We start from the raw sequence: 288,358 nt of genomic DNA on the forward strand, positions 1-288,358 counted from the left end.
GGCATGGATATACACTCACTCCATGCAGGCCCTGTGCAGACTCAGAGGCTGACAGTTTCTACCTCTCTGATTTCCAGGGTGTTGCCCTTTAACACCTGGATAGAAAATTGGGTGGAGTGCACACACTATGATTCACCCCAGAACAGACACTCCCTAGGGATAATAAATACCATGTCTTAGACAAGTTTCCATTATTAACCTGCTGTGGCCACAATCCCTGCAAAGCGCAAAGATATTTTACATGTCTCATTGCCCTCCCTTCCCTACCCTTCAGCACCACAGATGGTTGTCTGAACCTGCACAGCAAACTGTCTGGCCTGGCCTCTTAGAGACAATATAGGCTGTTGATTTGCTATCCTGATTGAACATGAAAGCAACGTGGAAAGTAAACTTTTTCCACACACCTAACTTAAAGATAAAATGTGGATGGTCTTATATGAGGTGAACACTTTTCTCTTCAAACTCTATCTCCCTCCAGGTGATTCTCATAAGACACAAGCCTGGAAATTGAGAACTAACTGAAAACCTAGTACTTAATTTTAGGAAACTATCCACAAAGGTGAAGTTCCAAGTGATATCATGTTAGCTTCAAGTACTACCCATAGATACAAAAATATCTGAACAGACTCAATTAACTCTCCATGCTTTTATTTTTTAATTAGTTTGAATTAATTCATATGTGGGCTGTGTTTCTGTGTGTGTGTGTGTGTGTGTGTTTGTGTGTGTGTGTGTGTAGGCATGCCATGTGTGTGTGAAGGTCAGAGCACAGCCTTGGGGTGTCTGTGTTATTCCTCTACCTTTACTTGAGACAGTACATTGATGTTGAGAGAAGGGCCATTCTAGTTCCCCAAGGAGCTTCAGATTTGCCTGGTTCTGCCTCCTATTACCATAGTTGTATTGGGATAACACATGCATGTGCCATTTTGAATCCAGCTTTATGTAGGCATATATTGGGGGAGGATCGAACTTGCATTGGCAGGCTTTGAAAGCAAGCACATTCAACCTCTGAGCCGTCTCCCTAGTTCATTAAATTATTTTAGGTTAGCATACAAAGCAATAGGGTATATTATGACATTTTTATACATATATACCAATATACTTTATTCTTTTTGTAATTTTTTGTTTGTTTATTTTTATTTATTTATTTGAGAGCAACAGACAGAGAGAGAAAGAGGCAGACAGAGAGAGAGAGAGAGAGAGAGAGAGAATGGGTGCTCCAGGGCCTCCTGCCACTGCAAAAGAACTCCAGACATGTGCGCCCCCTTGTGCATCTGGCTAACGTGGGTCCTGGAGAATCGAGCCTCGAACCGGTGTCCTCAGGCTTCATAGGCAAGCACTTTACCGCTAAGCCATCTCTCCAGCCCTAAAATACTTTATTCTTATTCTCTATGCTTACTACTTGACTGTTCTGTCTTGTTCCCTTTGCCCTGCTGGTCTCTTTTATGCTCCACTGAGTTCCTCCTTCTGTCTCATGTCACATGTATTTCATTCCCTGTGGTTTTGCCCTCTCCCTGTTTTAACATCCTTTCCTCCCTTCTCATGTTAACCTTTCTAGTTGTGTGAGTGCAAACTTTAAATCTTGATTGCACATATGAGAGAAAAATTAAAGTACTTATCTTTCTGAGCCTTTTTTGTCTAGTCTTTTTCTTTTTTAATTAATGTTATAATAATAGCCACCATACTCCTCACCCATTACTCTTTTCCCCCTTCTCCTATCCCTTGTCTACTGTTTCCCTTCTTTTTTGTTTTTTTACAAGTCTTTCTTGTATTTTGATGTCGTTATTTTCTCTCTGCTATTATGCACTCATGTGTAGGCAGCATCAGCCAATGTGAGGTCATGAATGGTATAAGCACTTTGTGTCTGGAAGACAGTATTACAAAGCACTCTTCCCCTCCTTTTGGCACTTGCATTCTGTCCTTCACTTCTTCTGCAATGGTCCCTGAGCCTTGGAGGGTGTGGTAGAGATGTGTCATACGGTCACTTCTCAGCACTTTTCTGAATTTTGATTCATCTTAGTGGTTGCCACTATCTGAAAAGTGAAGCTTCTATAACCAAAAGCGAATGCAGCATCAATATATGGGCATATACAAAAGTATTTAGAGGGCACTTTGGTGGCATTATATATCCATTTATTCAGACAATAGTAATTTGGCTGATCCATGAACATAAGAAATCTTTCCATATTCAGCTTTCTCTTAAGTATTTAAAAAAATATTTTAAAGATCTTTAACTTCTTAGATTTATTTCTTAGTTTTTTTCTTGAAACTATATTTCGATAGGATTTTTTTTTTTTCCTGAGTCGTTTTGTGGCAAGTTCATTATTGGTATATAGAAAGGCTACTCACATTTTGTATGTTGATTTTGTAACTTGATACGTTGATGAAAGTTGACAACAGATCTAAGATGTTGTGGTGGGTCTAGTACGTCTTTTTAGCATAAGCTCTATATGCAATTAGGCAGACTTTAATGTCTGTCCTATTCTTGTCACTCTTAATTTTTCACTTGTCTTGTTCCTTTAGATAAAACTTAAGCATTATGATGAGAATGAACAGAGAGTGGAGACATCCATTTCTGATTCCTGAGTTTAGAAGAAATACTTCCATTTTCTCCTTGTCCATTTAGGATGTTAGTGACATATTTCTTGCATAGTATTACTGTGATATATTTCTTATAGTCTTTATTTTGCAGTGCTTTTATAATAAAGGAATAATGATGTTTTTCAAGTCCTTTTCTTCATGAATCATATGATTTCTATTGTTAGTAAGCCTGTTTATGTGTTATATTATATTTATTGATTCATATATTTGAACCAACCTTATGTTACCAACTTGGCAATGATGTGTTTTTGGTTTTTGTTGTTTTTTTTTTTATTATTTTGAAAGAACCTCGTGCAAAGTTGGAGAGATGGCTCAGCAGTTGAAGTTGCTTGTTTGAAAAGCATGAAGGCCTGGGTTTGATTCCCCAGTGACCACATAAAGCTGGATACACAGGATGACGCATGTCTCAGGCATTTGTTTGCAATGACAAGAGATCTTGACATACCTATAATGTCTCTTTCCTTCTCACTCACTCTTTCTCTCAAATAAATAAATATTAAGAAAAGTATCTCATGTAGCCTGACCTACTGGGAAATCAAACTCAGGGCTTCATGTATTCTTGCAAATCACTTTATATCCATTGAGCTACATCTTTAGCCCTGGTCATGGCATTTTAAAGATATTGTTGAGTTTAATTTGTGGGCATTTGTGTTTGTAAGACATTAGTCTATAGGGTGTGAATTACTTTTCTTGGTATTGTGGCAATGTATCTGACAAAGGCAGTTTAAGGAAGGAAGAATTATTTTGGCTTTTAGTTTGAGGATTCAATCCATCATGGTATGAAGAAATGCTGACAAGTGTAAGGTGCAACTGTTCACATTTTGTCTGTAATTAGGACATAGAGAGATGAACACTAAAACTCTCAGCTTGATTTATCCTGGTCACTTAGGCCAAGACACCACTCAATGGAATGGTACCTTCCATATTTAATGTGGGTGTTTCCACATCAGTTAACCCAATCTATAAACTCCCTCAGAGGGCTGGCCAGACGTTTCACTCCTGGTTATTGTAGATGCACTCAAATTGATAACATTAATCATCACAAGTCTACTTCTTGACAATTTGACACTCATATTTTTTAAACCTATGATCTTATGCTCCCTGGCCTTAAAAGTTCATGGCTATTTCTTGATACATAACACATTCAGTCTAACACCAAAATCCTGAGCACTATACCAATTCTGTGTAAGAGTTTAAGTTTTGGGCCCCTTCTGAGGCTTAAATAATCCATTCCCTGTGACTCCTTATAATACCACAAAAGTTCTATATTTCTAAAAATACAATGGCTCAGAGTAAACATCTAGATTCTAAAAAGAAGGAATGTTAGCATTGCCAAGAGAGATTGGGACAAAGTAAGACCAAAGCTTACCATGGGAAACACCAAGTGTTTTAGCTCCGTATTGGAGGAACTGGGTCTTGTGATAGAATTATCTGAGCTCCAAAATTGCAGCCTTCTAGTTCTACTACCTGTAACATACATAGCTTCTCCCTTGGACCAGCTCCACTCCATGAAATAGCTCTGCTCAGAAGATGTCTCCTGGTCCCTGATGCTCAACCTCCTGGAGTTTCCACTGCAACTTGGGCTTCAACTTTACTGCTTCACATAGTGGCCTCTCAGGGTATCCCTGAATATAATTTAGTCCTGTCACACATTCTCTGACCTCAATGGCCTAGAACAGCCTTGACTCAATTCCTGTAATATCATGCTGGTAATATCATCACTACTCTGTGAAGGATGCTTGTGGTCATTGGAAACAGATATCCCTCATGTGCTTGGTCCCTAGTTTATGGCAATTTGGTAGGTGGGACCTCATTAGAGGAAGAGTGTTTGTAATAGGCTCTGGAGTGTTACAGCCAGCTCCCTTTTGCCAGAGCTCAACTCATTCTCTTGCTTTCCACCTGCTGTTGTCAGAAATGATATCCAGCCTCTGTTCTGTCATCTATCCCCTGCCATCATGAACTTCCCCTCAAGACTACCAGCCTAAGTAAATCCTCTCTGATTGGTTGTTTCACTCCAGCACCATGAAAGTAACTACCACAGTGCTGCTAAGCTCTGCTGCCAGCTGGAGATACAGCCTGACCCCCTTGGACCATAGTTGCCTTGACCTTTGGGTGCCTTACACCCTGAATCCTGGGAAAATACTTCTCTAAGAAGTTGTATCTGGGAAAGAAATCTTCATTGGCATTCTCAACATAGCTGTTCTTATTTCAAATCAATTTGGATTTTCACAAGAAGGAGCCTTTGATTGTTGGGGGTCTTGTCCTAAAGACACCTTTCCTACGACTTAGGGTAGAACAGATGTTGTTTCTCTTTAAATATGCTAATCTATTTAAACAATTAACAGCAGCTTTCTTGGCACTTCCCTTGTCTGCAACTTTAATCTCCCTCTTTTCTGCACCAATTAGCACACTTTCTATATCCATCTATGCTCCTTGTTGCTCTCTTTCACTGTGGATCTGGATAAAGGCAATGAACAGTAACCATGACATAGCCTGGATGCTTTCCTGTCTTGGCATATTGCCACCAAAAAAAAAAAAAAAAATGCATCATTACTTTTGAATTCAGCCTTAGTCAAATGTCAGGACATGCAGAACATGGCCACATTCTTTAGTGGAATATAACCTGAATCTGCTCAAGTACAGTTCCTGATAGAGTCCTTGCTAACTACTAAAATTTCATGAGCCATTTCTTTACTGTCTTACCTCTTTTGACCAATGTTACTTTGAGCTCTCTTTTATTAGATGTTAGAATAAATATACCAGTTTATTTTCTGGCTTCCATTTGCTTTATAGCTTGACTTCCATTCTTTGACTTTCAGGCTACAGGTGTTTGCAACTATGGTGTTATCACAGTGAGCTTCGAGTTGTTGGGATGAACCTCCAGACTAGACACAGTTTTGGGAGGAAGGGAATTTAGTTGAAGCTTACAGATCCAGGGGGAGTTCCAATATGGTGGAAGAAGCTGGTCTCATTTCACAGGTCCATTCAGTGAGAACTAGCACCATGAACAGCATAAGCAAGCACACTCCAGGAACCCCAGGCAGAGCTGCCAAGAGCCAGCCCCAGCTGGAGTAAAGTCCTTGAAGGAAATGTGGAGTCCCTTGGGGAAGAATGAGAGATACCAGGTTGCTATTTCAGGTGATTCAGGTGTCTCTGACATCCTCAATGCCTTGCATTTTATTTATACCACTACAGAACAAAAGTAGGTTATTTTCCAGGAAATATGAAAAACTTAGTTCTCAGAAAAGAAAAATCAGCAAAGTTCTAGATAGACTATTTCATACCAAAGGCAATTCTTCTAACTTTTGTATACATATCTTGTAGCCAAGCTTAACAAAGTACTTATTAACCTATTTTATTAAAGAATTCTCTTGTTCTCTGGATAACAAATACCAAGCAAGGTATAATTGAGAGAGTCTTTCCAGGAAGGGCAATGGACTATAATGTACCCATTTTCCATTCTTGCTCACTACATGACCTAAGTTTTCACCATAAATTCCTGTAAAGGGTAGAGGTGGGTCAGTAGGGTCAGGAAACCTAAATGCATTTGCCTTAGTTCCTCAAGGTGGACTTCACAGTTTCTGGTGTTGTAACTGGAGTGTAAAGTAATTCTTTTTTCTGTAACTTTACAAAGAACTCCTTATTAATCATATTCTTATATTTATCTAGGAAGCATAAGTCTGTACAAGTGGTTTTAGTTTTATTTTCTTTCAGCCCTCTTATTTCTCTACAGCAGGGAACAGTTTGAGTTTTCTTTTCTTGAAAACCTAAAAAAGACAGGGGTGCTATTGTTAATAAGAAAACCAAACACAGGGAACTGAATTGTTTCAGCTCCATCATGAAGTTCCAGCCATGCGGAAACCTCCTCCTAGCCAGGACCATGTCAAACATCAGACCCGTCGCTACACCTTAGGGTTGGACTCTGGGATCTACCCACAGTGATACCAAGTCACAGGCTTGAATAATATTCTTAATTCTATTGGGAGAGATCAATTCAAACTACGATAGATATGTTTTTTTTTTTTTTTTTGGAAATACATAGTTGGATCTTGTACTTTTTTATTAGATCCATTCAGCCAGTGTGCATCTTTTAAATGGTGATCTGAGGCCATTTATATTTATCATAATTATTGAAGTGATTTATTAATTTCTATGGCTTGGTTGTTTTGCTGCTTAATTGGCTCAGTGTTGTTATGTTCTTGCTCTATTGGTATTAAGGATTTGCTCGTACACTGTGTTAGAAACACTATTCCTCTCACAAAATTTATATTTTCTATGTTGTGAATAAAGCATCCTTTCTCTCTTCTAAATGGGCATTATCCCTAATTTAAGTGGTTTCTGTAGTGTTGTCCTAGTTGTCATGAACTGTCTTAGTTTGTCCATCTCTCAAAATGCCCTTATTTCTCCATTAAGTTTTAAGGTAGATTTGCTGTAATTAGCAATTGTGTTTGGCATATCTTAATTTAATGGCTTGAAACATATCATTTTAGACTTCCAGGGACCCAGAGTCACTGATAAGAGATCTGTGGTTATTCTCATATGTTTGGCTTGATAGGTGAGTTTTTTGTCCCTTAAAGCTTTTATTATTGTTTCTTAGTAGTTTTGACCTCATAATATATTGTAGAAAGGGTTATATCTGCTCATAGATAATTAGAGTTTAAATGTCTCTTGTATTTAGATATACATTTTTCTCTAACATTTGTAAAGTATCTCCTATGTTTATTGAAAAGAGTGTCCATGTTTTCAGATTTTATTTTAGTTCCATCATGTGGATTCTTAGATTTGTCTCTGAACATATACAGAGTTCTTGCAGGCTTCAGTCACACTTGTTTGTTTTTTTGTTTTTTTGCATTCGATGAGATTTTTATTTCAATTATCTATAAAATAATATTACAACATTTTATAAAAATATTAAGTTTTAGGCTACCATTATTCATTTAAAAAAGTGTTTGTGCTGAAGGCTGCTTTTGCCAACATTCTTTTTGGTATGGGAAAGCTCCGCAGTAAAACAATAAAGATGGAGGCTGCTGGGGGAAAAAAAAAAAAAAAACCTCACATGTACAAAAACTGTTTCTTTTCTTGGCAATTAAAAATATGTAACAATTTAAATTGAGTACACATCAAGTTAGTGTTTTATGCTTACTTTACAATGGTTAAAAGGAACTGATCCATTTCATCAAAACCTAATGAATACCATTAACTTTTCCTGGCTTTTCTGATCACAATTAGTACATAAACATAACTTTGTTACCATTTAAAAAATACTTAGAAAAACAATACAATATAGTTCACATTAAGCCCTTTAAAAAACTCCTATCACAGATTGTAGACATTAGGACAAATAATGACGTCACTCATCTTAGGAAGCCCCTTTTGGTAGAGGATTCAGTACTAAACACGTTATGTAAAAAGAAGAAACAAGTATAATCTTTAGTACCAGCACTTTTGCCAACTTGCATGAAGTTCATGTGTCACACTTTAAAAAAGGTTTAAATTTGAACATATATACCATGGCACAGCTATTTTAAATTTAAGGATTAAAGTGATGGTAGTTAAAAATCATATGTTGAGAACACAGGAACTTTAGACAATGCTGTCAAGTGTGGCTATAAACACAGCATTTAAACATCAATACTAGACTTCATTTTGTACTTTGCTAAAATCTTAAAACACTAATGGTGCTATTCAAATTCATTTCAGAATGTTAGTCTGAAAAAAACAGTTACTTTTGTATGCTTTACTTGTGAATTTTAAATTGACCAATACTTCCCCCTTCTAATTTAGTTTTTCAGAGTATGGTTACCTCCTCAAGTTAACTCCATTACAAAAAGAAAAAAATGACAAACCATTAAGATAGAAGGGAAGACTCAAACAGGGTTTTGAAAAGTGGAGTTCTAAGAAGGTTCTGTATAAAAGCTGGGTCAACTGGAATTAGTGTAAAGACTTCTCTTCACTATTTTGAGGATTCATGTAGTGTGTATGTTAACAAAAATTAGTGTGACAGTCATACCTGATAGCTCTTAAAGTATAAGCAAACTGTCATGTGAGGAGCTTTGAGTGCCAGCAAGGCCATGCTGCCAGTCCATATCACACCAAACATTATATTCCATCCCTCTGCCTATAAAACTTTCACATTTTCTTTTCTCACAGTTCTTTTAAATACATTTTCCTTTCTCCTACTCTACATTCAAAATACAAGCAAAAGTACATTCAAGTCCCTGCTGTACTGACACTTTCTATGTGTGGCACCCAATACCAGAAGAACCTATTAATATGTTTCAATGCATTAATATTAATACTAATATGTTTCAATGCATTATTGTCTTGACCTTGTTCTCCCTCCTGCATATATTGTGTTTATTTTTACCTGTTGATGATGCTTTTACTGTGTGTGTGTGTGTGTGTGTGTGTGTGTGTGTGTGTGTGTGTGTGTCTGTATGTGTGTGTTTAAATTAAGTTACTTGACTCATTTCCAGCATTTAAAAAATATGCTTTATTTATTTGAGAAAGAAAGAGAAAGAATGGCACTCCAGGGCCTCCAGCCACTGCAAATAGACTCCAGGTGCATATGCCACATTGTGATCTAACTTCCTTGGGTACTAGGGAAACAAACCTAGGTCCTTTCGCTTTGTAGGCAAGCATCTTAATCTCTAAGCCAGCCCTCAAGCATTTTTAAAATAATTTATTTTTATTTGTTTACTTGAAAGAGGGAGAGAAAAAGAGAGAAAGAGAAAGAGAGAAGGAGAGAGAACATGCCAGGATCTCTATCCACTAGAAACAAACTCCAGATGCATGTGCCACTTTGTGTATTTGACATTACGTGGGTCCTGGGGAAACAAACCTGGGTCATTTGGCTTTGGAGGCAAGTGCCTTAACTATTTAGTCATCTCTCCAGGCCAGTTTTCAGCATTTTTTTAAGCTTCATTTTCAGAATTTTAGTTTCCTTGCTAATTTTTGCCTATGTTTTAATTTTTTTCTCTATATTGTTAATCTTTTAATTTACACTGACAACTCTGTTATGTAAATACAATTTTATTTTCTTACTTTAAATACTCTATGTGGTGGTATTTTTTAAATAAGATCTTAGAATATTATTCTAACATTTCAACAATCTAATCATCTTTGGTTTCTGGATGAGGAGTTGTGAGCTTGTAAAGATTTGTTTTCTTATAGCTTTTGTTTCTTTGTTGTAGTTTTTGCATGTACTGGAATGCATCTATCCTATAGTTTTTAAATTTTTTTTTTTACCATTCTTTTCTCTTTGAGTGTTTTATTACATTTCCTAAGGAGTTTATATGCCTGGTTAACCCTTAGGGGAAGGTGCTTCTTTTGCTACTGGGTGTTTGATTCCCACCTGAATCACAGCTTTTTCCCATCCCCCAAGAATGCTTGCATCCTTTGGAAGGATGTGCCAGGTTCAATACACTTCTTATGTTCACATGTTGTGGCTTGCCTTGACATACAGGGAATGGTGTCCTCTGAATATACTTCAAGGAAGTTACTCTGGGGTGTTCACTGGGAATCTCAACTTCAGAGTCCTGTGTCATACTTCTCTCAGTCTCCACAGCCTGTGACGTAGCTAACATCTCTCTAGCCATGCTATATTCAGCTCCTAGTCCCATCACTCTGTAGCCTTCTCAGTACTTTTCATATGCTCCTGTACTTGAGTGCACAGAGCACCTCTCTGGTGATTTCCCATGTCTTCTTATTCTTTCTTAGGGAAAAAAAAAAAAGTCACTATAGTTGGATCATCAAGATATTCTTGCCGGACGTGGTGGTGCACGCCTTTAATTCCAGCACTTGGGAAACAGAGGTAGGAAGATCGCCGAGAGCTTGAGGCCACCCTGAGACTACATAGGTAATTCCAGATCAGCCTGGACCAGAGAGAGACCCTACCTTGAAAAAACAAAAAAAAGACATTCTTTATTCTTTAAGACTCTTAACCCGCCCCCACTTCATTGTGTCTAACAACCCTAAACTATTAAATTGCAACCTTGCTCTAGCATTGAAAAACTCACCTTAAAATACTCACATCCTCTGTTGCAGTCCAGTTCTCATTGCTGTTAGAAATCACCCAACCAAGAGCAGCTTCTGGGAAAAAGAGATTTATTTTGGCTTACAGGCTCGAGGGGAAGCTCCACAATGGCAAGGGAAAATGATGGCATGAGCAGAGGGTGGACATCACCCCCTGGCCAACATAAGGTGGACCACAGCAACAGGAGGGTGTGCCAAACACTGGCATGGGGAAACTGGCTATAAAGACCATAGGCCCGCCCCCAACAATACACTCCCTCCAGGAGGCATTAATTCCCAAATATCCATCAGCTGGGAACCTAGCATTCAGAACACCTAAGTTTATGGGGGACACCTGACTCAAACCACCACATTCCGCCCCTGGTCCCCATAAATTGATATCCATACATGTAAAATACAATGCATTCAGTGTGACTTTAAAAGTCCCCATAGTTTTTATCAATCCCAATGATGTTCATACATTCCCATAGTCCAAGATCTTTCAACTGAGCCATAACACCAAAAAATAACCTCAAAAAACCCATAATGGCACAGAACAAATATTCACACTGCAATAGATGGCATTGGGCATAGCAAAGAAACATTCAACCAATACAAGATTTAAAACAACTAGGGCAAACATCAAACTCTGTAGCTTCAAGTCCAGCAACTCTAGCCAGTGACAAATCTTCAAGTCTGATAATTCTAACCAGCAACAAGTCTCTGGCATTTCAATTCCGCCCCTCCAGCTAGGCTACTCACAGTCCTGGAAAACTTCATCGGGGCCGACAGCTCCTTGGCAGCCATCTCATGGTCCCGGCATCTCCACTGGGTCTCCACTGCAAGCCACGGTTCATCTTCATGGCCCCATGGGGTCTCTATGCAGGCAACCAGCAAACCCGCTTCACACTGCCCATGGCCATTTCCAAAACACAAGACCGTGTTGCAAACTCAGTGACCCTCTTTCCAGCATTTATTATACTCCACGATAGCAGGTAGGTGCCAATATGTTAATCCAAGGGGGAATAAAGCAGACTTTGAAGAACAGTACTCCTTGAGCACTCAGGCCCCTTCAAAAGAGTCGACATTCTTCTTGTTGCCCCCGCGCAGGTCAGCTAGCTCAGTCTCAAAGGTTATAATCTCTCAGTTGCAGCTGAATGGGCAGCAGTTCACCCAATGATTTTTCTTTCTGTGCCATATCCCTCTGCACACACCAGTTCATTTCTATGCAAAGCAACCCTGCACAACTTCTCAGGACACGGGCATAAGAGCAAGCTTCTCACACAGACTGCTAGCCCAGTCCAAGCACAGCTCTTTCTCACCCTCATAAGCCAAACCTCACAGTCCATAGTTCTTACTGCATTCAGGTCTTAGAGCTCAGACCAGAATAGTCCATTAAGCTGTACTTACAGCACTGCAAGCCATCTCTTAGGCCAAGGTTTCAACTCCTTCCACTTTCCTCTTGAAAATCAGCTACAAAAGGCTGAAGCCACATAGTCAGGTGTCTAGCAGCAATCCCACTCCTCAGTACCACTTTACTGTTGCAGTCCGGTTCGCATTGCTGTTAGAAATCACCCAACCAAGAGCAGCTTCTGGGAAAAAAAGATTTATTTTGGCTTACAGGCTCGAGGGGAAGCTCCACGATGGCAAGGGAAAATGATGGCATGAGCAGAGGGTGGACATCACCCCCTGGCCAACATAAGGTGGACCACAGCAACAGGAGGGTGTGCCAAACACTGGCATGGGGAAACTGGCTGTAAAGACCATAAGCCTGCCCCCAACAATACACTCCCTCCAGGAGGCATTAATTCCCAAATATCCATCAGCTGGGAACCTAGCATTCAGAACATCTAAGTTTATGGGGCACACCTGTCTCAAACCACCACATCCTCCAATCATTTTTCCCTTTTAAGATACTATAGTGACTATCAAAATACTGGCTTCTTTCTTCATTGCAACAAACAATAAATTCTACTGTACTTCATCACAAGTTTATTTTGGTAGCCTATAGGTTACCTTTGATGGTATTTTCAAGGAGTTGGCAATGATAGAGCCATTAATCTGTGTCAGTTTGATCTTAACTCTTATATCTCTTAGATAAGATATCTTAGAGTCCCAGAAAATGTTGCCAGCTAAAGGTAGGTGCCAGATGATAGGAATCATGATATATAGCCAGAGGTATTGATCACACTGGCTTTGTGCAAGGTAAACATGCAGAAGAAGCTGGATAAAAAAGACACAATGAAGTTACAATTGGCAGGGGGGAGCAATAAGGAAAATGGAGTGCCACCCAAGGATCAAACTCCTCTTTACCCAACCCCACAGGTTTCTTCTCTGTGTGGGTTACTCTCTTGGCAATCTGAGTACCTGAAGTGTCAGGCCACAACAGGGAAATTTTCCTCATATTTAAATTTGTATGTCGTTACTTTTTTTTTTTTTTTAATCTGGAAATCCTACTTCCTAAACTATTGGTATATTAAGAAGGGAATAAATTATTCTTGCTTCCCTCTAGAGGGCAAAGAAAACTGTTTCAAAGTGTCTGACCTCCAAGTACTCAGTAAAGTTATAAAGTGTCTTTTACTTTGCTAAGGCATGGAAATAATATGAGTGACTCGTTAAAGTTTTTCTGATTAATCAATAAGCTTGCAAGGAACAGAAAACAGAATGTGAAGTTTGGGAGAAGGCCTTAAGAAGGTAGGTGCTGAAGACAGAAAGGGTTAGTTAGAGTGACTCCAAGCCCATTACTTAAAGTTGTGCGCTGATAGTCTAGGGCTCCTAAACCAGCAGGATCAGAGGACCTGAAGAAGGAACATTCAAGTACCCAGAGGTCTGTGCCACAGATCTCAGCATCTTGTCCAGCTGCTGTTTGTTTAGGAAAAGCTGCATTTGTTTAACAATGCCATCTTATCCATACATCCAAATCAAACATCCAAAGTAAATGTAATGTCCCTGTCCCCCAAGCTTTCATGCACTGAAGTAAGTGTGCCTTTACTAGGTGAGTCAAGGACTGAGCCCCTCTGAGTTAGTCTGACCTACATTAGTAAACTTCAGTTTGAAAAGTGGTCAAGTTCCTTTTCCCCATGAAGATAATTATCTACTCTTCCCTTTATCCGAACTGGTTTATTTTTCCTGCAAACAAAACACATTATAAGAATAATATATTTTTTGAGACAAACCCAACAGACTGGCCTTTTTTTTCTCTTAATGTGAGAGAGAAAGAGAGAGAGTATTGGCATGCCAGGGCCTTCAGCCACTATAATCAAACTCCAGATGTGTGTGCCCCCTTGTGTGCGTGTGCAACCTTGCATCACTGTGTGTCTGGCTTATGTGGGACCTGGAGAGTAGAACATGAGTTATTAGGCTTAGCATGCAAGCACCTTAACCACTAAGCCATGTTTCCAGATCCTGAATAATAATATTTTATAAGTGGCATATATAAGTATTTATGAACTATGCTGACTTTTAACTCTGAAAAGTTAATGGAACCATTTCTATCTTATCAATAAATAAATGGACATCTTTTTTTATAATTTAGATCAAGTGTGAGTAATTTATCCAAATCCAGACAGGGTAGTGAAGACAACATGAGCCTAACCACCCAGGTCTTCAGTGCATGTAATGTCATCCAAATTTCCTCCAGGGCAGCTTCTCAGTGCAGGACTGACACAATGAAGTAAATGCTACACACGAAAACACATTTAAAGTTACTTCCACAGTGGTATTTAAGGAGAGAAGTCCATGAAGAATTATGAGGGCTAAAGAAATTTTATTTTTCATGGATCAAAAAAGTTACAAATTCATCAGATCTTATGGAACTAAATAAATGAAACTTGTTGGCATAAAAAGGACAAACAACCAAAAACAAACCTTCACTATTATTTCCTCTTAATGAATACTAATGTTTTCTGGCGGCTAACTCCTACAGCTGGAAACTAGGCTTGAAAAACAACTAAATTATTGTTAACAATTTTCTTCTTGTTTGTGTGTTATTCAGTCCCAATCAATGCTTTATTATTTTCAAAGACAGTTCTAAACTGAAAGTTCTTCATGAATCAAAAGAAAATAATAATATAATTTTATGTTTGATTCTATACTTACTGGGAACTATAATTAGAGATTACTGTTCTCTCAATGTAAACACTAAACAGTTAATTACTGAGGTAATTTGATCAATTACAGGTTACATTTTCTCTCTTTGAAGTCAAGAGAACCATAAATAGCAAGAATCAGCCAACAGCAATAGGGAGCCATTGTCTACAAATCTCCATGCTCTTTCTTCAGTAAATGACCCACTGAAATTCTTAAAAACATATTCCTTTTCTTTCTGAATGTAGTATTGTATCATTAAATTAGCAAATACTATGCTTTTCTAGTCTGTTTTTGTTACAAATTCTCATGGCTTTAATAAAAAAAAATGGCATACATATTTTTTGTGCTATTAGAGAGCTTTCTGTGACTTATTTGTTTTGCAGGTTTTTATTCACTCATTAACCTACTCCAGCCAAGCTTACCATCAAGAAACACTCTAAGAAAACTGATGCATGGGTTCTGTAGGCCCTCACCACTCTCTCCATCCTATCCATTTGCTTATCTTTCAAAGTGCTTGGAAATCAAAAATAAATGCATTAAAGTATCTGCTTTGAATGACTTAAGAGGAAGAAAAACATAAATACATACTTTTGGAAATATGATACATTAATTTGAAAATAAAAGACACAGAACTCATTTAAGTTTCTTTGGAAGAATTGGAGAAAGAGTGCTTACTAATACTAAGGATTAATGAAGAAAACTCAATTAAAGAAATGTCACTTGTGTTGTGTTGGGGGCAACATACTAACACTGAATATTGAGTTATTGCAGTAAGCCAAACCTGTCCTTAGTTTCACATAGTATTAAGTTACTTAATAGAATACACTGTTATTGCATTATCTTACTTAATCTTCACTTTTGTTGTTGTTGGTTGGTCGTTTTTGAGGCAAGGTCTTACTCCAGCCCAGGCTGACCTGGAATTCACTATGTAGTCACAGGGTGGCCTCGAACTTGCAGTGATCCTCCTATCTCTGCCTCCCAGTGCTAGGACTTTGTTGTTTTTAATATAAATTTTATTTTATTTTTATTTGAGAGAGAGAATAGGCAGGCTAGTGCCTCCAGCCCCTGCAAAAGAATTGCAGATAAATGTGCTACCTTGTGCATCTGGCTTATGTGGGTCCTGGGGAATCAAACCTGGGTCCTTCGGTTTTGTAGGCAAGCGCCTTAACCGCTAAGCCATGCCTTGCACCTGTAATCCTTCCTTTTAACTCAAGAAAATTTAAAAGTGTTTAAGTAATCTGCCTTGTGTCACTTGGTAGGTAGCACAGGAAGTTAGAATGGAATTTTCATTTCTTCATTTTTGACTGAGGTACCATTAAGATAATCACCAATTATCAAAGCATTTTCCACCATGGAGTATCTTTAAGCTTTTTATATATTTTATTTAATTGAGAGAGGGAAAGAGGGAGAGAGATAGAGAGGGAGAGAGAGAGAGTGAGAGAGAGGGAGAGAGAAAGAGAGGAGAGAATGGGCATGCCAGGGCTTCCAGCCACTGCAAATGAACTCCAAGTGCATGTGCCACCTTGTACATCTAACTTAGTGTGTCCTGGGGGATCAAACCAAGATCCTTTGGATTTTTTGCAGTCAAGCGCCTTAACCGCTAATCCATCTCTTCAGCCCCTACCATGTAGTTTTGTATGTACTGGTACTTAATCTGTGAGATAGGATTTATGAGATTTGCAAAGAAATTTCTTTATAAACAGATATTGTTGTTTTAAGGTCTAGTCCACCTATTGATAGAAGACTGTTAATTTCTTATCTTAAATAAAGGGCTAAGAATTTCAAGGAAATAATTGAGAGAGTTATGATATGGTTCTCCAGTAATTGAGGCAGATGAAGTCCTGTGTGAGTCCAACTTCCGGGACAGCTTCATTAAGCTACAAACTGAAAAGTGGGAGCAGTAAGAGCAGGCTTGGCTTTAGTGATGGGACCAGGAAAGGGTTTTTCTATCAGAATCCATCCTTTCACACCAAGGTTAGGATGCTGATACTTTGCAAGGACAGCTAGAGGTCATATGAGAGAAAACCCACCAAAAGTGTGTTTGGGCCTGTGCAATAGGGCTGATGGGAAGCTCACGAATCCTTGGTAAAGGGTGTGGAGCCAAGACAGAAAGGTGCCAGGGAAGGAATGAGAAACAGCAGCCTGTGATAAAGATTACTGAAGAGAAGCCCAGCAAAGAGCCTCCACAGAAGTCTGTCATCTGCCAGCCACACACTAGTATCAGCTGTATTCACCCGAAAGGTCTGAAGTGCCGAAGCCACCCACCAGGCAACAAGTGTCCTTCTTCTCTCTTTCTTTTGTTACCTGCCCAGAGTTTTACAAGAACAAAATCTGCATACAGGCAAGAGGCTGCAAAGAAAGCAAAGGAAGGACTTTCTTTTTGCAGCTTCCCCTCTGTTACAGAAGAGTGCCAGCATGATGTGGACACGCACTTGACCAGTGATCAATCACATGAAGGTTTTGGCTAGTGTCTTAATAAGACATTACAGCTTTCCAATTCAAGTTATGTTCACACATTAATTCAACAGAGATTATAACCTAAAAAGTGAAGCCATGGGACTTGTGAGGGAATCATTATGAACCAGGGAAAAGTTAATGAGAGATGCACATATGGTAATATTGCATCTATGTGTTTAGCTTAACTTGCAAGTTATACTAACAAATTCTTGGTGTCCTTCAAAATTGGACAGACGTTCAGACACTCTACAGTTTCCAGATAACCAGTGATAAATTTCCAAACTTCTCTAAAGCTGGCTTGAATGCTTAAAATACTTTAGCACAGGAAGACTGAAATGGGATTAGAACAATTGCACCTAAAACTGTGGTCATAAATACTGGTTATTTACTTAACATTTCTGTTAGGTCAGGACAAAATGGAGTTACAGCAGGAGGGAGACAGAGGAGTCATCCACAATCCTCAAGAAATTGTCCAGCCATGATCCCTCCCCTGCATAACAAGGCTCCAGGCCTAGATTTACTGCCCCCTTATCTCTCACTGGGTCACTTCTGGTCTCACCCTATGGCTAATGCAAAGAACAGAGAATTACTGCCCCAACAAAGAAATTCCTTCCCTTCCTCACCTTCCCCCAACTGAAGAGCCTGTAAAACCCACTATCTGTAACCCCAAGCTGACTGCTCTGCTTTTGAGAGTCAGTCGTGGCAGCTCCTGTTTCCCCCAATCCCAAATAAAAATTCCATCTTTGCCTTAGAGTCGTCTCCATGGTCCGTGGTCATTCCTGAACCTTATATGTATATCGATAAGGTATAATACAAGTCCCTTCCTTATATAGTTTTCTAAAGAACAAAAGAATATACAATTTGGTAGTTTAGTACAATGGAGTGAAACACACATATGCATTCAATATTCAAAAAAATATTAATAAAACAGAATTTAGAATGCTACCCCTAATGCAACACAAGATCATATTATATATGGGATATATTTTTATTTACATTTGTGTGTGTGTGTGTGTGTGTGTGTGTGTGTGTTGTCTATGCATAAAAGACATTTGTGTAAATGTGGCTGAAGAAATAGTCAAAAGAACATTTTCAGATAAATTTCATTCTTTCTTTTAAAATGTGAAAACCTATTAATAATGAGTTCTGAGAACTAAGAAATCTTTCGCCCTGAGTGTTATATTTGCATTTTTAATTTTTATTTTTATAAAACAGTGACACACATGAAAGAAGAAGGTACAGCAGAGGAATCTGAAAAGCCACATGAACATAAATGAATATCCACACACTATATAATTTGTCTTGATTGTCACCTTGATTAGATGGAGTAACATCATTATCATAACATTATCACAGCACATCTCTGGGTGTGTCTGTTGGCATTTCTAGACTAAACTACATCATGATTACTTTTAACTTATCAATAGTGTCATTGAAATTTTGAATAGATTATTGGGAATTGTAACTGTGGAAAATGTGACATGATCAGAAGAAATGGGTCACTGGAGACATGTTTCAAGGGTATATCTTGCCCTGACCCCTACATGTCATGAATTTCTGTTTCTTGGTAACATGAAGGAAGCATCCTCAACCACATTCTGCCGCGGTAATGTCATTCAGCCTCACCTCAGACCTAAAATGATGGGAGCAGGAGACCATGGACTACATGGAGAGGGGGATATAAGGATAAAAGCCAGATGCACAAAGTGGGCCATGTATCTGGAGTTCATTTACCTTGCCAGCTGGTGCTAGTGAACCAATCTCATCCTCTCCCATATTCTTTCTCTCTCTCCCCTTGCAAATAAATAAATAAAGTTAAAAATAGTAAACTATAAAAGTTATTTAAAATGTAATCTGTAATTTTTTAATACATTAAAAATACAATTATTTATGTCTCTCATCTAGTATAAAGGACAATGAGCAAATAATTTTTGTGCATTTTTATATACTTGAATCAGTTTTCTTAGTCTGTCTCTAAAACTATCTTACTTAGTTTGCTTTCTTAAAATGAATTATATGTTATAATTTTTACTTTCAACTTTATAAGAAACTTTACTTTCTGCTTTTCCATGTTTGGTACTGTGGATTGAATTCAGTGTTTTGAGACCTAAGCATATTATATACTTTACCACTGAGAAACATTATTAAAGAATAACTTATTTTCCAAAGGCTTATCATTTTAAGCACATGATTGAATGTCTTTAAATACATTTACCAGAGTTATGCAATGACCCCGAAGGTTATTTTTAACTTTCATAAATAATTCTAGCAACATTCTTCTATGTTTCTTTTTTATGATAAATTGGAAATTACTGACTTTAGTTCACTACTCTCTGGAAAGTATAGTACTTTAAAGTAAGAAACCCAGTAAATTGAAGCTCAAGTACCTGGTAACCCCATGGCAGATTTGACCAGATAAGGCAGTCTCAGTTTTAAGTTTCTTTAACAAATAAAAGTATATACACAACTATCTATTTTCATAAATACTCTTTTTGTTTTGTTTATATTTCATTTGACCAATATCTTATGACTATTTGGGTGTGTAGTTTGTGTTGTGTGTATGTGTACATATGTGTGCAGCTTTGCACATCCTTTACACACAACAGAGACCAGAGGAAGACATCAGGTATCTTCCTCTAGAGCTTTTCTTCCTGTTTTCTTTGACAGTCTCTGAATATAGAGCTCATTGTTGGTTGGTTAGAATGGCTGACCAGTGAGCCTCAGTTATTCTTTCTGCAACCCCCTGAGCTCTGGAGATATAGTCGAGTGTGGGTGTTTGTGTGTGTGTGTGTGTGTGTGTGTGTGTTTGTCCACATCTATCTTTTTACATGCATTCTGGAGATCAAACTCAGGTCCTTATACTTTCACAGCAAGTGTTTTTATCTACTGAGCCATCTTCCTAGCCCTACACAACTATTTATTTTAATACAATGCTTTTCAAATAAGCTTTTTCTTTGATTTCAGTCCAGTATACTATATATATTTGTATATTTGCTTTTATTTTTAGAGTAGTAGTAAACTTACAACAAAATTAAAAGGAAATTGGTACCTATTCCACTGTTTCCCTAGCCTCAGCCCATCAATACAGTGGAATATTTGTGATAATGGAAGAAGACATGCTGATACTTGATTACTACCAACTACTACACACTTAACCTAATCATTTACTCTTGGCATTAGTGGATTCTGACAAATGTCTAAAGACATCTACCAATGTACAATTATAATACCACAAAGTATATTGGTTAGCTAAAATTGTTTTGTGCCCTGCTCCTTCTATTCATCTCTCCCTCCCCAGAAACCTTAGGTAACAGCAGGCCTTTACTGTCTACATAGTATGGACTTTGTGGGATTTGAGATAAATAAATACCCAGGTCATGACCTGCTTCATTATGAGGAAAACATGAGATGGTTTAATCTATATTCAGAGGAAGAGGAATGAAATGGGTCTATTAATACATATATCATCTGGTTACATTGTTCTATTTTTAAAATGTCATATGACTTGCCTTCTTAAAAGGAAAGTCACTGAAACAAGAACTAAGTAAATAGAAAGTTTATCTCTGTCATTTAATGTCCTTATCAAAAAGCCTGAGTCAATAATAGCATTATCTTCTAAGGGAACAGTCATAAGCTTTGCCATTTAAAATAAGGCAGTGAATGTAAGACAAGATAAAGTCCTCTTTTCATCTGCTTTTGTCCATTGTCCTGGTAAAGTACAAAAACAGAAGTGACAGACATGTGCTCAGCACTGAAATATCTTTGCCACACCTTCCAAGGATCACGCCCATTGCAGAAGAGTGGGAGAAAGAATGTAAGGGCCAAAGGAAGGGTAGGACTCCTTACAACGTGCTCCTCCAGACACAAAATGGCCTGGATATCCATGACCTCACATTGCCTGACACTACCTACTCAAGACCATCATAATAGGAGGAAAAGATCATGACATCAAACTAAAAGAGAGTCTGAGAAGGGGAGGGGTATGATGGAGAGTGGAGTTTCAAAGGGGAAAGTGGGGGGAGGGAAGGGATTACCATGGGATATTGTTTACAATCATGGAAGTTGATAATAAAATAGATTCCGAGCGAATTTAACATTTTGTGTGATGGAATCTGAAGTCTGGTACTCTTTCGTATGTATAGTATAAAAGTTAATATATCTTGTTTTCTGGTAGATAGAGCAGGAATGAAATGCTGGAATACAGACCTTAAAGGAGGACTCTTTCCTAGATCCCAAAGTTAATGTTGGTTTCATTAAGTTTCTTTCTTAAAGTACAACACCCTCTAGATTGCAGAGAATATCTACAGAAAGTTAAGAACACTACCTTAGTACACTCATTTTCCTCCTAGATAACACTTTATATGGTTTGAATTATTCTTTGGGATGATGGAAAAGATGGAGACTCAAAAGAACATTTGAATCTGCTCTCCTTGAAACATAACCCAGATCCTTCACCGAGGAGATGGCTACCAGGGCCTACCAGATGGGAGGCAACAGCTGTTTCAGTCTTGCTTTACTTGTGAGTGAAAGCTTTGAGGATGATCAAGTGCTGCAGAAACTAAAGTGATGTTACTATGTAATAAATGATGATTCAGGGATGAAAAGGACAGTTTGTGACTCTAGAAGACCAGCTTTGGCTATGCTTTAATAGTATGATTCTGTATATTTTTGACTGCACTTGAATTCAGGAAATATCTAAGTGCTTTCTCAATTAAATTCTAGAAAGTAAGTTAAGAAAGATCCATTTTGGATATAAATTCAACTTTGATTATAAAATAATATGTCAAATTCTCCACAGGTTCTTCATAAAATGTTTATGTGAGCTATAGAATCTGCATATAGTATCCCAAGATACCTGCTGGGAAGGGAAAAAGCTACAATGTCTCCCATCTTCATTTTAAACTGTTCTACTACTGTAAGAAAAAAAAAAAAATAGGAGGACTTCTCCATAACATAGGAGTGGGGAAAGGGTACCTGAACAAAACTCCAGTAGCTCAGGAACTTAAACAATCACTAAACAGATGAAATTTCATGAAGTATAAGTAGAGCTAATAGATTGCCCACAGAATGGGAGAAAATTTTTGCCAGCTATATGATTGACAGAGGCCTAATTTCTAGCATCTAAATAGAACTGAACAACTTAGATAATAAAAAAAAAAAAAATCAAAGAACCCACTCACAAAATGGAACAGAGAACTGAATAGGGAGTTCTCAGAGGAGAAATACAAACCGCAAACACACACTAGAAAATGTTCGACATCACCAAACGTCAGAGAAATGCAAATTAAAACAACTATGAGATTCCACCTTACCCCAGTAAGGATAGAAAACATTACAAAATCAAATGAAAACAAATATTGGTGAGAATATGGAGAAATAGGAACGCTTACTCACTGTAGTTGGGAATGTAAGCTGGTACAACCACTATAGAAAGCAATATGGAGACTCCTCAAAAGGTTGAATATAGAGTTACCAACAGTCCCAGTTATACCTTACTTGGCATTTATCCTAAAAGCTCATGCCTCATTCAAGAGATATTTGTTCAACCACATTTATAGCTTCTCAATTCATAATAGCTAAGTACTATAATCAACCCAGCTACCCATCATTGGATGAATGGATAACAAAGATATGATATATCTACATGATGGAATTCTACTCAAGAGTAAGAAAAAAATCACACAATGCAATTTATAGAAAAATAATCAAACTTGGGACAGATCATAATCAGCAAACTCATACAATCACAGAAAGAAAATCATTGCATGGTCTCACTCATTTTCAGTTCCTTATCTGGATCAGCTTGATTTATGGACATACCTAATAGGCATCTTGAGGCTTAATAAAAATAGGGAGGGTAGTGCTTGAGGGTGGGAAAGAATGGGGGGGGGACATAAAACTGAAACGAAATGGAACTGGTACCATAGAATCTTATATCTTGGAAGATAGACTAAAAAGTTGAACCCTCAACAGGACCTTTAGAGGGAGCACCTGAATTGAAGGGTCCTGGAAAGGGTGAGATGAAGCCTAATCTTGTATCTCTCCTGTTTCTTTTTTCTTTTATTCTATTTTTTCTATTTTCTCTCTCTCTCTCTTTTTTTTTCTTTCTTTTTCCAGAGCTATGGCCTGGAATTCACACTACCAGGATGCCGTTAACATTCACATCCAGCTGTTGATCAGAGACCTACAAGGTTTTTCAAAACAAGACAGACTTCTTTCAGAGCACTTGATTGCCCACCAGAGGTTAATGGTAAGATCCTACTGCTGAAGATACCATATGTTATCAGTATGGAACATGGAGAGACTTGGCTGGAATCTGGAAGAGAGCAAGTCCCCAGACAATTAGCCCATCTAGTGCTAGAAGGTGCTACATGAGCTACTGGAGGACAGTGGCCAACATCCGCCTGAGCAACACAAAGTCTAAGCTAATCACAAGCAAACAACCTGATATGATGCTCACAAAAGTGCAATAGTGGCACACAGCCATGGTGGGTAACCAATTGCTCTTGGATTGGCTAACAGATCTGCTTAGTGGAAAGTTACCCATATCTGGAACTGGGAAACAAGTCTGAATCATATCCAGAGAGTGATTTTGCTTTCCAATCTTGTACTCCTGCTAACCTTGGGCCATGAGAGGGTCTACACCCATTAAATTCTCTCTAAACTCATAATGGTTATCCCATTTGACTTGTGCTGACTACACTCCCTCTTGGAAAATCTGTTTCTCTTTTTAAGATGGAAGCAGAACCTGAGGAGAGCACAGATCCACTGCACTTCACCACAGCCCCAGCTGAAACCACAGAAGAACTGAGGAAATAAACATGATTTGAACCTGATATCAGCACAGGAATCAAGGAAATAGACACTAAGGACACTCAACACCTATATACCAGAGATCCAGTGGATCCCAAGAGTCCATCACTGAAGTAGACTCAAAACGAACCCAACATGACTCATTGAATTTTGCAGAAGAGGATGCAGAAATATTGTTAGAGCCATAAGTTGGGACATATGCACAAAATCATTGCCTCTTCCCCATAACTGATGGCTGCCCCCACAATGCATGACCCACAATCCACATCAGAATGATCTGCATGCCCAATGATGGTCCCTTTGGAAAAGGGGCAGGGATTAAAGAAAGGATGGTGCCAACATATGCTGTGAACATACTAAGTATGTCCATAACAAATAAAAATAAAATATAAAAATGGACTAATAAATACCTTTTTTTCATATATTCAAGGTCTAGCTGTCTCTTAGATGCAGAATGTCAAGTTACTGACCTGTTGTTACCTGCTGAGTATATTAAGACTGAAATTGACCAAAGAAAAACTGATACTTTATAAATACAATTAGCATCATTGAAAGTAACAGGAAGGAGCCATGTAAAAATGTTTTTCATCTCCCCCCACTCTGTATGTATGTGTGTGTGTGTGTGTGTGTGTGTGTGTGTGTGTGTGTGTATACACACACACAGACTATCTAAACTACAAGACATGGTGGCAGATCTAATACAGCCCAACAAAGAGAAAGAAAAACTAACAGGAGGACATGAACAGGAGTTTCAAGACATTTAGCACACTGTGAAGAGCTCAAACATAAGAATTCAGGGTATAGTACAAGGAGAAGTATTTCACACCAAAGGCATAGTATGTGTTTTCAACAAAATCATATGATAAAATTTCCCCCAAATAGGGAAAGAGATGTCAATAAAGGTACAGGAAGCCTTTAGAACACCTAGCAGATAAAACCAGGAAAGAACCCCGGTTAGCCATATTACTATTAAACTACAAAACACACAGGACATACTTTTATAACATATACTCAATTAACTGTCAAAATTTGAAAGAGATGGATGATTTCCTTAATTTTATATGACCTGTAAAATTAAATCAAGATGTAACATTTAAATACACCTATAACAAGTTCAGAGAAACAAGCAGTTAAAAAAAAATAATCTCCCAACTAAAAAAAGTCCAGGCCCAGATGGATTCACTGATGAATTTTACCAGAACCTCATGGAAGAACTAATGCCAATGCTTCTCAAATTATTCCATAATATACAAAAGGAAGAAATACTACCAAACTCCTTCTATGAAGCCAGCATCACCTCAATACCAAAACCAGACAAAGACAACCCCCCAAAAGAAAATTACAGCCCAATTTCCCTCATGAATATACATGCAAAAATTATCAACAAACTATTGGAAAACACAATACAACACTATATCAGAACTATTATTCACTCTAACAGAGTTAGCTTTATCCCAGAGATGCAGGGATGTTTCAACATACTCAAATCGATAAATATAATGCACTATGTAAATAGAATGAAGGACAGAAATCACATGATCATCTTAATAGAGGTACAAAAGGTATTTGGCTAAACCTAACATCCCTTCATGGTAAAAGACATAAAGAGGGGCCCGAGAGAGGGTGGAATGAAGCATAGCCTTAAAAAATTTCGGCTCTGACCTGTAACTTGCAGTACTAACTATCACTGCTACCCACATTGAGCTGTTGATCAGAGAGACCTATGAGGCCCCCAAAACAAGACAGGCTTTTGTCAAATTACTTGATTACCCTCCTGAGGTAAAACATGTGATGCTATGACAGAAGGCACCATATGCTGTTGACACAGAACAGAGACCTTTCTGGAATCTGGAAGAGAGCGAGTCCCCAAACAGCCTGTCTAGTGCTGGAAAGCCTACATGAGCTGCTGTGGGAAAGTAGCCAACAATGGTGTGAGCAAGCAGGGGTCTAAGCTGCTCAGAAACAACAGCCTGACAAGAAGTACACCCCAGGGCAATGGTGGCACACAGCCTTGGTGGGTAACCAATGGCTTTCTCATTGGCTAAGAGATCCACTCATTGGAAAGGAACCCATATCTGGAACTGGAAGCCAGTCTGAATCCTACAGATTCTGCCAAGCTGTTCATTAATGAGATGCTGAGATTTTACAGACCCCTGATGGAAAAGGACTATGTACTTCATGGGACTTAGAGGAGACTCTGGCTGGTTGAGATGGCCCACCAAAATATACTTAGAACTAAAGAATAGAACAGAGAAGGAAGCTTTCTAGCCCAGGACAAGACTGATCTGTAGCCTATGCAGAGAACCACAGCTATAAAGCCAGATGGGGTTAGAAACTAGTATACATTATACCACAGATCTTATCATTCATGATGTAGACCTGGTTAAAAAAGTAAACAAACAAAAAAAACATGAAAAAGGTAGGCAAAGCAGTCTAGAGTAATGAGCTACTGTCAGAGGTCAAGACATATGAGTAGCTAAGGCTTCATTGCCTTTGTACTTGGCTCCATTTAATTCTCTGTGATCCCACCATAAAACAAATTGAGAACCTTTCAGAGTAGACAAGCAAAATAGAACACAACTTCCTGCTATCAAGTAGAATTCCTGACTATAGACACTAAGTGGAAGCCAAGGCTATCCTTCGTAAAGTAGGTTCTGGGGTCAGACTAAAGCTAGAACATCGTAACTTCCTTGTTTTTATTCTCCCTTTCTTCATTTGTAAAGTTTGTATGAAATATATTTCTTATTTTCCCCCATGCCCCAATCCCCCAAATCACATAAAATTACAAAGTATTTCCAGTTTGAAATCTTCAGTTATTATTTGTTGAATTCAAGAAAGGATGAACATTTAATGCCACGAGGGAATTTAATGTAAATTAACCACCAGCCAAGTAACATGCTTGTATTTATTCTGGTGGTTTCTATGTTTCGATTTCCATCTAGACCGCAAAACATGCAGAAAATGCAATGGTCTGTTTTTCAAGAAATGGGTTCAAGATATAATTCTCTGAAGTGGGCTTTTCTATCCTTTCCCCATGGAGTTGAAGCTAGAGAAAGGAACACCCCAAAACTCTGCTTTAGACAGACCCAGTGTAAAGTATCATCTGGAAGCATTGCCAGAGAAGGTAAGCCAGTTCAGGGGGAAGGTTTTGACAACTGGCCAGAGCAGGATGGCCACGCTTACAGTACAGAAGCAGCTAATGGGATGAGATGCAGACAGCCAATGGCAGTCAGTATTAAAGTGGGGTTAGGGGGTAAAGGGGCCCTAGCAGAGGGATGAAGCTCACCTACAGGGAGTCTATTATTAAGAACGAGGTCCTGGTTCAGGGTAAGTGGTGTGACCTCATTTCATAGGAGATTAACAATTATTTTATTTATATTGGCAAAGAGTCCTTGTTTTCTCTAAGCATCTTTAAATGCATCCAGGTTAGCCTGGGAGTATGCAGATAAGGTTGATTCACTGCAGATTAAAATATATGCTCTTTGAACCTGCATTTTTTTCTCAATCAGGGTAATAATTGGATATCTCATCCATTTCTGATCTTTTCAAATGATTCAAAATTAAAGTGGAGAAGAAGTAATTAATTACCTTTATAGCATCTGCAAACAAGTAACTACAAGATCCAGTCCCAAAACAAGATTCAAAGATAGAACAGAGAACAGGTAGGGCAGCGGGGCCTATGTTTTGATGAGACAAAACTTCTAACAACTGAGTGACAACGACCAGACTGAGTCCCTACAGCCTGCAGCAGAGATGAACCTAAAATACTGTGGCCACGACCATTGTGAGCATTGCTGAGACAAAAAAGGAAAGGAGGTCTCTGAGACATTCAGGGTCAAAGTTTATCTCATGATGATCACTGCTTTCATGTACAATATTCTTTTCTCCAAGAATATCTTTCTGCCTTTCTGCCTGTCTGCCTATCTATCATCTATCTATCTATCTAGCATCTACTTATTTGTGTGGTTTAGAAGTTTAGATCACAGTTATATTGAAGGAGAAACAGGAGTAAGGTATCTTTTTAAAAAAAAATAATATATATATATATATATATATATGTTATTTATTTATTTGAGAGTGAGAAAGGGTGTAGAGAGAGAAAGAGAGACAGAAAGAGTGAAAGAATAGGTGCACCAGGGTCTCCGGCCACTGCAAACAAGCTCCAGATACGTGTGCCCCTTTGTGCATCTGGCTTACGTGGATCTTGGAGAACTGAACTGGGATCCTTTGGCTTTGCAGGCAAACGCCTTAACCGCTACGCCACCTCTGCAGCCCTATGGGTAACTTTGTTTTAAAAGCCGCTAGTAAGGTACAGAAGCCCAAAGAGAGAACAAGGTGATGCCATTCTGTCCACGTTAGCAAAAGTGGAAATCATGTCTAATCCTGTCCTCTACAAAAATGGCTGCCAGCAACACTCCCCAGCAGGAACTTCCTGTTTCTTCCTCAGCTAAGCTTCTCTGCAGCAGGCCCCTGGGGTCCGTGAACCAATGAGATCTTTGCCCCTGGTCAGTCCCCTGAGCCCACAAGCCAATTGCCTGGGTTACCCACAGAGCACAGCTCACTCTTCCCTGAGATCTTGCCTGACTGAATACATACCTTTCTCAGCCGTGCTAGGAAGGCCAGAGTACTTATCTGGGCCTGGGTATTTTTCTGTATCCCTTCCATCTGGCTTATGCTTTGGGATAATTTCTTACTTTGATTACATGTGTAATTTTTCTTTGACCTCTGAGTCCTTTACTATTTCTTAGTATGCTCTGGTCTTTAATTTAAAGGAGAAAAGGGTAATTCTGGTCCATCTTCCCTCTTCCACCAGGACAACCTGATTGGCCTGTGTTTCTTTCATCTAAATACTGAGTAAGGGTCTCTCCTTCCTTGCTCAGCCTGCTAGGGGAGGGCTCCCATTGTCTGTCTAGATATCTTATGTTAGTTCCACACATATATTCTGTTTCATGTATCTCTTTCATTTTGTTACGAGATTACTCTCAACTCTGGGCCTACTGCATGTGTAATTCCTGAAAACTCCGAGTCTGCCACATGTGTAATAACTGTACTCACTTTCTTGACTACTCTTTTTCACCAGTTCTGAATTTCCCAGTCTCTGCTTTGGTGCTTACCCTGTTATCCTTCCTTGAGTCCATCAACCACTTTGTCTCTTAACGTTCTCTTAGGTGAATGGACAGGGATGATGATTTTTTGTGTTTTCTCCTGTGCGAATTGTGTTCCCTGTAAATCTTTTGGTCTGAGCTTGTAGGTCCTGTCTTCCGCATAAGCGAGTAACTGCTTTAGCCTTTTCTAAATAATAGTTTCCCCTAAATAAACCTCACAATACATAATTTCTCCCTAAATATACTCAGTACTTCATAATTTGTCCTTCTTGACTATGTTTTTTTGTTGTTGTTGTTTTATCAATTCTTCATTAAAATAAGACAAGAAAACAAAAATTGGGGATCACAAGTCTGGGAGAGCCCTCCACACCTCAAAATACGGCGTGAATATTAAGCCTCTGTTTAATGACACAGCTGTTCACATGTACGTGCTCGTAACACACATACTTTGCTCATAGTTATTTTGTGAAACAGTTTTTGCAATCTGTGATTCTAATGATGATACACTTACAACAGTGATCAAAGAAAAATGTGGTCTCTACAAGTTAAATCAAAGGAACTTTTAGACAATAGTTACGAGAAAGCAGTGCAATATAATTGGGAAAGCACTAAGTAGGCTTCAGTCTTGGTCTTGTTACTGGAAATGGTGACCTTAGGCAAGTCATTTCTCTTTTATAGCCTGTTTTATTTCTATTACAGCTACAGTAGTATAATTTTATTCAAAGGGACTCTTGAAAATTAAGTAAATTAATAATTTTATTTTATTTATTTATTTATTTATTTATTTATTTTGTTTTTTCAAGGTAGGGTCTCACTCTAGCCCAGGCTGACCTGGAATTCACTATGGAGTCTCAGGATGGCCTCAAACTCACGGCAATCCTCCTACCTCTGCCTCCCAAGTGCTGGGATTAAAGGCATGCGCCACCACGCCCGGCTGTAAATTAATAATTTTTAAATGGCATAGTATCCATACTAGATTTCAATATGAAGTGTGTTTTTGGCTTAAATTGCTTTAGGAATATTTGGTATTTATTTTTCTACCTTTTTTCTGCTTAACATCATGTGAGCCTCTCAAGGAATGAAGTCTGAGTGTGGCTATCACATGGTTGAGGGCAGAGTGTGTGCTTTGCTTCATTTGGAATTTTCAAATTCTGTCAAGAATTAAGGTAAGCACATGGATGGAGCTACTAAGGAAACTGGAAAGGAACAGAATGTTCTGGAATGTGGCAGCCCCTGTTTGATTTGAAATGTAAGTTAAATATTAATTTTTCTAAAAATAAAAAAAGAAAACTCTTCTTCTAGGGAAGCCTTTTTCTCTCAGTCTCTTAGGTTGACAGAGTGTTGGTGGCTTGCCTTTCACACTAACTTATTTGGATGAAAAGAAAATCTTCAGATGATCCTATTTGTGCAAGAAAATAAAAAAGCTTCAAAACAACTCCCTTGTCGCCAGCGTCAACAGCAGCTGAACACGGGCTGGGTTGTTGCACAGTGAGAATTATTCCTTTCATTTCAAAGGAATCAAAGATGTCTGGGGCAAGCAAAAGCCTTGGTTACACATCAAAATAAACGCGTATCAAATTTGCTTATGGAAGGTGTTAATTAAATCTACTGCCTAAGTCTGAGTGCTCTTTTGATACTTATATTAGGGCTCCATAAGAAAAAGCTCTCAAAACCTAAGCTGATTTGGAGCAACTAAAAGGCATTTGAAAACAATCTCTTTTCTCAATTCCTTTCTTCTGATAGCTCCCTGAACAGTTGTGTGTAGCACTGTTGTCTTGTAAACAGCAGCCAAAATCAAATTCAAGCTTCTGTCAAGATTCATTCCAAATAGAATAAAAAGGAAATGATTTTTCAATTTTTCTGATGAATTCTTTTGTGATTTGACCATTCTTTGAATTTGTAAGGAAAGGGGCCTAAAACTGCAATTTCAGGTTCACAGATATTACCTATCTCAGCAGAAATGTCGGCATCTTATTTTTCAAGTAACTCCTCTCAAATCACAGATTCTTTCTTTCTTACTTTCATGCATTTATTTTTCTGTCTTTGCAAAAAGAAAGAATTCACACCCAGAACTCTGTGACACTCAGCACATGTTTTATATTTCACAGTGTGAAATCAATTGACCTCCTCCTGCCTCTTCCAGTGCTGTGACCTGTGGTTTTAAGCCTCCTCATTTGTATAATAATGTGAGACTTTGACAAGGCCTGCAGTGCCAAATTATGTACTGTCTCATGTTCCACTTGACAATGTTGACCTTCTAAAACTTAATTATTTTGTTGACAATCTCATCTATGCATATAGTAATATATTTTCACCATATTCATCCCTCATGGCCTTCTTGTATGGCTCCTCCATGGAACCCTTTCCTCTTCGCAGCTTGTCCTTCTCCCTTTTTGTGATCTACTGAGTTAAACTAGGATTGTTTGCATTAGGATTGACAGGGGTTGGGGGCTATACTGTACTATGGCATGAGCAACTTTTCAGTGTCTAGCTCAGGAAATAAAATGTCTCCCCCTCCTACTGCAACCATTAGCTGCCAACAGCACTTCGCAGAGGGGTAGGCCTCATAAGTACCCCCCGACCACCACTTATCCACAATGAAATATTGACAAGCCCAATCTGGTGCAGGTCTTCTGCAGATAACCAGAGCGGCTGTGACTTCATGAGTGCCACATGTCATGCCTGGGAGACAGCATTCTATAACATTCTTCCCTATCCTCTGACTTACATTGTTCCTCTCACCCTGTCTGTAACATTCCCTGAGCCTTGGAGGGGCTGATATAGAAGCTCCACTTAGTCCTGAGCACTCACCAATTACTTATTCTCTGCAGTTTGACTACTTACTAGTCTGTAGTAACCACTAACCGCTCCTCAAAGGAGCGTCTCTGACCAAATTTAAGAGCAACGCTAATTGATGGGTGTAGACAAAATATTTAGAATATAGTTTAATGGACACAGGTCCATTAAAGAGAAACAAAAGTGGTAAGTTCTTCATTAATGCCTTTGATCTTTCTAGTCATGGGGTTTTGACCAAGTTTCCTGGTATCTGGCATGAATTCCCTCCTGTGGAATTAGTTTCAAATCCAGTCAGAAAGTGGTTGGTTAGTCCCATAACTGTCATGCCACTATTATACCAGTGGGCCCGTTTAGTCTGGCAGGTGTGTGAAGTAGCACACATGAGTATTACGTTGACCTTTCTCCCCCCACAGCATAGATACCCCCTTCCAGCACCCTGGAAGCCAGTCATCAGGGAGGACGCTCTAGGTCAGGTCCAGCTTGATTTCTGAGTGTTCTGCATCCACACTGTTGCAACCACATCTTCAGCACTACAGCCTTACCAGTGAGCTCTGATGGCCAACCAAAAGGAGTGACAATATACTGTGTTGTTTTGGATGCCTCAGAGGCCTCCATGACCAACCACCAGCAATGCAGGAGTTTGCTCTCTTCTTTGATTTCTGTCTGCTTGCTTATAACCGTGCTTTTCAGATCCTTATCTGGGATTTTGCCTACTCCAGTTTCATTGGAAGCTATTACTTATTTACTTAGCATTGTTCATAGAAGTGATGCTGCCTTTGCTTTTCATGTTTATTATATTATTGCATTATTATTTACATATATGGGTGTATTTCAATGCTTGCATTTTTTTAATTAGTTGTATTCTTGGGTCCATTGTTCAGGAATTATGTTCTTTGTCTAGGAGGTCAAGGTACCTAATTTAGCCCCTATACCACTACCAGAGTAGAATATTGAGTACAGGAGCAACAACCCCAGCTGCACAATAAGCCCACTATGCAAATAGGTCTAGAACTCATGTCTAATTCAGTCTTATCCAAGATGGCTGAAGGCAACAACCCATTTTTATTTTATTTTTTTCACCACTTTGTGTGGGCCCTCTTAGTCAATGTTCCTCCCCAGGCCCACCAGCCACTAAGATCCCTATTGTCCAATTAGTAACAGTGATTGATTCCTCTGAAGTCAATACTGTTATAAAATAAATTAAAAAGGATTAAAAAATTTAAAAAGTAGGGCTGGAGAGATGGCTTAGCGGTTAAGCGCTTGCCTGTGAAGCCTAAGGACCCCGGTTCAAGGCTCGGTTCCCCAGGTCCCACGTTAGCCAGATGCACAAGGGGGCGCACGCGTCTGGAGTTCGTTTGCAGAGGCTGGAAGCCCTGGCGCTCCCATTCTCTCTCTCCCCCTCTATCTGTCCTTCTCTCTGTGTCTGTCTCTCTCAAATAAATAAAAAATTAAAAATTAAAAAAAAATTAAAAAGTAGTATATTAGGGTTTTATTCACTAAGATTAGAAGAGGGAGGAAAGTAGGGTTTGTTTTAGTTACTTTACTCATTACTGTGACCAGATGTTTTACAGGAAGCTGCTTAAGGAAAGATGTGTTTATTTCACCTTACATTCCTGGGGAGTTGAGCCCTGTCTTTAGAAAGACATGGAAACAGGAGCAGGAAGCTGGCTGGTCACATGGTATCAGTAGTCCAGAATCGACAGGGGGAAACGAAACAAGAGCTAATTCTATAAAACCTCAAGGCCCACCCCAATGACCATTTCCTTGAGCAAGGCTCCACCTCCAAGTAAATACAAAACTTTCTCAAACAGTACTATCACCTGGCAACTAAGTGTTCAAGTACATAAGCTAAGGGTATCTCTCCATCTCTCCAGCTCTATTGTGTATAATATTAACACTTTCTTTCTCTGAGTTTCATTGGTGAGGTTTCTATTCCACCATCTTACCCAGCAGTGTTCCTGTTGAGTTTTGGGATTGTGAACTACTTCTGAGAGGAAGCTTGTTCTGTACATTTTGCAACATCTTTTGCTTCTACCTGCTAGATAACAATGGTGTGACTTCTCTCCCCACAGCCACTTGACAATTGGGAATGTCTCTAGATAATTGTGTCTGGGTGGACAGAGTCATCCCAGTTGAGAGCTGCTCCTCTATACTTACTAAAGCAGTGGCTCTCAAGCTTTGCTGGGCATCAGAATTTCCTAGAACTGAGAAAGAACATAAAGGCCTTACTTGATTTTACTTTGAAATGCTAAGGCCTTCATGGTTTTTGCTTTTATTTTTTTAAATTATTTATTTATTTATTTGAGAGTGACAGACAGAGAGAGAAAGACAGAGGGAGAGAGAGAGAATTGGTGCACCAGGGCTTCCAGCCTCTGCAAACGAACTCCAGACGCATGTGCCCCCTTGTGCATCTGGCTAACGTGGGACCTGGGGAACCGAGCCTTGAACCGGGGTCCTTAGGCTTCACAGGGAAGCGCTTAACTGCTAAGCCATCTCTCCAGCCCGGTTTTTTTTCTTTTAATTAGGTATTAGATGATACCGTAAAGTTTGAGAATAAGGAATTTGATAATGAATATGGTCCCTGCACCAAGAGCCTCAGCACCATCAGAACTTGGGAGAAATGCAAATTTGGAGATTCTACCACACAGTGGTGAATTAGACACTCTGATATGGGGCCCAGTTACTTGTCTGAAATAGCCCAGCTAAAGACCGGTATACTCTTGGCCTATTCAGCAAGGGTTTCAGGAGGGCAAAATATCCTTGGAGGACTGTGTCTTTCAACACAGAAGTAACTATTGGGCACAGCATAACAGGGAATGATTGCACTGTGTCTCATCACATAAGACCATAAACTTTCTGATCTGATGTAGCCTAAAAAGGCAAAGCATATCAACTTTGTAGGGAAACATGGACTAGCAAAGCAGCACAAAACTGTACCTACTTCAGAATCTCAGACTCACATATGCCCGTAGCACCTACAACCCAACTTACAGACTTACTCTTTTGCATGAGGCAGTTAGTTTTCCTTAGACTTTAGTTCTCAATTTGACTTCACATTAGTCACCTGGAATTGACTAAGATTCACCAATTAAATGAGAATATCTGTCTGAGCAGGAAACAGAGAGTAATGTTTATGCTCTTTGGGTCATTTTCATGTTCAGATAAATATGAGATGTTAGTTAAATGTTTTCTTTAGAGTTCTTTAGAGCTAAGGTGCCACGGAAAGAAAGAAGATATTGTGGATGGAGAAGTCTTGAAAAGACGTGGTCAATTGAGAACTAGCAGGATGTTAATGCAGCTGCTAGGCTTTCCTAGTTTTGTCCTGTGAGAAGCTGTCACTGCAGCTTCTATCAAATGTTGAAGGTAACATAATGATATGCCATATCATTGCGTCAGAGTCCTGCGTTATCATGCTCCTCTCCTCTACCACAGTGTTAAGTAACCCAGGCATCAATAACTTGGCTTAACCTTATCTCCTCTTTCCCTTACCTACTTTGATGGGAGACGTTTGTAGATACGAATGAAGTGACACACGTTAAATGATATAGACAGATCTCTGAAGGTACAGGTGAAATATAGAAAAAGATCCTGGCACTTGGTTAGGCAGTCTCATAGTAGTACTTCCTCTCTAAGGTGCTTCAAAACCCTCTGAAAATGGATGGATAACACTTGTCTTCTCAAACATCTTCAACTTTGGAACTGAAGCTTCATAACTCTCCTTGGTTGAAGGTCTCTCTCTGGCTTTCTCATTCCTCTCTGTGTGGATGTGAGAGTCGGTGCAGATGACCCAAGTGCTAATCCTGAAACAATGAAGGTGCAAGGTATTTGGTGTATGTTTGGCTCCACATTGGACAACTTATTAGTGAGGTTTGATGGAAAAAGCAGGAACATGAATCAATTTCTCTTGGACTGGTATGATCAGGGCTGTTTGATGCCAAAATGCTGAAACCCAACCAAAGGAATGAATAGAACGAAGGTGACACCCTGGCAACCTCCTCAGCATAGTGGCAACCCCACAAAAAAGCCCTCTTTAGGAAATTCCAATGAATTAGATAATACGTGTAGCTCTTTCTTAATGTCCTTCCTTACATTCCCTTTCCAGTGGCCAAGAGCCTGGTGAGATTCCCACAGGCAATAGGAAACAAATGGCCCACGCCCCGCCTGTGCAGTGGGCGTAGGCTGGGACCTGAGAGGCTTGAGGCTTGCGCAGCACGTCCTTCCACGCATATGGATCCAAGGGACAGGAAAGAGAACCCCTTGACTAAGAAGGTGTTTATGGCGAAGGAGAAGCAGAGAACAGGATAGCCTTCGGCTAGCTCCTCGGAGTCTGGCAGCAGCTGTTGTCGTCTTTCCCACTTCTGGATTGATGTTCGTGGCTTACGTCCTGGGTCGTAGGATTTATTAAACTGCTTCTTTGTTCGACTCTTAGGATGGGGATTTATGTCTGAATATCACTTGACATGTTGGGCATCTGGCTTTAAGATAAGGAAACTTAGGCTTAGTTGCACAAGGTCATGCATCTGGAAACCTGCCAGAGAGGGAACGTTGTAAACACAGCTCTATCTTCCTGCAATGGCTAGCACAGGAAAGGCGGGTTATTTACTGCTCTTTCCATGGCCCCAGTCCTCTCCGTGGATGCACCGGACAATCTCTCTCTCTTTCTCTCTGTCACACACACACACACAGGTTTGCGAAGCCGAGAGAGAGGGGGGGAGGGAGAGAGAGGGAGATCTCCTCATGGGAAGAGCAGGAAACTTCCATTCCAAAAGGCGCCTTGAAAGTTGGGAGAAATGTCTTGAGTCTATTTCAAAAGACTTCCACAGCCCACAGGCCCTCTCTCCATGGCAGTGCCCCCAGGGTCTGAGGTGGACCTTCATGTTTGACCCCAAGCCGCGAGTCCCTGCAGATGGCAGAAAACGACGAGGAGCCCACCCTCCCTGCGCTGCACTTTGCTCGGGTCTAGAAACGGAAGCACGAACATCCCCTTTGGGCCACTGTGACGGGACCCTCCCCATTGCTCCCACGCGTGAAGCCTGTGGGCCGGGCATGGCCTCGAGGGGCGCTCGCTGTGGGGCTGGCCCTTGAGCCCCAGGCTGGGAGCGCGGCGGGTCCGGGGAGGCCGGGGCAGCAGGAGGAGCGTGTGAGCTGGAGGCGTCCCTTTAAGAGCGGCCGCCGGGGCGCAGCCTCCGCCTCCCGGTCCGCTGCAGCGCTGCGCGCCGGCGGTCACCTGGGGCTGCGGCGGAACGCGCCTGGTCGCCGCGCCGGCCCTCCGGGGCGGGAGAGGGCACGGTGCGCTAGGGGCCGCGTGGGCGCGAGTGTGTGTGTGTGTGTGTGCGCGCGCGTGGAGCGTGGCCATCCCGCGGCGGAGGATGCTGCAGCGCGTGTGGACGTCGCTGCCCCGGCTGCTGCAGCTGCTGCTGTGGCTGCCGCTGCTCCCGCCGCCGCTGAGGGGCGACCCCGAGGACCACGGGCCTCTGCAACCCTACGACCTGCTCTACGCCAGCGGCGTGGACGCCTATTACGGCGGCGACTTCGAGCGAGCCGCGCGTGACCTGGAAGCGGCGCTGCGCAGCCACCGGCGCCTGCGGGAGGTCCTGGCGCGCTGCTCCCGCCACTGCGCCGCGCGCCGCCCGCTCGCGCCCCCGTCCGGCGGCGGCGGGGACCGCGCGGGGCCCGGGGCCGAGCTGCCCGCCTTCCGTGCGCTGCTGGAGCGCGCGCGATGCCTGCGCAGCTGCCAAGGGCAGCGCCTCGGCGGACCCGCGTCCCGGCACCGCGTCAGCGAAGACGTGCGCAGCGACTTCCAGCGCAGAGTGCCCTACAACTACCTGCAGAGGGCCTACATCAAGGTACCCGCTCCTCTTCCCCCCACCCCCACGGAGGGGGCCCTCCAGGATCACTGGATCCCTTCGTAGGAGTTCCGTCGTCACCTGGCCTTGCTCTTCAGATGGCTCTGTGAAAGTGGGCAGCAAGTGGCCCAACTTTGTAATCAGCACTGGACTGAACGTGAATCACTCAGTCTCCCTCCTTCCGTCCCCATCTTTCTTCCTCCTCATGTCTGTCCCTCCCTTCTCATCTTCCTCCCTCCCTCCCTTCCCTGCCTACCCCCATCTTCCTTCCCTGCCCCCCATCTTCCTCCCCATCTCCCTTCCTCTCTCCCTCCCTCCTTCCCCATTTCTCTTCCTCTCTCCCTCCCTCCCTTCCTTCCTCTTTCCCTCCCATCACTCTGTGTGTTCCAAAGTGGACTATACTGATAAGGTGTTGAAAGTGCTCACTTAGCCTTGTTCACAGACCTTTGGGATAAAGTGTACAAGTTCGGAGGGACTACGTACAACTCATTCACATCCCCCACCCCCGGCCCCTCTTGGACTTTATTCTGCACCTTTTCTCTTGCTCCTGATAGAAATTATCCTCAACATAAAAATACCGTAGTCCCAAGCAAATGTATTTCTTTTCACCTGCGAATGAGTAAAGATTAACGGTTACACAGAAGGGATGGCATATGGAAGGATTGATTGTGTGAGGCAACAACAGCACTTAAAAGATGCTTAAGGGTTGAGTTTGCTTTTGGTACCCGGCTCCCACTTCCTAGATCTTGCCATGGGCCTGGACTGCATGGCATGGGATGATCAGTGTGCTCTTTTTTCTGGTTTTATTAGTCTATACTTACCTTCTCTGAAGTCAGGATCAGGAAATGGACAATGCAAATTAGCCTATTTCTCACACCCATTATCTAACTGGATACTTGAGCACAAAAAAATAGCCCCAGCTTTTCATTCATCCATGGTATTCTGAATACACTTTCTTCCCACCCTCTAGCTTTCTAAGTCAGTGTATCAAGATCTTTCCCATAGCTGTTTGAGAAGTGGCAGTTATGGGGGTTGGTTGGTAGTGATGGAGGATGGAAAGGGCTGCATTTCTAAGGAGACGAAAACACACACCCACACTGTGTTTGGGCACGCCAATGCCTTCAGCGGTTCATTGTACCACTTCTCTGTCATCACAGGTGATAAATTTCTCAAGTTTACAATGGTCAGGAAAGCTCATGAAGTCACAGCTGAGAATAAGCATTAACTCAAGTGTGTTGTGCTAAAGTTCTGGAATTAACTAGAAATGAAGAGACAAACAGAATCTTCTCCAGGGTTTGTCTTCTGCTCACTTGTACTCTCTGATGGTTTTGTAAAGGCGTACGTTAGTGTTCATTTTGTCGAAGGGCATAGCATAGTTGTTTGTTGGTCTTCCAGAAATCAGTCAGTTCGTGCCAGAGAGGAGACCCTGACGAGCTGACAAGCTAAGGTGTCCTAAGCTAGTTCCTAAAGAAGAACATTAGTGGCTTTGTAACAGAGTCCCCGTAAGATGGTCCTTCTAGGAGGCTTTGACGTGAGGGGAAATGTGGCCTTCTTATTGGTGGTTCTTAGATACTCCTTTTTTTCCGGAAACACAGAGATAAGGGGGCCATAGTCATGTTGAATCATATGAAAATAACCACATTAATAACATGCAGATTGTCAGTATATGGGCTACTGTGGTTCTGTAGTTAGGGTTGCTTCACTGTTAATGTTAACATGTGTCACTCCTTCCCTTAGTTCTGTCCTCTGTTTGGAAGTGAAAACCATGAAAGCAGAGGTTCAGTATACCTCAAGTTTGTCCAGAGAATTTGGTTATTAGAGCAAATACCACCCGGACTCTCCTGTAGGTGAGTTCTTGAGCAGCGGTGACAAACCAGCGAGGTCTGAGAAAGTCTTTCAGGAACATCTGGCTTTGTGCTCATGATTCTTTTCAACCAGCACTGTTTCTGAGAGTGGAACCAGCCTTTTACCCTGCTCTCCCTCCATTTCCCCAGGCAACAGTCCTTGGATCCAGGTGATTGGCAGTCTTTGAAGAAGGAAATATTTCCACCTCTTTACAAATTTGCTTTCAATGGCTGGAATTTGTTAACAACTTGTTTGTTTAACCTGTTTTGAAGTGTGTTAACATCTAAAAGATGTATCATGGTTCTTTTCTCCCCTGTATCTCATGACAGCTCTATAGATGTATTTGTTTAGCTTCCTAGGTACTTTACTCATAAACACAGACACACACACACAAGTGTGCATGTGTATGCCATCTTTTGAGACTAAATCAAAACTCTCAAATGATGAAATAACATCTTCAGGCTATGTGACAGCTTTGAATTCTGGGTTCAGGATGCAAAAGTTCTTTCTTGTGTCTGGCTGTGGTCTTGGTGCCTCAAACCATGGATGTTCAGATTTCTCAGAGGAAAAACTTACTATAATTTTTAGTTGGGAGCTTTACAGCCTGCATAACTCTGACCAGTGGTAGCCTCTCCCACAGTGGGCTGCTTATGGAAACCAATCCTTTATGCTCATATGTTAGACAAAAAGAAGAAATGAGAATTGTAAATGCTGAGACCCTTCCAATTAAACTTCTCATTTGATAGAGGGAGAGATGGATGTCCACAAAGGGAAAGAGACTTGGCTCAGTGTCATGGTTTGAGGCTGGCCAGCATGATTTCTGATTCCATCCCTGTATTGTGCCACAGCCCCATGGATAGCCTCAGGTTCCATAGAACACGGCATTTCCTGTGCTCATTCTTATGCCAGATTTGGACAGCTCCAGAAATGAATAGGCCCTTGTTCTGTGGGTTTGCCTCTTCTTATGCCTCCTCTGCAGAATCTTCCTGAAAGCTTGGCATGTTGGGAATTTGTCTGAACAATTCCACCTGGTTCCTAGGCCCTTTTTTCCCCCTTCTTTCTTTTTTATTTTCTTTTGCAAAAGTGGGGTAAGACTTCTAATTTTTATTTTACTTAATCACCATAGAGTGTAAGATATAAATCATTAATTATAGCCTAAACCCTATGGTGCAGCTTTTGGCATAACTTTCTTTGCTGAGAAAGCATAGTGGTATCCCCTTGATACTATATAAAGTCCAGATACTTCAACCCAGTATCCATTGCCTCCCTGTCTCTGTCTCGCCATATATGACACTTTGCCTGTCATGGTCTTGTCTATTTTTCTTTGGGAAGCTTGTGAGCTCTGGAATAGGAGAGAATCACAAATTCAAATCTATGAGTAGATTGCATTAGCTTTCTGAACTCTTCCCTTTTTTCCATCTGCAAAATGCTGAAACACCAGGACTACTTGCTTAGTTTAGGGTTAGTTTAAGAATTGATTCATATAAAGTGCCTGGAACAGGACTTGATTGTCAACAAACACTATAGATGCATTAAGTTTATTACAGGTCATAATTGTAAGTGCTTTCTCCTCATATATATGTTCAAGTCCTAACTATCCTGCTATACCTGTCTTTACACACATATACCAGTTTCTGTGAAGCTGGCTTTATAAACCTTCCCTGACTCACAGGAGCTTATCATGATTTTCTTTTTTAAAAGAAATATGGAATTTCCATGTCATCCTTACACAGGGTCCATGCTTATCTTTTCTGTTATTGTTCCAATTTTAGTATATGTGCTGCCGAAACAAGCGCTCTCTTCCTTTTTTGAATGTCCACAGTAGGGTTTGTTTGTTTTCAATCCACATTTTTTTTTTCATCGTAGCTTTATTTTATAGAACATGGAGAAACATGCAACATTTATGGTCACTTTTTTGAGCTCCCTAAATGCAAGAACTGTTTCAATTATTTTTGCATCTTCTAAAGTAGGGAGTTTCAGAGATAATGATTACTACATGGATCAGTTTTCTAACCTCTCAGGCATTAAAATGTGAGCTGGACATTTAAGGTCAAGAGTTGAGTCACCAACAACTGTATTTCCTCTAAATATCGTGAACAGGATAGGATGGTCAGAGTAGGTGCTTGATATATGTTTGTCGAATAACAATTAACTTACTTCTGTGTATAGGAAGTAATATTTAGACAGGTGTCTCTCTGATAGCAGGTATAGTCACCTCAGTAGCTATCTATTTTGTTTCCCCGATGTTCAGATTGGTAAAAAGTGACAGAAGGACTGACTCACAAAAATCTGGCTGATTTTCTACTTGGAAGTTCTGGCTAATGTTGACCCTGCTGTCACACCCCCTTTCCCTGTAGCCTTTTTTATCCTTTTGCTATAATTTGTCTTTCGTATTTATTACCTAAAACTGTACTTCAGAAAGCCCTTGACACATTGTACCTGAGTTGTGAACCTTTTTGGAATTTAAACAAAGGTAAGAGAGGTATTTTCTTTTCTGTGTCCTGAATTGTCATGGTTTGACCATATCTGTTTTCTCTCACTGCTGCTAGCCATGGAAAAGAAATAACAACAAGCTAGTGTTGTTTATTGTTTTTACTTAAAACGAGCTTGCTCTGGCATATTTTGTTCTTGAATTGGTGCTTTGTGCCATTTGACCTTTGGTTTTCTTCCCAGGATGGGGGAAGTGCAATTTACTCAGGCAATTCTGTGTACTCATAGAGTCATTTTCCATAAATCCTTTTATCTTGGTCATGATCTATTTGTGTGTGTGTGTGTGTGTGTGTTTAAAGGGAAAAAAACCCACATACGCTCATGTCATTTCTTCACTCAGGTTCTATTTTATAGCTGGTTTCCTATGAATGCCTCCAAGGAGAAAGTGAAATCCAGACCATTGCATGGTAGATAGTGCTGGCTCAGAGTAAAACCTTGTTCTGAATAATTCCTCATTGCAGTCTCTTTTTACCTATTTATACGCCATGTACATTTTATTCCAGAGTTGTTTCAACTACAAAGGTGGTTTTGTCTTCTTTAAATAGTTGTTCTGAGATAATAGTTATTTCCTCAAATGTCATTCTGTTGTCATTGAGCCTTTTTTTTTTAATTTTTGTGCTTGAATCATCAAAATGCGCTGTTCACCCTTGGTCAGACCTATTCCTGAAGAAGGAAACCTGTGAGATTCACTGTGTTGCTGGCTAGGTCCCTGTGCTGAAGTCACAGTTCCACCCAGCAGGGCTGGTCCATTATAACCACTAAGTGCCAAGGCCAGCAGCTTCAAATCAATTTAATCTAAGCACCTGCTTACAGGCCTTTCTCTCCTCTCAGCTTGGAGCACCAAAGATTTATTTACAGGCTTTAATAAAGGAAAGCAATAAACTTCCTGCCCCTCTCTCTTTAGCTTTCTCTCTGTGTCTCTCATAGCCTGTCTCCAAGAATCAAATAGATTCTGTCAGTAATATTATTTGCTCACTGATAAACTACAGTGGCTTACTTGATTGAATTCTTTTGGGTCTAAATGTCAGCTTGCTTTATGAATATGATTTGATAAATTCTGAAAGGTGGACTTGTTTATTAAAATGACAACTCATGGGATTTGATATTACAGTAGTTCTGTAATTCTAAGGACTTATTACACTATGAACTTCATAGACTCATAGGTCCAAGGGTTAGGAGAGGCTTCAAGAAAAAATATAATTGCTTTAAGGTAGTGAAGTAGCAGTGTAAAAGAGGGATAGTGATTTTATTCAAGAAGTTATATCTAGCAAGAGTAAGGATGATAATTACTGGCACTACAAAATGCTTTGCCTTGAAGGATTCTGTCAATTAACAGCTGATGACATTGGCCTCAGATTGATAAGTCAAGGAGAGCCAGCAATTGTAGCTGGACCCAGAATGTAGGCATCTTCCCCATTCGTCCTGTGTTCTTCCCAGACTCTATGTAAAGGCTCTCTGTAGCCTGAGGGACTACCTGGTGACTCAGCAGTGCCAGGAGACCTATATTGACCCCATTGCCTTCAGAAGCAGAGCAGACACAAGGCCCATCCTCTGGAACTGGTCTCTCCACCTTGCATTTTCATTCACATGACACATCATAGGTCATTCAGCCAAGAGTCATAGTTGTCTGGTGGAAAATTTTGCATTTCTCATTAGGAACTATAATCCCTCTTGTCTTTTTTCCATTCTATTTGCTTCTGTCATTTTTTAAATGTCTTTTAATTTATCCCTCCCTTCCTGCTGTTTGACTTCCTAGCTATGTAATTTCTACCAGACCTGATCATCACTTGCCAAACGGTCCAGACACAACTTTAAAGGAAGATTCAGAGTCAGCCTCACATGTGGTTTGCTAAGTGTGTGTGACTCTGTTCAGTACTGGAGAAACTGGCAGTCTGTTGTTAGACGAGACTGATTTTACTTGACCACACTGTGGTCTGCTTTATTATGCTGTGCAGATTTCTATATTTAGCTCCTGACTTTTCCTCAACCCCACCCCTACATTGTACTATTGGTAAAAGTACCTCTGAAAAGGAGAGGGTGATTGTTTAGGGAGATGAAAAGAAACTAGTAGTATAAACAAGGATGAGTGTCTGGTTCAAATAAAATGAAAGACACAGAGCATTTTATTTTACATGATAAATTCTTGTAAGTATCTTCTTCCTTGAAAGTTTTATTTATTTATTTTTTAGGTAGGCTATCACTCTAGCCCAGGCTGACCTGGAGCTCACTCTGTAGTTCCAGGCTGGCCTCAAACTCACAGTGATACTTCTACCTCTGTCTCTTGAGTGCTGGGATTAAAGGTGTGTGCCACCATGCCCTGGCTTAAAAAATATATATATATATTTTTGCATCCGACAGAAGGAGGCAGATGTTGAAAGTGAGTATGGGTGTACCAGGGGCTCTTGCCACTGAAAACAGACTCCAGTTGCATGTGCCACTTTGTGCATCTGGCTTTATGGGGTACTGTGGAATCAAACCCATGCTGTTTGACTTTGCAATCAAATGCCTTTGACCACTGAGCAATCTCTCCAGCCTGACATTCTTCTTTAGTTCCCATTGCCTCATCTGTGCTATTTGTTCTCATGGACTGGGGGAGATAGGTTCCTGACCCCAGCAACTCCCCCTGCCTCATTGGTGGAAGATTACTGTTCCAACTATCCATTTTATACATGGGAATAAAAGTATAAAAGAGAATTGAGTTTCTGTGACTGAATGTAATTAAATACCAAACCTAGGAGTAGAGCGGAACAACCTAGAACCTCCCACTTCTGTGACAATGCCATGACTACAGCGTGTATGGCCCACGGTCAGAGAGAGCCCTAATCTCCACATCCAGCATACAATTTTAAATGACACATGCTTATAAGATCCAGAGAGGAAAGTACTCACCATGATAGAAATCAGAGGATTATTGTCTATTGCCCCACCTAGTCATTTTGACAAGCTTCTCTCTCTGTCCCCCTCTTCCTCCCCCTCTCTCTTTCCCTCTCTCTCTCTCTCTCTCAATCTCTCTCTCTCTCTCTCTGTGTGTGTGTGTGTGTGTGTCTTCTGTGATTTGAAGCTGCTGGGGGAGCTAAGTTGTTTAGATTCCTTCAGTCCTGAGACTAAGGCTGTCAAGAACATTTCATGTGTCAGATAGTCAAGTTAAATACCGGAGGTGTTTTTAAAAGTTCTGCATCTCCATGAAAGTTCACAAGAAAGAACAAGTCACATCCAAGTGGTCATCAGGAAAGACTAAAAATACGTTTTGTGAAGGAGCTATGTTCGAATGAGCCTATTCCAGAGATGCCAGTGCTGTTCTCCAGACAGGCATTTTGGACATAGAGATGAGAGCTGTGGCAGCGTCCCTCTATCTACTGAGATGGAGTCCTCTGGATGAATAGAAGGGAGTTCTCCCTCTTCTTCATCTCCTTTTCCTGTAATAGGACTCTGCCACATTCATGGGATATTAGGGTTCTCACTATTCATTTTATAAAAGGAAAATAAATCTTCAAAAAGATTTGAGCTGCACAAGTTTGTTTAGAAAATTAATGGGGGGGGCAGGATTAGAACTCAGCCTCACTCAGTGACTCCTCCTTTATGACCTTGCCAGTCCTACCATTGCAAGTTCCACACTGAATGTGAAGACTCTGTAGCATCAAAATGAAACAGTAGCATTACATTTATTATTTGCTAAATTAAAGAGACTAAAAAGAAAAGGCAGGCTGGAAAGATGGCTTAGTGGTATAGGAACTTGCTTAAAAATCCAAAGGACCCAGGTCCCATTCCTCAGGACCCACACATGCCAGATGCATAAGGTGGCACATGCATGTGGAGTTCATTTGCAGTGACTCAATGCCCTGACATGCCCATTCTCTCTCTTCCTCCTTTTCTCTCTCTTTCTCTCAAATAAATAAACAAAAGTAAGATGGGCTTGGTGACTCATGCCTTTAATCCCAGCACTCAGGAGGCTGAAGTAGGAGGATTGCCATGAGTTCAAGGCCACCCAGAGAATACAGAGTAAATTTCAGGTCAGCCTGGACTACAGTGAAACCCTACCTCAGAGAACTAAAATAAATAAATAAATAAGCAAGCAAACCAAAGTAAAAAATAAAAATAAAAAGGAAAGGTGCAATGCCATTACACAGTGGCCTGTGTCACTTGTACTCCTATTCTGCTTACTTCTGGGAACAGAGTGACACTGCACAGTGGAGCTATGCTATTCCGTAGTAAGCCTGATAAAATTGAATGAGGTAAAAAAATATTCTCTGGAAGATAAAAGAGGGAATAGAGCCAGATAGCAAGATCCAAGATGTCAGAATTTCCAGAAGCTCAGGGCTATCGTAACGATCCTTCTGGAATTCATTATTTGACAATAATAGATTCTGTCTTTTGTGAAAGTGCCAGCACACTGCTGGAGGCTGCAGTGTCGTTGCATAAGATACAGACTGGGGCTGGAGCGTAGCAGAAGACGCAACGAAGGAAGTGAATACAAAACAAAGAAATTGCTAACAAATCCTGAAGCACAGGAAAGTTAATAGAGACATTTTTTATTATTCTTACTTGACTGCTAAATATTTGGCTTAACCCTGCCAGAGTAAGTAGTCTTGCCTGGTGAAATCAACACACAATTAGGGATCCAGGCATAGATAGTTACTTGAATGCCGGATTTGACTGTTTATAAAAATGACTTCAACTTGTACGATCAAAAGGTTAATCCAGCAGACCATACAAATTACTTCCCCAATGAAGCAATATCTGTTTCTTGATAATTTTAAGACAATCTGGGATTACTTTGGCTTTTACTTCATGGCATTTGCAAATGTCTCAGAGACAAAGACTTTCATGGATTCTATAGGATTATAAAGGGCTTAATTAAAGAGTGGAATGTATAGGCATTCTGGTCGGGCACAAAAGTCAGTGTCTTTCAACCTTAGCTTATTAATATTTTGGGATGAATAATTCTTTTTTGACAGGCTTTCTTTTGTATTTTAGGATGGTTAATAACATCTCTGGCCTTTAGCTACTAGATGTCAGTAGCCATGTACACCACCCTCCTTCCAAACAGTAAAACAAAACAAAACGAAAGTTCCGTTACCTGCAAAGTGTTCCTTGGAGGTAAAATACCTTGACTGACAACCATTGATACAAACATAGAACCATATATATGAGGACTGTCTTATCAAGTACAGTAAATGCACCTGAGAATATACACCATGCTACTGATGAATCGTATTTGTGGGGAAAAAAAAATTAAAAAAAGCTGGCTGCATCTTAGTGTCCTGGGAGGAAATGCATTGCAAGTAGAACTTCCCATCTTAAGTGCAAAGTATGGGGCTTGTCTCTCATAGTCCTGCCTAAATTTAACCTTTAGGAAAGCCCAGAACATTGGCTTTTTGCTGTTTGTTGTCCCAAAATGACCCAACATGTTGTCTTAGTATTGCAGATTAACACCTCATACTTGTGAACTCTAAACTCCAAAATTGACATATTTCTCCTTCACTTTGGAAATCACCTAAACACAGTCATGTAAAAATATTCCTCTGTAGCTCTTGAATTTCTTGGGCTTAGCTTGATGTCATATACTGTTTTATGAAGTAGCTTGATAGATGGCTCCCCACCTCCCAAATAATGCCAACCTGTACGAGCCAAGAAATGGGAAAATTAAGAGTCCAGAATGGTGAAAGTGAGAGTGGTGTGGGGAGAGAGAATATACTGAAAATAAAAATGATATAAAAGAAAGCAGGAGGAAGTGAATTGAGAATCCACTTGAAATCCACAGGGGGTCTCAAGCATGAAAGAAGGCTGCTGAGGGCTGTGTTTGGGAGTAGCATACTGATATCCAAACCTCCAGACCTCAGAGCAGACACTGGCCATTCTGCAGCCCTGTATCTTCATGTTCAAGAGAGGCACTTCTGCCCTGGCGACACTCCGGACAGCAGAGTCAGAACAGAGAAGAAGGACCCTCATGAGGGAGATTTCAATGCATAGCCCTGGGGAGTTATCAAATAGTGTAATTTCCCTCCAAACAACAAAACAAACAAAAACTCAAGGAAGAGCATGCCCACCCAGTGAGTCATTCACTTCTTCAATATACACTACTTTCCCAAACTTCAATGAAAGCCTTTGTTGACCATTTCGATGTTATCTTCTCTGTAGGCCCTGATGATCTAAAGAATGAGATACTTTCCCTGCCCTCAAGTGGGTTGCAGCACATTAAGGGACAAAAGGTACATTACAGCTGTGGCATGGGTCTCTTAGAGAGGCCAGCTTCTCCTGGATGGTTACGCAGGGGTTGTTCAGGAATGGCTCATAGCAAATCTCTGCTGTTAGAGATGGGAAAGACTAACTTGAAAATATGCCGTACTTAACATACATAATGGCCTTAGTGGGAATTTTAACATTTTTTTTTAATTAAAAATTTTTATTAACATTTTCCATGATTATGAAAAAATATCCCATGGTAATTCCCTCCCTCCCCACCCCCACACTTTCCCCTTTGAAATTCCATTCTCCATCATATTACCTCCCCATTACAATCATTGTACTTACATATATACAATATCAACCTATTAAGTAGCCTCCTCCCTTCCTTTCTCTTCCCTTTATGTCTCCTTTTTAACTTACTGGCCTCTGCTACCAAGTATTTTCCTTCTCAGGCAGAAGCCCAATCATCTGTAGCTAGGATCCACATATGAGAGAGAACATGTGGCGCTTGGCTTTCTGGGCCTGGGTAACCTCACTTAGTATAATCCTTTCCAGATCCATCCATTTTTCTGCAAATTTCATAACTCCATTGTATAAATGTGCCACATCTTCATTATCCACTCATCAGTTGAGGGACATCTAGGCTGGTTCCATTTCCCAGCTATTATAAATTGAGCAACAATAAACATGGTAGAGCACGTACTTCTAAGGACATGAGATGAGTCCTTTGGATATATGCCTAGGAGTGCTATCGCTGGGTCATATGGTAGATCAATCTTTAGCTGTTTTAGGAACCTCCACACTGTTTTCCACAATGGCTGGACCAGATTGCATTCCCACCAGCAGTGTAGAAGGGTTCCTCTTTTTCCACATCCCTGCCAACATTTATGATCAGTTGTTTTCATGATGGTGGCCAATCTGACAGGAGTGAGATGGAATCTCAATGTAGTTTTAATCTGCATTTTCCTGATGACTAGTGACGTAGAACATTTTTTTAGATGCTTATATGCCATTTGTATTTCTTCCTTTGAGAATGCTTTATTTAGCTCCATAGCCCATTTTTTGATTGGCTTGTTTGATTCCTTATTATTTAACTTTTTTAGTTCTTTTTATATCCTAGATATTAATCCTCTATCAGATATATAGCTGGCGAAGATTTTTTCCCATTCTGTAGGTTGCCTCTTTGCTTTTTTCACTGTGTCCTTTGCAGTGCAAAATCTTTGTAATTTCATGAGGTTCCAGTGATTATTTTAGATATTCGAGGTTTTTTGTGATTCCCAATGAATTTTTGGACTGTTTTTTTCTATTTCCATGAATAATGCCTTTGGAATTTTGATAGGGATTACATTGAATGTGTAGATTGCTTTTGGTAAGATTGCCATTTCATATTGATTCTTCCAATCCAGGAAGAAGGGATGTTTCTCCACTTTCTAGTTTCTTCTGCAATTTCTCGCATGAGTGTTTTAAAGTTCTCATTGTAGAGATTCTTTACTTCCTTGGTTAGGTTTATTCCAAGGTACTTTATTTTATTTATTTATTTTTTTTGATGCAATTGTGAATGGGAGTGATTCTCTGATTTCATTCTCTGTGTGTTTGTTGTTAGCATATATGAAGGCTACTGATTTCTGTGTATTTATTTTGTATCCTGCTGCATTGTTGTAGGTTTTGATCAGCTCTAACAGTTTGCTAGTAGAGTATTTAGGGTCCTTTATATATAGAATCATAACATTTGCAAATAATGATAACTTGATCTCTTCCTTTCTAATTTGTATCCCTTTTATGTGTGTCTCTTGCCTTATTGCTATGGCTAAGACTTCCAAAACTATATTAAATAGAAGTGGGGACAGTGGACACCCTTGTCTTGTTCCTGATTTTAGTGGAAAAGCTTCCAGTTTTTCCCCATTTAGTAATATGTTGGCTGTAGGCTTGTCATAAATAGCTTTTATTATATTGAGATACGTCCCTTCTATTCCCAGTCTCTGTAGGACTTTTATCATGAAGGGATGTTGGATTTTGTCAAATGCTTTCTCTGCATCTAATGAGATGATCATGTGATTTTTGTCCTTCAACCCATTTATACAATGTATTACATTTATAGATTTGTGTATATTGAACCATCCCTGTATCGCTGGTATAAAGCCTACTTGGTCAGGGTGAATGATCTTTTTGATATACTCTTGTATTCTGTTTGCCAGTATTTTGTTGAGAATTTTTGCATCTATGTTCATAAGGGAGATTGGTCTGTAATTTTCTTTTTTTGTTCTATCTTTGCCTGGTTTTGGTATCAGTGTGATGCTGGCCTCATCGAAGGAGTTTGGTAGAATTCCTTCTTTTTCTATTTCCTGGAAAAGCTTAAGAAGCAATGGTGTTAGCTCTTCCTTAAAGGTCTGCTAAAATTCAGCAGTGAATCCATCTGGGCCTGGGCTTTTTTTAGTTGGGAGATTATTGATAATTGTTCAGATCTCCATGTTTGTTATAGGTCTATTTAAGTGATTAATCTCATTTTGATTTAATTTAGGTAGGTCATATAAATCAAGGAAATCATCCATTTCTTTCAGATTTTCATACTTTGTGGAGTATATGCTTTTATAGTATGTCCCTATGATTTTTTGAATTTCTCTGGAATCTGTTGTGATGTTACCTTGTTCATCTCTGATTTTATTAATTTGTGTCTCTTCTCTCTTTCTTTTGGTCAGATTTGCTAAGGGTTTATCAATCTTGTTTATCCTTTCAAAGAACCAACTCTTTGTTTCATTAATTCTTTGGATTGTTTTTTTTTCTTTGTTTGTTTCTATTTCATTAATTTCTGCCCTAATCTTTATTATTTCTTCCCGCCTATTGATATTTGGTTTGCTTTGTTCTTCTTTTCCAAGGCTTTAAGGTGAAGCATTAGGTTGTTTACTTGAGACCTTTATAATTTCTTAATATAGGCACTTAAGGCTATAAATTTACCTCTTAGAACTACCTTAATTGTGTCCCAGAGATTTTGATATGTTGTGTTCTCATTATCATTTGACTCTATAAATTTTTTGATTTCCTTCTTGATTTCTTAATTGACCCATTCATCGTTTAGTAGTGTATTGTTTAGTTTCCATGATTTTGTGTATGCTCTATAGCCTTTCTTGCTACTGGTTTGTAGTTTAATTCCATTGTGGTCAGATAGAATGCAAGGAATTATTTCAATTTTCCTGAATTTGTTAAGATTTGCTTTGTGTCCTAATATGATCTATTTTAAAGAATGTTCCATGTGCTGCTGAAAAGAATGTATATTCTCTAGCCTTTGGATGAAATGTCCTGTATATATGTGGTAGGTCCATTCCTTCTATGACCCCATTTAGTCCAGATGCCTCTCTGTTCATTTTTTCCCAGGATGACCTGTCAATTGATGAGAGTGGGGTGTTAAAGTCACCCACCACCACTGTGTTTGGTGTTATCTGTGACCTTAGTTCTAATAGTGTTTGTTTGATGAATTTTGGAGCCCCCATGTTAGGTGCATATATGTTTAGGATTGTAATGTCCTCCTGTTGGAGTGTGCTCTTAATCAATATAAAGTGACCTTCCTTATCTTTCTTGACTAACATTGGACTAAAGTCTACCTTGTCAGATATTAGGATAGCAACCCCTGCTTATTTCCTAGGCCCATTTGCTTGAAACACCATCTTCCATCCTTTCACCCTAAGATAATGTCTGTCCTTTGTAGAAAGGTGAGTTTCTTGGAAGCAACAAATTGTAGGATCCTGCTTTTTAACCCAGTCTGCAAACCTATACTTTTCGTTGGGGCATTGAGGCCATTGATATTAAGAGATGTTATTGAACGGTGTGTATTTATGTTTGCCTTTTTTTTTTTTTTTGTGGTTCCAGTTCTACCTGTGCTCTCTTGTGTTAACTAGTATTTGAGTATTGCTTGTTTTTTCTAGGTTCCTTTTCTTCAGCATGGAGGATTCTATCAAGTACTTTCTGTAGAGCTGATTTTGTCTTCAAATACTCCTTTAACCTGCTTTTGTCATGGAATGTCCTTATTTCTCAGTCTATTTGAATGGATAGCTTTGCAGGATAAAGTAACCTTGGTTGACAGTTGTTATCTTTCAGAACTTGGCATATATCACACCAAGCCCTTCCTGCTTTAAAGTTTGTGTTGAATAATCTGCTGTAATCCTGATGGGCTTGCTTTTGTAGATAACTTGATTTTTCTCTTTCACTGCTTTCAATATTTTTTCTTTGTTGTGTGTGTTTGGAAGTTTGATTATAATATGGCAAGGAGAGGTTCTTTCCAGGTTTTATTTGGCTGGGGTTCTAAAGGCTTCTTGTATCTGCTTTGGCACCTCTTTCCCAATTTGGGGGAAATTTTCTTCTATGATTTTGTTGAAGACGCCTACTATGCCTTTGGAGTGGAATTCTTCTCCTTCTACTATGCCCTGAATTCTTATATTTCTCTCCATTATAGGTAGCATTATACTATGTGTTGGCCTGCAGTCTCATTGAAGATGGAGTTCTTCCACAGTTTCATTCATTCCTAATTTTCACTCATTATCACTTACTTTCTCTTGCTGAGACAAAATACCTGTCAAAACTCAGCTTCAGGGAGGCGGTGTTTACTCTAGTTTGGTGGAACAGCTCCGGGTTACATTCCATCATTGCGGGGAAGGCAGAGCAGAAGGATGTGTGCTGTGCAGCTCTCTCTCTCCTTTTTATACAGCCAAGACCCCAGCCCTTGGGATGGTGCTGCCCACAGTTAAGGTGTGTCTTCCCACCTCAAATCATTTAATCTCTAGATCTCTTACACTCATGTCCAGAGGCTGATCTAGTGATGATAATCCCTCACAGGTGATTCTACGTCTAAGTTGTCAATCAGTACAAACCATCACACAGATATAACACATGTTAATGTTGAGATACTGTTTATAAACCTAAAGGCATTCATATTTACTGCAGCTATTTTTGCTAAAAAGTGTTTTCCAACCAATTATATAAAACTTTAAAATTTTTTCTATCTCTTTTAAAATTTTTTTCCTCAATTTTTATTAACATTTTCCATGATTATAAAAAATATCCCATGGTAATACCCTCCCTCCCCCCACTTTACCCTTTGAAATTCCAATCTCTATCATATCCCTTCCACATCTCAATCAGTCTCTCTTTTATTTTGATGTCATGACCTTTCTCTCCTCTTATGATGGTCTTGTGTAGGTATTGTCAGGCACTGTGAGGTCATGGATATGGAGGTCATTTTATGACTGGAGGGAGCACATTGTAAGGAGTCCTACCCTTCCTTTGGCTCTTACATTCTTTCTGCTACCTTTTTTGCATTAGACCCTGAGCCTTGGAAGGTATGATCAAGATGTTACTCAGTACTCCAGTCACTTCTTTCCAGCACTATGATACCTTCTGAGTCATCCCAAGGTCACTGACAAACATATTTATTTATGAGATAGAGGGAGAGAGAATGTGTGCTCCAGGGCTTTAGCCACTGCAAATGAACTCTAAGTGCATGTACTACCTTGTGTATCTGTGCATCTGTTTTTTAAGTGGGCACTAGGGAATTGAACTGGAGTCCTTATGCTTTGCAAACAAACAAGTTAATGGCTGAGCCATCTCCCCAGCCTTAATTTTTTAAAATTTATTTTCAAGGAGAGAGAGAGAGAGAGAGAGAGAGAGAGAGAAGAAGCAAACACCATAGCCTCCTGCTACTGCAAGTAAACTCCAAATGCATGTTCTACTTTGTGTATTTGGCTTCATGTGGGTACTGGATAATAGCACCAAGGCTGTCAGTCTTTGTAAGCAAGTACCTTTAACTGTTGAGCCATCTCCCCAACCCCTAATTATATAAATTTTAGGTCAAATATTTGTCACTTTGTGTCAGTTCTTAGGCTTCAGTGAATCACTAAGTTGTTTGTTTTTTGTAAAATTAAGTGATAGAAAAATATAAAAATGCAGGCTGGAGTAATGGCTTAGCAGTTAAGCTGTTTGCCTGCAAAGCCTAAGAACCCAGGTTCAATTCCCCAGGACCCGCATTAGCCAGATGCACAAGGGCATGCATGCATCTGGAGTTCATTTGCAGTGGCTGAAGGCCCTGGTGTACCCATTCTCTCTCTCTCTGTATCTCTCTCCCTGTATTTCTCTGTCAAATAAATAAGTAAAAATTAAATATTTTAAAAAAGAAAAAAATTAAAATGCTACTAAATTTATATGTTTAATGTAGGCAAGTATCATTTCATACATATATGGACTTTATGAGATTAAGTGCATCTTTTTGTTCAATTTTTTGAGGTGTAGGGTCTTGGTAGAGCCCAGGCTGAACTGAAATTCACTATGTAGTCTCAGGCTGCCCTCAAATTCACAGCAATTCTCCTACCTCTGCCTCCTGACTGCTGGGATTAATGACATGCACCACCATGCCTGGCAGAGAGACAGAGAGAATGGGCACTTCTAGGTGCTGTAAATAAACTCTAGATGCATGTACAACTTTGTGCAGCTGGCTTTACGTGGATACTGGGAAATTGAACTAGTGCTGTTAGGCTTTGAAGATAAGTGCCTTAACCACTGAGCAATATCTCCAGCCCATTAAATGCATCTTAATAAGTAGTTGGTAGCTATCAAGGGACTCTCAGTAACATCCATTGAAAAAGGTGTGTGAACTTAATGTAATAGTTATTAAGAATATAATAATAAAAGCATACATTTAAAAATGTGTGAAATACACCTGAAAGAAATCCCTTTTACATCTGAAATTGTTGGTAGTCTATGCAATAAGCTATACACAATTGATAAATTTTGAGAACCACTAATTCAGAGAAATAATGAAACAATAGTATTTTATTACTTTGATAAAGTTAAATGAGTCCTCTTTACTTTTGTTTCTTTATCTGAGAATGAGGGTGAGTTTATAGTAGTATTGTAAAGATTCCATTCTAGAATGCAAAGCATTTATTTAGAAGAACATTGGTTTGGGGGTGAGTGCTTACCAAATAGTTATTGTGATATTATCATTATTATTTCTTGTATAGTCTATTTACTATCTGTTCTGTCTTGTATTGAGAAAGAAGTGGGACAACTCTTAATTCCTAAACTCACCTATAATTTTTAATTTTGTAGTATTACCATGAGATACAACAACTTAGGTCCTGAACAACAGCCTCGGAGCTGTTGTTTAGGACCTAAGTTGATTATAAAACAATGAAAGCGATTCCATGGATCTTTGCAAAATACATTAATGTTTTTATAACTAATTTTCCATTTATGTAAGATGTGGATAATTAATATCATATTCACAGCAACAAGGATTGTAGAAAATACATTTTGCATGAGCAGTATTCTTATGAATTTCATGTAAAAGTAAGGTTATATGTTATTCCTATGAGATTTTATATTATTTACAGAGTTGTTTCACATTTTAAAATTAATTTTGATGAATTAATAAAGTATTTCTTTTTCACCATATGAAATTGCTTAGTTCTACTTTACCAATGAGAATACACATGCTGGCGCTAAAGCTTAGTACAGCCTCAAGTGTTTTTTATTTTATGTTTTCAAAAACTTTCTACTTTACATAACTCAGATATGGGTAATGTAGATGTAAAAGAACATACATAATTTCTGTGCTTGGAATGCTTGTAGCCTCTGACCTCCTTTAATGTAGTCCAGACCCATGAATGCCTTTATCCCTGGGGGTTGGGTTGTGAAACTGGTGCTGAACACAGCACATGGAGCAGCAGCTGGGTTAGTAGGCCTGTGGTTAGACTCTTTGCAGCTTCTTGGTTTGAATTCTTATGATGGGATCAACTCCCCAGGATTATCCAGCAGTTTGTGGAAAATCAAACAGGCAGAATTAGATGTTGAAAGAAGATTTTCTAGAGATGTTGTGTGAGGAAGAATGAAGGGGCATGAGGGCCTACAATGGAACCCCGAATCGTAGTTCTGAGTAAGTCTTACTTACCACTATTAGGATATGGGTCTTGTTCCTTTCAAATTGTAGTAGCTGTGATTATAGCTGTGTGTGAAAATTTGTGTATATGTGTGTTTATGAATAGCTCAATTTTCTGTGTGCATGAGTCAGTCTCTCACTGACTTCTTTAGTGAACTGTGCATTGGAAGCCAGCACAATAATTTCTGAACCTCACGTGTATGGAAAAGGTGGATGAACTCAGCTATTCCTTTCTAAATAGGGCAGTGCTTCAGGGAGAGCCTGTAAATGAATTCTATGACCCATCAGTGGTAAAAATTAGAATAGGTATTAAGATAATCACCGTGCACATTTGTATATTGCTTTAAAATGTGTGCCAACATTCGCAGACATCTTCAGTTCCTCATGAGAAATTGCTCAGCCAGCTGAGGTCCAATGAGCTATCCAGTTAGGCGCCAAGAGTGTCATACTGAGTGACTCGAAAGAGGACTGGAGATTCAAATCCAGTGTCTGTGCCAACATGTCACCATTGCCATATGTTCATATCTGAAGTACTTTGCAGCTACGGAACCAAATAAATTTCCATTTCAAGGCCTTCCTGGTATCACTTCTGCTGTGCATGTCTTTTCTCATATGTGGTATTTCTGAGCTAAAGAGAATGTAACTCTAGTTGCAAGATGCCACATATTGTATGATTGCATGTTTGAAACATCCACAAGTGACAGTATAGAAAGGCAAAGTGTCAAAATATTTTTTTCTGATTTTTGAGTAGTGTAGACAGTTGGAAAATGATTTCTAGGAGTCAGAAGGCTTCCTTGGGGAGATGAAAGTATTATAAAATTAGATTGCAATGACAGGTTTTTTAAATCTCTGCATAAGCTAAATATACAAAATTGTATAATAGAAATCAGAAATTTTAGTACATGAACAAAATCTTAGTGAACTTACTTTCTGAGAAAGGTAGTGAACAAAGAATGATTATAATTAATTTGTTCTAATATTTGGTAATTGGAGAACCTTTAGCCTTTTGAGGTATCTAAACTCAGTGTTCTGTGCAGTCATAGGAGAACCTGGTTATGTGAATCATGTTTATAGCCAGAACCTAGCACCCAGGCATAACTAAATGTGGAATCACTGAAAAGCTTTTTTCATCTGCAGTGGAGAACATTGGAATCCAGACAATATTCCTGTCTGTCACACTCTGCAGAAATAGTAATTCTATGGACTTAGGTCCATTTGTATATATCTTTCTGTTTGTGTTTGTGTCTTGTTAGTAAACATTCTTTTATAATCTTTTCAAATACTAGTATGCAGGGCTAGATTTCAGTATCATCTGGTAAAGTACTGTGGGAGTTCCAGAATCTGAAATAAGACATTGAAAGCCAAGGTTGATGATGACAAGTGACTTTTCTGTTGTTGCCTTTCATGTGACACTAACCTTTCCCCTGAGAAGTAATGAGTCAGAACTATAGCATGCTTGGGGTTTATAGCCATGGCTTGCTTGGTATTGACTTTGCTGTCTCATATGGTTATTCAACATGGAATTCAAGAGAAATCTGAATTCAGATCTTCGCTCTTAAATTTTGGATGGGGTTCATTATTCTGTTGTACTTTGAATTATAAAGAAAATATCAAACATTTTGAAACTCTTAAGAAGCTGTATATATATATATATATATATATACATATATATATATATATATATATATATCGCTTAACATTTTGAGGGCTTACTCTTTGTCATTTTTACACAGAAACATTGGCTTTAGATACAGTTAACTTCTTTTTATAGCTATATAATTCTGGGAACAATAATTAACATTATTTTACAGTGTTATCATCTATAAAGTTATCAGAATAAGCCATATAAGAAGCCATGGTTTCTCTGTGTTGAAGATGCAGTTTCTATGAGCGTTCATAGCATGGGCTGAGCTGATGCATATAAAGTGCTTATGATTGGCCAGTCATGAGCAGGAAGCATGTGACTTCTGATAAAACTAAGGAAATACTAAGAAAATATTTGGGAAATACTGATTTTTTAAAAATTGTATTTGTGATATTGATTATATTTGGCATAGCTATAGAATTTCCTTGATCAGTAGGGATATGTGGATAATCCTCCCAATCATAGTCTTTCTAGCCTGATGAATTTATAACCATCATTTTCATGTTTGGCTCTCCTGATTTTCTTCTGGGGAATGAAACTGTGACATAACTTAATTCCTTTTGCAGCATTGTTGGGAGGATGTTTCATTATTTGTTAAATTCTTGGCAAGCTACAAAGTATTATATGCATGCATCCTCATGTTATCCTGGATTCATCAATTCTGGCTTGGATTTGAGAAAAATGTCAGAGATATCAAGTACCTTCTGTCACTGGTGTATTATACTCAGGCACAACTAAACTGTCGCATCAGAATGTGATCTTGAGTCAGCCTTTCTAAGGTCAACATTGTCCCAATGCTTATGGAACTGTCCCTGAATGTTGTTTAACTTGGTTGCTAAATGTAGCTCACTGTTAAACAAGTTAGGACAAATTTTTCTACAATAGTTGATGTTGCTGCAAGTAGCCAAAGTCATAGAATTGCAGGACATCAGATATACAAGAAAAATGGAGAAATTATTTCCTAATGTAACGCCTTCAGCAAAAATCCCAAGGCGTTGGCTGGAGAGATGGTCCAGCAGTTAAGGATCTTGCCTGCAAAGCCTAATAACCCAGGCTCAGTCACCCAGCACCCACATAGAAGCCAGGTGCACAATGTGGTGCATAAATCTGGAGTTTGTTTGCAATGGCTAAAGGCCCTGGTGTGCCCATTCTTTCTCTCTCTTTCTCTTAATCAGTCTTCTTTCTCTGCTTGCAAATAAATAAAAATAATCACAGGGCTAGTTACAGTGCTGAAAAAAATACTGACAGGAACTGGCTTGGGATTTCCTGTTTTTAATTCAAAGTGGGTGGACACGGATGTGAGGATATGGTTCAGGGCTTTGTCCTCCTGGGTACAAGGAGCATCCATATTGGACTACTGCACAGCAGTGTGTCAACATGGCCAGCTGCATAGATCCATTCAATAAAAAAGCTACTTTTCTAGAGTGGTTCTTCCTCATTTTAGCTATAACGTATGTTAAACTGTGGGCTATTGCTCAATATTAATGTGTGAAATCATTACTTTATTAGATGTTACTTTCTGTTACACAACACCAGCTTTCTTCTGTGAAGAGGTGACTATGCTGTTTATCATGACAATGGGAAATTAGATGACTTCCCTGGGAACTTTCACTGAATAACATAAACTTGTAACATTGACCTATCTATTTTGGGGAAACTTGTATTAAGATGAATATGGCAAGTTTTGAAAAAAAAATTGGAAAATGAACCATATATTTTTTACATTGCTTCCAGGATATTTACTGCTAATTCTTGTAATATTGACCCCCCCCCCCCGAATAAAAAGTAAGTAAATTCAGATCACTCAAAATTGTCCTCTAAAGGATCACAATTTAATTCCTATATCCCTTGTATAATTCTCACTAGCACACCTTTTCTCATGACCTCAGGTCCTAATTTGTGTTTCATTGCTGTCCTTACATTTTATCCACTTCAAAACAACCTCTGTACATTCCACAACTCTGCAGACATCTTTTCATTAGTTTCCCATGGATTTTTCTCATGTTTCTTTGGCTGATTTTGTCCTTACCAGCACTGCCCATCACAGAACGACTCTTAATGCCCTTCTCCACTATCTTTACTTTTCAGTCCAGAATAACCACGTGACTAGTGATGTTGTAGAGGCATGTGGCCAGTTGCAGTGCCATGAAGTCTGTAACTCTTTTCCATCACTTTATGTCTTGTCAGGCTTTATGGCTTTCAAACCCCATTCACTGAACATTGCAGACAAATGACACACAGCAATGCCTCTGCCATGTATTACATACCATCACTGTGTAATCACAGCTCTGGGCTAAGAACTGTTCAGCAATTCTCTGCTGAAGTTGCAAGAGTATTTTTTTCTCAGAGTTGATGTTCAGGTTCACTTTTAGGTCTTGAACCTATAAGTGGTCCCTGCATGACTTATCTTTGGCAAATTAAGATAAACCATTTAATAAGGGGTAGAATATAGGCCATAGAATGGTGTGTTGGGGAAGGAAAAGAGATGGCACCTGGGACACGAAGCAGGTCATATGAATGGTTTTTTTTTTTTTTTTTTTTTTTTTTTTTTTTTTTGCATAGGAAGGTGAAGGCAAGGGTAACAGTGTGGGGTCAGGGTTGGCTCAGATCCATAACCTGGGTCATCAATGTGTTATGAGTCCAGGAGCAGGAAGAAGAAATGTAGGAGAGGACCCAGACTAGGGAGAAGGAATGCGGTTTTTGCTTGTGGCTTCTGCTCACTCTGTCCTCTATAAAAGTCTAATTATTTGTGCTTAATTGTCTTACATAAAACAGAAGACATTATTGCTTGAAATGAGTGAGCTTTCAGAATAACAGGGCACATACCAGAATGACTAAAATGAGTTTGGGTCCTGGCTTTCAGTGGAAAACAAAAACAAACAATCCTCTTAATATGTCTAGTTTGAACTCACTAATATTAGACAACTCAAATGTGTTCTGCCTTTTGGAAAATGTCACAAGATCTTTCCCTTCTTAATTTTAAAAATACCCATCTAAGTGAGATACAGCTCTTTCTGGTAATATTTCTAGTGTTTGTGTCTTGCCCTGGGTACCAGCTATTTTATAAGTGACTATCCTGTGGTAGACTTTTCCAGTCAGAGACTGACAGATGGTGATTATAGGGCACTGGGCTAGTTTTAGTGTCAGTTGTTGTACTGAGTGTGTGTAATTGTTGTATATTACTTCAGCCGAAACATTTCCTCTTTGATGGACATAATTTGGCTGAGACTTCCTAGAGGACATTTGAAGGCTCAAACATGACCCCATATCTAAGTGGCACATTAGTTGAACTTGGGAACTAGATCATTCCTGTTCTAACACATCAGGCTGTGCTTGCTCTGTTCTTCCTATACAGGCTTGTCTTGATCAGTCTTACATTGAGGAGGGTGCAATCAATTTTTTTTACTTCTCAGCTTCTGTAAATCTAGCCTTAATCATGTCACAATGTTGTCAAAACTTTAAAAAAATCTTGAGTTCCAAACATGTCTTTTATAATGTACGCATGATTTGAAACTTCACCTGGTAGCATTCTTTCCAAATTAATCTGTTATAGCCTTCTATATAGAGATAGGTAACTATGTATATGTATGTATATGTATATATGTATATATATATATACACACACATACACACACACATACCTTTTCCTAATCTTACCTTTTTGAAATGACTCTTCTTAGACTGAAAAAGAGACAGGGACACCCTATTATGTTAGTTGCATAACAATAAGTGTGAGATAAACTTGAAGTTGAGAGTATGTGTTCATTAAAATAAGTTACTATTTACAACATGCATGCCCACTGTGTTTCCACATGACAGATGAGTCTTTTATCACTTCCCCCATTATTCTAATTGACGTCAGATAAAGTGACATTCAATAGGTTTGAACATAATGTAGCACCTTGACAAACATAATATGCTGGTGATCTTTTCAAATCAGAAATAATTTCAAATTTCTACAGGTGGTGCAGCACTTGCTTAGCATGTACAATGTCCTGGGCTTAATCATTATCAAAGCCAACATACAGTTACAATTTGGGGATGATTTCCATTGTGTTTTATTCAGGCTTGATAGTTGTCTTAGTTCATAAATAAAGCTAGGTTCAGCATTTAAATAAACATAAACATCATTCATTAAAGCAGGACAGACCCCTGTCAGAGTAGTATAGAAAGACCACAGGGTTGCCTTGCTCATCTTTGGGGAGGACACAGTAAGTTTATGTGTAAGCATTACATATAGTACATGAGAGGAACTATGATAGCACTGGCTGGGATGTGAGCAACTCTGATAGACCCAAGGAAAACTTGTCTTAGAAGTAGATATCAAAGTGATGTGTGAGAGGTTCCAGACCCAAGGAACAGGGTGGTGTCCTCCAAGAAAGAGGAGCCATATGTTTGAAGACTTAAAGCTATCAGTGCTCAATGAAGAATCCCAAACTAGGTGGACAACTCATTCTCCAAGGTAAGAACTGATGAAGGCTAAAATATGTTTGGTATAATCTGCAAAATGTAAATCTACAAAATATATATTTATTTGTCTTTCTTATTATGATTTGTAGTGAGTAAATTTTGTCTTCAGTGTTTTGTTCAACTTATTTATATGCTGTCTATGATATGATCAAACCCAGAAGGAAAGAAATAGAAAGGAAATGAATGATGTCTTCAAAAGCATGTTCCAGTTCATTTGAGAACATAGCTATGTTTATTTGACTTGATGCTGAACAGAAGTGAAAAGATGTTTTGGGGACACTGAGGAGACAGCAGCTCTGAAGCCTGCCTCCCAGTCCCGGATCAGTCCACTGACAGAGAGGGTCCATTGACCAGACCTTTTCCACTCTATGACACAGACACCAGACCACAAGTCTACCTCACCAGTCTCTGAGTCTTTTCCAGGCCTAGAGCCTCCCCAACAAAGGCTCCATTCAACAGTTCTTCACTCTGTGATTGAAATATTATGTGGTATCGAGCATTGCAACTAAATATAGGGTATAAAAACCTCAGAGTGCTTCAGGGTGGTAGCTCTGTGGTATCTAAGTCTTTTTTAACCTGCCCCACAAATAGGACACCCATCTTGCCCTGCCCATACTGTTATGACTCTGGCGGGACAGCTAGCACCCGTCTCCCCGTTTCTGACATGCTTACTCACACGTATATAACATTCCTCTGTACTCACAAGTGCTACATCTCTGCACTGGGTAAGTACAGAGTAGGGGAGGTGGAGGGTGGGATGTAAGGTACATATTTGTGTCTGCTCTCTGTGGTCATGACAGACCACCCAGCTCTGTCTCCTGTTTGGAGGGCAGGAGCAGAAGATCACAAGGAAGGTGATAATAAACAGTTGCGAATAAGCCAGCATCAGGACACAGAAGGCCATATTGTGTTCTGCATGTTTCAGAAGATGATTTTGAAAGTTGTGCTCCCTCCCCTGAGTTTTCCTTACTCTGTTGTTTGCTGCCCTTTGAAGGTTGGTCCAAGTTCATCCAGCTCTGAAGCTGCAATGGTTTATTCTCTCTTGATCTTACTGTCAGACCTTGGCCTTGATTGGCTTTGTGCCTGCTTCATGCAAACCCAACCTGAGGTTGCACTTTGTGGTACTTACCTGGTTACCTCAACAACCCCTACTTTATCAAACATAGGTGATTAAGTGTTCACCATTAGTCCTTTACAGTAATGGACAGGCTGTCGTTTCCATTACTGTTGTACCATACTAGATCCATAAGCTTTGTTTTCTTCTTTTAAGATTTTCTCTAGATACATATATAATGGCTTTTCTGATCTCACTCCCCTTAATTATCTTCTCTTATCCTTCCTCCCCTCTCACTAAAACCCTTCTTCTTCTCATTTAACACCCATCCTACCTTTGTGCCTTGTTTGATTCACTGAGTTAAGTTAGGGTTGTTTACATGGTCCTTAAAGGGAGGTTGTTTACTAGAGATTGGGTAGGCGGCACTATAGAGAGCCCTGGCTTGTCCTCTCCCAGCAAACTTCAGATGCCACTATCTACATAGGGAAGTATGAGGTCTCATGAACTATTCCTCATCCATGACAAAATATCGATAGGTTCAGTCTTGTGAAGGAAAACACATCACATCCCCTCATCCTCTGATTTCATGAGTGTAATGACAATGTGGTGTCCAGCAGACAGTGTTCTGCAGCCCCCTTTGCAGTTCTCCAGTTCTTACCTTCTTTCCACCCTTGCTTCAGTGAGGGTCCTTGAGCCTTGGAGAGGGTGGCTTAGATGTCATGTTTAGGGCTTAGCACACAGTATTTGCCAAAAATACAACTCTGAAAGTTTTAATTAACTTCAGTGACTCATTCACCTGGAGGCTTCTGTGCTCATCCTGTCTGAGTGGTCATGGCAAGGATCTAAGAGATCAAATAAAAGCTAGACTATGAGATGGCCCTATGCAGCTCCCACCATCTGCCCAAGGACACTGCAGGGACTATGTTTAAGGCCAAGAAAACTTGAGTGTTTTTTGTTTTCCTTCTGTCTTTCTTGTTCATTAAGTCTTCTGGAAGGGGAAGTGTGGGGGAAGTTGAAGAGTGTTATACGTGTCAAATACTGCTGGCTTCACAGACAGAAGAAGCTTTTTGCATTAGCCAGCATCCCCAAATTTTACATTTTTATTTTACTCCAGTAGAATTTGTTCTATGTGGTGTATGATTTCTTTAGCTCTAACCATTCATCATACCCTCCCCCACACACACCCCCCGAAGATTAACTATATGACTTCAGACCTCTTTACTTATTAATTCTGAGGTCTGTTCTTTATAAGAAGAGATCAGAATTCTCTTCTGGGTATACTCACTGAGAAATCTAGGAAGACAGCTGCAAGACATGAAGCAGGACATAGAACTGGGTATCTGCAGGCTGACAGCTGTCCCAGGAGACATCTGTGAAAACAGATGCTCCTGGTATGGCCTTAGAGTTCTTTCTCAGACATTTAATTCTTTCTACAGGGGTTCTACTGTGAGTTTTTTGTCTTCTTTGCCCATTTGGAGAGAGATACCACTGAGGAGACATCATGGAAAAAATGAATGTAATGCAAAAATAGGACAATGGCTTTGAAGAAGACAAAGATTCTAAGATGAATGAGGAAAACAAGCTGCCCTAAATTTGGAGAACAAATATGTCATGATGACCTCAGCATTTGCTTCTTGGGTAGTGGAATAGTTGATGTTGATTTTATACTGCCTGTCATTTAATATCAAATAGTATCACTTTTATCAAGTTGGTGTCCCTATGTTTGGTTAGTATATATTTCATGCTGTAATAGCCTTTTGCTAGATATATATGTATGTATGTATGTATGCATGTATGTGTGTGTGTGTGTAATAACTTTTTCTATCCTTTCACCCTAAAGGCATGTTTGTATTTGATGATGGGGTGAGTTTATCAGAGATAGAAAAAAGATGGCTCCAGTTTTCTAATCCAATCTGTCATCTTTCTTTGTCTTGGAAACTTGAGGCCATTGAGATTCAGAGCTATATTTGAAAAGTTATGTTTCAGTTCTTGTCATGATGATTTTGTGATGTTTGGTATTTTGTTCTTCTTTTGCTTCAAAACTGATATAACATTAATTCTTTATTTTCCGCTGTGGATCATTGAATGTTTATTGTTCTCTTTTAGCTTGAAGTGTTCCTTCCACTATCATGTGTAGCCCTAGTTTGGTAGGCAAAAATTCTTTTAGCTTGTATTTATCATGGAAAGTTTTTCGTTTGCCTTCAGTTAAAGCAGATGATTTTGCTGGGTATAGTATTCTGAAGTGGCATCTGGAGTCTTTTTGAATTTGAAATAGATTTCTCCAGGTCTTTCTAGCTTTTAAAGTTTCCATTGAGGGAAAACAAATTAGCTGTTATTATGATGACCTGCTTTTTATATGTGACTCAGTCCTGTCTTACAGAGTTCAGTTTACTTTCTTTGTTCTGTGCATTTAGTGTTTTGACTACTATATAATGTGGGAATTTCTTTTTGAGCCCCATCTTCATGGTGTTCTATGAGCTTCTTCTACTCAGATTTCTCTTTCCCTAGATTTTGGGATATTTCTTCCATGATTTTATTGAAAAAAATTTCTATGCATTTGGCATGGAATTATTCTCCTTCCTTTATGCTCTTACGAGGAGCAAGTTCTACAACAGTCTTGAGATACCAGGGATAGCCAATGCAGTAGAATGTTGGTATGGCTTCTGATCTTGGGATTAAGTTCTAAGATTTTTTTTTAATGCAAAAACCCTTGCCAAAATGATTTTATCTTAGTACCCATGATTATTCATTTATTTATTAGTACTACCACTATCTTAGGTTTTCTTGTGCTTATGTATAGTATGTGAGGTATAGTGGTGTATGTGTATGGTGTACACACATGTGTGTGCAAATGCACATCCTATACACACTTATGTAGAAGCCAAAGGGTAATGTTGGGTGTCCCCCCCTTTATCGCATATCCATTCATTTCCTTAAAACATAGCCTGTCATTGAACCCAGAGCTTCCATTTCTTGGTTAGATTAGATGACACCTGAAGCCCAGCGATTCTCTGGTCTCCACTCTTCACAGGACTAGGTTGTAAGTGTGTGTGTGTGTAAGCCCAGAAGTTTACATGGGTGCTGAGGAGTTGAAATCACAGCCTTTCAGGCCCTCATGCTAGCACAGCAAGTACTCTGACCCCCTGAACCTTCTTCCCAGCCTCTGCATTAGCTTTTATAGAACCTCAAGGGTTGGTCCTTCTTTCCTTTTAAACATACTTTTAGGATTCATTAAATTGTGTTAACTAAGAACAAATGCATATCTATTAGGAGAAAATGAACACATTTTTGAATGTTTTCCAGATAATGAATGCTTTTAATATGCATTTAAGAGAATGTCAGTGTTTTTATAAGTCATTGGATTACTTGCCATTTGTGAGCAGATTAACTGCAAATATACTGGAGAGCTTTTTGGCAGAGTAAAGGAAGTGATTGGAGAATAATAACAGGAAATTCTAGCTCTTTATACAGCATCCATGACATGCACAGTAACCTGACTGGATACCTGACTTGACCAGTAGATTAAAATTCTAACGCTGCTCTCTAGCACTTGATGACTTGTGTAAGTCCCAGGTGAAGCACATTACCTGTCAGATTACTGTCGGTTTAGATCTCTATATCATTAGCTTTGAGAGATACTTAATTTTGCCTTTTTTCCTCCCAGATGAATGTTTATAGAGTGCCACAGGTTCTTAACCTAGCAATCACTGTTATAATGAAAACATTTCCATTCCATTTTTAAGGTCCATCTAAGTTTGTGGTTCATATTTAATTTTGCATTTTAAGTAATTATTAATTTGAAGGCAGCAGTCCACTCAGTGGTAGCCCCAGGAGGGTTATATTTTATGGGTGTAGTTATTAGCCAGGAAAGAAAGGCTTGGTGTTAATCTGAACTGTCTTTGGGAGGCTACGCATGATCTAAGAAAAGATTAAATGTCTAAGGGCATCTAGAAAATTCTTATACTCATTTAATTTAGAAATAACTTTCATGTAGCACTATTTTTTATGGCCATAATGGGGTAGTACATACCACAATTAGACATTTTTAGAAGGGAAGCTCCTTTGATGACAGATGCAATTTATATCCCCTCATTATTACCCAATTAAAAGATTCCCTTTAAAATCCTTTGAAAATGGTGGGTTTTTTTTTCTCAAAATTGTTTTTTATCAGCCTTGAAGGGGATGATTTATGTAAGCTGCAGTTTGTAGTCAAAGAGAACACACCAGGGAACTGAGTCCATTAGAAAGGGTGTATGGATTTTCCTCCGTCGAAGTGTATGAGACCCAACCTCTTCACTCATGCTGTGGATGGCTTCTGTGTATCCTGTTCCAGATGCCCTGGAACATCCAGTCTCTTCTCCCTGTCTTTACAATAAAACTTATCTGATGGCTATTTTGCATGACTCAGGCCACATGTGCACTTGGATAAAGTTACACTAAAGAGGCAAAACACCCAAGTTACCTTCACAATTGTGTTGTTAAAATTTTATAAAATCAACATTCCTATAAGGGAAAGACCTAGATGGACTGCTTTCTTTTGAGGGGTTGATAACTTTAGTGGACTGCAGGACATTCCATAAACTTCTATGTCATGGGATTTATTAACCTAAACTTGGAGTATTATGTTCCTTTGCCAAAATGTGGTTATTATACACTTTTGTTAAAAATAAGTCTTGTAAAAGTATGATTGTATGATTGATATCATCATAAAAATAATTATATTTTCCCTTGTCATTACTGCTAATAATTATGAATCCTTCTTGAATATCACTCTGTGCAAATAGTCTGCTTAAGACATCCCTTCATAGACTCATTTATTTCTGGTATGAATCTGGAGTTGAGTGTTAGGATTAATCTTGTTTGTAGGTAAGGAGAGCTGGAATGTTTTGTGCTCATTTCTACAAGTAGAAAAAGGTACATTTAGGACTTGTGTTCCGATTCATCTCAAAGCAAAGCCCATGGTTTCAACCACATTCGCCCTCTTCACCTCTAAGCATTAATAAGCCTGGTACCTCAGAAGGCTTAGCAATTCACAATTCTTTTGTACTCCAGGATTATAAATCCTACAATTACGTTAGAATGTGTGGCTTGGCATTCTTCCTTCCCAGCTCTACCATTGACTCTTGTGGCCACTGTGGCCACTACAGTTTTTTTTTTTTTTTTTCCATTTCATATAATAAGTTAATTTATGGTATAAAATGTGAGAGTTGATTAAATGGAAATGGTTTACAGTGCCTTTTCCATTACATGTTGATGAGGGTGATGGTGGCATGCCAAGTCATGATGACTGGGGCTGGCACAGAAACAACATGGATGTTTTGTCATGGGCTGATCACTTGTTCAAACTGGATGCTATTTCACTTCTAGGAATGACTAATTTCCTTGAGAAAGATTGAAACACCTTTCTCCTTTTTTTAAAATGAATTGTCCTTTCACTAATATTCAAGTTTAAGTTTGGGAAAGCTGTATAAGTCAATGTAGTAAGCTTTTTCCATGACACCTACTCACTTTGGGACAAATAATAACATAAAGCAAAATTTTTGTCACCTAGTTATCTATTTCTCAATAAATTGTACAAGAAAATCTTAATTTCTAACCGGTTACATTGTAATGTTGGCATTTATTTTTATTCTTTCATGTGCCAAAGTCCTTTATGTACATACATTACAATAATAATAAGTTTAGTCATAAAACAGAGACTTTTTAGCTTATAGATTGGGTCACACTTTTTGACAAATTCTATAGTTTACTAAAAAAGACTTGGGCATTTATGTCTCTCATGCTAGGAGAAACTATAGATATGCCCAGGGTTCGCAAAGACTGATCTGAACATTGAATCACATAACTGGGTGTTGATGTCCATCATAGATGCTCAGTTAAGCATGGTTATCTAAGCCCTGAGGTTCCTTCAAAGAAAGTATTGGTCTGAGTAGAAAAGAAACATCAAATTGCTCACATTTAACCACAGGGTTCTAGAGAGTATCTGTATCCAAAGAATGGGAGGATCTTTGCTTTCCTTTTATGTGTTTTCTTATTTCCTCTCCATTCTACTTTGATGGGTATATCTTGCTGCTGATGTTATTCAAATTCACCCCTCAAATGTACAGAGATCTCTTCAGTGGGGATTATAGAAATTGCATTTTTCCCCCTACATGACCAATAAGATGAGATATAGGGTGAGCAAAGAGATAAAAACCAAAATGCTTTTCATGACACTCCAGGCCATTACACTGGGGAGCCTTGCTTACTTAGTAGCCTCCTCTCCCACTGTGTATGTATGCATCTTCTTCAATCCAGAATCTATCCCCTCCAGAGTTTTAGGACTGCATTAGTGCATTATGCTCAGTCATGCATCTGTGATTTTACCTTTGCTTGTTTTTTTGTTTTTTTTTTTTACCTGTCAGACCCTAACTGCATTTCCTGTACTGAACGAGGAAACTGTCTAGCCACATTCCTAGCAGTCTTTACCACAGAATTCTCACAGTGTTTGCATCTGCCTCTACTAGTAGTAGAAGATTGATAATTTGACTTTCCCTATGATAACAGGAACATTTTTATTTTCTATTTTCTTTCTCCTCCTCCTGTTTCACCTTTTCTTTTGAGACAGAGCTTCCCTGAGTATCTTAGGCTGTCCTGATATCCATTCATGTATCTCAGGATGCTCTCAGCCTCTTAATAATCCTCCTGCCTCAGTCCCCAAGTGCTAGGGATACGCAGGTACCACAATAGCTAGTGTATTCTTGAGACATTTTTTTAGGGCATTTACTTTGCATACATTCTGGGAATGTAATAGCATAAAAATCCAAAACTATTAATACTTTCCTTCACTTTCTTTATGAATAAAGAAATGGCACTGGTAGATTGACTTCATAGGTTGCACAGTTTATAAATGACAGCCAGGACCAAAATTTAGATTGGTCTGCTTTAAATTCAGAGCTTGTGATGACTAAAACTTACTGCCTTAGATTGGTGAATTAGGAAATGGCAGATTCAATGTCCTCCATTTCTGTATCTGAGTTCTAAGTACTATAAGGTGATTGTGAGCACTTGGTTAGGAAATGAGAATGTGAGATATACTCTACACAGGACAGTATGTCTCTGTTTGGGATATTAGTAGATTTTAATTCTAGGAAGAGGTCAGTTATTGAGGGAGTAAGATGTTTTGAACTCTAGTTAGATATGTAAATGCATTTTGCCAATTCTTAAGCTATGAAAACAAAATTTAATTATATGTATTCTTAACTGTGCTTATAAATATTAATGCATTTCTCATGATAAGTTAATCATAGGTAATATGTATACACTTTTATAAATGCATATTATTGAGGTACAGAAAAGTTAAGGTGAAAGTCAAATATCTAATTAGTGACTAAGCTGGGATGGGAGCATGGTGTGGACTCTATCTTCTAGAGCTCACAACTTGCTACTCCCCTGTCTGGCCATCCCTGTACCTTTTAGCTAAGAACATTAATGTGCACACACCAGCTTACTTGCTTCTTCTCTGGATGAGCTAATCGTCTACAGGGAGATATGGCAATCTTATAAGGAAAACAAAACAAAACAAACAGACAGAAAAATTGGCCATCAACTTAGGCTGTATTCTTAGAATTGGAGAAATTAAGATTGTTCCTTCTTATTTATTAAACTAAAGTAAAAACAGACACTTTGAATAACAATAACCTTTTTAAGATCATGAATATAATAGCCATTTAGTCTTAGTATATGCTTTCCTGTCTCATGGACAATAATGTAACAGCTGTTCCCGTTTTCTAACTGATAAGGCTCTGAGAATATAATACCTCTAATCACTTATTATTAAGTCAGAAGTAATGAATGATAGATGAATTGGAAAGTGATGGAATCTTAAAAAACGGTTCTCATTTGTTGAATGCCTGTATAGTGCCAAATGATGGGTACAGGTTTTTTTGTATAGTAGTAATAAACATATGAACCTTAAAATGAAGTTAACCATGAATGCAATCAAAACTAATAAGACCAGCTCCATAGCTCTTGATTACTGCATTTGTTTCATATCCAAAAATGCTTATTAAAAGGTAGCCAAGTACTATGCCTTGCTTAGAATACTGAGGAAACAATGATAATTAGAGATTAAAAAAATTAACAGCAATGACAACAAGAAACATGAGTTCTGGGTTCATGGGGCTTACAGGTAAGTGACTTTGAAGAATTTGAAATTCTACTCCCTGTTAGGTAGCCTTTCATTTCCCTACCTAATTACTCCAGTTTTGCTTTATTATCTCTTGAAGAAGAAGGCTGAAGAAGTTTGTATTTCTTTCCCATCTGTACCTCCCTAAAATCTTGAGCCACATCAGAAACAATAGAAAGGGCTGTTGATTTATTGGCATTGGGCTAACAGGAATAGTTTTGAGCCATCTGAAACTTTTCAATCTAATGGCATTTTGATTTGCTCAGTCTCATGTGCTCCATTAGCTACCAATCAGTGCCCTCTATAGATGCCTGGGAAGTGCCAGTAAAACTCAAAATCTGGCTGGTGCAGAGGTCGTAAATCTCAGTCAGATTGTAATAGGTATTTCATCTTAAAAGAAAGTCGTCCTTTTTTATGGATTTTCTCTCAGTTGTATCTCTTCCGAAAAGTTTATCTAAAGGGCATTTTCTATACTTATTGTTGAAATTACTGCAGTTAATGTAGCAACTCCATCTATGCAACCTTTATTGCTACAAAGCCTGTTATCATTCCTTTGAGCTTCACAGCAACACATGAATAACACTGGAAGGTGGATTTTTATTACCACCCACTGCTTCACATGATGAAGTTAATAAAGAGACAAAGGAGCATATCTAATTTAACCAGTAGATAAGCCTTGATCCAAGCTTTTTGTACTAGATAGTATTGCATATAGGCAGGACTGATCTGTTTGTTAATGCATGTGTGAGAAGGGAATAGGAGGGGAAGAAATAAATTTAATTTCAATTGATTTTTCATATCTGAATCTGGACATCAGGCACATTTGATGACATAGAAGGATCTTGGTATGCTTGGCCCAAGGATGAGAGAAAGACAGCTATGAGAAAGCGCTGATCGCTGTGGATGACTAGGCAGAGAACGTGTTGCTGGGAGATTCAGACTGCTGTCATCTCAGGAATGAGTACATGCTAGGTGAAGGGCACTGGGCTGGAATTTGTGCTTGACATAAACCATTGAATCACGCATGCCAGAGAAGCTGAGTCAGAATCAAACAGAGATGTGAGTAGGCAGGAGTTTTTCCATCTTCTTTTTCTTTTCTTTTATTATTTTCAGATATAAATCCCTAATTATTGATTTCACAGTGGATATGGAATTCCTAGAAAAAAGTTAGTGATACTCTGAGATGGATGGTACTGCGTTTAAAACCACAATTCACAATAATTAAAAAAAAAAAAAAACACAACTTTTTTTTTTTAAAAATAGCAAACAAATGGAGTTTTAATTTGTTTTAAATCAATATTCCTTTGAAGTGAAAGGTCAAGTGAATCATCATTATAGTGGTCAAGTCTAGACCCTATGTACTATCTGAAAGGGTGGATGGCATGCTGGGTCCCTATTCTGAATTAGAAGGTCTCAGCACTAACCTCTGCTTCTGCCAAGTAGCAATTATGATGCAGGATTTTGGGGTTTAGGGAGGGCTTGTGAACCCCAACTTTTGGGTGCTTATATAATTTTAGCACAGAATTGCTAAAGCAAACTCTTAACAGGGTAAATTATGATACAAATTTGGTTGCAGGGGGAGTTAATATCCAGGGAGACTAGCTGAAAGACTCAAGCCAGAGTTTTCCTCCTTGCCTGGCTGGAAATGGAGATGGGAGACACAGAGAATCTCCATCACAGAGAAATCTTCAGGGGTAAAAATGCTCTGGAGGAGGCACACCCACCCACACATGGAATGCAAAACACGACAAACAAAAGATCCCCTTCACATACAAGACCAGAGAGGATTGAGAAATAGTGAAAGACTCAGCGAATAAAGAAAGATAACACATGTAATAAAGTGAGAAAGCACCCCAAAACAAGACACATGCAAAAATGAAAGCAGGAACACACCCAGGCAGCAGGAAGAGTCCTCTCTGTCCCCTTCCTAGCTAGGCTGGGAAGAGAGAGAGACACTGGTGTTCAGGTGAAACCACAGGAAGAAGAGAGAGCTTACATGCATGCTTAGGCTCCTTTATATGGATGAAACATCTAATTAGGATGAGCCTTCTTATCAGACTCAGGTGTGTAAGGGAGAGACCTGATTGGTTGGTGAGCTCAAGAAGCTGACTCAGGAGGGTCCAACCCGTCTAGTTCTGTTGAGCTGAGGAAAAATAAGGAAGTTGCTATCAGGGAGCTTTGCTTGCTGCCATCTTGGATGGTACTGGATCAGGCACAGATTCTAGTCCTGCCAGGGCATATAAGGTCACATTTTCTTTTTGTTTGCTTCTCTTTGGGCTTCTGACCATGTCAAACTGCCTATAAAAAGCTATCATTCTCCCAGTTCTCCTTCACTGTGGCCTCACATATGCCACTTTTCTGTGTACATGTTTTCATTTTCTTAGGTATGTGAGGCCAGAACTTTAGATTAAAGTATCCTTTGAGATAGTCAGCTTCATTTGGCCTTATGAGCACCAATGTTATCACGTACACAGCATGTGTTAATACTGAAGCACAAGGACGTTGGGGTCACAAGGATGCTGGGGTCACAGGTACACTGGGAGAGGAGGGTGTGGATGAAGGCCTTCTCAATTGCAGATAACACTGTTTGAAGTCTCAACTTTGCATGGTTAGGGAAGCATTTCCCTGTGTGGAATACTTACACAACCTTCCACTTCCCTAGAGTCAAGAAAGAACTTTAGGCAGTATTCTGGCTTTTGATAGTTTATGGCCAAGCACATTCTCTTTCTTGTCAAAATTCCAGGAAGCAGGGAGTCCTTGGCTCTCAGTGTCTATAGGGTTTTCCTGCCAAAACACATGAAAATCTCAAAAGCAAAGACAATTGTTCTTAATTGTTTCAGTGTGTGTATGTATATATTCTCATATCTTAAGCTGCCTAGAAGACATCACTACTGACATTGAAATTTGAGCCCAGGAATAAACAAACAGAAATTATCCAAGAAATATGAATTAATAGATAAGATTAAACTATGCTCCATTCACACCTCCTGCCCTGCAAAGTGAGTTGGTGTTGTTATTAGCAGCACAGGACGAAGCTGTTTGCAAATCTCTCTGGAGTTTCCCTGAAAGATTGCCGATGCATGTGCAGAAAACATGCATATGCTTTGAGTTTAAGTGGAATCATTCTTAAGTACAGACTCAGTCATAAGGTTCCTCTACAATGCAATGTGTAACAGTTCTTGTAGGGGGCACAAAGTCTGACTGCCCTTGGCTGGGATCGAGGCTCTCAAGCTCTACCCCTGTTTGTCTGTCTAGTCCTCTCTCATGCTAAACCTTTGTACGTATTAGCAAACGTCTGCCCTGCTTCTCTCTTCCTTGGTATTTGTCCCCCTTCATCTCCAGGTGTCCCATTCGGAAGCTTTTGCCAAGAGTCTTCTCAGACTGTATCCTTGAGGATGCTGTCTCAATGTGGACAAAAGCTTTGAGCTCTCAGAAATCCTGTGAGATTGCATTGGTGCCCGTTGTCCGGCTATTCTTTGAGGCTTCACCTGACTGCTGGTCTCTGTAGTCTCCATGCTGCTAAGCTTCGAGCTCCTGGACAGCAAGGCCTCCTCTCTTTTATCCCTGCATTGACCCTGTATGTCTCTCATCAGGTACAATAAGTGGACATGGAGTGGAGCAGAGGAGTGTTGTCTGCAGGAAGTGTGATTTGTCAGGGTTCAATGCACACTCAGAAAGAGATGCGCTGGGCAAGGGACAAGGGCAAACTCTAATCAAGAGATACATCAAGACACCACTTGACTTGATTCCTTCAATACTATAGTCTCCCTTCTCTGTGGCATTTTAAGATGTTTCTAGTTTAATTTTGTTTGAAAATCTAATGGAATTCAAGTATATGAGGAAGTAAAACAAAAATCATGAAACATATAGTAAAATCATAGGAGAGATTTGTTAAGGAGCTATGAAACTGTTTCCTTGTATGTGTACCTTATAGTTCTTTTAATCATTCTACTGGTAGTTGTAAGGAGCTGAGATTAGTTGTGTAACATGATATAGTCATAGTGCTTCTAAATTTGAGAACAACCCCACAGTTTGAAAATTAGATATGGTTTTACTGTGATACATTTAGTGTGAGATGATAAATTTAGTAACAGTGTTTTAGATTTAAATTCAAAAGCATTGTAACAGGTGAGATCATAACATTCAGTAAGTTAATTACATTTCACTATTTTGGGAATGGAAGTAGTGCAGTACTGAATGATTTAGAATCACATAGCCTTTTCATGAAGACTGAAGGGTAAGAGGCAGTGTCCTGCCATTCACAGTGTGCCCCTCCTCTTACTTGTGTGGGCATACTGCTTCATCTATTGACACCGTTCTGCTGCATACTCTGCTTCAGTAGCTGGTCATTCTTCGAACAGTGAGCGATCCTCAAAGACGTTCCTTGAAAGTCCTGCTTCTCATTTATCAACTTTGGGTAAAGTGCTGTAGCACAGCCACTGTGAGTCACCAGACAGTCCTATCGGTAGCTCATTTGTGGTGTGCATTGAGTTCAAAAGAACCGGTGTCCTTCAGCACACCTCACTTGAGCAACCATACCACACTGGCTGTGGAGATGAGATGAGTCAGTTCACCATAGACAGAGCTCTAGAAGTCCTAGACCTACTGTTTGCACCTGGCCCCCTTTCCTGGACCACCCACAGCAGTTTTGAGGCACATGCTTTCATTGTCCTTCAGGCATGCCCCCTGGAGTGCTGGAATAGCTAATTGCTGAGCTGCTTGAGATGTCCTCCAGGCCTAGGTCAGTGGAGATCCTCTTGCGGTCTGCATGTAAGCCTGACTGTAGCAGATTAGCTCAGACTGGCTTGGAACTTGAAAGGAGGCAGACTGCTTAAGCTTTGTTGGGAAGAGAAGGCTTTTATCATGGCAGTGAGGGATGGAAAGTGTCTGAGTTGTATCACTTCTTATCTGCATCACTGAGGAAGTGGTGCGGCAGGCATAAGTAAGTAAGCTCCCTATCTCTTTCTGGCTCCTAGATGTCTCAAATAAACAAGACAGGGGCCATGGCCTGGTCTAGTTTGCAACTGTTTAATTGTTGTATAATGTACATGATGAAAATATAAGCATTTTACATCACAAGTTAAGCACTCATTCAGTGAAGACTGCTCTCACTTGTGATCCTTTAAAACTCCTTAGCTATATTTGTTCATTCAGGACACAATCTGATACTAAACATTTTCAATTGGTTGGTTAGAAGCTACTATATGTACTATCTCTGTATGCATCCTGACATTTTGATTTTGCTATTTGCATAGCAATACAAGTGAAATAAAATAAAAACAATACAGGGACTGGGGAAATAGCTCAGCGGTTAAGGCGTTTGCCTGTGAAGCCTAAGTACCGTGGTTCAATTCTCCAGGACCCACTAAGCCATATGCACAGGGAGTGCTTGTGTCTGGAGTTTGTTTGCAGTGGCTGGAGGCCACGCTGTGCCCATTCTCTCTTTCTTTCTGCTTCTTCCTCTCTCTCTCATATAAATAAAGAAATACAATTTAAAAAAATAGCACCGAAAAAAATAAAAAAATAAAAAAAATAGCACAGGATATAAGACAATTTCAATAGTGGTATAAAAATTTATTTTTGTAGAATAATTCATATTCACTGTAGACCATTTGCAAAATACAGAGAAGAAAAGTAGAGATGAACATCTAAGAAACTCATATTCAGCATGCCCACCAACATCTAACTTGGTACCATCTTGCTGGATCTCATTTCATGCATGAAATGTGTGTTACATGTAACATGTCTTTACGTTTTATTAATTCAGATATACAAGAACATACTTACTTTTCTGTCATTAAGTGACTGTACTGTAGCTATGATATGGACATCTATTTAACATATTCATACTGTAGTTATGTGTGTACAGTTTTCCGTTTATCATAAGTATTTCTTGATTCTCATTATTGTATTTCAATATGAACTTCTTATCATTTTTTAAAATTCATCCCTAAAAGTAGAATTTCTGGATCAGCTAGTGTGCATATTTTAAGTTATATATATGAATCAAAAACAATTTGGTGTGTATGTATATATATATATATATATATATATATATATATATATATATTTATATTTTATATGTTTTTGATTCTAATAATAGAAAATTTAAGTGAAATTTAAGGTTACAAATTACATGAAACAAACTGAGAAGATTTCAGACCTGGTGTAGGACCAGGTTAACCACGACAAGGTTAGGGAGGCAGGGGGGAATGGCAGGGTAAGAGGGCAGCAAACTACTCAGTGGAGGTCTCAGCTTAGGGTTTGGTGTTTGTTACTAAGGATTGGCTCAAAATGGCATGCACAGTGGACTATGGACACAAAGACAGCAGAAAGAATGACTAGTGGGAGGCGAATGTTGGCTTTCTGAAGAGCTGAGCCTAAGAGGCAGACTGCTGCAGGCATGGATGCAATGAGCCCCAGAGAATCATCTATGAAATGAAGATGCAGAGGAAAGACCCATGACTTGGACAGTAGAGACAGGACAAGTTTTGATGAAGGGAGAACAAAAAATAGAGGGACTGGGCCCCAGAAGCAAAAAGAAGGTAGGTCCAGGGTCAAAGCTTATTCTTTAAAGACAGTCTGTTGGCTAAGACTCTGGCTCACTGTGTATGATGTGGCACCAGGCACAGGTTCTCTAGTTCTCCTCATCTTCCCCTTGGTTTGATCCAGGACCCCCACTCATATCCTCTGGGGTTTCTAGGATGGCTGGTCTGGGCTCCAGGATCTCTTCCAAGATGTAGTTCTCAGGAAATTTCACCTTGATCTGTCTTTTCTCAGTGGCATAGACAGTGCAGGTGCAGCACACCTCCATGATGTTGTGGTCCTACCTGTAAAAAGACCAGCAGCAGATCTTGTCTCCTAGGACATTCTTGAGGAAAAGGCCCTCCAGAGGAAGCAAGGGATAGATAGTCTGTTCTTCAGAAGGTTGTCATCTGGGCTTCTGGTATAGACTTGGAGGAACTGGACAGAAGGTGGTCCCCCTAGGGAGATGTCACACTAGGGTTGAGGCACAGAGGGAACAGGTTCTCCCTTTTTGACTACATTGTGGCCACTGATCATGGCCTTGAGTTTGGTGCCCTGTTCCATGTTGGTGCCCAGTAGCACATAATATAGAGAGCTGCCCAAGTTCAGCTTCACATACTTGTTTGGGGGCTGGAACTTCAAATGTAAGTAGGTGTACCAGGCTCCAGACTTAGGCACTTTCCAGAGTTAGTGTCGAGGGCCCTGCTAGGTCAGTGGCTTAGGCTGACATGCAAACAACCAAGGCTGGCTGCTGTCTCAGTATCCTCCATACAGCTCGCTGGAGTCCCATCCCTGGGCCAGGCCTCTCAGAGCACAGGCCCATGGGCCACCATTACTCAGCAGCCCTCCACCCCATCTTGCCAGTGGTCTCTGCAAATTAAGCTCTAGAAAATTACTTCCAGTTCCTAAAATCACTGTCAACTGTCTATTCTATAATAAAAAATATTAAAATTTGATGGCTTAAAACTTCATTGTGTCTTAATGTGCATTTGTATCAATATGAAACTATATTGACCTGCTATATTTCCTACCTGAGATGGTTCACCCCTCCGTAGTCAACCTGGACATCCTGTGCTCCCAGAAGGTCACAATATTGATGCCAGATTTAGCGCAGGCACAAGATTGTCAGAGTGCACTATTGTCCAGAACTGGATTCAAGCAGTCCTCAGCCCCCAGGGTAGCTGGGATGTAGCATGGGCTATATCCCTAAAATGCATTTATTGCTCCTTGCTCATTCATAGTTTTATTGTCAATCACCCATATGCAGACCTAAACTTAGCAGATTTACCCAGTGATATGAATTCAGTTCTTGATGCTAGAAAATATATGATCCTTTTTTCAACATTCTGGGTCACTCCTCATTTGCAGTGTTTTCTTTCTGACTGTAAAATGTATGCTTCTGGAAAATACATGAGCAGTACTTTTAAAATCCTCACTGAGTTAATTTGACATAAATACAACTATAATGTTTTAATTTTTAAAAATATTTTATTTATATATTTGAGAGAGGAAGAGGCAAAGAGAGAGGGAGAAAAAGAATAGGCACTGCAAATTAACTCCAGATGCATGCACCACCCTGTGCATCTGGCTTATGTGGGTACTGGATAATCAAACCTGGGTCCTTAGACTTAGCAGGCAAGGGTCTTAACCACTAAGCAATCTCTCCAGCCCATGTTTTACTTTTTAAATAAATTTGATAATGGTTATCCACCAATATTTTTTCATTGCTTTATATAATCCAAAATTAATATAGAAGTTATATATCTCTAGATCTGCAAAGGGGTATAGTTACTTAAAAAAAGAAAATTACTGAATAGTCTAAGCCTAATTCAATGTTTGTTCCAGGTGACAAATTCCTTTTAAGTATGGGCATTAAGATGCCTATCTATTGTGGTTTAGGATAAGAGACTTTAGCATCCATTAAAGCCCTCTGAAAAGTATTTATTTTAGCATTTATCCAGCGAACATTTGAGCATTGTTTGAGTGCCTAGAATGAACTGAGATTACTAACGTCAGCAGGATAGGGTGTGCTTACTTTGCCAGTGTTAATGCAAATATGTCATCCTGGAACATGCTGGTAGTCAGTGAGGAAATTGGGTACTTCTGAGTTGATGGCTGTCTTGGAAGCTCATGGAAAAATACTTGAGTCCAGAATTAGAGCCAACATTTCTCCTACTAAAGTTTTTCTATTAAGTTATTTTCCTAGGTTTAATTTAGTCTGCTTTTAAATCATTTATGTTTCTTTTTTTTTTTTTTTTGCATTCTACATGTAATATGATTACTATTGCCTGTTATCCTCATCTTAAAGATGAACTGTTTGGACTCAATTAGCAGTAGTCAAGGAGTTGAAGAGCAGTGCATGAGTATGAAAATTTGAGGCATAGCTACAGGCTAGAATTTGAGACACATTTGAGGTAATGGAAACTCCCACCTCAGCAGACAATATGTTTTTACTAAAGAGATTTCTTTTAGACTCACTGTTAACACAAATTGGTGCTTATAAGACACTTTTATGTAAGAAAAGAAAATAGCTTTGTACATGATATGATCTCTTGATCTATATATAAGCTCTTGCCTGTTTGATCTGACTGTGGCCCTTTTCCTCCAATGGTGTGCTTTTCACTTCAGCTCAGTAATGGTGGAAAAGGCAAAGGCAGCAAGACTGAGATGTCCTTGTAGTTGCCACGGTTTTAAGGATCAAGAACTCAGTTGATATTCCTAGGATCCTAAGACTTAGTTACACCAAATACCAGGAAGTTAACCACTGTCTTCCAGAACCCTTTGTACTTTATAATGTCTCCTGGCTTCTCAGACATGAGCGGTTAGCTAAGATAAACTTTCTCTCAGCACTAGCTCCTCCCATCTATTTGACCATAATCTCTTTCTCCTCCTGTTTAGCTATTATTGGAGTAGATCTCTCTGTGATATCAGGACAGTTTAAACACTTTCAGCAATAACTGGTTCTTGCCTTTTCAGTCCAGGGAATCTCATGCTTCTGTTACCCCCCTCCCCCTCCCCATCCCCCAATGCATCACCACATTCTGCATAGCCACTGGGTCATCTCCATCACCCCACAGGTCTACCTTCATTTACTTCATCCTAAAACAACAAGCTATATTTCATCTCACTGTTCTGTTATTACAACTTAAAACAAAAAAACACACCTTATCTGCCCTTTCCGTCTCCATGATCTCTTCTCTCATTTCTTCCACAACCCATGCTAATTGGATTTCCAAATATGCTACACTGAAATGTCGTTTGCAGCCTTCCCTATTTGTCTTTACTCTGCTACAGTCAGGGGTCCGGTGTCTGCTGCCAGCGTTCTTGTCCTCTTGGTAACACTTTTCTCCCATAATGTTGCTATCTGGAAGTTCTTCTCTGGGAATCCTTCCACTTAAATGACTGATATCTCTCTATCTCCTCGGTTGGCATTTTCTTTTTCTGTTCTGAATGTTATGACTCATTGTCACATTCTTTGAAGAGAATAGCTGGATTACTACACTCAGAGATGAAGACCAGCAAGACTGGGAAAAGAAAGAAAAGTCGATGAACAAGGTCTATATGTCACACAGAAGTTTTGTTTGGCTGGACCTTAGGGTAGGTGAAAAGGAGGCTCATTCATTAAAGGGGCTTAAAATGTCATTTCAAATAAATTATATTTACTCTCAGCCTGAGGGAAAAAAAAATCCATGGACTGTGAGCCCTCAAATGTTTTTTCTAGCCCTTGCTTGGTGATATTCATAAGCTAATTAAGCCTCATATTGAATGTAGTGATTCTTTTATTAAACCTAAATTTTAGAAATGTCCCAGTTGAGAAAACAAGTACATGGAGTTGTTATTTATTCCTTAATTACTTGTTTATTGACCTATTAATATGTGGAATGCACTGAAATTTGAGGTGGTCTTGGATAAATAGACCAGAAAATAGCATTTCAATAGAATTCCCCAAGGAAGAATTCCCCAACCTAAAGAAATACTGACCTTATTGAGAAATGATTCTTCATGGTTTCTCTCAACACTGCTGGACCATGGGACAACATGCATTCAAGAGTTTAGTTGGTCACAAGAGAAGATTAAATCTGTCTGCTTTGTACTCTTTCCCTTTCCCTAATCTTCTTCTCTTCCTGTTTCTGTTTTTTTTTTAGCCTTAATTTAAAAGTTTGATAACTTATGCATTAGTTTACATTTCTTTGATGCAGAAACATCAACATGTAAGAAAAAAGAATGATATTGCCAAAGGATTATATATACAGCGTATAAATGGACAAATGCAAGTCTTTCCATTGAGAAAAATAGGTGGTGTTTGAAGAGATAAGGCTCTTCACTTATGAAACCATGACTCTGACTTTCATTAGACATCCCTGCCTACACTTGCTTCTTCATGAAGAAGTATCGCTCTCCCTTACTGAGGAAGCAAAAACTTTTCGAAGAAAAGTCCCCTCTCTACAATAATGCTCTGTATCTTTGCTTCCATCTAAGAAATGATGTTAATATAGGAAACTGTTCTTGACCACCTATGGTTAGGGTGAGCCTCGTTTGCTAAATCTTGCATGTTTTAAGCCCCAACAATTTCTATATGAGAAATGGAGGTGATATAGCTCCCCATTAACATCTGTATATATTCAGGGCTCTGAGCTCACCTTTTTGTGTCTGGACACTTCAGGAACTGTATCTTGAATCTTCTGAGGAAGCATTTTGTAAATGGCTGATAATATTTATCTTGGAAAAGCTAGCTTTCATAAATACCTACTAAAACTATTTTTTGTGATTTTTTTAATGAGAGGGAGATTAAGAGAGGGTTGGCACTCCAGGGCCTCCAGTCACAGCAGTTGAACTCCAGACACATGTTCTACCTTTTGTGCATGTGCAACCTTGCATACTGTGTCACCTTGTGCAGCTGGCTTATGTGGGTCTTGGGGAATTGAACTTAGTTCCTTTGGCATTGCAGGCAAGCACCTTAATGGCTAAGCCCTCTCTCTAGTCCAAAACTTTTAAAAACAAACCTTGCGGGGAGTCACAAGTATATGTGTAGTACCTAGTGTATATGTGTCAGTACGAAATGCAAAGCAATATTGGATACTACATAATAACATAGATTCACTAGTTACATAAAGAAAATATCCAGAGAAATTAAGGTGATGAATTGCTAAAATTTGGTTGAGGATTTGTCACAGTAAGATGTTTTTCATCATTTTTTTTTTTTTTTTGGTGGGGGGGTACATGAGAAGGGTTAAAGTAAGAGCATTGTGGAGGTCATGTAAGGACTCTTTGCCTCTGTGAAAGAAATCTAAAGCTTATGTTTCTAGAGTGTGGAAGAATACTGCATAGAAGTTGATATCCCTGTCTCCTGCTTCCTCTCCTCATGTTTGCCTTTTTTTTTTTTTTTTAATTTTTAAAAAAATTTTTATTAACATTTTCCATGATTATAAAATATATCCTATGGTAATTCCCTCCCTCCCCACCCCCACACTTTCCCATTTGAAATTCCATTCTCCATCATATTACCTCCCCATTACAATCATTGTAATTACATATATACAATATCAACCTATTAAGTATCAACCTCCCTTCCTTTCTCTACCCTTTATGTCTCCTTTTTAGCTTACTGGCCTCTGCTACTAAGTATTTTCATTCTCACGCAGAAGCCCAGTCATCTGTAGCTAGGATCCACATATGAGAGAGAACATGTGGCGCTTGGCTTTCTGGGCCTGGGTTACGTCACTTAGTATAATACTTTCCAGGTCCATCCATTTTTCTGCAAATTTCATAACTTCATTTTTCTTTACCGCTGAGTAGAACTCCATTGTATAAATGTGCCACATCTTCATTATCCACTCATCAGTTGAGGGACATCTAGGCTGGTTCCATTTCCCAGCTATTATAAATTGAGCAGCAATAAACATGGTTGAGCATGTACTTCTAAGGAAATGAGATGAGTCCTTTGGATATATGCCTAGGAGCGCTATAGCTGGGTCATATGGTAGATCAATCTCTAGCTGTTTTAGGAACCTCCACACTGTTTTCCACAATGGCTGGACCAGATTGCATTCCCACCAGCAGTGCAGAAGGGTTCCTTTTTATCCACATCCCCGCCAACATTTATGATCATTTGTTTTCATGATGGTGGCCAATCTGACAGGAGTGAGATGGATTTCAATGTAGTTTTAATCTGCATTTCCCTGATGACTAGTGACGTAGAACATTTTTTTAGATGCTTATATGCCATTCGTATTTCTTCCTTTGAGAACTCTCTATTTAGCTCCATAGCCCATTTTTTGATTGGCTTGTTTGATTCCTTATTATTTAACTTTTTGAGTTCTTTGTATATCCTATATATTAATCCCCTATCAGATATATAGCTGGCGAAGATTTTTTCCCATTCTGTAGGTTGCCTCTTTGCTTTTTTCACTGTGTCCTTTGCGGTACAAAATCTTTGTTTTTATTATATGAATATTTCTAGAAATTCATACATGTGAGTATAGACCAGACTCAGTTGTCTACTAACAGCTGTGAAATGGATAGTGGAAAAGCCTTTAAAAAGGCAAATTGAGGTTAATTATAGAGCTAATCTACTTGTGAATATAATGCACAAAATCATTGTTCAGTCAGAGACTGTCAGAAAAGGCTTCACCCAGAGGTGATAGTGAGCTGGCATGGAAAGGTAGAGAGGGAGGTAGTCAGCAATTAAGACTAAGATAAGCAAAACCATGGATAAGAAAATGGGCCTTCCTTCTTCCCTCCCACTCTCCCTCACTTCTTCCTTTCCTCCCTCCCTCCCTTTCTTCTTTCTTTCTTTCTTTTCTTTTTTTTTTTTTTTTTCTAAGATAGCCTTTAGAAACAAAGCAAAGGATTTGGGTTAGAGCCAGGTTACTCATAAGCTTGAAAGGCACATTAAAAAAAAAAAAAAATGGAATAGCAGTAGTGTCCAATGATTTTAAGCAGAGTAATTTCACTATCAGATTTCTTTCACAAAATTGTGTAAATTGTTTTGGATTATAGGAAAACAGACTGATGGAAGATCAAACAGAAAGCATTGTGATAAACCAGAAATTGCTTGTGTCTTGGTGACAATGAAACATATGCTGTTTGGGGAACATATTAAATATTTAATAAAATGTTAAGAAATGACAGGCTTAGACAACATAGGTGATACTTAACTTATGCTGGCCTTATGTTTCAGTTCACCCATATAACTAGAAAATAGTGTGCATAAAATGTGTTTAATATCCCCAGCCTACAGAACCCCGTAGCTTAGCAGCGTGGACCAATGCAGTACTTGGAGCTGTAGCTCGTTGCCCTGGTTCAGCATTAAAGAATATGGAAACTCTCTCTGATATCACATCCTATGACCCCCTGCCAGGAACATGCGTGGGATATGTTAATGTTTTTTGTTGGGAGTCACAAAGCTACACACAATGATCCATATTTTATCTTTTCAAAACATGAACATGCTTCTTTTTTATGAATTTTTGCATTCAAGGCTTCAGTGAAACCTGAGGAGGTCCAGCTTTAGTGCTCACCTGTTTCCGAAGCCCTTCATGTGCCTAGAACACTACTGAATCTCAGTAAAAGTTACATCAGTAATATAAATGTGAACTTTCAAAGACTGCAGATACATAGGAGACTCACTGCATTTATATAAGATTACAACGTGTCTCCTGGAATCTTGTCAGTAAGAATATATGATCTAAAATTATTTTGCTTTCATTTTTATGTTGGCTGGATTTAAATTTAACTGTATAGTTTATACAGTTCAATGTGAACACTCAAGTCTTATGGAGACTCTTCCAATTCTTACAGAAAAGATGAAGTCAGAAACTCCTTTTAAGGCCTCTGGCTCTTCCCTTCTTGGTCGTTGCTCTGCAGCCCTTGGGGAGGTAGCTTTAGATCTGGAAGCAGCCTACGGGTTTCTGACGGTCATTCCATGGGCTTCACCTACAGTAAGAATAAAATTCATTCTAAGTACAGCAACCACCACCATGGGTGGTGGAGGCATGGACACATAATATCACAAAATATCAAGGGTACAAACAGTTTAGTCATGTAAGAAACATATACCTGGTATTATAATAGTGCATTTAATATGCAAATAATCTTTCAGTTTTACATTACAAAAAGGAAGTCTGGAAGGAACTGAAGAAAATAATCGAAAACAATTTCTGGGCTAGGAAATGTAGTAGTCATATTTGAAGAGGAATATTTCTCCCATCCCTAACTCAAGTGCCAAATGCTTCACTGATTTAGCAGGCAATTATGTCTCCTAATCATTTGTGTTTACAGTTGGCATCCTGGGAAGTGGAATGCTCTGCTCAGGCATGGAAATGATTAATTCTGTCTCTCCATGTCAGCCTGCATGTCTAATCATCTATAGCTCCTGCTGTCTTTAAACTAACCATCACAGACCAACCACAAGCACCCTGCCCCTTACCAGTGACTGGGTTCCACCACTGACATGTTTTTCTTAGATGATGAAGCGATACATAAAAGTAGAACTTTTTTTTTTTGCGGGGGGGGGGGGTTTGCGAGGTAGGGTCTCACTCTAGCTCAGCCTGACTTGGAATTCACTATGTAGTCTCAGTGTGGCCTCGAACTCATGGCGATTCTCCTACCTCTGCCTCCTGAGTGCTGGGATGAAAGGCGTGCATCACCATGCCCTGCTCAAAAGTAGACCTTTTACCTTTATATTAAAACATCTCAGGAACCATTTGGGAATGGGTATGGTTTCAGCCCACTTCATTGGCTCCTTGACATGACCTTTTCATGTCTTGAGTAAAGATTTTGATAATGGAAACTAAAGACTATACAGAAATTTATCCATCAGGGTTTTCTCAGGGCTTTAATGTACAACTCACCTTTATGTTTCTGTTCCCAGTTCCATTGTCCCACTTTGATAGACTCTTCCCACCAATTCATTATGCTAGGGTCACACTCTACACTGAGGTCCTTGGTGGTGGTTGAAGAGTGAGGTTAGCAAATATGACAGATAATGTAGATTGGGGGACAATACTTACATTGAAGCTAGATACTGTTACTAGCCCTATTTTATAGATGATAAAAACTAAGACATAGATTAAATAACTTTCCCCAGGTCGCATAACTAGCAAAATGAAAAGTGAACATTTTGGCTTGGTGGTTGAGGCACTTTCTTGCAAACCCAAAGGACCCAGGTTTGATTCCCCAAGACCCATATAAGCCAGATGTACAAGGTGGTGCATGCATCTGGAGTTTATTTGCAGTGGCTGGAGGCCCTGACATGTCCATCCATTCTCAATCTCTCTATTTCTCCTTCTCTCTCAAATAAATAAATACAAATAAAATAAAAAAGTACTCTGTAAGCTAGGGGTACATGCCTGTGAAAGGGTGGTGAACTTGAGGCCAGTGAGCCCAGGATATATAGTGAGACCCTGTTTCTTATAAAAGAAAAAAAAATAGTTAAAGTGCAATACTGAGAATAATAATAGTGGTGTTATTCAAAATCAGTCAGTATTAACTGTCACATATTAATCCCCTGATTTGCATGCTTAGATTGGCCCCATCCATTGTGCAGTGTGATGTGCAGCACACGTTTCTTGTTAGTAGAGCTGGTTCTTGACAATGAAGCATTGTTTATTTATTCATTTGTTTATTTTATTTGAATTTGTAAAATGGGCTGGTCTATCCAAGTCATGTTGAGAACAGAGATACAAATAAATGATATTTATTATGGAATGTGTGAGGGATATGTAATATACATCTGTTTGTAACTCCCATAGGCACAAAATTAGGAAGTTTCAAGACAGGTAAACAGAAGCAGCCATGGGATTTGGAGAAAAATATGAGCAGAAACAAATAGGAAAGGATTTAAGAATGCAAGTCAAATTTCAGACTAGTTTTAAAGGTTGACATAGGAACACAAATGACATCTAATGATGGCATGGTGAGGGACGAAGGACATTATAGCAACTGGGGTAAAAATTATTGGGAAACATAATTCTGTTATGGTTGAGGATAGAGATAGAGATTGGAAAGGTAAAATCACCAGAGGTCCATGGGGAGAAAAAAAAAATGCAGCTATCATGTATTGGTTCCACACTGTATGCCAGGCACGTCCCATGCTTCTTCTCTGGTCATTTTCCCAGCCACAAATAGTTGTTGTGTTTTCCCTTCTACCAGGGGGAATAACTGAAGCATGGAGGGAGGAGCTTTCCCAAGGTCAGATGGAAAGATACCAGGCATGCATCCAGGCTTGCCTAGGTCCTAGCATGTGATCCTCCCTCTAAGTAGTTATCTCTTCCTTCTGAAGGCAATGATGAGCCACAAAGATTCCTTAGGAGGACTGTGCATGATCACCCACAGCAGTTTCTTAGGAGGGCTGTGCATGATCACCCACAGCAGTTTCTTAGGAGGGCTGTGCATGATCACCCACAGCAGTTTCTTAGGAGGGCTGTGCATGATCACCCACAGTAGTTTCTTAGGAGGGCTGTGCATGATCACCCACAGCAGTTTCTTAGGAGGACTGTGCATGATCACCCACAGCAGTTTCTTAGGAGGGCTGTGCATGACCACCCACCTCAATTTCTTAGGAGGGCTGTGCATGTTCACCAACACCAGTTTCCCTGATCATTGGAGGGATGCAGAAACATCAAGGGATGCACTACAACAAGAGCTGCTACTTTCAGCAGGACATTAATTACACAAGGAGTGGAGAAGGAAAGGTAGTCTGCAGGAAAATGAGGAAACAAATTCACTGAGCTCCACCCCAGACCCTGGAGTGAAACCTTCCAGGTTTAGCATTCCTTACCTTTTGTCCAAGTACAGTAGGAGGGATCTGTAAACACAGAGAGTGACCCCTTCCATCTGCATAGTGTGGTTGAATCCACATCCCCATCACCCGGCTGCTGCTCTGTCTCCTGCCTGACCTTCCCTTCATCACTCTCCTCACTTCCACCTTTTTTTTTTTTTTTTAATGAGGCTTTGGCACTAGGATCTGTATTGCACTGGGTAAAAATGATGCTAAAGTTCCACACTTTAGGCTGGAGGGATGGCTTAGCAGTTAAGGCGTTTGCCTGCAAAGCCAAAGGATCCAGGTTTGATTCCCCAGGACCCACATTAGCCAGATGCACAAGGGGCTGCACGCATCTGGAGTTGGTTTGCAGTGGCTGGATGCCCTGGCATGCCCATTTTTTTCTCTCTTTCTCTCTTTCTCTGTCAAATAAATAAATAAAAAATAAATATTAAAAATGTATCACACTTCAACCTCTTAATGAAAGGTGTGTACTTTTTTATTTTAGTTTTTTTCAGCAGACAAATAATTAGATGTTAGTATTATGGTGTTTTCAAGCCATGCTCCTTTACCCCCCAAAATAGCTTCTTTTCTGCTTTCATACTCCGTGTTTCAGGTTGTCCTTTCCTCCTTTCTGGATGTGTGCTCATATGGATGGCCATTCCCTCAACAGATGGGACTACTAAGCAGGAAATTCTCAAACACAATACATTTAGTAAATGTTATCTTGAAGTGCAGAGAAAAGAAACTGGAGGTGGGAGTCTCAGGCAACTAGAAAGGATGCACACATAAGCAGGGGTAGGGGAAGAGAGCATTTTAGGTTTGTTTTTAATCACAGTTCATTTTCCACATTGTGTAGGTCCTGCATCAGGAACAAGGCCACCCTGAGATTATGTAGTAAATTCCAGGTCATCCTGGGCTAGAGTGAGATCCTACCTTGAAAAACCAAAAATGAACAAACAAAAATGAAAAGAAACAATAGCCTTGACTTTCACAAGAGCACTTCCCCGAGAAGGAAGCAGGCAAGCTAGTATTCCATGAGAGAGGTCAAAATAAAACACAGCCCCTTGTCTGTCATCCTTGCCAGTCCCCCAACCCCTGCCTCCTCTACCTTATATTTGCAGCATATTAGTAGCCAGCTTCTTTATTATTATTAATTTTAATCTCTGAAGTTTTGTGAGCATACTTAGTCGCTGGTAAAGTAGTTAGAAAAAATAGCGTGATGTTCAACCACTGCTTCGTCCCTTGGGAATATAAATTATTCAGGGAACTAGAAAACAGAACCTAAACTAGGGCACTGTGACTAAGATACAGCAATCATGGAATTACTAGAGAACAAAGGAGCAGTGATGACTTGACAGGACACACTCATAACCTTCAGAGAACTGGCCTTAGAGCCACTGACTGGGAAATACTTCCATGACTCATGGCTATTCACAACATTCAGGAAGTTTGTCTCTTAAGTCTGATTTGGCCTCCATGGCTCTTTTATTCCCACAAACATATTATGTGAACTTGAACAGATTTTGTGTTCACACCTAACCCGCAGTAAGTTGGTGGCTTTGACTGCTGTACAGCCTTGGGCTCGATCACTACTTCGTTAGTGGTGGCAGATGCTGCATTAGTATATAGATACCTGTTCACATTAATTGGCAGACAATTAAAAAATGGCCAAGTGGTGGATTTCAGTCAGTCTGCTGCCTATGAAGGCTGCTTCTGGACAATAATTTCCAGCTATTTGCTGCAAAATCCAGGTCTTTCTCAGGTGTTGGGTTAGTCTTAAGCAAAATATTCATAAGTTTTAGGCTTAAGTGACTTAGATACAGCCATTGCTTCAGAAGAAAATCCTTGATTTTGTCCACACAGCATTGATGCCAGATTTTGGGGTCCCTGGAGGTTGTGAACCTCAAATTTTGCTCTTTGTCCTTATTTTAACAAAGAATTGATAAAAATAACAGGCTCAAGAAGGATAAATTATTAATTATTGAGTTTATTTAGGGAGAAGTTATAACTTGTAGGCTTTTTTTGGGGGGGATTAGTATCTAGAAAGAAGCTAGAATAATTACACACCCACATGGAAGACGGGACCTGAGCCTATGCTGAAGGATTTGGAGGAAACATTCATACATGGGAGCAAAACATAAAGGCATCAGGCCACACAGGATAAAGTTAAGAGAGTAAGTGGTGATGGACTCAGAGCTTAAGGAAGGACAATAGACAGAAAGCACTAGAGCCAAAATGGGGAAATTTGGATGGCAGGAAAAAGAGTAAGAGGGAAAATCAAGAGTGTTATTGCACACATGGTAGACCCTGAGTTTATAGGAATTACATGTGTAGTAGACCCAGAGTTTACAGTAAATACAATACATGATCGACCCAGAGTTTAGAAGAATTACATACATGGTAGACCCAGAGTTTAGAGGAATTTCACAAATGGTAAACCCAGAGTTTAGAGGAATTAACACATGTGGTAGACCCTGAGTTAAGAGGAAATACATACATTGTAGACCCAGAATTCAGAGGAATTGCATACATGGTAGACCCAGAGTTTACAGGAATTAACGAACATGGTAGACCCCAAGTTTATAGGAAATGCATGCATGGTAGATCCAGAGTTGTTTAAAGGAATTAACATACATGGTAGATCCTGAGTTTGTAGGAATTTCACGTATGGCAGATCCAGAGTTCAGAGAAATTACAATTTCACAGACCCAGAGCATAGAGAGATAGTTAATCAGGATGGATTTCTGTAATAAGACTCAGGTATGCAGGGAAGAGACCTGGTTGGCCAGTGGGTTCATGGGACTGACCCAAAGGCTAGTTGGTCCACCTAGGCAGCATGCTACACTGGGGAAGCAGCAGGCACCACTACAGCCATGTAGATGAGGCTGGATCAGATGCTGAGTTCCAACTCTGTCAAAGCCGAGGAGCTGAGTGACATCTTCTGGTTCTCTCTTTGGGCTCTTGCCCCGGATAACTGCCTGAGAGAAGCTCCCTTTCTGCCATTTCCTTCAGAATCAGGTGCTGAGGAGATGATTCAGAGGTTAAAGGTATTTGCTTACAATGTCTGACAGCCCAGGTTCAATCCCAAAGCCACCAGCATTAGTTATACACAGAGAGTGCTTGTTTGTAGCAGTAAGAGACCCTAGTGCACCCAAAACCCCTTTATATACACACATTTAAATAAAATAAATTAAAAATGGAATCACACCTCCTAGGGTTTCCCGGTATAAGTTATATAGAATAAACATGGTTCCCTTTTAACCTTGTAAAATCTCAGATTATAAACTGGAGTTCTTACTCCCTTGCAAGGTGTGGATGGTTAGGTCTCTTGCTGGGTGCTAAGAACTTCCAGAATATCTCTGCTCTAGTCCTCAGTGGCATTCAATTTTTCTTTCCTGTGTGAAAGATACTCCCAGATTGAGGAGCCGGCCTTAGAGAAAACTGGTGGAGAGTGTCGGAAGAGAAGAAGCCGATAAAGTTGAAGAGTGACCCTGAGGGCTTTGGAGGACTGCAATAAGGCTACAATGATGAAAAGTGTCCCATTTCCAGTTCTGATGGATTAGATAGTTTGCTCTTTCCTTTGGTCTTTTTTTCCTTCAGTGTGACTCTTGAGTAGACAAGAAAAGGACTGCTGTGACGAAACCAGTAACTCCCCACTGTTGGATACCAGTAATGTTCTTCTGACGTTCCCTCGTGGCCCTGTGCTGGGAGCTCCTTGCTCAAGAAGACTGTCTTCCCGGGGAATACGTGTCAAAAGCATACTGAGCTCCTAGGAGGCACATACACTGGTGCAGATACCTGCAGTTCATGGGACTCATAATGTGTGATAAAGACAGGTGCCAACGAAGACTACTTTGATACTGTGGCACAAGTTGGGCATAATGGAAACATGCCACAGAACTATGGAAACAGAGTCAGGAGTTAGTACAATCTTGCCAGCTGCCACAAAGGTAGATGCTGCCTTTCTGTCCTGGCTTCCTATTTGAGTCTTTGTCCAAGAGAAGCCAGGGTAGCAAGAATGGATCCAGAAAGGTGGATATCAAAAGCAGAACTTCGGGCTGGAGAGATGGCTTAGCGGTTAAGCGCTTGCCTGTGAAGCCCAAGGACCCCGGTTCGAGGCTCGGTTCCCCAGGTCCCACGTTAGCCAGATGCACAAGGGGGTGCACGTGTCTGGAGTTCGTTTGCAGTGGCTGGAAGCCCTAGCGTGCCCATTCTCTCTCTCTCTCCCTCTATCTGTCTTTCTCTCTGTGTCTGTCGCTCTCAAATAAATAATTTTTTTTAAAAAAGCAGAACTTCCACACTGCACATGTATCATTGTTGTCCACTAATGGAGCCCCCCTGTCCCTACAGCTAAAAGAACAGAAGAGGAAGAAGGATGCTTCAGTGTGTCACTATAAAGACTCTTTGGCAAGAGTCAGTTGTTTTCCCCCTGAACTAAATCTGGCCTTTGTTTAGAGAGTTTCCTTTGGTTTTGTGACTTCTCTGGGCTTTTCCCAGCATCCTTTTATTATCAGAGAGAGAACACCATGACCTTTTGCACAGGGTTAAAATAACAGCAGTAGCTCAAGTGAGGGCTGGATTTTGCTGACTGTTTACATACTCACTATAACTTGCTGTCTGCATCAGCAGAGCAAAACCGTTGCCTATTCTGGCTTCTAGCAAGCTGTTGAATCTGTCAAGGCAATTAAGTCTCTTTGACTCCTTTAAGTTGATATAAACATTTCACCCCTTCCGTTCCCCTCTTCCCCCTCCCATTCTGTTATCAAGTTGTTTCTAGCATTCCTGGGACTGTGTACTCCCCATTCCATTTCAGAACTTTAACCCCTACTTTAAGCTCCAAAAGTTGGGCCCTTTTGGATCTTGTGGCCCTGTTTCTTTTCTGAAGGGCAGGGAAGTCTTCAGAACTCATTGCTGTAGGGTTAGGAAGGTGTCTATAGAGAGTGTGATAGGTGCTGCTAATTTGAACACAGGAGGGTGTAGTTCATAACTGTCTTCTTTGTAAATCAGTCAGTTATTCTCCTTATCTTCTACCTCTTCTTCTTCCTCTTTTTTTCATCCTCTTCCTCTTTCTGTTGCTCCTCCTCCTTCAATAGGCCAATTAACAGAGACTAAAATCTATGCAAAACATCTGCTAGTGGCCTACTAAGGGTACATCAGAGCAATATGTCCTCTTCTAAATTACTGTGAGTGTGGAGCCACCAAAGAGGTGCTGGGAATTTGAATACTCTCACCTCTGCTGATTTTTGTTGGTGGGAGGGTTGGATAGGAAAGGTGAGGACATTCCATTCATTGTTTGTCTGCCTGAGCTGCTTTTCTTTCTCTACTAGATTCAAACTTACTTTCTCATGTACTGCTATTCAGGTTGAAGGTAAGTTGGATACTCATGAGAAGAATGACTGGAGGAAAGAGGTGAAGAGGGAGAGGAGCTTCTCGTAGTGTTTATCCACCTTACATTCTGAGAGAAGGCTTCTAGTACTGAATACTTTTTATGCCCTTCCTAACTCTCTTGTTCCTCTGCAAGAATGGTCTCGGCAATCAATTTGTTCTAAGATATAGGTGAATTTAAATCTATCCAAAAGGAAGACCTAGCCCCCACACCATCTCTGTTTTCTCTTCCCTTCCCTCTGTAGGAGGCTCCTGGGAGATACAGCTTGGCCATTGCTTTATTTCTTCTGAAAGTCCACATCATTGAAGCTCGGAAGACCCGGGCTTATGTACTTGATGTGGAGGAGTGGTGAAGCTTGTGTTTCCAAAGAAACAGAGGAAAATACCCTCAGGGAAGGGAGACCATAGAAAACAGCTGTGAGAGGGAGTGATGCAAGTCATTCCAGGCCATTCCAGAAACAGTGGGTTCAGCGATGTCCTTGAGATTCAACCTCTTATGGTTCTTAGTCTTGACCCGGAAAACCCAGGCTTCTTCAACCTCCATAGACATGCAGCCCATCTGCTTTCATTAAGTAGTTTCCTTCAGCAGATGTAGGTTGAGTTTGGGAACAGAATAGATAACAAGTCCCCAGATGATTCCATTTCTTCTGGTCTGAGAACCATACTTAAACAGCAAGAGTAATTCACTCATCATTTGTTAAAAAGGAAAGAAGTTATCTAAAGTTAATCCTTCTAAATCTTTTGAATTGATTTTTCAGTAGTGCAGACATCCCGCTTTTAACTCCATCTCTATCTGTTGCGGCTAAGCCCTCCTCCTCCCCCGTCTGTGAGGTTGGCAGCAGCTCTCGAGTCCTCTCTGCTATAAATGAACCTAAGTTACCCTGGGATGAGGTCACATTTTCCAAAAAACGTGTTTCTAGTCTGCGGTGAAAGGGAGGGTCTATTTGAAGAGTTGAGGTCTGGGAAGCTTATCCTTTCTAAGACAAAGCAGAGTCTTAGACTAGACAGGACTTAAGGACATTCCCTAGGCAGAGGAAGTGGGGTGGCCCCAAACAGCTGTAGGTGCTTTTCCAGTCCACCCTGCCATGCTTATGGAAGCAGACTCTGCTGGTAGATCCCAGCAGCCCCCCCCCCACCCCCAGACTGCTGCTGGGGAAAAGTCTCCATTATTTTCTTCTCTAGAAGCCTTGTTTCAGCTTTAGACTCTTGAAGCAGGGACGGTTAACCTGATGATAGTCATGAAGTCTGAAATTCATGTTCCCTGTACGTGGAGCTTTACTGAGAGTTCCAATATTCAATTGGCTGAACAAAATGAGAATGCCAAAGCTTTCCCAAGGTTAATGTTGAATAGATTTAGCTTAAGATATCTATCTATCTATCTGTCTGTCTGTCTATTTATCTATCTATCTATCTATCTATCTATCTATCTATCTATCTATCTATCTATCTACACACACACATACACATATATTTTTTTCCATAGACTGAATGTGAATATCTACGGTGTGGACCTTGGTGTTGAGTACTTGAGAGTTTAGTGGTGAGCCAAAGTGAGGTGGAAATTGCCCTCAAGGGACCACCTACTCCACCATTCAGAGGTTTTGCTACCTAAAAAGTTGTGTTGTATTGGGCCAGGTTACCAGAACAAAATACCAGACATAGACTGGCCTGCTTAAACAATGTGCATCCTTTTCTTTACAATTATGGAAGCTAGAACTCCAAGGTCAAGGTTCCAGCTGACCACTTCCTCTCTCTATTTTTCTCTGAACAGAGAGCATATAGTAAAATTGAATTCTGTGATACCTCTTCTCGTAAGAATACTAACCTTGTTATATAAGAACCCTACCTTAATGCCTTCATTTGAAGTACAACTATTTTCCTAAAGGTCCTGTCTCTAAATAAAGCCAGGCTAGAGTAAGAGCTTTGACATACAAGTTGGGGGAATAAACAATGACCTCACAACTCAGGCAGTCACACCAATAAAACCCAATTACAAAGTAGATATATGACATGACTAGGAGAAAAAAGGTGCACTTTATAGAGTTACATTTCCTGAAGTTGCTTTTTAAGGACTTCTTTTATTATCCCCTAAAAATAGAAATCAGAACAGCCAAGAGAATACACTGAAAATCATATTGTGTTCTGTATTTTTGGAACTTTATTTTACTTATACTTGCCCTTAACACCCACACAGTAATCTTTGGCTTCCTTGAAAATAATATGATCATTTTTGGAACTATAATTATGACAGTTACCTGATTCTTGAAATGTAATTACTAGATACTTACATATTGAAGGGCTAGACCTTTTGTGTCTGGTAGAAGTTCCTTTCCAAGAATTCCATTTATATTTTGCTTATAATCTCAGCATTCTTAGATTGAATTAAAAATTTTGTCATGATGCCTGTTATTTAAATTTAAAAAGCAGTGCAGTGAAGAATGTATTAATATGAATTTCATTTTTCAAACTGAATTTTATAAGATAAATATAACATGATCCCAGTTTACGACCATTTGGCAAACAAAAATCAACTTGGAAAAATTTTAGAAGTTTTAAAGCCAAAACAAATGTGGGTTGATAAGAGTCTATGAATGTCGGGTTTTGGGTGATGTGTACATCACTATTCAGAACTCTGAAATGTGTTACTAACACACTTATAAGCAGAGGCTCGGAGTTCCACAAGTGTGATTCTACAAGGAAGCTGGGAGAGTTCCCTGGCAGGCAGGGCCTCCTTCATAACAAAGCAATGTGTGAACTTACTTCAGCTACTGAGGGCAGGAAGGGGAGTTGGGCAGGCTTAATGGATATGAAAGTTGATTTCCCCATGCTGCATTTTGTGGCATGATTCTTAGAGAATGTTGTTCTTTTTGAGGCTAATATTTTCAGAAGAATATTGAAAAATAAGTTCTTTACAATGGAGAAGAGGATGGCAAGGTGACATGAAACTCTAGATTGTAAAGGTTTATATTATCAGGGGAGGCACATGTGTGTAGAATATGTAGAATATGTGTAGAATATGTAGAATATGTGTAGAATGTGTGTAGAATATGTGTGCTGTGTGTGCAGCATATTTGTAGACATATGTGGAGGCAGAGGAGAATGTTGGGTGCCATCTTTTATTTCTCTTCCACTTGTTTTGTTAGCTGGAGTTTCTCACTCAACTCAGAACTTCCATTTTTTATGACCTACTCCCCAGCATTAGTATTACAGATGTTTGTGGCCATGCCCATCTGTGAATGTGGGTGCTAGAGAATCACATTTGGGTGGTCGGAGGCTACTTGGGCCCTCATGCTTATGCAGCAAGCACTCCTAACCCACAAGCTGTCTCCCAGACCATAAGTGGTGTTTTTAAGCTTAGTGTCTTCTGTCACCACCCACAGTACTGAGTCGACAGGGAATAGAGGCAGACAAGTAAGGAGGATCTCCCAGGGTCACATTGATGGTGAAGTATTCAGAATCACAGAAGTCACACAGCATGAGAAATCTCTAAATTAGGACTGAATCATAGATGGTTGGGATTCCCTGAAGGGCAGAGAGAAAGCAGATCAGTGACCCTCTAAGGATGAGCAAAGAGACAGATGAATTTTAAAATGAGGAGATACTTTTACTAATAATAGATATATTAATTTTCTCAAATTGTAGTATGCTTCCATGGGTCTAATACATATGTCAAATCTCACTCAAATTATATTATTAACATACAGTTTGTTGGTGATCAAGTGATTATAATCCAGTAAAGACATATAAATATATACAGATATTCACATATCTTTGTTTTCATATGCATGTGTGTGAATGCACATATATTCACAGAGAAATGTTTTAGGCAAATTGTTTGCATTTACACAAATTTGAATACATTCTTATTTCATCAACAATGCTGAGCAAAGAGGAAGTTCTCAATAATGGTGACAAAATAGCCATGCTGTGGTGGTAGTAATTCACTTTCCTTAAGTCTTTATTATTATTTTGCCTGTTTTGCTTTTGTAGGGTGTCTATTACAAGAATGAAATTCTGTTTCCTCAGAACTATTTTCTAGCTTCATGGTCTTTCATTACTGTCTTTTCCAGGCCTACAGCCTCTGGAATTGGCTGGAACAAATGGGCAGGGAGGCTCCTGGGAATGCCCTACCCTGGGCTTAGTTTCAGAGCTTTTCTCTCCTCCCCCACAGCTGAAAGGCCTCCCTTCACTTCTGGTTGAAATGCCCTTTCTTGGGGAATCAGTTCAATTGCAAAAATTCTCTGTGGGCCGAAATCTGGAAGATTAGATCTTGGGAGGAAAAGTGATTTGAATGTAATATGTGATCTTAAAATGACAAATTTTGTCAGTCTATATTTTCTAATGGAATTGTTGAGGATTTTAAAAATTAATTGCAAAATATTTAAATTTTCTACATGATAGATACCTTTACTTCTTTTGATGTTTTTAAGATAAAATAAGCTAAATTATAACTTTTAAATATCATCTTCTTTAAGTAAAATCTTATCATTGTAGACACTAAGTGTCCAGAGCTTGTTTTATTTTTAAATATCTTTTTTTAAGTAGAAGTAAAAACAAACAAACAAACAAACAAAAAAAAAACAACACATAAAGAAGATACTACTGGTACAGAAAGTAGACCAAATTATTTCAACTTTTCATGTTGAATTGCACTGTTTGAGCAAAGGTTGCAGTGATATTGGTTTATCTTAATGACATAAATTTCTCTGTCATTTTCCTTATTCCCATATTTTATAGAGAGAAAACAAAAACAAAATCATGTTTTGCTGCATAATGGTTGCTCATCATGGTGATGATGGTGAATCTTGCCTGTGATCTGTATTCACCCGATTGCCTTCTAACTATCACCAGCCTTGTTCTTGAAATCCCACCCTGCCCCCAACACCACTGCCAGCACTGGCATGCCACGGGACATCACGGCACTGCATGTCCTTGTGTATAGCTATGATTTGGCATTACTTGAATTTTCTACATATTAGTATATTATAGAAAAATTTTGGCATTGTGCTCTATTATAGTTTGATATTCATTAGTAGCTCAGAAAAATAACTCTGGATGATATTTGGGCTTATTCTTGCTTAGAAGGGTTGACTTCATATAAAAAAAAAAAAAGTGAAAGGGTTGATACTAGACTGAGTTTCTTAGTTTTCCCCATTTTTTTTCTTCAAGTCATACAACTTGTATCAAAATGAGGTAAATTTACAAGACATGGTAATAAAGAAAGTATGCAGTGATGTATTATAAAGCCGTCTCTAATGTAAGTGGTTTGTCTTCCTCTAATAGTTCTTAGAAACACTCCCACAACAACAAACGGTCATATGAACAAAAAACTATAGAGAACTTACTTAACTGTCATGCGTGGGAATGCTCAAGAGTTTCAGTAAAATACTGGAAACTGAATGTGAGACATGCTTGTTAGAAGCAAAGTCATGAGATCTAGGGCTATATCTGCAGAAGCATGTCTGACTTTCTGGGTTCAGTTCTGGATGGCATACCTCGAAGATGACATTGACAAGTAGGGTGATAGCTTGTAATCTGAACAATTAAATTAAGAGCTGCCTAGAAGTTGTGGAGATCAGTGTGGCTCTTGAATATCCAAAACATCACAAGGAGAAGGATTACATTACTCTTGGTTCCATCATCCTAAAGTACAAAATCAGGAACAATGGCAGAAAGTAGGGAAATAGGTTCTGGTCCTGTGTAAGAAAAACATGCATTTTAAATTAATTTTCTTTTGTGACATTATGTACATCATTTGAGTACAAAGTGTTTTTTCTTCCCACCAGGAAATTTTATACGGAGATTGCACAAACACTTGGGTTCAGTGCCATCAAGTCTCCTCCAGAGATCACTACTCTTACAGGCTATTTGCACAACGCTGAGTCAGTGAGCTTGGAGAGACATCTGCTATCTTACTTTCTGCAGTGTTCACCATGAGACTCAACACATTGGACTGAAAGTTCTTCAGAAAAGAAGATTGTTAAAAATTGTGTCAGCCAGAATTTCCCAAATGTAGTTAAGCTCCAAGTGTTTTCCTCATATTGTGCCACAAGTATGGTTCATAACACACACTGGGAAATGCCATCACAGGGCATTTGTCAGATGAATTTGATCCCACGAAACCATTCTCTTCATATGTTCAAGCACATGCCTATAACTACACAAACACATGCACACACATGTGTGTCTGTATATCAAAGGATGGGTATTAAGGTTTATTTATATGTAGCAGATAATGTTGAAAGAGTGTCCTAATGGAATTATAAATTGATAGAATGATGAGTAAATAATCCTTTAAGAATCTGACCTGCCTCAAAAATCTATAATTTTTAACTTTTCCTCAGAGAGGCCTTGAAAGCCAGCTGTATTCACCACATATCAACAGCCACTCATCAGCAGGAAAGTAAGGCTGTAGCTTATAAGAATTTTGTTCTTTCCTCCATCTCTCTCCATAATTTAGGCAAATGGCCAGTTTCTTGACAGTGATACAGGAGGGAAGGAAGATATGAGAGGATGCAGGGTACTGGTTGGGGCACATCTTAAACATCTGGTTTGGTTTATGCGTAGGCACCATGCAGAGAACTTAACGTGACAGAAAATAACCACGTGTCTGCTGAATGATAGGGAGTGTGCATTTTCCTTTCTTACCCTCGCCTGCTTGCCTTAGCACACTTCAGAGTCAGCAACCCACAGGACTTCTGAATGTGCACTTCTCTTCCTCTTCACTCTTCTGGCTTACTATTTTTCTTCCCCTGTGGTTTTCTATCTAGAAAGCTATTGCTTTGGCAAGGGTTGAAGACTGAGTCATGGACGTGCCCTCAATCACGTCTTCTGTAACTGGAAGCCAGAACCTAAATTCCAACACAGCTGTGACAGGCAGCTGTTTCCATTCTTGAAATGTTCTCTCTACACATTCACCCATACCTACAAGGTTATTTTTTTTTTTTTTTCTTGTTTTCTTAGAAGGTTCTTGGGCTGGGGGTACATGTAGATAGAAGACAAAGGGGAATTTCTTTCCTTTCTCTTTTAAAAATTTCTTTAAACTTGTACATATGAATTGAACGAAAAGAACTATTGCTTCAGGATTACTACCCTTTCCCCTTCCCCAGCTGCTGGCCCCTAGTCCCACAGAAATGAAATGCTCCAATCCTGAAAACCTTCTGCCACAGCATATTTTTGTGAACATTTTATGTAAGGATGACTTACCTCTGCACAAGTAGCCAAAATTGATGAGGCAAATGATATGTTTTTGATTTTTTTAAAAAATATTTCTATTAATTTATTTGACAGGGAAAGAGAGGGAGAGAGAGAGAGAGAGAGAGAGACGGGGAGGGGGGGGCGGGCAGACAGACAGACAGACAATGGGCACGCTAGGGCTTCCAACCACTGCAAAGGAACTCCAGATGCTTGTGTCCCCTTGTACATCTGACTAACGTGGGGTCCTGGGGAATCAGGAAGCCTGGGGAATCCTGGTTCTTTGGCTTTGCAGGCAAATGTGTTAACTGCTAAGCCATCCCTCCAGCCCTGTTTTTTTTATTTTATTTTTATAGGCAAAAATGTCAATGTTATATTTAAACTTTCTCTTACCCAGCATGGTGGTACCTGCCCTTAATCCCAGCACTCAGGAGGCAGAGCTAGGATGATTGCCATGAGTTTGAGGCTACCCTGACAATACATAGTGAATCCCAGGTCAGCCTGGGCTATAGCAAAACCCTATCATGCAGAAAAAAAAAAAAAAAAAAAAGGGAAAAGAAGCTAAACTTTCTCTTGATTTTTCTGTGTTTGCATGTGTTTATTATTGTGTATATTGTTATTACTCCAAAAGCAACCTGCCAGGTTAAAAGGATCTCTAATAAAATAAAACAAAGTCTGTTTTACTTGTTTAATGAAAGTCATTTTAAAAGATGAAACCTCTTTAGTTATGGTGATTAACGAAGAAAAAGAAATGCAGGAATGAATAAAGAAATACATGGTGCTGAAACTACACGTCTTCTTCACTCTACTGTTCTCATTGAACCCCTCACATACTTCCAGCAATTCAGAGTTCAAACACTGTTCTAGACCCTGGGAAATTGAAAGAGCTTTATATATTAGGAAAGATTCAGTGAGTTTTCCTTAGTGAAGTAGCAGATAAATCTAGATTAAATAATCCCTCACAACAATAAAGAACAACAACCAAAACCTACTTCTTGGAGGCTTGAGAGGTGGTTCAGCGGTTAAGACACTCACTTATAAAGCATAGTGGCCAAGGTTCAATTCTCCACAACCCACATAGAGCCAGGTGCACAAAGTGGCACACATGTCTGGAGTTCATTTGCAGTGGCTAGAGGCTCTGCTGCACCTATTTTTCCCTCTCTATCTCTCTCTGCTTGCAAAAAAATAAATAAATAAATAAATAAATAAATAAAGTATCTCTTAGGGCTGGAGTGATGGCTTAGCAGTTAAGGTGCAGGCCTGCAAAACGAAAGGACCCAGGTTCAATTCCCAAGTACCCATATAAAGCCAGATGCACAAGGTGGCACATGCATCTGGAGTACATTTTTAGTGCCTTTTTCTCTGTCCCTCTCTCTCTGTCTCTGTCTCATCTATCGGCCTCTCCCTCATTCTCAAATAAATAAATGTCATTTTAAATACCTCTTATTTTTTTAGTAAATATGGCCTTTATATGTTTTATTTTTTCATTGTCACTTTATCTCAAACCAGTGAAATACAAGAGTGTGTTCATAGATCACTGCCCTCCACAGTGCAATGGTACAGGAATGCCTCTGAGTCATGCTCCTATGCCCTTGGATGTGGGATTTTGGCATCTTGAAAACAAGTAAATTAATAAAACCTATAAAGGTAAGTGTTTTGTCCCTCCAGATGTTCTAGTTTTAAGTGATTTGGCCCAGCACAACATATATTGCACCACCTCTGGCTTCTTGGTCCAGTCCATTTGGCATTTTTGTTGATACTTGAAGGATAGAAGCTAACTTCTATCCCTTTATTATTAATGTATATGATTTTTATTTAATATTTCAGATTTTTTTCAATTCTTCTCACTATTCACTGGATATTTTCTATGAAAAAATTCTAGGTTAATAAAAAATGAGGCAAAACCTTGGTCTCAACATAAAGAGATCGAATCTTTGACAGCAGAGAATCTATATTATTCCCCATTAAATCACTGTTATCAGAGTCTCATCTGGTGTTTACTAAACCTGCTCATTTCTGAGGCCTTGAATGAATGCATCCCTGTTCATTTGCCAGGAACAATATTGTTCCTTCTAATATTGTACTTCTGATTATATACATTTTGTTATAAGCTTCCTTCACACATTACTTTTAGAAATTTCTGACATATACTCTACTGACAAATCTGTCTTGTGAATTCAAGTCCCCAGTAAATAGTTTGATGATCCAGTCCTGAGTGGAATGTGATATATTACTGTCATAGAATTCTGCTGGGGACCCCGAGGAAGGCAAATGTTAGAACTGTATTCAGTGTGTAGTTAACTCCAGGAGGAGGTATGGCAGCTGTGATGGAACTGGAAGCTGAAGGAATGTGCCTTGGCTGGCAGTCTCTGTATTGTTCCACCATGTTGATTTTTCTGTCCTGAAAAATTTCTCCCTTTTGGCATCTGGTTCAGCTGAAACAAATCTCATGTGTTGGAACTGGGAAGTGTGGAGAGCAGGCAGTGAACATTTGGGAATAACTTTTACTTCTAACAAGTTCTGAAAATCAGATAATGGATGATGAATTCCAAAGGATGCTGGGAATGGAGTTGGCACCTCTTTACTCTCTTGTTTGTCCTTTTGTTTTCTTTTAAGAAATCACTATTTGGCCTTTAATATATTTTAACAGATGTTTACTATAAAACTAAAATTGAATAAAATAACAATTCTGTTTTTACTTTAGTTTTAGGTGTGAAGTAAGCATTATGACAGGGATATTCAGAAAAGCAGTGTATTGGGGTCTCATTTGTGGATTTTTTTTTTTTACATGTACAAAGGCTAACAACCTATGCACATGATGATTGTTAGTACTTAAGTGGTTGAACCCGACCCTTGGTTAACAGCTTTGCTAACCTTCATGAATTATAAAAGGAATGTCTTTTGGAGCTGGAGTTGTTTAGCAAAGGTGGTCTTAGAAGAGTAAATGAGAGGAGTGCTTGAGGCCCTAATTGCAGCATTGTCTTATACCAATTATTGGATGACATATGGGCAGTATAATGAGGAAATCAAATAACTGCCTTCCAAGTGTCCTGACTCAGTTGCTACATAGAATCACGAGTAGTGCCATCAGTGGTTACATACTGTGTGGTTAAAAAATATGCTTTAGGGCTGGAGAGATGGCTTAGCGGTTAAGCGCTTGCCTGTGAAGCCTAAGGACCCCGGTTCAAGGCTCGGTTCCCCAGGTCCCATGTTAGCCAGATGCACAAGGGGGCGCATGTGTCTGGAGTTTGTTTGCAGAGGCTGGAAGCCCTGGCGCACCCATTCTCTCTCTCTCCCTCTATCTGTCTTTCTCTCTGTGTCTGTCGCTCTCAAATAAATAAATAAAAAATTTAAAAAAATGTTTTAATAGTTATACCCATTAGGGGGAAGAAAGCCAGGGAGTTCATTGAATTCTAAAAAGAATGGTAAATTTTAACCTGAAGGAGAGATCATATGGGAGAACTGTCACCATGTTCTTCAAAGACCATGGCATATATATGAAATGGCTGGACAAAAGAAATGCAGTGCAAATGGAGGACTTCATAGGCTCTTCATGCAAGAGTCAAACCAAATCCAGTGAGTAGTGTGTTTATCTTTCTGGAAGACTCTCTGCAAAGCCTGGGCAGTTGCATTGTGCCCACAAACATCTACTAAGAAATTGAGTGGAGTTTTAAAAAAGCCACAGATTTGTGGGGCTGGAGAGATAGCTAAGTTGTTAAGGTGCTCACCTGTGAAGCCTAATAACCCCCGTTATACTCTCCAGGTCCCCACATAAGCCAAATGCACAGTGATAGAGGGCACAAGGTCGCACATGAACACAAGGGGCGCATGCGGCTGGGGTTCGATTGTAGTTGCCGAGGGTCCTGGCGTGCCAGTTACCAATCTCTCTCTGTGTCTTGCATAAAAAGGCCAGTCTCTTGGACTTTCCTCAAAAGAAAAAAAAAATAAAATAAGCCACAGATTTTAAGGCTTAATGACTCCCTTAGGCATTGCCATTTACTACTTCCATACAAATGAGGAGCAGAAAAGATTATATCCTTGTGAAACTTCAAGTGAGCAAGGAAGAATCAGTGACTTAGTGTTTGGTATTCTAGTGGACAAAACTGAGATTTAAAGCTATCTCCTGAAAGCTTTAAAGCTTACTTTTCTCCTGATTTTGTTTCTTTTCCTATGCCTTTTCAGTGAATTTGTCAACTTGGCAGCCAGTAGAAAGAACATCATTTCCTGAGGGTCGGATTACCTTAGATTCTCGCTCTGAAACCATGCTGACCATCTTCAGCCTCATTCTGTCATCCTGAGCTTCCTTGTTCACTTGGGAAAGTCAGATTGGGCAACCTTTTGCTGCCTTTCAGCTCAAGCTTTATGTCATCCTTCAACGGCTACTTGCCTGGGAGTCGGGGACCTGCAGCAAACACAGGGAGGACCTCAGAATATGTGGGCTCAGGAGTAGACACACATATTACTCTAATCTCATAGCATAACTCAATAGACATTTTATGAGAATTGACCACAAATGTGAAAAATGCGATGCTCTAACTTCACACATTTTTGTTCATTTATAACAATAGAAACATGAAAGGGATTGCAGAGGTTTGTATTGCCACAGCAACTCTTCACTAGTAGCACTCTATTACATCTGGTTCCACTGTTGGGCATTAGTTTAGGGAAAAGTTAATAACCATCTTTAGTAGTTACATTTCACGTGAACAGATCTGCCTTCATTTTCAGCATTAGAATCGATTAGCCTTCTTTCCCTTGTGGCTTCCTACCAAAGGTTCTTTTATAAGTGCAGAACAAATGTTCACGGTGTACTCCAAAACATAGACTTGGGAGACTGACTTTCCCTGCCTTCTCATACCTCTTGCGTGTAAAAAGTCAGCATACTGGACTTTCACTTACCTCAGTGGGAGTAGTCCCGAAGCTAGTGCCACATAGAAATGGTTCCTTGAAATTCGGGCCAAGAGGCTTAGTGGAAGATCAACAATGACAAATGGAAATTTTTGTATTTATAGCCATACAACTGTTCTGAGGGAATGAGCTTCATTTATTTTTTCACATGATTTCCTACAAAGGTATGGGTGTCTTATATTGCTATATTGCTTAAGAGTGTGTAGTATGCTTGTGTTTACTCTCATGGACCCTGCAACACTTCTGTGAGATAGATGGTCAGGATATAAATACATCTCACACAAGTTAATAAAGTGAAGAAGTCATGTTCAAGGGCACAAAGAATAAGTAGAGACTCGGATCATGGTATTGAAATCCTCACAGTGTGCTCTTTCTGTAGTCTATACTGTAATTTTGTGGTTACTTGCCCATACTCCATGGACTGGATGCATTAGAAAAAACAAATTCCAATGAACAATGTCCTTCTGCTCCCAGCCCTGTTCAGAATCTCAGATTCCTATTCAGATCTACCAGGTTAGTTCCACATCACGGGTCCTACTGCAGCCTGATTTTCAACAGCGTGAATACATGGCTTTCTGCTAGCCCTCCCTCCAGTCTCCCAGCTTTGCCTTCACAGTGGAGGCCTGATAAACTTGCTCACAGCTGCTTCTTACAGAATGATGCTTCTTTCGTCATTTAGGGGCTTTATTCATTAAGTTAAGGTACTGGGCTGGAGGGATGGCTTAGTAGTTAAGACACTTGCCTGTAAAGCCAAAGGACCCAGGTTTGATTCCCCAGGACCCACGTTAACCAGATGCACAAGGGGGCTCATGTGTCTGGAGTTCGTTTGCAATGGCTGGAGGCCCTGGTGAACCCATTTTCTCCCTCTCTCTCTCTTTTTCTGACAAATAAATAAAAATTAAAAATAAATTTAAAAAAGATTAAGGTATTTACTTTGTGTGTGGGGAGGACTATATTTTATATGGCTATTATGATTCAAAACTGAAAACAAATTATGTAAGAGAAACAACAGGAACTAGATAATTATTTTCTTCAACTTTTTTCATATGCATCTTTACATGTTAGAAGTTTTTCTTCATATGCTTTTTTGTGTATTAAGAAATTAGATAAAGTTGAATTTCCAATGAGCCCAAAGTTTAGATTCTGTTTATAATATTGCTTTGTACTCTGTTTAAAATTGTGTATTAAAAAAAGTAGATTATATTTCTGTTTCTAGGACATATAAAGCCATGCACAATCAATTGGAAGGAATGATTTAGTTTAGGGTTTTACATTTACAAAGAGGGTCAGGAAAGACCTCACCAGATGTTGAACTATTGACCTGTCCGTGGGTCCTTTTTGGATACAGAGAGCTCATTCTGCAGTTAAGCTTTTGCACATCATGCATGGGAATCCTTAAGCAGGCTCTAACTAGAGGGCTAGTTTGCACTGATTAGAAGCCAGCAGTGGGTCTTTGGGGACCTACTCATTGGAGTAAGATTTTAAACATTTTGCTGAGTCTGTATAAAAATTTTCTTTTCACCCCCACCCACTTTGGAAACATTCACTCAGTTAATAAGCTTAAAGGAAATAGGATATGAAAATAATTAATGAAAACTTGTGTTAAGTATAATTTTTAGTGCCTACTTAAAAGCCATGCACTTCAGCATATGGAACTTAACTTCATCTCAGCCTTGTAGTGAGTCTGCATTAAATATTGTTGAATGGCTTGCCCACTCACCAGTTCAGCTTGTGTGTGCACAGCATAACAGAAATGTACCTAGTTATTAAAAGTCCACTATCTTTTCACAGACCATCATGTTATTTGTCTTAAGTCAGGGCTTCTTTGTGTAAAGACAGGAAGCCAAAAACTGCTTGACTCAAGCAAGACCATCCCACTTGTGAAAACCACACTCTAGAGCTCGTTTGTGATCATTCGGATGAAAGCACACCTTCTTGCTGCTGCTACTGATGATGGATACGCTCTTGTCTGCACCCTGGTGTCCTTGGGTGGCTAGATGGATCGGCTTCTGTGTCCTAGGAAAAGCTTGTGTACTTATGTCCTAACTGATGGGACAAACAGATTCCTAAAGTCATTCCACAGGTGGTGGATTCTGGTGGCTTTCTCTCATACAAGCCTCGGGTACCCTCTGCACATCTGAACTGTGGACTCATGGTGTAACACAGTGGTCAATAGAACCAATAAAACCTGTCTAAGTGTTGGTCAGCATTTTGCAAATACCTATACTGGATCCTTCAGGTATTGCTAGAATCTTTGCTGCCCAGTGTGTTAATGTCCACTAACTGGTGGTCTCCCCTGTGATATTTGATATAGTATGAAGATACTCTCTGTGATGCCACTTACTGTGAACATTGTGACAGACATCATAATCCTAATTCAAAACTTTTAAGAAACCATCTGAACTGACTATGATGACTACTATTAAATTTGTACAGTCCCAGGAGTTTTCATCCTGCGTCTAGGGATAGTTTTAGGAATGAATAACATATAAGGGCAATACAGGGAGCAGACAGTTGAGGCATTCATGCATTCATTCATTCCTCACAACCAATATTTGCTGACCACTCATAGAGTGTACGAAGTTCTGCAGAAACCCAGAAAGATTAAGCCCCTGTTCTACCCCAACCAACTCTCTGATAAGTACAAAATGGTCTCACAGCATGATCAGGCTTTCTTTCTACCCTTACCAATTCCACGATAAGTACAAAATGATCTCGCATAATCTTTCTTTTATTCCTGCCTTCAGTGACTCTCATGCCATTTAGGAAGTCCTTGGGTGAGGGGGTGCATCACACTCTGTCCATTAGGACTATTCTTCCATGCTTCTTTAGAGACTGAATTCATGACATTCAAAGGCAATCTTTGCCTTTATCCCTGCTTACCAGGATGGTTCTTAGTGCATATCATGTACTTAACAAGTGGGTATTTTTTTAAATAACAAGTGAATGTTATAATGACTTGACACTAAAACTACATAAGTCTTGAGCTAGTAATTTATTGTTGCCAGGGCTCATTTCTTCATGGGTGCTGAGGATTGCACATGGTTGCATTGCATGAAGATGTGATGTTAGAATTAATTAAACTAAGGTTTTACAAACTGTGAAGCTGTGTGCCAATGTACAAAATCACTCTTTTAGAAATATTTCTTTTGGGCTGGAGAGATGGCTTAGCAGTTAAGTGCTTGCCTGTGAAGCCTAAGGACCCCATTCGAGGCTCGGTTCCCCAGGTCCCACGTTAGCCAGATGCACAAGGGGGCGCACGCGTCTGGAGTTCGTTTGCAGAGGCTGGAAGCCCTGGCGCGCCCATTCTCTCTCTCTCCCTCTATCTGTCTTTCTCTCTGTGTATGTCGCTCTCAAATAAATAAATAAATAAATAAAAAATAAATAGATTGCAAAGGTCAGTGCTAAGATTTAAAAAAAAATATTTCTTTTATTTATTTGGAATAAGAAAGAGAAGAAAGAGAAAGAGAATGAGAACTGTCACATCATGACCTTTTGCGACTGCAAATGAACTCCAGATACATGTGCCATTTTGTGGATCTGGCTTTACATGAGTGCTGGCAAATCAGATTCAGGCCACCAGGTTTTGTAGTCATGCACCTTTAACTACTGAGATATCTTTCCAGCCCCCTAATCCACTTATTATTATCATGGAAAATGTACATCCATTCTCCGTAAGTTAAAACCTTGATGTTTAAGGGATTCAGTTAGTACAGAACTTAACGACCATATGCTTCCCAAACTTTCCTCATAATGCTCAATTACTAAAGGAAAATTTCAGGAAAAAAAAAAAAAAAAAAACCACTGTCTAATGAGGCATACAAAGCCTAGTTTTTGTTAAAACTTTCAACGTCTCTTTTGTCCATAAAATTGAATTCTTGTAACATATGGTTCCATTCAGAGTATGAAAAATTCTGTATGCAATTTAGGAAAAAAGCTATAAGGTATCCTCTGGCTTGTCTTGAGGAAGAAATAAATGTCCTGTACAGTTGTTTCCATCTTGGGTTTCAGTGATTAACATGTCCTAGAGGGACAGCATACTTTAAGCTATAATGGCAGTTCCAGTTCTGTTTCAACCCTAGAGTCTTGGGAAGATTGTGAACTGGAAAATCATTAGGTTTTATGTTAGATGACTTCTATTCCACTCCTGTGTGTTTTCACATTCTTTTCATTCTGCAGCTGGTTTTTCTTGTCCATGTCTGGGTTTTCACCTGGGAGGATGCAGGGCTGACAGACAATGCCGAGCTCTGCCTGGCTATATGAAGGCAGGACAGAACTCAGCTGTCCTGGTACATGGGTTCTGTGCCTCTCACCAGATGCTCCTCTCGGTCTATGGAAAGCTTGTGGCCAATAAGGGCTTCTCATTTGTGACAGTCAGTACTGTATGGCTAGACAAGGTGAGTGACCATATTGTGCAGCAGTGTGAGTGGGAATTAGTTGACACATGTCCTTATTTTCTTTTAGATGTGTCTATATCAAATGCCACCCTCTTTCTAATTCAGCTTTATTTATCTAGTTTTATTTTCCAAAACTATAGTCTCTGTTTAGCAGTGTGATCTAGCTTGTCATTAGGTCTTGGAGGTCTTTCAGATCAGTGTAGGAAGTGTAGATGTAATAAAGACTAGAAAATAGTTTTATTATGAAAACAAGTGTTGGTAAGGACTACTAGATAATATTACTTGAACCCGCAGCCTGATGATTATGCCTATAGAAACAATCCATTGTCTTAATTTAAAATCATGATTTCCCTTAATTAACATTGAATTCTATATTATATGAAACCAATGGAAATCCAGTAATATTAGAAATGTCATCCTAGTTAAATTACCTATTGATTTTATCTAAATGTATTACTATAAAATAAAAAAATGCATGTTTCAAGTTATTAATATTTGTTAATTAACTTTTTAAACTATGTTTACTCTGTGTGCATATGTATGCACAAATTTCATATGGGGTCTTACCTTCCACCTCTTTTTGAGCCTGGGTCTATGTTCCTTGCTCCAATGCAAGCCTCTACAAAGTTCTTCTTCTCTGCCTCCCTTCTCATCATAGGCCCACTGGGCCACCACAGCTTTGAGCTACATGGGGCCCAAAATCTAAACTCAGGCATTTAGAGTTGCATGGCAAGCAGTTTTCCCTGCCACAATGCAATCTTAATCAAGTCACAACTTCTGTAAACTTGAAGTGACTTACTTTTTTTACTGACAGCTTCCAAAATTATAGACAATTAACCATAATAAATCCTGTCCTCCCCTGCTTTCCCCTCACAAATCCACCCTCCATTATATCTCCTCTCCCTCTCCACTCCTTGTTTATTTTGATGTCATCATTTTTTCCTCCTCTTATAAAGGTCATGTGTAGGTAGTGCCAGACACTTAGAGATCATGGCTATCATATACATTCAAGCATATAATGTTACATACATGCATACTACTTATTCTTTATTTTGAATGTTTATTAAGAGCAAATAAGAAGCCAGAAACCCAATAAAAAGTGGTAGTTTGAGAGAAAGGCTAGAATCACGTCATTAAAACCATCAGAAGCTCATACCTGATTTAAAAAATGCAAGGCAGTTGTCAATTACAGCTCTAAGAAGAAACTTTAATTCTGAATGTGGGAAAATGAGAAGACAATTGATATCAAAATAGAAGCCATGATTTACAACAGCAGGACACAATAAATAAAATTGTTCCAAAATCCTTCTACAGATATACAGCCTCCAGGAACTGTTCCTCACAGTTTGCTGTGTTGAACTGAGAGAACATAAGCCGTGCCCCCTCCTGTTCCCTTGTCTTCACTCCACATCTCTTTGGGAATCAACAGCACACACCAAGGGAGAAGTTTAGAAGACACCTGTCACCCGGGTTAGCTTTAGAACACTGATACGTCCTCAAGCTCCGTCCCTTGGCGTGTTGCCTTTTGTGCAAATAGGAATAGCTCCAAGTTATCAGTAGTGCAGTCCCCTCCCTCACCATCATGTGTCCTTCAGAATGCCTTAGAAAAGGCAGTAGCAGAGGCGAGACATAACCCAAGGGATCATTAATGGGTGACAGAAATTGTCTATAGATATCAGAGCTGGAACATTAGAAACAGAGGATGTGCTGAGAAACTCAATGACTAGTTCAAAACAGAGGAAATATCCTTTCAGGATTTAAGATTCTTTAATGTAAAGCAATTTAAAATGTTTTAGGATCTTTTTAATAGATTTTAAACTCATATAAAATTTTAATAATGTTTTATGACTAACTCAATTGCAAAGTACAGTGAGGCTGGTTGTTTACTGGCAAATATTCTCATACCATTTGATATATAATAAGCCAGAAAAGCTACAATCTTTTTTTTTTTATAAACAAGAAAAAAATGTCTTTTTCCAGATAAATATTTAAAATTTATTTTAAAATTTACAAATTTTAAAATTTATTTGTTTTTATTAGGCAAATTTACTGTTTTCTACAAGCACATAGCATGTAGTTTCCACACAAAAATGAAGACACAGAGTGGTTTCATCATTCCAAAAATATCCTTGTATAACCCTTTAAAACTAACTCCCCTCTCTCATTCAATCTTGATAATTGTGAATCTTTTAAGAGTGGTACCTTTTACAAAAGAGTGTAAATGAGATCAAATGGGATGAAACCTCTCAGCTTCTTTCTGTTTTCAAATATTTTATGAAATTGTATGGATTGGAATCATACTGAGAATATCTTCTATAACACCTATATTAGATGCCTAAATTCTGAGGCACATTACTGTTCAGGTTCTGTCTCATCAATACTGAGTCTAATATGTTGAGCAGGGATAATACCACATTAATACTGCATTTGTAAGCCCAGATTTGTCTCAGCATCATTGCCAAGTCTGATTCATTAGCAATGAGTTTTACTATGTAAATAGGGGTTTCAACTAACTTTTTCTGCTACTATGAGAATTATTTATGATAAAATGCTATGTATAATTTTAGATTTTTTTACATTATGTTAAGAATTATCTTTCTTAATATTCTAGTCATTCATTTCAGGGAGAGTGAGATAAAAAGGGAGACAGAGGGAGGGGAGAGAGAGAGGGAGAGAGTATATGGGCATGCCCAGGACCTCTAGCCATTGCAAATGAACTTCAGATGTGTGTGCTACCTTGTGCATTTGACTTGGCATGGGTACTAGGGAATCGAACTTGGGTCCTTTGGCTTTGCAAGCAGATTCCTCAGCTTCTGGGCTATATCGCCATCCTGAGATTTATCTTGAGACACAGATGTATTACTTATCTAGACAATCAGATTAAATAAGGAAGGGCTTATGTCAGATTATAGTTCAAGATTATAGTCCATGAAGGAGGGGAAGGCTTGGCAGCTGAAGCTTGGGGCAGCTGGTCACAATGGATTCACAGTGAGGAAGGAGAGACAAAAGCTAGTGCTAAGCTAGCTTACTCCTTTTTATCCAGTTTAGGACCCAAGCCCATGGAATGGGGTCACCCAATATCATGCCCGGAGGTTCATTTCCAAGGTGATTTTAAGTCTTGTCAGGTTGACAATATAGACTGCCACCACAGGGAACCATAAGAAATATTTGAGAAAATTATGATCAGTTAGAATATCTTTTCAGAAAACAACACAGGCTTGAAATTGTAGTAGGGAATGATGAAATGAAATGAAATAAATATAAATGGAATAAATGCATAGTCCGTAGCTCATCCTAAGAATCACGCAATATTAACAGCATCTTGTTTGAGACCTATATTTTAGAGAAAACATATATTTGCACACAGTTATATAGATAAACATGGTCTCTTTCTGTATGACCTGATATTTCGATATTAGGTCATAATTCCTGAATTAATCCTTTTATTCCAAGACTTTTCTGCCAGCATTATCACATTGATTAAAGGTGGATTGATATAGGTTATATAGAAGTGAGATTAGCTGTCCATGATTCCCTGATGAATACAACACTGAATTATAAGGCCACAGGAAGGGTGACACCATTCTGGATTCATAGTGTTTGGTGGTTTATCTTTTCAGACATAGGTGGCATTGGTTTAATTGGGCAACAAAGCTTAAAAGCACAGGCCTTAGGCAAACAACCTGGGGGTGAATAATATTCGGTGTCGTTTCTGACCTTATAAACTGGGGCAAGTGACTTACATAGAACCACAGTTTTGTCATATATAAATGAGAATAATGTCAATTATATAGAACTTCCACATAGATTAAATGAATTAGTGTTTTTGATCACCTAACACAGTGTTTACTATATACCAACACACTCAGGTTTGAAGTAAAATTTAAAGATGCCAAGTCCAACCTTTTTTTTTTTTTTGTAATATTTTTGTTGTTTATTTTTAATTATTTGAGAGTGACAGACAGAGAGAAAGAGGCAGAGAGAGAGAGAGAATGGGCGCGCCAGGCCCTCCAGCCACTGCAAATGAACTCCAGAAATGTGCACCCCCTTATGCATCTGGCTAACATGGGTCCTGGGGAATCGAGCCTCAAACTGGGGGCCTTAGGCTTTGCAGGCAAGTGCTTAACTGCTAAGCCATCTCTCCAGCCCCAAGTCCAACCCTTTTGAGTTTGTCTCTTCATATATGAGCTCTGAAAATTCCTATGCATGTCACCAGCTGGAAAACTAGCTGTGGATATGAGAATAACTGAATTCCTATATTCTTAGGTCACAAAACCCTGCTTATTTCTGCTGACCCTGCATCATTTCTATGAGGAAGGCTTGGAAAGAATTCCCAGGAATCCCCTATTTGAGGGAAAGTCTGTGAGAAAGGATAGATTAAATCAAGTTCTCATATATAATGGGAAAATATTTTAAAACTCTTTTAAATTTCATGTGAAAAAATAAAATGCTACAATGTTTTTCATGGTATGAGGTGAACTCCAAAAATGCAAGATCTTCCAGAGCCCTAGAAATGTTAAGAACGGATGACAACACAAATAAAATCAAAGTAAAAATTTTAACACTACAAGGCACATTCACTTAAAAGGCAAATACTTATTAAACTTTGTTTTACAATATATTTTAAATTCACCTAAAGTTAGGATTTTGGAAGAATATTAAGTAGAGATTATTTTCCTTTTGTGTATGATTGGGATTCTGTATCTGATTTACAGAGACCCTCCATGCTCCTTGGATGCACCCATAGATATTTCTAGACACCATGACTGAGGCTTAACCTGCCTTTATATTCTTACATCCATCATTCTCCAAATATATAACTTCAAAATTACTTAAACTCACTATTTTCATCTATTCCCAAAATTTGTTTTTACCCACCTGAAGGTATTATGTTCAGGTTTGAGGTACTGATAACTACCTGGAAATGAACTATTTCTTGGGCCCAAGTTTATTTAATACCAGGAAAGAATGTGTTGATTCTAAAGGAAGGACAAATAGGCTTTGGAAACCCTGAGTTTGGGGAGAGAGTAGAGTTTCAGGGTTTTCAGGGATGGTGGTATCTTACTGGGAGAGGGGAACTTGCTTGAGACATGACTGAGTTGATAAATGGGAGTTAGTGACGTTCACCTCTCAGTCCTAGGGTAATAGTACTTATGCAGCAAGTCCCAGGCCAAAAGTGAACAGAAGACCACCCAAATAAAAATTAAAAAGAAAAGTCTTTGTTAAGCTGGCCGGCATCTGTCCCCTCATATCAAGGAGGAGAACAGCCCCATCCTACAGTTACAGTGAGTTTTTTGAATGCAAAATCCACATTCCTTTACAAAGATCTGAAAACTCCCCAGCTTCCACCTCCACGCACAATTGTCTTTAGCAAGAGCAAGCAAGCAAACATGATTATAAAAGCAGAATTTTTGCAGCTAGCACCAGGTACGAAGCAGATACTAAATATCAGGACATCTTGACCTCTAGGTGACAGCAAGCACCAGATGCCTTACTGGGACCCATCTACATTCTTGAAATTAATGCTCTGTGCTAATCTTTAATCTCTGATGGCTGCTTGAGAATGTCAAGATGGCTGAGTAGCCTAAGATGGCTTCCCTTAGGTCTGTTCACCAGAGGTTGTTTCACTTACACAGTTATCATCATCATGCCAGTAGGTTATTCAAAACCCTAGTCCTGGTTTGAACACAGCTGCTGTGGAGGGGGAAAGGACGAAGCAAAACAGAGGGTTACCAAGGACAGAAGTAAGAGATCTGGGTAAGAACAAGAATGAATTGATTTATCAAATAATTTTTATGCACACAAGATAGTTTTCAGTGTTTGCCAAATATTCAACTGCATAATTTCCATCAGAACCCTCAAATGTGAGTATTCTTATATCTTCTTTAATGTAGTGGAAACTGAGGCACACAGAGATTAATATGCCCAGATGAATCAGAATGACAATTTAAATTTAGAGCTAGAATTTAAATTGAGCCAGTTTAGTTTAAGAAGTCATAACTGAATCATTATGTGGCATCCCAATGACTAAAAGATGAGGAGCAAAGATTTTCTTTTTAAGGAAAAGGTAACTTAAGTTTTCTATCTACTAAAGATAAAATGAAAGCAACAATATTATGTACTTTTGGTCTACAGAGGATAAAATGTTTCTGAGGAAATCTTATTCTTGGAGAGAGACTAAGGCAAAAGGGGGAACCTTCTGCTAATGAATCTATGATGGCCTTCAGTGGGGGAAATGATAGATTAAGAAGAAGCCTGACCCTTGTGTCTTTCATACACATTTTAAATGCTAATGACAAAGCATGGATTGAGAGCTTGACACAATGCCAGTGGCAAGAGTTTTCAAAAATATTTTCTCTCTTTTCATCTTTGCAGATCTAGACTCTTTAATATTTTCTAGTGAAGTATATTGAATTATGTATAGATAACTAGATTCTCACTGTCTGTATTGAAGTTCATACATCTTCCCAACTTAGATCCCTGTTCCCAAAGCAGCAATTATCTAGGACTCATTCCTCATGACCTTGTCATTTCCCATGGGAGACTTCTTAAGGTAGTCCTTGGATCAACTGTACCAGCTTTACCTGAAAACTTGCTAGAACTTCACTTTACTTAATCTAGTTCAGATCAACTTAATCATAAATTTTAGGACAGAATAGCAGCAATCTTCCAATATGATACCATGTGTTTTTGATGCCTCCAGATATTTGAGAGCTCCCATTAAGTAAGTGGTTTTATATGATCTGTCTGGTCTGCAAAGGTATTTGGGGTTTGGCCTGCTAAGAGGCCTTCAGAATGATTAGCTCTGCAAATAAAGAAGTGCCTATACACTTATTAGTCTATTTAATGAGTGAAGCTTCTTTGACAGCAATGTGTTAAATCAATAACAATAGGTGCCTTTGTTTTATAGAAAATATCTGGAGGAAATTTGCATGTTATTGGATTTTATTTACCTCCTAAAGAAACATGTGTCTAATCCAAGCAGTTGTGTATTGGGCATGAGTTTATAAAGGAAAGTTTAGAAAGGAAAGCCATGTTGAACTAAGAATATGGGTTGCTTTTGTGCATCTAAGCATTGTATGCACCCTGTAGTCATGAGGTATGGTCTGTAGCTCAGCTTAATTATAAACCTTTCTAGAAGCCCTTAAAGTTATTCTCAGAGAATTGAAGTGACAGTTGTAACTACAAATTTTAAGAATCTACTCATTTTAAATGGTTTTGGTGTGGGTGGGTGGGTTTAACTGTAAGAAAAGTGATAAATTTATAATAAAATGTGTTTTAACTTATTGGGAGAAGTCGGTTTAGGCAGTCATTTGTAACGATGATACTTTCAAAGACTGTTAGAGGCTAATACCATTGTAAACTCCAACGAGAGCATCATTTCCATTAATGATTTGTACGATTTCAGTATTTGTTAAATGGCTAGGCAAAGCTCTGACTTTGAAAGCTTTTGAGAACTGTCCTCTGAGGTCAATGACATTATAGAAATATGCTACCATATAATATTATGTAGGTATTTTTTCATATCAAATCCAGAATCCTTCATGTCTAGTACTAGTGAATCACACCTGAAAGGTACTCACTAGAAATGTATTGAAAGAACTGACTAGGTAGATAGATGCATGGAAGGAAGGAATGATGGATGGATGGATGGATGGATGGACACATGGCCAGACAGATGGGTGAACAGTCAGCCAGGCAGGCATCTGCTAGCATGAGTACGGCAATGTTTATAACAACACAAATGCATGGATTTGATTTTTAAAACCTGGACGACAAAGAGCTTATGTAACTTAGGAGTAAAATATTTATGTAGAAGAGTTATTTTTTTCAAAAGAGAAATTATGATAGAAAAACCCATTTGATTTGTGCTTGTGTAGCACAATAGTATTAAAAATCTAATTGTAAAACAAAACAAAACTAAACAAAAATTCCAAAAAGTAAGACTTTAAAACCAAAGGCCAATTGAATTTCACTTATCCAGATTTAAGAAAAATGCCAAAAAAAAAAAAAAAAGCTGGCAAAAGCAAATTATTTTAACATGCTACACTACTGCATTAGAAAGGGAAACACGATTCTTGTTTATAATTTTTTTTTTTTGCAAGATTGAACATCTGTATAACTAGTGTGAAATCTCTGGAATCACCAAAATATTTTTGGTTTTCTGTTAACTTTCAGAGTAAATTTCTGATTATGTGGAAGCAGTTTTTGGGTGGTTTTGCATACGGGTTTCCAGATGTCTGCATTTTGGCACTTTTTAATTTGAGACTTAGCATCTGGAAGACACTAGCCTGGTGTCAAGCAAAGATGGTTAGTTAGGGTCTTGGGAATTTTTACTTCCCAGACGATTTTTGGCAAAACTCATTTCCCTTTCTGGGTCTCAGTTTCTTCTTTTATTAAGAGATTATTGAGAGATTTGGACTAAAAATGCCTAAAATTCCCTTGCCATTCTTTCACCATCCACATTTCTCCCAGCATTTTGAAGTGGGATTTTATTTGCTTTACAATTTTGAGGGAGTCACTTTTCTTGAGCAGTGAAATTTGTAGGCAGCCTTTCTGAAAGGCCCTTGGCTTTGGGCTCTTCCACTAGCTTATGGCAGTCAACACATGTGGGTTTCCCAGCCAGACCACGCACAGGAAAAATCGTCCCACCCGAGGAGAGGCTTTACATGGAGGCCCCTTTAACTTTGACCTTGTTTAACTTTGCTGTGTGTCTAGGGCTGGTTACACATAGAAGGCTTTTCATGAGGAGGGAAAGCCTTGGCTTTAAGAGGAGGCCTGGTGGTCAGGACTGTGGAGACATGAAAAGAGTGTTGTGAGAGAAAGCCCTTGAAGGACTCACCTTGGCTTCTTTGAAGTTACAACTGATGCTATATTTGGGAACAACACTAAGCTGCTAATGGTTTTAAAAGGGAGGTTTTTTTTTTTTTTTTTTTTAAGATTATATTAAGATGGGGGAAAAGGGAAAACTTACTTTAAAAGAAATACTCTTTTACTTTTTCAGATCCCTTTTGACTGTTATAGGACTTTACATTGTTTACAGCTCTCATTCACATGCTAAAACTTCACTTTCTGTCTGGTGCTGTTGAGATATCATGTACAGACTTCTTCATTCACTGCCTGCATTTTCTCCAGAGACCCAGCATTGGCTGTTTCAGTCTGTGACACATAGCAGCCTTTCACCCACGGAAAAGCATTGAGTTTGACAAATTCCCACCTCACTATAACAGCAAACAAGCTATGCCCCTTCCAAATCAAAGTCCTCTTTTTATGCCCTCTCTTGCTGCCAGTGAGCACAACACATGTCAAAACTGAGTCCACAGGATAGGTTGCTTCCTTCCTTACCATTATCATCGACATCCACTGGTTGCCTATTCATCTGAATCACAAAGATGAAATAAAACTTACGACCAGCCCTTCTAATCAAGGTGGAATAAAGATTGGCTTACATAAAGATAACTACAGCAACATCAATTGTGGGCTGAGGGCCTGGGGACATGGCTCATTGTGTCATGTACTTGCTGTGCAAGCATGAAGACCTGAGTTTGGATCCCCAGCACCCATATGAAATGTTAAATGCCATGGCCTGTGCCTGTTATCACAACTCCAGAGTAGCAAAGACAGGAAATCCTTGTATCCCTGGGGCTCTCACACTACCTAGTTGAACTGAATGGCATTCTAGGTGCAACAGGGGATCTTGTCATAAAGAGAAGACATGGAGAGTCATTGAGGAAGGCATTCAATGTCAACTTTTGGCCACTACATGTGCAATCAAGTGCATGCATACACATGTAAAAAATGTGGGTCTATTTATAATTTATATATAATGACATAATTAGTATAGGTATGCTCTTTTTAAAGTAATTTCATATGCATTTCTGCATTTGTTCCTCTCGGCTTCTTGAAGTGAGCAGAGCATGCATCATGTCTACTGTTTCATCCATGACGTATTTGAAGGTAAAGGGCAGGGAAGCTACTTAGCCACTGTTCCATAAACAGAGGACAGTCCCTGTTCATTTGTCCTTTTTCTTTTACAAAGGGCCAAATGAATGATGCTCATAATGGTTGTAAGCATCCTGGTATAATTAGATACAGAGGGACATTCTCATATGAGAATAAATAAACAAGTTATTGACCCAGTATCATTAGTTTGACTGTCAGTCCTGGAAATTCTGATGATGAGATTCTTACCCTGCCCTCCAGAATGGAAAGAAATACTTTTTTTCACATGAAATTAGTCATTCTCTCCAGAGGAGAGTGCAGATAAAAATAATATCAGCACCACAAATACTGTCCATTGCCTTTGAGGACATTGGGAGAGTCTGTCCCCTGAAATTCTCCTTTCTACTGTTTGTCTAACTAGCCCTTTCTTAAATGCCAGGTCAAAAGAGTGACTGCATTGATTCTTCCTCGTTATTGAAATGAATGGAAATTTTCTTGGCTTCCCAAGGAAGGTTTGGCTCAAACTATGTTCCCAGTCCCCATGTATGTTTTGGAGAAGGATGAGTGGTATAGAATGCTGTGGTTTCTTCCTGCATATGTCACAGTGCAGTGCTAAGATTTCTCTATGTATTTTCATAATAGCTTGGGCTTTACCATGTAAGGAGTTTTTATATGAGGAAGACGGAAGTATTTTCACTGCTCTGCAATAGGGAATTGTTGCAATCATGTTTGCATTGCTGGTAGAAATCACCTGACCAAGAGCAGCTTGTGGGGACAAAAGAGGTTACTTTGGCTTACAGGTTCAAGGGGGAAGCTCCATGATGGCAGGGAAAACAATGGCATGAGCATAGAGTGAACATCACCCTCTGGTCAACATCAGGTGCACAATAACAGGAGAGTGTGCCAAACACTGGTGGGGGGAAACTGACTATAACACCCATAAGCCCGCCCCCCAACAATACACTTCCTACAGGAGGCTTTAATTCCCAAATCTCCATCACCTGGTAACCTAGCATTCAGGACACCTAAGTTTATGGGGGGACACCTGAATCAAACCACCACAGAAATAATTTATCTAGAAGAACAAACCAACATAGAGAAATAAACAACCACTGTACCACCTAGAAGTGTACATGGAATATACTGGAATCAAGAAAGAGCAGTTAGAAAGATCTGTAGTACATTTCCCATTTAGGTTTTTGTTTTCTCATTTACAAAAATGGGATTGTCAGCACCTATCTCATATTCACCTAATTTGAAAATGTACTCTAAAAACCAGAAAAAACAGGCTGATGATCTCATTGCTAACTTCATCTACCAGATAATTCAAATGTTATTATATAAACACTTGCTTCCATTACCTCTGTTCCATTGTGTGTGTGTGTGTGTGTGTGTGTGTGTGTGTGTGTGTGCGCGTGCGCGCACATGTATATGTGTTAGTAGTATTAGAAAGTTTACCATAGAAGCACTTTTCTGCCCTCTTGGGGCCACTTTTCAAAATTCCACTGCCCAAGTAATTTAGCTTTAATAATATATAGGAAAGGTCATTCAATTCAAAGAAAATCCTTTCCTGAAAGTAAATTGTTTTGATAGTTAATGTTCATTTGTTTACTTGCAAATTCATAGACAAAGCCTACTTCCCACTTCAAGACAAACAAGGCTGTAGCATCACTGCACTTAGCATCTCAACCACATGCACTGGGTGTTGGCCTCGGGTGCTGCTATGCAGAAGCTCACACGTAACTGTACTGCTGGCGGTGAATATGCTAAGGAGAAATCCAGAAAAGCTCTTTAAAAATCTCTTTCCCATTACCCAAGCTGTTGTTGGAACTTGCTTTGGTTAATGTTAGAAATCAAATATATTTACCATGCTGGTGCTGGCTCCATATAGTCAACAGAGCCTCCGGATCCCATGTGTGTGCTATTTAGTCTCTGGAAGTAATATCTGTTTTTGAAATATTTTTTAGGATGATTCCCAAATTTTTGTAACTAGAGAGCCACCCGTAAAATAGTACTTATTTTTTCTCTTTCTTGAGAGAGCATCTGAGGTTGCTTACATTTATACTACTGAAAAGAATTGCATTATTACTATCATTGACTTGTGCTATTGCCTGACATAGGAAGTGATTAGAGAAGGCATTTCCCTACGGTCATGTATCACTACTTCCTTGAACAAAATCTTTTGAGAAGTGAAGAGACCCTCCCTATTTGACAGAACAATGGGGAGGGGACTAAAGAACAAATGCACTGGACATAGAGAATGTGGTGAGTTCCAATAGTGCAGAATCTTGAGTTTGGAGCTAAGTTGCAGGCAGTTTAGGATATATTTTTTTTTTTCCTTTGAGGAATAACCTCAATGTCTCCACACATTCTTAGTCCCCTAGCTTTATTTGCCATAACTATGATGAGCACACCAAAGCTATGAATAAGTCATTCTATGAAGACAGATTTGAGGCAGCAGAAGAAAGGACCTTAGATGGCCAAAAAGCTGAAATGGGCTGTTTCTGTTTTGAAACATAATACGTTTCACATCCCTGGGTGTATTCAAGCAGAAGTTACAGGACAGTTGACAGAATTTTGTGGAGGATTCAGAACACTAAAACAGAAGATTGGGTTGTATAGGGGACCCTGAAGGGCTTTTTAATCTCTTTGATTTTAATGGGAAAAGCAGTGAAACTTTGTTAAACTTACAGTTGGTTTTTGTTTTATGGACTTGTAATTTATACAAATCAAATTCCACATAACATAAAATAAAAGTTAAGAATTGAGGATATGGTTCTTAGCATATGCAGAAAGTAATCCATCTTAAATGATTAAGATTAGGGCTGAGGATATAGCTCAGTGGTAGAGCATTTGCCTAGCATTCTCAAGTCCCTGGTTCTCTCCTTCTCTCTCTCATGCACAAACACACACACACACACACACACACACACACACACACACAAGATTTTTCACATACCCCAACTAGTAGAACAATAGCAAATACACTTGTGTGTAGATTTTTCTCTATCATACCCTGCTCATGGGACACAGATGTATTGACTATAAGCTGAAGGCAAGGAGTGTTAGAAGAGCTAACCAAAGGCACAAGAATGAGCACGATGCACAGATACCTGCCTTCCTAGCTGAGCTGTAGAAAATACTTAGCTGGGCTAGAGAGATGACTTAGTGATTAAGGCACTTACGTGCAAATCCTTTTCAATCCATTTTCAATTCTCCAGGTCCCACATAAGCCAGATGCACATGGTGGCACATGCATCTGGAGTTTGTTTGCAGTGGTGCACCCATTCTCTTTCGCTGTCTCTAATAATTAAAAAAAATCAGAAAAAAAAGAAAATACTCATCCAGGAAATACAATATAAATAGCAAATGTGACCTCCCTGTGACACACACACACACACACACACACACACACACACATGCACACACACACACTCGTGCCACACAAATGGTCCCTATCCACACTTCCTCTAACAGCTTACTTCCTGTAGACCTTTTATCACCAGATCCATCCCCCCAAAAAGGTTGCTGTTCAAGCAACAGTGTAACAATTAAGACCTTACCCAAAGCAGTTTCCAAAAGCACTGGATTTAACTTTAGCTTATTCAGAGAAAACAGAAAAAATTCTAGTAACAACCCCAATCTTTCCTAGGGGGTGGAGTGTAATGATGACTAATTCTGATCCTACCATTGCCAAGTGGGGAAATCAGTTACTCTGGACCAATGCTCTTGCAGATGTGATATCTTGAGGGAATAGTTTGAGCCAAGTCAAATCAGGATGACAATGAGAGACAACTCTCACAAAGACCACTGGGCCACTGCTGTTCCTCTTTCTTGCTATCGTGGAGGGATGTGTGGCGATGGGATTCAGCTGTTCTACAGAAAGTGAAAAGGGCCAAAAGGGTCGCTAAGAGAGGTTTGTAATTCACTGAAGCACCCTTTCTCAGTTTTCAAGTTTAGCTTTTAGAATAGATTAAGCCAGTCAGCCTATTGACAGGCACAGAAGTCTTTCTGGGAATTTGTGACGTCTTCCTGTGGAGATCCCCACAATCGTCCCTGGCACAGTGCCCTCATGTTGCAGACAAAGCAGTTGAGTCAGAGAGCTTGAGTGACCTGGGAAGGGCCCTCAGCAAGGCACAGGCACCACCAGAATGAACGAGCATGTCTCTTGACTGCAGGTCTCACACTGTGGCCTTTTCCCACTTCTGCCTCCTTCCTCACACGACCAGGGAGGAAGTGGCCGCACACTGAGGACATCAGCTTGAGAGACTGGGACGAGTGAACAAGAATGAGATGGTAGTGGAAAGGGAGCTCCATCCTGAGGCCAAGGCCCTGGGCTGGCCAAGCAGACTGGCATTCTTATTGACACAAGCTGTAGAAGGCGAGGACACCTGGCTGAAGTCTATGTTGATTTATAGGCATTCACAATGCAAATCTCCCCTGTTCCCCAGCTTCAGCCATGGTCAGGTCTGTAGGAGCTCATTTTCAGACCAAATTCTTTCTTTCTGAGCTCCCACTCTCCTTAGCTATGGAGACCTCATCTAGCATAAATCTTCTCTTCTGTATTCAGGTATAAAACCCTGTTCATCCCTCAGAGTTGATCCCAAGAGTCCCTTGTTTATGGAATCTGACTTCTGTGTCTCCAGTAATGCACTCTCTAGTAGCCATTATGCTGGTTGGTCTCTACTCTACTCTTCTCTCAGAGAAATAAAACTTACTTGAATGAAAAAAGAAATTACAATGAAATTAACACATCCATATATAAGAAACTCTCTAACTGAAATTGATCTTCAGTCATACCTGTCATTTTACAAACTTGTGGACCCTCACTCCTCAGATCCAAACCACATCTTTCCTTTGAAAGCTAACATAGCCATTCTGTTCCTAACTCCTCAGCTGCAAGGTATAAATACTTCTCATAAATCAAATGTGTATTGTTAATATTTTTATCAGCAAATGTTTTCCTCCAAGTAGATAAATTTCCATAGAGTAGTTCCCTTCAGCAAAAAATACCAAGAAAAAAATAACAACCCTTTCCTCACTATTTTTTAAGTATAGGAAAAGAAGATATTCACTGATAACTACCCCAAAACCAAGTTCTTAATAAAAATACAATAGCTTATGTGCATAAATAGCAAAGTGCTTATTTATTGAATCTTAATTTTGTTTTCATCCCTTCTCAAGCCGTTTGCCCATGGCAAGGAGCACTGGTCCATTATCACGCCCAGTCCTGGAAAAGATATTTGAAAACCCAGCAGCAAGCAAAGCCAGGGTTGTTAAATCACCATCTTCATAAAGGATGTCAGAAGTCCTAAGGGAAACTATTTACAAGGAAAATCTGTTTTCTCTTTGGAATTTACAGGTTTTAGTTGTCTATTTTTTTCTCTTCTTACATGTGTACCCTTGCCCTCTCTCCTGTGGCAAGAATCCAATCCTTGTCCTTCCATGGACAGGTCCCTCACTAGTAGCTCACTGAAGTGGGTGGCTTTTCAACTAAATGCACTTCTACTAATCAAAGTTTTCTAACAAATGCTCAAACTTACTCATTTATATCTGGTTTTTAAGAATTTTAAAAATGACCTACTAGTTCCAGTTTAAATAGAGGAAATGTCACTCATTTTAAGTGTATACTGTCACATTACTTTCTTTTTCATTTCACTAACCATATAACTAGTATTTGTTACCTTTGCTATAGATCTCACAATGTTATTGACTCTTTTTATCTTGATGTGATTTTTTAAGACACACTCATGCCATGCATACCTACAAAGTATGATTGGTAACTGGCTCACACATCATAACAATAGCATTTAATTAATGTTTGATAAATATACAACTGTATAAGTGGCCATTAATCAACTTACTTTTAAAATATATTTATTTATTTATTTGAAAGAGAGAGAAAATGGCACTCCAGTGCCTCTAGCTACTGCAATCAAACTCAAGAAGCATATGCTATGTGCATCTGGCTTATGAGGGCATTGGGAAATTGAACCTGTGTCCTTAGGCTTCACAGGCAAGCACCTTAACAGCTATACCATCTCTCCAGCCCATTCATGGACTTCTTAATGAAAGCCTAAGGTGGATCAAAGCAGTGTCACTTCACCGGGAAGGGTCTTAACTTTTCATGAGCAAAGTAGAGCATCACTAATGCTTTTTCTGCAAATTAATTCATTTATTTTTAAAATTTATTTTCTGTTCGTTTTAATTTTTCTGAGAATATGAATCTGTAGCTCAGGCTGGCCTTGAATTCACTATGTCACCCAGGCTGGCCTCAAGTTTACAATCTCCCTACCCCAGTTTCCCAAGCGCTAAGTGTCGCCATGCTAAGCTGTGTGTGTGTGTGTGTGTGTGTGTGTGTGTGTGTGTGTGTATGTGTGTATAACTTGAAAATCTCTTAATCTTCTGAATATGGGAGAGGAATGTCCTCAGCACTGTACCCCCCCCCCCCCAAGAGAACAAATGGAGAACTCAGAAGTGATGCTGGTTGATTGTCATGCTGCTGGAAAGGCATCATGCAGGAAACTTGAGAGGTCTGGTAGAGTGAATAAGAGTTGAATGTTCACAGAAGACACAGCAGAGGAAATGTGTCTAAGCTAACCACTAAAGAGGAGTGAGATATATCAGGTGAAGACTTACAAAGATATACATCAACTACAGGAACACTATGGGGAGGGATGGAAAACAGTGAATGTCTGGGACCAAACTGAAGGGAATCAGAGTGCAGAAAATGAAATAGAATAGTCAGAAGTGAAGGTGGGCAGGTAAGCCAGGACCAATTGAGAAGGAGCTAGGTTGAAAGTTCCCCTTAGACAAGTGGGAAAAGAAAGCTGTTCACTATTCTGAGTCAGGGGGATAAGGTCACACTTGCATTTAGAGAGCACCATGGTTGCCATTTGGTAAATAAATTAAAGGAAGCAGGACTTCACAAGAAAGTCCTCTATGCTGTTTTCCTTTGTGATGTCACACACACCCAGACACCCACACCCCCCCCACACACATACACACACACCACACACAGATACCCATGAGAGAAATAGAGATTTTCAGAAGTTCATAAATTTTATATAAATTGTATAAATCAAATTCACTAGCTAGAACTTTTTCCAGAATGATGCCTTCCCTTTTCTGTGCCTCAAATAGTTCTTAGGGAAATCATGATTCTCTTCTACTTCTACTGACTTTACACATTCTTTGCATTTCTGTTTCTTCACATGCCATTAATACATACCAAATACATGTTTTTAAAATAACAAAAGAATAAAAACTAGTTAACTATTACTTTTCCTGAGTCTACTTAGATATATAGCTATTAATATTTCCAATACAATTGTTTCATTTTGGATTTATGTCATGTAAATGGAATCATACAATAAGACTTACAATCTGCTTTTTTCATCACAGAGTATACATAGATAGCTTTTTATCTCAATATTCTCAGTGGATACATATTCATATTATTATGTCTTTCTTTGTTAGAAATTTATTTTTAGTTTAATCATACTGGAGTTTCTATGAAGTCTTAGAAATCATGCTTCACAAAATGGCATTTACCAGTCAAACTTCTCTTTTTTGTGTCCTGGTATTCTGGGTTTTCATCATTTATTAGAAACTTTATAGCAAAGCAAAATAGTGCTAAGAAAGTATCTTCCCCTTGGGAGATTTTCTGTATTAAGGAAATATTTCACTTACAACATAATGAAAGGAGATGCCTAAAGGAAGGTCTTGATCAAACATTTTTTTTAAAAGAATCCAAATGAGAGGTTTAAGCACCATAAATAAAAACAGATGCATGATTCTGGAATGCTTGTGAGAGAATGTGCAATTGTTTTGACATTTTGTTAAGTCTTGTCCTAAAATAAAAGTTATAAGGGTAACCAGATATTTTAGTTTTCCTTTGCCACTCTTTTTCTTCATCTTTTCACCTATCCAGTTTTAATGTCATCATGGTTCTATCAAAGTCATTTCAAGAAGCTTTTGTAGAAAACACACTGAATTGAAAAATGTGGTGATTTTATTAAGCAATAAAGGAGGAAAAAATCATGGTATTTGCATGGTAATAGATGTATTTGTAGTAGTGTGGATTTAAGATTATAAATAAATAAAATTGTGTATGCATATGTGACACGAAAGTAGAAGTGAAACTGTCTAGGAAAACAAAGGTGACTCTTGGAGGGGAAGGGGCAGGGTGGGATGGAGGACTGTGTTCAAAGTACATTATCACCATATAAAATATTCTTACGAAGCCTAGTTCTGTGAACAATAAATGCATGCCAAAAAGAAATCAGAATGCTCAAATTTGATTTACACCTTCATAATTGATCTTATCATTGGGAGAATACAACATACAGATTATAGGCATGAGGTCTGATGTGAGACAGTACTGAAATTGGAGTCAGACTCAGTCACTTATTAGTTTTAGTTGTCTCAATTGCAAAATTTAGTTAAGCGAAGCTCACTATTATTTTCCACTTTTGAAATGTGGTATATTGTTTCCCAATGCTATTGTAACAAAATACCACAGGCAGAGTTGCTTACACAACAGATTTTATTTTCCACAGCTCTAGAGAGGGAAGTCCAAAATCAAGGTGGAGGTCAGAATTGGCTTCTCTTGAGACCTCTCTGCTGTGTGGCTCATAGATGTCTGAATATTCACTCGACCCTCATGTGGTCTTTTCCCTGTGCAAGTGCCTCTGTGGTGTCTTTTCTGTGCCCTAAGGTCTTCATATATGAATACTAGTCAAGTCATAATGGGCCCTTTGGCAGTCATGCCATTTGAACTCAGTTTTCCCATTGAAAGCCTTATGTCCAAATTCAATCACATTGTAAATCCCTAAAGCTTAGGGCTTCCATACATGAATTTGAGGGAGCTCACAGCCATTTCATAACAAAGTGATATATTTCAAGTCACCTGCATATTAAATACTTGATAATAGTCATAAATATTAGTACTAGTCTTCTTTAACATTAATGCTTTTGATTTGAGACATTAAAGTATCAATATATGAACAGAGTATATGTCATCATGTTTCAAGATAATTTATATTATATTTCTTTATAAATATAATTTGTAAGAAACTATGGTTCACATATGTAAACACACATACGTGTGTGTATCTGTGTATATGTGCACCTTATTGCTTTTGAAAGCTGTAACTTTTACCCAGGAATTTGCTGTTAGATTCTTTTACATTGAAGCTGGCTTCTGAAAGGAAGAATTTAGGTTCCCACTAATCTTGCTTTCACTCAGGATTTCAAGCATCCCAGCTTCCTGGAACAGGAAGGCAGAAGGTTCATAACTAGCACTTAATGAAGCATTTCCCTTGGTAAGTTCCTCTGCTCACTTGGGGCAGAGGGCAAAGATTAATGAAAGTGTAACAGAATCTCTCAGCTTTACTCTCCTCAAGTAAGAAAGGCAACTTTAAAATACAAAAAGCTTTAGATTATTGAAAATTCAGTATCAATAACCCCACTGAAGAGCAGTCTCACTGAAAGGAGGGTAGGGGAAAGGGTATGCAAGAATATTTAACATTTTCAAAAATAAAACAAATATTTTGCAAAGTGGACTTGACTGTGGATAATGTGATAATGTAGCTTTCTATCCCCATGCCCTCCCTGCCAAGTGAACGTTTGTTCTCTGATACTTGGGATTCTAGCTCAGGTAGCGCTTGCTACTCAATGGGATTATTCTACTCCAGCTGTCTCCATTTGGACCATCCTATGGAATTCGTGCAAACTGTAATCCTAGACTTTCTCCCCTGCAGTCAAATAGAGGTGTTTCTGTAAAAAATAAAATAAAAAAGAAGAAAGTGACTCTCTTGTAAAATTTTCATGAACATCTGAAAATATAGAACAATATATACTTAGCTTTCACACTGTACCTCACTTTGGCATCAAACTACTTTTTCAGTATCCTCTGCCACTCCATACCCCATTCTATCAGTTAGGCTCCAAATAAAACAGTCCTCACACATGAATGAGACTCTTTCCCTATGTCTATTGATGAGACAAGATCTTCCCAATGTCCCTGCCTCTGGAAATCCCATCCTTTGATAGGCCCTTACAGATGTTATGTTCAAATTAAGAGCTGCACAGATACTTCAGATCAAAATTTACCCATTCAGACATGCTTGTTCTACTTTGAGTTCTTAAAGTAAATGTTTTCAGCTCCCTTACGGTCCCTTACTTGACCTTAAATCACAGTTTTAATTTCCCACCATGTCCTTAAAATTATAAAAACAGTAATTATCTCAGTACGGTCCCTGCATCCCACCCTCTCAGTTGCAGCATGGGACATTTCTTAGATGTTGAGCAGAGTGAATTCAAAATGAAGTTAACTAGATTGAGTCTCAAGACATAAGGAAATATAGTCTAAATTGTCATGTGCAGACAGAGTTGGAATGCTGCACTCCATAATTGGAAGCTCATAGTGGCAGACTTTTCTTAGCACCCACCAAGCATGCAACTGCTAACCTCTACCACAGTTTAACATTACAAGAGGATGGGAGCCAATGTCAACCCACAGTTTATGCAAAAGTGAAATCAGAAACCCCAAGTTTTTCTAGCCACTGAATATAATTTCACAGTCTATTTGATATTTTTCTAGGATGTTCTTTATTTCAACCCAGTCTCCTCATTTGAACATTCTCATTTAAACATTGTCTCTTCTATTCTCATTAAGAGTCACTACAATTGCATTTGGTTTATTCTGGGTAGTTTGGAGAGTGTTTCAATTTGTCTCATTCTGGCTGCCACTGTTTTGAGCAGGGAACTTGTTAAAATGTATATTTGTTTAAAAATGTAGACTTCATTTTCTGGTTAAAAAAGTCATTTCATAATTGGCCATTTCATCATAGGTGTGGTTAAGTATACCAGAAAAAAATCTTACTTTAGGAGAAGAGCATCTTGTGAGTTGCAGCTCTTCTTTCAGGACACATGAGCCCCTGAGAACACTTCCTACTCATATTTCAGTTGTTTTATTCCAATGGGAGGTATTCCACCAGATGATGTCAATAAGCCATTTCAATGCATTGTGTGGGTTGTAATGACAAGTTGGTGAGGATTTTATAACTAAAGACATTCTCATATCAAAGATAGTGACATTTCTTCCTTCAATCAAATAGAATCTCAGAAACCAGACTAGTCTTTAGAGCCATTCTGAAGTTGACATGAAGGGTTTTGGTCAAAATAGTTTGAGAAATATGCAATAAATTATTCCATTTTCGGATATTTGTCATTCAGTAGTAAAATGAGGACTCCAAATGCCTCACTCTACAGAAAATTGTTTCACTTCTGATAAAGTTGACCTTAGATTTTCTAAACTAATGATAAAATGATTTTGTTAAGTCTTTGAACATCAAGGAAATATACTTAGTGAGATAAGAGCTAACTATAAAACCATATGTTATTTCTTGATCTTCTGGGTTTTTACAACTCATCCCCAGTGAAAATTTCTCCTTGTCTTTCTTTTGGGGGTCTAAGATTCCAAGTGAAATGTTGCTCAGAACTCAGTAGACCACATCTTCAGTCAAGATTCTACGTTGGCAAGAAAATGTACTTTGAATATTTTACCATTGCATCAACCTGATCAAACTAAATGATAATTTCTCCAATCCACAACAAAATTTGTAACCATGAGAACCGTTTTTTTTTTTTTTTTTTTTTTAAGCAAGGTCTTTCTCTAGCCAAGGATGACCCAGAATTTACTATGCAGTCTCAGGCTGCCCTCTTACACTGATCCTCCTCCTCTGCCTCCCTAGTGCTGGGATTAAAGGTGTATACCACCATGCCTGGCCAAACCTTCTAATTTCTATAGTTGTTACTATCGACTGTACTGGTTTGCTGCCATGGGAATGTTAAAGCTGTCCTTGATGTTACATTTCTTTCCATTGATCTGCGTTTTTATGTGAGAAAAGGAAGTCTAGTGGTTTTCTGAGAACCTTTCTTCCTCTCTAGGAGGATCCTCTTAATCTTAGTTATTCTTATAATAACCAGGTCAGTTTTACAACTCAAAGGATATCATTAGGTATATCAGGTAGCCCCAGTCTCATACCCTTCCCACTGCTGAGAGATTAACAGAATCAGACATTTCCCTACCAGAATCAGACCTTTTGGGTTTTATTTTCAAATTCCTCTTTAAAATGAAACAGGATGTATTTTTAGTGAGTACATTCAAACACATGTAGATATAGATACCATTCACATCTACTTCCATATTTTTAGGAGTAAAATCCAAAAGGCCATAGGTTTGTGTTCATCAGTTGCCATCATCCACTCCTGGTCTTCCTTGCTTCATGTGACTCTGTGGTCCTGACCTGCTAAAAGGTGGTGAGGAAAAACCCTATTTCATAAGCACACCTGTGGCACTCCAGTGGCTCCCTGTCCATGTTGCTGTGCATCTGAGACACCCACATGTTTTATATTCTTTGGGTCCCTTAGTACATCCCATTTTCCAATGGGATTTTCCTGAATGTTCTATGTTACCATGACTTTGCATTTCTTTCTTTCTACCAGCAGCCAAGGTGATTGCCACCTACTCACTCTGCCCACTGGTCCTGTAGATCCTTAGTTCATTTTACTGTTCATCTGTATAAGTCTTCTTGTCCTAACCAGACTGAATCTAATGAAAGATCAGGACCTTGTCACATTGACTTATATTCTCAGAAGTGTGAAGGCCACACTTCTTTCTCTGACAGAGGTGATCATCAGACACTTGCTGCATGGGTGAAGTTTGTACTATCTCTGTTGAGATAATGGGGACTGGCATGTGTTTGTGAAGGTGTAGTTTAATCAGAGATATAGATTCCAATGAGAGTTCTGCCACCGATGTTCTGGGAAAACCTGTTACCAAAGTATTATGAGACAGTGAAGCTGTATGATTTAAGGAGGCTTTAGAGCCAATTTCCCTATGATTATGGGGAGTTAGTAAATGTGAGATAAAGCAGATGTCACAAATTAAACAGTGTTCATGGAGTAACACAATTGATACTACCTCACATGTTTAGGCCATAAGGAGTTTTTCCCCAAAATTTAGCTTCCTCAGAAACTCCAATGGACTAGAACTTTCCTTCTACTACACTCTGCTATCTAAAGTACAGAGAATGTTTGGGGTTATTTGCACTCTGAATATGGCAGAGATATTTCATTTCCTGTACATCTTGAAGGTCATGGCTATGACTGGGTGCAGGAAAAGGTGCAGATGTGAAGCCAGAGGAGCTCTGGAAATATTGAAACAACTCTGTCATAGAAACTCCCTTCTTAGTAAGACTTTGTGGCCTTCCAGGTTTGGAGCACCTTTAGACAGCCTGGCCATTAAGTACTTGGAGAGACCTCAGAAGCTTCTGGATGTTTTCTTCAGGAGGGGTCTTTGGAGTGAATTTCCCCTTGGCTTGTGGCCACAGAGTGTTCCTTTTCATGCATTGAAATGAGTGCTTAGAGATCTCCCCATCCCTGATGGAGCAAAGGCTTACATTTCTCAGGAAGAATTTGGCATATTTATATTACCAAAAAGGTACATGTTGAAAAGCATCTCATTTGCTTGTTTGCTTTTCTTGCATTTCCTGTGGTGGAGTATTTGGGGCATAACATTAAATTTTCATCATAAACAGACTGAGGAAATCAAGTGCATTATAAACTGTAATGGTAGAATATATTTGTAGTTCACAAATGCTTAGGCCCTTTTCAAATATATGATTTTGCCAAGCTCCCTCCAGTGTTATTCTAGCACTGATGCAATATTCCCAAGGTCTGGCCAATTACTCTCTGTGGTCCACGGGACTCCTGTGTAACAGGGTTACAGCATACACAGGACACCTAACCCCACACGTTCACTCTTGTCCTCAGCCTCTCACTTTTTGTCTGACAATTATGCCTGTCACTCCGTTATTGCATAGAGTACACTGCAGACATAAAACCTTTTGATGTTGCTTTAAAAAATATCTTGAAGATGGGAAGAATCTGTCCCAAGTGTGTAATAAACTATATCACTACTGACTGATTTTCAACGGTGTTTCAGAAGCAGAAATCCATAGGTACTTGTCATAGTAGATACATTCAAATGACTATGACCTTGTATGGTTTGAGGAAAATGTGATAAGGCTGTTGATACCTGCAAAGATATAAGTCAGACTGAGTGAGGAGACCTGGCTCTAGTAAAGTGATAGTTGGCTAGAACTTTGTAATAGGTCACCAGGGAAAGATAAGAATCTACACTTACCAGACTGAAAAAACAGGCATCGGCAAAACAAAGTTTATGAAAAACAACTTGTCCCAGCACAATTTTCTACAGAGTGTTGCAAATTCATGTTTGTGACATTAGTGTGCCCTTGTAAAGAGCCATCTAACACTTCAGCACTAGGGTCAAAGTAGTGGGGCTCATCTCCCAGCTTCTTGAATTTCACATTCCTATTGTGAGATGTCCCATAAATGACCACTTTTATTGCTGTTGTTTTTATAATTTGTACTCTAATGTGCTTTAAAGTATACAAGGATAAATTCTTTTTTATATAATTTTCAAAATACATTTTACTTTTATTGATTTATGAGAGAGAGGTAAAGAAAGATAAAATGGACATGCCAGGACCTGTAGCCACTGCAAACAAATTCCAGATGAATGTGTTACCTTGTAGATCTGGCCTGTTGGGTCCTGGAAAATCAAACCTAGGTCCTTTGGCTTTGTAAGCAAGTACTCCAACCACCAAGTCATATCTCTAGCCCTACAAGGATAAATTCTTTCTAACAGCCTCAGAAACTAGATGTCCTTGTCATGATGGGCAAAAATAAGTGGAATATAGTTCTGAGTTTATGTAAAGGGGTTCTAGATTTCTATTATTTTTGTAGTGATAGACTAAAATGAGATTATTTGCACATTAAAGTGATGACTACCACCACAGTCATGGAATGCTGCAAAACTCTATTATGAAATAAGTGGCATTTACTTTCAGAAGAAATTTTCAAAGAAAAAGTTATATGTCCAAAAACAGTAGCAGGAAGCAAATGTCAAGGGTCTTGGCCCAGACTTTCTTTTTGGTAACCATTAGTCATCCTCTGACACCTCAAGGGAGACTGCTGGACAAACACCATAGAGGCCAACATGGTCGGCTCAGTTGCTCAGTCCATCTCTGTCCTCTGTCTTTAGACCCAAACACAATAGCAACATACCAATAAACCACACATACCAGTTTCCTTGGCTCTGAGGCCAGGGTGACTGCTCCACATTCCATCACTGAGACACAGCACCCCGCCCCTGCCTAGCAGCTATCCAAGCTTTGGCTGCCCTTTCCTTAGGAAGCTGGACACTGTGCAGATGGCTTAGTGGATGTTGTCCAATTAAGCAAGCACTTACTTTTTGGCTAATACCCTGAGGTTTGCTTTTTACCATCAAGAGGCTTCTGTTCTGCTTTAGCATCTATATTTCCTTGACTATTAGGTTTTATTCACATAGAAATCTTCTGGACAGGCTAGGTAATGGAATCTGTTATTCTAATGAGTGTGTCGCCTCACTAACAGTGGCTGGCCACCGTCAGTGTTCAACAGTAAGATGTACACATCAGCTGAGGACATCACTGGAGTACTAAAATAGTGACAGTCTATTAATCGAACTCAGCACCTTAACTAATTTAAAAAGAGCACATAAACAGTCTGGTAAAAGAAAGTATGTTAAAAAAAAAAATTCTCCCTTCCCAACTTATTCCACAGAGGAAATGTTACTCTCAAGAGTTCTCATTTCCACTTTAATCCTTACCAAATAGCATTTTAGAAGCCATAAATATTTACTCATAACCATGACTACATTCTAGACTAACATTCCATAAGTGCAATGATAGCCTCATTTTTTACACTGGCATGGACACCTAACTTCTGAATTCTTTGAGAACTTTAATGCAAGAAATTTCTGAGTGTTCTTCATTGTGGTGTAAGAAAAATATACAATCTCTACAAATTTCCACTAAGAAGAGAAATATCTTTCAACTGATTTATATGTTTTCTATATCCAGAAAATATTTGAAAGACCTGACTAAAGTAACTATTTTATAATTACATTTTTGAAGTGAAAAAAATAAGATAACCCAAAAGAAAGTATACTAAAGTCACATCGACATGCTGCATACTCAACATAATATGCTAACTGTGAAATCAAATTTAGTTCTGAGCTTACTAAATTAAAGGCAGAAAGAACCATACAGTGTAGCATGTGTTTCTCTATGTATACTAAAATTGATTGTATACATTTCTCAAGACATGCTATTATTTCCAATTACTAAATTATGAACATTATTTCACATATAGGTATTTTTAAGTTGTATTAATACAAAGGCATCGCTAGGAAATAAAATACAGACATTTTATATAGCTACTTTGTGATTATCTAAAATCAAGACTTTATTCTATGGCCATTTTTAGGAAATTAAAAAAAAATAAAATCCAGTCATCTTAAGCAGCATTTGTATTGGATAGGTCATCACTTATGGGATTAGTTTATTCCATTTGCTCAAAGAAACTACTAAATTTTATTTTAAAATATGCGGTTTTTCAAGAGTTTTTTAACCACAAAAGCACAGAACAACCTTGGATTTTATTATTAACAAAATTATTTAAAAAGTACTTGTGCCTTCAACACCTTTCACTGTGATTTTCTGCTCCTCAATAAGGGAAGGTCGCTTGAACCTGTCATGGACACATTTATCATACATGGAACCACCATAGACCCAGGGGCTGTTTTTAATTTGGTCAATCTCATGAGGACTTTTGGTCTCACAGCAGGAACCCCTCGAAGTCGGCCTGAGCACACAGCACATGCTGACTTTGGAGCTTTCCTGACCTTCTTAATGTACAGGCAAACAGTTCTATTCCCAGGGGCTTTGGACAGTCTAGTTTTGTTAGAGGCTGTATTCTAGGAAAGTCTATGATGGTATGTCAAATGTTGAATCATTCCGACTCTGGAATAGGAGAAGGTAGGGGCATGCATCAAGAACATGTTTAATATGTTGTTCAGATACATACATACATACATACATACATACATACATATATATATATATATATATATATATATATATATATGTTTACTTATTTGCTTTGGGAAAGGAAGATTAACTTAAATCAATCTTAGATAAATTTGAAGATGTAAAAGTGAGCAACTGTTTGCAGACATGACCTGTGTCACTGTCTATATCTTAGAGCTTCAGAACAGTGAAGATTTCCACTTGTACCTCCGGAAGTTTTGGGTTTTCTCTGACTACTTCCTTTTCCTCTTGCAAATTTGCTGATTAGAACACAAAGACGCAACACAACTGTGGTTTGGAAAGCAAAAGTCTTTAGTGTCTAATTAAGTGATTGTCAGTTGATAAGACATACCATATGTATTTAGAAATCCTTGAAGTTGCTGTATTACAAAACATAAGTAAAAGGCCAAGGCAAAAATATAATGTCATATAAACATGTAATGTGTAATATTGGATATGTCCCCAAAGCAAGAGTAGCTAATATAAAGTATCTTCTTCTGAATGGAAAATGTTGATGTTTGAGTGGAAGAATGGATGGTCAGTCTGTTGGGTTTGCCTCAAAAAAAAAAAAAAAAAAAAAAAAAAAAGACAGCAAACAAAGTGATGTCACACGCTGTGTTTCTGAAGCACAAAGGCTGTTGTTTGTTTCAACGTGCTTTATAATCAGGCTTTTTCCTGCAGCTTACATCTCACAAACTATTCTGAATTTCATATTTGAAATATTATAGCTTGAAAAGTGACTAGGGAGGTAGCTTGCCTTGTAAGTATTAGGGCTTGGGATCAATTCCCACTTTAAAAAGCCAGGTGTGGGGGCACACACACTTGTAATCCCAGTGCTACGGAGGTGGAAGGAGGAAGATACATGGGAGTCACTGGCCAGCCAGTCTAACCTACTTAGAGAGGTCCAGACCAATGAGAAATCCTGTCTGCAGAGAGGTTACAGCGCCAGAGCAGCACCAAGGCTCTGATATATACACGTGCGCCATTTCACAAGCACCGTCGCGCTCACAAACATGTACCCTGAGTGTCTGCCTTTTATATTTCCCTCATTCAGAAGAGAAGAACTTGTATGTTTTGATCCACTTTTGCCTTTTTAAATAGTTTACTTATTTATTTGAGAGAAAGAAAGGGAGAGAGAGAGCTGAAGAGAACGAGCACACCATGGCCTCCAGCCACTGCAAAGGAACTCCAGATGCATGCAGCCCCTTGTGCATCTGGCTTGCATGGGTCCTAGAGAATTGAACTGGGATCCTTTGGCTTTGCAGGCAGATGAATTAACTGCTAAGCCATCTCTCCAGCCCCACTTTTGCTTTTGATCCACGTGTCTCCTGGATTGAAAAGCATTGTTAGGATAAGGCCGTGGAAGAAAGGAGAATGGAGGACAAAGAGGGGAATGGAAAGAAAAGAGGAGGTGACTGTCTTTGTTACATAGCAAAGTAAAAGCATCTGCTGAGTTATTGCAGTGCTACTCTGCCATATAGCTCCTTCCTATATAGCAGTCTCAGCTGTCACTTAAAAATGTGTGTGAGATCTTGTTATAGCCCTCCTTAAATTTCTTCAATATTTTCCTCTTGCACTTCTCCTTGTCATAGTCTGTGAGTGATCTGTCCTCCAGTTTCTATTATCTCCCTCCCCTCTACTGTGCTTTTAAAACACTTTATCCAATTCAGGGCCTTTCCACTTAGCTTTATTTTGCCTGAAATGTTCTTTCTCTGCTTAAGCTTATGACTTGATTCTCTACTTTTAGTGCTCAGCTCAAAACTTTGTCTTCACTTCTCCTTCCTGCCCAAATCAGCCTTGTTCTGACCTTCTTTCTTATCACTTACTATAATTGCAAAGTATTTTCATTGATTACTACTCGAGGTCTATTTTCTCTGGTGTAAGTATAAGCATATGCAAAGCACAGCTTTGGTCTGTATTGGTCACATGGGTATTCTCATCAACTATGGAATAGAGTTTGTGCAAAATGAACATTTGCCAAAATGATTGGATAAAATGAATGACGTGAAGAATTCCAGTATAACTGGATGTGTTTGTCTGACTAGGAAAAGTGTCATTATAGGAAAAGCTTAATGACAGATTAGATGAATTTTACTAGAAAGACTGGAACATTGGAGCCAATTCTTCGAGGTATTTCCTCTCTCTCTCTCTGGGTGGGGGGGATGTTGGGAATTGTACTCAGTGTTTTATGCTGCTGTACATTATAAGCACACTATCACTGACATACATTCCTAGCTCCAATCCTGAAGTTTTTCTATGTAATGGTACAGTATTTGGAATCTCTCATGTCTAGCGGGTAGCTTCAAAATGTTTGTGAATTGTGTACCTAGCAAATGCCTCCTTTATGACTAGGTGTGGAAGATGACCTTTGTGACTGAAGGATGAATTTCCTCACTGGACCATGGAGTGTGACTTCTGGATGCTTCCAGGGTGTGGATTTAGTGTTCATTTCTTTTTCCATGCTGTATGACTGCCACATACTGTTCACCTTCGTTCTTCCATCTGAATGGAATGACACAGCACTTCTTTAACGCTTTTTTCATTTCTTCCCAGGTCTTCTAACCCACTTTCACAGTTTCACATGCTTTATGTAAAATCAGTCCATATTCTTCATTTGTTCTTCTCTTCACAATTTATTTTTCTACTGCATAGAATTACCCTATATTAGACTCACCTATACCATGGTTTCTTTTTAACTATGTCTTAAATTAAATCAATGAGGAGCCTTTAAATGAAATTTTCATTTAGTTTTGTCAGTAGAGTAGTGGATAGTTTCTTCTTTAATTGAAACCTTGTACTTATGAGGCTTTGTGATAATCTTTATCTTTATGACATGGCATTATATGCAATATATATATATATATATGTTCATATAGAATTTCATTTTCATATTAACTGTGTTGATTTAGTCCCTACATTCACATATAAAATGATGGTTGATTTTATGGACTCTAACAGACGTTTTAGTTTTAAGAGCTGATTTACCATAATTTACAAGCCAAGGTCTAGTGTATGAAGTTTTATGGTTTGGTATGAAGTCATAGACTCTCCATATTTCTATGAACATGATGGTATAAATAAAAGGTCAATGTTATCAAATTTAAGACAAGGAAATCAATTTGTCAAAGTTGGCTTACTTTTTCACCAGTCAATGAGTCATATTCACCTGTGATTATAAGTATGGTATACTCAGTATGCATGGTGACTTCATTAAGGTCTCATTCTTTTGGTACTGTAAAGCTTATGAGCTACATTCACATGTACTATATCATTTTTATCAATGTGTTAAACATACACTCTGCTTTTACAAACATCACATATTTGCAAAGTGGTAGCAAGTGACAAGCTTTATCTAGCCCCTTTCCACCAAAAGCTGTGCTGGGTATGCAGATATTCTCAGATAGACATAGCACAGGGCAGAGTGTGGAATAACAATAAAAGACATGAATGCAGTATCTATAGGTTTGAGGAAGCATCTGTTAATGGCAGAATTGAGGGATAAGTACCATTTCTCTGGGCATCATCACAGGACAGTGACTCAGGGGACTTCCCAATCACTATTTCTTTCTGTCGTTTAATCACTGAATAGCTACACTGTCAAAAGAACTAGCTCAGTATCTTACTATGTCTTGTGATTTAGTATTTACTTGTTCAGTCACAATGAGTTTTCATTTTTTCACACTTTAAAAGAGATTAAACATACTTTCACTTTCATGACAAACTGCTAATTTGAATATTGCTTTTTCTGATACAAAGTAAACAGATCTTTCTGTGGACATTCTTTGTAACTCATACTGAGTAAACATACTGGACATTGAGCAAATTTAATTCAGTTTTGTTTTAAAAAAAAAAAAAGACCTATTTTTCCGTGAAAACTGGTGTAAATCTGTTTAGGGGGAGGTTGGCAGTGTCTGTGTAATGATTTTTACAAAGCAGTCCTTTTCCTTTAATGTGAATCAGTTTTAAGTGTAGGCTCCTATTCATGGGACTAGTTTAACCCTTTTCATTTTCCAATCTTCACTTTCTAAATCCAAAGAACAAATACTGTGCAAGGCAGAGTTACTGAAGTTTATAACTTAGAACATCAGAGGTACATTTGTAGTTTCATTTTCAATGTGAACAGAAGAGGAAAAGACAGAGATGGCCTGGGTGCCAACAACCCAGGCAGCTCTTTGTCCAGAGTAATCATAAAGTGTGTAATAAATTTGATCTGGAATACTGTCTTCACTGTTATCTATGAGACTTTGGAATGATCCTTTCATTTCTCTGAGCTTAGGTTAGAAACAATTGGCTTCAGTTGGTCCTTTTTTTTTTTTTTTTTTTTTTCTGCAGCTTAACCAGCTGGAAAAGGCAGTAGAAGCAGCCCACACCTTCTTCATGGCCAACCCTGAGCACATGGAAATGCAGCAAAACATCGAGGATTACAGAACCATGGCTGGGGTGGAAGCCTTCCAACTTGTAGACCGAGAAGCCAAGCCACACCTGGTGAGTGCTGGGGATCCCTGACCCACTGCACGTGTCTAAGTGCTTCTGTTTCACTGACTCAAAGCTCAGTAGTACAAATGGCTATCTCAAGAGGACTCCAAATTTGTAATAATTTTTATACTTTCATTATTCTCAGAATTAAATACTGTAGTTGTTGAAGGTTTTGTCTCAACGCCAGTGTGCGTGGATCATGGTCACATTCTTGTCTCCGGCTCCCAGTCTAGAGCCTTGTCCATTGCACCTGCACTATTCAATGCAGAATTTTACAAAACTGCATAATTATTTACAGGATGAAATTTTATTTGATTGCACGCTCTTAGGGATTTTTATCTTTAAGTTGCCATTCTCCAGTATCACTCTAGAAAATGGGGGAATACGGAAGACTGTTTTAGTAGGGCAAGACTTGGAAGTGATGCTGCTCTATTCATGTCTGCTGTCCTGTCCTTGTTCGATTTCCCTATCTACCAGCAAAGAGATGAGCATATACACCTAATTTCCAGGAAGACACTGCAATTTATTATCACCCTGGTAGTGCACTTTTTGGTAAGTTCATTCTTATGAACAATTATTTGAGCTCAGGGATATTACAGCCAGGTGCCCACTGAAAGCTTTCCTTACCTTCCGCAACACAAGATTTTACTGTCCCACCTTCCTGAATGGTCACAAGGATGTGTCTGTCCCAGTCTCTGCAAAGCTGATTTGTTCTGTTTCCATGCAGGAGAGCTACAGTGCAGGAGTGAAGCACTATGAGGCTGATGACTTTGAAGTAGCAATTAAGTATTTTGAACAAGCTTTAAGAGAATATTTCAATGAAGACATGGAGTGCCGAGCACTATGCGAGGGGCCTCAGAGATTTGAAGAGTATGAGTACTTAGGGAATAAAGGTAGCCTCTATGAGGCAATTGCAGGTAAAGTTGATTTTTTTATTTTGTTTTTCTTCATTAAAATAAACAACAGGCATTTTGTTAAACTATCTTGACAACATAGGAGAAAAAATATTTATGTGTACTAAACTTTTGGTGGTTGTCTTCTCAAAAATTTCTGGTATATTTGCATATTTGTGTTTATAATTATTTCATTTATATAAGATAGGAAATACTCTATGTCATTCAATATTTTTTTTTTGTTTTACTTATGCCTAATCAAGTAAGGCTTTTTCATATAAGTACATATATACTCCTCTCATTGTACTTAATGGCAAGACAATATTCCTCCACAATTTATTTGACTATCTTAATGATGAATACTGTAGTGGTTGTGATTTTTCATTACTGTACATAATGCTGCTGGTGAGGTGAGATTCACTCCTCATCCTGGATTCTTAGGTTTCATGTTTACGATGAGGTTATTAGGCTGGTTCTTGATCTTCTCCATCACTTGTCACACAGATCAGCATCTCTGAGTCTTCTGCTTGGGTCCCTCCCTACAGATTCCTCTTCCTTTGCTAATAAGAAGTTTGTATCTCAGGAAGATTAAGTGTTGTGGCTAAGAGAAGGTGGGAATCAAGTGCAGGCTTTTCTGAATCTAGTCCCCACACTTTGACAGTCTTTGAAAATTTGGCACACTAATTTGTAAAAAATAAAGCCCATTAACAAATGCCTGTTGAAAAGAGATAGGAAAATGAAAGCTCATGTTCAACTAATGTGGAACTGACTAAAGCCCTAAAAAGCACTTATATAGAAGCTCAAACACAAGCCTAGGAGGCTACCTTTCAATCCAACAACTGATTTGTTACCAAACATTGGTAGACACTTTTTTTAGTAGTATTTAACACTTCCTGGGTCTCCATCTCATTTATATCAGCCTCGCTTAAATGAACACTGTATTTTTAACTAGCCCTCTGCAAACACCTCCTTGTTGCTCTTATAGTGCATGTCAAGTTGAGCACTAGCAGTCAAAATTCTGAACTCACAGGAACATTTAAATACCCTTCCCCTCATGGTTTATGACTATCAAAATGTAGACTAGAATCAATGTATCTATTAGATTCAGAATCACCAAATGAAATTACTAAATTTTCAAGAACCCTACTGTCCCAAATAAACTCAAGGCACCTAAAAGCCATACATTAAATAAATTATTTGGGAGAATTATTTCCAGATGTTTTATTTGCATTGACATCCTCAAGATCCATTTGCCTGCATTGTTTTGTGAGCATGGCTCATTTAAATGTCAATTTTATGTGTTTTACCCCATGATTGGTCATTTTTTTCTTTATAATTAATTGTTTTGGGGGTAACGGGCAAACATTTTATTATATTTCACTATGCTGTGGCACATGTGCCCAGCCTCCAGCTTGATAATACCTATAAACCTGCTCTATGGTTGTCCAGGGATCAGGTTTTGCAATGTCCTAGATCCTGTAACAAAATTGAGCACCTATTCCACAGGTTAGTATTTAGTGGAGGTCATTGTTACCATAGCACCTTGGTTGCTCAGAAAAAATAAAGATTCCCTCACTATTTTGTTACCTCTTGACAGCACTATCACCACCAGCTTCATAGCTTCCAGTGATGAAAAATGTTTTTAAAAAGTCATAGAGCCTACAGTCTGAACCAAATCTTACCAATTATAGAAATATAGTATATCTTCCTAGGAATTTGAAGCATAACCAATTTATTATGAGATGAAAAAATTCTCAAAGTATTTCTTTCCACTCACATGCCTTGTACCTCAAGCTTATTAAAACATATCCATTGCATGATGACATTTGAGGTAAAAGGAAGGCAAGAAGTGCAACTAATAAAAGTAATGTGACGACTATTAATGTGCAAATACTTGTCTAGTCCCAAAATACCCTGAATTTGGAGAAAAACTGGTGTTTAATGACAAAATGAATTACAGTATTTGAATTTCAGATTTCAAACAAACATTAACAGTTGAACCAAAGAAAATGACTTCTGAATGCAGCTTTTCTTATCACCATTTTTTTGGTGAAGTCCTGAAGGTTCCCTTCGTCATGCTTATTGCTGTAATTTATACCTGGTTTTGAAAAAATATATATATATTTTCTCCAGATTTTGGATGATTGGTGGATAGTTTTTCTATTTTTTCTTTTCTTGTCACTTGGAGTTAGAAGAAATGTGCATTATAGAGGACCGCAGAATGTGAAGTAAGAGAACACATTTCAAGGCCATTTATTTTTTTTATGCAATGAAGCAGCTTGTGGTTTATTTCTGACATTCTAATCAAATAGAAAGACCCATTCTTCACCTCACATTCATAAGTAAAGTTAAAGAGCTGTAGATTGTGGAAGTGAGTCTATTCGCTGTCCTAAGTAGGGTTGAGTGAATCAGGTATAGGAAACTGGCACATTTTATCACACCTGAGAGAATGCACCTTTCCTTCCTGTGTCTGACCTCACTCTGCAAGATGTTCTTGATCCACAATTAACACTGAACAGAGAGTCTCTTGAAAGATGGCAGATGTGACAAATAAAACTGTGTAACCCTGAGGTCAAGTGATTTTGTCATCCTCCTCAAGGAAACCTAGGCTGCCCAAGTATGACCGAATAATTCCTGTCATGGAAAAGACTACCTTCATCTTTCTTATTTAAAAAAAAAAAAAAAAAAAAAGCAAACTTAGGAAAAATGGAGGCAAGTGTTTCCTTCACCATTAGCCACGTGTATTTTCCTCAGCACTTGCTTTGATGAAATAAACCCTAGAGCTAAAGGAGCATGAAATCCCCTACACTTCAGGATCATCGCTATTTGCAAACGAGAACACAGAACAAGCAACATAGAAGAGTGATCAAGGAAAAGGAAGACAATTGCTTCTTCCAGTCCTATAGTAGTCATTCTTTCCCCTAGTTTTGCCAGACCCTGGTCAATACAATACCCTTTTATTAGAAAATGCAATGACCAGGTGACAAACTGATTTGTAATTGGGTGAAATAAAATTCTGAGTAATAAATGTTAAGTAATGATGTTTTTCATTTCCCCTTTAGGAAACATTAGACAGGTAAAAGGAGAGGGAGAGAGAGAGAGAGAAGGAGAGAGAGAGAGAGAGAGGGAGTGTGTGTATTTCTCTGATGAACCCTTGCATGCATGGCTATTCCATTGTCTGCATGGCTTCTTAGGCTCACAGAGATGTGAAATTCTAACCCCAATTTCAGACACTTTAGGTGCTCTAGTAGCTAAAGGAAGCTCAATGTTCTTAGATAAGAAAGTCCTCATTCCGTGTGCATGGCATTGTGAGATGGTAGGTAGGGAGGAAGCTGTTGCAGAGAGGGGCAGTGTTGGTGTAGGGCAAAGACTGAGAGCCACAGGTTCAGCATCCAGTGCATTTCATGATCTCTGGCAAGACCTATGGCAAGCCTCTGTCTTTCTGATGTTTTCAGGCCAGCACTTACAAGATTGTGTTCTGTCTCTGAGTGTGGTAGGTGAGGCACTCCAGATGGAGGTGTGGGTCTCAGCAGCCCAGAGGACATGGCTCTTGTTCTTTTCTTCCAGATCACTATATGCAGGTGCTGGTCTGTCAGCATGAGTGTGTGAGGGAACTTGCCACACGCCCAGGCCGTCTCTCTCCAATTGAGAACTTTCTTCCTTTGCATTATGACTACCTACAGTTTGCCTACTACCGAGGTAAAGTGAGGATCATCTGTGAAGACGTTTAGGAGTTGTTTTCATTGTTGTGGACTTAACATGGTCGTTCAGCCCTCTACTGGATTAATTTATCAACAGAGCCACTTGGGCTTACATAGTTTCATTCACATTTTTATGCTGTCACAGCTAGAACAAGAAGAGCAGAAGGACACAAGCAGAAAGTGAAATGCAGAATTTAATACTACACTTATCCCCACCCCCCAAAAAATCCCATGAGACTGACAAAATGTGATTTTTCAACTTAATTTTAATAGGAAAGAACTAATATGATAAAAGTCTCCCTATCTTCCTATCTTCAAAACCCACTTTCACACCCTTCAGCCAAGTTTATCATACTCTAAGCTTTTATACATAACTAACAGAATAATTCATAGTTGAAACACCTGGATGGTGTGTTGTAGTATTTGCCTACTTGTGTGGTTAGAAGGGTCCTCCAGAGCATTGGAGGCTCTAGGAAGAACATCCCACAGGCATCTCAGTTTACAACACACTTTCCTCTGACAGGGATTGACATTTTGGGATCACTTATACTACTCATATATTACGAAATCAATATACATGTTGAGGTATAATATACACATTAAATACATGTTAAACTACTCAGGGAAGACCTAGTCTGACTCACCACACAATGCCTTGTCCTTGCAGTTGGTGAATATGTGAAAGCTTTGGAGTGTGCCAAGGGCTATTTGCTGTTCCATCCTGATGATGAGGATGTCCTGGACAATGTGGACTATTATGAGAGTCTGCTGGATGACAGCATTGACCGGGGCTCCATTGAGGCTCGAGAGGTGAGATCAGAGCTCTGAGACAACTTAGTCCTCAAGGCACAGCACCTCTCTTAATATCTAACAATGTAGTAAACACCTTAGGTTTTAATTCTTTCAAACTCTCATCAGGCCATAGTGGTCTGTTTCTCATGCATGCTAGCTGTGACATTTGGTTGGCATTAGAACATTCCTTTTTCATTTTTTTTTTTTGAATGCAAGTGTTAGCTCATTAGTCATTATCTAATAAAAACTATTTCTGTGAGAACATTTAAAATCATCTCTTGGCTGTTATTCAAATCCGAATGTCTTTCTTTTATTTTTTCCTTTAGGATTTGGCAATGTTCGTGAAACGTCATAAACTGGAATCTGAACTGCTAAAATCAGCTGCAGAGGGTCTGGGATTTTTATACAGTGAACCGGTAAGAGCAAAGTGGGGAAAAAATGTTCCCCAAAGAACATCTTTCTGGAATTTTACTTGTATTTATTCCACATGATTTTTATTTAGGGAGAATCCATAGGTAATTCTTTGCCTGGGCAGGTTTTGAAATATTTTAGCTACACATATAGAATTGATAAACAACTGTTCCATCTGATATCTGAATCATGCCAATTTCTTTCAACCATGCATAGTACATTCAACATTTTTTATCCATAGAACAATGACCTTAGAATACTTTACCAAGAGTGGGATTACTCTACCAACAAAACATATGATATCTAAAGTTAATGTCCATTGCTTTTCTAAGAAAAACTTTCTGATAAATTCACTGCTGTTAGTGATACATAAAAGTGACAGTCTACCAACTTTATAAGCAAGAAACATTAAAAGCACTAGTATTATTCAGGCACTAGATGCCAAATGATATTCCATGGCAATTTTAATATATATTCCTTTGATGACCAGCAGGTCATCCATATAGTTACATATCCTATATAAATTACTTAGGTGTGGAGTTTATTCATTTATCAGTTATTTCTTTTATTGTTGATGTAATATCCATATTAAATGTTTATTAAATTATTAACTATGGTGCAGTTTTTAGTTGTTCTTATTTATGGTGTATTATAATCTTAAGTTGACACATTTAAAAATCACATTTTATTTTGACATAGTATTTCCACTGTAGTGTTTATGCCTATCCTTACCTATTAGTTTGAAAAAATGTATTGCCCCAAGAGACAGCAGAACATGTCACTTACTCACTTCATGGTCTTGTAGAGATAGTTAATCAAGATGAACTTGTTTGCTTATGTTCTACTCATGAACCATACAATACTTAGATTGAATGACCTTTCAAGCTCTTTCTACTGATAAATTTCATGTCAATTTCTGTAAAACAAGAACAAATGTCCAAGTTAATTTCATACTATTTTCACTTTATTTGTTCTCTACTTTACCAGAAGTATATCAGCCTTTTACAGCTAATTTTTCTCAATAAAAATATTTTTATAAATAGTACAAGTTTCCTAATGTTAAATTTTCTCAGTGTCTTAAGAGTATTTAATTTTTTCCTGAAAGTGAAGTTTTATTAACAAAGTTTATTAATTTTTGTCTTAATTGGAAATAGAATTATTGGATCAGATATGGGGGACGACAGGATGAGAATCGGTAAGTCCTCTCCATGCAGAGAAAGATCATGCCTGAAATAAAAAGAAATGCTAAGAATCAGGAGAGTGTATAAAGAACTTAGCTCAAGGAAATTAGCAAAAGCAAAGTAATTAAGAATTTTTAACTGCAAATTAAGACCTGATCACTTTTTTTTTTTTTTTTTAAGGTAGGATCTTGCTGTAGCCCAGGCTGACCTGGAATTCACTATGTAGTTACAAGTTGGCCTTGAACTCAAGGTGATCCTCCTACCTCTGCCTCCCAAGTGCTGCTATTAATGGTGTTTACCACCACACCTGGCTACCAATCACTTATTTTTATTTTTTGTGTTTATTTTTTATTTACTTGTTTGAGAGCAACAGAGAGAGAAAGGCAGATAGAGAGAAAGAATGGGTGTGTCAGGGCCTCCAACCACTGAAAACGAACTCCATACACGTGCGCCCTCTTGTGCATCTGGTGCATCTGGCTAACATGGGTTCTGGGGAATCAAGCTTCGAACCAGGGTCCTTAGGCTTCGCAGGCATGCACTTAACCTCTAAGCCATCTCTCCAGCCCCCAATCACTTCTGTATGACTTCATGTAATCAGTTTCTCCCTGGGTCTCCTAAATTTTCCTTAAATGAAAAAATTGGACCAGGGTTCTCTTAACACCAACATTCTATGATTACCAACCATAAAAACATGGATACTGTTTTAATAAATAAATGAAGGAAGCTTATGAAATTCTCTTTGTGATAGTGAATCTTCTTACTTTAGAACTATATATTAAATTAGATGTAATAAATATCACAAATTAAAGAAGTGACAGTCAGCATTCTTCAGGTCATTGAGAAGAACTGCACAGAGGGAATGTATATTTTGATTTAGTGATATGGATGGACTGGTGTACAACAGGAACCTACAACTCAAGATCATAGACTGCCTGGGGAGAGTATGGTAACCTTTGCTGTTGAACATCTTTATTCAATGGGAATTGTTATTTTCCTTTTGTTGAATGGGTAGGGTCCCTTCTGGTGTGAACATGGAGGCAGCAGAAATTCGTGGGTTATCGATGGGGAAAAAGTCACCTCCTAAGATAGAGCGAGACTTAAGAGAGGGTAAGTATGGTTTCACTCCTATCAGGAGGGAAAGATAAGGTGGGGTGGGATAGTCCTTATTTAGATCAAGGCAAGTCCTATTTCCTCTGGAAAGTTAAGAATTGATTCACAGATGTCTAAAAGCAAGGCTCAAACACAACAATGCCTCAGATATTTATATCATTATAACAATGTTTTCAAATTCCCTGAATCACCGGAATCCTGTGAGTTAGGCAGGGCTGAGTGGTCTTGCACATCTTGAGATAGATGCCCAAGGCTTAGAAGGGTCAGTAGACTCTTGGAGTAAACCACACCAAGCCAAGTAATGATGCTAGACAGTGGATATACTGACAGAATTTCCAAGAACCTTAGTGAGGCAGTAGGTCATATGGGATCATAGACTACTTCACCTCACATAATTGAATATGCTTCTTGAGTAGAGATTTGAGAGAAAATATTTTACTTTCCTTGTTAGCATTTTTTTTTTTAGCATATGAAAAATTAAATGCAGGGCCTGGTTCAGTCTAGTCAGGTATATGTTCTAACACTGGGCTCCCATCTGCTCAAAAGTATTCTGTAGACTGAATTGTTAGGGATATGCAAGGAAGTATTCTGGTAGGTAAAACAAATGAAGAAAAAGTTCAGAGATAGGGAGAGCAGAATTTTATGAGCCTGGTCACACAAGATCAAAATTAATGCAACTATGCACAGTGCTGCCCAAAGTAGGTTTTATTTTATTTTATTTTTATTTTATTTTATTTATTTGGTAGGGTCTCACTCTATCCCAGGCTGACTTGGAATTCACTCTTCACTATGTTGTGTACTGTCAGGATGGCCTCAAACTCACAGCGATCCTCCCACCTCTGCCTCCCAAGTGCTGAGATTAAAGGCATACACCACCACACTCAGCCTGCCAAAGTATTTTTTAAATAAAGCCAAGTATTATTATATTATTATATGTTATATTATAAACTATTATAACATAATAAGGAAATATTAGCAAGAGAAGTACTAATGACAGTAGTACTTATCAGTTACTATTGCTTACATAGAGTTTTTTTCTATTAAATTTGTACACATTTCATTTTTTCTTAACTTTTTGTTTATTTTTATTTTTATTTATTTATTTGAAAGTGACAGACAGAGAAAGAAAGAGGGAGAGAAAGAGAGAGAGGAGGGCACGCCAGGGCCTCCAGCCACTGCAAATGAACTTCAGATGTGTGAGGCCCCTTGTGCATCTGGCTAACATGGGTCCGTGGGAATCGAGCCTCAAACTTGGGTCCTCAGGCTTCACAGGCAACTGCTTAACCACTAAGCCATCTCTCCAGCCCCAATTCATTTTAATGCTGGAAGCCAGTCATCTGAAGAGATTTAGTTGCTTCTCTAAAGTCTCACAATTTACGACAGGTAAGGCAGGCATTTGAACACATCTACTGTGTTTGGAACCTTGCCACCATGGTTTCTTCTTTACCTGGTTCTTTGGACATAGGAATAGTTATATCAAAAATATAGTCTGTGTACTGCCTAGTATAGTCATGCATAGGTATCTTTGGGGATTAATCCCAGGACTGCTCACACAAAAACACCAGAATCTGAGGGTGCTCCAATTTCTTACATTATGTGGCATAGTATTAGTGCACAACCTTTGCACTTCTCTTTGTAGTCCTGATATTCCCTGTTAATTACTTATAGTACTTACTACCATGTGTGATATGTATACCATGTGCTATGTGTTTTTAGGGAATGTTAACAGAAAAAAATACTGTGTATATTCAGAACAGTCACAATTCTGTTTCAGCTATTTCTAGTCCAAGTTTGGTTGAACACATGCACACTCACACACACACACACACACACACACACACACACACACACACCCCTAGACTACAAATATGGAAGCCCAACTGTAAGATAAGCATAGACTTGCTGCATGGAGAAGTATAGCACGTCCCTCCTTGGGAGTGTACTGATACTCCCAGCTGTTCAGAAAGACTGTCTGTGGCTGTTATGTTCCCAGCCCCATCCTCGCTTCACTTCCGAATCAGTTTGAAGCAGAAAACAGGATAATAGGCTCATCTAATCTGACTTAGACAGTCCTCTGTAGTAACAGAGTCCAGGGCCAAAAAGCTCCACAGTCAGCCTGAGTTCCTGTTCTATTCTAAGTTGATAAATCACCCACAAAATACATCGTAATAGGCCAGAGCTTTGCTCTAAATGTTTGGGAAACTCCAGGGAAGTTGTTAGATTTAAAAACCTCTTCTTTTTGTGGCTACCAGGGAATCTAATGCCCAAAGATTATTAATAGGAAAAGCAGAACAGGGGGCTATATGTGTCAGTTAATTGGATTAACAGAACCTGCCATTTCTATAATTTTCATGGCTTAGAAAAACAATCATTTTCCTGTATTAATCTTGGATTCATCACAGAACATTCCTGTGAACAGACACATGGGGTACCTACCACAACCATACCACCACCACCAAGCAATTCTCCTGGGAACACTACATTGACTTTCTAATATTTAATTCTTATGCTTTGTACCTGCACGTAGTATCAGTTTCCACAAGTTGAGGACACAGCCCCACAAGACTGCTCCTACCTCAGAAGCAAAAGGCAGAATTAGGTTGTCATCTAAACTTCTGGTTATTTTTGACTGACAAGCTGTGAATGGGGGCTCTCATAATTCCTTTTATTGGGTTTTATTAATATTATAGATTTATTCATAGAACTCATAAACTTGGTTGTCTCTATGAGAAAGGGTATTATAAAGGATATGAATTAATAAATAAGAGAACTGTACATAGAGCATGGATTGAGGCAGTGAGGATGGTGCTTCCTACCCTCCCGGTTCACCACACTCCCGACTCAGCAGCCAGAGGCTCTTCCAAACAAGCTCACCTCTTAGACACAGCTTGAATTCCACCTTTCCACCCCTCTCTGAGGCCCATGGGTGAGGCTGCAAGTTTCAACCTTCCAGACACTTGGTTCTTCTGTGACTAGTCCCTTCCTGAGTGAAGCCAGAGGCTGAGCCAGAAGGTACTACATAAGCATAAACTAAAATGTGAATAAAAAACGTTCATTGTGAATTACAAAAGACATCTTTCTCCTTCAGGAAATCTCAAGGGTTTTAGAAATTTTGACTTAGGAACTGGGGACAATGACTATACTTATTTCCTTTTATACTATGACTTCAAAGCCCTCTGTCTACTCTTCAGACACCTGAATAGAATCTAAGTTGAGAACAGTGGTAGACTAAAGGAAAATCAAAAACAGGGAATACTTCCTATGTTAGTGTGCTAAAATAAGATGCAAAAGAGGCAAGAAAGTTTGTATGTTCCACAAAATAACATATTTTCCACCTGTCCATCATTCACAAAGAGACTGTCATCTCCTCAGGTACTCCCGCTGGACAATTCTTCAGCATGAAGATGACATTCACTCAAGGCTACACCCCAAAGTGGCTGTAGCCCAAGGAACGTATATGGGGACTCACTGCCACTTTATCATTCCCCTTTCTACCACTGGTGTCACATTCTACAGTGATACTAAAGTCATGGGGTCAGCTAGAAGTAATTTTGAAGTTGGAGCCTCAAGGTTTGGTTTCCTTATTACCTTTTACTTATGTGCTAACCTCTGATAGAAACCTCACACCTCTGTGGCTCTAGCTCATGGCATCCTTGTCTGTAAAGAAAAATGTAATTGCTTTTGAAATGATAAACATGAGGTCTTTTGTAAGCTGAGTTTATGTCAGAGCTCATTAGTTGCATATCCCCCTCATACCTGAGGATATATTTATAATGTCCCTGTTACAAGCTACAAGGAGCAAGCACAAAGGATCATTTTCCTTGATGGTCTTTTTTAGCACTAGGAAGCCAAAGCCATGCACATACTTTATGAATGAATTTTCATTTTAATTTTAACATTTTCCTCTGTCTCATGTGTTACTGGTAATTCATTTTTGGGCTGTTAGACTCATGTTATGAATGATAAGGTTTATCCTTTTCCTTTTTGGCTAGTGGGTAATTGGTTGTATTTTGTTAAGTGCATGTATGAGAAATTTCTTTATGAAATTCTACATACCATATTGTGGAAATTGCGTTAACTACATGAAAAGCAAATGTCTAGTAGCACAAATTCTCTCTAAATCTATTAGAATCAAGATATTTAAGACTCCACAAAAGACCTTGGCTTTTCCCGTAAGTGTTACTGAGTGCATGGTTGAGGGGACTTTCAATATCGGCCACTATCAAGCTTTTAAAGTTTTATCAGAAGTTTACACAGCATTCCAAGTATAGTCAACTAATTCACTGGTGGTGATAACAGCAAACACTTATACAGAGCATGGGTGACAGGTAATTTTCTAGACAATTCTGCCTAGTAACTTTAAAATTATATCTTGAGAATGAGCTAATTATATTAAAGTAATGCAACCTCAAATTAGAAAACAATAAAAGCTTGGCAAAATTCAAACCAACCTAGCTCACTAAACTTGTGTGTTCTGCATCAAATCAATTTTTTTTATTTTTAAAATTTATTTATTTATTTATTTATTTGAGAGCGACAGACACAGAGAGAAAGACAGATAGAGAGACAGAGAATGGGCACGCCAGGGCTTCCAGCCTCTGCAAACGAACTCCAGACGCGTGCGCCCCTTGTGTATCTGGCTAGCGTGGGACCTGGGGAACCGAGCCTCGAACTGGGGTCCTTAGGCTTCACAGGCAAGCACTTAACCACTAAGCCATCTCTCCAGCCCTCAAATCAAAATTTTTATTAGAGAATGTTTTTCAGTGAATCTGCGGTTATCTTCTCTTTCTTGTTCAAGGATCACTTCTTTTCATTATTTTCAAATAGAGAAATATGCAGTTTTCTTTCCAAATATTTGAAGGAGGATCTTCCTCACTGTGACTTGCAATCTTAACCGTATTGGGGCATCCTTTTCATATTAAAGCACTCTTTCACACTCTGTATTAAGGGGGCCTGTGAGTGGAGGGTCCTGGTTTGGTTTGGTTTTATTGATATAAAATTTTAGCTGCAGAGGAGAACCATACCCACACTTTGGGGTTGCCAGTTACACAAGAGCATAAACTCCTGAGGCAGTAAGATTTGAGGGCATTTAGAGATTACCAGAAATGGAAGAGAAGAGATAAAAACAGAAAGAAATGGACAAGTGTGAGTGGAGAAGAGAAATTGTGTTCACTTGGGCTGAAAAACCACCATGTTCTATATAACTGCTTGAGAAAGTGTAAAAGCCTACTCCCACATGCAGAGCCAATCCGTCCTCACATTTTATTCATCCCAACACTTTCCAAAACTTTCCAGCAGAATTTGAGAAACAGTGAGTTATTAAAAAGCTTATAGTTTTCTATTTATCACATAATTGTGATATGGAAAATTATGGAACTTATGAATTTGTTCTTACACTTCAAAAATTATGCACTTAGTTTTACTTAATTATTTATTTGAAGGAGGGAAGAAGGGAGGGAGAGAGAGAAAGGGAAAAATCAAAAGAAAGACAGAGGCAGGCAAATAGAGAATGGGCATACCAGAACCTCTAGCCATGGCAAATGAACTCCAGATGCATGTGCCACTTTGTGCACCTGGCTTATGTGGGTACTAGAGAATCAAATCTGGATCCTTAGGCTTTGCAGGCAAATGCCTTAACTGCTAAGCCATATCTCGAGCCCCAATTTTTAAATATGTGTGTGTGTGTGTGTGTGTGTGTTTTATTTGCAAGGAAAGAGAGAGAATGATCTGCACACAGGGCCTCTGGCCACTGTAAATGTGTTCCAGACACATGCACCACTTTATGCACCTAGTTTTACATGTGTACTAAGAAATAGAAACTAAGCTGGAAGGCTTTGTAAGCAAGCTCATTTATCTGCTAAGCCATTTTCACAGTGCTGAAATTCTATATTTATAAGTTTATGTGACAATTTTAAAACATTAAAGGAGGCAATGGTCACTTTATAACTAAGTCCCAGCCTAAGATTTCATACCCTATTGGTGCCGGTTGTTAATATGCCAGTTATTATAGGCTTAAAATAAATGAAATAAACTTATAAATAATATGTGGAGACCAGATATGTATGAACCATAACTTGTCATGTACACTAAGATTATATAGTTGTTTCATTAAAGAAAGTTGTGGTAGACTACATCTCTACTCTACAAGGAATAATGGCCCAAAACTACCTGGCCCAGTTCATTTGGGAGAATATTCTTGCAGAATCTGGTGGTTTATCTTAAAGTTACATCAACCATTTCATTAATATTACCAATGTGAATGTTGTTTTCATGGTCTTCCTTACATTCAGTCTTCTAAATTGGTTTTGGTATTATAGTTATACAAAACTATAAAAGTAGGTAATGCTTACATCATTTTATAACTACAAGTGTGCAAAAATTACATTAAAAATAATTTGTCAGCTCCATGGGTTAGATTTGTTTGAAAAGATAACCATGCATGGCTCAAGGCTGTAATATTGCTTGTGTTTTAATGTCCCATTAGTCATGGTCTGTAGAGAAGCTTGTATCCTAACTGAGCTCAACACTTGGATAATATTATTCCTTGGCACATACAGATAAGACGACATCAATTTTAGTGTCTTTTCTTGCTTCACCCGATATGTTTTAGGTTCCTCTGTTAGTGAGATTGGCCCAAATGAGGGACAGGAGGAACTGAGTCCTCTTCTGCAGGCCTTTCTTGGAGACCTGAGGTTAACCACAGGCACTTACCAGGTTCTTAGGACCGGAATCAGGAAAGCATGTGGATTTCTTTTCTCTGCAGTTTCTGCTTCCACATGTTTTCACTCTGCCTCCTTGAAGATTTCCTTAGCATTACAGGCTTTGCCCCTCAGTCTCGCCCTAGGAGCATAAAAACCTTGTGTAGTTTGGGTTTTGTAATTTCACCACCTAAAATGTGACTCCAGACTACCACCTTCTGTAGAGCCTGTATGGGGCTCATTTTTCTGAATTGGTACATAAAACCATCTTGTACAGAAAAGGCAATGTAGAGATTTTACCTAGGAAATGGAGAACAATAATTACATGAAACGCAATAGTGTGTAGTTAGCTATGTGGTGAGAAGAAGGAAGACGACTGGGGAAATAGCCATAGTGTGTGGTATTAGCTGGAGCCTGAGTCACTGGATGAGGGCTTTCCTCTGGTTACCAGTGGAACTGAGGAGGGCATGCTTTGTCTGAGGAACATGACCGTGTCACCAAGGAATTGACTGTGATGTTATGTCAGAGGAGCTGTGGAGAAGTGAGTCAATTCTTCAGGATCATCTGAAATCAAATGAGAAGAAAAAAGAGTTGATCCATTCTATGTGTAGTGGATTATAATGTTATTGTGGGGAGACCTGGTTCTCAGACATGTGACTCTCTTGAATCCATATTGTATTTATAAAACTCCCCAACATGTCATTCATTTTTGTGTTCCTAAGTGTTCATAAGGAGACTGTGTGTCCAATGTTGCCCATTGAAGGCTGCTGGAGGTCAGCAGTGACAGGGACAATAGACTCTGTGCCTTGTCCCTCCAGGTGGGCCTCTGATCTACGAGAACATCACCTTCGTCTACAACTCAGAGCAGCTGAACGGGACTCAGAGGGTTCTCCTGGATAACGTCCTGTCAGAAGAGCAGTGCCGCGAGCTGTACAGCGTGGCCAGTGTGAGAACTGGAGGGAAGAGCTACAGTCCCTGTGGTACCAGCCTGTCCTGAACCTGGACACCCACTGCCTGGGCTTTGTGTCCAGGGAAAAGGCCTGGAACGTCTCTTGCCCTAGGAGAAGGACAGTTATATGTGGGGACACTTTCATAGCATTTGGGTTGGAGTGAGTTTAGTTTTTTTTTTTTTTCCCAGATCTGGAATATATATGTCCTTAATTCCTAGGACAAGTCATCCAGGATGCACCCTATCTCACATATAAAGTAACCGGGACAATACCTATATTTTAATCAGTAACTAGCCAAAGTAGGGATCATTTGTTTTATACATCTTTAATGTGAGGTATTATTTTATAACGGAAATGTGGAGTGATTAAGAGGAAATATCTATGGATTTGGAATTATTATACTTAGATCCTGAAAGGGGGGGGATTCAACATTGCTGTGCCCTCAGCTTTCTAAAAGCCAAAACAGGAAGGAAGACATGGCAGATTCATTTTTGTCAAAGACAAATCATCTTCCATTCTGTTTCCAGAGGATCCTGCTAGTTGGTGATGGCTACCGAGGGAAAACTTCACCCCATACACCCAACGAGAAGTTTGAAGGTGCAACGGTCCTGAAAGCGCTCAAGGTGAACACTCTGCTCCCTTGGGGTTTAGAATGGACCAAAAATGAAGTGGAAACCTGGATGGCATGTTTTAGAGTACCAAAGATTCATTCTAGGCCTTTGTTATTTTAAATCACCCCTTTATGCAGCCCGTCATTTATCAAACTTTGCATATCCTAAATTTATAGCTGACTGATGAATATATAACCACTGTCCTCAAAGAGCTCATGGCCTAACTGTGAAAACAAACCAAAGTAAATAATTCATTCTCTGCCACAGGGATTTCAGAGGGAAGTGAAGAATGCATTATAAGGGAAGAGCAGGGAGCAAAATAGCTTTTTACTTTCTCTCTGTGATTAGAGCTATTTCAGAGGGCCACTGTTCTAGCTAATGCCATAAGCATGCCATCATCATTCCCATTTGTTGGGATGCAGTTGACCATCCTGAATTGGTTCAGCAAAATTTAGAGTCTGTTTGTCTCAAGTGCTCCAATCAACTCAGTGATTTCTGATGCTTGTTCTTTTTGTCCCCCCAGTTTGGTTATGAAGGCCGAGTACCACTGAAGAGCGCTCGTTTGTTCTATGACATCAGTGAGAAGGCTCGAAAGATTGTCGAATCTTATTTCATGCTGAACTCAACCCTGTATTTTTCCTATACACACATGGTTTGCAGAACCGCCTTGTCTGGTGAGATGTCTGAACTTGTTACCTTCTGCCACAGGAAAGAAAAACAATGCCAAACAACAAGCCTTTCCTACACTTTACTCCAGTATTCCATAAGAACTCTAGATTTCTAAAACTGAAGAAGCTTACAAATTCTGTGTTATCTCTTCCTGTCCCTTTTGTATCTCTAACATTCTAGATGACCCACAGTACACATTTACTGTCTCCAAATCAACTTCTTGAATTTCATAGGTCATGTTCTAGGTTTCTTTCTCCAGGGACCCAGGAATTAGAAACCAGAGTTGTTGAATCTCTAAGCATTGAGTAGGCATAGGTGATAAAGGGCTCCTGAAGAAAAGCTAAGATACCCTCAGTCCTCTGGTCATCATGACTTCTCCCTCTTCATTTCTACTCACTGAGTGGGAGCAGAAAAAGGTCACTGGAGCAGTTGTTACCCTTGTGGAGTTTGAGCTGAGTCATAACCATTGGTTTACATCTTCAGCCATTTCCTTGGGCTTTTGTTATCCACACAAAGTAGAACCCATGAAATACATGTAGTTTATACTTCCATATTTCTATTGGAGGACTTTTATGGATGAAGAGAAAGGTGTAATTTGGCCAAGGTTTTACATTAAGTTCATGTCCAAACCAGACCAGTCTCTTGACTTCTTGTCTCCTGTCTTTTCATCTGATTGGTCTGTCTTCCCTCTGTGCACATTGGCAAAGGGCACTGGCACTGTCGAAGAGCATCAAATTGTAATCAACACTGTAGTGGTCACTGCATGTTGGCTGTCCTTCCCCACTGTGCCTTCTCCTGGCAGGTCAGCAAGATAGAAGAAATGACCTCAGCCACCCCATCCATGCCGACAACTGCCTGCTGGATCCAGAAGCCAATGAATGCTGGAAGGAGCCACCAGCATACACATTTCGGGACTACAGGTATACCTCATATCTGCTTCTGAACCAAGTTTCTGTCCAGCAGTGATCAAACCCACATGAGAAACCTGCTTCACTTGTCACTGTGTTCATCTCTGTGAAGCTGAGATCCTCCAGTGAGCATCTGAGGCAGCTGCTGTAATTGAGAAGTGTCATTTTCATTTTTATCATAAACATGCACCTTTGCGTCTGATTAAGTAGACTAATTTTAAATCTGTTTGATTAAGGCATATGATTTTATATATTTTTCTTACTCCAAGAATGCAAGGAATGAAAAGTGACAGATCAGGAGTTGTTGGTACCATGTACATATAACAGTGTGTCAATTGTTGCTGTGTTGTGTTCCATTCAAAACACAAGTACTGAAAAGGAAAGGGAAAAAATGCATCCACTAGAGTTAATATTGCACAAGAGTCAAAAAGAGTTAGGAGCAGTGTGGATGTATATAAAGGGCTATATGAATTTAAGAATAGTTATTTGAGAAAAGTGAAATGACAGGCAAGTTTTGAATGTGATTAAAACTTTAATGTAAGTGGAATCCATAAACACTTCAGAGAAATAACCCAAGTTTTACCTAGTCTTACTTTCAATGAATGGGTCATTGGGTCCATATGATTCAAAGGCAATTTGCTTTTTAAGCTGGTCTATTCATCCAGTGTTCAGTATTATACTCTGATAATATTTGAAGTATATATCATTGTATGATTGAGTTACTCTGTTTTTTTTTTTTCTAGTGCTCTACTATATATGAACGATGACTTTGAAGGAGGAGAATTCATATTCACTGAAATGGATGCTAAGACTGTGACTGTAAGTAGACCTTCCTTACAAGTTTATTTAACATTTTTACTTCAGTCTTGTCGTTTTCCCAATATTCACAGACTGTTGAATTTCAATTACTTTTGTGCTCAAGAATTCAAGGATTAGAATCTCAGTGAATTTACAGATTATATATGTAGTGAATTGTTTCTCTCTTGCTGCTTTAAGCACTCTTTACAGATTACATAAAAATAGAAGGCATCAATTAACATATTCTGCTCTGTTTTAAAGATGAGCAAATTAAGAAATAGCAATATTGAAAGATTTGATCATGATCTTTAAGTAGTGTTAGACTTGTAATCAAACCTAGAGCTTCTGACTCTGCAAGTAATCTGTTGGAGACACAAGGATCATTTCATATGTCACCCATCTAAGACAAATCAAATAATTATAGAAAACTGGGCTGGGCTGCAGGGATGTATTAGCAGTTAAGGCATTTCCCTGCAAAGCCAAAGGACACAGGTTTGAATCTTCAGGACCCAAGTTAGCCAGATGCACAAGGGGGTACATGCATCTGGAGTTTGTTTACAGTGGCTGGAGGCCCTGGCACATCCATTTTCTCCCTCCCTCCCTCTCTCTCTCTCTCTCTCTCTCTCTCTCTTAAATAATTAAATAAATAAAAAGAAAAGAAAATCAGGCTACAGAGATGGCTCAGTGATTAAGGTGTTTTCTGGCAAAGACGAAGGAACCAGATTCAATTCCCTGGTACCCATGTAAAGCTAGATGCACAAAGGGGTGCACATATCTGGAGTTTGTTTGCAGAGTGGCTAGAGGCCCTGGTGTGTCCATTCTCTCTATGTGCCCCATCTCTATAAACTAAATTTAAATTAAAAAAAAAAGAAAGCCACTTTCTGATAACCAGAATAATGGACATTTGCTTATAAATCCACAAACAAAATGATAACATACATATATTTATTATATATACATATGTGTATGTATGTATAGACAGATTATAAATATTTGTATCTGTTCAATATATATATATGTGCATATATATATGTATATATATATATATATATATATATATATATATATATATATATAATGTATGTATATTGAGTACAAGTCATAATTGCTTACCTCCAAATTGCTACTCACACTCATAAGTACACAAATCAAAAGTTAAGTTCAATAACCTTATTCATAAGCAAGCCAATGCCTTTGGAAAGTAAGCCTTTTAGTATTCACATATGCTATTCATTAGAATCTCTTCATCTTCAAGCCAAAGATCATATAGAATATTGGAAGTGCAAGTTTTCAAATTGAAAAAATTATATATATACACATATATGAATCACAAATAGATTAAGAGGTCTCTTTAATCCATGCAAAATCCAAATAGTTGGCACATGTGTGTGATGAACTTCAAAGTTTTGGTACTGTGTGTGTGTGTGTGTGTGTGTGTGTACGTGTGTTTTCATGCTTCCTGATCTCAGAAATTAAACTAGGACTGACGATCTGGGCTGCAACTAAAAACCCCATAGAAGATATTCTGACTTTCATAAGAGCTTTCATGTCTGAAGCGTTTTACTTCAAAGTTCTCCTAGCACCGAAGTGGAGCGGGAAGATGCTTACTTCTCCAGTAGTTGGAAAGAAAATCAGTTTGACTGAAAAATCAGGTTGTTAAAAAGATTTCTTTGCTTCTACTCCACCGAGTGGCGAGATTTGGAAGTGCTCAATATTTGAATTTAAACGGATACTATGTATGTATGCTATGTATGAAATAGCTTCACTGATTGTTAAAATGTAAGGTAATTACAATTCTGCCTTTTGAAACAAGTGAAAGGAAGTAACATTTTCCTTTTACTTATCTATAATTTTAATAACTTGTGTATTTTTAAAACCAATGAATCCAACCTCCCTTTAAAATGGCTTAGCAGTTAAGGCGTTTGCCTGCTAAGCCAAAGGACCCAGGTTTGATTCCCCAGGACCAACGTTAGCCAGATGCACAAGGGGATGCACGCGCACGCATCTGGGGTTCATTTGCAGTGGCTGGAGGCCCTGGCATGCCCATTGTCTCTCTCTCTCTCCCTTTCTCTATCAAATTAATTAATTAAATTTTAAAAAGGCAAATGGGAAATCACATTAAACATTCACTCCAAAACCTCTGTATTACTTCATATCTGCACATGTAGCAGAGTTTTTGACCAGTTCATAGATAAGTTGAATTTTCAGGTAAAGATTTTAGGAAAAAAATAATCGTAGAATTCCCACTTCTTATCTTTCCCATAGCAAACTTATTCCAGTCTCAGAAAAGATATATGAGCAGGTTTTTGTTTAGGTTACCTTTGTTGGACCTCTGCAGGACAAGAGTGGGGCCTTGCCACACGGGGGCCAAACCAAAATCACAGATAATTTAATTATCAGAGAATGTTAATGTTTATTTCAGATAAGTACATCAGAAATAGTTCTGTGATTCATAATGCTAGATGGGAAGAACAAAAGCTTTTTAAAAACTTTCTTGAAAGACAGTTTATTTTCAATAGCAGCCATTTTGTTTGTGAAACCCAGAAGTTGAGGAGTTTTAGGATCTTCCTGTAGAAGCTATGTCATAGGTGGAAGCAGGCTTGCCACAGACTTTTGTAGTCCTTATGTGCTGAGATGTGACATATGAAGGTCCCTATTGATGAAATCAGTTTTAGAGAGTCCTGAAAACCCACACACCTAGATTCCTTTGTAACTGCTTCAGGTAGTTGTGACCTTGTGTGCCTGAACCTCCCCCAAATTCTTCGCATTTTAAAAACTTCCAATTCTTCTTATTCCATCATAGAGAAGACACTCAATGAAACTGGGTATGGTACCACTCCTTTAATCCCTGCACTTGGGAGGGAGAAATAAGAATCACCATGAGTTCAAGGCTAGCCTAGGACTAGTGAGTTCCAGATCAGCTTGGGTTAGTGACACTCTACTTTGAAAAGAAAAAAAAAAAAAAAAACATTATCTACATATCCTTTTGCTTTAATTTTTCAAGGTACTGCTACTAACATCCAGCAATCACATAGAACCAAAGTCTACCTTGTATGAGGAAGTGCTGTCTATGCCAGGGGATGAGGAGCCCAGGTAATGGGGAGCTCCATCAACAAGGCCAGTTGCTAGCAAGGCTTTTTGATTCCCCATTCATAGGCTTCAAGCATCACTCAGTGATCACAAATGTGTGGAAATGCAGTTAGGCAGCTCTTTCTCTGGGAAACTGCCATGAGACTGATAGTGAAGGCAATAGTCAGAAGTGGGCACAATACATGAATGTCAGAAACACCACCTTAAACAGCTTCAGGAAAGCAGATCCACCTATAGTTATCACTGTTCCATCGTGGCTTAGAGAATATCGGACTCTGCTCTTTTCTGCTCTTCTCCTTAACACTTACCTATGCACACAGAGGCACAGGCTGACGCATTCCTGATTCTCTGCATTTAGACTTTCCCTAACTTTGGCCTTCTATATGTAATGACAAAATCTGTATAAATGTCATCTAGCATCCAAGGATGTCAGGAAAATATTCCTGTTCCTGAAAACTCCAGGAAAAGAGAACCCTGTAGCAATCTCACTGGGTACATAAGGAAAACAAAATTTTTCTAATGGGCATGTTTTAACTCAAATCAATTGCAAAATTAGTTATTTAGAGTGAGTCTGTGTTCCCACACAGCAGAATAGCAATATTGCTGGTCTGATTTCTTGCTGCTTTTCCAAATTCTGCTATGAAATGAGTAAGGTTTTAGCATTTCCAAAGTGGGTAAAGTGATCTCCACTCACAGTAGACACTTCACTGGACACAGAAACAAGGCCCCTAGCACTCAGTTCCCTCAGCTCCCCGTAACCCGAAGTGCCTGCTTGTTGATCTTGTACGCCAGCTCAGTGCCTCAGCAATGTATTTTCTCTCACTGCTCTCTTCTATTGAAACCCTGTGGATAGCTCCATCAGAGCAATGAGTAAGTCATTCACAACACCAGAGGCCTTGGAGTTGGTCACCCCAATGGCTAGTGACCTTTCCTCATAGGAGGCAATCAACAGCCTGAGTGACTCTTGGAAGGAGTGTTGTACAGGTAATTGAGTAGCATATGGAATTAATCTTGGTGTTTCAAAATCTTTATATTATGAAAAAGATATAAGCCGTGTATGTGCAGTTAAGGGATTAGAAAGGGTGTAACCATGATAAAAGTTTTCTGGCACTCCAGATGTCCTGATTTCTTTTTAATGCCCCAAATATTGAATGCACACCTACTGCATAAAGAATGCATAACTGTGCCAAAACTATGCATAAGTGAATTAAAATAGAACTTGTGCTCCCTTGAGTTTGCAGGATATTAACGAAGCATTACTAAGTTATTCCTTTGTGCGTGGTCTGTGCTTCACATTCAGCTTTAAAAAATTATGAAGTAAATCCTATTTTGATGCTAACTATGGGTGAAAAAAAATTGAAGACAGGGTATGTTTCTTCAAGTGATTGTTCTTTGATTCAGACCCCAATCAAATAATTCCTGAGAGGGAAGTACGCGTGATACGATGATCAAAAGCATCTCTGCATTTTTGTTGTCAGGCCTCTGTAAAGCCGAAGTGTGGGCGTATGATCAGCTTCTCCTCTGGAGGTGAGAACCCGCACGGGGTGAAGGCGGTCACCAAAGGACAACGATGCGCTGTGGCACTGTGGTTCACTCTGGACCCACTTTACAGAGAACTGGTGAGTTCACAACACACCCAGAAAGACAGGGTGGCTTCATGGACTGTCCAATTCTAAAAAGAGTTTAAAGTTGTTCATAATGCTTCAGGGATCTGGGAGACCACCACACTAATCCCAGAATTCTCTGTGACCTGAGTGATCACGATACACTCTTCAGAATTCTCTCTGACTTTCAACCGGAGCAAATTTTCATAATCTGAATTCACAGAATCACGCAGCTAACTTTTGTATTGTGATAATCTGAGGAAAAGAAGAGGAACTGAAAAGGGAATGCTTACCCAGTTGAGGTCTAACCACAAAGATACTTGCAAGAAGAGATGCATTAGTGGAACTTTGTGGTCACAAACTGTTGCATCAGGAGATAAGTATGACTTGCTCCTCATCACCAGAAAGATGGCATTCTTTGTTTTATCCACAAATCATGAAAAAAAAAATCATTGAATAGTGTATGGATCATATGTGAAAGAGGATTAAGGGATCTAGAATATCATGACTCCTTATCACTATTATCAAATTGAATATCACAACAGTATATTTGAAGTATCATGTATGCTGGGTTTGGATAAGAGACCATGATCTCAACTTTTGGGATGACTTTGGACAGACATTTCTGTCATCACCTGTGAACGGTCCATTAGGTGGAAACGAATGTGAGAAAATGTCAAGGCTCACAGTAGGGAGTACCTGTGAAATCATCACCATGGCTTAGTAGAATTACCAGCTTTGGAAGTACTGACCAGAGCTCCAGTCAAGATTAGGAGGCTTCCCGTCATGATCTCTGCAATTGAACCTGAAGCCTACATCTGAGGCTCACTGATGACTTCAGTGTTCTCCGGGCCTGAGTGCTATTTAGTGAAGCTTAAAGAACAACCTGCAAGTTTCTGTGCTCTTTTCTGAGACAGGGTCTCTTGCGTCTATGAGCAAAGGCCAGTCTAGCTTCCAGTAGGCTTCAGATCCACCTGGCCTCACCTCGCATTGTTGTCAGCACATTTGGATCACAGATGCATGTTGTACCTTGTCTCTGCCTTTCCCTGGATCCTGGGCAATCAAACTTGGGTCAGCAAGCTTTGAAAGCATGAACCTTAACTACTGAGCAATTTCCAGAAGACTCAAATTCTATTCTTTTAATATATATATTTGTTTATTTGAGACAAAGAGGCAGATGGAGAGAAAGAGAGAGAGAGAGGGTGGGCATGCCAGGAACTTCAGCCACTGCAAATGAACTCCAGATGCATGCACCACCTTGTGAATTTGGCTTATGTGGGTACTGAAGAATCAAACCCAGGTCCTTTGGCTTTGCAGGCAAGCACCTTAGCGTGAGCCATCTCTCCAGCCCATATTCTATACCTAATAATTACATTCTATTTGGATTTCCTCTTTAAATCTCTAAATTGAATCCAGTTTCATCAGGAAATGTTTAAAAATAATAACTCTTTCCTGATATGCATTCTGCCATCAAAACTAACATTTTCTAGGCTGGAGGGAAGGCTTAGTGGCTAAGACAGTAAACTTCAAAGCCAGAGTACCCAGGTTTGATTCCGCAGAACCCACGTAAGCCAGATGCATAAGGTGGTGCATATTTCTGGAGTTTGTTTGCAGCACTTGAAGGCCCTGGTGCACCCATTTTCTCTCTCTGTCTGCCTCGTTCTCCCCTTTTGTCCCACACTCTCTAAGCACTTGCATATGTTTACAGACGTCCAGGAAAGATGTGTTCTGTGCTAAGGGAGCTCTGTTAGGTAGGTCTTTGGAGTTCAGAGGTAGACAAAGCATTGTCCCTGCTTACAAGGGTCCTGCAGAGATCCAGGAGCTAGGAAAGGAAAAGAGAGCAGCATGCATTTGTAGAGGAGCCATTGAGAACTACTCATGCAAGCTCATACACAGGAGAAAATGACAGCCTGGCCCAGAAAAAAATAATAAAGCCAAAGAGGGAATGCGGCACAGAGGCCTGGCAACTACACCTGTTGTTTTTCTCTTCATGCGGTGTTTTGCAACTTCCAAAATGCCAGCACCACTCCTCTTTTCCTAACGTCACTAAGTAAGTGAGTACACTGTGAAAACAGCACGTTGTTGAAAAATCGCCTCACTTTTTAAAAATTCACTCAGAATCATTCTGTGTTCTTCAATCTCCCCCATACTGAACTGTGTTTTTAAATAAACTAGCACAAAGTAAGCTCTCTGCTTCTTCCTAGTCAGGATACCTCAATGCCTATATCCCTTCCTTTGATGGAAAAGTACTAAGAAGTATTTCAGTCTTTAGTCACGGCAGCATCTAGTGGCCACAGTAGGAAATAGCAATTTTAGCTACTAATGGAAAATACATCCGGCGGTTCCCAGACTTTGTTGGGGACACTGGAATCACGTGAGGGTATTTAGGGACTGCTAATGCTTGGTTCCTACCTTCATAACTTCTACTTAATTTTATGAAAATCACCATTTTCAAGAAAAATAAAAACTTCCCAGGCTAGTTTTAATTCACAGTTTGTGACTTCTAAACTTTCAACCAGATTGGAACCCTCAGCAAAGAAAGCTTGTCTGTGAATGAATGACTAGCAAATTCCCCATGTATATTATGTATTGCACTTAATGCACTTGGTTTTCAAGGCACATTTAGCAGCAGGAATACTTAAAGAAGAAAAACTATTGGATGCTTCACAGAGGTCTGTTCCACCACCTGAGTTTCCTGTGTCCTATGTGAGAGACATCTTCTTTCCATAGTCACGATTTTTTCAGATTTGACTTATTTGTTTTCTATTATTTAGTATATTTGTATATTTTTTGTTTAGGAGTCAGCAGCAGAAAGATCTAAAGAGAAAGACACAGAGAGAATGGGTACACCAAGGTCTCTTGCCACTGCAAACCAACTCCAGATGTATGTGTAACTTTGTATCTGGCTTTGTGTGGGCACTGGGAAATCAAACCTGGGGCCAGCAGGCTTTGCAAGTCAAGCACCTTTAACTATGGCTCCATCTCTCTAGCCCTTATTTAATGTACTTCTTCCTTTAAGTTATCTTTGTGCCAACATCATTTTAAATTATTAGCTCTTATATGAAAGGGATTTTGTTTTCAAGTCATGTAATATTTATTCTTATAACTTACTATCCTAACTAGATAAGACATAAATCCCACTTTTACAGAGCTTGAACACAAATTATAGATGATAACAAGAGCCCAAATAATTGAAAGAAAATAACAAGGCAAAGTCTGTTATTAATTGTCTGCAGCAAATGAATGGCTTCTGGATATTAAGAATCAATTAGAAAAGGTTTTGCGCTCTCTCTCTCTCTCTCTCTCTCTCTCTCTCTCTCTCTCTTTCTGCTTTCTCTCTCTCTCTCTCTCAAGTAAATAAATAGCATTTTGTAAAGGGTAGAGAGATTTATCTGTGGTTAAGGAATTTGCCTGTGAGTTCTAAGGACTCAGGTTCAATTCCCCAGTAACTTTGTAAGCCAGATACAGAAGGTGGTGCCTATGTCTGGAGTTCTTTTACAGTGACTACAGGCCCTGGTGCACCCATTCTCTCTGTGTCTGTCTTTCTCTCTCTCTCCCTCTCTCCTGGCCTGTTTCTCACTCATAAGTAAATAAATAAGTAAATAAATAAAATTTTTATAAGAATAAGGTTTGTTAAGATATTTGAAATGAGTTTTACAAGATGACTTTCTTTGGGGAGATGCATATTAGGCCTTCATCCATGTATGTGTTTATTTATTAGTACAATGGAAGTTTTGACATAAGTCAGTAAATCTTCTGGGCACTGTAAAATAGCAGTGACCAAGAAGATAAGATTCTCTGTTCTTTCAGCATTTACATTCTAGAAGAAGGAAAGAGACAACAAATAGGCAAAAATACAATTAGATCTCCCAACCAAACAACTGGCTGGGGAGTAGAAACAACCATGAAACCTGGCATGGGAGCAAGAGCAGCTGAGTTGAACTTCTAGAGACCAGAATTCAAGGCAGGGGATAAGAAAGACCTAGAAGCCAAGTGGTCCAGAAGCAGAAAAAGAGCTGGGCTAGAGCTGGGGTGCAGCTCAGTGGCAGAGTATGTGCATTACATATACAAACCTTTATCAAGTGCCAGCAGAGGGAGAGAGAGAGAGAAGAAGGGGAGGAAGAAGGAAGAAGCAAAAAAAGAAATAAAAGAGAACAACATATAAAACGAGGAAGGCCAGAATGGCTACAACAAAATGTGGAATAAAAAATGGAGAAAGGTATGCAAGCAGGATGTGAGAGAAAGAGGGGGCATGTAATCTTTATTTGGAGGGTGAGAAGCCATTAAAGCCACCCCTGCACACCTTTGAATGCTCTCAGTGCTGGGAAGTTACTGGATTAAGACAATGCCTCTAGTTTAACCTGTGGACTTGGACTACAGTAGTGATAGAGGTGACAGATGCAGAAGGATACAGATGAAGTTTGTAAGGAGACCAGCTGGCTCCGTGGTATTCAGGTATGGGGTAAGGAAAAATACAAACTATACTGAGAGCCTACCAAGGGGCATTTAGACTAGGATTTGGAACTATTTTTGAAAGTGAATTTTTACAGACTTTGAGGTATTATAGGGAGTTGAAATGTAAGGTGAGGAAAAAAACTAAGTGCAGTTTTTTTTTGTTGTTTTTTTTTTTTTTTTTTTTTACTTATTTATTTGAGAGCAATAGACAGAAAGAGAAAGAGGCAGATAGAGGGGGGGGGGGAGAGTGGGCGCGCCAGGGCCTCCAGCCACTGCAAACAAACTCCAGACGCATGCACCCCCTTGTGCATCTGGCTAACATGAATCCTGGGGAATCCGGCCTCAAACCGGGGTCCTTAGGCTTCACAGGCAAGCGCTTAACCACTAAGCCATCTGTCCAGCCCCTAAGTGCAGCTTTGACAGTATATCAAGAACATTGAACTCAGAATTTCAGGCAACTAGAAGGTTTTAAAGGGTATGAGCACCATAGAGAAGTAATGACGTCAGTTATAACCGTACCCCTTAGGCGCCTATGTGAAAAGTGAAGCTGAGACACCTGCTTACAGGTTTCTGGAACACTTAAAAAATGAGGAGGAGCCTATGTCAATGGCTCTCAAGAGAGTTCACTTGGTCTGCTAGGAGACATTTAGTCATGTCTAGAGACAGTTTGTGTTCTTGCAAATTGGGAGGGGTACATACTACAGGCCAGTAACACTAACATCTACAGTGCACAGGACATTCCAGACCAGATGGTTCATCAGCTGCAGAAAGCCCAGGGATTCCCACACAAATGGAAAGCAACAGGAGTCTTCTCTCATAGAAATAACACACAGAGAAGACTAGCAAGAGATCTGTGTGAGGAAAATGGGGAACTGCCCTGGAGATAGTGATAGGACCTTGCAGAAAGACTAGAAAGTTGTTGAACACACCAGCCTTCTTCCAGGAGAGAAAACTTGAAAGGAAATTGCCTAGGACATGTCCGAATAAGGCCCCAGTTTGGGGAGAGAGTATGTTTATTTTTAGGTGGATTTAGCACCAGTCCATGCACAGATGGCTGGCTGGAAATGTTCAAGAAGCATCTGCTGCCAGGGCTGGTTACTATGCTTATAACAGAAATGTGTCAACTGTCATTTTTTGCAGGAGCGAATACAGGCTGATGAAGTGATTGCGATCCTGAATCAAGAGCAGCAAGGGAGGCACACACTGAAGATTAACCCCAGAGATGAGCTATAAGTCTGACAAAGAGTGTTCTATCAAATATTTATTTAAATTGTGAATCTTACCAGAACCTTTTTATTTTTGTACAAAGCCATAGTAAATTAACAGGTTAAGAAGAGTCCCTTCCATTCCCAAGGCCGCTTGCTTCACCTCATTCCTTTCTTTCTCCACTTTCTTTCAGAGCCAGTTACATGCTTCATACACACATCACATACAGATTCCCAGCAGTCACGCACTACATAGATACCACACATGAACACACAACACAAACTCCACACACAAACACATATCACCTAAACATCATGCATAGCACATGTACAGACCACAGACATGCTGTACCCAAGCTCACATGCATCCCCTACATTCGTGCGCACACAACTCATGTGTTGCACAATCAAAAGCACAATCAAGATGACTAAGCCAGTTCTCGCTTTCTCCTCAGCTCCACTGCACCCCTGATGTATAGTTAGCATGTGACTTGATGGCAGCAGGCTTTCATGCTCAGTGGCTTTCAGCAGTGACCTCTCACACTGCTGAAAGGCTGTGAGCTCAGTCTCTCCATAGTGAGCCCTGCTTAGGTCTGAGCCCTGGGAGAGTCAGGCATATGGAAAAAGGCCATCCAGGCTTGGCAAATGGCCTCTGGGATGAGGACTGTCTGAGACAGGGACGCCCTCCCCATCCCCACTCCCACCCCCAGCCTTTCCAGGGTATCAGTGGAGCTTTTGAACTGTTTTTTTTTTGTTTTGTTTTGTTTTTTGTTTTTTTTTTGCATGAGAACGAGCAAGAGAGAAAATTGGTGCACCAGGGCCTGCAAGCCACTGTAATTGAACTCCAGGCATATGCACCAACACTGTGTGCGCATGTGCGGCCTTGAGTATGCATCACCTTGTGTGTCTGGCACACATGGTATCTGGAGAGTCAAACATGGGTCCTTAGGCTTCACAGACAAGTGCCTTAACTGCTAAGCCATCTCTTCAGCCCCTGAATGGACATTTTCACAAGACAGTAATTGTACACTGGAAGCTTGGCTCCTCTTGACAGTGCTCAGGAGGGACTGCCTGTGAGTTACCTGGAAGGGGCCATGAATCTTCACCCCAGTGACTGAGGAGGAGAGTCTTTACTCCCCCAGAATCAGGCACTGTTGCTAGGCTGCTTGCAGGGGAAGGGGGGTAGCCACTAGTGACAAGAGATATTTTGTACCAGTCTTTACATGCCTCTGTTTTGGCAGCCTTTCCTTATTGCTGCTTTCCAGCTCATGGATTCATGCTTGTGTCTAAGATGTTTAATAAAAGGGAGCCATGTTTTAACATCTGTTTGTTTGTTTGTTTGTTGCCCAAATATCTGATTTATCTGCAGATAATGGTTTTGTAATTATGTCATAAAACCCAGGAGCAATGTTGGAGCACCTATGACTGTTTTTCTCAAAAGCAAAGGGGCTACAAGAAGTTGGCCACCTTGCTTGGGAAAAGTAGAGTAACAAACAGGGGTGCTAATTTAGAGAATATCTGATTCTTAACTCAAATATTAAGAGAATCACTATTGACCTTGCTTGTGTTATTTGGAGTTGTTCTAGCCTCTGAGAGCTAGTGGCATGACTAGACAGTAGGAGATTACTCCTGCCCTTATGATGGTAAGCTTAAGACTGACTTGCTGCCATTTCTGATCTTGTTTACTGCTAAGAAACAGACTTTGAGTTACCTTGCTGTATGTAACTTTTTCCATCAAGCACCCTGGGTACGTTTTCATCATGGAGTGGTTTGAACATGAGAGGCTAATCCCAGCCCTGTCAGATCTTTGCTCTGTGAGCTGGACCTGTCTTCTTTCCCTTACTTGGCTACAGTTCCCTTCTCTGAAAATGACATAATTCATTATAATTGTTTCCCAGGCCTCTCTGTCTTGCTCAAAATATGAACCAAGCACATACCTAAAACAAAACTACTTTTAGAAACATTGATGAATATGACCAGACTTATTTCTGCTAACATTTTGAGAATGGTGAATGGCTTCATTACATGTGTATATGTGACTAAGAAACTTTAAATCCAAATTTAGGGCTAACAGTTCTGAGACGCGAAGAAGTCGATGGTTATTGTTTGCTCTTCCACTGTGAAGTGCTTGCTGGCACTCAGATTTGCTGATTGGTGGATTTGGGCAAGGATCTAGTTTCTGTTTTCTGGCAACAAGACATCAACAAAGAAAACAGTCCTTGGCTCTTCTCAGTACTTGTTTCCTGGGTGCCATGGGCGCTCCAGGAGAGGCACCAACCTCAGCACTGAGGCTGATGTTGAGCTCCACAGAAAGTGGGTGAAGGCTGCCATAGACATCGTCATGTGAGATCCACATCAGCGAGCGCTTGCTGACAACATGGAGTGGTCATTCCTGTTTTGCTGGTTAGCCATGTTGCTTTATACCGGGAACATCGTGTATACACTAAAGCATTTATTCTTTAATCTGCTCCACATCAAACCATATATAATTCCATTCAAATATTTAGGGAGTGCCATCAGATGGCTTAAGAAAGTCCACCTTAGAAGCTGGAGTCTCTTATGTTATCTAATCTCTTTTGCATATAAATGGAAAACCCATTCGAATTGCTGTCGCTTTTAGAACTAAAGAAAGTTGTAGAAAGTACAGTTCCATTTCTTCTTTGGCATTCAGCAACAACCAAAGCTCAGAGGGGTTCCTCTGGTCACTGAATCAGAACTGGCAGAGCCAAACCTAAAGACAGAGGGGTTCCTCTGGTCACTGAATCAGAACTGGCAGAGCCAAACCTAAAGACGGGGCTGCTGAAATTGGGTTTGCAGGCATTCTGAACCAATGTTGTCTGGACTAGAAACATAACTCAGGACGTCATGCATCTAAAGGAAAGGTTGGGCTGGAGAGATGGCTTAGTGGTTAAGCACTTGCCTGTGAAGCCTAAGGACCCTGGTTTGAGGCTCACTTCTCCAGGACCCACGTTAGCCAGATGCACAACCTGTCTGGAGTTCATTTGCAGTGGCTGGAGGCCCTGGCACGCCCAGTCTCTCCCCACCCCCCCCCTCTCTTTGTCTTTTGCTATCAAATAAAAAAACAAAGCTTTTAAAAAGAAAAGGTGACTCCTCTTTGGCCAAAGATTTGCTCACTTATCCATGGCTTGGCAGACCCATATGTGTCCAGAAAAGGAAGCAAAAGGTATTCAACTTAGGCGACTGAGCCCCATTTTTATAACTAAGGACATAATGCAGTGGCATTTGGGAGCTAGCATTTGTTTTGCTTACTGACACTCCCTTGTGTAAAAGTGCAAACAATGCTTTCATTTACTTCTATGTTATTGTATTACATGCCTGTAACACAAAGCATGCTCACACGGGAGGAATCCTGGGGGTGTTCTGGACATTGGATATAATGCCCACTTAGCAGGGGAAGGAATGGAGAGCAGTGAACACAGTGTATTAATCATCTACTCACTGTCTCTGGAGCAAGATCTTTCTAGCCAGAGAGGAGAAAACACCAAGATTATGACTTCCCCAGGCATTCTCCCAGCTCTACTGCGTATAATGCAAAGAACAAAGTTGGCTTTACAAAATCAAGAAAATGTTTTCTCTCCTAGTTTCCTGCCAGTGAGGTGAAATGGCATATTTCCTTCATGTTGCTTGTTTGTTTGCTCTGAGATGTATTGCCTAATTGGTTGTGATTCTACCACCCCCCCCTTTTTTTGAGACATGCTTCATGCACAGCACAGTTTCATGGAGCTCACCAAAGAGATAAGGACCCTGCTTTGGTATCCTTTTCATAACACTCAAAGAAAAAGACAATCTCAAACTTCAATGTCCTCTTCAGAAACATTGGACATAGGACAGAGGGATATGTGAAGGATATGTGAAGAAGTGCTTTCTTCATAGGTTTGACTTTCTACTGACAAGGAAATCTTAGGTTTAATGTACTTTTCATCATTAGCACACAGGTAACATATTTTTGGCACACCTTCAGCTGAAGAGAAGCCATGGAATGAGTCAGTTCCATTTAATAATATATGCCTATGAATTTTAATTGAAGTACAAATGCTGAATTATTTCACATAAGACAGCCACAGGGAACAGCTCCCTCACTGACGTCAAGGAAGGAGGTAATGGGGCCACCTCAGCAGCCCCTCATGACAAAGTATTCAAAAGAGGCTGACAGTACTGGAGCTGAGAAATGGGAAAAGTTGGAAGGTCCCACATCCAGAACTTTGAGGAAACACGAGTCATTTGGCAAAAATTTCAAACCACAGGTCCATGGTAATGCTCTCTCTCTACCTCCTGCCAAGAGGCTTATGTTGTGAAGTGACCTCCCCACATCATCCCAGCAGCCCACCCACAAATCCTCTGTTCCAAGATAATTTGATGTTTCCAATGTGAGACACAGGGCCTGTTGTGTTTAGCCCTGTTTGATATCTTAGGCACATCAAGACAAGTCACATCAACCACCTTTGAGCTCACTGCTGGGCTGGAGCTGAGGATTCGTGCTGTCATAGCCTCCCTTCCCTCCTCCTCTGCAAATCACAGTGTTTTCTGTGCCCACTGCTGACCTCTGAGGCCGCATGGTGATGACAACGGCGACAAGTCTGAAACAACCTTTTCTTTACAATGAATGGCAGGAGACATGCAAAAAGTTTGGAATAATGAATCCTCACTGGTGTCAAGAAATCTCCTTAAGGATATACAATCCAATAACCAAAAAAGAGGTTCTTACTTTTTTTTTTTTTTCCACTTACTCAGGGCTCACAAGGAAAATCTGATTGCTGCATTTATTTACCATCTATCACTCCTTTTCTGGTCACTTTATATGATACATTAGAAGAAGGAGAGACAAAAGGATTTGGGAGGGTCTGAGGAGATGGCTCAGCAGTTAAGGCACTTGTGTGCAAAGCCTGATGACCCAGGTTTAATCCCCCAATACACACATAAAGCCAGATGCACCAAGTGGTGCATTCACCTGGAGCCGTTTGCACTGGCGTAGAGGCCCTGGCATACTTACTCTCTTTTTCTCTCTCTGTCTTCCCCTCTCAAATAAATAAAAGAATGTTAAAAAAAAGAAAAAAAAGGTGACAAATTGTGCACTCCTTTCCCAGTAATAGAAGAGAAACAAGAGACAGTTTGACAACCTCTTTTCATTTGGACCATCTCTTTCCTCCCTCTTCTCTCCCTCCCTCCCTTCCCCCCCCCCCAATCTCTTTATGACAGTGACAGACAGAAAGAGGAAGAGGCAGACAGATAGAGAGAGAATTGGCATGCCAGGGCCCCCAGCTACTGCAAATGAACTCCAGATGCCTGTGCCACCTTGTGCATCTGGCTTATGTGGGCCCTGGGGAATCAAACCAGGATCCTTTGGCTTTGCAGGTAAATGCCTTAACAGCTAAGCCATCTCTCCATCCCTCCCTCTTCTGTTCTTGAAGGGCCAACCAACCAACTTTAATAGGTAAAAGTAAGCACCGTTTTCATCTGAGGCCCCATAACTTTGACCTCTCACTTGGTGTTGCTCATATTATGTAAATGTGAAACATTTTGCCCAGGGCTCTTCTTCTCAGACTCAGCGACCTTCTAGTCATGAGGACGGCTCTGTACTATAAGTCTCAGAAATCCTTCAGATCCTGGTTAAACCCTCCCTATCCCAGGTTCATGTTTTACCTTTGAGTTACTATTTGGTAGTGGGTGGGACAGAAACAGGGACTTGCTAAGAGGAGTACCTGGCCATGTCTCATCTTTTTCCACTTGTTAATCATATAGCCTATTGTTTGAAAGGCTTATAATCATGGATGGCATTTATAAAGCTTTTTTATGGTCATGAACCACTTGGCAATCATATATGACTACATAATTATGAGGAACATTTAATGTAATCGTCATTTTGTAAATAGGGAAAATGAACAGTCCTGAGGGAGAGTGGTAGAGTTCTCCTCAATTGTGAGTTAATTTCTTAGATACTATGGATAGGCAGTAGGAGGTGATGGTACTGTTTGAAGATGAATAACTTTCCATCTCTTCCTTTAAGAGACTTAAAGTGACATGAAAAAGTTCAGGGTAAGTAAAATGATAATATAAAACAAATACTATGTAGATGGGTTATGAAAGAGGTGGGAGTAAAAGTCCATGTGAATTCAGAGACAGAAGTGGTTGGGGACAGGGAAGGGTTCATGGAGGTAGCCATTAAGCTGGGTCTTGAGTGTGCATTCTTCCACCTATAAGCAGATATGAGCCATGTGACTCCTCACTACACCACAGTGTCAAGAGGAATTCCTAAATTTGAACAAGGCTTCTCCTGGGAAACTAAAATACTGAGCCTTCCAGAGTTCATATTAAAGTTGTTATTTGGGGGTAGTGTGGAATGAGGTCTTTACAGCAGGTTGCCTTGGGAAAAACACGTTAATGAATACTGTGAAAATCCAAATAAATACTAGGTAAGGAGGAAGTTTCATTTTGTTCCCTTGTGAGGGAGGTATTATTTAAGTGGGTGGGGTGGAGCCCTCAGGGAGCATGCTTCCTACCAAAGTGAAGAGGAGCAGCAACTGTCACAAGTGGCTGAGAGCCTCAAGCTGTGTGAAGCTAATGAAGTCCAGGAGTATTTCTTCTGCCTCAGAGTCCAAGAAACTTTCCACCCTACATAACCTGGGGCCAGTCTACTAACCACCCTCACACTTCCATGTCAAAAATGGGAATAAGGGCATTCCAGCTATCAAGTATTATGCCTGGAAAACCAAAAAGCATTTGGTAAATTCAGAAAGTCAATTGAGAAAATCAGAAATCCAGATAGTGACTTATTAAAGGCATTTTTTTCCCCAATGCTAGCAGGGAATAAGGTTTCAGAATCTTGGGAATCGTTAGAAGAAAATCATGTTGAGCAGGAGTTAATGGAGCTAGTTTCCCTTATTTAAAAGCAAAACGTCAAATAGAACATTACACAATGTGTTCAATCACACTTTGTTTGTTCTCCCTACCTGTTTTTTGGTTAGTTAAAACTTTGCAAATGCCTTTGAAGGTCTTAGGCAATCATATTCCTTAGATTTAGAATAAATTATAGAGTCCCCGAGGCTTAGAAACCAACTTCAAGGCTTCTGGTCACCCAAGTGGGATTCTGGTTTCTCATGATATTCCAATGTTTAGCAACATTTACTCGACAGCAGCTTTTTTTTTTTTTTTTTTTTCAAAGCTCAGTTTCAGGACACGTTTTTCTTGCAAGATAATATTAACTAGAATTATATTTCTTTGAAGTTAATATTGGTAATTAAATAAAGACTAGGTTTTCTGCCTCCCACCATCTGAGATAAACGATGTCATAGCTCTTCACACAGTCGGCTCCTAGGTGGTATTAACAGACAATTTATTCTGCTTGTTAGCTCCTTAGTATCAAGGGAAGAGCATCTATGGAAGGTGATGAGAAGCTGCAGGAGTTTCTTTGCTTACAGATTACAGGTGATGCCCACTTGTATCCTTCATCATCTAGGATTGGCTCACTGAACTTAGTAGCTCAGGTACTCTAGAGCAGGTGAATAATTTGAACTAAGTCATATTACCATGGCATGTCAGTCCCCCAAGTAAGAAGTGAGCGGTTATACTTAAGTCCAGGTTGTGGTTCTGACAGTTTGTAGGTATGGTGTGGATACGCAGGGAGCAGGGGAATAATTCTGAGCTATTTGACCCCAGGGCTCACCTACGCCTTTACACTCCCGCGTTGGTGGATATCCTGAAGGAGGCTACTTGCCAGCAGGATGGTGGCTCTGAGCTGGTCGGGTCTGATTGCCCCCTGTTCAGACATGCCCTGGTTACCTCACAGAAGCCCTCCAAGCCTCCTCTGAACTTCCAGGCCGCAGGGCCCAGAACAGGGTACACACTTTTCCTTCCAGACATTTGGTTTCTGAGTGATGTTTTAGTCTCTAAGGGCAATAAAAGTACATTGGATGTGCTCCCTGTTCTAGGAACTTGCTTTGAAGCACTAGTGAGTTATCTCAAAGACTTGGTAGCATAGGGAAAATGTCCAGGTGACTCCAAAGTGTGCCTCTTCACAGGAACACATTGCTCACCATGGTAATTACCCACTAAAGACTTTCAAATATGACTATTTGTCAGGCTGAAAATTTTAAAACTGTACTTTCTTCAGAAGCATCATAGAATATATCATTATGCAGTGGATATTGACAGATAAAACCTTATATACCTGCAGAAAGGTTCACAAATTACAGACAGTAATGTTTGAATCACCATCCAGGCTCAGCATAGAGTAAATCTTATTGTTCATCCAAGGGCAGGCAGCTTTTGCCTTTCTAGAGCCAGTGAGATTGGAAAGGTTAATTCCATGACAGGGACATAGTCATTGTCACAACTGTGCTTTCAATTGATGGTTCAGAAAATGAAGGCCATTGCAGATACTGACCCAAAGGTGGAGTCCATTCCCTTTGTCTATACTCCCTATTTTAGATTTTGGTTAAGTTAGGCCCAGTAAGTTAATATAGTTTAATTAACTAAAAAGTTAGTAGTAGAGAATGGATTCATCTCAATCAGGCTTTAGATGACACAAACTTAGTACCTCTTGTTGGCTTATGCCAGATTTTAGTATTGCATGCATATCTAGCCTCATTTTTAAAGTATTCTTCTGCTTTTCCTCTCTCTTTAAAATAAATAAAATAAAATATTTAAAAAAATTAAAAAGGGCTGGAGAGATGGCTCAGCATTTAAAGGCATTTGCATGAAAAGCCTGATGATACAGGTTTGACTCCCCAGTACACATATCAAGCCAGACGCACAAAGCAGCACATTCATCTGGAGTTCGTTTACAGGGGCAAGTGACTTTTGCATGCCCATATTCAATCTATCTCACTACCTCTCCCAAATAAAATAAAATATTGAAAAATTGAAGTCTTCATCTGTAAAAAAAAAAAAAAAGAAAAAAGAAAAAAAAGACTAGTAGTGCCTCTTTAATGAGTTATCAGATTTATTGGAATAACAAAAATTTCCCTAAGCATAGCATGTGACCTGTAGAGGACACTGATTATTCTGTCTCAAGACCTCTAACAGCAGAGGGAGTGAGTAGGGCCAGGAGTTCACTAAATGGTGTTCTTTCCAGATCGCAGGAAATACCTGTATTTGATTTTTTATTTGAAATGCATGACTTGCTGTGGAACTTAAGATCTTCAAGCCAATTTTCATACAGTCACATTTAGAAATCATCTCTGGCCTAAATTAACACATTGGTTACTGTGCAAGAGAAATTCATGGCATAAAATTGAAGGTTATTTTTAAACTCCCAACAAGGTATCTGGCATTGGTTTAGAAAAGAATAACTTGACTTTCCAACAGCCTCCCACACTCACTCCCATCTCCATCTATACAGAGACATACAGATGGATCTCCATCTTCCACTGTCTCAGACATCGTGAATGACACAACTTCTTTAGTGAGCTTTCTCCTTGCTTTTCCACTGAAGAGAAAACACAGCCTCATTGGTCAGCAGCAGAGGGCACTATTAACATATTTTGCACTGAGGGGTGAAAGAGAAAGAGAGAGAGAGAAGGAGAAGAGAGAGAGGAGAGATGCCTCTACGCATTTTATTCACTCAGACACTCACTTTGTAAAGGTGTGATTTATCATCCAATGCGTGTTCTGCATTGAGAAGGCTACTAAACAAATGGGATGATATGCCAAAGCCTGCTGACTGTGAAGGACACATGTTTGAGATGTATTTGAGGATAACTGGGTTCAGGACAGGCTTGGGTAGCACAGGAAGTATTTGTAAGGCAGTTGATATGGAGCTGTTCTTTTTCAAAAATATTTTATTTTTTTGAAAGAGAGAGAGAATGAGGATGTGTGGGTGTGCCAGACACTCCAGCCACTGCAAATAACCAACTCCAGACACATGCATCACCTGTGCATCTGGCTTCACATGGGTACTAGGGAACTGAAGTGGGGTTCTTAGGCTTTACAGGCAAGTGTCTTAACCACAGAGCCATCTCTCCAGTCCATAGCTGTTCTTATATGCATAGTAAGGTGTGGGGTGGCTAAAATGAAAGGCTGTGCAGGGAAATAGACAACCCAAGCAAAAGTAGAGTCTTCCATTGCCAAGAACGTCAATACTCTGACAAGCAGCATGCTGAGGAATATAACCACGGTCCCTCATAATCATCTCTGTGGTGACAGCACACACCACTATGATGGTATTTGACCACTCTGCAGTCTTGTCACTTCGGCTCTATAGTATTGTACTAATCTAATGAAAAATTAAGCTTCTGGGAGGGAAAGTGACTTGTTTTGAGTTACACAAGCAATCACTGGTAGTGCTGGGATCCACACCCATTTTGCTCTTTGGTATTAAAGAAATAAACACAAAATCTTGTGGAACATAGTCTCTCTAGGACATGAGACTTTTGGGATGCAGAGTAAGGAGGGTCTGTTTCTGTGACCAGGCTGTCACCTTGATGAAAGACTGACATTGGTCTAGACAAAGGCTAGACTGAAGTACTGGGCCTTAAAACTCAGAGAAGACTCTGAGATTTGGGAACACCATAGATGTTATATCATTTGGTTGGCATATTGGCAAAATTTGCATTTATAGAATTGAGGGAGAAAGGACAGGTATGGTGGAGACTGAGGAGGAAGATTTTATAGTGATTTGGGTGGTGGGGACAGGAGGGTTGGGAGGAATCTACCCCATTGGGAAGGAGATTTTATCATTGTCATTATCTGTAATTGCTGACACAGGGAAATAACACAAAGCAAACTGACTGCTAATTGGTTTCAAACCCTCTGTGGACAGAACCCCTATACTGCCTTCACTCAGATGATTCTGTGACCAATGACCTAAGCAAACACCCTAGGTAACATCAGGACAGCTAGATCAGCTGGCAGCTAAAGAATATGGAAGTAAAAGAATAAGGAGAGATATTTTAGAGGAGGAAGAAATGACTTTGAAGTTAACAGGGTCACCAAGAAGGTAGAGGAGAGGAGAAAATAAAAAATATATATATATCAGGACTCTCAGATTTAGAACTTAAGAAAATGTATGTCACCTTGCAAACAGGAGAGGTAGCAACAGAACAACTCCAGTGGCCTTAGAGGGAAAGTGACATTAGAACTTTCAAGTGGCAACTGAACACTTATCTAGAATGTTTTTATGTTAATATGTTTCTTACTCTATTGATTTCATGTTTTTCACCTGTTATTTCATCTGGTAATTTTATACGTGATTTTTAGATGCATATATCTTTATATGACTTTTAAGTGAATAAACTGAGGCCAGGGAAAATTGCCAAGTGCCGTCCTCGCTTAAAATACTCCCAATGACATCAAAGCCAATGGAAGTACTTTTCTGGGCTTACAGGACTCTGTGCATTGGAGCCTTTAGTTGCTTCCCCAGCCCTACATGTTGCCAGTCGCCCCCCCCCCATCCTCCCTTGTTCTTCACTGCCTGCCTTCTCCTTCTCTTGTCCATGGCATGTTTACATTCTGTTCTATCTAATAAAACGTCCTCATCCTTCCAATGTCATTCCCACTTCACCTGGAAGCTTTAATGTTCTAGTAGTTTCCCCGAGAAAAAATAAAACAGTGTGGTCCTGGGTGAGGGTGGACAGTTGTCCACTCTACATCTTGTATCTGCTTTAGTCTTGGATATGTTTATTATATTTTTTTCCCCCTCTGGGAAGTCTTTACATGCCTGCACTAAACAGTCCACACCAACCTTTGCCCGCCCATGACCTTTCTTAAACTCCTGACTTGCTGAGCTCCTACCCACCTCCTCTGCTACTCATAAAGAGCATTGGTGCCGCCACCATTGTCTGTGCTACTCCATGCCACAAGCTGAAAGCAGCTCTGTCAGTTCTCTCTTTGCTTCCTCCTCCCCATTCACAATGTTCTTAGCACAGAACCAGGGAAGCACTTCAGAAGCACAAGTCAGATCATATGGTTTTTCAGCACAGAATCATTGACTGCTTTCCTCTCACACTAGTCAAGTTGTTACAATGGCCATGGGGTTGGAGCCAGCAAACTCTCTCTGTTCTGTCTCTACTGCCTCTCCCTGTTTGGAGACCTTGGCCTCCTTTCTGCTCCTGAAACCTGCCTAGCTTGTTCTACCTCAGGGTCCTTGTATTTATTGGTACTTATTCCTCAACCATTCTGTCTTCAGAAGTCTATGTGGTTCATCTCGCAGCAAGTGGAAATCAAAACACCCTTCCTGGGGAAGCCCACCATATTTCATTACATTTCAGTTCTTGCACTTTCCCCTGCCATTACTTCTCTTCTTGATGTCTTCATGAAGTATTTGGTAACTTTCTACTTATATTTAACCTCATTTTTTTTATTGACTGAATTATTCCATTTAGCAAAATAGTTCATTTGTAGATTTAGTTGGAAAGGGTACAAAACAGAAGAAAATCAGAAGCACTCACTGAATGAATTATTACATGCTTACATGAAAATAGAGGCCTGAGTAACATGGTGGGCAATGGACTGAGAGTTATATATTTTAACTGAAATGCTAAGGACATTGGAGACATTGCAAAAATTACACTCCTACTCTTGTTCTTATTTTCTCCAACTATAAAAAGGCATAGATCATATTCTTTAAGGCACTACAGCAGAGCTAGTCTTACTGTCTATGAAGCAATGACAATGAATAGCCAGAATCCAACATACTTGCTAAACTTAACTGGAATTCAAATACAAGAGGCATTAACAAAGGAAAGAGCTGCATTGTGTAAGCTAAAAACTGATGAAAATACATACAATAGACAGAAGACGAAGAATACCATATGAGGAAAAGGACAGAGAAGGCAGTAACTGTGCCAGGCTGACACAGCACTTCACAACGGGGTGGGGTTTGAGCCTCAGCCCAGGGATGAGTTGCCCTAAGAGCCTGGAAAATAACACTGAGGGAGTAATATGTCAACATTCTGCATGGATGCAACTTGTGACCAGAGCATGGAACTCTTTTCTAGCCTTGCCCAGTGGTCCCCACAGTCCGTGGATCCTTTAGTCATGTAAGGAAAGGTGGACTAGAATATCCTGCTTATTATAGTACTTTATTATATTTGTAGTTAGCACCTTTTTGGAAGGCTGGCCAGATGACTTTCCTAGGCTGCTATGATCATTCTTTTATTAAGCACATGGAATAAGTTGACTAGTTGATTTCAAAAGTATTTTCCATCTTTAACTGTCTGATACTGCAGAGTAGACCCTCTTGGGATCTTAGATCCGTGGCACATCAATGTTGGAAGGGTTAGCATCCACTTGGCTTTGGGAATATGCTCCACTGAATTCTAGATGAAAGTATGAATGTTTTAGACTGCCCCATGGGTGGTGGTGGGAGGATTGTCACCATATACTGCCATGCTATCTATCTCCAGTGGGATAGAGGAATCTGCTACCAGGTCAAAGAAGGAACTTGGTGGGATGATGCATGCAGAGGGAAAGGGGATCAGCAAACATAAATGAGACACTTACAGTCCTTTGGCTACCACACCCTAATCTCAAGGGACCTGACCGGTTATTCAACTTCCCCTGTCTAGCTGTGCAGAGAGGAACCCAGTGAGGTCAGCAGTTACTCTGCAGTAACCAAATCTGCAGTTGGGACTGTGTTATCAGATAGATCTCCTCTGCTGTGGTTGAATAAGATTTTGCTGTTTTCACCTTGTTTGGTAACACAGGGATGGCAACTGTTGCAAGTATAATTATTGCTGTTGAATTATCCTTGCAGTTCCTGGTGTGTGCATACGTGTGTGTGTGTGTGTGTGTGTGTGTGTGTGTGTGTGTGTGTGTGCTTATTTATGTGTGTATCATCCTCCAAAATGTTTACAGGGCAACCCTGGGAACTTGGTTTTCACCTTCAAGAAGTAGTCATGGGTTGGAAGAATGGAATCCAGCTAATAGGTATGAAACTCAAAGTTTATGCCAGACACACATGAATATTTTCTCCTGAGCCCCTTTCTTCCTCTGACACCTTTGTAGAATTCTGAAGAGCACATTCCCAAAGGGTTGCAGAGTGAACACTAACCCTTCCAACATTCATGTGCCATGGATCTAAGATCCCAAAAGGGTCTACTATATCTAGCTTCATCTTTGCAGAATCAGGCAGTAAAAGATGGAAAATACTTTTGAAATCAACAAGTCAACTTATTCCATGTGCTTTTATTTATTTTATTTATCCTTTTATTAAACGATAATCATAGCAGCCTAGAAAAGTTATCTGGCCAGCCTTCCAAAAGGGTGCTATGTACCAATGTAATGAAGTAATATATAACAGCCTGTATATTCTAGTCCATCAAGATAAATAAAACTAGGGCAAAGCCTATTACCCTCCATGGGCCTTTTCCCTTCAATCTAGATTGTAAAGAGGCTCAGTCGATTCTAGAACAGAAACTAGGGTGGTCAAAGCAACAGCAGCTAGAGCAGTCCAGAGGTGGAGGCCAGAGAAGTGGTTAGTTGCTTCACAGGCTAGAATTGCTTAACAACTGTGCTAGTCCTGGTGCAGGACAGTGGAATGTCAAGTTCAGCCTTTAAACATCCCGCTAGCAGCATGTTCAAAGTTGCAGCACATTCTTAGAACTCATCAAAAGTTTACTGGCCTTTATGCCACAGCCCATGCCACTTCCTTTCCAGGAGGGAGAAAGGAGGCAGGGAGGAGCAGGCTTTCTGCCTGCCAAGTGTCCCATTCAAGAATTCTGCTCAGGTCCACGCAGGTGCTGATACCCAAGGGGCATCTCCATGCAGAGAATCTTTCTCAGATAATTAGGTTGACATCATTAAGCCACCTCAGAGGAGCCCTTCTGTCACTCCTGTCCCTTGCCATGTGATAGCGAAAACTCCAAGTTGGAAGCTGAGTAATTCTGAAAAGTAGATGCAGGAAGCTAAGAGGTTATGGTCCTTAAGACCGAGTTCCTTAAGACTGAGGCATTATCCTACCTGCTGACCCAGGTTCCTGAGGAGAAACACTGGGTTGAGGCCTACTTCCTACAGATAGGGACTGAAGATCCATGAATTGTACAGAGCATCATGTATCCCATGGGAGTCAAAGGCTCCCTAATGGACTTTGAACCTAAACCTTAACCAGACTGATAGATGCTGTATCCCTGAATGCTGAAGCTCTTGCTTTTTCACTTCTAGATCTCCACCCCCACCCCCACATATACAAGTCCTTCTTCTTTCTTTCTGGTTCTATATAGTACTTGCCTTCATCCAAGTCTCATTTTAGATAATACTTTCATCAAAAAGTCACCCCTGATCCCCAAAGTCTACATTTAGATGACCCTTGCAAAGCTCCTAAAACATTGAACTCTACGTTGGCCAAAATAATGACACTGATGTTCTCATCTCTGCCTCTCTCTCTGGACTGCGATGGGGGAGACTGTTCTGCTATGCTTCTACAGCAGACCAGAGCCTTGGTTTTCCATTTGTTAAACAATGTAATTGTCTAAACTTTAGAGATGAATAATAAACCTCTGGTTGCTAGGGAGTAAGTAACGAGGGAATGCCCAATCCTCCAAAGACATTCTAAGCATGTGAATGGGTGAACAAATGAACAAATGAATGAATCAATATGGATGAAGCATTCATAGTCATAACCTCATAGTTACCTGGTGCCGTGCTTCTGAAAAAGATAAGACATTGAGAAGAAATATTATTTTAATATTTTATTTTAATTTGTTTATTTATTTGACAGAGAAAGAGAGAGAGAATGGATGTGCAGGGCCTCCAGCCACTGCAAACAAACTCCAGACACATGCACCTCGCTGTGCATCTGGCTAACGTACCATGGGTCCTGGTGAATTGAACCTGGGTCCTTTGGCTTTGCAGGCAAACACGCTAGTGGCTAAGCCATCCCTCTAGCCCAGAGATATTATTTTAATTCCCATTTTTTTTTTAGAAAGTATATGACCGTTTGCCTTGCTGGGCACTTTCATGTCTAATCTCATCCCTATTCTTATAAATGACTTTGGAAAAGTTACCATACCTATTTTAAAGGATTGTATTTCTTCTTAAATTTTGCATGCAGCACAGACCATCTTTTCTAGAGTGCAGTTCTTTGATTTTGAGGCGTTCATGGAGTCACATGAACACCAGCCAACCCTTACTCCCCTTGTGCTGCCCTGTGGAGGCCTTTCCTCTCGCAATAGCCAGTTTGTTCTTCATTCCTACAGTTTGTATAGTCACATTTTTTTAAACAAACAGAAAGACAAGGCTCAGAGGGTTTAAGCAACTTGCTCAAGGTATTCAAATAGGTGATTAGATTCCACCTTGCAATCCAGCACTTTGGACTCTTGGTGGAGTTGGGAAGCACGAGAGGGGAGCCAAGGAAAACAGCAGTGGGATTCCCCTGCCTGCCTCCTGCCTTGCAGAGACAGGGGACTCTGTCTCTTTAGTGATTTGTGAGAAACAAGTAGACACAGCCTTGTTACTGAAGGCAAAATCTGGTCATGTTCCACCTCTGATCACTCAGTGAGTGCTGAAAGCAGAATATTCCTGCCCAGTAGGAGAATATGAAAACCATTACTATGTGCTGACATGGCAGACCATGGTTGTAAGAGACTGGGCTTTTTCCATTTCCTTTATGTAACTTCAAGGCAAGAGGGGACCAGGAAGAGGTCACTGCTAAACACTCAGCCTCCCAACTCCTGATTGCCACTAGGGCCTGGGGGCCCTTTGCCAGACGGGTGAGTCTGCAGGTGAGCCTTGCTTGCACAAGGTGGGCGCTGCTGCTAATTGGGTTGATGTAATTAACTGTCATGGTTATTCACCTGGGAAGCCAGCCATGGTCTCAGCATGAGCAGCCTAGCTGGGCCAGCCTGCGGCAATGAATGTAAACCTTATTGGAGTTCCACAAGCAAACAGGTTTAGAGGCATCTTCAAAAAGAAGAGTGGGGGGCTGGAGAGATGGCTTAGCGGTTAAGCGCTTGCCTGTGAAGCCTAAGGACCCCGGTTCGAGGCTCGGTTCCCCAGGTCCCACGTTAGCCAGATGCACAAGGGGGCGCACGAGTCTGGAGTTCGTTTGCAGAGGCTGGAAGCCCTGGCGCGCCCATTCTCTCTCTCTCTCCCTCTACCTGTCTTTCTCTCTGTGTCTGTTGCTCTCAAATAAATAAATAAAATTTAAAAAAATATTAAAAAAAAAAAGAAGAGTGGGGCTGCTGCTGAGAAAGGGCCATTTTCCTGGGAGGCATTGGCTTCCTAGGTCAAGAAGGATAGAGGAATCATTTTATCTCCATCCTAGGTGAAATGGAGGTGAATGGATATTGATGCCTTTTTTTTTCTTAAGATAATATTTACTAAGTAAAATGTTCTTGTTTGAGGCTAAGGAGAGATAAGTGATGCATGTTCTGCCCTGACAGATGCAGAAAAAGCTACAGGCTTCCTGTTTCTACCATGGACTCGTAATAGTGTCCTCTGCCCAAAATTTAGATGCTTTAACATATAGCTTTCTTCTCATAGAAGATATCTTTGGAAATTATCTATAGTTTATGAGAGCAGACCCTTATGTTTCATCCTACAATGTGTGCTGCAAAGTACTGCTTAGCCATACCAAGCACAGTATTGGATCTGCTAGCTAAGGTGGCTTAGACCAGTGGTTCAGATACACAGGTGCTGGGGTTCTTAGACTTTTCACCTTGCTTTCGCTATAACTCAGCAAGCCCAAGGCTAACACAAAACTGAAGACAGTAAGTAGAGAAAGAAATTTTTGTTGCAAATACCTCACTTTCTAACATGGGTGTTTTTAGAAGAGTTGTTTACCTTCTATATAAATACCATCTTGCTCATGTGTGGTACAGAAGAAATGATACCCACTGTACAGGGTTATAAAGACAATAATGTATCCAAAATGGCCTAGAAAATGAAGTCAATAGCAGGAATCATGATGTACCCCATCACTGATATTATTACTTAACACACTTTAAACGACACCACATGGGCATTTATAATAGTTTTACAGATCTGAGTTGTTCTCTTTATCTGCTACCAATCCACAATAAAATGCCTCGTCATTATTCCTGCATAAGACATATGTTCTCCAAACCTCTCCTTTTAATTCTTGAACAGAATTACATGCCAATAATAACATAGAAGAATCCTGTATCTCCCTAAGTTCAGAGCTCACACAGCAGAGCCCCCAACCAAGCCACTGCAGCAAGCCTGGTCCTTTTCTTTCATATCCTGGTGCCTCTGTTCTCACAGAAGCAAAGTCCTCCCATAGATATAAAGTAACCTAAAGTTTGGGCCAGCAAGGAAAACACAAAAATCTGTAAGCTCGTTTCCTTTCCCACTCCACCAGCTTTCCCAGTCTGGGCAGAGGTCATTCCTTGGATTCAGGACATTGTCGCCAAGCCTATTCTAGGAATGTTTTTCTTGTCAGGATGCCTAAGCATCATGGGAGAGGATTTGGCCCACAAAAGATGTATGTTTAAGCAGAAGACAGGGGACAATTTGAATGCTGGAATCAACTTTACCATATCTCATGACTAGTATAGCTATAGTGTAAGAATTTGCCTCTTCCAGGATCCAAATGACTGTAAATTCCCCTCAACTTACCATTGCTAGGGCTACCTTAACCCCTTTCTTTCTAAAATAGATATATAATTTATTTAAGGAAGAGAAAGAGAGGAAGATAGAGAATGGCTCAGCAAAGGCCTCTAGGCACTGCAAACGAATTCCAGACGCATTCACCACCTTGTGCATCTGGCTTACGTAGGTCCTGGGTAATTGAATCTGTGTCTTTATGCTTCTCAGGCAAGTGCCTTAAACACTAAGCCATCAGTTCAGCCCTTACTCTCTTTCTTATAACTTGACAACTTAAAATTATGACCATAGTGAAAATGGACATGCTGAATTAAAGAATTAATTTCCAAGATTAACTCCTATATTCACAGGAATCTTGGCAGCATCCTTGAAGGGATTATTTAGATGCCTTTGCCCATTGGCTATATATAAACATTGCTTCAAATTAGTACTTGTGATATTAAAATCAGCTCTCATCTCAAAGACCTGTTCTGAGTTTATAGTGACATGTATCTAGGTTTATTTTTATACTATTTGAAGGGGGTAGAAATTAAAGACTTAGAGAAATCAATCTAGGAGAAATTTGAAGTAGAGAATTATAAATTAGTGGCTGGGAGATCACTATATAATCTGTATTCTCAAGACCAGAATTCCTGAATCTCTAAATGACTCCTCAATCCTTTTTGTTTTTTAAATTTTTATTAGCCTTTTCCATGATTATAAAAAGAAATCCCATGGTAATTCCCTCCCTCCCCCTCCCACACTTTCCCCTTTGAATATTTTTTTAGTTTGTTTTTTTTTTTTTTTTTTTTTTGTTTTTTTGAGGTAGGTTCTCACTCTGGTCCAGGCTGACCTGTAATTCACTATGAACTCTAAGGGTGGCCTCGAACTCATGGCGATCCTCCTACCTCTGTCACCCAAGTGCTGGGATAAAGGCGTGTGCCACAACGCCCAGCATTTTTTTTTAAAAACATTTATTTATTTGGGCAAAATAGAAAATGCATAGAGGGAGAGACAGAGGGAGAATGGCCATGCCACGGCCTCTAGCCGCTGCAAATTAACTCCAAATGCATGTGTCACCTTGTGAATCTGGCTTTATGTCTGTATTGGGGAGTGAAAACTAGGTCCTTAGACTTCACAAGCAAGAGCCTTAACTGCTAAGCCATCTCTCCAGCCCTCCTCAAACCATTTTAATACCTCACTTTCTCCTCTACAAAATGGAAACCATAGTCCTTTTAAGGTTCTAGGTGGTATGTTAAAAATACCTATACACAAATTGATTTGTTATTATTTTTTCTTCCAGATTTTATATATATATATATGCCTACAGTGGCATATAAAGTTTAGCTAGCCCAAAGACTAACATATTCCAGTACTAATGCTCTTCATTCATTTTTCTTGTTTTTAAATTTATTTAATTTTTATTAGCATTTTCCATGATTTAAAAAAAAATATCCCATGGTAATTCCCTCCCCCCCCCCACACACTTTCCCCTATGAAATTCCATTCTCCATCATATTAGCTCTTCATTCATTTTTCAACCTCTGAACCACTTTGTAAGCCCTTTGGCCTTACCTCACCCTTTTCCTGGAAAGAAGCCTACCTCTAAAATACTATTTTTAAAGGGTCCTCAGAGAAGCACCCTTATGCAGCCATGTAAAGTCCATTGTCCTTGACCAATATAAACTATAGCCAGAAGTGTGGTTTCAATGTCCGCACTGAAAGAAGAGAATTGGTGGGTGAGAGAACCAGGCCTGGAGAGTAGAGGACTGAGTCATTGAATTCTCACCAGATGTCAAGTGGAAGGCTTCATCCCACCCACTAGCCTAAGGCAAAAATCTCTTGGCCATTGTATCTTCCTCTTTGGGCCATAATGCTGACCAACCATCCCCTCTGGCACCTTATAAGGAAAAGCTAATTAGAAAGTTCATCATGCAAGAATGCTGCAGAAAGACCTTTCACACGGAGTAGAACCATTACACCCAGAGGCACTGTGACTCAGGGTGGAGCTGTCTTCCAACACCCAGGCCTGATCATTCTCCATCTGAACAAAGAGGCTGACCTATAGAGCAAAGGCCAGGCAAATTCACAGAGAGACATTCACAAGAATAGGGCAAGGGAGTGGCATGTCCTTATAGGGCTTCAAAAGTACTAGTTACACCCATGGTATCAGAAAGAGAAGGAAATGGGACAAGCAATCCCTTTACTCATTTGTTTATTTTATTGTGTATACTATCTCTTCATAAATCACCAAGCTTGATGGCATAAAAAACTGCATTATTAGCTATGGGGTAAACAAAGGTAAATCATACAGCCGTGAATTTCAGGTATAGTTATGGAGAAAGATAGACTTTCAAGTACTAAATCCTTTGCAAGTGTCACAAGGAAAACCACATACAAGGGACTGGAGAGGTTGCTCAGTGGCTAGATCACTTGCCTGTGAAGCCTAAGGATCCAGATTTACTACCCAAGAACCCACGTAAGCCAGATGCACAAGGTGGAGCATGTGTCTGGAGTTTGTTTGCAGTGGTTGGAGGCCTATGTGTGCCTCTTCTCTCTCTCTTACTCTCTGCCTTCTCTCTCTCTTTCAAATACATAATAAATAAATAATTTTAAAAAGTAGTACAAGAAGACATGAAATTAAAAAGCCAGGGAAGCCAGGGGTAGATTAGCCTCAGAGGGAAACAAAGTGTTTCACTGGGAGTTAAACCTAACTGGGTTATCAGAGGACGAATTGGAGCTTCCCAGGCAATAAGAAGCAGTCCAGTAAGAGGGAGAGGTATGCATAAGTAAACAGTAAATAGGATCAACTAAGTCAGAAAAAACCCCACACATCTCTGAATGCTCAATTTCCTAGACATTTCATCGCCCTCAGCCAAGTCAGTCTTTGAAATTCAAATCCAGGATAAAACTGGTATTTCCACAGCAGTCCAGAAATTAGAGAAAGAGGGAAAATATTAGTTGGGCAATTTAAGGCCTCCTTAAATAAAAATATAACAATAAAAACCAAATACAAACAAGCAACCAAATATAAAAACAAAAACAGCAAACAGTTCAATGGTAACTTGGTGACTCCAGGCTGCTGTCTGCCAGCCCCAGCCCCAGCCCCAGATGATTCTTATATTCTAATTTGTCAACTTCATGACTTGATCTAGGTCTTGATTAGGGTGGCTGGGAATCACCCACAGTCCTCTGAGGGCATGCTTTATCTTTATTTTTGGTTTTATTTTTTTTTAATTCTTTGCCCAGCCTTAGGTGTTTAAGGTCATGTAAACTTCACTGTTCGGCATCCTTGGGAGACAGTTATGTGCCTGTCTATACCTTGTCAATACTGCCTTCATCTCACCAGAGTTCTTTCGAGAGCAGAGTCATCAGAGCAAAGCCGTGGTGGCCTCTGCTTAGTCTCCACACTCAGTTCTTACTTATTCATCCAAATGCGACAGGACAGAAGGTTAAGGGAGCAAAAGCAGAGATGAAAAGGAGTTAGATATTTAGGGACATGCATGCCTTCTTTTTCCTAGAGATTGATAGGACTACAGAGGTAGAGGTATTATGTATATACACTGCTCTTGCTGGCTCCTTTAGGACTCAGGATTTCACAGGTAGATGGTGAGGACCACTTCAAAAGTCGATGTTGCCAGGTGGCCTGTGCTACGAGCATACTCAGGAGGTAGGTGATCTCTAGGTAGGTGAGGAGACACCAGCCATGCCTTTCCAGAATATTTTCGCTGGTACATTGGTGCTCACTCCAAGATCACAAGCCTGAGGAACAGCTTGCTGAGACAAGTTACAGTGGGCCTACACACTCATTTTGTCACTATTTCAGATTAGCATAAACATTCCTTTACTTCCATTTCCCTTTTCTTGTCCTTATTGACACCACAATGTCCATCTTTCTGGAAACAACTCTGTGATACTGTTTTTACTGGATTCTCTCTGCCTACACTGGAAGTTCACAGGCCGTCCTCTACATCTCCAATGTCGCAGCTTAGATGCCCCAACAATATATCCAGTACACCCGGCGACAGCCAAGTGCTTGAGGTTGTATCATACACACTCAATCCTCCATTAACTGGAGTCTGTGATTCACTCAGCCTTGTCTGATTACATTGCCTTTCTTTTGAATCTGCAGAAAGATTTTTAAAAGGGCATAATACATGGTTTGCCTTCCTGGATCCATAGTCATTGCTCTGTCATCCAGCAGGAAACTTAGCAGTTTATATGGATTTCTCAGTATGAGACATGGAGTATCTCTGTTTCAGAAGCGTTTAAACCATTTTCTCCTTTGGGAGAGAAGCAACATAAAGGCAGAGACTTGAGCTATTTGTTTGGTTCAATTAAATATCTTAATCGTTTAGAATCATGTTTGCCAAGTGATGGAAGCTTATAGAATCAATTATTTGATTACATTTCAATAAGTATTGGTTGAGCAACTACACTGGGTTTGAGGCCAAAAGAGTTATGAAGCTGTACACGTACCTTTCTGCATGGACCTTATGTGCCTTGAAGGAGTGGCGTTTCCTCTTGTTCACAGTTCCCAGCAGTTACTGAGAACATTGTGACCATTTTCTTAGCAAATGACTCCATGAATTAAGGATTACCTCCATCAATGACTAAGTCCTGTCAATATCCTTGCAATTCACAAATAACTACCTTCCTTCTGCTACTGTTTTCAGCTTCTTATAACAGTTCTGTGTGGCACCTCAGTAGACTACACAACAGCTCAAACTTGCCTCACCATTATTGCCACAACACTTCTGCACCACTGTTTCATGCAAGCGTTTCAGTACTCACTTCTTTGTTTACTGTAGACTGGAGTTAAGTGTATGTGATGGAGCAGAAGTGTCATGGAGAAAAGATTTCAGCTAAATTGAGTCATTGAAGGAACATATAAATCCCATATTTGCTATATTCCCAAATTGTACTTCTTAGCCCTTTTGTTTGCACAGTATATAGACATTTCAATTGTAATTTGTCATATTTGAATGCTTTGCAAATGTAATGATAAACTTGATTTAGTTTTCAAACCAATGAGGGGAAAGAAACAAACTGTTTTTCCCTTCATTTTATATTTATATGTGCTATGACTTTAGAGTGATCACTGTTTATTTAAAAATTGCTAAGTTACCATGTCTCAAGCAATATCTGGGCATGTCAAAAAGAGCACAGTACAGATTCATGGACATCACTACTAAGGAGCTCAACTCAGACACAGAGTGTGTGTGGAGAGGGGCTCAGTGTGTACTGAGATATTACATGATGGACAATTTGGTTGGTCAGTGAATGAGTGACATTTATGAATGTCTTGCTACGTGTCCCACAGTTTGGTTTGACAGTTTGTCTAGTTTGGGGAATGATAATAAAACAAATGTGTTAGTTATACCATGGTCGCATGAAATAATTCCATCACACCATTACCACTTCAGTATTGGACCCAAAGTAATGGCAACTAATACTCATGAGAGAAGTGCATATGTCTTCACAAAACATTTCCAAGTTTAAGCTAGTGGAGTATAAAAAGAATTATCCAACACAGTTAAGTGGGATTTAATCTACGTATCCAAGACCATTCCAGTATACACAAAATCTATCACATTGATAGGATAAATAAGAAAAAAAAAACCTTGTGATTTTATCTATAAAGAGATTAGAAAAAGCACTTGACAAATCCTAATACCGATTCATGATTTCTAAAACACTCACATAAACTGGGAATTAAAGAGGAAATTTCTTGACCTTATAAAAGAACATCCTGAAAAGCCAAAAACCTAACCAGGAATGGTGGTTCACACTGTTAATCCAGGAATTTGGGAGGCAAAGGTTAGAGGATCACTTAAGTTCAAGGTCAGCTTGAGCTAGAGTGAAACCCTACTTCAAAAAAAATTATATATATATATATATATATATATATATATATATATATATATATATACATACGTGTACACACACATAATCCTAACATATTTAGTAGTTAAAACAAAACTAAGTGCTTCCCCTCTAAGATGAGGGATAAGACAAGGATACTTATTCTTGTCATAAATCAACACCTGCAAGTACTAGCTAAGGCAATAAAACATGAAATGAAAGGTATACAGATTAACAAGAAAGAAATAAAACTGTCTTTGATCTCAGAGATGACCTGATTGTGTATATAAAAACCTCAAAATAATAATAAACCATGGATCTAGTCATAACAAAACTTGTAGGATACAAGGTTAAACAAAGTTAGATGTTTTCTTATATAATAACAGCAATGAACAGCTGAAACTTGAAATCAATCTCAGAATATGCTTTAAATTATAATAAAAAGGTAAAATATGCGCACATAAGTATCATGTATATACACATACACACATTATATAGATAGATAGATAGATAGATAGATAGATAGATACATAGATAGATACATAGATACATAGATACATAGATAGATAGATACATACATACATACATACATACATAGATATACTGCACTTACTTAGAGTTTTTATGTCTTTGATCAGAATTTGGTAATGTTATTTATACTGATCCCCCCCCCCACACACACACACATACACACACAGCAGAAGACTTACTTAACTGGCAAAATGTCAGATCATCTGAACTTGTATGAACTCAATACTATTCCAACAAAACTACAGGATACTGACAACCCCACCACACAGAGAGAGGGAAATACCCTAGAATAGCCAACACAATATTGGAAAAGAAGAACTTAAATCTACCAAGAAATAATCTGTCATCAATTTAAAGAATCAATTACTAAAGGAAGAAGGGCTGTAATTTAATATGATAAATATATGAGAAAATATAGAAGTTATAAACCATTTTCTTTATTTTTTAATTTTGGAAAATAAAAATTTTCCACTACAAAAATCATACATATTATTTTTGTGGGATGAGAAGTTGAAATTTCCAACTGGAATGATTATCTTATGCAGACATTAGAGCAAATGACCTTTGTAGTGTTAACGGATGGACTCCACTAAACAACAGTTGGTTATAGGATATGGATTTTGGGAAGAGAGTGGGAGTAGATATTGGATGGTAACAATAACAACTATGTTGGAAATGTCTCCATGTGTTGATAAGTTTGTAACATACAACATTGCTCTGTGACAGAAAGAGACGGTCTTAACTAAGGATGAGATAATCTAACGTTACAGTTTCCATTTAATTATATGTCATACAGTGAACATCTTGTGAACAATTAAAATGTCTAAAGGAATCAGAGATGCATCAGGAATGATCCTCTTTCCTGAGAGCTGAAAACATAGTCATGAAAGCCTGCAGGGTAACAGGTATTAGGTATTATACAATTGGTTAACCCTTGACAGTTTAATGATGCTAGGATTATTTCCAGGTTAGAGAAATCTGGAAATCATCCTGGGAAGTCAATGATTAAACAGTCTTACTGAATAAAAAAAGGCAAGATTTATAAGTCAGATGTGGGGAGGGAGAAGAATTCTATGCAAGGAGATGATGGTGAAATAGGAAGGTGGAAAATGCAAAAGAGGAAATACACTTAAGAATTGTCGTGAAGGGAACATTGTAGGGATTTGGTGGCTATGTCATTAAAGATGCATTTACGTATAGGAGTTACAGCAGAACTTACAGGAGCAAGGACAAGAGGTGATGATTTGGCTCTAGGTTTCATGAAGGTAATTTTTCATTGAATTTGTTATTTTGTTTTTAGTGATGATGGCATTCTACAAGATGTCTACCCTGGATTTTACTACCATAGGACTGGAAAGGAAAAATATTTCAGCACTTCAGATACAAACTTAAAACTTTAACACAGGGCATAAGGGCTGGATGATTTTATACTAATAAATTCATGTTCAACAAAACTTTAAGTTGAATGAGGTTCGTGAATAAAAAAAAATGAGGAAGAAGGGGATAAAGCAGTTTATAAGGAAATAAATGTTTTGTTGCAAATTGCTTTTAGAAAACAGGAAAAAAAAATATTGCAAGGAAAGAAGAGATTTACAGGGAAGTTGGAGGATGAATAATATGTCTTGAAAACAAAACAGGAAAACCAGATTCTCGTTCAGTAAGAGAAAGAGGCCCAGCCATCATGTCTAGGAGTCATTACCTGGGTTGTCATATGCAGTAAAGGGCAGCTGAGCACTTTACTATGAATTCTCCAATTTAAACCCTAAAAGAAGTTCATTGCAATAGACCTTTTCACTGCAGTTTTCATCAATGAGAGCACTGGAAATCAAGCCACTTGAATCACTATCAATAGTGATAGAACAAACCACAGCCTCACATTTATAGCATTCTTGATGCTGCATCACAGTAACATTACTATGACCAGAAGGTATGTAGAGAAATCCAAATGTTGAAGATAACGCTTTTAGGTCTGCTACACTGGGACGTCTTTTAGAGAAGACAGGATAACAAGATGCCAGCCAAAGAAAGAAATGTATTGGGAATCCTGGGCCCCTTGATAAGGACAACATGGTATTATAGTATAGAAAGTGCTTTTGCATCCTAACACCCACCCCCCCAAACAACTTATGTAGTCCTAATTATTAGCTCAATTTTACAGATGAAGGAAAAGGGAAAACAACCCTTCAATGACAGACAGTTACATGCAAATATACCTGTCACATTGCTGGCAGGGGATTAAACTTCCAGAGGGTAAGGAAAAGAATATCTCTACATTTTGAAGTTCCAGTGAGAATTAATGGAGGCAGTTAGGAATCGTACTACACCAGAGAAGATTCCAAAATGACAATACATTCTCTCACAATAATGATAGAAGGATTTCAATGAGATTGGCCCTCTTGTTTGTCAGTATGAAGGAATTGGAATAAAATACCTTTGAAGATGTCACAAAGGCTGGCTTGGAAAAAAATTAAGTCTCCTATCAAGTCAGTTTGGGTCAATGTTCTACTTTAGTCTCATGGTGCTGTTTTAATTTCAGGACAGAGCTGAGGATTAGTTGCCAATCTCTATCCTATTAAAACAGAACGTATCTTTTAAGAGGTAAAAGGCCTTATCTAGACTGGTGCCTGAATGATTTAATGATTTTCTGGACTAATGGTACCCAGCGGCATGTACATTGAATAAATTAAGTGCGATAAGCTATCTGATCCTTGTGTCTCTCTCCCATCTTGTCTTTGAACCATCTCTGACTGCTGTCACCATGGTAGAAAAGTGAGTCAGTCTCACCTGAAGGGAGAAGGCACTAAGTGGTGGGGAAGGTTGGTGCCATGCCCTATGACTAACTATTCCCAGAAATGAGACGTTGATCTTTCCCCTGCAGCAAGGTACAGTATGGCAGCTGCTTTCTTGAGACTCCCCTGGTTTTGATGCCAACTTCCTTAAGCCCAAGCCAAGTGGTACACAGGAGAAATGATGTCGAAGGATAATAAGAAAATGGTCCTTTTGGCAGCTCTGCTCATGTCCATTATAAACCTTCACTGATTTACGGTGAGAATAAATTTGATCACAGAAAGCCTTGTGAAGTGGTTTTGTAGAAGCCAGGGTTTATCAGGGTTTGGTCATTTGTAATTAAACTGAACTTTTAGCAAGGTTAAAAACATCAGAGTTTAACTAATCTTTCCATTCAAAAATATATTAATATTTAATATTAATATATTAATCTAGGCATCAGAAATGTTCAAGGATCCTGAGATTCCTATTGTGCAAGTTAGCTTGAGAACCACTAATCTTATAAATGTGCTTTTATTTTAGGATTTGTTTTTCAAAGCCTTCTCCACTTGATCTTAGCTGAAAGGCAAAGAAGCAATATTTTTTATTTAAAGCTTTTTCACATCTATTATCTATGTCTCCTTCCATAAGCACTTCCTGTCCTGGTCTGGGCAGGGAGTCTTCTCTCCACTTCTTCAATACATTAAGACAGTTGCCAATGTCCTGATTCCAGCTTCCTTCCTCTATTTAATAGTCCGTGTTCTCATTCATGGGAGTGAAGGACAATGGGCATGCAGAAGCTTTCGTGCTTGAAAAGACATACTTGCATGAAAAGTAGTTGTCAGAAGGAATACTGGAAAATTGAATCCTTTTAACTGTCTGCCAATTACTTTATATTCAAAAAAAATCAACTGGCCTTCAGAAAATTGTTTCAGAATAGCATCAGCATTAAAATTCTTGGAAAATCCTGCCAAAATGCAGGTTTGAAGTACAAATCTGATAGTTTGTGATATGATCAATCAGAGATGGACCTTGGGAGCTGGCATTTTTAAGCTCTCTAAAATAACCCTTATTCCTACTGTAGTTGGAGTCCATTGTGGTATTCTCAAACCATATTGCCTTGTGTCCCCATGCCATTATTTATACCTATCACTTTTGCACTGAGGTGTCGAAATAAATTTAGTGATCAATAATATTTTTCTTTTAATTATAGTGCACAGTAAGGACCTAAGATCCCTCAAAATCTTCTGTTTGAGACATTTGAAACATTCCTTCTTGAATTTCACTATGCCTGAGGTTCAGCTAGACCAACACAGAAGGAAACAGAACTGGAGCAAAACCACGACCCATTTTTGTATTGATGTGTTGCTATTGGCTATGTATAGTCAGAAGGTAGGCATGCATGTACTGATAATGTATAGTCTTTTATATTGCTGTGTATGTACAGGTTTATTTATAGGTTTTTGTATTGGTATGTAGGCTACTGGTTTTGTGTAGTCAGAATGTAGATATATAGATACAAGGCTTTTATATTGTTAAGTGGGTATTCATTATGCAGCGTCAGGAAATTGCATATTCTTCTTGTACAAACTCATCAATAATGTTTCTTATTTGTTGTAGAAAATATTATTGGAGACCACATAGTGGAGTGGAAGAACACTGACCAAATTTTGTATCAATAGAGTGGTGTCTTGATTGCATCAGTAATTATCTAGGTGGCATTAGATGAGTCATTTAATTTTTCTATCTCAGCCTTTTTATTTCTAAATAAGAATAGTGCCTGTATACCAACACAATCAATGGTAGACACAGTATGAAATAATACTGTAAATTAATATGTTCTGTATAGAAATAATAATATCATGGTTGAACATATGAGGTTTTCTTTACTACACTCAGATTAGTAGAGACTTGCTTTACCAGTTGCTATGTTACTGGTATAAATAAATGTATCAATATTAAGAAAATAGTCATCTGATAATATTAACCAACAAAGCATATGATAAATTTGACATTTCATTATGTTTGTCTTATTTGTTTGCTAATATATAATAAAATGTTATAAAGTCACTTAAATATATTTTCAAAGTGTTTCAGGCATGTTCACAATGATAAATGGAAAACTAGCATATAACTTGCATATGTAGTATTATAATACTAATCTTATGAAATATATGAAAAAAAAATTAAACAAATATAGCACCTAGTGAATACATCAGAGAAATACTCAATCTCAGTTACTTTCTCATCACTGTGACCAAATGCATCACAGAAGCTTAAAGAAAGCCAGGGTTTAACTGGGCTTTCAATTTCAGAGAGATATATTTCATCATGATGCAGAAAGGCATGCGGGCAGGAGTGGGAAACTGGCTCATCATACTTTTGTCAGGAAACAGAGAATGAACAGAAATGGGGGCCAGGCTATAAAACCTCAAGCTCCGCCCACAGTGAGCCATTTCCTCCAACATGTCTCCACCTGCTAAAGGTTCTACCACCTTACCAAATAGTGCCACCACGCAAGTACCAAGTGTTCAAAGAGATGAAGGAGCCAATGGTTCACATTTTATATTCAAACATCAATTTACTCTGCTTGACTTTGATCATGAACATAATATTAGGGTAAAAATATCACAGTATATATTTAAACTGCAATTTGGCTAAACTATCTCTTATTTATGGCTAATATGCTGTTGTTATTGTTGCTGCTATTAGAGTATGATTCCAGAAAATCCTCACTGCTCATAGGACCCTTAATAGATTATTTCAAACTACACTTCATGTTAAACAACTACATCAAAATTTTATGTGTGGGGCTGGAGAGATGGCTTAGCGGTTAAGCGCTTGCCTGTGAAGCCTAAGGACCCCGGTTCGAGGCTCGGTTCCCCAGGTCCCACGTTAGCCAGATGCACAAGGGGGCACACATGTCTGGAGTTCGTTTGCAGAGGCTGGAAGCCCTGGCATGCCCATTCTCTCTCTCTCCCTCTATCTTTCTCTCTGTGTCTGTCGCTCTCAAATTAAAAAAAAAAAAAAAATTATGTGTGTGTGTGTGTGTGTGTGTGTGTGCACGCGCGCGCATGCGCACGTATGCATGGGTGAAAAAGACAATACTAATTGTCATATATAGTGTATATGTAATATTTCTAAATGCTATGTGCATAAATGAGTATAGCTATTATAAGTTGTTTTTAGTTAATGTAATGTATATCTATAAAGACAGCATAAAATGATGGAAAAAACATAGGTTACAAAGATAAGCTACTAAGTTGAGTTAGTATGCAGGACAATCTCCAGAGCATCACAGGAAAGGGATATTAATTTTACAGAGAAAATGTCCTCTTGGAATCTAGAACTGAGCTTTTAGTTAGCCCTTACAGTCACGACGGTATTTCACTGAGTGAATAAAAACTTTGCAGCCATTCCAAGTGTCAGTGGTCTCAAGGTTGTTCTTGAAGCTCCTGAAGGGACTATTGCTATTGTTTCCTCCTGTAGGCTGAGGTTCCCTCCACACAGGCCTGCCACTAGCAGGTGTATGCTTTTCTTGCCGTTTTATAGTAACAGAATAATTGTATGCTTATCCTTTCTCTTGATGAGAAATGGGGAATAATGCAGATCTTCAATGATTTGGAGGCAAATTGTGTGCTCTAGAAGGAAAGTTGTAGTATCTTTGTTATCAGAATGTTAAAGTTCAACCTCAATTCGTGGTTCTACAATTAAAAACAAACTATTCGGTGAACTTTCTAATACATAAATATTTACCTGTTTCTTTGATAAGATCCTCAAGTAGATTCTAGGCCATGCACCTCTAGGTCAAAGGATAGGATGGTTTTAAAGCTCTCTGAATATGTTGTGAGTCTAAGTTTGCAAAGGGTGCACTGATTTATAGCTCTGTCAAAATGAAAATATTCTCAATTGATCTAGTCTGTAATCGAGTTTAGCTGTTGTCAGTAAATTAGCTCTAATAATGATAAATTTTGTTATCTTCTTCAAAGCATTTTTTTAAAGTTAGTGCAGTTTGTCAGACTCCCTTTCACCATGAGATGTAAAATTATTTCCTGCTCCTATTGAAAGCCTTTAATAAGTTGAAGAAACTTATTTCTGTTCCACATTTCATGAGACTTGTTTTGTAAAAACTATGTTTATGTATTTATATAGTTTTACAAATAAAACTGCATTTATGTATTATATATCATAGGGCATGCTGAGACTTCTTTCCAAAGCAAATTCCAGATGCCTGTGCACTACTCTATGCATCTGGTCTAATGAGGGTACTGGAGAAGTGAACCCCAGACCAGCAGGCTTTGCAAATATTCACCTTTAACTACTGTGCCATTGCCCCAGTTCAAGAGACTTTTTTTTTTTTTTTAAACACAAGTGTTTGGTTTTATTAAATACTAGTTTGACATTCATTTAAGTGATTTTATTTTCATATTTACTCTGTTTATATCACAAGTCTTATCCACCTTGTTCTGTGGACTTCCTCTGGCCCCATAGGAGCTATGAATGTGCCCCAAACAGAGCTCCTTAAAATATTGTAAAATTTGTGTGTGCCTATGTGTATAGTCCTCAAATTTGAACTCTGTAGATGACAATGTCAACTTTCAGTGACAAAGGTTGAACACACCTGCCTCATTCCTCAAATATTGTTGCATACCTGGGATGTATCTTATTTTATATGGTATATTACTACTTTTATATATTGCTGTATTCAAAGTGCTAATCTCTCTCTCTCTTTTCCTCTCTCTCTCTCTCTCTAGCTCATTCTCTCTCTCTCTGTCTCTCTCTCTCTCCTCTCTCTAGTGTGTGGACATGGCATGGGCATATATATATGCAGATGCATGTACCTCATGCATGTGGTGAGGAGGCTAGAGTAGGAAGCCCCATGTTCTCCTTGTTCTTCCACTTTATTTCCTTGAGAAAGACTGTCTCTACTGAACATGGAGTAACTTTATGGTTATACTGCCAACCAGAGAGCCTCAGCAATTATCCTGTCTCCATTCTCCTCAGGGCTGTAGTTGCAGGCATGAGTGGCTGTGCACAGCTTCTTATGGGAGTGTTAGGGATAGATTACAGGTCCTTACATTTACACTGCAAATGTTCTTACCCAATAAGTCACATCCCTTACTTCTCAAGTTCCTAATATTTTAATATGAAGTTTTTATCTACTTTTACTTAGAATATGGATGTTTTCAATATATTTCTTATAATAGATTTATTTTGTGTGTGTGAGGGGGGTGAGGTAGGGTCTCATTCTGGCCCAGGCTGACCTGGAATTCACCATGTTGTCTCAGGCTGGCCTTGAAATCATGGTGATCCTCCTACCTCTGCCTCCCATGTGCTGGGATTAAAGGCATGCATCACCACTCCTGGCTCTTATTTATTTTTTATATTACCATAATTCCAACTTTATTAAAATAGGTTGGTAATTCTCATTCTTATTTTCCACAACAGTTCATAGAGGATTGTTTTTTTTTTTTTTTTTTTTTTTTTTTTTTGGTTTTTCGAGGTAGGATCTCTGGCCCAGACTGACCTGGAATCCACTATGTAGTCTCAGGGTGGCCTTGAACTCACAGCGATCCTCCTACCTCTGCCTCCTGAGTGCTGGGATTAAAGGCATGCGCCACCACGCCCGGCTGGATTGGTTCATTTTTAAAATTTATCTTGATGGAATTTACTAGTGAATTTATTCCACACTGCAGTTTCATATAGATTAAGGATTTTCACTGCAAAGCTTAGTTTCTCTACTATATCCAGCACTACTTAAGTTTTCTATTTCATTTGTTTTGATTTTGATAATTTGTGTAATTCAAGAACATTGCTCAGGCCACTAGCTAACAGAAAAAAAGAAAATACACTAACATGTATGTAAATAAAACTATATATATATATGTAGATTAATGTTATATATTATGTATCTATATCTATCTATCTATATCTATCTAGATAGATAGATATAGATTATATACATAATCTACATATATTTCTATGTGTAACAATCCATATTCATGCTTTAAGGTAAACATTTCTAGCTGTTGTCACTAAATATAATCCAACACCATGTGTATAAATGTTTCTCCTTTCCCTTGTTTCTTTAAAGTTTTAAAAAATAATTGATTTAAGCCAGGCGTGGTGGCACATGCCTTTAATCCCAGCACTCGGGAGGCAGAGGTAGGAGGATCGCTGTGAGTTAAAGGCCACTCTGAGAATACAGAATAAATTCCAGGTCAGCCTGGGCTAGAGTGAGACCCTACCTTGAACACCCCCCCCCCAAAAAAAATGATTTATTTCCTGTTTGTGTGCGTGTGTATATGTGCTCTTGTAGTGCTCCATAAACTCACCTGTAGTGTGGGTCACTCACCTGCAGAGGCTGGGTGGAACATCTGGTAAACCACTCTCACCTTCTGCTTGGTCTTCTTTTGATTTGTTTTGATTCCAGAGCTTGTGGGCCTCTAAAGCTTCTAGGGGCTCTGCTTGGCTGCAGGATTGGGATTACAGGTGCATGTGGCCATGTTTAACAGTTTTGTGTGGAATCAGGAGATTTGAATTTAGGCAGTATCAGGCCCACTTAAGACCTCATGCTTGCTCAGGCAGCAGCTGAGCCATCTCTCTATCCCCATCTTGCAAGTTTGTAAACTCCCACTCCAACAATAAAAAATGTAACTTCTATAACCCACAATCCATTAACTCAGTTGTTCAATTATAGTATTCTTGTGCACCAGTATCATGGCTGGTAACTCTGTGCTAAGTAGAAACAGTTATGTCAACTAGAATCACCCCCTGGCCAACATCAGGTGGACAGCAGGAACAGGAGAGTGTGTCAAACACTAGCAAGGGGAAATGGGCATAACACCCATATGCCGACTCCCAACAATGCACTGCCTCCAGGAGGTGTTAATTCCTAAATTTCCATCAGCTGGGAACCCAGCACTCAGAACACCTAAGTTTATGGCGGGCGGGGGCACCTGAATCAAACCAGCACACATGGGTTATGTCTTTATTGTATATTTAAACCATCTCATCATCATCATTCTATATTTTCTTCAAAATGCTTAGTGACTTGCAATTTACATTATAGTTTGATCCATTTTCCCTTTTACTCATTTTTTTTAAACAAAAGGTATAAGTGTTGAGTAGGTTCTTTTTTGTGGCATATGGATGTTTAGAAATGTTTTTGATAAATGTGTGCTTGCACCATTTCAGTCTATTTCTGGCTTCTTTATGACATTCTATTGATACAAGTTGTGCAACTATATGTGTGTGTATTTGAGTGCATATACAAACAGGCATGTGCTCATGGCCATTTGTACATGGTATTTATAGCATAAGCATCTTATAGAAGGAAAGGGTTTATTTACAGCTTACAGTTTCCATAGCAAGTTTCATCATGGAGGGGAAAGAATGGCAGGAGCAAACAGCTATGTATTACACCTCCACATCCATAGGGATAAAGTAGAGAGAGTGAACTCCGAAGTACCAGGTTGTGCTAAAGGATAACATCTCAAGGTGCACCCCCAGCAACATACCTCAAATAAGGCTCTACCTCCCAAATTGTCACCAGTGGAGACCAAGTATTCAAAACATACAAGGCCATGAAGGATATCTCACATTCAAACCACCATAATACATATAATTCTTTCGTATACATATATATATTTGATTTCTTTTGCTTTTCTTACAACACTCAACAGAACTTCCAACACAATTCGGAAAAGGAATACTAATTGAGGACACATCTGGTTTGTATTCACCTTAGTGGGAAAGCATCCAGTTTGACATTTGTGTAAGGATGGGCCTTCATCATGTTTAGAAAGTTCTTCACAAACCTAGTGTCCTAAGAATTTTGGTTGGATTTGTTTTAGTTTTTGATTCATAAATAATGTTAGATCTTTAACAAATATTTTTCCTGAGCAATATTATTTTTCATTTCTAGAACTAACCTTTTGATGTGGCAAATGACATTTATTTCTAAATCTTTAATCAAGCTTGCATACTTTGAATACATTCTACTTGGTTAATACATATAAAATACTTTTATGCAATTTAATGTAATTTGCCAATAATCTGCTGTGATTGTTATGCTTACTGCATTGGCTGCAGTTTTCTTTTTGATGTTTTCTCTATTTTGTTTTGGTATTATAGTCACTATGGCCTTCATGTATTACATTTGATTCTGCATTTTGAAAAATAGTTAAGAATTGAAATACCTCATTCCAGCATGTTTAACAGAACTCACTGTGAAGCCATTTTGACCTATGGTTGACTTTATTAAAAGTTAATTATTGATTTAATTTTGTTTGTTAGAAGGTGGCTTATTCAAATCATTTATTTCCATTCACAGGAAGTTTGTAAGATGACTTCAAAAAATTAATAAGAATTCAAACAAGCCAATTAAAAAATGGGCTATGGAACTAAATAGAGAGTTCTCAAGAAATACGAATGGCATATAAGCATCTAAAAAAATGTTCTACATACCTAGTCATCAGGGAAATGCAGATTAAAACTACATTGAGATTCCATCTCACTCCTATCAGATTGGCTACCATCATGAAAAAAAAAAAATGCCCATAAATGCTGGTGAGGATGTGGAAAAAGAGGAACCCTTCTACACTGTTGTGGGAATGCTATCTGGTCCAGCCATTGTGGAAATCAGTGTGGAGGTTCCTGAGACAGCTAAAATTTGATCTACCATATGACCCAGCTATAGCACTCCTAGGCATATATCCTAAGGACTCATCTCATTTCCTTAGAAGTACATGCTCTACCATGTTTATTGCTGCTCAATTCACAATAACTGGGAAATGGAACCAGCCTAGATGTCCCTCAACTGATGAATGGATAATGAAGATATGGCACATTTCTACAATGGAGTTCTAGTTAGCAATAAAGAAAAATGAAGTTATAAAATTTGCAGGAAAATGGATGGATCTGGAAAGGATTATACTAAGTGAGGTAACCCAGGCCCAGAAAGCCAGGCATCACATGTTCTCTCTCATATGTGGATCCTAGTTACAGATTACTGGGCTTCTGTGCGAGAAGGAAAAAACTCAGTAGCAGAGGCCATTAAGCTAGAAAGGAGATAAAAAGGGAAGAGAAAGGAAGGGAGGAGATACTTAATAGAATGGTATTATATATATGTAAGTAGAAGAATAGATTAATGGGGGTGAAAAGGCTCAAAATGAGGTCTGGAGAAGAGATTGAGTAAAGGAAAGGTGAAGAGACAGCTAATCAAAATCTAAGAGGATATAAATAAAACATATGTAATGCTACTTTTTTGGACAATGGAACACTCAGGAGCTATGGATTGTTGCTAGAAATTTTTCAGTGCCAGGAATGGTATGTCTTCCAGTGAGTTGTTGGCCCGGGAGATCCCTGATGCTCCCAAAACATTATAGACCATTGCCGAGGCCCTTGGTTTCCCACCACGAATAGATGGCAAGATCCCATTGCTGAAGACTCCGTATATGTGGGCTGCAAGGCCACTGAGAAATCCTGTTGGAACTGAGCTGATAACCTCCTCCATGTAGACCAGCTGACAGAAAGCTGGAAGAAGCCATTCTTCATGCTGTTCAATGGGAGAAAGAGAAATCACCAGTGAAGGTACTCATGAGTGGACACTGCAAGCCTTATAATTGGCCAGCCAGGCCAAATGAGCCAATGCGTGCAATAGTGGCACATCTGTTATAGGGGAAACCAACTGCCCTCTAATTGGACTGGAGGCCTGCTCCATGGGAAGTGAGTAAATCCCTGATACTGAAAACTTAAAACAGGGGTAGCCATGAGCACTAGGGGTGTAACATCTGCTATGGTCTGGCCAAATGTATATACTATGCTTATCAAACTGCCCAGTAAGCACTTCTGTTAATGTTCACACCCTTATATTAATGATACTCTCACTTTTGGTTGAGAATCTTCTCTTTTCAGATGGCAATGACCTTGGGATGACTCAGAAGGTATCATGGTTATGGAAAGAAACGACCACAGTACTGCAATATCTGTATCACACCTTCCAAGGCTCAGGGTCTAATGCGGAAGAGGTGGCAGAAAGAATGTCAGAGCCAAAGGAAGGGCAGGATTCCATACAACATGCTCCCTCCAGATCCAAAATGGCCTGGATATCCATGGTGTCACAGTGCCTAATACTACCTACATAAGACCATCATAAGAGGAGGAAAAGATCAAGACATCAAAAGTAAAACAGATGGGGAGGGGTATGATGGAGAGTGGAATTTCAAAGGGGTAAGTGGGAGAAGGGAGGGTATCACTATGGGGCATTTTTTATAATCATGGAAGTTGTTAATAAAAAAATTAAGAAATTTTAAAAAAAGTTCTAGTAGTCCAAAAGAGGAGAGAACAGGACGACACTCTTTAGCCTCCACACTGTCATTAGCAATAGACTGTGGGGTAGAAAAGAAGTCAGTGAAGTACCAATGCTTCCAAGACCACTGGAAGACACAAGCCCAGCTTTTCAGTTTAATTTCAATTGGAGAAGCTTGAGATGAGCAAATGACAAAAGAAATATTTGAAACTCTTCCTCGGTGGTGAAATTTATAATAATATTTATTTATTTGTAGTTTTTAAGTTTCCCTTATTTATTTATTTTTCCCTCAGACAGGGTTTCACTATATAGCCCAGATTGGTCTGAAAACCATGATCCTCCTGCTTCAGCCTCCCATGTTCTACTATGTCTGGCCAAAATTTTCTATTAACGCATAATACTACTTTTTTCTATTTTAAATGTTGAATTTTGGCTTTTTAATACATACATTACATTTTCATCATAAAATGTCCATTTTATCAAAATTATCAAATTTATGAACATATTTTCATAGCACATAGTTATTTTCTGGTTGACATTTGAGGCAGTGTTGTCCGATACATGCACATTATATATTGTTATTTCTTCTTAGAGAAATGACCACTTTATCATTAGGTATTATTCTTTATTATCCCAATTAATTGACCTCATCCTGACATCTGACGTGTATGAAGTCAGCACATTTATGCTACCATGTTTTTGATTCACATTAACATGGTATATCATGTGATGGTCAATATTGCTTGACAACTTGACAGGACTTAAAATCACCTGCGAAGTATTATGTAGATGAGGTTAGCCTCTGTTAATTATGTTAATGACTAATTAAGTTGGGAATACTCATGGGATTGGATCTTGAACTACATAAAAAGAAGAGAGCTGGCCAAGCACCAGCACTGATGGATCTCTGCTTTCTCACTGTGCCGAATGTGACAGGGGCCTCAAGCTCTTGCTGGCAACTCTTTCCTACCATGATGGTCTGAAACATGGATCTGTGAGAAGAAATAAAACTTCTTCCGTCAAAGTGATTTTGTCAGATACCTTGTCCCAAGCCACAAGAACTCAACTACTGGCCTATAGCTTTACTTTTAACTGATGTCTGTAAATTAAAATGATTTGTTGTAAACAAAATACAAAATTTCCTTTTTATTTATTAGTTATGTACATAGTGTGTATGCAGCCATGTTGGTACTATTTTTAGCCTCCTCGCTGTCCTCACCCCTCTGAAGGGACCCTCCTCCTTGGGGAATGTGGGTTGTGCATTGTGGGGTTAACCATCAGTTCTGGGGAAGAGGCAATGTCTCTGTGCATAATGTCCCAACCTGTGGCTCTAACAATATTTTTGCCCCTCTTCCATGAATTTCTCTGAGCCGTGTTGGGTTCATTGAAGTTCTACTTCAGTGATGAGGTATTGGGAGCCTCTCTGTCTCTGCATGTATCTGGTTTGGTTTGGTAGGAATTGAGTGTTCTTTGTGTTTATCTCCTTCACCTTTGTGCTGGTACTGGGTACACCAAGAAAGGAATACTCTTGCTCATTTCCCCAATTACTCTATGGTTTGGGGAGGGCCCCTGATGAGATGCGATGGGCTGATTCTCTCCTCAGGTTCTGCATCCATCTGAAAAAGAGACACAAATTCTCCAATGGAGAGTGAATTCAGCACCAGCTAAATGGGATAACCATGATTACTTTAGAGATAATTTAATAGGTGAAGGCCCTCTTATAGCCCACAATTGGTGGGAGCTTGATATTGGAGAGTGGGCTAATTTTTTGGATATGGTTCTAACTTGTTTCCCAGAACTAGCTATGGGTTCCATTCTTCAGAGTGGATCCATTAGCCAAATCAAGGGCAGTCGTTTACTCATCATTACTGTGTGCCGCTATTACATTTGTGTGACCATCATGTCATCTTGTTTGCTGCTGAGTATCTTAGACCACTAGTTGCTTGGACAGATGTTGGTCATTTTCCTCCAGTTGCTCATGTAACACCTTTTGGCACTAGATGAGCTAACTGTCTAGAGACTGACTGTCTTCCAGATTCCAGCCAAATCACAGAATATAGTGTCTTTGGCAGTAGGGTCTTACCATTAACCTTTGGTGAGTCATCAAGTACTCTAACAGAAATCTGTCTTCTTTTAAGAAGCCTTGTAGATCTCTGATGAACAGCTCACTGTGGATATTAACCACATGCTGGTATTGGGAGTTACAGGCCAGTGCCAAGAAAAAAGAAGGAAGAATAAGATAGGTAATATAAAAGAGAAAGAGAGGAGAGAGAGCGAGAGCGAGAGCGAGAGAGAGAGAGAGAGAGAGAGAGAAGCAGGATAAGATTAAGGTTAGTCATCATCATACCCTGTCCAGGGTCCTGTGATTCAAGTGTTCCCTCTAAGGACCTGATGAAGGTTCAACCTTTTGGTCTGCATTTCAAAGTGTAGACTTTTATGGTACCATTGACATTTTGTTCCAGTTTTGTGTCCCCCTCCCACCCTTATCCTCTATCTTATTTGAAAACTTTTCTATTTGTTTCACTTGCTCTTAATTTCTTTTTCTTTTCCTGACTTATCTTGTGACTTAATTAATTATATCATTATATTTATCTCTTAGCATATCTATTATACTAAGATCAGATTATTTATTGATTTCCATGGTATATTCACTGTTCATTTCAATCCAATCAGAGTGCCTCTTCAAATAAAACCCTTTCCATATTATGAAGATGTTTTTATGTAGGTTTTCAGCTTCTCCCTCCCATTTCTAATACCATTGTTGGCTTATGCTTTTCATATGTCATAATGAACTAATGGTAATAAGTTATATTAAATTAAGCAGTTTTCTTTTAAATCAACAATAAAACACATTTTATTTTAGCTTATTTCTTTCTGTGAGCTTTCCTTGTACAAATGTTTAGGAAAACCTACTTTCAAAGCCATTTATGCCTGGAAATTTACTTACAAGAGGCTTTAAATTAGAACTTCATTTTAAAGATCCTATTTAGGACTATTTTATTTATGATTGCTCTTTTGTCTTGTGTTTTCCTTGGTAAACTATGATTCAGAATTTATTTGTTCATTTTTTTTCTCTCACCAATTTATTACTGAAACCTGCTATTTATATTCCCTTATCCCTCTAATATCTTTACCAACAATGACATCTACTTTTATTCCTTAAGTTGCAATGTACACTATTTTATTGTGTATATCATCCTTCCTAAAAGAGTAATCTATTTTATAATTATTATCTCAGAAACCAACTCATTCTTTTAAAGTATTATTTGTTTTGTTTTTAAAAAATTCTTTCTTGACATTTACTTTGATATTATTTTACTTATGCTTTTAAAATGAAATTTAAGTTAAGATACATGGTGTTTATTTTTTTACTAATACATAACTATAAAACAAAAGATTTAGTTTGTTAATTTCAACTGCGTAACCAAATTTTTATCCTCTCATACTTTTATTTGAATTCCATGTGAACCTTTTCATCTTACATGTAGTTAACCATTAGCTTAGAAATTACTTTAGAAATATATTTGCTAACAAACTAATATTTGAGATTTTTGCAATATTTTCATGAAAATATTATTCACATATTTTTCTTGGAAACATCAGTAGTATTATTTTATATTTTGAAATATTAGGATCAAATTTTTTAACTCTATAGTTCATGTATTCTGTATTTACACTGAAGTTCATCTGTTTGTTTTATCAGTTATTGAAAATTTTGAAATCATAGTTTCTAGTTTGTCAAAGTTTATTCCCTTCATATTGAGGGTGTTATCAGATGAGGACATTTATAATTGAAACCACTTTTGTTCTGTCAATTATAGTGCTACCTTCATCTTAAAGCCAGCTTTCTCTGTTATTATTAGAGTTACAATAGAATTTTTTTTAACATTTGCAGAGTGTATATTTTCTCATTATTTTATTTTTAACATTTCCACATCTTTATGTTTGATGTGTGACTCATAAATTGTATGTGAACTTTTATTTTTATCAAATCCAAAATATGTATACTGCTTGCAGATAATTTATCACTGATATTTTTATGTTGAAATATACATCTTGTTATTTGTTTGGGGCTTGCTCCATCTGTTTACCCTTTCTTTTTTGCCTTCATTTCAATTAATCATTTTCAATTATATTCTATTTTCTCATGCATTAGCTTATTAGAGATAAACACATTTCTCGTCTTTCAGTGCTTACCCTAATGGTTACAGTATGAATCCTAAAATATTGGTGCCCGGCTGGAGACATGGCTTAGCACTTGCCTATAAAGCCAAAGGAGTGAGGTTCGATTCCCCAAGACTCACATTAGCCAGATACACAAGGGGGTGCATGCATCTGGAATTCCTACGTAGTGGCCGGAGGCCCTGGCATGCTCTTTGCTCTTTCTCTGTCTGTCTCCCCATCTTTCTCTATCAAATAAATAAATAAATAAAACTGAAATCCTGGTACCTAGTTTAAATTAGTATTTTGTTTAGTTCTTTTGAGCTGCAAGTATTTGATGACTATTAAATTTCATTTTACACATTCAGGCCTTTACATACATACACACACACACACACACACACACACACACACACACACAAATTTCTATGTATACATGCATTACAGCAGCATTACTATTCCTGCCTACACTATCAATACTCATTTCTAATTATCTATATACTTACTCCTTCTACTGACTTTTTCTTGCTTACGTTTCTATCTGGTGCACCATTGTTATTATTTTCCTGCTGTCCAGGGGTCACTTTTGGTATAGCTTTTAATAAGTGTCTTCTGCCACTGATCTTCTGAAAATTTCCTTATTTTTCCTTCTATTTTTTTGAGCAAGGAAAAAAGTAGATTTTATTAAATAAGTATTGAAACATACTCCCAATACAGGAGGACCCTGAATAAGAGTTATAGGGATAGCCCTTCCATGCATTTTTGTCCATTTTCAATGGGCATTTTAGTGCATGAATTTTATTTTTTCAATATTTTACCATTATCAGTATAGTTCGTTTGGTGCTTTTCATTTATTTGAGGAGTTATATTGCAATTTTTTTTTTTTTTGCTGCTTCCCTGTAAGACATGGAATACATTATTTGTGCTTTCATAATATACCTTTTGCCTTTGTAAAAAATTCTCTAACATTCCTAGGATGGGGCCTCTCAAACTTGGCTTCATTTTGTGTCTTGTAATGGCAGAGATAGGGTAAAGACAGCCTGTTCCAGGATACTTCTAAGCTGTCTATAATATTTTAGCACAGGCTGTAGTCACAGGGGTCAGGGGACACATGGACCACTCGTTTCCAGCCTCAACACAGTGTATAAAAAATACAGGGCTGGAGAGATGGCTTAGAGGTTAAGCGCTTGCCTGTGAAGCCTAAGGACCCCAGTTCGAGGCTCGGTTCCCCAGGTCCTACGTTAGCCAGATGCACAAGGGGGCGCATGTGTCTGGAGTTCGTTTGCAGAGGCTGGAAGCCCTGGCGCGCCCATTCTCTCTCTCTCCTTCTATCTGTCTTTCTCTCTGTGTCTGTCGCTCTCAAATAAATAAATAAATAAATAAATAAATAAATAATTAAAAAAATTCTAAAAAAAAATACAATACCTGTTTGTTTTCTCCTCTTTGGGAAAGAATTTCATTTTCTTTCAGTATACAGATTACTAATAGTTTCATTCAATTCTATAACATGTTATTACCATTTAGAGCTAAATTTCAATATTTTTGACAACTAATCTATTTCCAGTTTCCTTTTACTCTTAACCAAATCGTAAGAGATATTTAATAATTTTCCCCTTGTTGGTTGCTTAGAAGTTTCATATTAAGTTAGATGTTCAAGGACAAAATACATTGGCTTTTCTTTGCATATTTGTTCTTTACTCTTATAAAAATATTTCTGTTGAGTGTAGTGGCACACGCCTTTGATCCCAACACCTGGGAGGCAGAGGTAGGCGGATCATTGTGAGTTCAAGGCCAGCCTGGTGAGTTCCATGTCAGCCTGTGCTAGAGTGAGACTTAGCCTCAAAAAGAAAAAAGAAAAGAAATAAAAAACAAGAAAATTTTCTCTATTTATAAGTTGATTGTCTTATCACACTAAAAATTCTGAAGTACTTTTTAAACATATAATTCACTCATCATTTGTTATTCCCTACATATATTATGTGGAATACCAAATTGGGTTCTAAGTAGGTTTATGTGACAAAATTTATATTTCCTGACTTAGCAGAGCTTGCAACCCAATAATTAACACCCAAAACATGACTGAAATCACAAAGGAGCAGAAAAGGGCTGGAGAAATAGCTTAGTGATTACAGTGCTTGCCTGACAAGCCTAAGGACCCAAGTTCAATTCTCCAGTACCCAGACAAGCCAGATACACAAAGTGGCACATGCCTCTACAGTTTGTTTGCTGTGGCTAGAGTCTTTGATGCACCCATTCTCTCCCTCTCTCCCTCTCCCTCTCCCTCTCTCAGATAAGCAAAATAATTTTAAAACAAGAAAAGATCAGGAAAAATGATGTAGAAGTTACAGAAATTAGTATTCAAGTAATATGCTGTAGAAAAGTGGATGGAAGTTTTATGTAGCTCACTTAGAATGATGGTGCTGAACACAGTGGTAGAAACAGCCTAGACACTTGAACAATGAGTATGAATTGCCAGACAGAGCTATCACTGCTGATAATACAAAATAAATAGAGATAAAAGAAGAGAAAAATAGAATGGGGAGAAAATTCTTGTAATGGAAGGGATGGGTAATGTCAGGGCCATGATGGTAGACGTGAGTCTTGGGTGGGTAAAGCTTAGTTAGAAGCTGGTTGCAGAGATTGGGATAGATAAACCAGCTTGTCTGTTGCTCTCATTCTGACCATGTTTTTGGTGATACAAATGTTTGTACTGGCTCTTTAATTACATCCCAAGAGTTTTGTTTATTAAGTATAAAAACAAGAAACAATTGATGCCTCCAGGGCTAAGAGTAACCAAGGAAAAAGAAACACACCTGTCTTTTTGGTCACCAATACTAATATTTTACTTTCTTGCATGTTGAATGGAAAGCTGAAGCCAGGAGTTGGAACGGAATGCAGCCCGCTTAAGGGTGATGATTCAGGATGACTGTTAGACTTACAAAACTAAATGTGGGTGGTTTGTTGTGTAATCTTTTACCTTAATCTTTCTGCCTTTAATGAAGTGGTTTGACTGTCTCTGTGTGTGCTTGTTGGAAGTAGGACATACATGGAGTTCTTCATTGAGCCTCATCAAATTTAAAGACATTATTGAAAAATTATTTGCCCTAGGTTAAAAAGGCCTCTTTAGTTATAGAGGGAAAGAAAGAATATGCTAATAATCTAGCCAGAGTTAGAAAATGACGTTATTTGATTTGAGGATTTTACAGTACAAAGAACAAAATAACTTTTGTCAATTTGAAACCTATTCAAAGTAAATTTCAGATCTGGGATTTAATATATAGAGTAGCAGTGCCTAACAAGCAACACTGGAGAGAAAATACGGACATAAAGGTCAAGAAACATATTTTGAATTATAAGTAAATCAAGTATCATTTGCTTATAATTTTGAAAAATAAAAATAACAAGTATTTTTCCAAGTAGCATGTCATTACTTCCATTGTTTCTTAATATGGCACTAAGTCTTCCCTCAGCCAACACTGATTGATCGCACAGTGTATATGGCACAATCTTAATTTCCAAAGACAGTGGTGGGTAAAAATAAAGACACAATTGTCAACAACTCAGAGATCAGAGTCTGGTAAGGATCCTTAGATATTTATGAAATAATTACCCATATGAAAGAGCATTCCAAATAGAGAAAAATGCTCCATAAAAGAAGCATAGGTCTTTGGGAGCAAAATATAAAGGGATTGTGAGAACAAATGAATTGTTCTCTAATCTCAGAAATGAGTGGCATAAGGGAGTTGTGACTATGGTAATGGAAGAAACAAAAAATATTCAAGTTAGACTCTTTCTCGCTGAACAACTAGAAGTTGTCCATGAGGGTTGTAGAAATAGCTTAGCAGTTAAGGAGCTTGCCTGGAAAGCCAAAGAACCCCAGTTAGAATCCCCAGGACCCACATAAGCCAGATGCACAAGGTAGGGCATGCATCTGGAGTTCTTTTGCAGCAGTTGGAGGCCCTGGCATGTCCATTCTCTCTCTCACTCTCAAGTAAATAAATACGAAATAAATTATTTAAACTAATAAAAAAAAACCTTGCCCATGATGTTAAGCAATGTCAAAATTTCCCCAGTGCTTCCTGGAGTTAAGTGGGCCTTTCTCTCACCTGGTTTAGTACCCTTACCAGTCCTGCCCTTTCCTGCACCCCATTGACACGAAGCTTCCAAAGAAACCTTTCACAGTTTGAATCCTACATAGTTAGAATGTGTCACCCCTACTGAACACCTCCTGGAGTTTCTGTTCAAATGGTAGCATCCTCCTTTTTTCATATTTTTGTAAAATCGAGTTCACAGCACCAGTAAGATGGCACATCAGGATCTTGCCAGTCTCCAACCAGATTTTCCAGATTTGTCTTTCACCACTCTGCTCCACACCCCATGTGCCCCAACTTGGAACCCCAGTTAATGTTGTGCAGCAAAAGTATCTACTTCCCTGAAGTAGGCAGGCATGGGTTACTCTTTCTGGGAAGCATTCCTGCCCTTCTTTGCCTGAAAAATTACAATCCACAGGTCAACTGTGGCTTCCTCATTAAAGCTTTCTCTCACCTCCAGAGGCCGACTTAGTCAGTTCCTTCTTGGTGTTTTCTTGGCACTTTGGAAACCTAGCAGTTGCAGCTCTTATCATCTTATCTTGTAACTATTGGTTTTGTTTTACATCATAAATCAGTCTGTGAAATTTCTGAGGGTGAGGGCAGGGTCTTGTGTATGACTTTAATTTTACTGTGGCTCCTCTGAGGAAGGAAACTAAAACTAAGCTTTGCATCAATTCATGTAGGACTGTGGAACAAAGATGACACTAAGAGACCTTTAATGTCCCCCAAATAAATGATGATTGCTGGTATGTTTCTAAAGGATGTTTGTATGAATGAAAACATTAGCTCAGACGACCAGAATAAAACTTTGAGCACCAAAGAAATGGAGTTACTCCATCTTTTGGTACTAAGAATAGGTTTCAGGGCTGATAGATGGCTCAGTGGTTAAAAAAGCGCTCTTGATTGCAAAGACCTATGGTCTGAGTTCAATTCCTCAGTACCCATGTAAAGCCAAATACAAAAAATGGCACATGTGTCCAGATTTCTCTTTCAATGGCAGGAGATTCTGGTGCACAAATACAGTCTCTCTGTTTCTCTTTTTCTCTGTCTTCATCTTTCTCAAATATATAAATCAATAAATTAAACAATTAATTAAATAATAACCTACAATAGCTGCAAATTATAAAATGTATTTTTCTCAAGATCATTGGAAAGAAGATATTTCTATTGTTTGGAAACATGTGTGATTATATCCTGGTCTTGTTAGAACCAAACAGTTTTTGTCAGCTTTCCACAGTTGACATAAATATTTAAGTCTATGATACCTACAGTATTATGCATTATTTAGAGTTAGCACTTACCATTGAACATAATGTTAGACTTGAAGCACTCTTGTTATTAGTTCAGGTACAAGATTATAGATAAATAAGAGGAAGAAGTCTGAATGGACTCCTAAATTGATGGATTATGTACGCACTGTACACTTTTCAAGAGAAATTTCAAAGTAGAAGTAAAAAAAAAAAATGATAGCATTTTCCAACAATTTGGGTAAAAATACCTTAATATACCTTAGAGGACTAGGACAAGCAAAACAGTTTTGGACGATGATGGCAGTTGGCTTTTTCTAGACCATGTAGAAATTTGAGAGATGAGGGGAGAGAGAGAGAGAGAGAACCATGATGCAAAGGAGGTGAGAATATATCTAAATGTATACACATGACTGGATAGACTTGAAGCCCCCATACAGAAGTTGGACTAAACAGCCGACAGAGGAAGAAGAAAGTCTGGCTTGTCTGTTTCACCACAATAACTATAATGAGAGATTAAAATGTAAATGAAGTCAAAATTTAATAAAGTTAATTTTCTTACACGTTCCAGTTTGTGGATTTAGACTCTATGCTATAAAAGGGAAAAATTGGTAAGTACATTAGGTGTGGAAAGAGGTGTGAACCTGAGTTTGAATTGTGTACTGGAAAGTCAAATGCTAAGTTTCTAGAATACAAAGACATACAAGGCATGGTCACTACCATGGTGAAGCATACACATGCCCTAACAATGTCTTTTTGAATGAATGGTATTCTAAGTGTGACAAGCACAAAAATAACTCAGATGGGGAACTCAGTGGAGTGATCTGCTGTTCCAGGGGAGAGAAGAACCAGTCATACACCACAAGACTGGGCTTGATGCCAAGCATGGTGGCATTCACCTTCAATCCCAGCACTGGGGAGGCAGAGGTAGAGGATTGCTGTGAGTTCAAGGCCATCCTGAGACTACATAGTGAATTCCAGGTCAACCTGGGCTAGAATAAGACCCTACCTCAACCCCTCCCCCCAAAAAAAGGAAAGAAAAGAAGAAAAATACATTGGGGCTTGAAACTTGACTCTAGCATTAATGAAATACAAAAGAGCTAAAGAGTGTAAATGGAAAGATGCTCTTATAAACAGTATACAGAAAAAAATCTATATTGGTATAATTTTGCTTCTAGCACACTAGGTTCATTATTACAGAAAATTATCCTATGACTATTATTTCAAGGGGAAAGACTATATTCTAAATAAAGAAGGAAATCTGAAGTTAAAATCTGGAAACCACAAAAATACAAAACTAAAGTTTATGGTGTGTGTGTGTGTGTGTGTGTGTGTGTGTGTGTGTGTGTGTAAATGAGTTCCTGGGCCTCTGTGTGGGGGAACACATCCTGTGGAAGACAGAGGTAGATATCTCCCTCAGTTGCTCTCCAGGTTATTTTTGAGATGAGGTGTTGCATGGAACCCGATCTTCATTGATTCAATTAGACTAAGATATCCAGAAAGTTCCAGGGATCCTTCTATCTCTGTCTCCCCAGTGCTGGGATTACAGGCTTACAAAACCACACTTTGTTTTACATGGGTATTTGGGGTCTGATTGTTGTGTTTGTAAGGTAAACACTTTACTCACTGAACCATTTCACTAACCCCTAAAGGTTTAGATATTTTCATGTTTTGTGTTTTGGCAGCCATATCTTTATATTACAAATCATTATGTTGTATTTTGCAGGTTTAGAGACTATTTTTATTATTTTCTATTTTTTTATTTTTGAGACTATTTTTTTAATCTGAAATATCTGGGGCTGGAGAGATGGCATAGTGGTTAAACACTTGCCCCTGAAGCCTAAGGACACTGGTTCGAGGCTTGATTCCCCAGGACCCACGTTAGCCAGATGCACAAGGGGGCACACCCATCTGGAGTTCGTTTGCAGTGGCTGGTAGCCCTGGTGCGCCCATTCTCTCTCTCGCTCTCTATCTGCCTCTTTCTCTCTCTGTCACTCTCAAATAAATAAATAAAAAATAAATTAAAAATATACATCTGAAATGAAATATCCAAGAATGAATGAGCAGTCCATGCTTATTGTTATTTTTTGATTTGTTTACTGTGCTAGGAGATTGTGTTTCTAGAAAGCAAAGGCTTAGATGGTTCCTGTATCCTGGTGGTCATTTGGAGAAAAGGTGTAGTCTTTAACAAAGATATCTCACTGTGCCAAATTCTCCGTTGATTTCATTTTAGTCAATTGGATTCACACTTTTGACCATGGGTGTCTTGGAAATACATGATCTGTTCTGGATTCTGTGTCTGACTCTGACGTTGCCCTTTGATACTTTTCCCCTTCTTCTAGCAAAGTAGCCACATTGGATTTCTCCCTTTAACATTACATATCTATTCCTATCTAGGGTTGTTGGTTTTACCACTAACTCATCTTATAACTAATCCACAGATCTGCTTGTGGATAACCTTTTGAACTTGCAGAACTCCACTCAATTGTTCCCAGAAAGGATTGCTTTAAGTATCACATCTGTTGTATGACTTTTCCTTCAGGACATGGACAAATGCTTATTCACCCCAGACAGGGCACCAATAACAATCAGAAAAATGATTCTAGCCAAGTGTATCTCAGAAAGCCCATGATTTTATGCAATTTCTTACAATGGTGTATGTGAGGGGTCACCCCCGGAAGCTGCACCCTGGAACTCTGTGCACAATTTTCACACCATGTGGTGGGTCAGAGAATATTTTCTTATTTTCCTCCTACAATCACATAACCTGACTATTGTTACTTATTTATGTGTTTTTATTAAAGAGTAAGCTTTATGAGGGTTGGGTCTTTGTCTAAGTCATCTGTCACCCCAGATCTAGAAGAAGCAACAAAATAATAGGCGTTAGATTAATATTTACTTCATGAATAAATGAGCAAATGCAGAGAGTGTTATCACTGTTCTTATTATAATTATTCACAATCAAATTTTTATAGAGGCATTACTATGTTTCTTGGTTATTAAAATTGGGCTTCTTTATTTGATCTATTTTACAATTACCACCCAAAAATCTTAATCTAGGGCTGGTGTAGTAAACAGAGAAGTCAGGCTTAAACTTGGGATACTGAGTTCTGTGGCTTACCATATAATATATGTGATGACCAGTTTTCTATGCTTTATATGATAGAGTGTATACGAAAGCAATAGTACAGGCCTGTCTGGACTACCTACTGTGTTCTAGTCCAGTTTCAGAAATCTAGTTAGACCCTGCCAGATAGAAATAAAAATAGCTCGAGATATAACTCACTTTGGCATACCCCAAACCCTGGCTTAATTGTCAATAGTGATAAAAACAAAAGGCAATAATGCAATGTCAGCAAATTAGCAAACAATGTTACCTCTCTTTAACAAAGACCTTCAAAATTTAAAAAATACAGAGAAATTTTGGATAATGTAGCTAATAATGCTGTTGCATTAGTGTCTATGTACTCTATGAACATTTAGTTAGACATATTTTTTCATAAATATGCATCCCAACCTTTGGTATATTCCATTTATAGCCAGCAGCTACATTATGATTTTCTGTTTATGGTCTTATATCAGGGACGCTAACAAAATTAATTCAGTCAGCCACTTCGTGTTAGTACCTGAATGATGGCCACACTCAAACTGCCTTCTCATGGGCATCCAGGACTTCCTTTCCATTGGTGTTCTTCCAGACCTGTAAATGTAAGGTTCTTAGTCACTGCAACCAAAAAGTAGGGGTGACTTACTGTAAAGGAAAATGAATTTTGTAGGAAAATCACCTTGGGCAAGTTTAGGTCCCAGTTCCTTGCTTCATGGAGCTGGAACATACATTTGATCTAACTCATTTCCCCCTGGCAGTCCTGGCTAGGAGACCAGGGCAAGGAGGAAGAGAGAGCTGAGTCACTGAGGCTTAATTCACTTGTCTCTTTCTTGGCCCCTAAAGCTTGATTTAATTGAAGAAGCTTTCAGTGGGATTAACTTTGCTGCACAAAAAAATTGGGTCTCCTTTCAAGACAGGTTTTGGCTGTCCTGGAGTAGCACAAAGACAGAGGTCTTTGAAGAATGCAGCATTGTCTAGCTTTAATGGTGCTCCACCTAGGCCCTCAGACATCCACTTTCTTTGTCATTTCTGTTGTTGTCTTATAAATCTTTTAGAAACAGCAGAATTTGGGTGTCATGGCACAATATAACATTAGGTAACCAGAATAGGCCTTCTTCCCTGCAGCTCAGCTCAACATCCTATTAAAGAGATTTAGGTAGGAACAGACTTGCGTTTACTCCATATTAAACCCAACAGTGAATTCAGATTTCAGGCCTTGTCTAATAGCCTAGGGAATACATTTTCCTCACTGTGTTTCAGTAATGGGCTATTACTTCAAGATGAACAGGAGTATCCTTGGTCTATGAATGTCAGAGAAATGTTTAGGAAGGTTATGACCATGGAGTGATAGAATATTGCAGACTATGAGAAAGAGATCCAGGTAGTCATCCCAGATCACTAGCTAGCTTCATGACCTTAAAAGATCAACTCAGCAGATCTGGGAAATAACATTTCTGTCTCTTGTCAGTATTCTGTAATGTCATCATTCTCCCATGGTGTCCAGTCTTTCTAAGGATATTGGCCTATGCCTGTATCAGTATAGGCACTGGGAAACTTTCAATGTGGAAATCATTGAACCTGATATGCCCATGTGTTGGTATAGAAGAACAAGCTATTTTAGGAGTAACTGAACAACAACAACAACAAAAAAACCCTGAGCATTCGAAGTGGCAGTTAGCCGATTAGTTATTTATAGATGTTTTGTTAAGCTACATAACTCTAGAAATGTTTTTCCCCAAAGTACATAGTCTTTCTGGAGACAAATTCATCTATCTATCTATCTACTCTGATAGCAGGGACTCTAACTGAAATTAATGAAGTCAGCGATTTCCTGTTGTTACCAGCATGATAGGCATACTAAAATTGCCTTCTCATGGACATCCACTGTATCCATAGTGTAGAGTATATATGAAAAAATTAGTACAGGGCTATTTTGATGTGAATATATATATGTATGTATGCATATATATATATATATATATATATATATATATATATATATATATATATGTATAAAATTTACTTCCTCCCTAGTGGATAGGGGATGTGCTATGTTCTACTTCATGACTGAAACACTTTTAAGCATTACAAAATGGACCACACTGAGTGATAGAAATAACTCCCAACCCATACATCATGGAGATAGGATTCAGCTGAGCGCTGTGGTGTCACTGCAGTGTTGTTGCACCCAGGAATCTTTGTTGTGAAGGCAATGTGTAAGTTGTTAAAAGATGGGTAGAAAGGCTGAAATGAGACAAAGGACACAAGTCCAGGAATTCAGTTGAAGTGAACATCATAATAAATGTGCAGAATTATGGGCATTCAAGGAATCTTCAAGCATTCTATGAAGAGTTATCAAATGACTGTTACATTGAGACTTATATGAGAATACAAAACCCTTCCCTATGAACAGAAAACCATGACTTCTAAATCCAGGGTGCATATGTGCTCAGCCCAAAGATATAAATTGCTGAACACTCATTTGCTGCTTTAGAACACTAGTGTCATGTGACAAGGAACCCTGGAATAGAATAGACAGGCTTGTTGTGACCCTGGTTCTACTAGGTATGGGACTTGGGCATTCATGCCCCTTTTCACCTGATAATGTCTGATGTTTCTGTTTCATAGAGTTTTGAATGTAAAAGAGATACTTTAAGAAAATTTCTCATCCATATTGAGCCATTGTATATGATGAATAAAATATTTAGCATTCTATCATATACACTGCTACAACATTGACCCCATTACCAGATTTTCTTTAACTTTGATTTCTTAGTAAAAATAAAGTAGAAAATTTTCACTTTTCTTCTATGTTGACATCATGTCTCATGTTTCCTGAAATAGTGGTATGAAGTAATCTTGTCATTAAAAAAAAATGCCTTCAGCTGCTGTACAAATCTTTGCCTTTCTTCTGGTAATTCCTACAGATACTTCCCACAGCTTTCTCCTAAAGCTATTCATTCTTAAGGTTTCTTAACTTTGGTTGTATGGTATCAGACTGTGAACAAGTCTCAACTGTCATCTTCAAATGGTAGGCCACTCCTTGTAGAGTCATAAATTTCTAGAAGAGTAAAACTAGAAGAAAAGGCATAGCTCTTCTACTTTGTCACCATTCCTTTTAGAGATACAAAACCCAAGACCTACCCATCTTGTCCATGGACTAAAATGCCTCTTCCAAAGTATAGGATTACATTTATGACAAGGAATTTCCAGTAAAATGCTGGTTTTGACATAGTAATGCTTATATTGATACTTTTCAGATAAACCCCTTCCTTTTTTTCTTAACTTTGAAGTGCAGAGTAGATTTAACCTGGTAGATTATTAGGAATCAATATGACAGAAATAGACAATTCTTCTTATAAAAATTAAAATATGAAGGGGCTGGAGAGATAAATAGTGTTTAAAGGTGCTTGCTTAGAAAGTCTTCAAGCCTAGGATCACTTCTCCAGTACCCACATAAAGCCAGATGTACAAAAATTAAACTATGGCTGGACATAGATTGCTCATCAGTTAAGATTGCTTGCTGCAGAAGCATGAAGGTATGGACAGGACAGTCCTGAGATCAGCTGAGTTCTATTTCCCAGCACCCACATGAAGAGTTGGGCATGGACACATACATCTGTAACCCCAGTTTTATGGAAAGCAGAGACTGGAAAAAGCATTAGAAATTGGCAGCTCTTAGTTCAAAGGCAAACTCTGTCTCAAGGAAGTATGTGGATGAGTAATAGAAGGCATCAGTACCCATGTAAGCCAGATGCACAAGGTGGCACATGCATCTAGAGTTCTTTTACAGTGGCCGGAGGCCCTGCTATGCCCATTAAATTCCTCTCTATCTGCCTCTTTCTCTCTCTCTCTTATAAATAAATATATACATAAATAAAATATTTTAGAAATGAAAATTCCTTTGAAGGAAACACTTTCCCCCAGGTCAGCATAGAGAGGCTTCTATAGCTGTGTTCTATGGGTGCCAGGCTTCATCCTGGCTGTAGAACTTGGCAACACTGCTCATGTGGTACTGGTTTTGGAAGCATAAGCAATACATGACTTATGAGATCATGGAGTACAGCAGCATATTTTCAGTGAGCCAAAGAAGCTAAGCAGTGTGAGGCAGGGTTGTAATCCCTGTAAGGAGATCCTGTATGGTCACTGTATGGTGACAGGAAGCTGATCCTCAAGTAGCAATGGAGACCTCAGAATATTAGAGATGCCAGGATCACAGGACACCTGCCAAAAAAACCTGCAAGAGTGGGGTGGACCCAGCTCCAGAGAGAAACTACAGACACTGTAGATGGAGAGGCCGAGCTATGCAATCTCCTTAGATGTCAGATGATCTAATCCCAAGGCCCTGATGCCACACGTGGAGCTGCAAGATTTGAAATTTGCCCCATCAAATTTTAGTCTTGCTTTGGTTTGTGACTTCCTTCTTAGGACCTCATTCTTCCTTTTGGGTTTGGGAGTATTTGCTTTGTGTCTTATGCATGTTGGAAGTATGCAATTTTTTTCTTTGTTATTATTTTTTAATGTTTTTATTTATTTATTTGAAAGAGAAAGAGGCAGAGAAAGTGCAAGGAAAGTGGAGAATGAGAACAAACAGGCACGCTAGGGCATCTAGCCACTGCAAACGAACACCACACACATTTGCCACCTTGTATATCTGGCTTTCGTGGGTCCAGGGGAATTGAACCTGGGTCCGTTGGCTTTGCAGGCAGACGCCTTAACTGCTAAGCCATCTCTCCAGCCCTGTAATTCATTTCTTGATGTTATCCAAGTTTGCAGTTAACAGTTCATATCTGAGAAGTGGCTGGAAGCCCTGGCGCACCCATTCTATCTCTCTCCCTCTATCTGTCTTTCTCCCTGTGTCTGTCGCTCTCAAATAAATAAATTAAAAATGAACAAAAAATATTTTTTTTTAAAAAAAAGAAGTTTGTGAACCCATGAGGAGAAAGGGTGGAAGGTTATGGCATAAAAATGACATGTTTGCCATCTAAAGGGCTCCAGACTAAAATCAAGAATGATGCTTTTCTTTAGCCAGAGAGCGAGCTGTAAGATTTTCCGAAAGGAATTTCAGACAGTTTATGGCTCTCTAACACACATGTGTACATAATACTTGTACACAGTATTTGGTTTGTTTCCTTCAAAGGAAATCAGGGATATTATTCATCATTCATTCAAGCATTCAGGCACTGCAATAACCTTTTTTTTTTTTTTTTTTTTTTTTTTGGATTCAGAAACAAAAGAAAAAAGTCAAGTCAACTGGCAAAAGCAGAAGAAAGTGATCTGCATAGCTAAGAGCCTAAAATTCATCCCCTGTTCAAACACTTTCTTGTGTGTATTCTAGAGTCCTCCAGGCCATGAGTGTTTCTGACTAAAACCAGCAAGGGAGTGGAAATTAGTAAGCCAGACGCACCCACTTGTAAGAAGCACAACAGAGTCTTCATTGCCAAGTTACATTGAGAAAGAGTTACATCAACACAAGTGCTGCTGTGGCCTGGAAGGGAGGCCCATATCACAAAGGAAGATAAGAGCCAGCTGGTTCTTCCTTGCTGTGGGTGAGTGGAAAGCAGCCTTCCTTCAAGACTCTGAACATTCTCGTTCCTCCCAGGCCTCCCTTTCCTACTCCTTCCAACAAAGTACCTAGACACTTCCTAATGTTCCCTCCTGGGTTTGTCTTTCTATAATCAAAGGGTTGTGTCTTTCTCAATTTTGAATTCCCAGAGTGTCTTGCGCAGTGTCAAAAGAAGCTGAGTAATCTTTTTAACAGGAAGTGCAAAGAACAAAGGCCACATGCCATCACCTAAGTGCAGACCTTTGCTGAGCTCAAGCTGCACATCAGATTCTCACACTTAACCTACATAACATCATCACTGATTTCCTCACCATGAATACGCCCAGTCCATTCAACAGGAGGAGGAGAACCTGGCACAACACAAGCATACTGAGGAAATAATTGGAGTGGAGTTTATAAGAAAATCATCTTTCAGCCAAGAGACAGGGAAGCTGTTTTCCTCAGGGAAGGAAAGAATGCATTACAATCATGGGAGAGATACCTCCACACTCCTGCCACCCTCACCAAGGGAGGTCAAAGTGTTAAGAGAGGGTGTGATGATGAGCATAGACTGTGGTATTATACTGTAGGACAAGAGGTAATGAGGCAGAGGAGATGAAAGACAGGGAGGAGAGCCAGCCAAACTGCTGTCTTATGAATAGGATATTATACCAGAGAAGAAGCTAGGTACTATCTGAGAGCAGAACCCCCACTGACTGTTCAATGGTGACTGAACACCAGCCAGGCATGGGACAATATGATGCCTTCTGGTAAGCTTGCCATGAGACAAGGCTTAGATACGGCTTCCTGCCTTACATGTGACTCCTGAAAGTGTCATGGGCCTGAGGGTAAAGGTAGATAAAGATGAGGTGGTAGGCAACCATCTCCTAGGGCACAACCTCCTCCAAGGGCTAGTTTGAATTTCTCATAATGAAAAAACAAAACAAAACAAAACAAAAAAAACCCCTTGTGCCCTCTTCACCAAGTTCATCAAAGTGGGGAAGGGGATAAGCACTAAGGTAGGAACAGGTTTGAGCAGAACATGAGGACATAACATGGCTGTCTTCTGCAGAGAAGTAAAGAAGGAAATATGAAGATGAGATTATCCAAAGAAATCAGTGATTGCTTTTACTAAAAGGTGTTGCTGCTTGGAAGTTAACCTAATAGGATACCATAAGGATTTGGAGAATGTAAAACGAAAGGGAAAAGTCAGGGAAATGCCCTTATCCCAAAAGTAGCAAAAAATAAAATACACACACACACACACACACACACACACACCCTCAGGACCAGCAGGCCTTTTCAAAGACTAGTAGTATTAGGCTAATGTTTCTCAGGGCTTCTTTGGTTGGCTGAGATTCACAAAATTGTAGTATTTCTTGAACCAGTCTTTCTTGTGGATATTTACAAATGGCAATCTTGTTCTAAAACACTGAATGTGTTGGAGCCTAGATGCCTTTATCATCCAACTATTATGAACATAAACTTTCTGATCATTTCCAAAATGCATTTGGCAGGAGGCCCTGTAGAATGACACAACAGAATTTTCTATTCATTTCACAGTCCAGAATCTGACAAAAGGTTGATCTTTCCCATTCTTTCTCATTTCATTCTTTGACAATTTCAGCATTCACCAAATGAGGTATTATGAGTGCTGTCAAAAACTTTCTCTAACACTTAATTTTTTATTATTTTTGTCTTGTTTTGTTTTTCAAAGCAAGGGTTTTATTCCAGCCCAGGCTAATGTGGATTCACTATGTAGTCTCAGGGCAGTCTTGAACTCACAGCTATCCTTCTACCTTGGTTTCCCAGTGTTGGGAGTAAAGACATGCAACACCATGCCTGATTCACATTTAATTTTTAATGAGCAAGGTAGTATTAAGAAGGCAATTATAAATTGTAGAAACAGATACAGCTGGTAGAAACTTACATAAAATATAGATGAGCAGAATGACCAACTAACCAGTATTTAAAATGATCATAATTTATCTTAGATAAAATAGTAGTGTTTCTGGACTGGAAAGATGGCTCAGCGAGTAAGGTACTGGCCTGCAATGCCAATGCACCAAGGTTCAATTCCCTAGGACCTACGTAAGCTAAAAGTACAAGGTGGTGTATGCATCTGCTGTTCATTTGCAGTAGCTGGAGGCCCTGCCATGCCCATTCTCTCTCTCTCTCTCTCTCTCTCTCTCTCTCTCTCTCTGTAATAAATAAAGAAATGATAAAAAATATTTTAAAAAGTGGTGTTTCCAAGTTACAGAGCAAAAGTCAGATGGGCTAATGTAAGCATAAAATTATTTATTTTCTGCTAATTTCAGTCCCAAGTTCTCTTTATGTGAGAGGATATTTTTCCTGTTTCTCTCTATCTCCTTTATTTGCATAAAAAAAATGCTAGTCCTCAAAAGAACTGGGCCTACAATTCTGATCAAAACCACAAAAGGGAAGTTTACCTGCCAGTACTTGCCACCCACTTGGCAGACACACAGGTTTGAGATTAGTGCAAGGAGTTACAAATCTCATAAATTTCAAGGACACACCCAACATGACTCTGAAAGCATAGCTTTAAACTGATTGCACTGCACATATCTGGTACATAACAGTTTTATGCACACACACACATATGTGTGTGTGTGTGTGTGTGTGTGTGTGTATGTATATAAATCTTGTATTTGCATCATTCAAATCTAATAGTTAGGAGTAGAGAGATGGCTCAGCAGTTAGAGGCACTTTCTTGCAAAGTCTGAAAGCCCAAGTTCCATTCCTCAGTACTTACAAAAAGCCAGATGTACAAAGTGGTACATGCGTCTGTAGTTCCTTTACAGTGGCAGGAAGTCCTAGTATACCCATACTCACCTCTTTCTCTCACTGTCTACCTCTTTTTCTCTGTCCTCAAATAAATAAATAATAAAAATAAAATTATAAAACAATATCCAGTCCTTAAAATTTGGAACATTTACTGTCTTGTAATTATTTTTTTGGAAGAGAGGATGTCATATTCCTTGCTCCACAATTTTAAAATGCTTTGTTTTGGATTTATAAACACTAAGTAGATTGGTGGTTTTGATCAGTTAAATTTATAGATCATGTAGTTACTCCTAGTAGTCTTTGTTGCACAGCAATCACTAGCATTTTTCTACTTGTAAAGTCCTTTTTGTCGGATAACCATCAGAATAAGAGTGCCATCTTTATTCATAGAACTGTGTCATTTTCATTTAGGTTTGTGCTTGGGATATTTAATCTTACATGATGAATTTCACCATCACCAGTCTACAGCAATGCTTTCTCTACTTTTGTCTCCGATCAAATTTGTACTACCTTCCTCTGTCAATATTCATCTTTGTGCCATTGCTGGAAGAAATGCAAAACTCTGACTTCACAGTGTTCACATCCAGCATTATTTAATACCCTCTGAATGGTGATGAAATATTTATGGGTAGTAATATTTATACAAAGTATATGTATTTTACCATTCTTCTCAGTGATTACTATATCTTCATGGACCAGTCACATGATAGAGATATGTCATATTGTTTAAAATGTTTAAGGCATATAACGAATCATATTAAATAAATTTTATTCAATTTTTATATTCTTTTCAACATGAAATCAACCTAAAAGATAAATTTATTTACATTAGCATTTCTTCCCAACCTCTGAAATCTAACATGTTTTTGTATTTCCATCTGTTTTGATAAAATCCATATAAAGACTCAATAGTCTTTATATCTAACAACTATATTACCATATTACATGACACAGTTGGGTGATTCCATTCTTGATTGAAAATAGTGTCTTATTGGCTTTATTTAGTGATTTAACCTATATATAATTTTTGTTGTTGTAGTTGCTGTTAGAATACAGAGATTTAGGTATATTCTGACATTTTCAAATGTACTTTTTGTCTCTCCTGTCCACAACCACCCCCATTTCCCACCCACAGAATTATCCCAGTTTTTCTTTATGTTTACTTTTGGTTACAGTTCTGCCTTTGTGGAATCTGTCCACATTTGTTCCCCTAATACTTACTCTTAAGATTAATAAATTGGGACAAAATAGGTCCTAGAATGATAAGAATGAAAGAAAATTTCTCAAGATGTAGAGAAACAAGGGTGGTGACTTTCCATAATGCATTTTAGACTTGTAAATTGTTCAACAGATCCTCTAGTTAGTGGAAGATAATAAGTGGAAGTTTTAAATGGTCGTTATTTCCCTTGTACTTGAAAAGAACTGTAAGATAGATAAGATAGATGTCATAAAATACCAATCCATTAATGACCTAGAGAGATATCACAGTGTCAAAGGTACTTGCTTGCAAAGCCTGATGGCTTGAGTTTGATTCCCTAGTACCCACGTAAAGACAGCTGCACTTGGAGTTCATTTGCAGTGGCAGCATGCCTTGGAGTGCTGCCTCTCTTGCTCTCACTTTCTATCAATAAAATATTTTATTTATTAATTCATCTATTATTTATTTGAGAGAGATAGGGAGGGAGAAAAAGAAATAGAGAGGAAGAGGCAGATAGAAAGGGAATGGATGTGCCCTGGCCTCTAGACACTGCAAACAAACTCCAGATGCATGTGCCACCTTGTGCATATGGTTTATGTGGGTACTGGGGAATCAAGCCTGGGTCCTTAGGCTTTGCAGGCAAGCAACTTAACAGCTCAGCCATATTTTCAACCCTGAATAAAATATTTTAAGAAAGACAATTCTACAACCTTTTAAGAAAGAATAAAAAAAAATATCAGTTGACATTGCTGTGATGCTACAATGTTAATCACTTTTATAGCTTTTTAATTTTCAGTTTCTTCTATCTGGCCCATTTTCACAATTATTTTAATTTGGGTGGCCTATCCTATAGGTTTCAAAAAAACTTCTATATGCCCTATGCCTAGTCTGGTCTCCAACAATTTCCTTTGATCACATTTGAAAGAAGGATTTTCCCTGTGAGGGTCGTACTTATCAAGTGAGTTTAGCTTCCTGGACTTTTCTATACCATAGATTGGCTAATACAAACAGGAAAGATTATTAGTGCTTACATAGGAAATATCCATATTGGAATTTCTCTAATTCTTCTCTCAGTACCTCATCTTCTTCCGTGTGATGAAAGTAAGAATGAAGGTTGTAAGGATGGACAAAAAGACAGACATACAGACAGACACACATACCACGGCATACCATACCATACTATGCACAACACAACTTCTCAATTCATTTTCATTTATTTTTGATTTTATTGCATGTCCTGGCAAACATAAGTGACTTAGAGATTTGCCTCTGGCTTATCAAAAGCCCATAACACAAAAATACCAAAAGACAAGCAACTGAAGCTGTTAAAAAAAAGTATTACATCTATAAGAAATTACTTTTGAAAAACATTTATAAAGCATATAAAACTTTTGACATTTGCTTAATTTTTGTACAATTATAAAAATAATAAAAAAAACCACATATTTTTAATAGTCAACATCCCACCTACTATATTTGGGAGGGAATATCAAGAAAACAAAAGCTAAATGGGTTTAATGACGAGAACTCTGCTTTCTTTTCCTGTTTATTCCACCTCCAAACAAAACTCATCTCATTCTTTTAGCTAGCTGCATTGAGCTGAGGCCACAGATTGTCATTAAGCCTCCTCTGAGATGTCTGTTCTGAGTGTCTTCACCCAAGACCAGGCCACTCAGGTATGCAAGGAGTGCAATTTGACACTGGTGTGAGGCGAGGAACTATGTCTAGCAATAGCTCATGTCAACTCATGAAATACAGTATAGGATATTCTGAGTCCCTAGTGCCCCCATAGTGCTGAAACAGCTTAGAGTCCCTAGCGCCACCATAATAGTGCTGACATAGCTCAAAATCCCAGAATGTACAGGAAGCTATTTGCCTTCCTAACATGGCCAAGTCACAGCTTTCATTCTTTCCCTAATGAGTTTCAAAGCTGTGTGCTGTGTGCTTGTTCCAGAAATTAACAGTGCTTGTAATTATTTAAGCACAATAAAATGTTGAAATTAAGGACTCACTCTCTTTAGCATACAAAATTTAAAAAAAAATAAAAAAAAACTTTCCCTTCCCATCTTAGAATTATGGTGTCTTATGTGACATTGCAGTCTCACTAAATGGTATTTCCATGAAAATATAAAACAGTTAAAAAATAACAGTTAAGTTGTGGTTCTAGAAAACCTACTTTCCCAAAGAGAAAAACAGAACAAACAAAACAACAAAGTATGCAAAGTATGCAATTTCACACACATATTCAGGTAAAACTCATACATTATATCTTAGAGCCATATTAGCCCTTTTGCACTTTAAAACAAAAATTAGAGCTTGTGTGCAATGACAGCCCTTTACCAGAATATATGGGAAGACTTTAGAGCTCATTAGCATATATACAAAACATATTGTAGATTGGGAAACACACACACATGTATATATGTGTGTGTGTATATATATATATATACATATATATATATGTTTGTAGCATATATATATATATATATATGTGTATATATATATATATATGCTACAAAAAAATGTTTCCAAAACATCTAGGGGGAGTATTGTTATTTCCATGTATTCACAAGATTTGAAAACAAGTTTTTTCTGATGCAGTTTAAACAGTTCCCATAATTTGATAGAAACTCTTAAATCGATGCACAGTGTAAGAGACAGATATGGGAAATCCGGTCCTCAGTTACTTCCGGAAACTTTAAGATCAAAATATAAAGATAGCTATATTTCTAAGTTTGCATTTCCCAATTATTCTTGTTCGAAGAGAGAAAAGTAAACTGTGTCTCTGTTCTGAATGTTATAGAATAGGGAATTCTTTAAAGAAACATTTTCTAAATACCGTCCATGCTTCTAAAGGAAATTAAATTCATAGTTGGATGAGATGACTTCCTGTTTAGCAGAAGTTCAACATTTCTGATTTGTCCTTGGTTTTCCTGTCCATTCCTACTATATGTGACATCCTCACTATAAGAACTAGACAAATTATGTTCATCCCATCTAAATCACCCTGAACTCTCATGGCAGTACATGTGTATTGAAGTCAATCAACTTTGTAGTGAAATTCAGTTGTAAGGCTATACTTCCACAAGAGGATTTTTTCTAATTGCTACTAAAAGGTCAGATTATTAAATTTAAGGAGATTATTGTTATACCCAGGTATACCATACCAGATGTTTTGGAATGGCTGTCTTTTGAGGACTGTAGGCATGATTTGAATATCTCATTATCAAAATAAAGCAAGAGACTATGTCTTTCCTTTAGTGTGTGACAATGTGAACATGGACTTTTGCTTGTTATAATCACAAAGTGAACCACAATAATTGGAAGGGAGTAATATGAAATATACCAACATAGAGAATGGTGTACATATATACAGCTTTACCTCGTAGTAAGCAATGATAAACACAATTGGATCTATCCAAAGATTTGATGTGACGTGCTTAACATCAAAGAACCAAAGGAACATATACATCATTGTTACATAGATCATCCAGCTCTAGATATCTGTCACCATCCATAACACCCTTGAGAAAAGGGGGTAGATGACTCATTCAAAACAAGTAAATTAAAAAAAGTCAATAAGTGCAACTCAATTTCCATTAAATTACATTTAAACAATAATGCCCCCACCCAAAATATATACTGTATATTTATATATTTATATATTTATATATTTATATTTATATATATATATAGTCTCAGACTATAAGGGTGAAAATTCTTTATAAAAGTCAATGCAAGATCTCTGCAGCTTAAGGAGAGACCTACTGTTTCTCTGCTCACATCTATCAAGCCATGACAATGCAGTCCTGCAAGCAAGTTTTGAAGGCTTAAAGCCAGAGTTAGAATCAGATGCTGGGTCAGAATTTAGGTAAGAGGTAACCTCTTATTCCTCCTTCCCTTAGGAAATCAGAGTGAGAAGGAGAAGAGAGCGAGAGAGACAGGGAAAGAGAGAGAGACAGAGAGAAAGCGTTTTGAAGATCAAGCAGGAGTGCCATGTAGGAGGCTGGGCAGGGCAGAATTGGAGGAAAAGCCCAAATACTAGGGCTCACTCCCCTTCTTCTTTGATGCGCTGCTGCTTGTTGCGACGAGCATCCATGTCAAAGTTGAAGTCATTCCACTCATCCCGAGGTGGGAAGGAGATGGTCTGGCGGAGGGTGAAGCGCACAGCATCAATCACACGCTCCCCACGGGTCTCACTAGAGCCCACACTGACCGTGGAGGCACCACTTGGGGTCCTCAGGAGATGGGGAGGTGAGGAGAAGTCATGGAGCTGCCTGTGGTCCAGGATACCCTTCCAGATGGCATGTCGGAATTGCTCCGGGATCTTTAGACTTGCCAAATCCTGTGTAGCAGACAAAAGCCAGGGAGCATTAGATCAAAGACTGACTGAGGTTTCTTGCTCCCCACAGTGAAGACCAATAACCCCAGTGAAGGCCCTCAGCAGAATTGGGAGTAGGGAATCTATATGTATCACCTGTTTATTTAAGAAAAATAAATAAATTAAAAAAAGACAAATTTACAAACTGACTTTTATCTCATAATGGTTTATCTTCATTGTGTTATGCAGCAAAGAATAAAGACACAAACTTGTGATTTCTGCTGTTGGATAAATCTCTACTGGCCTCTGTTTTTTCACTTATAAAATAGAGGAGATAATGTTTAGATAAGTAGACAAAAAAACTCCAAGGAGAAACATGGCCTCTCCTGCCTCAAATTGATGGTCACCCTCTGCCAGAAGACAGGCATGAATGAAATATCATTAACACTGGGGGTGGAGGTGAGAGTGAGCATTTTCCAGTATGTCAGGCTCTAGACTAATTATTTATATTCATGATTATATTTCATCCTCAGATAAGTGGCAAATATACCATACCTGCTTTATGGAGGAACTAAAGTTTAGGTTGACAAGCCCAGAAGTTATACAAGTAGGTGAATAAATTGTGAACTTTGATGGTCTGCAATTGATCTAGTAATGAAAAGGTCTATTGGCATTTGATTTCAAATAGGCTCAATCTTAATTATGGTGGCATTTCTTCTACTTATCAGCATCAGATATTTTAGTGAGAGGTCCTATTTTTATGATGCAGTATGGTGGGTAGAAAGCATATAGATCCTGGAGTCAGCAGACTTGGCTATTCTACTATAAAACGTGATAATATAACTTTAGTTTCCTCTTTGGTAAAATGTGTTAGCATGTATTTTATACTCTGAGGCAAATGTAGGTATGATGGTATTCTACAAATTATAAAACACACTATAACTGTTAACCATTTGCATGTTATTAACCAAGCTTTGCATCTTTCAAAGGATACTACTGAAAATCCACAATTATTCATATTTCTTTTCCAAAAACAGTATACCACATATCTTAGATTGTTATAAAGACACAAACTGAAACAGAGCTCTCTTTTCTCTAGAAATGAGGTGGAAGAAACTGAGGTAAATATGGAGAGAGTGAATAGTATTCCAACATTTCCAAACTGACAAATTCACCATACGTGATCACATTTTCTCATGGTATGGATTTTCAGGCCATTAGAGCTATTCTAACTTCTGTTTCTAGTGGAAGAAAACACTGGAAAGCAGACAATCTGTAGGTAGATGAAAGTTAGAATGCTCTTTCTGCCACCTGTATTCTTAGAACTTCTGAGACTCTCAATGAGTCTTTGTAAACACAGCTCTACTAATAAGTCAAAACCAACAGGAATGTAATTATGGAGAGCATCTACAAATCTTAATAAAGGGAGGGGACTCCTAACTTTCTCCCCAGCAGGAATATGTGAAAAGTAGTATGTATGACATGAAAACCCAAGGGAGGGGATTCCTGTCCTATTAGATAGGACTGCAGCACAGGATATTCTCATTTGCGGGACAACACTGTTTTCTTCAGTGGAGAAAAGTGATAATTAAGTTATGCAAGTCCTGTTGGAATGTATTTTAAGTCTTTCTCTAGTTTTCATGTATAATATGTTCTACTGGGGCAGCATCCAGAGGTGACTTGTGTTGATAGGGATAGGCACAGGGCAGCACAGTGTTAAGTTATTCCTATGGGACTGGGCCACTAGCATGGTGCTCAAGGAGGGGAAGAAAAGTCCCAACTACAGAAGCAGATGCAGAGGCAGATTGTCTCTTCTCTCCCTGACCCAGAATGTTCTCTGGAAGCTGGAAGAAGATGGTAGACACCAAAGAAAGAAGTACAGTCGGCAGCCTGGGGGCAACAGCAGACTGCTGAAAACCCAAACACCAAATTAGTTCCCTTGTGAGCAGAAATTCAAGATATGGGTAGGAAGCAAAAGGAAGGTCCCTAACATGCAGCTTGGTGCAAAAAAAAAAAAAAAAAAAAAAAAAAAATCAAAGGATATCAAAGTCAGAAGGGAGAGATAATTTGATTAACTGATGCACACAAAGGCAAAGTGACAGCATGAAGCTTTCATCGTTACCAAAAAGCATGTAAGGACTTAAACCCAGAGCTAGTAATCACTTCTGATGATTGGAGATGGCTGCATTGCATTCTGGCTCATTGAAAAAGAGGGGAGGATGGGACAGTTTTAAGTGAGAGGGATGGATGACTACTACTGCCAGGAGATGCGGAAAGGGCCATTCACAATTTACAGACCACAGGCTCACACTCAGGCTTCTCCTGCGGTCCTGTCATCGCCCCAATATAGTGAATGATCGTTTTGACATTTCTATGTATTTCAATGAGAATAACATCAATTACTTTCTGCTCATCTCCACAGGGAATTATACAGAATAATTCTAACAATTCTAAAAGGTATAAGAATAAGTCACACTATGTTGCCTGGGTGGGTCTTGAACTCCTAAGCTAAACTGACCCTCCTGCTTCAGCCTTACATGTGCTGAGATTACACTTACACCTACTTGACTTGAGATCAGCATTTCTTGATGGTGGGACTGATATATACCATATATATATATATATATATATATATATATATATATATATATGTTATATACATGTATTTTTTTCTCAGTTTGTATGCTAGGGTGCAATAGACCATAGCTGACTAATCAGACAAGCTGAGGCATATCAGCTGTTGAGTGTCTAACATGGTAGGTTGGGGCCAGGAAATCTTTCTTACAAGGTTACAGGTTCCACCAGAATCAAGAATTGGAAGCAGGACAAAACAAACTTTATAACTAGCAGGGATGGAACCAAAAAGTATGTGTCACCAGATGGAGAAAACGAAGAAATAAAACTCAAGAGAAAAGTCTAACAGTTACTTACATCCATGGAGTAATGCTCAATCTGATAGATGGTGGTCAGCCCCTGGGTCGTGAAATAGTCCAGACATGATGAGCAGCCCAACCTTGCTAAGAAACTGCAGAGGGAGGAGGAAGGGAAGGAAGAAACAGAAAAAGAAAGTTCACCCCAACTGCATTGGCAAGATAAAGGAAAACCCAACATTTTGCCCTTGGATGCCCTATATCAGAGATTAGGGGCAAATAAAGTATTTTACGGCCTTGAATTTGAGGTTTCAGAATTGTTAGGTAATTTGGATTTTAGGTCCATTGAAAATAAAATAGGAGGTCTATGGAAGATAGTGACAAATGGTATTCTGGAGCATTCTCTGGCTCTGTGTAAATGTCTGAGGAGCTATTGTTGGAGATGAAGGTGGTGTCCAAGGGTCAGGGTTCTAGTTCTCTTAGCATTTGAATCATCAATTTAAAATGAAAAATCTTCATGTTACTTCATTTGTGGTTTCTGAGAACATTGTATATGGTTCAAAACATGGTAGGCTACTGCCCTAAGTGTTGAATGTCATCAATACTTCTCATTGTTGTCCTTTCCAGAACATACATCTTCCTCTTTGGGATGCTGATCATGTCATCCTCATCATTGGGCCAGTTCCTGACAATATACTTTACCATGTCTGTGGCTGATTTGCATGAGAACCAACAGGTCCTAGCAGCCAAAGGGTAAGAAAAAATAAATAAATAAATAAAAAAGGGCGGCCTGCAAAAACCGAGGTTAGGACACACAGTGGGCATGACACTTGGGAACCTACTCTTGCCTCTTTGAGAAACATTCTTTCATTCTTTTCTGTCTTGTCTGCCTGAAGCTCTCTCTTGTGGTGTGTCTCCAATTCCCATATGCAGAGCAGCATAAGCCATCAACTTCTTAATGTTCTCTCATTTTTGTTAACATTTAAATTTTTCATGGACATCCAACTCCAAAATTATGGTCCCATGGTGGTTGAGAGCAATGAGGCCCAGAGAGCAGAAAAGGGAGCAAGATAGCAAGTTTACTACCCTTTGGGGTCACCCAGCCCTGAGCACCAATTTGCAAGTTTTAACTGACAGTGTAAAAATGGAAGGGAGGAGGAGCAAGCTAGTGAAGATGGGGCAACAGGTCTGAAACCTGTATACATAGGCACACACCCTCGCACTTTTCTCATATGGGTTTCTGGAGTTCTGGTGTAGGTTCTGCTCAGATCTGAAAGGAGTGTTGGCAGAATTGCAGTCGTAAGGCTGCGTTCTTCCTTGACAATTGAGTTATCAACTTTGACAGAGTCTAACTTCCACCACCCATAGATGCTTAGGTAGGATATGCCCCAGGGGGTCATACTGTTGACTCACCTGACAATGCTGCAATCTGTGGGGTACGGAGGTGGGGGAGTGCAGTGGGAGGTGGATGGCATAGAGAGTGGGGGAGGGAGGGCCTGGGTGGGGCTGAGTCCATTCATGTCTCCAGCCATTGGCATATGAGTGCCCATCATGGGAACTGAACAGAAGCAGGAGGAACAGAAATGGATGGTTACTTCTGTGATCATGTCCCAGTGGTACAACGTGCCTGGTTGTCTGGTTCTGAAATATCTTGCTTTCTCATTTTATTTCTCATAGCTTTCCTTTGAACACTATGTGTTTACTCAAACAGCATAGTCACTAGAACTGCAAACTAATTCCACCCTTCCAAGCCTTTGTTCTCCTAGGATCATCTCTTTTCATCCCTTTCTCTTCTTTGAATTCCCTGTCAGATTGTTCTTTTCTCCCATGATTCATATAGTGCTCCTTGTATTGGCTTTCATGGGTTACATCTATGATTCTTCCACTATACTCATTTCCTTCATCACGGAGATGAAATCGTGCCCATGTTTACATCCATATCAACCTACCATTGTGCCTGGCATGATGAGCTACCAAATAAACATGTTGAGAGAACTAATAAACAAATCTGTAGACTATTTATTTGTGAATAGAAGTTATTGCAACATTTGTAGGAAAATTTACATGTAATAAGAAATAATATAATCAAAGATTTTCTTTTCTTATGGCCCACTTTAGCATCCTATGCAGGATTATTACCAAGACTTATAGACATTTTCCTAAACCATGAACCATAAGCTTTCACTAATAGAAACACTTAATACTAATATTTGTTATTAAAGGGAAAATAATATGTACAGAAATAAAAGATGAGTATAACTTGCTCCTATTTCATTAAATAGAAGTGTGCCCCAGCAAAAGGTCTCTCCAGCCAACCGACTAAATACAAAGCATGGCACTGCTGTGTCTCAATTTGTTTCCCCTCTCATTTTCCTAAGTATATTGGAGGGTCACTGTATATGATAACCAAAAAACAGCTAAGGTATAGCTTAGCAATTACGGTGCTTACCTGCAAAGCCAAAGGACCCAGGTTCTATTCCCAAGGACAGATTCACAAGGTGCCACATGCATCTGGAGTTTGTTTGTGGTGGCTGGAGACCCTGGCATGCCCTTCCTTTCCCTCTCTCTCTCTTTCTCTCTCTCTTTACATCTTTCTCTCTCTCTCAAATAAAAATTTAGAAAAAAAAATTAAAAGCAGCTAAAGTGAAAGTCATGTGTAAACAATACCCATCATTAGCACTATTGTACTATCACCAAACCAAGTTGGGATGGTTAGTTAAGTCACAAGAAAGAAAAATAATGTAGAAAATGAGTGAGTCCTCTTCTTTTAACTGTGAAAATAGCAGACCTTTCATGGTTCTGGTTTTGTGCCTTAGTATACATTATCAACAGTGAGAGGGCAGGCTGTTTCTAAAGTCTTTGTTGACATACTACACCACCATCCCACCTACAATGGAAACATGAATCTGGGCTTCCCTACCAAACATACTCAATATGAAGTTCCCTAAACTTCTTTCAGAATACCCAGTTTTCTAATACAACAACAACAACAAAAAAAAAAACCAAACAAATAGAAAGTTTAGATTACAACAAATATGCATTTTAAAGAATAGGATAGATGGTCTGATTTTTTTAATAGAATGAGAATTATAGGAAATCTGTGTACTATTCAGTTTTCTATATCCCTAAATATTGTATTTACCCTTTTGCATTTTTACTGTTCTTTAATTACAGTTTGTGTGATCTCTGATAGATTTACTTCTCATTGACAAGGTTATCATGTTACCTGCTTTATATCTTTGGATCTAACTCACACCTTTTATTTTCTACACTTATTTACTATCAGGGATTTATGTATGAATAAGCCAAATTTTATAAATCAGTTCTATATTTATTGTATATGGGATAGAGTATATGAATTTTAAAAAGCTGGATTGCAAGGGCATATATAAAAATGTTGAATGTGCAGTGATAATTTCATTGATAAAAAGTAGAACATTTGTGCAGACAACTTGGAAAACTAATTTTGTGAGTGTCCAGACAAAAATTAATATCTTTAGGTCTACCATTCCATGCTACTTCCCATATGATAGGACTATCTGATCTTGACTATCTCAGATGAGGTAGGGTGAGTTGTTCATTCAGGTTGACAGAAAATCAGCTAATCTCAGATTCTTATTCCTCCTGAGGCAATAGTCCCCTGCATTTCTACTAGTGCATTTCTTTTCTTTTCTTTTTTTTTTTGTTTATCTTTTATTTATTTATTTGAGAGTGACAGAGAGAGAGAGAGAGAGAGAAGGAAAGAGAGAGGGAAAGAGAGAGGGAAAGAGAGAGGGAGGGAGGGAAGCAGGCAGAGAGCGAGAGAGAGAATGAGCGCACCAGGGCTTCCAGCTACTACAAAAGAACTCCTGACGCGTGCTACCCCTTGTGCATCTGGCTAACGTGGGTCCTGGGGAATCGAGCCGCGAACCAGGGTCCTTAGGCTTCACAGGCAAGCGCTTATCCACTAAGTCACTTCTCCAGCCCTACTAGTGCATTTTTTAATTAAACACACATCTCAAGAATGAGGTTAACTGTGAGAAAACCAAGTCACTCAGCTGAGGGCTGGCCTTCTCACTATGCCTCTCAGACACTTAACTGAGGACATAAAGCTATTGGTTCCATCCTAGCACAGGAATCTGTGCTAGCTCTGCTCATCCTTCAGTTGCTACTAACAGAAGATGTGCTTACTGTTGGCTCCCATGCCGTCAGGAATGGTGGTGGGGGTGAGGGCATTCCTCTGCTGAGGGTTGATAAGCTGGCTCACCGAAGGCAGCTTGTTCATGCTGTTCATTTTATTCAGAGGTGGGGAGCTGTTACCATATGAAGACTGAGATTGCATCGAGGTCCTGGGAACACAAACATGGCAAGGATGATCAGCATGGGCCACAGAAGCATAGGGACCAGCCATTTCCAACAGATCTCAGATTTTAAAAGTCCATGAACTATACAATTACAAAATTTTCTTTCAGGAATGATTATATGAAGTCCTCCATTTTTCCATCTGTGAGTATTTTCTAACTATGGAGGTACCATAAAGCTGTCATTAAATCATCCTGGGATGCACAGAATACAAAAAAAAAAAAAAAATCTGAAAAGTCAATCATACAAGACATTTGGCAGCGCATCCTCTGCTCACAAAGAGGGCCCCCATGGTAGAAACATGGTTCCTTTGCTGAGATATTCATGAGCCATGAAAAGACCCCACTGTAATACCAACAATGTTTCTATGCAGGAGAACCTTGCAAACCAGACAACTACTGTGTTTGCTTTCTCCCTCCTTGGGATGAGTGGAAGAGGAGAACAGTGGGTTTCCATTCAGCATAAGCTTCACCTGCAGTCATGTACACCTGCTATGTGTGTTAGATGTTAGAGGTAAGAAAACCATGGGGAAACTGTGCTTGTCTTTAAGGTACTCACAAAGTAGTGATTGCAACAGGGGCAGGAATCCCTCTTACCTGGGAAGGCTGTGGTGGGAACTGGAAAAGAGATCATGAGTACCCTACTAATGGTAGCATTTGCACTGAGTAATTATAACATGTCATCAAGATAAGTGGGGAAATTTTCCTTGACCATTCCTCAAACAAGGTGTTTTATTTTGTTCTTCTGGGCTTCCTTCTTGCCACAGCCATATTTACATTTTTGAGATTTATTTTCAAATATATATGAAAAAAATATATGGCAAAAATTTTACTTTATAAATGAGTCATAGTTCCAAACAATAACAGCATGATGTTTAAAAGTATAATTTTTAAAAGTTGCTCAAAACACTTGAGCTCTGTTGTAGGTGGTTTTTGAAGATGGCATCCAGCATTCTCCATAATTACTGGAATCAGAGAAACCTGATTTCACTCACTATGGAACACTAGCTGGGGAAAAGCAAACAGTATGCTATATATTATTTACATAAATTAGAATGACTATGCAAAATTAACTTCACTACATTTCACAATCACTGCCTGTAAGGCCACTGACTTTTCTCTTTTGTCCTTCTAGAGTACTTGCAATTATCCACCAAAATTGTATAAACTGAGATCTTATAGCAAAGCCTCCCCATTTTGAAACACTTTAGGATAGCTGGCTATCTTTTAGCCACATTCTGGAAGACCATGTGGCCACATTGCTATGTAGCATACCATATTATGGTTTGGCTGCTCAGGGATGGATAGAAATTGTTATGCCTATAAAGACGAGTACATATGAAGCTCTAAGAAAAAGTGCGCCAAAGATAGCGCATTGCTAAATGGATAGGTTGAGGCTGGAAACTGTTCTCATGGTACATACTCCACATAAATTTTCTTCCATTTCATGACAACTCCCAAGAAATAAAGCAATGGTGAGAAAGAATTTACAGAATCAAGAGATGGTTGAATGAGTATGAGAAAGATGGAAGGCCAAGAACAAATGGAACGGATCATCCTAGCTGCTGTCAAACACTTCTGATGTCCACTGAATCCCTGTTTGGGAGCCTGGTATGGAATGAACATCTTCAGATCAACTTAGTAGCATCCCTAAGTCTGTGTCACAGGGCAAGGCAGTGGAGAAATGAATTTCTAGGTACTGATATGGTCAGATGTCATGTGCCTGTGTTCCAGACACAGGTTGGCCATCTAGTTTAAAAACTCCTCCATCCACTTCTTCACTTCATCAAGGCAGTTGAACCTATAGCAAGTGCTTATGAGAAACACTCAAGACCACAGTCAAAGCAAAATACATTTGCAAGCCTAACATTTTCTCCAAACCCTCCTTTGTAGTACATGTCTTCTATATTCTGTTACAATTTGCTTTCCTTTCTGGTCAGTATTTATGACTGCTTAGTTCATTTAGTAATTTTTATTGTAGCCCACTTAATTTAAGGAAGAAGACCAGAAATGATAGAGGAACAGAGCATTTTGAAGTCTAGGTTCTCTTCTGGGTACAATGCACGCTTAGTTTTAGTGTTACACAAGCCTCATCTGAGGCTCATGTTCTTCATCTTTAGAGCAGACATTATACTCACTGTGGAAGAGTATGAGTGAAGACTAAATGAGGTCAAATAAGAGCCCTGGACATTTACCAGTGGTTCATAGGCACTCAGGAATCCGGGATCCTTTCCTCTTCCACTTTGGCTCAAATGACTAGCTAACTCTCCTATCACATTTATTCAAGGAACAGGGGGTGATATTCTGGAAATTTGTAGGAAGCAGCAATCAGAGTTGGCATCGATTCTTAAACAAATGTAGAAAATGATTTGGGATATGGTCAAAGAGATCATAAATTCAAATGCATCCATTCTAGTGCAGAAGTGAATTTTAAAGCCACAAAGAGAAGTAGTGGGCCAGTGTGTTACTACTGACTTCACAGTGGCTGAAATGGAAGGATGAAACTAATTTGGGGAAAGGAGTGATGTCCAATACATTAATGGCCAATTGAAAAACCCTGAAGAACAGTCAAAAGGGTTTTCATTATAAATATGTGATGGGCCTTGCATAAATTGTCCCTGAAAGTTTGGGGAAAACTAAAGAGAAATAAAATGGGTAAATGTATTCAAGCCAACAGAGTCTATGCAATGTTAATTTTCCTATCTACCCCTCACCCTTTTTGTCTCAAAAGTTTTTAAAAAATCTAAAAATTAGAAAAGTAAAACAACAATAAGAACTTTTTTTTAAGTTACAGCATTGCTCTTCAAGGGAAAATACCATATAATTTATGCTTAAGAGCATTCTCTCTGGAGGTTTCCTAGATTTTTCTAGAAACTCAGTGCAACAGAGATATAAAAAGGCCTGTCTGGGCTGGAGAGAGACATAACAGTTAAGGTGTTTGTGAAGCCAAATGATCCCAGTTCAACTCTCCAGTACCCACATAAGCCAGATGCATAAAGGGGTGCATCTGGAGTTTGTTTACAGTGGCTAGAGACCCTGGCACTCCCATTCTCTCTCTCACTCACTCTCTCTCTCTCTCTCTCTCAAGTAAGTAAATAAAATTAAAAAATATATTTTTTAAAAGGCATGTCTCCCATATGTCTCATCATGAGGGAGAATACAAGTGATACTTCTGTCTTCTGCAAAGGGTCTGGACAGCAGAGCCTTGCATAGCTTCCACATACTGGGCAAATGCTTACCACTGGGGGACATCCCCAGTCTTTAATCCTGCGGTACAAGTTTCTGTGTGCAATACTGTCAATAAAATTCAGAATTTCAGGGCTGGTTGTACTTTCACCTTATCCAGGATTAGAAATAAGTTTTCCTTATCAAGGCCAAAATTCTGATAAGACACACATTATTTTCTCAGCCTCCAAAGACTTCCAGAATCCCACTAACTACTTTCCTTGGACTTAATCTTCCATTACAAAGAATAACATTGTAGTGGAATTCAGACTAGCTCCATTCAGCCAAGCCACTTCAGGAGTACAGAAATAAGAATAAAAAGGAGCCAGGCATGGTGGCACACACTTTTAATCCTAGCACTCACTTGAGAGTCAGAGGTAGGAGGATCATCATGAGTTCAAGGCAACCCTGAGAGCTCATAGTGAGTTCCTCAGGGATAGCATAGAGCAAGACCTTACCTTAAAAAAAAAAAAAAAAAAAAAAAAAAAAAAAAAAAAGGAAAGGAATTTTGTACGTAAAGTAAAGAAAAACAAACAAACAACAAAAAAAAAAAAGCTGACCTTGGTGGTGCACGCCTTTAATCCCAGTACTTAGAAGGCAGAGGTAGGAAGATCTCCATGAGTTTGAGGCCACCCTGAGACACCATAGTGAATTCCAGGTCAGCCTGGGCTAGAGTGAGACCCTACCTTGAAAAACAAAAACAAAAACAACAGCAAAAAAAAAAAAAAAAAAATCACCCCCACCACCAACAACAAAAAACACTCTTAAAATAAGAAAGTATAAAAAAGAAAATAAAAATGGAACACAAGAAATATTTCTCTTATAAGTTTTCCCAGTATGCCCTCTCTGTGACCTTTCCTTCTAACTGAGCAATCCTGCTTGTAAAGGCCAAGGGCATACATAGTTCATGGTCTAGTAAATCATCCATAATTGTACAGTGTTTTCCATTATTTGAAATATGTACAATTATATAATAATCTCTAAGCATACATAAAACATCATGAAATAGGTTGAAAGAAAAATAATTATGAAAGAAAAAGGAAATGTTAAAGGCTATACTGTTCACCAATCCTTTAAAGTATGTGACTCAGTGATTGGTCTAATTGAAAATGCTTTGCAAATATAAGACCCTCTGATTTTATGAATATCAACACATGTAAAAATATTTTCTTTGGATTTTCTAATATAAGGAATTTGATTAGTTTCTCTTAGAAAAACTTCTATTGAAATTTTCTTAACAGTAATGTAAGGTTCAGAACATACAATAATTAAAAGAACATCTTAGGACACTAGGACCTACTCTCAATTTCTTGCCAAATATTTGCTAAAGCTTATGTCATATAAAACTCATTGTTTTAGAAATTTAGACTTACTTTAAATTTATTTTGGTGAATTTGGCAAGTTAAGACAACACTTGAAACTTCTTCATGTAGTACTTGTTACACTTGGTTATACTTACTCACAGAATGCTAAATTCTGTTTTAAATTACTATAGGACCATACATACATACACACACACACACACACACACACACACACACACACAGACACACATATAAATATTGTATAACCTGGATAAGTATTTTACCTAGAAACACTACACATGGCAGAAGAGATGTAGACAGGACTAAGGTGATTATTCTATTACTTTTGTGTTTTAGACCTGTATGTAGTACCTTAACACTTCTATGAGAATAAAATAGCATTTGAAGGAGGAGGGTGGTGGGGGAGGAGCAAGAGAGACAGAAACACAGACTGCAAGATAAATCAAGATGCAAAAGTTTATTGAAAATTAAAATCACACATCCATAAAGCAATAGCCTCAATAACAAGAAATCATTGTCTTGGTGACAATGACTGAAGAGCTGGTTCCAATGGGACGTTGAAGCCTGTTTTATAGTCTAATTTTAACAAATATTTTTAAAAGTAGAAAGAAACCAAGATTCTCCCAACTCTTGAGAGAAAGTCAGTTTTTTATAGTCATCTGTAATTTCTAGGCCATGTGTATTGATTTTAGCTCATGTAAGTTTGGACATTACTTAGTCACAGAGTGAGTCTCCCAGATAAACACACGTACAGTGTCATGCAGTCTGGTTGGTTCTACAGTATCCAGGATTGAGGCCTAGGAGCTCCAGTTAAATTAATCACAGATTTGGTGACAGGACTTTGAACCCTTTTGGGCACTGAATGATGGTAAACTTGGGGCAATATCCCTAGTGTGGCTTCACCTTATTTACACCATACGATCAGTTTACCTGCCTTGAGGTCTGAAAAACACTTTGGGGATGGGTATTTAGGATTTCATATGCTACGAAGCCTATCTTATTGGATGCTGACATGGTGGCAGAGACAGGATATGACTAAGCAGTCGTGAACTTTCCAGTTAGAACTGAAGAGATGACAGTAATGAGGCGACTCCCAGGACGAATGCTCCATCCAAAACTGGGCTGCTTGTGGCAGTCATCACTCTGAGTGATGCCCAGCAGTGCACGTCACACCTCACTGTGTTACTATTTGTGGCATTGCTGCATGACCAGCATTCAAAGGGCCTGAGTTCCTCAGTCAGCTACATTGTACTTACACAGACAATAACAACTTTTTTCTCCTTTTCTTAAAAAGACATCTTAAGCTTGAGTCCTGCTCAAAAGCTTTTTTTTTTTTTTTTTTTTTTATGGGTTTTAGAGACACAACAGAAGGTAACAGAAAAAGGTACCAATAAGCACTGTAATGCCCCTTCCCAGCTAATCCCCTCCCTCCCGGGGAAACAACAGAATGCTCACAGACACACACACTGTGGTTGCTGCCCAAACAAGGCAGGATTTAAAGATACAAAATCTGCAGAAAGCATCTTTTCTTGTAAAATTTTGAGTCCCTTCAACAGATTCTCTCACTAGTAGCTGAATGCCTTTGAGCAGTTGAGCCTCTGAGCCAATGTCTTCAAGTCCTTTTTGTGAGGGCTGGACACACACACAAACGCCCACACATGCACGCACTCAGACACACACACATACACCACACACACACACACACACACACACACACACACACACACACACTCTTACACATGGAAACACAGGCTCAAAATACAGAGACAGGACTCTATGGGTACATTGATCGGTTTGGGGGGTTGGAATGTCTAAAGAAGACGTCAGATTGTTTCGGAGCTTCTCTCCGGGTCTCCACAAGCTCATTCCTGAAGCAGGCTGAAAGGAGACTGCAGAGAACCAGAGAAAGAGAAGGTGAAGGCTTAGGGCTTCATGTACCTACATCCAACATCAGAAACCCACTCCGCATACCTTCATGATCACAGTTTAGACAGAAAATGAGGCTTACCAGGGGCTTTCCTATTTTCCTTTTCAGTTCTTCCCTTTTGTCTTCCTTTAAAACAACTCAAAGAGCTCTACTTTTCATGAGTTGAATGACAAAGAAATGAGACAGGTGATAAGTAAGGAATCTGAATCATTTGTGGTTCTCATTTTAAAAGATGCTCTGGGCATGGTAGCTCATGCCTTTAATGCCAACACTCCAGAGCCAGAGTTAGAAGGACCACTGTGAGTTCAAAGGCAGCCTGGGAATACAGAGTGAGTTCCAGGTCAGCCTGTGCTAGAATGAGACCCTAAATCAAAGGAAAAAGAAAAATAAAGAAAGAAAGAAAGAAAGAAAGAAAGAAAGAAAGAAAGAAAGAAAGAAAGAAAGAAAGAAAGAAAGAGAGAAAAAAAGATGCAGTCTCCTAGATTCCTTCTGAGATTAAGCTTAAGCTCTGGCCAAGGCATTCATTTTTAACTGAGTTACATAAGGTGATTCATTTCAACATTGTGGTTATAAGGCAGGTTAGGTACTTGGTACAATGAATGGCATAAGGTACACTGGACTCCATAAATAGAAAAAGGGAATGCAGGAATAAGAATAAACTTTGATCTGTAAAATGTCATATGCTCAGTTATTATACCTCATTACTGTTCTTCTCTCACCAAAGTACAGAGTATGAAGAAACATGATCTTATCAGCATGGGGCTGTGTCATCATGCATTTGTAAAGAGCTCTTAATGAGCATTTTTATACGTGCCGAGATTGAGGTGGATAAATACTGTAATCCTTTCAGTCACAAACTTGGCCTATAAATACATATATCATGAGAGCAACTTTTGCATAATTAAGAAATCAATTATGCTACAAGAAGGCCAGGAACAAGCCCTTTTATTTAGTTAAAGATTGTGTAATCTCATGAACTGTTGTTTCCCAGACTGGCTTGTCAAATCATATTTGTTTTGTTCTATTTTTTTTTTCCTTGCTTAGAAACAAAACCATTTTTACTTAGTTCAGAAATTCAAGAATTTATATAATCTTAACAGATACACCAGAATGTGCATCACAAAGGAAGCAACTTCTTAACAACTAAAGAACGGCATCTTTGACTGCTCATTATTTGGATGCTAAGTTTGAGGTTTCTCTTGTATCAGTCTAGCATGAAACAACATGTAGTGATCAAATGAATGTTCCAGCCAAGACCACAAGAGTTCAAACTTGAAGACCTAGCACCAAAGCCAGTGAGGCAATGAGGTCTGTACATTTGGAAAGGTGATTTAAACCAAGTTTAATTAATCTTGGCATTTTTTCTTCATAAACACTTCAGAGCTAATGAACCTCAGTCCTACAAATGTAATAATATGGCTGTGAAATTCAAAAGTAACAGTGTGTAAACTATAAAAAAACATCTGGCCAGGCATGGTGGCACACACCTTTAAATCAAAACATACAGGAGGCTGAGGTAGGATGACCACTGTGAGTTTGAGGCCAACCTGAGACTACATAGTGAATTCCAGGTCAGTCTGGGCTACAGTGAGACCCTACCACAAAACAAAACAAAAAAATCAGAACTTTTATTTTAACTCCAACTTGAATACTATGAAGTTATCAGCTTGGTTTTTGTTTTGTATTGTGTTGGTTTTAAACCTATAGAGCTAGCTATTTCAAACAAATATTTCTAAAGTGTTGAGGACTTAAATTCCAATTTAGAAGTGTGGACTCAATGACATATCGGATTAATATTTGTGTCTACTCCCTCTTGCTTGCTTCATAGGCACAAAAGGCTGAGAGAGAATGAATGAAGAGGTAGGAGTTTATACTGAAGCTGCAGAAAGAATCACCAGCTATGTGACACAGGAATCAGGGAGGAGGGGCCTCTTTCCTTAGAGTATTGCTACTTCCTTAGCCAATGGAACACACCAAAAACCTACAAAGACTCTAGTTCTAACTGGGTCCTATGCTGTGAAATCACTGGTTAGTGCTTGGGGCTCTGTCCACTATGGTTTCAGGGGCTAGGAAGTAGTCTTTGACTTTGTCACTTCTGAGCCACAGTCATCAAGCTTCACTACAGAAGGACCCTCTGGGATGTCTCAGGAGGTAACAAATTTTTGTATTACAAATTAAATGAATCCCATCCTATAGAAAATGAAAGGTAATTTTCTAAAGGAACCCAAGAGTTAGGCTAAGTGGAAGAGTAACAAAGTTGCATTGGCCTGAGAACAGAATGGGAGCCAAGAAGAAGAAAGAAAGGTGAGCTACAGAAAATAATAATAATAAATAATAATAATAAAATAAAAGTAGTAACATGGTTCTGAAAGAAAGAGTAAAGATTTCTAAAATCAATATCAAATAATTCTCTCAACTATTAAGAGTAAATGCCCCAATGAAAAGTAAGGGAAGGATTTTAGCTGACAAGACTGGGTCCAATTGGTTCTTATACCAAAGTGGGCATATTAACTAAAATAATACTCCCTATTTAACCACTGACACATCTTCTCAGCCCTAAAATTCTCTCTTAAAGGTTATAAAACCTACTTGTATCTATAACAATTTGATGCAAATTTTGTTTTTTATAAATCCTATGATCATGAAGGTAATTGGGAAAGATTTTAAAAAGTAAACCCATGCACAAATAAAATGCAAGCAGACAGAAAACACACAGTAGGAAACTAACAGAAGTGATTAAACTGAAAATACAGTACTGTCACCTTATATAAAGCATATTCCCTTCCCACAAATTTTCCCTCTCATATAAAGAAAAATACAAAATTGATTCCTTACCAGAAAAAAAGTGGTACTACATCTTGGAAAGGAAATTGTAGGCTATTATAAACATTTCCTTTGTTATTTATTCTTTCCAAATGATTGTCAGGAAATTAGATTGCCATTTTTCTTTGTCTAGCCATTCATGCTCTTTCTTGGAGATTTGCATGAAAATAAATGTGCTGAAAATACCTCAGCTGAAGAATATAGGAGCTGCAGAACTTATATGAATGTTTATTGATCATCAATGACACATGTATATGTAATAGGACAAAGGCATAATTAAACCAGGCATTTATATTTTTCAGATTTCATTTTGTAGTCTGTTAGACTTCCATGCACAGTATTACAGCTATGAGATACTAACTCAAAAGCATGCATATAGTCACTTTGAGATGAACACCCATGTAACTGGAGCTAATTCCTCACTATTCATCTTTGGCTACTCATGGAAAAGAGTGAAGCTATGTCTTTAATCTCCTGTAGACTATTTTTAGCAGCATTATCTTCTCTGGTAAAATAGTTTTGTAAAATGCCAATAATAAAGATTTATTTTAGAACAATGTAAGCCGATCAAACAGCTAGGACTGATCACTCCTCATGCAAGGACACTGGCTGTATATTCTCATGTCTAACCACAAAGTCTATGAGATCCTGAATGGGCAGTCTGCTTTGCTTGTAAAATCTCTAAGATAAATACTACAACATTTCCTTTCCTATATACCTCCAGGAGCTATTTTAAATTTTCCTATTAGCTTAAATAATTACTACTAGTACTAATAATAACAATACTAATAATAAATATTCCAGAAAATTCTTAGTATTCTAAAGGGAATCTTGGTTGGAAATTCCCCACTAAATTATAAACTATGGGAAAGGATTGTGAAGTCCCTTCATTCTCATCTCTTTCTTCCAGCCAAGTATTATAGTTTTCTTTGATAAAGGGATTATATCATTTATAGTATTCCATATACAAACAGAGGTATTTCATTTCATAAGACAAAAGAGATCTATGTTAAAGGTTGCTTTACATACCAAAATGTCACATAAAATCTAATTTTAGGATTTCCTAAGATTTTGTAAAACTCTATACCTTAAATATACATATTATCTCCCTTAATGTACCTATCAAATAGAAGTTCCACTTCAAGAAACAATGAAAGAAAAGGAACATGTTTGTCTGCAAGAAGAGATGGCAAGTTAAAGAGAGAGGGTAATTTTCAAACAAGGAGGGTATAGCAAAATGAAAAGAATATTTTGTGATATGAAAATTAAATTTCTGAGTCCATAAATCATTAATCTAACAGCCTTTTTTCACCCTTTATCTGTTCTCTATGCCTGATTTCCTGCTACAGCCACAAAGTTGAAAGTTCAGAAGAGACCATCTATAACAGAAGACCTAAAATATTCACTACTGTGTTTTGCAGAAAAGAAAATGTTTTCCTATCTCTATGCTAGATAGTCAGATTCTTTCCTGGGAGCCAGAAAAAGAAAAAGCTCAAATAAATTTAGGTCATTTGAAGAGAGAACATGCTCTTTTCCTAACCCACTGCTGCTCATGCACTCTATCCAGCAAGCTCTCAAAAGATGTCTGACTATTAAGCAGTATCTTGCCTCCTCAACCATTATGTTAATGAAGAAAAGGAATAAGGAGCCCTATCTATTATACTTGCTATAGTTATCTCCCCATTTGTAGCTATGTAAACATCAGGAAACCATTGTTACTTGTCTATTTGTCTTTCCATTTTAAAAGGTCATCTTTGGTTAAATACTGTGACAGTTAAAATAAATTACTATTGTAATTAAAAAAAAAAAACAAACCACTCATCTATGCTCAAGTAAGTTAGTGTTTGCTCTCTTTTTGCCTGAAAAGCTGAATGCATGGATTTATTAAGTGGGCACAAAATGTGTATAGATAGATAGATAGATAGATAGATAGATAGATAGATAGATAGATAGATAGATAGGTTGATTTAATCTATAGAGACTATGGCAATAATTCTACTACACATATAATATCTTAATCTAACAGGTCATTTTGTTAGCCACCAAAATAAAAATACAAACAGAGTCCTGATTGGCCAGTCTTACATCCTTTCATAGGACCTGTTATCTTCTTCTTAGTCACAAAACAATTGCCATCATCCAAGATTCAAGAGTGAATGTAAAACTTAACATTATGAATAGGTTGTATGTATATGTTCATATGTTTGCCAAATTTTCCCTACTTACTTTAAAATGTATCCCTGAAGACAAGTCACCTGTAAGATGCCAAAACATGGTAATGTGCTCTATGCCTGGCACTGAGGCATTTTCCCAAGGGCTAAGTCTCCTTCTCAATAAAGCACACAATAACCTCCTGGTAGGAAAACCTCCTTTGTATCTTTAGCTTGCAGTGGTATTCCTCAAAATGGATTGCGCACATCCTATTAGGCACACAAGCCAGTTCTCTTGGATGAAAGGAGAGCTGAAGTTATGCAGTTACTGTTAATCGAATGTTAGTGTTAGTTCCCATTCGCATGACATGGTGTCCCACTCCATTTTGGAACACAGGGAATGCATCCACTGGAAGGTTATAAGGCACACAGAAGGCTGAAACTCATGAGTACATGCCACACCCACTCATCAGAATGATTATGGACTGTAGTCTCACAATGTCACTTTCCACACTGCCCACCAGTTATCCTAGTGCTAGTGCAAATGAACAGTCACAGTCCCCACTGTTCATGCCACCTGGAGGCACGCCCCAACACACTCACTGTTTCTGAAGTAAGTGCTGGTGTTGCTGCTGCTGCTGCTGCCTGTATGTTTCGATCGTGTGCTGCGGAAGGTATTGCATGAGCTCCAGGGACTCCTTGATCTTCAATAGCATTTCATAAGTCTCACGACCTCTCACCTGCATCAAAGGGTGGCAGAAAAGGGAACATGAAGAGCCATAGACCTAGAAGAAGTGAGTCAGTCCTCATTTTGCATAGATGCTGAATGTGTAAATTCACTTACTATTATTTCCCTGGAACATGAAAGTCACTGCCACAGGCACATTGATGATTTTGTTATTTAAAACGCCCCTCTTCTATAGTGTTGAAGTGTCGAAAGGTTGTTTAACATCTTGAGGCACAAGAAGGTAGTGCTGGGGCTGAAGGGGTTGCCTAGTGGTTAAGCACTTGCCTGTGAAGCCTAAGGACCCAAGTTCGAGGCTCGATTCCCCAGAACCCATGTTAGCCAGATGCACACGGTGGTGCGTGTATCTGGAGTCCATTTTCTCTCTGTGTCTGTCTGTTGCTCTCAAATAAATAAAAATAAACAAATAAAAGGAAGGTAGTGTTGTGATACACGGGGCCAACACTTGTGTTAGATCAACCTCACCTCATCAGGCATGAGTTCAGTGCTGCAGACTGTGAATTCAATACTGAAGCTAACAGCATATATTAGATAGGGTGTTCTTAAACAGAAACACATATTTTAAAAATATCAAGATGATGTATGCTATGCACTTGGAAAACTTGAAGGGTAGGGTGTGTGCCCCTGTAAATGCTAGACCATGCACACTTTGTGTGCCTCAACCAGGCCCTGCCATGAACCCAGGAGACAGAATTTTACAGAATGCAGAAGTGTACAGCTTTGCCCTCTCTTGTGTTCGGTTCACTCCTGTCACCCCAGCTCTGGTCCCCCTTTCTGAGAAGCTTGCACTATCCTCACTTCCCGTATGCTCCCTCAGCTCTTAATGCCTCACTCTACTGAGCATTGGCTTCATTGCCTTTTAATTGCTGTGTCCCTGGGATAAGGTAAACTCTTTCAAGTTAGGAACTGTGTCATTCTTATCTGTAATTGTTCAAGATCCAGGCCATTCGTCAACCAACAAATACCTACTAACCACATACATACTGAGTTGACTTAGTTGTCTTTTCTCACCTCATATGCTTTATTTTGGTTAATTATTCATTAATTTTAGATGTAATTCATGATAGGTTACCTCCCTCATGAGTATATACCAGACTTTCACTAAAAAATGGTTTTTTGGAGAGTTTCCAGTTAATTGACTGAAACATGGTCTTTTGGAATATTTAACTGACATGGATAATACTTTAAATACTTAAAGATCACAATTCAGTTTCTATTGTAACCTTAGAAACAAGACAGTGAGAACCTCATCTGTCTTGCTGTCTGATTTCCCCGAGGGCCAAAGCCCTTCAAGGAAGGTGGGGAAGGAGGCCTGGCACACCCAAACCTGTTGAGTTGCTTTAGCTCCTGTCCTGGGGTGGTAGCTCCTCAATTCTCTGGCCCTGCCCATATGTGTCTCATGTCAGTTTGAATGGCATCAAGGGCTACACTAGTCACTAAAGCTTAGTAAATAGCCAACTCTAGATGGCAAAGATCTGAGACCAGTGAACTGTTCCATAATCTAATAAAGTGACCTCACTGGTGACCCTCAGGGGCTGATGTTTCCTGCAGAAGTGAATGACATTCTTACATAAGAACTGGGCTGAGTAGTCTGACTATTTACATGTGATTGAGGATTCAACCTTGTTTGGCCTTTTCTATATAACATTCCCTAGGGGGTAAAACATCCCCATACACAGAAAAGGAAGTGATAATTCCTCTGGTCTAGACATTACACATGGTGGACGTGCACCCAATTATTATCGCAGAGCTTGTGATGGTATATCCAAGTTATATAAGTATCATATCTCAATGAAAAAAGTAGAAATCACAATCAGTTCATTGTAATTACATTATCTATTTTGTGGATGATTTCTGATAAAAATTAAGAGACAGCCTTGCTATATAAGATATATAATAGTCTTACCATTCACAGATAAGGAAGTGAAATTCATTATAATTTTTTGATTTAAAAGTGCCATTAGGGGGCTGGAAGATGGCTTAGTGGTAAAGGCACATGCCTGTGAAGCCTAAGGACCCAAGTTCAATTCTCCAGGACCCATGTAAGCCAGTACACACGGTGGTGCATGCATCTGGAGTTCATTTGCAGTGGCTAGAGACCCTGGCATGCCCATTTTCTTTCTTTCTCTGGCTATAAAATAAAAGTAAATTTGTTTAACCATATGCAGCTGACACGAAAAATGGAATAGCATGGCTGGAAGCCAGGAGAGAGTCAGTCCCCAGATGGTCAGCGTATCTAGTACAAGAAGGTGCTACATGGGCGACTGGGGGAAATTACCAATATATCTCCAAGTAACTCATGCTCTAACCTACTTAGCAACAAATAACCGGTTGTGATGCCCATACAAGTGCAATAGTGGCACACAGCCATGGTGGGGAACCAACTGCTCTTGATTTGGCTAACTGATCTCCTCAGTGGCACAGGACCCATAGCTGGAGCTGGGAAACAAGTCAGAATCATATCCAAACATAAGCTCTCTCTCCAATATCAAGCTGCTATCAATCATGGGCTACAAGAGGGCCTACACTTATTAAACTCTCTATTTAAAAAAAAAAAAAGTAAGGGTTATCTCATTTGTCCTGGTGCTAACTTACTCTCCGTTGGAGAATCTGCTTCTCTTTTTCAGATAGATGCAGATCCTAAGGAGACAGCCACCCCATCATACCTCAAAAGGGCCCCAGCTGAAACTAAGGAAAACTGGAGAAACAAGCAAGGGTGCTGTTTTCCTGATGAATCAGATACTAGCACAAGGGGGAAGGAGATCAACACAGAGAAAAATCAACTCCTACCAAGTCAGAGAGCCAGAGCCTCAGAAGCCCCCAACACCTCATCACTGAAGCAGACCAAAAATGAACCCAACATGGCTCAGGGAAATTTTGTGAAAGGGGATGGAAAGAATGTCAGAGCCACATGTTGGGTCAGGATATGGAGAGACATCTATCATACCAATAACTGTGTGCTAACTCCACAAGGCATGACCCATATACCTCAACAAGGAGGGGCCAATGGAGAGGGGGTAGATCATGGATGAGCCTAATAATGGTACCAAACTGCCTGTATTTGCTGAATAGAAAACTAATAAAAAAATAAAATAAATTTGTTTAAAAAGTGCCATTAGAAAAAAAAAAAAAAAAAAAAAAACATAAAAGGGCCAGGCATGGTATTCCACACCTTCAATCCTAGCATTCAGGAGATAGATGTAGGAGATCACTGTGAGTTTGAGGCCAGTTTAAGACTACAAAGAAAGTTCCAGGAAAGCCTGGGGCTACAGTGACCCTACTTCAAGAAAAAAAAGATAAAAGAAGCACAAAACAAAAAACACGGCATTAGGATGATAATATAAATTGAATGGGAATATAAGTAGAGGAGAGCTCACAGTATTAATATAATCCAAAACTGTGGAGGAAAAGAATCATCTCATGATTAAAAATAACCTAGTTTTATTTCATTGCTTCCCACTGCAATTGTGGACTGAATGTGTCTATCTTCTCCAAACTTCAGATGTTGAGCTCCTAACATACAAAATAGTGGTATCACTAGGTATGTGAAGGTGGAGTCTTCATAATGGTATATGTGCCCTTGTACATGGCTCTTCAGAAGCTATTTAACCTTCTATTACCTGTATTACTACATGAGAAGATGGCAGTTTACAACTCAAAAGAGAGCCAACCCTTCCCAGAACCTGATCAGGTTGGCACCTTGACCTTGGACTTCCAACTTTCAGAACTGTGAGAAATAAATGGTGGTTGTTTATAAGTTACCACAACTCTATTATTTCCTTGTTGTGGTTCCAATTGACTAAGTTCTATCTTTCCATTACCATAGATAAGTGGAAGATAATACCTATTAGCAGGCTAAATGAAACAGCTATGACTATCCAAGGGAGACTCACTGGTAAGTATAACAGTTCATCATCTGGAGATCTTCGTTTTTTGATGGATGTCATCTGAATGCCATGTGTGTTCTGGCGAAAAGCTGGTAGAAGAAAAATGCAAATTTCATCCTGAGAATATTTTTGAATCACTAATATATTAAAAATATTTAGTTGTTAAAGATTTATATTTAATCATATATACTAAAAAGGCATAGCCTAGCTTCACCTGTGAGATTAGATTTTTAAGCCTCTCCCTCTCCCTCTCTCCCTCTCTCTATCTATCTATCTCTGTGTGTGTTTATGTAATATCTGATATATAATTTAACATACAACTGCATTTATGTTAAATAAAGAGGAATGTGAGAGGTAGAACAGGATAAGTGAAATGAAATTCAAGATGCTGGGAAATGTACTTTGACTAAGAAATACTACAGAAAATTATATTTTGGGGCTGGAGAGATGGCTTAGCACATAAGGCACTTGCATGCAAAGCCTAATGACTCACATTCAATTCCCCAGGACCCACATGAGCCTGATGCACATAGTAGTGCATGTGTCTGGATTTTTTTTCAATAAAAGAAAACTATATATTGCTTATGTGTTATGAAGAATTGTTAAGAAAAGTCAAAGAATTGATTTTGTGTTTTAGTTTTTTTATAACCTTCATCTTCCAAGAAGGTAGATGCATGTTGTAGAAATTATAATGGTAAAATGAGGGAATTCACAAGTGATAAACCTCTCAAGATTTCTAAAACTCAAAAGAATGCCCCAAACATCCAGGGTATGAGGAGGATCCTTCCACCAATTTCAGAAAGTCTATTCTCACTGAAACTCACTCCTCGTAGGTAATTAGAGGACTCATGAGACTCAGGAGCTATGCTCCCTGCAGGCTCAAGGATAGAGTTATAACGGAGATACACATAAATGATACAGATGGGATACTAAGGCATGATCAGAGAGAGAAAGTACCCAGCATACCCCGCTGGACATTGAGAGCTGATAGTGATAGGTTTTCTTGTAAATAACAATTTGTATTTTCTATGATTATTAATAAGTAAGAGAAAAGACACTAAGTGTGATGGACTTTAAACTACTTGTTGCAGAGCAGGAGTTAGCTCAGGCCTGTCTTCCTTGCCCTTGAGTGGGTTAGGGAGGAGGGTGGCTGTAAGCTCTAGGTCAGCCTGGGTGTGTGTGTGTGTGTGTGTGTGTGTGTGTGTGTGTGTGTACTGCAACACCAAATCACCTGAGATACAGTATATGATCCTAATTTTTAAAAAGTAAGTAAATAAGGAGATAGATAGAATCAATCATTTTTATAAAAAGTTATCAATACTTTGTACGGTGCTGGGAGGCTTAGTCTTATAAAAGACACTTTCTTGCAACAGGAGTTTACCACAAGTTGGAAGCACATTTGGAACAGTGCTTTTAAAATTCTGATGGCAAAGGTTTCAGAACTCTGTGGAGGTGGCTAAGAGCAAAGGCATGAAGCACCACACCACTTATACAACCTTCAACTGAGAAACTCTGCTTTAATCATTTTGCAAGATAGGGTGCTTGCAAAATTTCATGTTTTTAAAAGAAAAGGTTTTTTTTTTTTTATTGGGGGGGATATAGGGAGAGAGAATGGGTACACTGGTGCCTCTAGCCACTGCAAATGAACTCCAGACACATGTGCCACCTTGTGCATAGGGCTCACATGGGTACCGGGGAATTAAATCTGAGTCCTTAGACCTCACAGGGCAAGGGCCTTAACTGCTAAGGCATATAAAGAAAGAATTGTCATGCCAGGGCATCTAGCCACTGCAAATGAACTCCAGATGCATGTGCCACCTTGTGCATCTGGCTTATGTGGATACTGAGGAATAAAACCTGGGTCCTTAGGTTTCACAGGCAAGTGCATTAACAGTGCCATCTCTCCAGACTATCTTTAACTTCTTTGTCTCCTGAAACAAGCCCAGCAGACTGGCTTTTAAAAAATTTTATTTGTTTATTTATTATTATTTTATGACTGAGAGCAAGAGTGTGCTCATATGCATGAGAGAGAATTGGTACACCTGGTCCTCCAGCTACTGTAATCAAACTCTAGATGCATACATCAACTTGTGTGCATGTACTGCCTTGTGCATGCATCGCATCTCTCCAGTCCAACAATACTTCATTTTCAAGAAAGCTTCCAATGACTAAAATCCAAGGTAAGGAACAACAGATAAGTTAACTGAGGACCCACTATACACGTGACATCAAGATTCAGTGAGACCCATATCAACATAATGTGAACTCAGATTGTGCCTCATGAAATGCATCCTTAAATCATTAGGTTCTCATAGAGTGCTGTGGTCAGCAGGGGCTAGCTTATCCCATTGCATAACAAAGGACAGACAAACTGATGCCTACAGCTTTTGTAGCATTCTAATCACATCGATGTCTTACAAAATGCATTACACTCTGTTTCTGATGCAGAAATTCTGGGGCCTAAGACTTTGTATTTCTATTCTGTTTCCAGATAATGCTGATGCTACTACAGTAAAAGGTTCATTGCCAGTAGCCCTGACCCACTGCACAGCTTTCCCAACTTTCCAGCCTCATACATCTGGAGAAGACCCAAGCCAGTCCCATTGGGCCACTACATCTACTTACGGCGCTTCGTACCATCACCGTTCTTTGTGCTGTCCGAAACTTGCTGCTTTCTGATGCTGTCTTCATCAGCCTTCCTGTCTCTTCCAGGGCAAGCGCAGATTCGGGCCTCAAAGCAACGCCGGCCCAGGACTTGCCCACTAGTAGCAGTTAGAGAAGAGAGGAAGGAAAGGTTAAGGTGACGCGTTTCAAGGTGCCCTGATGTTCCCCCACTGCACTGCTTGACATCACATGTGCACCTTCACCACCCATTCAGCCTGGCTGCTCTGAGCAGGGACCCAAAACTACTTTGTAGAAAACAAAATTACTGACTTCCATGTCATAAACAGTATTAGCAATGAACCTCCATTAGCTGAACAGCTGTATTTAGCTACATAGTTTTGAAGGAAACTTGATGTAAGCAGTGAATGTTTCTGGATACGTCCTCACAGGCAGTCCAGACTTCTCAAAGAAGCTGTTAAATAAATCGAGGCCACATGAAAACACTGTCTAATCAGAACCAATTCCAGTTAAGTGCCACGAACTCAGGTTTGAAGTGACTTGTCTACCTTCCAAACTCCTTTTCTTTCCTTCCACCTTTGCCCAACCTGTTTGCGTCTCCACTTTCTTAGATCTTTTCTGTTAGAGTTTACAGCAAAGACTTAGAGCACAGAGGACAGAACCAAGGGCAGCTTTCCACCTTGCATGCACAGTTAATGAAAGAACAGATGCAATGTGATTGTCCTCTGCCCATGATTGTCAAATGAGAGTTCTACACATGCCACTTACTCTCTGGTTTCCAAAGTAACAATGATTAAAATTGGACGGCGGTTCATCCCTCCAACACAACTGCTGTTACACATGAAGTTATACAGGACTGTTGTGAATTCAGTGCCAACCTGAGCATAAGAGAGAAAGAAAAACACATGACACACTTTTTTCAAGTCTTTTCCTTTCTGAAAGAACCCATGTGGAATTTAAGAGAGTGTATTCTTAAATCAAATTATATATATATATATATATATATATATATATATATATATATATATATACATATATAAACATCTTAGAGCTAAAATGCCCTCAGAGTTAAATCACCTGAAGTATTGATTCACAGATAAGACATCTGAAGCCCATAGAGCAGAGTCACATGCCAAAGATCCCATAGATTACCAGTAAACCACAGAAATTTGGTCATATTATTCCTGTATACTTTTCACCAATCTATTCTGCTTTACACAACTGCTTTGCAAATCTGTTCAAATGCTAGCTAAGCAAAGTCTCTTAGGCTTTCCCATTTCCAGAGGACTATGAGAATAATAACATCCAGCATTCCTTACATCCAGTATCAAGTCAATTGTCAGCCAGGCAAAACAATGCCACTTATAAAACCAATTTCCTATGCAATCATTATCTCCATAAAAAAAAAGGAACATGGGTACAACCATGTCACCAAGTTAATTTAGTACACACTTAGGACTTTTGAAGGGGAGATAAACATATGGACAAGAGAGACCAAAAGAAATTTTAAAAAGTTACATATTTGGCCTGGAGAGATTGCTTAGTGGTTAAGGCACTTGCCTGAAAAGCCAAAGGACCTAGGTTTGACTCCCCAGGACCCATGTAAGCCAGATGCACATCTGGAGTTCGTTTGCAGCAGCTGGAGGCCCTGGCACACTCATTCTATCTCTATCTGCCTCTTTCTCTACTTCTTTCTCTCTCTCCCAAATAAATACATAAAAATAAAATATATTAAAAAATAAAAAGTTATATCTTTGATAAGAGGGGCTAACATAGCAATAAACATTAGTGATTCCTGAGGTCACCTAAACTTCCTATCTCTCCGGTCTACTCAGCTGATCAGTCTGTGTGTCTTCTTTCCCATCTTGACTGTTTCTTTGTTTACCTGGGGTGGTTCATAAGGGACCAGCACACTCTGTCTTCCTGTGATAGGATCTTCGACATACTGGGCATGGCTGTTCCCTTCTACTCTAATCAAGTGACTAGGAGGGGCAATCTGACCTGTAGAATAGAAAAAGACAAATAGTTTATGTTCCATCATAATGAAGAATATGAAAAAAAAATGTATACAGACAGAAATTTGGAGGCCAAAGAGTGTTTGTCAGAAAGGAAATGCTCAACCTTTTAAAGGGAAGAGATCTTGTGGCCAGATGCCTAATATGAGGAGATACCAAAACCTTGACAGCAACACGAAGGACTGGGCTGCTCATTGGCCTTGCAAGAAATGGCCCTATGCTTTGGAACTATTCAAGCTTTTAAAAAACTTGGTGGCCACATCTTTGACCTCATCTCTGGAGAGAATTTTGCCAGTTTCCCTGGAAAATGAAAGAAAACAAGCAAGTTAACTTACTATTATCAGTTTGGCTAAAAAGTCCAGCTCAAGAGTTCAACTGGCAAAAACACTAAATGAGAAGCAGAAGGAAAGACTGGGGCTATATCTCAGTGGCAGAGGTCTACTATGCACAAGTTCATGAGTTCAAGCCCCAGCACTGAAAACAAAACAAAACAAAACAAAACACGCAGATGATTGAAAGGCTGAGACTTCCACCTTATTTATTTTCTTTTTTCCATCTTCAGATCCTACTTTGTTTATAAAGATAAGAACCTTCCAGGGTTTAGTATGTTGAAAGAGGCCCAGGTTTGAAAGAAGAAAAGGGAAAAGCACATTTTCAAAGGAGCTCAGGCAAAACCATAAAACTTTGATATTTGGCAATGCTCCAGAAGAAAGTGTTCCTTCCACATATTAGGAGCCATAAAGTTGTCCTCATCCACAGGCTATACAGTCATGTTTGATGATAATTATTCAATGAAAGTAAAAGGCCAAGTATGTCAAGATGTCCTTCCTCTGTGGTATTGTACACTGTGATAAATTCTAAGTAACTATTATGTTAAAAATGAGAAAAATCTTCAAAATACTATTTAGAATGTCCTTTTTTTCTGTTTTTAAACAGTGTGTGTGTAAGGGGGGTATATGTATGTCTGTGAGTGTGGGTGTGTGCATGTCATGACACGTGTGTGGAGATCATGGGACAACCTCAGGTGCTGATCCTCGCCTTCCACCTTTCTTGAGACTGGGTCTCTTGTTCTTCCCTGCTGCATGGGGCTGTACTCACTGGTGTACAAGCTACTGGGCTTCTCCTGCATCCACCTTCCGTCTCTCCACAGGAGGGTCATGATTACAGAAGCTCACGACTATGTCCAGCTTTTACATGGGATATGGGGAATTCTAGCTCAGATCATCAGGCTTGTGCAATAAGCACTTTTACCCACTGAGCCATCTCCTCAGTCCCAACATCCTTTATGGTATATTTCTTACAGAGAAGAAAGACATACAAGAAAAGGATAATGTAGCTCTGTAGACAAGAACTTAGAAATTAATGTGTAAAAAATAGTTGAGGATTCTGCCTTTATTTTTCCCTTTTAAATTTCTATCCACCTTCATTCTGCCTCCAGTAATTTTCTTACAATTTTGCTCTATGTTTACACATTTCACCTACCTCCCAATGTCCATGCATATCTTTGTAATATGTTTTTCTAATGAAGTATATCAACTCTCCAGCTTACTGTACCTTCATCACTCTGAGGATTCCTGAGTAAGGACTTCTTCATTGCCCATAGAGCCATGATATCCAGGCTAAGTGAACCCTTGGAATAAGTCCCCTTTTCTATGATGTACTTGGGAAGACGGGGCATGCATTTTGCATGGACAAGCTTACTTGGGACCCACAAGATGCCCCCCTCCATGACAGTCAGCCTTCCATTTGACTCTCCATATTAGGTGCTAGATCTTTTATTTATTTCTCTTACCCTTATTTTCTTTCTCATTTCTCTTGTCTTCTCTCACTCCCAGCCCTGGCCCTTCAACTCTATTTTACTTATGGTATTAGTTCTTTTATTTACCATTCTTTTGTCTTTCCACTTGAATTGTAAGATACTATAGGTAGACAACTACCATGCTCCTCTGTTTGTGTCCTCATAAACATGAGCAAGTAGCTCTACCCCTTGGGAAGCTTCCAGTTTTGGGTTGTTTTTTTTTTTTTTTATGGTTTTTCAAGGTAGAGTTTCACTGTAGTTCAGGCTGACCTGGAATTCACTGTGTAGTCTTAGGGTGGCCTCCAACTCACAGTGATTCACCTACCTCTGCCTCCTGAGTGCTGGGATTAAAGGCAAAAGCCACCACACTTGGCCCTCTCATTTCTTTATTGTGATTCTTACTCAAAAATTGTAGAAATCTGAACAAAGTAAGGAATACACCAAATAAAAATAGCCTCAGCCCCCTTGTCCTTACCCTCATTGAATTCGCGGCTCAGCTCATGGTTCGGGCACCGCTTCACCACCTCTGTGACATGCTCAGCTTTCTTGTAGACAGGCATGGCCCGGATGACTGCGCCCTGGGGAGGTGGCGTCATCACCTTGATCTGGATGGGACATGTCTTTGCGATTTGGCAGTAGAGCTTCTTCAGTTCTGTGGAATACTGCTTGGAGATGGGGGTGGGAAGCAAGCCAATGGGAGCCACTGTTACATTCCAAATGAAAACAAAGAAAATGTCTCCACTTTTGAAAGGCTTTCTAGCTGCGTGTTAACCACAGGCTACTAGATATATGCTGTCTGGCAATCACTTTAGAGAAACTTAACATTCAGTAACCCATTTCATCATTTCTGCTTCTTTAAAGAGAACTGTTTGAGCCAGGCGTGGTGGCACATACCTTTAATCCCAGCACTCAGCATTTAGGAAGCAGAGGTAGGAGGATCACCATGAGTTCGAGGCCAGCCTGAGACTACTATTCTAGGCCAGCCTGGGCTAGAGTAAGACCTTCCCTTGAAAAACCAATAAAAAAATGAATAAAAAAGAACTGTTTCCAAATAGATAGTGTATTTATGCCACTCTTTCTGTGATCTCTTTATGATGAACGCATTTAGGTTTGGAGAGGTTTAAAAATATAATACCATGAGTAACATCACTAGTTAGTAGAAAGAAGCAGGAAAGAGTGTTTTCATGTCCTGGGTAATAATAAACAAATAACCACAGAGACAGATTTCTGTTTAGCAGATTATAATTTACTTTATCCTTAAAATCCATAGTGATTCCTTTGAGTGACAGGTCATGGAGTGCTTTTTTATGATGGAATATCTACAAGAGGGTTGAGAGATTTCACCTGAGTTCTGTCAGCAAAAACACTAATAGCCAAAGCTTTTGTAAAGCGCTGCACCTATCTTCTCGTGGTACAGTGAGAGAGAATGCATGAGCTGAACGGGGACATGCACTTTCATTCTCCCCAAGTGGCCAGCCTCATGCAGCGCTGATAGTCAAGGCTCCACAAGCCAGAGGCAGCAAATGCAGTGACTAAAGCCTGTCCTCCCTATTTGCATTTTTTTCAGGGATAGCAAGTTCACTCATGGTAAATTGGCATAGAACTGGCAAAATATGGTTTAAAAAGGCAGACACCTTAGACCCAAAGTAAAATGTCCCCATCTTAAGCAGGTTCCCCATGCCACCTTTGAGCCAGGACTAACGTTGCCCTCTCTAATCCTTGTGTCATATTAAAACTTATCACCCCTGTGCTTGGGGTCAGTGCTCTGTCACTGAACTGCTACGTCTCTCCAATGCTAAGGAAAAACCACCCAGGCACTAACAATCCTGGCCAAAAGCGGGCACTTGGTAACACATATCCAAACAAAGGTAAACATGTCGTAGGTTGCCGCAGAAATTGGCAAGAGCATCCTCTCAGGCAAAAGACACAGGGTAACTGGAGCCAGAGTCACCAAGAGATTCATTATTGATATGAAATCTGACTGAAAGCAAACATCCTTCCCCAAACAGCATTTAAACTGACTGCTTTTGTGATTTTTCTTTTTGAAAGAGAATGCTTCTTTAAATAATGCTTCATTTTCTTCAGAGTATTTCAGGGTATGAAATTTTTAGTTACAATTTCCTAGTGCTAAAGGAGGATTGCCACATCAGCCCAGCGGGCCCACAGGGCAGGGATTAGCACAGCCAAAGGGTTTTACATAGCTTGAAGGAAAGGAAGCATGCCAAACATCAACCACAAAAATAAAATTCCACTCAGGAAATACTGAACGAAATGTAGATGGAGAATTTTGCTCCTGTGTTTAAAAATAATGACTTTACACAAATCATTGTTTCTAGGACATATTAAGAACTCACTTTCATGGAGAACACCAGGAAACATACTTATCCATTTGTGTTTTAGTGAGGAGAAATATGTACTTCTAACTATGAATTTTATTGATCTTAGGAAAAATGATAAAAAGACAAAAGAAGTCTGTCAGCTAATACTTGAATGCAAGTAGGGAATACTAAGTATGTAAAGACTATAAGAAAGAGGAAAAAATGTTTAGGGCAGTTTCTCAGAAGAAATATGTCATTTCACTGATTAATATACTAGAAATCAAGCTGAACAGAATAAAGTAAAAGAAAAGTTCCATGAGTACATTTAGGGGTTGGGAATGTAGCTTAGTTGCTAGACTGTTCAGTATGTATGAAGCCCTAGGTTCAATCCCTAGCACAAAATAAAGTAGGCATGGTGGTTCATGACCATAATTCCTGCACTTGGGCTATAAAAGCAGGAGGAGCAGAAGCTCAAGAGTCATTCTAGGCTCTGTAACAATTCAGAGGCCTTCCTGGGGTAGATGAGACCCTGACTCAAAAAAGAAAAAAAGAAAAAAAAAGAAAGAAAGAAAAGAAAAAAAAAGAAGAAGAAAAGGGTCAGGCCCCATCAAGCATGAATTCTTGTTCATTCTTAGGGAATCTACTTTCTGAGATTAAATAATGATGGCCCCATTACTAACTGAGTTGTTTTTAGAAATAGAATCTTCACTCAAAACTATAAGGAAGGTATAACAGGTATATAATCTTATCTGAAACACCTAGAGTGAGAAGTTTCAGCATCTAGAACTGTTTGGCTATGACAAAGGGTAGTAAAGTTCATGTACCACCTGTCATGAATATCACCAGGAGAAATCAGGGCTCTATTTCATGACCAACAGTCACATTTCTACAGAAATCCTAAACATTCACACTAACTGGGAAATGACAACAGAGCCTCCTACTTCAGGCTGTATCTCACGAACAAATCCCTATTCTACAAACATATAAATCAAAACAAACAAACAAACAACAGAAAAATGTAAGTTTTCAGATTTCTAGGAATTTCAGAATTGCAGATCACAGATAATGAATCTGGATGATCATCCCCATTTTATAGATCAGAAAATTAAGGCACAGAGAGGAGGTGGCTGGGGATACACACAAAACCATAGTCCTCTTCCTGTAATAACAGTTCATCTTTCTGTTCTCTTGCAAAAGTGAAAAATATTTTTGCCATGTCCTACTTTACAACATTTTCACTTTTTTCCTGAACAAACTTAAAATGCATATGTAGTCTTAATTAACATTAAAATGAAGCTCAAATGTTTTCTATTTATCATTAAGAATTTTTCCCTATCATACTTGCAAATTTAACCATAGAGAGACTATGTAGGCGGCAGCACTGAGAAAACCCTGGTCTATCAGGAAGCCTGCCTCGGTTCTAGTAAAAGCTGCCACCAGTATTATTGGCATGGCTCTGGAAAATGTAAGGGTGAAAGAACTGCTTTTTAGCACAGCTTAATGAGGCCTTCGTGTTCTGTCCTATCTACCTCTCATCCTCTCAGTACCCCAACCCTTCTTCACTGAGCCTGTCACACTCTGTGTTCCACTCATGCAAACCCACAATCCAAGTATGCTATCTTCCACCTGTACACTCCTGTTTTGCCTCTGTGGTTTATTTCATGCAGGGCAATTTAGAGAGTCCTCCTTGATTGGGCTGCATCTGGAACTGTATGTTCCATAGTCTCTAATACTAGTGATGAGCTTTTCATATTTGAAATGTAACTTTCTGACTAGGTCAATGCAAAGATGCAGTAATTTCATGGCTTCTCATTCTGCAGTTCACTAAGGAGCACTAAGGAAGTGGTCTGGCAGGAGACTTCTGTACAAAGTCAAGACTTGGCCACTCCTTTTGCTTCAATCTTTGATGATCTATGATGAAATGTCATTTTTTTTTCTAGTACCAGATTAAGTCTCCTTGGTTATTATGTATTTAACACTTCTGTAGACCACATTCTTCATCCCTTACCAAAGAGCCTCATCATTAGTTTTCTTCCAAATTTCTAGGCATCTGCAAGCTTGCAAAAATGGGAAGTTGATTTATGTAAAGATTTTTAAACACCCTGATGATTCATGTCAGCAAAAACTGCAAATTTGATCACATATAGAGCCCTCCTAAATTTCTTTCTCCCTGGGATTTATAAAATTCATCTTCAATGCTCCATAAACATTGTCTTGATAGTCTTAAACTCTAAACTCTGTATTTTTTATTTTTATTTTGCATGCAGGTGTCTGTTTTGTTTTAATCAGCTTTACTAATGGATACTTTTCTGTAAAGTATACCAATGTTGAAGTACTATACAAGTTGATAATTTTGATAAATGTTCCATAGCTGCTATCACATTTGAAATGTAGAATTTCCAAGTATTCTCCAGCTAATGTTTTTAAAAAAATACTTTATTTATTTGGGCTGGAGAGATGGCTTAGCGGTTAAGCGCTTGCCTGTGAAGCCTAAGGACCCCGGTTCGAGGCTCGGTTCCCCAGGTCCCACGTTAGCCAGATGCACAAGGGGGCACACACACGTGTCTGGAGTTCATTTGTAGAGGCTGGAAGCCCTGGCGCGCCCATTCTCTCTCTCTCTCCCTCTATCTGTCTTTCTCTCTGTGTCTGTAACTCTCAAATAAATAAATAAAAATTTAAAAAAATACTTTATTTATTTAATTATCAACTTTTTATTTGTAAGCAAAGAGAGATAGAGATGAGACAACAAACAACAGATTCATGCACCACTTTGTGCATTTGGTTTTATGTGGGTACTGGGAAATTGAACCTGGGTCTTTGGATTTTGCAGGCAAGCTCCTTAATTTTTTTTTAAATTATTTATTTATTTATTTGAGAGCGACAGACACAGAGAGAAAGACAGATAGAGGGAGAGAGAGAGAATGGGCACGCCAGGGCTTCCAGCCTCTGCAAACGAACTCCAGACGCATGCGCCCCTTTGTGCATCTGGCTAACGTGGGACCTGGGGAACCGAGCCTCGAACCAGGGTCCTTAGGCTTCACAGGCAAGTGCTTAACCGCTAAGCCATCTCTCCAGCCCAAGCTCCTTAATTTCTGAGCCATCTCTTTTTTGAGTCCTGCTACCTTTTTAGCCTCTGCAATTATCTCATATTTAGTCTCTGTCTCTTGTTACTTTCATTTAGTTTTACCTTTCTAACCTTTTCATAGATGAGAAAATGTAGAATGTAATTTTCTATTATGATACTTTGATTATTCATACATGTTTTTGTATGAATCAGCATACAAAATTACAGTAAGTAGAGTTCTATTAATCATTTCACTATTCCCTATTTTTCTCTATTATGAATAAACACAAATATTTATATTTATATAAAATAGTAAAATATTTAAATTCATTTTAATATTAGTTCATAGATTTACTTGTTGATCTTTACTATAGTATGTATTAAAATCTTCTGTGTGTTCAGTTTCAATTTCCAATTTGGCTCTTGTGTTCTCAATTTTAATTAAAAATTTGTTTTTTTGTTTTTTTGAGGCAAGTTTTCACTCTGGCCCAGGCTGACCAGGTATGCACTATGCAGTCTCAGAGTGTCCTTGAACTCACAGCAATCCTCCTACCTCTGCCTCCTGAGTTCTAGGATTAAAGGCATGCACCACCACACTGAGCTTGAATTTTAAAAACTATTTATGTAATCTGGATACAAATCATTTACCAGATATAAAAATATAGCATCACTGCTCAGACTATTATATGCTTTTGGCTACCTACCTGCCTGCCTTTCTGTACTTTTCCAAAACAGTTAATCTTTGAAGCATTGTATCCTTATTATTTTACTATCTACTTTTTTTGAGGCAGAGTCTTATCTAGGGGCAGACTACAAACTTGCAATATGGCTGAGGATGCCTTTACATTCCCAATTTACCTGCCTCTAACTCCCAAGTGCTGCGACTTCTATAATACTGAACTAATACTTTTCACTTAAGGATATTATCTTTAAATACTTAAGAATCTTCACCCAATCCAACATAAGAATTATGTTTATTTTCCTTATGGTCTTAGGTCTAACATTTAGTATTATTTTCAGCCCATTTTACAGGATGTGAGAGGTAAGATATATTCATCCAGTACCACTCTGTGAAAAGAGTAATTGTACATTTCCTCTACTGTTTCTGAAAATAATTTGCCATATTTGTTTAAAACTATATCAATGTTATATCAATGTACTGTCCTCAATTAATCTATATGTACATATCAATAACAAATTATCAAGATCAACCTAATTTTACAGATTCTTCAAATCAGGTAGACTAAATCTTTTGATTATTTTTTCTATTTTCAAACTCTTTTGACTATTGTAGTTTGAGTGTTGAGTACCCCCATAGGCTCCTGTGTCCTCAGTTGGGGAAATTATCTGGGGAGTCTATGGAAACTTTAGAAGGTAGAGCCTTGCTGGAAGAAGCATGCTACATGGAGACATGCCTTAATGTTTTGTCACCCAACTCCCTTTCATACTGACAATGTGAGTAGCTGGCTTCCTGCTTTTGTAACACCTTCCTTGCCACAATGGACCCTATCTCTTGGAACTGTAAGCCAAAATAAAGGTTTCATTTCCTAAGTTGCTTCAGATCAGGTATTTATTCACAAGTATGAAAAACAAACTATGACTTATTGTAAGTAATTTGAATGAAGATATAAAATTTATAAGCAGGATTTTTTTAATCCCTACAAATGGCTGGCAAGGTTTTATTTGGAATTATTGCTATTTATACAGGTTCAGGCTGGGGAGATGGCTCAGCAGAAAAAGCACTTGCTATGCAAGCAGGAGTATTGGAGTTTGGATTTCCAGACACCATTTAAAGCCAGGTATGGTACCAAACGTTTGAAATCATACATCTATGATGAGAACTAAGGTGGAAACTGAAGAAGCACCCAGAAGCTACTGGACCAGCTAACCTAATATACATAGTGGTGAACAATGAGAGATTCCACCTCAATCAATGTAGAAAGTGAGGACCAACACCCAAAGTTGTCCTCTGACCTTTATATGGGTGCCATGGCACAGGTACACTTATGCTGTGACACATACCAAAAATATACTGAATTCTTTACTTAGCCTATCTTAACTTAAATATATAATGTTGAATGTTCTTTCTTTATTCCACCTGCTCTGATTAATTTCTAGGATCCCCATCATTTTATCTGCCATACTATGCACACACTCAAGCATGGGTAACATCTTGTCATTTTGCTTACATTCTGAGAATTTTTCTCTACTGCACTCTCTATATTTTATTTATTCTTTATGTATTTATTTGAAATGAGTTTGTGAGAGAGAGAGGGGCACAGACATATAGAGAAAATAGGCATGCTAGGGCATCCAGCCACTACAAATGAATTCCAGATGCATGCTCCACATTGAGCATCTGGCTTTATGGGAGTACCAGGGAATCAAACTCTGGTCCTTAGGCTTTGCAGGAAAGTGCCTTAGTTGCTGAGCCATTTTACCTATATTTATTTATATTTTGGTGTTATTTTTCAAGATAGGGTATAACTCTAGCCAAGGCTAACCTGGCACCACACCTGGGACAGAGAGAGAGAATGAAGGTTCCAAAGTTTCTAGCCACTGTAAGCAAACTCCAGATGCATGCACCACTTTGTGCATCTGGCTCTATGAGGGTACTGGGGAACTGAGCCCTGGTTGCTAGGCCTTTCTGGCAAGTGCCTTAACCACTGAACCATCTCTCCTCCTCTGTACTCTGCATCTGGAGCATGGATTTCTACAGTGAATTCTGATGTATTCTACCTCTAATATTCTAACAGTTTATCTACATTTTAAATGCTGCTCCTCACTTCATTTATGCCCACTTTAAGAGACTTCTTTCACCTGAGACTGCTGTGCTAGGATTATCATTTTCTTCTCCATCTTTATATTTTATACATTTCATTGATTTGAACTCAGGCTATCTTCTTGACATTTTCTTTGACTTTTGAAAATTATTCCCTATACTAATATGTGCTTTTGCAATCTTCCAAGAATGTAGCAAGACAAAGTCAGGGCTGGTGTTTGTGCCCTTTCCCCCATTTTTTATTTGGAAAGGTAAAGTGATAGTAGAAAGACAGAGAAAACATAGAAGAGGCAGAATGTAAATCTGATCTTTTGACTCCTAATCCAGTAATTGTTACTCACAATTGCTGGTTGGGTAAGAGCCTATTTCCTGGCTTTGGAGCTGAATCCATTCCTTTTTCACAACAAAACTGCTCTATTAATTCCAGTGTTACCTTATGTTATTTTATTTTATTCATCTAGAATTAGAACTATCTTTTCTCTATTTGTGGGTGGCTCCATTGACTAAAACCAGTCTTCATTGACTACTGAGTATCAGCAGCCTGTGTCAATACCAGCTCATGCATTCAGCCCTGATTTTAGAAACAAGTTACTGGTATGGACAAACAAGTTACTGGCATTGATTTTTCTAGTGCCTTTTGTTCTGAATAATAATGTTACCTGGTCTGCTTTCAGTGCTTCCATTCATATATTTTGTGATGAAAACAAGAGTGCTCAATTTTATTAAGTCCAAATAATTCCTCTTATCACTCCACATTTGTATTTCTTTCCCCTTCCCTAGTTTTGGCTCTTGTCTTTTTCTGCCTGAATAGCTCCTGAGAGATCTCCTTGTCTCCTATTTTGATCCAGTTTTGTATTTTTGGCTATACAAAATTGATTGGTTCTTTCCATAGCCATACAGCTTTCAGGGACTCTTCCTTTATGAGTTGTTTTTATTTCTTTTTGTGGATTCAAGGCTCCTCAGAACCTGCTGTCTTCCCTACTTAGCCTCATGGTTGTCTGTCCTGCTACTTGTGCCATTGCTATTTTCCCCTTGTTTTCATCTATGACATTATCTCTTCGTGGAGAGCCTATTTTCAGCCTCATTTCCTCATGGGTGAGTAATCCACCTGACAAATAAAATCTACTTTAAATATCACTACTGCAATGAAATTGTCCTTTTCCAGTTTAATTGAACACATTTATTCTTTTATTTTCCTATCCTCAGCCAACTCAGGGCGAATCGAGTTAAATTATATCTGAAACCCCTTGTTGCTCACTACACTCATTGCTGTTTCAAGACACTCAGGTCCATGTTCTTACATTTCATTGCATTTAATAACTGAGAGGAGAATGAGACAACATGGAGAGGAACTTTTGCTTTATTTATACTATGTTATTTAATGAATACTTCTTGAAGCAATATAAAAAATTCTGGTAGGAAATCAGGTGTCTTAACTTCAAAAAAAATGATTAAAGTTTCTCATGATTAGCCTTGTGATGCATACCTATAGTCCTAACATTCGGGGGGGGGGGGGCAGCAACTTCGAGATGAGCCTGGAATGTACGAACATCTTACGTTAAAACAAAGAATTATGAAATTTAATTTTGACTGTTAATTTGTTTGTATTGAGAAATGTCTGGATAATTAGAAACCACTTGGTATCTCTTGGGGCTTTTCCATGAAGATTACACACACACATACATATATACACACACAGTCTACATGTATGTATGGTGAGATCATATATATATATATATATATATATATATATATATATATATATATATATATATATGTATCCCAATAGATGGATTCAAAATTAGAACAGAGCTTTGGGAGAAGTTGGAACTGTGGAAAGTTCAGTGTGGCTGGAGGAAGTAGCTCACTGGGAATGTGCACATGGGGGCTCCGTCTTGCCTTGAACATTTCTTGAGCCATGCCTCATGCCTTTCCTGCCAAGTAGACTGAAACCTCAGAAACCATCAGCAAAATCCATTTCTTCCCTTAAATTGTTTCTGTCAGATATTTAGTAACAATAAAAATGATGAATATACAAACTTGTTTCTGTGCTGCTGAGGATACAACCCAAGAACTGTACATGGTAGGCAAGTGTTCAGTCCTTGAGCTACATCCATAGGACACTGATTTAAATTTTTTGTGGATAAATTTAGGATTGAGAAGCACCAGCTTGTGGAACTATGGCAGACTTGTTATTTCAGGAGACAGAAAACACAGACAATATTTGCAGCTAGAAGAAATGTCACAGCATTTGTGTTTTTTTTCCCCAAAAGTTCTTCCATTCTTATATATAAAACTGAGGCAGAGACAGGTAAAGTTTATCTGTTAACTTAACAATTATTCACTATGCATATGTTTTATATCAGGCTTTGTCTTGGATCTCAAGGATCCAGTAGTATTCCTTACTCTAAAGGAAGTATTAACATTAAATAAATTATATTTAAATTATACTAAAAGTTCTGAAAGAAAAATAGAAGGAAAAAAGGTTAAAAATAAAGAAATTTTGAATGCCAAGGGGACCCTGAAATCATGACTTCTAATTCTCACAAGTAAATCTTGGCAATGAGAATGTGGACACAATATTTCTAATTTCCATATGATATGATATTTTCATTATAGAATTTTCAGAGAAAACCAACCTGATGCTTTGAAACCATGGGCTTGAACCTATATTTCTATGACTGAGTCATCCTATCTCAAGGCATTTTTATCTTAACATACCTCTGCTAAGATTTTCTTAGAAAGTGAAATCAGGGAGTTTCAAGCATCAGGATCATTCCATTCAGCTATTTCATTTTCAGGTGAGAAACCCAAGCCCTAGTTAGGAGTCAATATAATGCTTGGTAAACAGGACCACATCATTATACAAAGCAATGTGATTTCTCACACAGAGCACAGCCATATTGCAGAGAGCCAAGGCAGAACTGGTGAATTTAGTACCAATGAATTTGAATGAACACACGGAAAAATAAGTATGATGCTTGGATGTCATATTTAAAAATAATAAGATCACCACCTTTGAAGGGTTTAAAGTATACTACTCTTTGCTTCAGTACCTCATCCATTTTAGCTTAACAAACAAGTTTAGTGAAAAATTGAGCTCAGCTTTTGTAAATGATAACCAGATCCTTCAGAATGGGAGCTCAAATGTAAATAATATTAAGTGCCCATTGCTTGTTTTCAGAAGCTACTCTGCTCCACCAGCTCTTAGGCTAGATAAGCCATCTTCTGTGAATCCCATTGCACATTCAGTGAAGAGAGCCTATGGTGCTGTGGCTCCTCATGAAACTTTAACATGAAGTTACCTAATCATATAATGTAATAAAAAAAAAGTAGAAAAATGAAGAAAGCACATTTGGAATAATTGGGTTCCAAAGACATAAGTAATTGACTTCTCCAAATAAATCAAATGCTAAGAATCCAGTGCAAATCACACAATGTCCCTGGGATATGAAGTGAATCGTGCACAGGTGGAAAAATGAGAGTGCTTATCCTACTTTGATCATATTATGATTTGCTACAAATTTTTTAAAGAACCCTGTCCTTCAGTCAAATTGCCCAAGGAGCTCTAAAAAGAGAATGAGATAAACAAAGTGCGAGCACACTCCTTATTTTAAATCAGACCCATATAGAGAGAGTAGGAATAACGTCATGTCCAGCTGCATTTGGAGGCTGATTCAGTAGTTGTTCCAGCCTATGAGCAAGGAGGAAGAGCCTAATCCTGCACCAGGGCTTGAATACCCGTCCCTCTAGACAGGCAGTAGGATGCTGAGCCTGAAGGTGAACAAATATTTCTTCATTGGCATGGGGTAAAAGTGTATATAAACTAACAACTGAACCAAACTCACTCTTGCCATATAATATCCTTGACAAAATGGAAAAGTAAGCCTTATTCAAGTTTTGTTTTGTTTTGGGAAGAAGGGAAGGAGGGGAGGGGGTCTGGCATATTCTGAAGAAAGCTGCTTAAAGCCAAATATCATGTTCAAATAAAATGATTCCAAGGGATTTGGAGAAACAACAGCAACTCCAGCTCCTTTACTAATAATATGTTGCAAATAGAAAGGAGTGCAAAGAAAGCATTGCGGTGACTGGGACCCTACTACCACCACCTGCCTCAATGACATACTGTATTACATGTTCTTGGCTGCCAGACTGGTAATTCAGTATCACAATGCATAGAAATGCCAGCTAATATCAGCACACACCTGCACAAGTTCTCAACAGCTCCCTTCCCCAAAGGTACAAACCTTCAGGAAGTCCTGCCTTCCCCACTATCTCAAAAACAACAACAGACCTACTTCTTTCTATCTGCCCCAGAAGGAAAAAAAAAAAAAAGTACAATGTTCAACATGAATCTTAAATTCAATATGGATGAAATGAACTTCTAGGGAACAAATACATCAAACATTATAACTTACCTGATTACTCAAGGACTCTAAGGATAGCTTTCCTACAGGTCAGTGCCAAAGCTATCCTGATGCCCTAGCTCTGAATCAACCCACATCTGGCATGCTATTATGCCAAAGTGAATGTCTTAAGTTTCTCTTTGTATGTAATACTATGTGCATTGTGACCTATTGGATATAAACCACAAGATAATTCATTTGTAAAATCAGATACAACTTTAGCCTATTAACATTGAAGAGGAAAATCACCTACCATCACAAGATGTCTGTGGTGAAAGAGAGAGAAGAACATCTCCCACAAACTTAAATGCATCAATAAATACATGTCTTACTTTATTTCTACCCTAATGAACACATTAGGGTTTACCTGAAATAATGAGAAAAATGATATACACAAATAATTTAAAAGAATATCACGATTCACTAACAAGAAATTATTTAAAGTAGACTTCTAATTTATGGTTCCTATTTTCATAGAACTCAAAAATGCAAGAGATAATGTGGCCTCTACTACCTCCAGTCACATAAAATACTTCATAAAAAAAAAACAAGGTTAAGGTCCAAATCTGCTACATCAGATCCATATATCCTAGATCAACTAACGACAAGCTCAGGGTCCATCATCATTTATTTTAGTGCTAACTGAAAACATTCAATGACTTAACCCTTTTCCTTGGCTAAACTTTGTTGTTGAGAATTGGCGAAATTAATTTGCTGTTTTATAAAGGTAAAAAGGGGATGACATCAATAATTAGGACTGGGAGCTGTGTAGGTGGCTCAGTAGTTAAGTGTTTGGTTTGCAAAGTGCAACAGCCAGGGTTCCCACATACAGCCAGATGCACAAAGTGGTGTGTACATGTGGATATTGTTTGCAGTGGCAACAGGCCTTGGTGAGCCCATATTCATATATTCTCTCTCTCTCTTTCTCCCTTTCTTTTCCAAGTAAGTAAGCAAAATATTTAAAAAAATAATTAGAACTGGTAGAGATGAAAATTACACAACACATGGTATTCATAGAAAACAAAAGAAACTTCCAGCAGGTTAAGATATCATGGGAGAGTGACAGGTAGCAGAAATGAGACACATGAACACCACACTATAATTCCTGATCATAAATGGGGCTGTGGAAAATTAATCACAAACATCTAATTCACTAGCATACAATTAGGCTTGAAAGAACTAGATAGAACTTTGCTTTGCTTTACTTAGAATATACTGAAATAACTATTACATTAAATTATGTGGGTAAATTATATATTCACCTAGGACTGGTCCTTTACAAATGCATTTGAGAAACCCTAAAAGTTCACATCTAGGTAAAGATTTTTGAAATTTTTAATAAATAAAATTTACCATTTTAATGCTTAATTAGGTCCACTCTAAACAAATTTTGGGGCAATGTTCTATAATGGACAGTCTCCCCACATACCGGCCATTCAAAACTAAAAAAGGGGGAGTGAAGGAGCACATTTGGTTTGGCCATGAAGTGCTGAGTGTTCTCTTGAGAGCTCATTTTTCACGGGTTTGACTGAAAACCAAAGTAGCATTCAAGGGGCAATCCTTCCTGGTGACTAGAGCCATAGATCTATCTCCATTTCTGGAGTTAGGAGTAGGAGGTCAAGTGAATAAGGTTCTAGTCTGTTAACCTCCCAATGACTTCCTGAATCATTATGGGCAAATCTTTTTGATTTATGCATCAGTTCTCCTAAGACTGCACCTGGATAAAAGAGGACTGGGCTTTGAAAGGAAGCTTGTAAAAAGGTCTCACTAAGCATCAGGCAGGAGCAGAACGCAAAACTGGTCCCACAGTCAGCTGGCAAGATTTTTTTTTTTTTTAATTCACTTCTCTTCCCCACCTCTCTTCCTGCCACAGCCGTCTAGCTGCCAGACATGTACGAATTGTCTCTTGATAGTTTTTTTAAAAAATCTTTCCTCCAAGCACTTTTCCTGATGGCCCAGCCAAAGGGCCGCCTGTTGCCACCTGTCAGTTACGGGGATTAATTACCTGAGCTGAGGCTGGGAGCGGCACATTCTTCCTGGGGCCTCACCCACAGATGTTGACATCAAGCAGGTGGGCTGTCTGCTCCCTGCTTACCATGAAGTCCAGCCTGGAGTCCTGGCAAACTGGAGTGAGGGGAAGGTAGGGACACATGTACTGCCACAATACTTCTGGAGAAAGGAGTGTACCTGGGACCTGCCTAGAGGCTACCACACCTGTGACTAGTCAGGACACTACTGGGGATGCTGTCTGTTCTCTTTGCTGGAGGGCAGCAGGCTGGTACTATCCTTGGGCATGGGCAGGGTTGGAACCTGCCAACCTCCTTTTAGTTGCCTGAGGGGATGAGTTTGGACAGCCAGTAAAAGGATGTGACACACTTGTTGGTAATGTTGCAACATTATCTCCCCAGGAGGGTAAAATGACCTTCCGCTTAGTGTCTGCTGCCAGCATCACCTGTGTTAAACCTCCCTGACCACGAATAACAGTCACAAACACCTTCTCAAAGCCTACCTGGGAAGGCGTTTGTCAGTGAGCACTCAATAATTGCTAGCTTGTCTCCACATATTTACTAAAGCCACCGTCACCATAAGCAAAATGGCCAGAGTCAGCTGGCTGCTGTTTTACATGCAGTGTCATGACACTTCAAAGATTAAACACTCCAATAAGTGACAGAGCAGGGAAGGAAACCACGGGTACTCTGTCCTTACACTACTGACCAGGCACCTGTAAGAAACAGCTTTCCTGGTTGACTACCATACAGTTTCTCACTGCCTCTCAATAAGGCAAACCTGGCCATTCTCAGAATGAGGAAAGCAACAGGTATCTGCAGAATGAGATTCTTTCCCTTGTGAGCAGAGAACTCTTAGCCATCACTTCCACTGGACCTAGCTAAATCGCCTAAGGATGAGAGGCCCGGTGTAGACCTCACACAGGAACTCAGCAGGAAAGCAGAGTTGGAGCCCATGACTTCTCATTGCCAAACCCAGCATCATTTCATGTAAGCCATTCCTGTATTTCTCTTCTACAAGGTGTTATCTGAGAATCCAGGGTTGAGGAGTAAAGAAAGTGTTCTGGACATGCAGACATATAGGTGCCTCTTCTCTCTCTGTTTCTCATTCTCTTTCACACCGACAGTACATGTCAACTATATCGCTTCTCTTCCATAACAGCATGCCATGTAGGAGGACTGAGAACTGCTCTGCACTTTGGCCATCCTTGGCCTCAGGTAAATAAAGTGTCATCAGGGAGACTGTTGTTGGCAGTCTCCAATGCCTTGATCAATGGCAACATTGACCTCTGTTCTTCTTCAGTCTGACCTCAATCTGGACTTCACCTTGCTTTTGAAATTCTGTGCAGGGCTCAGGTAAGACACTGTCACAGAGCTGTGTCTTACGGTTCATGACAACCCCTCATAGTCCATGAGGTACTTGAAAGAAGGGCACCCCTTCCCCATAGCTGTCTTGCTTTTGTATGCTTAAGTAGACAGTCAATGTCTAGGCTCTCATTTATTTTCACTCTTTCTTTTGTTTTGGTTTTTAGTGGTAGGGTTTCCCTCTAGTTCAGGCTGACCTGGAATTCACTAGTCTCAGTGTGGCCTTGAACTCATGGCAATCCTCCTACCTCTGCCTCCGGAGTGCTAGGATTAAAGGCATGCACCACCATGCCTGGCTCTCACCCTCTTTTTATGGGGCTCATGGTAAACATTTCTTAAGTCTCTAGATCATACTGAGGGTCAGATCCTCCTCCCAAACATGTACATACTGAAGAGCCATTCACTGCTGGGGGCATTTACAGCTCTTCTCCTAGGTAATAGCCCAGGCATTATGGGAAAAATGATACCAAACCCATCAATACTTTATCCTTGTGGATCTGTTGCTATTTTGGAGTTGCACCCCTGTGTACACCACAATAATGGTAATTTGAACTGTGTGGTATTATTTTTAGCAGAAGGTTAGATAGGCCACTTGGATAAAAAGAAATAGGTCAATATGTACTGACAGTGTGGAAAGTAATATGGCGCCTACTGGTGTCTGTGATGACACCATCACTTACCAATGTGTATAGCCCTTAGCAGATCTTAGTGAGCTTAATAAGAAAACCATCTTTAGTCTCTTTTAATACAAAGAATCAGAATTGGAAGCATAAGTGGGTAAACATAATAATAAGACCAGATTCAAAGCCAGCGCACTTCCTATGCATATTTGTCCATCATATGAGTCCATTACATGATGCTTCCCTGTATATTGATGAAGTCCCTGCTATATTCAAATGATTATACTAACTCCTAGTGTGGGAAGGCGTGAGGACCAACTCTCTGTCCTCCTTTTAGGAAGACTGAATATATACAAATATCTATGGCATAAGAATGTACAATATGAGGTTAATTTAAGATTAAAACACAAATATAATACAGTGGCAATTCTAATGTGCTTTCTAGGACCGAAATCCAAGAAGGTTATTGAGAAACTCGAAAGCATATGAACTTATCGCATGGCTACAGTGTTGTGAATACTGTAACCAGTACCTTCCGAACCTTAGTACCAGTTCATCTGCCCCTCCTTCCTTCCTGTCCTCCTACCTTCCCTTGCCTCCTTTTAGAAAATTGGCCAACATTCTTTGACTAAATTCAGAAAACTGACTAAGACAATAACTCCTATAAAAACTCTGGCTGTCACTTTCATCATTGAATCAGTAACTATGTTGAACACACATCTACAGGGTTGAGGATTACTCCATTGTTACACTCAAGGAAAGAACCACAGTCTTCAGTGTTCTTTATATTCTGAATTCTTGAGACAGTGTGAAGGGATATAGAAAACAAGAGACACATGTGACATACAGAAAACCAACCTGACACTCTAGGAATCTGACTTTTCAGTCTTGTATCTGAGAAGCTCTTTATGTCATACATGATTTTCAAACTACCTGTGAAATAGACATGGATCCTCTCATCTGCCAATGAAGTGAACTGAGACTTTGAAACCTTAAAGTACTTTCTCAGTCTTTTTTTTTTTTTTGGGGGGGGGGGGTTGAAGTAGGGTCTCACTCTGGTCCAGGCTGGCCTGAAATGAGCTATGTACTCTCAGGGTAGCCTGGAACTCTCAGTGATCCTCCCACCTCTGCCTCCCAAGTGCTGGGATTAAAGGCGTGTGCCACCACGCCCAGCATTTTGTCAGTCTTTAACTAAACCAGGTACCACTCCAGATCCCCTGATCGATCTCTAGGCCCTGGTTCCTTACCTTCCCAGAGAGCAGCATAAGATGAATGCACCTACATAGCTTTAGCTGAGCACTGGAGTACAGAGATTAATCTGAGCCTTCACTCTTAGATAGAGACTGTATTACTATCAGCCATTAACTTGATGTGGGTGTAAAAGAAGAATCCAGGGCTGGAGAAATGACTTAGTAGTTAAGGCATTTGCATGCAAAGCCAAAGGATCCCAGTTTGATTCTCCAGGACCCACGTTAGCCAGATACACAAGGGGGCACATGCATCTGGAGTTCATTTGCAGTGGCTGGAGGCCCTGGCATGCTCACTCTCTCTTTTTCTCTCTCTCTCAAATAAATAAATAAATAAATATTAAAAAAAAAAAGAATATGGGCCATGCTGACCAGTGCACAGCCCAGGCTGACAGCATGGGCAGCAGCTGCCATTACTGGATCATACTGTTCTATCTCACTGGTGGTTACCAGGTTGGATTATTATCAGTAGGGCAAAATAATTTGAATGACACCAAACATTTTCAAAATAAATTTCTAGGGACCCGTTCTGACTTAGATGCTACCTAATATTATTGCATGGGATGACACACTCTGGGGTGAATGCAAAAAGAAAAAAATAATTATTGGAAAAATCAGAACAGCAGTTTTGGCACTTTAGGTGAAAGTCATATGAGATTGCCAGTTCTATTTGGGAGATTCCTACAAAGCATCACGTGTGGCTATGTTCTTCATGGGTGGCAGAAGCACAGGCGTCACCTTGTGCTTCTGTGTATGACACTTCCACTGTGACTTACTGCACTGTCCTTCAGACAGGAAGTCAACACACTAAAGAGTTTCAAATCTCTCCATGAAAGAGTGCCAACAGTAATTGTTGAGAATCCTTATTAGTCCGACATTTTATACCCTACATTTTTTTAACCTCACAGATGTGTGCATAGCTGTAAATGTAATAGGATTTAAAGATGAGGGAAATGAGTATCAAATGGATTTCAAAACACTAACAGAGCCCATGCTTGCTGTTCTCCCTCAGTTGTCTATATTTTGTTTAAACTTAATGATGCTGGGTGATTTTCAGTGTGCTACAAATAAGCACATGTTGAACATATTCAACTGCACCATCCAACAGGAAAATTGCTGAGTTCTCCCCTCCCCCAGGTAAGTACAGGAAGCAAACATCCTACAACACCGAGATAGATGCTAGGATCTTTGTTTGGTGCTGCCAGAAAGGTTAAGGAATCACTTAATAAATCAGATCATGTGTGCTGTCTAATACTTTTAAACCAACTGTCACGCTTTTACTTTACCACCTCTTTTTAAATAAATTCTTAAGAACTAAAATAATGTTGAGCTGTCTGCTTCCAGGGTTATGAATGAGGCGTCCTGTGGGCCTCTATTATGTATTATGTATTATCTATTATGTATTATGTATTATCTATTATGTATTATGTATTATGTGTTAGCAATGGGGGATGTGGTGGCAGGGGATTTTAACAAACCCTTTCCTCTACTTGAAACACCCCTTGAAAGCTCATCATAATGTTACTCCCTTTCTTCACAGCTCATGTGTTTGAAGAGGAATCATGTTTTGTGCTGTTCACTTCTATTGCATTCCTTATTAACTAAGTAGTGTAATTAGTGCCAACAGAAGAAAGGGTGACATGACTGTCTTGGTTTTACCATAAGGTTAAAGTATATTTATTGACATGTAGCAGAAGTGAGACAAAAATAATTAAGCAAACATCTAAAGACTAATTACTCCATATCAATAAATATGGACCATTCTGCCAGGCGTGCATGTGTGCATGCATGTGTGCGTGTGTGTTTCTCCAGTTGCTTAAGAGGCTGAAATAGAAGAAATGCTTAGGCCCAGGAGTTTCAGACCCACTTTGGTAAAAATAGCAAATTCCATCTCATAAAAGGGAAGGGAAGAAAAAGGAGGAGTAAAAGAAGGAAGGGAGGAAAGGAAGAAGGTCTAAGATGCTGCAGAATGTGAATGTGAAAGTGCAGCTTGTGTTAAACACTCACATGTGATCTTTTTTTTTTTTTTTGTCAGCTCAGTAGTGTTGAACCCAAAATGGAGAAAGAGATTAAAAAAAAAAAAAAAAGAAAGAAAACAGAAAAAAGAAAAAAAAACAAACTTCTGGTTAAAGAGTGGTTGAGTTGGGAAGGAGGTTGCCAGATAAAACCTAGCACGCCCAGTTTAATTTCAAAAACCTATGAATAATTATTTAACACAAGTGCCAGCTACTACATGCAATATGCTTATAGGAAACATTTTCATAACTTACAAGGAATTTGTACTTATCTTGACTGTTTGGATTATTTAATTACTTATTTATTTATTGGTTTTTCAAGGTAGGGTCTCACTCTAGCTCAGGCTGACCTGGAATTCACTCTGTAGTCTCAGGGTGGCCTTGAACCCTCAGTGATACTCCTACCTCTGCCTCCTGAGTGCTGGGATTAAAGGGGCACACTATCGCACCCAGGTTGGGATTATTTGATTTTAATTTATTTATTAGCAAGCAGAAAGGGGGGGGGGGAGGGAAGGAGGGAGGAAGGGAGGAAAGGGGAGAGAGAAAGACAGAGAAAAAAATGAGAAAATGTATATACCAGGGCCCCTTGCCACTGCAGACTAACTCCAGATGCATGCACCACTCTATGTATCTGGCTTTAAGTGGGTATTTGGGAATCAATCCCTGGCTGTCTGGCTTTGAAAGCAAGTGCCTTTAATCGCTGACCCATCTCTCCAACCCCATACAGTTTTGGATTTTTAATTTGCCAAATCTAGCAACATTAACTAGCAATGATAGAATTATTCTTAGAAATATTTGTCCTCCACTGAAAATTGAGATTTAAGTTACTCTACCTATCCATCATTTGTATTTAACATTTATAATATTTTTGCAGTCTTATTTTATAAGAAGGAAGGAAGGGAGGGAACAAAGAAGGGAAGGAAGGAGGAGAGAGGGGAGAAAGAAAGGTTACAGAAAAAGGACATTACATGACATAAGGATGAGTTAAGAAAGACCAACAAACTTGATCTTGTGATGCCCATGGAGGACCTCCTGTGGTTGTGAGCCATGGTATTTATGTAGAAGCACATACATTGTGAAGGGCACGGTGCCCACACAGGCAAGAGCTCACACCCTTGCTGTCCAAATAGATGGATGATCTCAAAAAAGCTTATGTAACTCTTTGAGAAGTGAGAGAAATACCTGCCAATGTGACAGGTTTGTTATAAGGATCAAATAAGACAGTATATATGTGTGTTATGAAAACTCCAAGGCATTTTACAAACAGAAAGGGATTATCATTACTAGTTTAGGATTTGGTCACAAAGGAATACAGAGTATGGCATGCTTAGAGGTCAGTGTATACTCATAGTCACCCGTAGCAACAAAACATTAGCATACTGGGATCTGAATCATGCTTTAAGGAGACCCTAGTGCCTGACCCCAAACACCATGGTGGGGAGAAAAGATCCTTGAGCAATGATGTGCTATTTGTTTCTGCTGAACAGGTAGGTGTATGGAAGCACTTACTGTGAAACAGGGGCAATGAAAAATGAGAACAATAAGGATCAGATATGGTGCCAAAATTGAGTCTGCAAGATGCCACTGCCTCTGAACATGAAAGGACAGATGGAGACTGTCATGGTTTCTGTATGTCACAAGCTAGATATATTTAGACTTCCCTATCCCTTGAAGAGGCAATTTCTTTGTTTTACTTTTTAAATATTTTATTTGTTTATTTATTAGGGAGAGAGAGAGAGAAGAAAGAGAGACAGATTGAGAGAATGGGCACTCCAGGGCCTCTAGCAACTGGAAAAGAACTCCCGATGCATGCACTGATTTATGTGGGTACTAGGGACTCAAACTTGGGTCCTTTTGATTTGCCACTAAGTGTGTTAACTGTTAAACCATCTGTCCAGGTCAAGAGACACTTTCTAATACTAGCCAGCACATAAATTTTGTCCAGTACTCCCTGTGCTAAAGTCTCTGCTAAACAATTTCACTTTTCTTAGATGAGAGCTGCCATTCATTCACACTGATCATTCTCATGAAGCTCCCACAGTGCATATATTCAGATTCATATCTCACCCCCATGAAAAGGTAGGAGAAAAATCTAACCAAAATTGGTATTCTAAATTATGCTTGCATATAGGACACATTACTTGCAGCACTAATCAAGTAATAATAATGTCGTCTCCAAAAATTCACATTTTTCTGAGTGTGGAATACGGACAGCACCAAGACTGAAATTTCTTGAAAACTACAAATACTTGTGGAAATAAATCACTATCTATTCAATCAAGGGGATTTTTTTTTCCAAAGGCAGACCCAGTGACAAGAACATCCTCATAGTGATCCAAATCTTTTTCAGCCTACCTCTGGAGAATGGCACCTGGTGGTTTAAACCCAGGTGGGCTCTGGTTGCAAGCAAGGCGCTGCTGACAAGACAGGGACAGCCTTACAGTAAGAAGCCGGGAATGCTTTCATTATTGTAATTATACCTGAGACACTAGAAGCTGAAACCTACTCCAAAGTCAATTTTTCCACTTGTTTTATCTTACTGGCCACCAGATTCCTCTCCAGTTAGGTCTCAGACAGAAAAATGCTCAAGGTATCCCTTAAACGGAGGACTAATGAGAGCTGCTGGCAGACAATATTTGTTTTAAATCTTTCAGAATCTTGAATCGACTCTCCCTCATTTAGTTCTTTAGCATTGGGAATTTAAATTTTAGGCGGAAAATGAATTATCTGCACCTTTACGAAGCACAAAAGTTTCCCTTTATTTACTTTAGTAACCTGTGCAAAGAATCCAGGAATAGAAAGATGGAAGGATTTAACGGTAAAACCTTCTGCATTTCAATCTAGATGGTCCCAGTTTGGGTCAAGGATATTATCCAATCAAGATCTCAGTAAAGGAAGGATAACTCAGAAACATAGTTTACTTTTCCAGGACTCTTGTCAAACAGGGCCACATATCTGAATGTAGACTGAATCACTGAGAAATGCATGGCACAGTCCTTAGCTCTCCAAGAAGGAAAAATACACGTATTTAACACTTCAGCCAAATAAAAAGTTTTAAAAAAGAGTAAAGCAACATAAAATCAATATCCAGATATATTTGAACTAAATATCCAAGCGCACATGGTTGCTCTTCTTCTGATTAAAAATCCAGCCTTAGCAAGGATTTAAGTGCAGAGATTTAAGCATTATGTTTCCC

The 288,358-nt window shown here is 39.0% G+C and overlaps 2 protein-coding genes and 1 pseudogene across 5 annotated transcripts in view; 1 reads left to right on the forward strand and 2 right to left on the reverse strand.

Moving 5' to 3' along the window:
* The first annotated feature begins 37,240 nt into the window (after positions 1-37,240).
* Positions 37,241-171,933, forward strand: P3h2 (prolyl 3-hydroxylase 2). Its single transcript, XM_004654269.2, has 15 exons — positions 37,241-37,717; positions 141,947-142,099; positions 142,818-143,007; positions 146,551-146,682; positions 147,352-147,494; positions 147,803-147,892; positions 149,042-149,082; positions 150,081-150,175; positions 157,695-157,822; positions 158,354-158,449; positions 158,961-159,111; positions 159,909-160,026; positions 160,758-160,833; positions 165,381-165,521; positions 171,102-171,933. The coding sequence occupies exons 1-15, from the start codon at positions 37,241-37,243 to the stop codon at positions 171,192-171,194; spliced, it is 2,124 nt and encodes a 707-aa protein (XP_004654326.2). The 3' UTR covers positions 171,195-171,933.
* LOC123461186 lies at positions 41,260-41,358 on the reverse strand (annotated as a pseudogene).
* Positions 171,934-235,061: 63,128 nt separating the features above from the next.
* Tp63 (tumor protein p63) overlaps positions 235,062-288,358 on the reverse strand; it is a 217,018-nt gene continuing 163,721 nt past the window's right edge. Inside the window, exons 5-14 of one of the 4 annotated variants that reach the window (XM_045149716.1) lie at positions 265,815-266,001; positions 263,412-263,527; positions 262,295-262,404; positions 261,542-261,666; positions 258,911-258,993; positions 254,876-255,012; positions 242,653-242,810; positions 239,896-240,040; positions 238,544-238,637; positions 235,062-235,636 (exon numbers count right to left, since the gene is read on the reverse strand). In XM_045149716.1, coding sequence (XP_045005651.1) covers positions 235,340-235,636; positions 238,544-238,637; positions 239,896-240,040; positions 242,653-242,810; positions 254,876-255,012; positions 258,911-258,993; positions 261,542-261,666; positions 262,295-262,404; positions 263,412-263,527; positions 265,815-266,001 — 1,452 coding nt within the window. In that variant the 3' untranslated portion in view covers positions 235,062-235,339. Of the gene's footprint in view, positions 235,637-238,543; positions 238,638-239,895; positions 240,041-242,652; positions 242,811-249,146; positions 249,262-254,875; positions 255,013-258,910; positions 258,994-261,529; positions 261,667-262,294; positions 262,405-263,411; positions 263,528-265,814; positions 266,002-288,358 lie in introns of those variants that run through there. The other 3 variants (XM_004654270.2, XM_004654275.2, XM_004654274.2) reach the window with 3 other exon arrangements.

The sequence above is a fragment of the Jaculus jaculus genome, chromosome 5 (assembly GCF_020740685.1).
Source record: "Jaculus jaculus isolate mJacJac1 chromosome 5, mJacJac1.mat.Y.cur, whole genome shotgun sequence".
NCBI lineage: Eukaryota > Metazoa > Chordata > Mammalia > Rodentia > Dipodidae > Jaculus > Jaculus jaculus.

What these genes read in the sequence shown, in the direction of transcription:
- P3h2 (XM_004654269.2), top strand. Translation starts at nt 37,241, where the DNA reads ATGCTGCAGCGCGTGTGGACGTCGCTGCCCCGGCTGCTGCAGCTGCTG. An exon ending in GAGAAGCCAAGCCACACCTG is followed by an intron (nt 142,100 to 142,817) that starts GTGAGTGCTGGG and finishes GTTTCCATGCAG; the next exon opens with GAGAGCTACAGTGCAGGAGT. An exon ending in CGGTCCTGAAAGCGCTCAAG is followed by an intron (nt 158,450 to 158,960) that starts GTGAACACTCTG and finishes TTGTCCCCCCAG; the next exon opens with TTTGGTTATGAAGGCCGAGT.